At 46.0% G+C, this 247,500-nt stretch overlaps 2 protein-coding genes across 5 annotated transcripts in view; both read left to right on the top strand.

The window, feature by feature from the left end:
- The first annotated feature begins 19,853 nt into the window (after positions 1-19,853).
- On the top strand, positions 19,854-176,046 carry NUP214 (nucleoporin 214). 4 transcript variants are annotated; one of them, XM_068133742.2, is made up of 34 exons: positions 19,854-19,976; positions 33,072-33,267; positions 35,203-35,351; positions 42,441-42,642; positions 51,680-51,750; positions 54,308-54,368; positions 56,656-56,759; positions 84,051-84,157; positions 84,328-84,397; positions 84,846-84,972; positions 88,482-88,767; positions 94,302-94,371; positions 95,077-95,173; positions 98,679-98,866; positions 99,108-99,179; positions 99,290-99,439; positions 101,685-101,843; positions 108,903-109,006; positions 129,481-129,654; positions 129,877-129,968; positions 131,861-131,944; positions 137,598-137,828; positions 139,224-139,415; positions 139,818-139,920; positions 147,173-147,215; positions 147,389-147,437; positions 149,133-150,479; positions 150,578-150,633; positions 150,768-150,930; positions 151,166-151,336; positions 154,204-154,321; positions 167,217-167,398; positions 168,752-168,785; positions 175,942-176,046. In XM_068133742.2, exons 1-34 carry the CDS (start codon positions 19,938-19,940, stop codon positions 175,973-175,975), a joined length of 5,325 nt encoding a protein of 1,774 aa, XP_067989843.2. In that variant the 5' UTR covers positions 19,854-19,937; the 3' UTR covers positions 175,976-176,046. The 4 variants fall into 4 exon arrangements, with proteins under 4 accessions (XP_067989843.2, XP_067989844.2, XP_067989845.2 ...); XM_068133743.2 differs by having other exon boundaries at positions 137,598-137,708; XM_068133744.2 differs by lacking the exon at positions 151,166-151,336.
- Positions 176,047-198,180: 22,134 nt separating this feature from the next.
- The window catches only part of LOC137438587 (uncharacterized), a 74,910-nt gene continuing 25,590 nt past the window's right edge, over positions 198,181-247,500 (top strand). Inside the window, exons 1-9 of the mRNA XM_068133745.2 lie at positions 198,181-198,279; positions 202,694-203,209; positions 203,437-203,523; positions 203,867-203,983; positions 204,532-204,565; positions 212,726-212,831; positions 215,172-215,277; positions 233,289-233,340; positions 241,592-241,739. Coding sequence (XP_067989846.2) covers positions 198,192-198,279; positions 202,694-203,209; positions 203,437-203,523; positions 203,867-203,983; positions 204,532-204,565; positions 212,726-212,831; positions 215,172-215,277; positions 233,289-233,340; positions 241,592-241,739 — 1,254 coding nt within the window. The 5' untranslated portion in view covers positions 198,181-198,191. The remainder of the gene's footprint in view (positions 198,280-202,693; positions 203,210-203,436; positions 203,524-203,866; positions 203,984-204,531; positions 204,566-212,725; positions 212,832-215,171; positions 215,278-233,288; positions 233,341-241,591; positions 241,740-247,500) is intronic.

A 247,500-nucleotide genomic window follows, 5' to 3' on the forward strand; every position in this document is an offset into this window, starting at 1 on the left:
TAACAGGTTTTACCGAAGGCCGGACACTGCCTTGGACGATGCTTATGGCCGCACTTCCGACAGTTATACAGCTGTGACACCTCATCACCTGGCGAAGGTTTCCTTCTCCTCTCAGAAACAGCATGGCTGTAATTCTCATTTTCTTCAGCTGGCTGGCAGTCACCTCACGACCACAGCAATATGACAATGCTTTGTCGAGTCTGATCTCAACATTTTCACGAAGGTGTGCTTGCAGTTTCACATCACTGATTCCAAACACCAGGTAAAGATGAACTAATTAGATTTTGGGGTCACAAGGTCAAAGGTCAGAGGTCATGTTAGGTATAAATCCTGTTACCACAATAACTTGTGAACCAGTGATGAGATTTCACCAAAGTTGGTACAGGTATGTCTTATGATGCAAAGATAAACAGATTTGATTTTGGGGTCAAGAGGTAAAAGGTCAAAGGTCAAAGTCTGCAATAGGTTTATAATTTGAGAAAGGCTAAAAGGATCTAATTCAAACTTGGTATACGTATGTATAATGATGTAACGTTCAACTGACTCGATTTTGGGGTCAAGAGGTCAAAGATCATATGTCATGTTAAGTTACAATTATTTTGTTACCGCAATAACTTAAGAACGGCTGCAGGGATCTAAGGCAAACTTGGATCAATTATGTATAGTGATGAAAAGATAAACTGATTACATTTTGGGGTCAAGAGGTCAAAGGTCAGAGGTCATATTAAGTAAACTAGAGCTTCCAGGGAAGCAGAACTCAACTGAACTGACTGGACAACTTTAAAGTAGGTCAGTTGTCTGTACTAGATTACCTTTGGTTATGGACCTACCTTGTGTGTGTGGTAAGAGTCTCACACACCAAGTTTGATCAAAATCCATAAATATTTGTGGACGCTAAAGTCTTAACGTCGTTTCGGAGCTGAAAACAATATGGCGGCCTATGGCGGCCATTTTGTGACGGATCCGGTTGGAATGCAATAGCAACCTACCTTGTGTGGTAAGGGTTAAACATTCTAAGTTTGATCAAAATCTGTTAATATTTGTGAACACTGGAGTGTTAACGTCGTTTTCATGACCAAAAACAAAATGGTCGCCTAAGTCCGCCATTTTCCAACGGATCGGGCTGAAATCTAATAGCAACCTGGTCCTTGGGGTAAGGACGCTGCATGTCAAGTTTGATCAGAATCGGTTGATATTTGTGGACGCTGGAGTGTTAAAGTCGAAAAATTAACAGACGACAGACGACGACGACGACAGACGACGACGACGACAGACGACGACGACGACAGACGACGACAGACGACGACGACGACAGACGACGGACGCCGGAGGGTTCAGTTTGTGATGAACTCAACTGGCCGGTAGTCCAGTTGAATTAAAAATATGTTGCCACGCCAACTCGTGAACCAGTGATGGGATTTTGAACAAATTTGGTATAAGTTTATATGATGCAAAGAAGAAGTGATTGAATTATTGCTTCGAGGTCAAAGGTCAGAGGTCATGGGGGTAAAAATTTGATAACTTGAGAACAGCTGAAGGGATTTAACTCAAACTTGGTACAAGTATGTATAATGATGTAATAATGTTGGCAGTGGCATATTTGGTCGACGTCGTGACGTCGAAGCGTGTCATTCTAGTTTATCACGTTGTTCAAATTTGTAACCAAATCATCAATGGTTTGCTCCTCGTGATGGGAGCAGTTCCAGAACTTATATCTCTTGAACAAGGTGTTTTTCAAATGATTGCAGTGGCGTGCAAATGTATTTAGGACATCTTCCAGTTTGTGTTGCCAGCCCCCATAGCCTTCAAGTACAAGCTAAATCGTTGTTTCCAGTGTTGCGAGTTTTCTCTTACAATTCAATTCAATTCATGGTTTTATTATCAAATCATCGCAGCCAGAAGCTGAATTGTGAATGATTTACAATATAAAATGAAAAGAAAGATCATGAAAATAGAAAAAATAGATTGCAATGAGCCAATGACTGCAATAACATCGACAAACAAAAAAGAGCAATCAGAGATTGCAGACCCTCGCCAGGACATGTTTTCAGTGTTTTTTTACGGCTTTTGTAGTTTTTTTTTTTTTGTTTTCTGTTTTTTGTATACAAGATCGAGGCTCGTGAAAGAGCGAACATTTATCACACAGAAAGACAAACCGACACATAAAACATATAACATCGGGAGCGATAGACAAGATGGGGAGAGAGGGGGAAGGACACAAACACAACATTTGAGAGCAGGGACCGAGAGACATGGAGACATCGAGAGATCTGAGAGAGGGCGAGGGCTTTGGGGGGGGGGGGCATGGGAAGGGGGCGGTGGGAGAGGTATAAAACATATGGACACTGCCAGGACTTCCAGGAAAGAAGTTGGAATTTCAAACAAGGTGGATCTGGGGTGAATTAGCGGGGGTAGAAAAGATCAAGGTTTTGGATGGGGGAAGATAAGAGATGGTGGTGAACAGCTGTTTTAAAGACCTGGAGGGAGGAGTGGGATTGAAGGGAGTGAGGGAGTTTGTTCCAGAGGCGGGAGAAAAGAGGCATGAAAGAGTGAAGGTGAGCAGAGAGCCGAGATTTCGGCAGTTTAACCATCAGAGGGTTGCTGGCAGATCTTGTGCGACCTGTAGGAATATTTGGGGGACAGAGCACAGAGAGAGCTGTGGGTGCAAGGCCGGAGAGGAGTCGGTAGAAGACAGAAAGACCACCTACCTGCCTGCGGTGAGTGAGTGAAAGGCCCTCAGAGATAGCTTCATCGCGGGAGATTCCAATAATTCTGAAAGCTTTGGTTTCAACAGCGTGAAGCCGAGCTAGGTGTGAGGCAGGAGCACCGGCCCATAGGGGAGAACAGTATTCCATTGAGCTGCGGATGAAAGCCTTGTATGTGGTGAGGAGCTCAGGTGTGCCGAGGAAGGACTTCGCACGACGGAGGATGCCCTGTCGGCGACTGGCTTTGGAGGCCAGCTTGGAAATGTGGTTTTCCCAAGAAAGATCATGGCAGATAGTGAGACCCAAAATCTTGAGCGACAGAACTTCTTGGAGAGGACTGTTGAGAAAGTAGATGGGAGGGTTGTCCAGTCGATCTTTTCGGAGAGACATAGTAAGAGTGTGAGATTTGTCAGGATTGAAAGACATGTTCCACTTGTTTGACCAGTCTGTGATTTTGTCCAGGTCTTCAGAGAGTGACGAGGCAGCAGACTGCCGATCTGAGGGAAGAGGAATGGAGCGGCAGAGAGTGGAGTCATCAGCAAAGAGATAGAGAGGATTTTCGAGAGAGTCAGAGAGATCATTGATGAAGACCAGAAAAAGCACGGGGCCCAGAACACTGCCTTGGGGAACTCCAGCCTGAACAGGAAGAGGAGATGAGAGAAACCCATTCAGGGCCACACGTTGACGACGACTAGAGAGGAAGTCCGCCAGCCATGCGTGGAGATTTCCATGGATACCAAAGGAGGAGAGTTTGGTGAGCAGAGCGGGGTGCCAGACCGTGTCGAAGGCACGTGATATGTCGAGGGAGACCAACCTGGACCTGATGAGGTGGGGCCACGCCTTTCTTCCCCGAACCGACCGCGTGCGTAATGGAGGACGAATGCAGTTGGCAATCGAGGCTTTGGGAATGAGGGCTTTGGGAATGGAAGGGAGCTACCTTATGTCATCTGGTGCAATGCAGTGTCAAATAGTGGGAACAGAGCCTTCAACTACATAGACTAAGGAGATAACTGTTTCGAAGGATATATGATTTGCTACGTGCATGTTTATGGCTTAACTAGGAGGACGACCTTTGACCTTTACACACCAAACGGAGATATTTACAAGAATTCATTACACTTACAGAGGGTGATATTTACAACAATTCATTACACTTACAACAATACAAAAAAAACACAACAATTCTCATATCCACAACAATATTAAATAAGATTTTTTTTTTAGGTCAAGGTCAAAAATGTCATCAGAGGATAGGGTATTGCATTTGGGTCTGTTTGTTTGTTTGTTTGTCCGCACAAAACATGAGTATGTGTATGTAAGGTATCTCGACAAACTACGATCGATTGTAGTACACGTTTATTCATTCTGCCGATACAGGCTCGATTAACTGCAGCGCCATCCGAGCTGGGGCGTAGGGATACCATGCGGTCCCGGTGTAGGGATACAACGGTGAATATTTGCAGCTTCAGACATGACATCCTCCCCTTTAAGTCCAAAATTACCAAGAGCAATACGTGCTAGATTTCAAGAATTGACATTTCAAAAGCAACATTTCCAAAACATGTGAAAATATGTGTGCAAACGGTTATGAGAATAATGAAAATACGTGAAAATAGAACATGTGTCAACGTGAAAATAGAACGTGTGTCACCGTGAAAATAGAACATGTGTCACCGTGAAAATAGAACATGTGTCACCGTGAAAATAGAACATGTGTCACCGTGAAAATAGAACATGTGTCACCGTGAAAATAGAACATGTGTCACCGTGAAAATAGAACATGTGTCACCGTGAAAATAGAACATGTGTCACCGTGAAAATAGAACATGTGTCACCGTGAAAAAAAAACATCTTCAAAGATTCAACCGGTCGGGTGCTTTTCTCTCACGCATTGAGCGTCGCGGTGTACCAGTGGATACAGAGTCCGAGGTGATTCCTTTGGTCTCCACGAAGGGTGTAGCGTTCGCAGAGGTTTTCGGGGCATCCGAGCCGGCTGGAGCGGCCACGACGATCTCCGGCAGTGGCGGGTCGAACTGTTGTCCTGACTGTGACGATGCTACAGGCTCCATCGACTCACAGTGACGGTAGGTTATGTGGTCCTGATGTCGACGAATTTCGCGGCCGTCCTGCAGGCGAATCACACTGGACAGTGGACCTGACTTCTCGATGATGTCCCCCGGTAGCCACGTCGCACCTGCACCAAAATTTCGGGCAAACACTGGATCTCCAATGTTGATACATCGACTGTTGGACGTCTTATCGTGCACCAACTTTTGATTAAGCTGGCTCTGATAAACATTTGATGATATGTCTGGTTTGAGATTGTCAAGTGTCGATCTCAAGTGTCGTTTCATCAATAACTCAGACGGAGCTGCACCGGTTGTTGATTGTGGCGTGATGCGGTATTTGAACAGGAGACGAGACAGCTTTGTTTCCAGGGTTCCCTCCTGAAGTTTCTGCAATCCGGATTTGATGATTCCCACGGATCGTTCGGCCAAGCCATTTGAAGCCTGGTGATGTGGGCTGACAAACTTATGTTTGATGCCGTTCCGACGTGTGAACTTGGCAAACTCGGTACTGGAAAAACACGAACCGTTATCACTCACGATCATCTTGGGCAGACCATGAGTGGCGAAACAGCGTCTGAGTCTTTCGATGACAATGGCTGACGTAGTACCACGCGTCACATAGGCATCAATCCATTTTGTGTGCGCGTCCGTAATTATTAGAATCATGCTGCCATTAATAGGCCCGGCATAATCGAGATGGAGGCGATGCCACGGTTCGCTGGGCCATTCCCAGGGATCCAGTGGCGCTTTCGCAGGTGTATTCCTGCGTCAACCCAGGTACATTCACCGTGGCTCCGGTCGTAAGTTTGTTTATTTACAATCAGGTCACTCCATCCCCATCCTCTGGTCGGCTCAGCGCACTCCCACTCATCGTCCCAGCGCACCTGGTCACAACAACGCACACAATCGCACCTCCTGTCTGCGAACCCTGGCCAAATCATCTGAATTCATACCCGCCGTACAAAACAACATCAAGCTCACCCTGTTCAATACCCGGTCCCTCAACAACACATGCCTCATCCTGAACGACTACATCCTGGAAAATAAACTGGACTTTCTCTGTCTCACTGAGACCTGGCAACAACCTCTGGACTACTTCGCACTCAACCTCACCACACCCAATGGATATTCTTACATCAATAAACCATGCTCGGAGGGCCGAGGTGGTGGAATTGCCGTTATTCACCGACAAGACATCAGCACCAGCCTCATCTCCATCGCATCTGCTCCATCATTTGAACACCTGGCTTTTAAACTCTCTGGTCACACACAGTCAGTCATGGCTGTTGTCTACCGCCCTCCCAAACCACACCCATCATTCCTGTCTGACTTCTCCTACTTTCTGACCCAGCTATGTTCCCTCTCCCCCTCAATCCTCCTCCTTGGTGATTTCAATATCCACATGGACTCCACTGACTCCACGATAACCACTGACTTCACCGATTTACTCACCTGCTTTAACCTCACTCAACATGTCAACTTTCCTACCCATAACCGTGGTCACATTTTGGACCTTGTCTGCTCTACTGGACTAATTTTGCACCATCTCTCTGGCTCCGACCTCACCCTCTCTGACCACCTAGCCATCACTCTGACCATCAACATCCCCACCCCAGCACCAAGGCATTATCGCACTATCAACTTCCGTAAGCTAAACGCTCTGTCACCTACCTCATTCTCATCCACCCTCTCTGAAAAAATGTCCACTTCTCCCTTCGTTGACCTCCACACCCCTTCTGACCTCACTGACTACGACAACCACACTCTCTCCTCCTGCCTTGACCAGCTTGCGCCTATGAAAACCAAAACAGTTTCTTTCACCCATTCTGCTCCCTGGTTTACCCCTGAACTCCGCCTGATGAAAACTCGTGCTCACCAACTCGAAAGACTCCGCAATAAAACAGGTCTCACAGTTCACTCCCAGGCCTACAAGGACCACCTACAACACTATAAAGATGCCCTCTCCCGTGCCCGCTCCGCCTACTACTCTCAAATTATCCACTCTGGCTCCGGAAACCCAAAAGCACTCTTCTCTACAATAAACAAACTCCTCAGCCCCCTGAACACCACCACCCAGTCATTCACAGTAGACAACTGCATCTCCTTCCTTTCATTCTTCCAACGCAAAATTGAAAACATCTACAACAGCTTGACCACCGCCGCACCCGCTCCCCCTCAAACCACCTGCCCCCCCCTTATCCTGCCATCCCCTGTCTCAATTCTCCCCAGTCTCCCCTACTGACCACTCTGAACTACTCATAGGAATGAAAACTGCCACCTGCACTCTTGACCCCATCCCCTCCAGCTTTGTCAAGGCCTCCCTTCCTGCTCTCTCTCTCCACTTATCATTGCAACATTAAACTCCTCCCTGTCTACAGGCATCGTCCCACCATCCCTCAAAATTGCTGCTGTTACCCCCATTCTGAAAAAACCTGGACTAAACCCTGACACCCTAAATAACTTCAGACCCATCTCCAACCTACCCTTTCTGTCAAAAGTTTTGGAATGCGCTGTAGCCACTCAACTCAAACATCACCTCTCTGCCAATAACCTGTATTTGAAACATTCCAATCTGGATTCCGCTCCAACCACAGTACTGAAACTGCTCTCCTCAAAATCACCAACGACCTTCTCCTCTCCTCTGACGCTGGCAATCTCAACATTCTCATCCTCCTCGACCTCAGCGCCGCCTTTGACACCATCGATCAAACCATCCTCCTCACCCGACTTGAAACCACCTTTAACGTTACCGGCACTGCCCCGCTCTTGGATTAAATCACACCTCTCTGACAGACGCCAGTTCATCTCCATCAATAACTGCAACTCCCCCACTGCTCCCCTCCCCCAAAGTGTCCCCCAAGGTTCAGTTCTTGGCCCCCTCCTCTTCATCCTTTACCTGTCCCCCCTCGGTCACTTAATCCGCCGTCATGGTCTCCAATTCCACTGCTTCGCCAAAGACATCCAGCTTTTCATCTCCACCAAGTCCATCTCCACCGCCACCCACTCCATCCTGACAAACTGCATCACTGAAATAAAATCCTGGCTTCAAATCAACTTCTTCAAACTTAACTATGATAAATCTGAAATAATCATCATTGGCCCAAAAACGCTCATAAAATCCACCCATAACTTTGCCCTCAACATCGACGGTCGGTATCCCAGTATCCACCTCCCCTCACATCCGGAATCTTGGCATCATCTTTGACCAAACCCTCTCCTTCGACAAACACACGAAACAGATCACAAAGATAGCCTTCTTTCACCTGAAAAACATCGCCCGTCTCCGTCCATCCCTCTCCTCCGTGGCTGCAGAAACCCTCATCCACGCCTTCATCACTTCCCGTCTGGACTACTGCAATAGCCTCCTCTATGGTTCACCCTCAACAATCACCAATAAACTCCAATACATTCAGAACTCCGCTGCCCGTCTACTCACCCATTCCCGGACCCGTGACCACATCACCCCCGTCCTTTACAAGCTTCACTGGCTCCCCATCTCCCAGAGAATCCAGTACAAAATCCTCCTCTTGACCTACAAAGCCCTCCATAACCTGGCCCCATCCTACCTGGCTGACCTCCTCTCCAGACACACTCCCACCCACAACCTCCGCTCTGCTGGTACCAACCTCCTGACCCCCCCCCCCCCCCATCCGGACCAAATTCAGATCCTGGGGGGACAGGCCTTCTCCATCGCTGCTCCCACCCTCTGGAACTCACTACCTCACACCATCAGAGACTCCTCCTCACTCACCACATTCAAAACATCACTCAAGACCCACCTGTTCAACACTGCATTCAACATTTAACCCACAGCATCTAACCCCTGACTATCTCCTCTCCTTCTCCCTCCTTTGTGCTTTGAATATTTCCCTATTGATTCTTCTTTTTTTGCAATTGTTTTTATGTTTTGCTATGCATTATGTTTTGCACTCTGTCAAAGCGTCTTTGGGCTTCCTGAAAAGCGCTATATAAAATAAATGCATTATTATTATTATTATTATTATTATTATTATTATTATTCCGGGTGCCCTGGCAGGGGTAACAATGTTGAACATGATGTTCGATATCAGCATCAAGATTCGGCCACCACACATAGTTTCTGGCGAGTGACTTCATCTTCACAATCCCGGGGTGACAGTCATGGATTTCATCCATGACCCTGGAACGCAGATTTTTGGGGATCACGACACGACATCCCCAGAGTCGGCAACCATTTTCCACGCTGAGTTCATTTTTACGTGCTTTAAAAGCCGCAAAATCTGGGTCACCCTCAGGTAGCAAATGCCATCCAAGCTGTACAGCCTGGACAGTTTTGGACAGAACGGGGTCTCGTCGAGTGTGAGTGCGGATCTGGCCGGAATCGACAGCACAATCTTCCAGATGATCCATCAGTGCGATAATGGATCCTGGTGTAGGCGAATCATCAACGGATTCTGGAAGGGGTAACCGACTCATGGCATCTGCATTTGTGATAGACGAACCGGGCTTATAACATATGGTGTAGTCATAAGCAGCGAGAAACAGGGACCAGCGGATGATCCTGGGCGGTAGTGTGTCAGATGTCGCCTTAGTTGGACCAAACGGACTGATCAGCGGCTTGTGATCAGTGCGAATCGTGAAATGATGTCCAAGAAGGTACTGGCGAAATTTGCTGACGCCGAAAACGATTCCCAATCCTTCCTTGTCAAGTTGGGAATAGTTCTTCTCTGCCGGGGACAACGTTCTGGATGCAAATGCAACAGGTCTTTCCGTACCGTCAGGCATCACGTGTGATAATACACTCCCCACTCCATACCGCCAGGCATCGCATGTCAGCACAAGATCCTTCTCTGGATCAAAATGAACGAGAACATTGGACGATTTGAGCAGATCCTTAGAGGTCTGGAATGCTGATTGTTCAGTAGACCCCCAGCTCCAGGAGTCTCCTTTCCTCAAAAGCCGATAAAGGGGGCCCAAAACGTCGGTCACATTCGGGATGTAACGGCCATAGAACTGAAGCAAACCGAGGTATGACTTCAATTCGGTCATGTCTCGTGGAGCAGGAGCATCCTTGATAGCTCGGACTTTCTCATCTGTCGGGTGTAGACCCTCGGCATCAATCGTATGACCCAGGTACGTGACTGATGGCACCATAAACTTGCACTTGTCTCAACGCAAACGTAGGCCGGAGTCCGAAATCTTCTTCAGAACTCTATCCAGGTTTTGTAGATGTTCCGCGTCTGTACGACCAGTAACCAGAATATCATCCTGGTAACAAACGACGTTGTGTTCGGCGGCAAACAAACTGTCCATGACACGCTGATAAATTCCAGGTGCAGATTTCACTCCAAAACTAAGTCGGTGGTACCTGTACAACCCACGATGCGTGTTGATGGTAAGATACTGTTTCGAATTCTCGTTCAAGCGGAGCTGTAGATCGGCGGATTTGAGATCGAGTTTCGTAAAAGTCTTGCCTCCCGTGAGACGAGCATAGAGGTCTTCGATCCTCGGGATTGGATATTTATCCAACGAAGAACACTTGTTCACGGTCATTTTATAATCTCCACATGTGCGGATGGACTGGTCCGATTTTATGACTGGAACGATGGGTGCCGCCCATTCGGCATACTGGATTTGCTCGATGATCCCCAGATTTTCAAGATGATCCAGTTCCTGGTCGATCCACTCCCGCAGGGCGAAAGGGACTGGGCGAGCCCTGCAAAATATAGGATTGGCATCCCGGTCAACATTGAGTTTAGCCGTATGTCCTTTCAAGGTTCCAAGCTCATCCTTGAAGACATCCGGGTACGTATCCAGCACATTTTTGAGTGTGTATGCTGCGGTAGGAGAAACGTTGGCTGCCCGGAGTTGATGAATGCTTTTCCACTTCAGTCGAATTATGCTCAACCAGGTCCTGCCAAGTAAGGAAGGGCCCTTTCCAGGAATGACGATCAGGGGTAGGTGAAACTCACGGTTATCATAGCCCACCGTGACGTCACATGTACCGCAGGGAACAATCTTCTCACCTGTGTAGGTGGAGAGACCATAGGTAGTAGGTTTCAGATGGGGTCGGTCAGCATCACTCCACAGGTTTGTGAAAACAGCATGGCTGATGAGCGAGACGGCCGCACCAGTGTCGAGCTCCATTTGCAATGGTCGATTGTTGACGACAACAGTGGCAAGAAGAGGGTCCCCCCTATGGTGAGAATCAATATGAAGCAGGTCATACGATTCTGAGTTGTCGGAAACAGAGCTCACCTGGTCAAGCTCAGGTTCCTCCGAACCGATAAACTGATGAATCTTGTCAGCAGCTTTCTCTTTTCCCGATTTGCGAGTGATGCAAGCTGGATCAATATGGCCAGTTTTCGAACAGAAATGGCAGGTGGCATCTTTGAACCGACACGACTCCGGAGGGTGCTTTCCGTTGCACCGAAAACAGTTGTTGTGGGTTTGAGACTGCACTGGCTTCTGACGAGGAGCCTTGTTCCAACGTTGTGGCTGAACATGATCCAACCGATTCACAGCAGGGCTGGTACCAGATGAGCGAGTGGCACCGATGCTTGTAGCGTTGCGTTCAGCACTTTCCATGGAAATGGCGGTGTCTCTTGCATTTTGGAACGTCAGTCTTCTCTCAGCAAGCAGGCGTCTACGAGTGCGGTCATCGGACATGCCAACCACCAGCAAATCACGGAGCATGTCATCGATCGTGTCCCCAAACTCACACAGATGCGACAGTTTTTTGAGGTGTGCAATGAAGTCTGCGATCGACTGACCTTGCTGCTGTCTGCACATGTAAAAATTTAACCGACACAGGATGACTGAAGGAGATGGATTACAATGTTCCTTCAAAGCGGCCTTGAGCTCTGCATACGTGAACTCCTGGATTGTCCGAGGCCGAATCAGGTTTTTAACGAGTGTGAACGTCTCACCTCCGCAAACGGACAGGAAGACGGCCTTCATCCGGGCTTCGGTCGCGATGTCGTTCGCCTCGAAGTAAAAAGACAACCGCTCAGAATACGTGTCAAAATCCCCCTCATGAGGGTCGAATTCATCGATATGGCCGAAAGAGGTCATGGTCTAGCTGTTTATCCTCGTCGCCATGTAAGGTATCTTGACAAACTACGATCAATTGTCGTACACGTTTATTCACTCTGCCGATACAGGCCCGATTCACCTCAGCGCCATCCGAGCTGGGGCGTAGGGATACAATGCGGTCACGGTGTAGGGATACAACGGTGAATATTTGCACCTCATACATGACAGTGTATTAAAAAAAACCACCTTTAGAGGCCATTTTTCCACGCAAAGCGGGGGTTGGCCTTTTTCGGGGACCGTGGTTGTTGTTGTTTTTTTTTGGGGTCCCCTTTTTGAAGCAATGTTTTACGGCCGGATGCCCTTCCTGCCGCCAACCCTTTTTGTCGCCTTTTACTACAATGCAGGGAATTACCAGTGAACTGGTACTCAAATTAGCCGACCTCGGAAGGATGACAGGCTGAGTCAACCCCCCTGGCGTTAATTCAGCGATCGACCAGGATTCAAACCCAGGATCCTAGGATCCTAAGCTGGCACCCTCGCTGCTATCCCAACACCACAGTGTATCAATTACATTTTTCATTTTTCGGTTTTACTAAGATGGCGCCTGCACCACGTGCCCCATGACGTCATAATCATTGAAAATTATACAGGAGGAAGCGCTCATATGGTGAAAATTTTGTGTCCAATGGACCAACAGTTGCAGAAAAAAAAATCGTTCTGTTAAAGCGCGGTGTTATGCGCGCTGCTTGCGAGCAAGGAGGAAGCGGACAAGCGGTAACTTATAAGCGTCTTTATTTGAGGAGCTCACTGTAACACTAGCGCACTCCGGGCTGCGCGCCCCGTGTATATCCTCAGGCCACGCCTACCCCTCGGGCGTGGCCGCCGCCCACTTGGTGCGCGGAATGATGTCACCACGCCAGTGGGCTTTCATGTCCGCCACACGCGCCCCCCCCAGAATTCCCGCGCACCTGGAGGGCCAGTTTGCGGGGCAAACGGATGACCCAGCCGAAGCGTCCCCTGGCGATCGGCGGCGTCCAGGGTGCAGGGATGCCAGGTGGGATGCCCCTGGCTGCCCCTGGGATGGGTGCAGGACCGGGGGGCAGCGTGGCGGCGGGGCTGGGCGGTGCCGGGGGTCCGCCCGCAGGGGGGCGGCCCCGACGCGGGGGTCGGGCCACTGGCGGTGGATGGTCCACGTCGAGGTGGGCCGGCTTGAGTCGGTCTACAGAAACGCGGTCAGGAGTACCGCCGATGTCCAGGGTGAAGTGCTTCGCCCTGGTCTCCAGCACGCGGAAAGGCCCGTCGTACGGGGGCCGCAGTGGTGTCCGGTGGGCATCGTGGCGGACAAAGACATACTTCACCGTGCGAAGCTCCGGGGCGACATGCGTCGGTGGGTGCCTGTGGCATGCCGTTGGCACCGGGGCGAACCTCTGGGCGGTCTCTTGCAGAGCGGAGCGCTGCTGTGCCGCAGACCATGGTGCCGTGGAGTCGGGGAGGAACTCGCCCGGCACCCGCAGCGGTTGCCCGAAGACCAACTCCGCCGGGGATGCGCGCAGGTCCTCCTTGGGCGCCGTCCGGAGGCCCAGCAGGACCCAGGGGAGCCTGTCGACCCAGCCGCCGTCGCGGAGGGTGGCCCGGAGCGCGGCCTTCAATGAGCGGTGAAATCGCTCACACAGGCCGTTAGCCTGGGGGTGGTAGGCCGTGGTTCGGTGCAGCCGGACCCCGAGCCCCTGCGCGACCGTCCCCCAGAGCTCCGAGGTGAACTGGGGGCCGCGGTCGGACGAGATGTCTGAGGGGGCGCCGAACCGGGCGACCCAGGTGGCGATGAAAGCCTGCGCGACGTCCGCCGCCGTCGTCGACGCCAAGGGCACGGCCTCCGGCCACCGGGTGGTGCGGTCCACCATGGTGAGGATGTGGGTGAAACCCCGCGAGGGGGGCAGAGGTCCCACCAGGTCCACGTGGACGTGGTCAAACCGGCGTTCCGGCACCGTGAACGGGGCCAACGGGGCCTGGGTGTGCCGGTGCACCTTGGCGCGCTGGCACGCGAGGCACGTCCTGGCCCAGCCGCGGACGGCCTTCCTGAGGCCATGCCAGACGAACTTGTCGGCGATCAACCTTTGGGAGGCCCTCGCGCCCGGGTGGGACAGGCCGTGGATGGCGTCAAACACCTGGCGCTGCCAGCCCGCGGGCACGATGGGGCGAGGCCGCCCGAGGGAGACGTCGCACAAGAGGGCCGCGCCCGCGCCGTCGAACGGCACCTCGGTGACGCGGCGGAGGCCCGTGACGGCGGTCCGCAAGGCCTGGACGTCGGGGTCAGCGGCCTGGTCCGCTGCCATCCGGGCATAGTCGATGCCGAGGTGGACTGCGTGGGCGACGGCCCGGGAAAGGCAATCCGCCACCGGGTTGTCCTTCCCCGCGACGTGCCGGATGTCCGTCGTGTACTCGGACACGGCCGAGAGGTGACGCTGCTGCCGGGCCGACCACGGCTCGGTGACCTTGCCCATCGCGAAGATCAGCGGCTTGTGGTCGACGAAGGCCGTGAATGCACGGCCCTCGAGCAGATGGCGGAAGTGCCTGACCGCCAAGTGAAGCCCGAGCAACTCGCGGTCGAAGGTACTGTAACGGCGTTCGGGCGGGCGAAGCTGCCGGCTAAAGAACGCCAGCGGTTGCCAAGCTCCACGCAGTCCACCTCGGCATCGACTATGCCCGGATGGCAGCGGACCAGGCCGCTGACCCCGACGTCCAGGCCTTGCGGACCGCCATCACGGGCCTACGCGTCACCGAGGTGCCGTTCGACGGTGCAGGCGCGGCCCTCTTGTGCGATGTCTCCCTCGGGCGGCCTCGCCCCATCGTGCCCGCGGGCTGGCAGCGCCAGGTGTTTGACGCCATCCACGGCCTGTCCCACCCAGGCGCGAGGGCCTCCCAAAGGTTGATCGCCGACAAGTTCGTCTGGCATGGCCTTATGAAGGCCGTCCGCGGCTGGGCCAGGACGTGCCTCGCGTGCCAGCGCGCTAAGGTGCACCGGCACACCCAGGCCCCGTTGGCCCCATTCACGGTGCCGGAACGCCGGTTTGACCACGTCCACGTGGACCTGGTGGGACCTCTGCCCCCCTCGCGGGGTTTCACCCACGTCCTCACCATGGTGGACCGCACCACCCGGTGGCCGGAGGCCGTGCCCTTGGCGTCGACGACGGCGGCGGACGTCGCGCAGGCTTTCATCGCCACCTGGGTCGCCCGGTTCGGGGAGATCCAGGAGGCGGTCGGCCCGTGCGTCGTCCGTGAGGCCGAACGTGGCTAGGAGTAGCTGCTTGAGTGCCTCGTACTTGTGGCCGTCCGGTGGGTGGCGAAGGGCGGACACAACTCGAGCGGCCGTGCCGGGCCTGAGGGAGGCGACGACGTGGCAGTAGCGCGTGTCGTCGCCGGTGAGGCGCCGAAGCTGAAATTGGGCTTCGGCTTGGACGAACCAGACTTCGGCCTGGGCCTCCCAAAATTCGGGAAGTTTAATCGACATTGCGTTATTGGCCCTGGCAATGGCGTCGTGTGTGGAAGGATCACTCCGGCAGATCCAACGTCGAGGGTCACCAGTAAAGCACGGCGTTACGCGCGCTGCTTGCGAGCAAGGAGGAAGCGGACAAGCGGTAACTTATAACTTTATAAGCGTCTTTATTTGAGGAGCTCACTGTAACACTAGCGCACTCCGGGCTGCACGCCCCGTGTATATCTTCAGGCCACGCCTATCCCTCGGGCGTGGCCGCCGCCCACTTGGTGCGCGGAATGATGTCACCACGCCAGTGGGCTTTCGTGTCTGCCACACTGTACTGATCATATCAAGCGTTATACTTATCGAATTATGACGTCATAATAAAGGCATGGATGACATCATCATTGAGATCTTATTCCCCATGGGGAGTACTGTACTTGACAATGAGCCACGCTTCAATTTTTTCCATTGAGCGGTTTGTGAGATATGGAGGTGTAACGTTTTTACAAGATGGCGTGCGTACCACGTAACCTATGACGTCATAATTATGAATAAAAAAATTATACAGGCGGAGGCGCTCCGATGGTAAAATTTCGTGTCAATCAGACCAACGGTTGCCGAGAAAATGAATTTAAAAAATGCAGACACGTACGCAACCGAATGCCTGAAAAGTTTGTGCGCACACACACACACACACACACACACACACACACACACGCCTCAGTGGTGGGGAGCAGAACGTGATATATGTAATATGATTTGAGAGAGTAATAGAACGTGATATATAAGCGGTGTAAATTCTGAAAAGTATCAAGGGTGGTGTATTTTATTTTGTGGGAGGATTTTGGCGCTAATTTTATCATCGTAATCCACACATCTTAAATACCGGTATAAAGTGGTATAATTTTAATTCATCTGGTGCTTTCTCAAGTGTTCTCGCAGAAGCACCATCGTCTCCAGCTGTTTTGATGCGTCTTTGTAAGAAACGCCCCCTCTTGAATCTCATTCCCCCTCCCCGTCCCCAACCCCCGGATGCTCCAGCTAGCTGCAGCCGCGGACGCTTCGTGGCTGCAGCCAGGTGCCCAGTGTGAATGTCTTGCGTGAGGCGCATGCGTATTACCTACTTACTGATCCAGCATACGTCACTCGTGGGTGTACCAACATGGCGGGCAATGGCTTCCCAAAATGGGCGTCCGCTCCCATCCAGTCAGTACATGGAGAGCAGTGGAAGCCTCAAAACAGCGCAAGAGGTCCTGGAAATAGGCTCAGAAAAAAATTGGATCCGTGTGCTTGTCCGTTGATTCGTCGCCCCTAAAAAGCACGGAGGTATATAATATGGAGAGCCAATTGGCCACCTCGCAGCATTAGCCGCCGTGAAGCCACCGGAAATAGTCTGGCGGCCATATTGGGAAGCCGATCGTAAGCCTGTCAAAGCAAAGGCGTGGCGCACTGATGATGCAGCTGGAGCGAATTTTAGGACCGCCGACTATTTAATTAATATAGAATACTAATATTTGAACTGATATTCGGGCTCAGAATCCCGTTCTTTAAGGAAATGGTGTTCATTAAGTTTGAAGTTGGTTCTAGACGCATTTTTCCTGGGGAATCCAATGGTTTAGAGCTTGTTTGAAAAAAAAGTGCCCAAAATTACCGCTCGGTGTTCTTTATCGTTCTTCTCATGACCCAATCACCCACTAGTAGGAATAAGAATCCTGACATGTTACACCCCTGTTTAACTCCTGTCTTCACCTTGAACCATTCTGTTGTTTCACCTTGGTCGACGACCGCACATTGAAAGTCTTGGTAAAGGGCTTTTACAAGGTTCACTAATTTTCCAGGTATGCTGTATTTCTTCATTATGACCCAGACATTCTCTGGGCAAGGAGTCGAAAGCTTTCTAGAAATCTATAAAATTGAGGTACATCGTCGTTTGCCATTCTTTGGCTTGTTCAATAATATTCCTCAATATAAAGATCTGATTTGTTGTCATGTTATATGATGTTACTTAATTCAGTCATTATATTGTAACTAAGATGTGTATGTTTCTATTACCGAGATGTTAGAAACCAGGCAGATATAATGATAACCAGAGTTTATTCTACACTGACATGGGTCAGCAACACATCAACAGTGAGTCAGTCACATAAATGACATGAAACGCTGTCATGTAGTTAACCCACACAATTCACAGTTAACCCACAAAACACACCCACACCATGTAGAGATGAGGTCGCTCTTATATTTCAGCTTGCTCTGGTGTTGCCTCACTGGTGAGCAAACAGGACCAGTTTGCAATATTTTTTCCTGATGCGCTCTTCCTTCATGTCATCATCGAGTGTTCTCACAACATGATGGAAACGTATCTTGCTGTATGATTGTGATACAGAATGTATTAAAGCAAACACATGGTTGCTGTCTGCCTCACAGTCAAACATGTGCCGATCCAAGGAAGCAAATGTAGACCGACCGACCTCAGAAAGGACAGAAGTGGAAATTGCCACTCTTATCCCACTTTCACGAGGCATTTTGCCATTGCTTACAGCCAGGAGCCTCTTGACACAGCGTTCAGTCGCCTCACAGACACGAACAACACTGTGCGAGGGAACTATGAGGCCACCCCTGTTCTTGGTAACAATCAGGCTGTACATTGGTGTGGTTTGCCATTCTTCGTTGTTACTGGTCAATGCAGAAAGACATTGGCTACACTTCAGAGTCTTCCTCACCATCCTCACCACATAGCCGGCAATATAGCCAACACATGACTCTGTAAAGATGGAAAGTTGCTCAAAATTTGGAATATCCGCATAGTCGTGGTCCTCTTTTGCCGGCGATCTCAACTCCAGGTCGTATCGTCTGGCCACCAACATGTCGTGACTCTCGTCAGGCACAGCCTGCTTTGCAACGCACTTGAAGGAAGCCGCATTCAGGATTCTGGTTGAGTCCTGTGCAGAACAGTTCCCACTTGCAGACTTGATGTCATGTCGCATCAAGAGGCGCTTATATGCGGCAACAAACTGCCGGGCCGTTGGGTTATTCCCACTTCCACATGCAATGCGGACCGCTCCAAAGAAAAGTTCAATGTGGTCTTGGCTCATTTTGTACGTGAGCAGGTATCGCAGGGGAGATGAGGCAGGTTTGACATATGTGAAATACAAAATTTTGACACTCTCTATGCAGATCATGAAACCAATGAAGGGGGTTTTCAAACGCGTATTGGTCATAACTTGACCATTCATGTTTTTGATGTTGGACAAGTAACTGTAGGCAGTATCCAGGAATGGCAGGAAAAGTCCTTCTCGTGATGTCATGAGTGGTGCCTTGTAGTTTCGTGCCAATGGATTGCGAGAATTTAGAATGTCAAACAGTTTGTCCAATGTTTCAATGTATTGGCAGGTAGCCTCACTGCCCTGAAATTCTGATAGTTGCAAAGTGTCCCTGCAAAACCGAATTGCATCTGCCACACTAGTGCTCAATGTCTGAGCGGCTGTGTCCACCTTCATGACATTGCTCTTCCACTCGATGTGTTTCCGGGAGAGCTTATTTCCCAGACGCAAGCCTTCCCTCTTCTGCAGATCAAAGAGTGCCTGGATGTATTTCCACGCGATGACTTTTTTGTTGCCATCCTCCATCATTTTCATGGATCCAAGACAGTTTCTTGCAAGTTTAAGCATGTGACATGCATCGAGTACAACACAAATTTTCTTTTCGAGATTTGCTGGGTGGGGAAATGTTGGTTTCACATTCTGCGGCGTGATGTCGGCACCTAGCTCACGTAACATTGTCAAATGAGCGGACGGTCCATCGCAAGTTAAGGAAACCACCTCTGCACCGATATCATGCAATTTTAGTAGACATTGTGTCACCAAATTCGCCTGTTCCTTCCCCGACAATCCATTTATCATAAAGTATGCTACAGGCACTTTCCAACTGTCATTCAGCTTCCATTCCCCGATTCCGATTCCCCGATCGACGTGGGAGCCCCAGCTCCTTCACTAGCAGACAAGACAGCCGGCTTAACGTTCGCCAGGATGATCAGTCGCCCTGCCCGTGAAATACCAGGATCGGGATTCGTACCAGGACCCTGAACAACTTCCTGCCCTACCTACTGCTACTGCGAAGTGGGAAGGCAATGGCAAACCACCTAGTGCTGTAATTTATACAACCCTCATTTGCAGTTATTGGCATCAGATAGCTAAGGAAAAATAACAACTATTGAACAATAAACTTCCAATTTAGTTGCATGTTCGAGTCCGGTGTATTGTATTACTTGCCCTGATGGATGTGGACGAATGTCACAATCGGCTTCCCAATATGGCCGCCAAGCAACTTCCGCTAGCTTCAGCCGACAGCCGTCATTGGCTCTCCAGTTTATTATATACCTCCGTGCTAAAAAGGCGCATTATTTAAATCCAATCGTATTTTAACGAGGAAATTGTCTTCAGACGAAATGCAAAATTATTTATAAATGTAAACTTGTAACATTTCTGAAATATCGTTGCAAGATATTTTGAATAAGCTTTTTATGAATAAGAGATTTTGAAGAAGACGGAACGCGAGTTCATAAAAAAGAGGAAGAGGAAGCAGAAAGAGAAAGACGAAGAGGTATAAAATTCAGAAGAAGAAGAAGAAGAAGAGGTTCCGCGACAACCCGGAAGTATTTGTGTTGCAACGATGGCTGAGAACGAGGGTCCGCCAACGCGAGACGCGAGGGTAATACGTTTGATATATTCTTCATATTTTGCATGTCGCTCACATTGGCGTTATTTATTTTAACAGATACACCAGACGTAATCGGTACACTCGTTTTATATGGAATGTCGCCTCGTTGGAGAGAGGCGGGAAAACGGATTGAGGAAATTCATCGTTGATTTTGTTTCTCCACTCAGAAGTTTGTGGTGCTGGAGGTGGACTAGACCCACTCAGGGCCTGTAGTACTAGTAGTAGTAGATCATTCATGGCGATTCGGATTTTTACACCATGACGTCGCGTTTTACCCAAACTTTGTTATTACGCATTCCTACCTTGACGTTTGAAGTTGTGTCAGGTGTTGTGTCACCTGCCTTTCCTTGACACGGAAAGAGTTTGTCAGACCCCTCGGACTCCTCAACCACCATTTCGGGTTCATTTATCTATTTATTATTAATTCCTTTTTTGTCACTGTCGATGTCCGAGGTGTATCTCGGAGGCAGCTGGGACTTTCAGAATGAAATTTTGCATCATTAATGGGAATAAAAAGTATGCGGGATTGACATTTTCGACCTTGACCTAATTTTAAGGTCTTGACCTAATTATACAAATGTTTACGTTTTTTTTACCATAACACGACTAATTTTTGTACAATTAGAATGAAATTGCCCTGTCTAGATAGACTAAAGACCTTCTCCGCTTAATTTACATCACTAGCGGGCACCACCGCCTTCCGGGCAGGAGTACCGGTGTCTGCCCACTGACCACGGATGTCCGCTTGGTGTCCGAGGATTCAAAGACGTACAATTGTCGAGCATAGTACCGATGTCAATATAGTAATCAACAGGATGAGTCGTGAGGTGAGGAAAGCAAATGATAAAGACACCGCACTGCAATCACCGACATGAAAGGTGAGGCAACACAAGGTGAGGAAAGTGAGTGATAAAGACACCACACTGTAATCACCACACTGTAATCACCGACATGAAAGGTGAGGCAACACAAGGTGAGGAAAGTGAGTGATAAAGACACCACACTGTAATCACCGACGTGAAAGGTGAGGCAACACAAGGTGAGGAAAGTGAGTGATAAAGACACCACACTGTAATCACCGCACTGTAATCACCGACGTGAAAGGTGAGGCAACACAAGGTGAGGAAAGTGAGTGATAAAGACACCGCACTGTAATCACCACACTGTAATCACCGACATGAAAGGTGAGGCAACACAAGGTGAGGAAAGTGAGTGATAAAGACACCACACTGTAATCACCGACATGAAAGGTGAGGCAACACAAGGTGAGGAAAGTGAGTGATAGACACCACACTGTAATCACCGACATGAAAAGTGAGGCAACACAAGGTGAGGAAAGTCAGTGATAAAGACACCACACTGTAATCGCCGCACTGTAATCACCGACATGAAAAGTGAGGTAACACAAGGTGAGGAAAGTGAGTGATAAAGACACCACACTGTAATCACCACACTGTAATCACCGACATGAAAGGTGAGGTAACACGAGGTGAGGAAAGTGAGTGATAAAGACACCACACTGTAATCACCGCACTGTAATCACCGACATGAAAAGTGAGGTAACACGAGGTGAGGAAAGTGAGTGATAAAGACACCACACTGTAATCACCACACTGTAATCACCGACATGAAAGGTGAGGTAACACGAGGTGAGGAAAGTGAGTGATAAAGACACCGCACTGTAATCACCACACTGTAATCACCGACATGAAAGGTGAGGTAACACGAGGTGAGGAAAGTGAGTGATAGACACCACACTGTAATCGCCGCACTGTAATCACCGACATGAAAAGTGAGGTAACACAAGGTGAGGAAAGTGAGTGATAAAGACACCACACTGTAATCACCACACTGTAATCACCGACATGAAAGGTGAGGTAACACGAGGTGAGGAAAGTGAGTGATAGACACCACACTGTAATCACCGACATGAAAAGTGAGGTAACACAAGGTGAGGAAAGTGAGTGATAGACACCACACTGTAATCACCGACATGAAAAGTGAGGCAACACAAGGTGAGGAAAGTCAGTGATAAAGACACCACACTGTAATCGCCGCACTGTAATCACCGACATGAAAAGTGAGGTAACACAAGGTGAGGAAAGTGAGTGATAAAGACACCACACTGTAATCACCACACTGTAATCACCGACATGAAAGGTGAGGTAACACGAGGTGAGGAAAGTGAGTGATAGACACCACACTGTAATCACCACACTGTAATCACCGACATGAAAAGTGAGGCAACACAAGGTGAGGAAAGTGAGTGATAAAGACACCACACTGTAATCACCGCACTGTAATCACTGCACTGTAATCACCACACTGTAATCACCACACTGTAATTACCGACATGAAAAGTGAGGCAACACAAGGTGAGGAATGTGAGTGATAAAGACACCACACTCTAATCACCACACTAATCACCGACATGAAAGGTGAGGTAACATGAGGTGAGGAAAGTGAGTGATAAAGACACCACACTGTAATCACCGACATGAAAGGTGAGGCAACACAAGGTGAGGAAAGTGAGTGATAAAGACACCACACTTTAATCATCAATATTGTAATCACTGCTGGGAGAGGTGAGGTATCGTGAGGTGAGGAAAGCATGTGATAAATAAACCACACTATTATCACCAATATTGTAATCACTGGTGAGAGGTGAGGTAACATGAGGTGAGGAACAACAAACAACAACAACATGCATTTTAAGGCCATTTTCCCTGCTAGAGCGGGGGTTAGCCTTGCGGTCCCCATGACAATCTTCTCCATTTTGCCCTATTTTCTGCATCTCCCCTTGTTAACCCCCTTGCCCGCATTTCTTCTTCCACCATCTTTAGCCAAGTCTTTCTCGGTCTTCCCCGTCCTCTACTTCCTTCTACATTCATTTCCATCACTCTTCTCAACCAGTCACTTTCATCCTTCCTCAACACATGACCAAACCATCTCAACCTGTTCCTCTTCACAGCATCAATTACAGGCTCTATTCCCATCATCTTTCGCAATACATCATTTGTCTTCCTCTCTCTCAACGATACTCCGCACATCCATTGAACCATTCGCATTTCCACCCTTTCCAGCCTTCGTTGCTGCTCTACGTTCATTACCCATGTTTCGCTCCCATAAATCATAACCCTTCTCACACATGCAGCACACACCTTTCCCTTCAGCTTCAACGACACTCCCCTCCTCGTCAACACGCTACTCAGTTCCCGAAACTTCTTCCATGCACATCTCACTCTGGCAACCGTTGCCGAGTCTGATCCGCCTTCTCCATTCAGCATGTCTCCTCAGGTAACAAGATGTTTTCACACCATCCAGCTTCACGCCATCTCCAAGATCCAACTCAACATTTCCTCCATCTGCAGCTCCCTCTGTGCACACCTTACACTTGAATGTAGCTGCCACACTGGCTAATGACCCTCTCAAACCACTACATTTTTGATGAACCCACTCCACACATTGTACATTGAATGGAATTCACTCCGACACCCTTCCTGCACACAGCACACGGCCACTTCCCAGTTCTTTCCACCTTTCCACCTTTCCACCTCACAGCTACAAATAGTAGTGGACTTAGTACCGACCCCTGATGCACTCCCACCTTCACCTCAAACTCACCACTGTTCCCGTCCTTTATCCTTAGGAGGTGAGGAAAGCGTGTGATAATTAAACCACACAGTAATCACCAATATTGTAATCACTGGTGAGAGGTGAAGTAACGTGAGGTGAGGAAAGCGTGTGATAAATAAACCACACTGTAATCACCAATATTGTAATCACTGGTGAGAGGTGAGGTAACGTGAGGTGAGGAAAGTGTTACATATTTATGTGAATGTATGTGAATTACTATTCAGGGCTTTGCTTATCCATGTGTAGTCGATTAAAGGTTGTTGTGATTAAAGGGTCAGGAGCCCTTCTGAGAAAAAGGAGACCGGAAACGGAAGAAAAAAGACACGAGGTCCTGGAGACGCGACGATTCTTCTTCTTCCTCGCCGAGCTCGGACGCGGGCTGTATCGATTAAGCAACGTCAGAGAATCGGCGTTTCAAAGCCCGTCTGGCGAGAGGAGTTACCGGGACGTGTAACTACCCTTTGACACGTCAAGTCACTGTGGGTTCGTGCACGGAACCAAGCAGCTGGCACAGTTCGCCTCGCCGTCTACAAGGCCGCATATGGGTCGCACCTTGGGCCGCGCATGCTGGGCAAGCCGCGTGTTGCTTTGCCTGCTTTACATTACCCGCTTTGCTTGGCCAGGAGGTGCGCGCTGCAGCCGTTGTTCCCGGTACGGGACGTGCCCGGTGAAAGCACGTCAGGAAGGGTCCGTTCAACCGCCCACGTGCGGAGATTGAACTACAGGAGTACGGAGACATTGTGAGAGACATTGACCACGGAGGGAGTCGGGAGTGGGGCTCACGTGAGGAATGTATAAGATGGCCATCTTAGAGTTATTATAGATGAGTTTACATCTTTGTACTATTGATTGCTGATTGTGGATGGTTGTTGATTGCTCGGGGAATATATCATTGATTATTCCGGATCCTTGGTGTGGGGTTTCTTATTGATTGGAATTCATATTGATTGCGTTACGAAAGCGCAGAAATAATAGATCTTTCTGGCGGAGTTCCTCTCATGGTCCGGGGGTCACTGAGACCAGGTAGTCACCGGGAGGACCACGTAACAGAATCATGTGATAAATAAACCACACAGTAATCACCAATATTGTAATCACTGGTGAGAGGTTAGGTAACGTGAGGTGAAGAAAGCGTGTGATAAATAAACCACACAGTAATCACCAATATTGTAATCACTGGTGAGAGGTGAGGTGAGGAAAGCGTGTGATAAATAAACCACACAGTAATCACCAATATTGTAATCACCGCTGTGCCGCGACCAATCGACGAGTGAAGGGAAAAACAGGCACATCCGATTGGTTAGTACTGCCACCAATCAACAAGTGAATATTTCTGACATCGCTACAGCCGCACAACCTCTATTTATTATTGTAGATACCCCTCCGTGCTAAAGATCAAGGTCAAATAGTGGTCTGTGCTGAAAAGAAAATGTGTATTTTGCCAATGCGGATTCTCCCAAGACTGCTTGGCCTTCCAAGATGATTTTGCATCGTAATTGTGTACCTCCACTGAAGTTGTGCACCTGATGTTTGATTAGTGTCCTTAACCTGCTTTTTTCGGATTGTGACCCAATTAAACAAAACACCTTTTCAATCAGAACTTGAATCGTTTTACTCTGATTTTCATGATATTGAGTTTTATGGATAGATTGCAGGTGGGGACACATTTTCTTAATTCGCACTCTATCCCTAAAGTTGAAGATGAAGGTGATATGGCGATCTGAAAAACATGTCTGACCTCTGGTGTTATTTTCTGGAGATAAGTCCTCTTGGCCAAGGAAGAGTTCTGTAGGTTTTGATCATAGCTCTACGTCTAGAGTAGGCAAGTGTTGGGATACCAAGAGTTACGAGGTAACCCAGGTGACTCAGGGCTGGTACGAACTTGGTAGTCATGTCTGTGGGCTTTCTCCAGTTTGACAGCATCTTTCTTCAAAAAGGGGTCCCAAAACACGTACAATATTCAAGTGGTGGACAAACAACTTATTTATAGAGCAAGGTAAGTTCTTGTTGATCCAGGAATGAGAAAGTCTTTTTATGATTCCCAGTTTCTTGTTTGGGGAGCTACTCTGGTCTTGACATGTTGCGGGAATTTCAGTTCCGTCTCAAATACCACTCCAAGATATTTTTTGTAGGTTACACTTTCAATGGTCGCAGCTGCCTCATTACCTAACATGGTGTAGTTGTGTTTTGTGGGGTCGTCATTTCAATATGATTAGTTTACATTTTTTCCTATATAGTGTAAATTGCAAGACCTTTGCTCACGTCGCTATTTGGTTTATGTCATTTTGGAACTCGACTTGGTAGCGTAATGGTCAGAGCATCTGCTCCTGAGTCTGGGAGGTCGGTGGTTCAATTCAAATCCCATCCGAGTCATACCAAAGTAAAAAAAAAAAATGGTATGTACTGCTTCCTTGCTTGAATTTAGAAGTTATCGACCTGTCCGTATATCTTGGTATCATCGGCGAACAGTTTTGTGCATGAAGCGATTGAGTAGGTAACTTCTGGTGGGTCATTAATGAATATGAAGAAGAGTACTGGACCTAGAACAGTGCCTTGTAGGATTTTGCTAGTGACATCTGTAAGGCTTGAGGATACTCTGTTCATAATCACTTGTTGCCACCCAGTGAGGAAAGATCTCATCCGGTTAAGAACATGCACTCTGATACCAAATGAGTGTCACTTTCCCAGCACCATTTTGTGTGGTACGTTATCGAAGGCTTTCCGATAGTCAAGGTACTTGAGTCAATTTTGGCATAATTCTTTAAGCCACCACCTGTACAATCCTCAATGACTTCTAGCAGCTGTGATGACCAGAATTGGGCTTTCCTAAAACCGTGTTTGTGTTTGCTAGGTACATTGTTTGCTGCTTCCATATACAACAACATACAACATGCATTTTAAAGGCCATTTTCCCTGCTAGAGCGGGGGTTAGCCTTGCGGTCCCCATGACAATCTTCTCCATTTTGCCCTATTTTCTGCATCTCTCCTTGTTAACCCCCTTGCCCGCATTTCTTCTTCCACCATCTTTAGCCAAGTCTTTCTCGGTCTTCCCCGTCTTCTACTTCCTTCTACATTCATTTCCATCACTCTTCTCAACCAGTCACTTTCATCCTTCCTCAACACATGACCAAACCATCTCAACCTGTTCCTCTTCACAGCATCAATCACAGGCTCTATTCCCATCATCTTTCGCAATTCATCATTTGTCTTCCTCTCTCTCAACGATACTCCGCACATCCGTCGAACCATTCGCATTTCCACCCTTTCCAACCTTCGTTGCTGCTCTACGTTCATTACCCATGTCTCGCTCCCATAAATCATAACACTTCTCACACATGCAGCATACACCTTTCCCTTCAGCTTCAACGACACTCCCCTCATCATCAGCACGCCACTCAATTCCCGAAACTTCTTCCATGCACATCTCACTCGAGCAACCGTTGCCGAGTCCGATCCACCTTCTCCATTCAGCATGTCTCCGTGGTAGCAAAATGTTTTCACACCTTCCAGCTTCACGCCGTCTCCAAGATCCAACTCAACATTGCCTCCGTCTGCAGCTCCCTCTGTGCACACCTTACATTTGAATGTAGCTGCCACACTGGTTAATGACCCTCTCAGACCACTACATTTTTGATGAACCCACTCAGCGCACATTGTACACTGAATGGAGTTCACTCCGACACCCTTCCTACACACAGCACAGGGCCACTTCCCAGTTCTTTCCACCTCACCACATGCTTTACCACTTGTCATCACCTTCGTCTTTCCGATATTCACCTTCAGACCTTTTGTCTCCATACATTCCTTCCACGTGTTCATCTTTTCCTTCAGTCCATCCATACTTTCCGCAATCAACACCAGATCATCTGCATACAACAACTCCCACGGTAAACCCTCCTTTACGTTCTGAGCCAGCACCTCCATCACAGCTACAAATAGTAGTGGACTTAGTACCGACCCCTGATGCACTCCCACCTTCACCTCAAACTCACCACTGTTCCCGTCCTTTGTCCTTACAGCTGTGCGCGCTCTTTTGTACATTGCCATCACTACTCTGATCAACCATTCCTCCACTCCTAACTTCCTCAATGCCCATGTCAATACTTTGCGTGGAACCCGATCGAATGCTTTCTCCAGATCAACAAACCCAAGAAACAACTTCTTCCTCTTCTCCATGTACTTCTCCTGCAACTGCCTCACAATGAAAAGTGCGTCTGTCGTTCCTCTTCCTGGCATAAATCCAAACTGCATTTCGTCGATCTTCACTTTCTTCCTTATCCTCCTCTCCAACACCCTTTCCAATACTTTCATTCCATGCTCCAATAACTTTATCGCTCGGTACGAGCCACACTCTAGAGGGTCACCTTTCCCCTTGTATAGAGGGACGAGGGTACTCATTTCCCAATCCACTGGAATGCGGCCTTCTTTCACCACCAGATTACAGATCTCTGTCATTCTCTTCACACCCCAACTTCCTGCTGCCTTCAACATATCTCCCACAACTCCCGTCGGCCCTCCCGCTTTTCTACCCTTCATTGCTTTTATCGCTTCCTCAACTTCCTTCTCAGTTATCTTCTCTGCCGGTCCTAAAACTGGGTTACTCTCTATGTTGCCATCCCATTCATTCTCTGTATTCAACAGCATTTCCATATATCTTTTCCATCTTCCTTTAATTCCATCTGGGTCGACAACGATTTGTCCCACTTCATCCTTCAAGCAGCTCACCCCCATCACATCACACCTCTCTTTCGCTATCTGCTTTGCAATCCTGAATACTGCTTTCTGACCCTCTTCCGAATCCAAGCATTCTCCGAACATTTTCCTACATGCCTCCTGCGCCTTTGCTACCGCTTTCTTTGCAGCCTTCCTGGCTGCCTTATAACTTTCATGCTCTGCTGTTTCTGCTCCCGTACCCTTCGCCTTCTGCCACTCCTTGAACTTCTTCCTCTTCTCGTCAATCCCCTTTAGAACTTCATCATCCCACCACCATGTTTCCGAGTGCCTCGGTGGTCCTTTTGTCCATCCACATACCTCACCAACGGCTCCCAACAGACTAGCTTTCATTGACATCCAACCACTTTCAAGCTCAACCACATCATCCTCGACCCTACTCAGCCTCTCTTTTAATGCCTCCCTTACTGTCACCTCTTTCAACCTCCACACCTTCATTCTCGGTTGGTACTTCACCCGCCGAGCTCTCCTCGCACCTTTCACCCTGACGTCGCAGACAACCAAATGGTGCTGTGAAACAGCCTCCTCCCCCGGGATCACCTTTGTGTCTCGGAGGTGCCCCCTATCTCGCCTACGCACCATCAGGTAGTCAACGGTTGTCGTCGACCCACCTGACGTGTACGTAACAAGCTTATTATCCTCTTTCTGGAACTGAGTATTACAAATCAACAAATCAGCTCCATCAGCAAACTCCAAAATCCTTTCACCTTCTCCATTTCTCACACCATATCCGTAACCCCCATGAACTCCGTCAAAACCATCCATACTCCTTCCCACATGTCCATTTAGGTCTCCTCCTACCACAACAACTTCCTCATCTTTCACGTTTTCCATCAGCTTCTCTATCGCACACCAGAACTTGTCCTTCTCTTCATCGCTCCGACCAACCTGCGGAGCATATCCCGAGATGACGTTCACCAAGAGCTTTCCAATCATCATTTTCACCATCATCAACCTATCACTCACTCTAGTCACACTCACCACACTGTCCACAAACTCCTCAGAAAACAGGACACCAACACCATTCACGCCCTCCAGGCACCCTTGCCACACAAACTTGTATTTCTGTCCCTGCCTACCCTTCACCATTCTCACACCACTTCCCTTCCATCTCGTCTCTTGCACACAACATATGTCCACTCTTCTTCTGACCAATACTTCCACCACTTCTCCTGATCTCCCTGTCATTGTCCCTACATTCCATGTCCCAAACCTCAGAAACCGATCTCCACTTCGGGCTGTACCCTGCCCACATGTAGTTGTAATTGTCATGGTTCTCTTTTTGAGGCAATGTTTTTGTTTTTTTTATGGCCGGATGCCCTTCCTGACGCCAACCCTCTTAGTCGCCTCCTACGACACGCAGGGATACGGCGCAGGGATACGGCTTCCATATGATGCAGCATAATCTCGTTTCATATATAGGGTTTCCATCGCCTTGCTGGTCACACTGGTGAGGCTCATCAGTCTGTAGTTGTTTGTGGGAGCCATTCTTCTTCCCTTTCTTGAAGAGTGGAACTATATTGGTTGCCTTCTGAGAGGTTGACACATCTAGTTGCAAAAACAAATTGAATAATTTCTCAAATGGTATGGCAATGTGGTGCTTCATTTCTTTCAGCAGTCTTGTATGCGGATACGCTCTGGTCCTGGTGACTTAGTATGGTCTAGCTTATCTGGCATATTGTTATGAATTTTGGGGTAGAGTAGTATATAGATCAGGTAGATCTGTGTAGGTATCATGCTCCGATTATCGTGATGGGGAACCCCACATGCAATAAGTTTGTTTCGGTGGTTTGTTTGTGTAAGTGTATCTTTGTGGTCATACGAGGATGGCCTTGTGTTAAATAGAGTAGGGATTATGCTAATTCCCCTGTGTGTGAGACCTGTGATCTATCCATTGTCCCGTATGGCAACGCACACAGACACGTAGAGTAATTAGGCCCAATAGCACACACACAATAATTAAATTTCCCCCTACAATAAAACTCACCGAAAGAACAGGCAGGAAGCGCCTACGCATTGCACCGGCATGGTGATGAAACATTGCACAGGAGCCACGCCCAGAAGGACTCGTGATTGGCCAGGGGAGGGGCAAGAAGCTTCCCTCGGATTGGTGGAAGGAAGGCCGAGAAGGAAGTAGAGGACCGATTGGCTTGCAAATCGAGCCTCAAGGTGTATGGAAGCGTTGTTTTTTTAAATCACAATAAATACAAAGCGTAGGGAGGTGAAATTCGCTGAATGTGACGTGCAAAGTGTGCAGAGTAAACCGAGTGTTCATTTACATCTGTAGGGTGTCTCATAAATAAAGAAGATATAAGCACACCTGATACGAGACCCAAGCTTCAGACTTTGGCACGCTCTTGTAACTGCACCGTCATATACTGTATACTGTTACAAACCCGTCATTTTTGACGGGCTATATACTAGTGCAGAATATTGATTATAGAATCTTGTTGAAACACAACGGTGCTCAAGGGAAATGGAAAGCACAAGCATCTTCAAACTGTTAGGTCCTCGATAATACAACTGAGTTTAAGAAATCGTTCATGGTTTCTGTTTTGTCAATGCCATTATCGGTGATTGTCCCAACATCCCTCACTAAATCTCCAGTGGCAGCATGGATTTTTGTCTTACTCTTGACGTAATTCCAGAAACTCTTTGAGTTTGCTTGCACTTCTGATTCGAGTTTTTCTTTTTGAAGTCCACTTTCACCTTACAAATTGTACTGGCAGACTCCTTTTTGTGCAGTTCGTTCACTGTTCTTTTCCCCTCCGCTACCGAAGATGTACGGAGGTTATGTTTTTACACCTGTCTTTCTGTCTGTTTGTGAACAGGATATATCAAAAAGATATCCATTTAATATGGACAAATTTGAACAAAATCTGGTGGACAGATTGGGTGTGTGACAAAGATTAATTGATTCAGTTTTGGTGAAGATCTGGATCTAGATCCAGATATGAGGATTTTTTCAATTTTACAAGTAATTCTTTGCTATTGAGAGATAGGGCCAAAAACGAAATCTAGAATGATGTTTCAAAAAGTTGTGGACAATTTATGACAAAACTAGGTGACTGAATTGGTTATATGACAAGAACAAGCGATTTGATTTTGGTTAAGGTCCGGATCCAGATCCGGCCTCATGACATCAAATTCTAGTGCAACATGGTGGCCTTTTGCGAAGAAGAGGTGAGTTATCACTGACACCCTGCACAAATTCCAAGTTCCTGTCACCTTCAGTCAAATGTCAGGCCTTTCCTGACGGTTTGTGAAAGATGTGTCAAAAACTTTGCTCGACTGAAATCACAAGAAGTCGAAAATGTTGCGGTTCTTAAATAAGTACTAGTAAATTCCTCTCCTGTGAGTTAACAAGTGGACAAATTGGCTTATGTCACGTGCTGCAGTTTTACCCTCTCATGGCTTGCAGACTTCATCCACTCATAGTCAGTGCGTAGCTCTCAATGGGATCCTCTCATCAACTATCTCCTGTTGAGGTTGGAATGCCTTTAAGACAGCATCATGGGCACTGTCCTGTTCCTCATCTTCATCAACAACCTTTCGGATTCTCTGATCAATCCTCTATTTTTTGCTGATCAATCCACTGTCCATAGCATGCCTTATCCTTCAAATAGGCAGGCGGCACCTTCGTCCTTCTCGGCTGACCTTGATTAAGCAAGGAGCTGGTCCAACACATGGAATAGGTCTTTCAACCCTGGAAGATCTCTCACTGACTGTCTTTCTGAAAAGACTGTTTGGCGAAACCTCCCAAGTACTTCCTTGACAAAGCTCTCAAAGAAGCTTAGTTCCTCAAACCTTTGGGCCTCACCATCATCTTTGATCTCTCTTGGGCAAAGCACATGTCCGAGTTGGCTTCCAAATCCAGCTGCCAACTGGGCATGATTCATCGTGCCAAGTCGTTCCTCGATAAATCCAAACCTGGTTTGTAGAAAAAATAGCAGTTACGATTATATTACTATATTATTATTATTAACGTTATTATTATTATTATTATTATTATTACGAAGACGATGTTACTGTAATAAACTGTAATAAACCAAGGCTAATTCCTTACTCCCGCGATAATTAGTGCACAGCTTCTCATTGAGTCATCACATTCATCACCATGAACCATACACCGCTTCAATCCAATAACTTTGCAGAAAGGGATTGCAGTGTTACAATTATATTTACTATATTATTATCATTATTATTAACGTTATTATTATTATTACAAAAACTATAGTTTTGTACTAAGAAACCTGGGCTATTTTGTCCGAAGTGGTCTGAAGGTGATGCATGAAGGCATGAAGCCTAAGGCCTATACATACTGTGTCGTTGGAAGACCCGTAACGTGCCTATGCTTTCTATATTTGATGGACATTTTAACAATCGGTTTGTTTGTGTTTTTGACACGGAATTAAAAACGTAAAGGTAGAGCATGTCGATTGTGATATATGACAGGTTTGACGATATGCTCAGCCTAAATGTCATCAAAATCAAAACGGCAGTGTGTGGAGTCAGCCATCGTACGCCATAATGGCATCACAGACGTAACCGCATCACATCACCCCTGTCATGTGACCAGATCCTCAGCTCCGATTGGTGTACATTTGTGAGGGACATACATACATACATACATACAGACAGACAAATACCGTTCTAGACTGCCTTGCCCTATGGGCTATGCCAAAAAATTATCCTCCTCTCCCCTTCTGCCACATTCAGGATTTCCAGTTCAGGCAGATGAAACGGCTGCGCATCTTGGAACCCCCAGATGATTTGCCACGTGATCGGGTCTCGCTGCTCGCAGTTTCCAACCGCTTTGGCTTGGTGTTTATTGGCGCACCGAACAGCCTGCGTATTCTCAGTGCTGCTGCAGTGCAAAACGCCAACACTATTGGTGGAGACATTAATGAAGTCGGTATGTTGTGAGATTTAAGAAAAAAACTTATTGGTCAAGAATCACTGCAACCATGTGAGGCTGAGATCAATTGCCAATTATTTTTGAGTGCATTTTATTTAATTATCCTGCTTGAAGCTGTCTTGTGAACACAGTCAGTCATGCTGAGAAATTATTTTGAGGGTTGGGGCCATTTCTTCAAGTGGTCAATACTAATTGTTATGCAAGCGACTCCACATGTTTTTATTTATACCTAATAGTTTGAAATTAAGACTTGAAATTAAGAATTTTATGCCCCCACCGACGAAGTCGCAAAGGCATTATGTTTTCAGGTTGTCCGTCCGTCTGTGATAGGTTATTACCGCGATAACTTCACAACAGCTGAAGGGATCTCAGTCAAACTTGGTGCAGGTAAGTATGAGGTAAAGATTAACTGAGTAGCTTTTGGGGGCACAAGGTCAAAGGTCAGAGGTCATGTTAAGTAAAAATCCTGTTACCACGAACTTGTGAACCAGTAATGGGATTCTGACCAAATTTGGTACAATTATGTACTATGATGCAAAGATGAAGTTATTTGATTTTGGGGTCAACAGGCCAAAGGTCAAAGTCTGTAATAGGTCTATAACTTGAGAATGGCTGAAGGGATCTAATTCAAACTTGGTACAGGTATGTGTAATGATGTAAAGATTAACTTAACTACAAGATTAAATTACAATTAAAAGATTAAATGAACTGATTAGATTTTGCGGTAAAGAGGTCAAAGGTCAAATGTAAGAGGCCCCATCAGGTAAAAATTCTGTTACAGAGCTAACCTTTGAACCAGCCATGGGAGTTTCACCAATCTTGGTATAATTACAGTATATATTATGATGCAAAGATAAAGTGATTCGATTTTGGGGTCAAGAGGTCAAAGGTCAGGGGTCATGTGAAGTATAATTTATTATGCCATGCCAACTTGTGACCAAGTGATGGGATTTTGAACAAATTTGGTATTGGTATATAATATGTATGATGCAATGATGAACTGATTGGATTATTGCATCGAGGTCAAAGGTCAGAGGTCACAGATAAAAATGTGACAACTTGAGAACAGCTGAAGGGATTTAAATCAAACTTGGTAGAGGTATGTATAATGATGTAAACATGAACGGATTAAATTTTGGCGTCAGGAGTTCAAAGGTCAGAGGTCATGTGAAGTAAAATTATGTTACCGTGCCAACGTGAACAAGTTATGGGATTTTGTACAAACTTGGTACAAGTATATATATGATGCAAAGATGAACTGATTGGATTATGGCATCAACAGATCAAAGGTGAGAGGTCATATCAGGTAAAAATGTGATAACTAGAGAACACCTGAACGGATTTAAATCAAGCTTGGTACAAGTATGTATAATGATGTAATAATGTGGGCGGAGGCATATCGGTCGACGTCGTGACGTTGAAGAGTGCCGTTCTAGTTTATAACCGAGTCGAAGCTTTGCCTTTTATTAGCATATGTCAGGGATCAGCGAATTGATGAAAATAGGATATATTGGTAAATGCTGATGAAGCAAACCCAAATGCTGAAATACTGTACTCTTTTTGCACAGATGCTGAAAATCAGTATTTTGTTTTTTTATTCTGAGTTTTTATTTTTTACTTTTACTTTTTACTCCACCCATCCTACCGCATTTAAATGTCTCCTTATTATATAGAAGCAGCCATTTTAAATGCAGTACCACTTTAAATCCTCCCAATGTTTGTTGTATAAATGGTAACAATAGACTTTGTTTAAAAATTTATTTATTTTTGGCCTTACCATATAGAGATTGTAAATGGGTGAAGCTTCATTAATTTTCTTGTACTTTATCATTTTCTCAAATACATACAGATAGCTCACTTTAACTTCTTGTGGTCGGTTCGCTTACTTTGAACATTATGTTGGTGTATTTGTTTCTCTCTTCCTTTTGCTAGTGGATGGAGTGAGCTTCTTGGAGTGTCCACTTGCATTTCCAGCACAACATATCGCCATTAGTGCTGATGACATCACCCTGGTTGTTGCCTCCGCTGGGACTGACGGAGCTCGGCTTTCTTTTTATGATATTCGTGCTTTTGCCAACACGGTGAGTGAAATTTTTCCAACACATTGAGGACCTCAGTCTCACCCAACTCTCTTCAAACCTCAGTCTCACCTAAGCCCCTTACTTACAGTTTACTGTGTTTTGTCCCCTTCTCTACCTCTACTTCTACCTCTACCTTGACCTCTACCTCTCTCTATCTCTACCTCTACCTCTACCTCTCTCTCTCTCTCTTTCTCTCTACCTCTACCTCTACCTCTCCTCTACCTCTACCTCTCTCTCTCTGTGTCTCTCTATATGTCTCTCTATGTGTCTCTCTATATGTCTCTCTATATGTCTCTCTATATGTCTCTCTATATGTCTCTCTATATGTCTCTCTATATGTCTCTCTATATCTCTCTCTATATCTCTCTCTATATCTCTCTCTATATCTCTCCTGTTGATTAATTCCCTTGCTTATTGTGTCCAGCTGTGGCCCTACCGCTTCACAGCCAGTTCTTGTCTTTTGTACACTCTTAGTGCAGCGGCATAGCAAACCAATTGTGCATTTTGTGATGGAAGCACCAAATTTGGCAGAATGATAGAATATTATATGGAGAACATTTTCAGATATGGAACCACTTTGGAATTCACCCCAATGTGGCCGCCATATTGGATTTCAAAATGGCGGCTTAAAAATCTTTAATTACAAATATTTCTGGTTCTATACCAGCTACAGCCTTGATTTTAGTGTCTGGATGTACAAACTTGAGGTCAAGGAATTGAATGGTTCTACTTAGAAGTTGATTTACTGACGCCATATTGGATTTCAAGATGGCGGAAATTGATTTACTGACGCCATATTGGATTCCAAGATGGCGGCTTCCGAAAATCTGCTGACCGATATCTCTGGTTCTATGCCAGCTAGATACTTGATTCTGGTGTCTAGATGTACATTTCTGAGGTCAATGAATTGAATGGTTGTATTGAAATATGTTTTAATGCACATAAGCAACTGATAATCCCATATTACGTACATTGTATACACACGTTCAGCAAGAGAACTAGCGAGCGTATTGCATCAAGTCATGCCAAGTGTCACAGTTCCAACTCAATGTGAGCAGTCACCATCACAGGCACACAGTGCTGTGCATTTCAGAGCCGCTTTCTTGCACTTACATCTCCCACTGCAACCGTTTTCGCACCCACAACAGATGAGTTCATAGCAGGATTTGGCAGCTTCTGGTAGTGTTGTCCACAGAGGATCGAACTGTCCGTTATTGTCCACCCACCCCCAGTCGCATGGTGATGGGAGATAGCAGTGTGGGACAAGAGACTGTCCCCAACAATGTCCACCCTGGTAAGTTGCTCTCTTCACGTGTTGTACTAGGGCGGCCTGTGTTGGAGGTATTGCTTCAATGGATCGAGATTTCTTTGCAAAGAGTTTCTTTCTTGCCAGATTCACCTCAGAACATGTGCATGTGCGGTCGTACAGAAGCACTACGTATCTCTCCAGGGTTGCCAGTGTATCCTCAGAGATCTCACTTGGTGCAGATGCCAGGTCCAGGAATGCATTGGTCACTTCTGGAAAAGTTTCCCATACTGCCCATGCTGTTTTCTTGCCACGACCTGCAAAGCTCGAGACGGTATCACACCCTGTGATTGCATGGAAGATTGGCAGTGCCTTGGCTTTGTCTGGTCCCAGGGTAGCAGACAGCTCGTGTGCTGCTATGTAGCAGAAGTTCTTTCCGGTTCCAAACGCTAACCAGAGTTCGTCCACTACCTCATTAAGCTCCTGGGCCATCCACACAGCGAGAACCACCACATCTGTGTCCACGGTGCGGATGAGTACTCTGCGGTGTCCAGATTTCATAGCAGCTGCTGCGTGGAGCATCATGCGCGTGTCTGCTTCCTCGTGATTGCACGGGGCCAAAGCGGCTGTGTCTGCACATGGTGGTACAGCAATGACCTGTTGGTGTAAGCATGAACAATACCGTGATGTAAATTAAATGTGAATTCCTTTGGTGTAGGTGGTCACGAATAAAACCTGACATGAATCTGCATAACATTTATTAATTTATTTCAGTACATTATTTCAAGTACATAAATACAGGGCAATTATTATTATTATTATTATTATTATTATTATTATTATTATTATTGTTATTTACTTGGCATCAAACACATGAAATCATACAATATGACATTGCACATATAACAGTAGCCTGTTCGTGTACACTCCCCCAAGATGCCAGGAAAGAAAAAAGCAATTCAAGAACACTATGGCCAATAGGCCTTTCTTAACAATTTGAGGGAGTGTACCGTGGACAGCTAAAGATTATATATACAATACAAAATATTCTTCCGAATAGATAATACAAATCGGGATTATATAATCAAAATTAAATTATATGAAAAGAATACACATATGTGGGTAAGAATTTACTCTACAACAGCATAAATCAATAATACATTGTATAATATGTACTGAAACCACAGAAGATTGTACACACACTCTCAAACACACAAGCAGGCACGCACCCACTCTCACCACCCAGACACATACACACACTTTCACTAACACACACTAACATACATCATCCACATTACCTGTTCACCGTCAGTAGCAATCAGCTGTTTGTCTGGCACATCGATGGACTCCGTGACCTGCTTAGACAGAAAGCTGAAGAGTTCCTCCTTGTTCTCGTCGACACGGAGGAAACTGTGCCAGTTGCCTGGTAGGAGGGCAGAGCCAGTGACACGTCTGCGTATTCCCTTGCCTCTGTTGGTCCTTGCAGTTGCCTTCAGGCTGCCTGACTTTGCATAGCGGTCCCACACTAGATCGAGACGAGATCGATGTTGAAGCTGTGACATAATGTATGGAACGAATACTTTTGTGGCATAGTCAAGAAATGTTTTGGTCTGGCCTGGGCTCAGCATTTGAACTATTACAGCTCCATCGAGGATCACAGAAGATACTTGTGATGGGTCCGACTTTGTTTCGACAAGCTGTTCTAAGGGCTGCAACAAGTCAGCTTTGGAACCAAAGCGGAGCTGTCCATTTTGCGAGAGTGCTGGCGGATGTGCGCTGTTCTCATGTTTGAAGAACTGCTCAAGACCCCCATCTCTGGTTTGGCATGCGATGTATAGTCTGGAGAAGAGCTCTGAATCACTCTTTGCAGAGGCTACTTGTTGTTTGCTCTTCTGGGCAGCTTTGACCTTGATGGATGAAAACAACGGGAGTTTGTTGCGTTTGATGACATCATTGAGTGGCTTGGATCTGTCTGCCAGACGTTCCTTCTCAAATGAATGGAACTGATCTCTCCCAATCTGTAAAGCTGTACGCACAGTATCTACAACAGCTGGGCCCAAGATCTCCAGTGTGCCCAGGACCAGCAAATCTGTGCTTTCTTCTTCAAAGGGGCTGCCCATCTCTTCGATGACTGTTGTCAGTGCACGGACATCTTGGACGAACTTCTTCTGCACACTGTCGGTTTGCTCATGGTGGTGGGTGTGCTCTCCCCTTTGGCGCAGTTGCTGTGAGGTCTCAAATTCTGTGATGACCCGAGCAACTTCGGGGCCAGCCACCATCCACCGTCGAAGGGCACTTGGATTTTCAGTTAGGCCCACTGCCCCGCCATCGCCTTTGACCGTGGCATTGTTTTGTTCATGAGCCTGGTCTAGGGAGATGGCGGAGAAAGCATGCCTAGTCTTCTTGGATGTGAAGTGCCCCACATGGAACTTGGCAGCAACATCTGGGTGTTTCTCTGCAATGCCAACCCATGTCCCTGATGTGGACTGGTAACCAGCGAGCATAGTGGATATGGCCCAATGCAGCGAACCATGCAGCTAGCTCTGGTAGGGTGTCCATGTACAGTGTGAAGTTGGACTCTCTCAGTGAACGTATGTAGAGGAGTATACAGAGCTCCAGGTTAAGTACAGTGGCCCAGTACTGAAACTGTGGACATGCCGCTGCTCTCTGGTCACACCATGCCTCGAACTCCAATGGTTCCTCATCTCTTGCAGTTGCTCTTTCGTTGTATATGTCATATGCACGATGCTGCAGTATGTGTAGGGCAGCAACAGTTACTTGGTGGGCGCGTCTTGTACGGCTGACGTGAGCTGCATGCAAGAAGGAGTCTGCTGTGCCAGCTGTTGCTATCTCTGCCTGAACCAATGCCTGTGTCCAACCGCTGTCTTGCAGCCAGTCTCCTGCTGTCTTCAAAGCTGCCATCTCTGTGTGTAGACCACCCAGCATGACCACAAAGAGATCTTCACCATGTGTGTCTGGCCAGTTCCATTGCACCTGCTTGGCGATCGCATAAAGTGGTTGGTCCAGTGTGACGACGGGTATCTGTCCAGGGTTTAGCTCATTGATCGCTGCTTTCACGACATCCATGGCATGGCGGATCATTGCCACTGAGTGGGCTTGGTCATGGAAGAGGGGAAGCAAGGCAGTGGGTGTGACTGTGATACTAGTATCCTTGGCCGATTGGTTCTCTGTGTGATGTGCAGCCCAAGAAATGTTTCCTGGATTCTGTGTGTCACCACTGTCACATGCATCCTTCACAGTCTGGAGCCACCTCTTCTCTTTATCCAGTTCAGCTTGTGCAGGATTCCTCTGCAGCGACGCCTGGGTTCCAGCTGGTACAGGGTGGCTTTTGGCAAGTGAACTAACTGGTTGTACATCTGTGTAATACCGTGGAAGGTCCTCCACAGTCTTGACATTTGAGACACCCCCGATGATGACAATACCTCGGTCTGTGCCTTGATTGTCATAGTCTGGATGTTGTATCAATGAAATACCAGTTCCGTGGAAGGAGTCGTGTGCTGTCGTGGAACTGGGATTGTGGTCTATATTATCCACAGCTGATGTGGTGAACACTCCACCGCGGAGCTTTGGGGGACAGACCACCTTCTCCGCCCGAAAGCGCTGACAGACCCCGTTCCCCAGCTCTGCAGAGATCCGTAGCACTCTATCATAGGCAATGCTGATCCCTAGTCCAGATAATGTGTCAACCAGTTCCCTCTTTCTCGTATGGGCATGAAGCATCAAGCCAAGATATATTGGCAAAGGAGTCTCTTGACTAATGCTGTGTCGTACGTCTGTGCCTGCACCTCTCCTCTCATGCTTCACACTGTTGTATTTGAGAAGTTGAGCTATTGTCACAGACGCCGATGCCGATGACTGACATGCCTGATCTTTGATGCCTGCGCCCTCTAAAATCATGGAGACCATTGTCAGCAGCAGTTGTGGCACAGACTCTTCTTGACATTTGTTTGAGAAGGACCCATTGAAAGGCTGAGATGACTGGAACATATCCTTCCTTATAATCCCTGCAGCTCGTGCCAGGTGCACAACATCACTGTCAATATCATGTTGACATGCCTTGGCTAATGCTCTGCCAATGTCTTCCTGAAACACCAGCAGGACATCTCTTCCCTGCCTGTGCTCCTGCAGATCAGGGAAGTGTGCCAGGATACGCTCCTTGAGTCTGGTTGTATGGACTCGTGTTTCCAGCACAACTCCGAACTGTTCCATTCTCATTGTGTAGAGCTTGGTGAGGTCTGCCATCTTGAATACAGGAGCAGTGTCTTCTTCTTTAGCAGTTTCCTCTATGTACGTTACCAGTTCAGCAAGGACTCTTGCTGAAATGACATCTACCGTGCTCTGGCTTTGCTCAGCAAGCTTTTTTGCTGCCCTCACACGGTTGTATAGGGATGTCAAACATTTCTTATGGTACTTGGCCTCTCTTGTGACCATGTCCCCAGCACTCAGTTGGGCTAACAAAGTGGTATCCTGAAGAAACTCTGCAGCCTTGCGAACGTGTTTATCTAGTTCCAATGTCGCTGCTTGATGAAACTCCAAACCAAGCTCTTGCTGGCAGAAGAAGCACAAATTGTCGCATATGCTATCAACACAAGCTGCCTGAGACCTAGTAAGCTTGTACTTATCTGTGATTGTACTGGGGATAGGGCTTCCCTCTGAATGACTTCTCTTCTGTACCCGCTGTAGCTTGGTAGTGTTATATTTCACCCTGCATGACTTGTGCCACTTGGCTTGGTGGGCAGCTAGAGTGGCAGCTATCCCTTGGCCTTCATCCAGTCGTTGCAAGTCCACGTCTTGTGGCAGCTTGCCTAGTTTATTGAATGCTGATAGATTGTCTTCAAGTGTCTTGTATCCAGCACCTGCATCAGTTCTTTTCGTGACAGCAGGACACTGTAGGGACTCTCCTATATCAACTTGACACAGAACACAGAGTTCCCAGTCCAGTGGCGTCTTTGGCGTTGAAGTTACATGCTTGGTAACATGAACTAACTTGAACTGCTTCGACATGATTGAAACCTGGATGGAGCAAACAAACAAAAAAGTCGTTTAATTAGGGGTTAATCAACGGACCAGCATGTTTTATCTACAGGACAATACACGACCCCCCCTGAAATTTGACACCAAATGACCTCTTTTAGGGGTATTTTTGGCCGAAATTTTCAAATTTTTCACTCCCCAGACCCCTAGATGTTCCCTTGAGCTCAGAATCGCCGCTGTAATGTGTCTACTGATGTTAGAAAAGATATAGGGTGAATGGGGCAATAATTGTGCCTGTAGGATTTGTTTCCGCCACCCCCCCTAAGGGTTACAGATTTTTAAAGCCGCCATTTTGAAATCCAATATGGCGGCGACCTTGGGTGAATTTCAAAGTGGTTCCATATCTGAAAATGTTCTAAATATAACATTCTATCATTGTGCCAAATTTGGTGCTTCCATCACAAAATGCACAATTCTTCTTAAATTTTTGCTATGCCGCTGCACTATCTGTCACGTCACTCTTCCATGAGCCTAAATCTTGTATATTGTTAAAAAAAAAAAGACCCTACTAGTTATCTTTTGCATTTTGTGAATCAAATTATATGTTTTCTTGTGTTGTGTTGGAATAAAGTACATTTTCAGAGTTTCCCTTTTACAGAGCGGATATTTTGCAGTTTAATCCTTTTGGACCATCCACGCATCATGAAAAAAATTCCTTTTTCCCTCATCCAAATACTTCTTCAAAACAAAAGACGGTCACCACATCTCGGTGCTGCTTAATGTATGAAATCTGAGGAGGAAGCTTGTTTTTGATTAGATTTTCAAGATGTTTATTTTTGTGTTTGCAGAATGCAGTTACACGCGTGCAGCCATTCGGAGTGATGCATTTGCGTTCCGAGTCACGTGAGGTGGTGATTGATATGGTGTGGAACCCTGCACAGCCCAACTTGCTGGCTGTTTGCACAGATACTGGTTCTCTTGTATTACTTTCAATCGGTGATACAATAACGACCACAGGATGTCTTCCGCCCAACACGGGGGTGACTGCCGGTAACTGAATTTTGGAGTAAAGGAAGTTATGGAGCCATTTAAACTTTTGCTCTTATTACCTCTGCCATTGAAGGTGACATAGGTTGTTTCATCCATGTCTGTTCGTTTGTCTGTGAGCAGGATATCTCAGAAAGTTGTGAACTGATTCAGATGACATTTGGTGGATGAGTTGGTGAGGTGACAAGAACAAGCTCATTTGAGTTATTTCAGGCCCAGATGCAGATCTGCCCGATCCGTGGGATACAAAACGTAAACTGTTCAGCCTGGAGTAGGAATGCACTCTACCGAGTGTCGTTATAGTTTGCATTTGTAACCGTAAGGTAACGATTTGGTAGCTGCAAATATAGATTCTGATTGAAGTCACTTAGATAGTCAGGCATTTCAAAGAGCATACCACCACCAGGTTGAACAATTTACGTTTTCTATCCCACTGATAGGGCCAAATCTGGATTCGGACCTGAACCAAAATCGAACCGGCTTGTTTTTGTCCCCAAACCAACTTATCCACCTAGTTTTGTTATAATCCGTCCACAACATTAAAAAAAATAGCATGCTATATATCGGTTTTGGCCCTATCACTTAATGGTGAAAAATCACTAGAGAAATTTTTAAAACTCTCTTATTTGGATCTTCACCAAAATCGAATCTATTCGTCCTGGTGACCCATGTAACCTGTCCACAAGTTTTTGTCTGAATCTGTCCACAACTTTTTTAGATATTGTGCTGTACATCATAGTCTGCCCTATCTCTCGATGGTGAAGAATCATTTTAAAAATTCTCGGATCCAGATCAGAATCTGGATCTTCACCAAAATATAATAACTTTGTCCTTGTCACATACCCAACCTCTCCACCAAATTGTGTGCCCTGAAATTGTTTTATAGGCTATGGTCTAGCTTGAAGACCAAACGTCACTACTTTGTATGAGAGGCAGGTATTTGTTCTACGATTATCACCAAACTACTCGTTCACTTCACAATGTATGGAACGACAGTTCCACATTGAACTAGCAAAGCTGGAACTACTCAAAAGGTTGCACATGATCTTGGTACATGAGTGATCGTCTGGCATGATCTGTCATATTTTCTCCAGAGAGATGATTAAACGACATTTTTTTCAGGAGGTTGTTATTCGGCTTCCATTGAGGTTCCCACTGGAAGCCAATTATTCTTGTAAAGATTATTATTATTCTCACTAAATTTGTGGAGATTCCGAGAAAACCTCTATGAAACGTTCACTCATTATAGATACCAATGTTAGTGTATCACAAATTTTGTTTTTGTAATTTTGACTTGCATTGGCTGCCATTGCCTATGACATCATAAACTTTAAACATCTTCTTCAGAACCGATGAATGGAACAATGCAAAATCTTACAAATATGATCGACGAGCCATGGGGATAAACGTTTGCAAAAAAAAATAAACGTCAGCAGTCACATGGTTTGGTGGTCATATTAGATTTAAAAATAAAACTTTAAAAATCTACTTCTTCGAAACCGCTTATCCAATCGTTACGAAACTTTAAACATTTGTTTATATGGGGGAAAAATATTCACAAACTATGACGTCATCAGTAGTGGTTGGCCGCTATCTTGAATTTAGGCAAAAAATTAAATAATCTTTTCCGAAGTAGCGCTTACTGGATCAATGCAAAATGCCATGCATGTGATTGACTAGTAATGTGTGAAAATATTTGTAAACTATGACCTCATAAGTCACGTGGTATGGTGGCCATCTTGGATTCAAGGAAAACCTTTAAATATTTTTGTCCAGAACTGCTGAATGGATCAGTCCTAAATTTCATATCTATGATCAACTCCACATGAGGAAAAATGTTTCTAAACTATGACATCATCAGTCAGGTGATATGGTGGCCATCTTGGATGTAAGAAAAAAAAAAAAGTGAAAATCTATATCTCCAGAACCGCATAACCGATCCAAACCAAACGTTACAGGTATGATTAACTCCCCGTGAGGAAAACTTCTTGAAATGATGACGTCATCAATCATGTGGTATGGCGACCATTTTGTCTGGAAACCTTTCATCACTGCTTGCAATTCTAGTTAGCCCGTCCCGTGTGTCTGCGCCGTAACTTTTTTTTACCATTTGAGCTATTGTCATCAATTTATTATGATAATATGGAGAAGATGAATTAATAATTTTGTCAAAAGGTTAAAGGTCAGCGTCACATAAAATCGTCAATTTTCTTCTGATTCACCTGAAATTTTAAGAATTTGCATATTGGGTCACTGAGTTGGTTCACCAATCAAAAGCAACAAGCCGATTGGTTTTTTTCAGTCAAAGGTCAAGGTTGCTAAAGTCATAAATTTTTTGTCCAATTGACCTGAAATTTTAAGAATTTGCACATTGGGTCACATAATTGGTTCACCGTTCAAAAGCTAGAAGCTGATTCTTTTTATATCTAAGGCTCAAAGGTCAAGGCTGCATAAAATCATCAATTTTCATTTAGTGTTTTAAACTCAACTGGACTATGTCCAGCTGAGTTTTTGTCGACACCCAGTGTCCGTCGTCCGTCTGTCGTCTGTCTGTCTGTCGTCTGTAAACAATTTGACGTCTACGCTCTAAAAGTCACAAATATTGATTAAATTTGATGAAACTTGTTATGCAGCATCTTTAAGACATAAACTAGTTTGGGATTGCATTTGGGCGTTGCACGCCCAAAAATAGGTGCGGCAGGGCGGCCATATTGAAAAATCAATTTTTGTCATATATTTTTAGCACATATACCGTAAGCTATATAGTTTGTGGTTCTATTATGCATATTCTAACCATATTGATAAAGACCAGTTGAGTTCAGGTTCCCTGGTTTTTTTAAACTGTTTTCGATATTTTGAGCATACAAAACAAGACGACGACAACTGAATACAAACCGACGTGGATGGGCTTTGTATTTTCACATGCTTTATAGTTAAAATTGCATTAGTGACTAAAATTATTAAATTTTGGTAATCAGAAACCATTAACTTATCTTCTCATTAAATTATTATTTTATTTATTTCTCTATCTCTTTCTCTTACTATTAATCTTTATTACATTTATATTTATCAATTTGTTTAACAGTAATAGGCATCCACAACCATCGTGACCATGTTGTGTAACGTCGGTTGATGACCTCACTTTTTTTTATTCCACCCATACTTTTTCACCTTTATTGGTTTTTTTATTGGTTTTATTGGTTGAAATTGGTTTTCTCCACAACCACTTAAGCGATGGACACATAACTTTCAACATAGGAGCACCTACCCATGGATATATGTATATGTATATACAATGTATATGTATGTATATATATATATATATATATATATATATATATATATATATATATACGTATATACAGTATATATATAATTTTTTTTTTTTTATTTTTTTTTTTTTAACAAAGTTACATGATGATTGGATGGAAAGTGCGGCTGGCATTCCAAAAAGTGTTTTCTGTAGGCATGGGTTGCAGGGTGTTTTACATATCAGGAATAAACAGCCTCGGTTGAATACATCCACTATTTTATTAGCATTAAACTGAGTGATTTTAGTGGGAGAACTGAGTTATTACTGAGAACTGAGAGAACCGATTTTTTAATGAAAAGTGAGTGATTTTTGATTTTGTGAATTTATTTTGTGAATTTATGTGAAAAACATTCAATTGTTGTAAGCTGAATAAGTACAACTTTAAGGTATTAAGGATAACGAGACACAAGGAATGGGAGGGGAGACCGAGGGGGGAGAAAGAAAAGAGGGAGGGAGGTAGTGAGTGAAGAGGGAGGGAGGGAGGTAGTGAGTGAAGAGGGAGGAGGAAGAGAAGGAGATACTGAGTGGGGGGAGGAGAAGAAAAGGGATGGAGTGAGGAGGTGATGAAAAGAGTGAGTGAGGGGGGGGGGGGAGGGGTGAGTTGGGGATGAGTGCTTTGAGGGTGGGGGGGGGGGGGGGTGATAGGAGTCGGATGGGGAGGAGAAAGACCGGTCAGTGTTTGTGTATGCGTGCGCGCACACAATTATGAGAACAGCCTAGGGTAGGAGGTCAGGCAGGTCAGCCAGGGCAGCGCTGCTGATTGATTACATGAGCGTCCCAAATTAATCAAGATGGTGCTAGTTCTGCCAGGCGGGCAGTGATCCAAAAGCATGGTTCGCTAGGTAGTTTGTATGTGGGGTCAATTGGGGGGGGTGGAGGGGGAGAGAGGGGTTGAGGTGGTGTAGATTATGCAGAGGATATTTAACGACCACCAACCAATGCTGGCAGATGTGATGCCAGTTTAACCTCCATCTGAGGGACGGATCACATTGATGAATCGCCCTGCCCAGTCGGGATTAAATCCCAGGGTATACCACTCAGAGGTGAGTGTGCGTACATCTAGGCCATCCTACCAGCCCTAATAGGCTAGTTAAGACCACTGAAATACAGGTTTGTATTTCACGTAGTCGTCACGTGTCACGGCTCCTCACCGTCTCCTCTGTCGTCACCTGTCACGGCTCCTTACCGTCTCCTCTGTCATGTCTTCACACTGTCTCCTCTGTAATCGTCATGTATCACGGCTCCTCACCATCTCCTTTTTTATAGTCACGTGTCACAGCACCACACAACACCACACCACAGTCGTGACCAAACATATTGGCGCCCTTGCACTTTTTTCAAATAACTCACAATTTTCTCGAAAAATAAGTTGAAATTGACAAAAGTATTTGGTCTCTACAATTCTTTATTTGACTGTTAATATTACAGAACCTTTGTTTTTTATTCAGAACTTAATGAAAAAAAGAAAGAAAAGAAATGCCATTGACAAAATTATTGACACCCTAGACTTAATATTTGGTAGGACTTAATATTTTGTAGCATGGCCTTTGGACAAAATAACTGCAGTCAAGCGCTTCCTACAGTCACGTGAAAAAGTAAGTACACCCCATGTAAAGTTTTGACTTTTTCAACATATTTCAACATACAGCTATTTGATCTTCATTTCAACAATATTGATAGATAAAGGTGATATAATATAACAAATATCATGAAACATTTACATTTTGTAGTCCATTGCATCATTCAAATGCAAATTTCGCATGTGGAAAAAGTAAGTACACCCTTGGCTCCAATAGGTGGTATTGCCCCCTTTGGCAGAAACAATTAAGTAGGCGTTTCAGTTCTTATAACTGTCTACCAGTCTCTGACATCGACTGGGAGAAATTTTTGCCCACTCCTCCATGCAGAATTCTTTCAGCTGTGCGATGTTTGAGGGGTTTCTTGCATGCACAGCTTGTTTCAAATCCCCCCCACAACATCTCAATGGGATTTAGATCCGGGCTTTGACTTGGCCATTCCAGAACTCTCCATTTCTTTCTTTTCAGCCATAACCTGGTGGATTTACTGGTATGTTTAGGGTCATTGTCATGTTGCAAGGTCCACCTTCGGTAGAGCTTCAACTTTCTGACAGATGGCCTCACATTATCCTCAAGCACCCTCTGGTACAATGAAGAATTTATAGTGGATTCTATGATGGTCAGCTGCCCAGGCCCTGATGCAGCAAAGCTGCCCCAAACCATAATATTTCCACCACCATGCTTTACAGTTGGTATCAGGTTCTTGTGGTCAAATGCTGTCTTTGGTTTTCGCCAAACATGTCTTCTGGTACTGTGGCCAAATAGCTCTACCTTTGACTCATCTGTCCAGAGCACATTGTTCCAGAAGTGCTGGTCTTTGCCCAGGTGTTCATTGGCAAACTTTAGTCTTGCCCTGATGTTCTTTCTGGACAGCAAAGGTTTCCTCCTGGCACACCTCCCATGTAGATCAAATTTGTGCAGCCTCTTTCTAATGATAGACTCGTGCACTTTGACATCAACAGTGGCAAGAGCTACCTCTAGGTCCCGTGACGACATTCTGGGTTCCTTAGAGACTTCTTTCAGCATCTTGCGGTCTACTCTCGGGCTGAACTTGCTGGGGCGGCCTGGCCTGAACAAGTTGGCAGTTTTTTGGAATCTTCTCCACTTGAGGATGATCTTCTGGACAGGCGAATGATTGATTTCAAATTGTTTGGAGATCTTTTTAAATACCTTCCGAGGCTCATAGGCATCTATAACCTTCTTTTTGAAGGCCTCAGAGAGCTATTTTGATCTTGGCAAGGTGATGCCGCACACTTCAACAACAAAGAGCAAACCAAACTAAATGTCTGAGGTTTAAATAAGACAGGTTCCTCCAAGTACCTCTCTGACGATGTTCTAATCATTTGCACCTGAGCTGGTGCACCTGATTCTAATTTTAGGTATTTGAAGTAGTGATAAATGTAGGGGTGTACTTACTTTTTCCACATGTGAAATTTGCATTTATGTTTATTTAAATTATACAATGGACTACAAAATGTAAATGTTTCATGATATTTGTTGTATTATATCACCTTTATCTGTCAATATTGTTGAAATGAAGATCAAATAGCTTTATGTTGAAATATGTTGAAAAAGTCAAAACTTTACATGGGGTGTACTTGCTTTTTCACGTGATTGTATAGTCATGAATGAGCTTCCGACACCTCTCCACTGGCAGTTTGATCCATCCCTCTTGTGCAAACTGCTCCAGTTCTCCCAGATTTGAAGGAGTGCCTTCTCCCAACTGCTGTTTTCAGAACTCCCCACAGGTGTTCAATAGGATTTAAATCTGGACTCATTGCTGGCCACTTCAGAACAGTCCAGCGTTTTGTCTTGAACCATTCCTGGGTGTTTTTTGAAGTGTGTTTGGGTGGGGTCATTGTCCTGCTGCAAGACCCATGACCTTCGACGGAGACCCAGCTTTCTGAGACTGGGTTGAACATTGCACTCCGAAATGCCTTGGTAATCTCCTGATTTAATAATTCCATGCACACATTCAAGGCACCAAGTGCCATAGGCAGCACAGCAACCCCAAAACATCACTGAACCCCCTCCATATTTGACTGTCGGGAAAGTGTTCTTTTCTTTGAAGGCTTCATTTTGTTTTCTGTAAACATAGAGATGATGTGCTTTCCCAAAAAGCTCTAATTTGGTCTTATCTGTCCACAGGACATTCTCCCAGAAAGATTTTGGTTTGTTCAGGTGTGTTTTGGAAAACTCCAGTCGGGCTTTCTTCGCAGTGGGATCCCCCTGGGTCTCCTACCATAGAACACCCTTTCATTGAGTTGGTGGCTGATGGTGCGAGTTGAAACTGTCGTACCTTGTGTCTGAAGGTCAGCTTGAATCTGTTTGGTGGTTGATCGAGGTGCCTTCTCCACCATTCCAACAATCCTTCACTGCAATCTTCAATCAAGTTTTCTCTTGCGGCCATGTCCAGGGAGGTTGGCTACGGTTCCATGGGCCTTAATCTTCCTGATAACATTGCATACGGTGGACACAAAAACATCAAGGTCTCTGGAGATGCGTTTGTAGTCTTGAGATTGTCCATGCTTGGCTACAATCTTGTGTCTGACCTCCTCAGACATTTCTGTGGTTTTCTTTCTTTTCTCCATGCTCATTGTGGTTCACACAATCACACAGTGACACAAAACAGCAGAATGACTCCTTTTCTCTGTTCAAACTGGCTGATTGAGTTATTTTTAACTCAACTGGACTACCGTTCATCACATACTGAACCCTCTGGCGTCAGTCGTCTGTCGTCGTCGTCTGTCTGTCGTCCGTTAACTTTTCGACGTTAACACTCCAGCGTCCACAAATATCAACCGATTCTGATCAAACGTGATATGCAGCATCCTTACCCTAAGGACCAGGTTGGTATTACATTTCAGCCCGATCCGTTGAAAAATGGCGGACTTAGGCGACCATTTTGTTTTTGGTCATGAAAACGACTAACACTCTATCATCCACAAATATTAACAGATTTTGATCAAACTTAGAATGTTTAACCCTTACCACACAAGGTAGGTTGCTGTTGCATTCCAACCCGATCCGTCACAAAATGGCCGCCATAGGCCGCCATATTGTTTTCAGTTCCGAAACGACGTGAAGAGTAACGTTCACAAATATTTATGGATTTTGATCAAACTTGGTGTGTGAGACTCTTACCACACAAGGTATGTTGCTATTGCATGTCAACCCGATGTGAGCCGATTACATTGTTGCAAAGTGTAACATTGTATCAATTGGAAAAGAAGGACAAGTATAAGGATACAAGGACCTTAAAATTATTTCACAAGGTTGTTGGCTTTTCATTTAAGTCAAATCTAGTACAGACAACTGACCTACTTTAAAGTTGTCCAGTCAGATCAGTTGAGTTCTGCTTCCCTGGAAGCTCTAGTTATATTGCAGGCACCTGCAACTCACCATGGGTGATTTAAATTCCAAAGTAAAGGAGAATCACCTGCTTGAAATCTAATTATTTCTAACAACTTCTAAAAGGTGCCAATAATATTGTGCGAGCCATTTTTGGATTATTGTGTGGAATAAGCTACGGTTTAGTAATTTTTTCAGCTTTTTTTGTTTTGTTCCACTGCGAACCAAAGAAATACATATGTGGACACCAAGATATTTTTTCATTTCTCAACAATTTGCTGGAAGAAATGGTGCATTATTTGAAAGAAGTGCAAGGGTGCCAATATTCTTGACCACAACTGTACTTACGTTGGCAGATATTACCTAATGACTGCAAACCATATGCAAGTGCATAGTATCTGGTTTGTGAAAAATTCTGTATTTAATACTTTTGATTGAAAATGTATTTATTTGTCACCACCTATCTTTCCCAAATTATTTCACTGCCCTGCCAACAAGCTCTCATTACAGCAAGCGTTTGCTTTACTTGCCACTTGTTTGGAATGTATTTTGAGATCTCGAATCGGTCTCTTTCCTATTAAAAGTATGCAATCGTCAATGTTGATTGAAATAATGATTTATTTTCCATTTTAGCATGTCCCTAATTTATATTACGAGAAAACCTCAGAGGACTGCTTGGTGAAGAAGCATTTTTCTTAACGCAAAGCTTTGTAGTAAATATTTTGCAGAGTTCAGTGTCCTTACCTTACCTCTTCACCTGTTCTGTTTCCTTCTTCCCTGCTCTTTGCCCTTGCTCTAGTTTGCTGGAGTCCAAAGGGGAAGCAGTTGGTTTGTGGAAAAGTAAATGGAACAATGACACAGTATTCACAAGTGAGGACTTCCTGGGATGAAACCAGTTGGTTAAAATGAAATTGTTGTGTTTTCATTCATTGGATACATTCATTGCATGTGAGGTTATAACAATGAGCACATGGTTTTAACAGTTTCATTTTGTTTATTTGGCTTGTGAGTAATTCTAAGGTAGTGTTTGACAGGTTACATTGCTGGCCCATGCATACGTGATTGCCACATCGACTAAATATTTCACCTAGCCATTGACATAATCACCTCCGCCACTGAAGCTGGACGGAGGTTATATTTTCACCCCTGTTTGTCTGTTTGTGACAAACTTGGTGAGGAGGTTGCATAAGTGACGACGAGGACGAATTGATTAGATTTTGGTGAAGATGTGCATCTGGATCATGTTTGTCTGGTTGTTTTGAGTGAAACTTGGTGAAGGTCCAGATCTGGACATTTGACTTTTCTGTCTTCTATTATAAAATATAGAAATAAAATAAGATACAAAAATAAAAAGTTAATAATGAAAAAGTTTGTTCATAATAAAAAAAGTTTATAATAAAAGATACAAAACTAGAAGGTTCCAGATCTGAATCAATTCGGCCTTGTTAAACTCCTAAGTAGTTTGTAAAAGATATAAAACTAAAAGGTCCAGATCTGAATCAATTCGGCCTTGTTACACTCCTAAATAGTTTGTAAAAGTACAAAAGTTTATAATAAATGATAGAAAACTAAAAGGTCCAGATCCGAATCAATTCGGCCTTGTTACACTCCTAAATAGTTCTTAAAAGTACAAACGTTTATAATAAAAGATACACAAGTCAGGAGACTACGATGGTTCACGAGCGAGCGGTATTCACTGACAAAGGACGGACTATAACCGAAACAGGTCCGGACAGGCCAGGGCCGGAAATGTCAAAACGAAGGTTACTGACCTTGAAATGAGATAGAAAATAATGTATAATCAGTTACGAGGTTAGTTAGCTACACAATACCGAAAATTTGGTGAAAAATGAAATGGGAAAAAATAAATAAATAATAATAATAATAAATAAGTAAATAAATAAATGAAAAAAAAATGAAAAATTGAGCTCCGTGGGGCTAGACACATGACATTGGCCTAACCAAATATCGAAACCCCGTCAGATTCCACCAAACCCCTCGGAGAAGATGTAGCTTGAACTCGATTACCCCCTAAAAAGACATCTTTTTCGGGCGTGGCTCTGCCCACAATGGGCGCAATACGCCCACTCGAGGCAGGACACAACTAGATCATGATATCAACCTCCCACCCAAGTTTCATCAAGATCGGATGATATCGGGTAGTTATGCTGCGGACAGACAGACACACAGACACACACACAGACACACACACAGACACACACACAGACACACACACAGACACACACACAGACACACACACAGACACACACACAGACACACACACAGACACACACACAGACACACACACAGACACACACACACACAGACACACACACAGACACACACACAGACACACACACAGACACACACACAGACACACACACAGACACACACACAGACACACACACAGACACACACACAGACACACACACAGACACACACACAGACACACACACAGACACACACACAGACAGACACACAGACAGACACACACACATGACGAATATAGTTGTCACTTGATAACTCGTGAACCAAAAACTAAAAGGTCCAGATCTGAATCAATTCGGCCTTGTTACACTCCTAAATAGTTTGTAAAAGCACAAAAGTTTATGATAAAAGATACAAAAGTCCAGATCCAGATCTACTGAGTGTGTGATTGTCTGTTTGTTTATCTGTAAACACGATGTCTCAAAAAGTTGTGGATGGATTATGACAAAACTGGTGGATGATTTGGGTAGGTGATAATAACAAGCCAATTCGATTTTTGTGTGTGACGAGGACGGATGGTCCGGATGCAGATCTGATCGGGATATCTCAGTGGGATACAAAATGTAAACTTTTCAGCCTGGTGGAGGTCTGCCATCCACCGAGTGTCGTTGTAGTTTCCTTTTGTTTTACTGCATGAAGCCTTGTTGGAGTTGTGAATTGTTGTGCAGTGTATCGTCAGTCTTCTGATTTGTCTTTTACTTTTTTCCCATAATTTATTGAGTTAATTTTCGGGTTGTGGGTGTTTCTGCTTTAAATTGTATTATGTTTTAAAGGCACCATTTACTGCCAATCCCAAATTGTTTCACCATTTCAGAGCATTTTAGATTTAGCAACAAAATCTGTGGGCAGACCCAGTTGATGATCCTGCTATCCGAAGGTTTTTATGAACACAAGATTTGAATTTTACTGATATTCCATTAGCAACATGGTACTTCTTCTGAGACAAGCTTGGCTATGTGAAAAGCTTAAAATTCATATTCTTGATACAGTACTGCAGCTTTTATTTGGATTTGAACGCCAGTGGCGTTTCATTACCAATACCACTACTTCATTGTAAATTTGTTGCTGAAAGTCGACCCATTATTGCTTAGATTTTCATTGGCCATTTTTTTTTACACAGATGTTTACTTGAAATGTGTTTGTCTTTTGTCTGTGTCAGAGTTTGCAGGAGAAGCGTGCAATTCCCTGCCCACCAGACTTGGTTGAAAACCATTTTAAAGGTAAATTTTATTCTCTCTCTCTCCTCTCTATCTCTCGCCCTCTCTCTCATTGGGTTCAGGTAAAGATTGAGTTTTTTTTTCTTTTTGTTCAAGCCTTTATGTGCAGGAAGAGGAAACACTGAAACTAGCAAGTAAGATGTTTGTGTTGGGAAAGGTTATTGACGCAATAAAGATCATTGGTCAAAAGTAGAAATGACAAGAGATGTCAGTGCCATTGGGAACTGACACATCAATGAACAATGCCGTCTTTTCCTTTTTGTGTTTGATCCTTATGTCCGGACGCAATGCTCCGCCTGCAACGTCCACACTTGATGGGATCATCTTGTCATGCGTGAGCACTATGTGTTCATTTTCATGGATTGGATTTGGTTTGTGTTTCCATGATTGTTCTGGAACCAGAACGTTGAAATGTTTACAGATGTGCCAGTGGATAACTCTACAGACGCCCTCATGTCTTTCCATGTACAACTGTTCCGACATGAGTTTCTTACATTCCGAAAGGAGGTGACTGGTATTTCCTGTTTCTACTCCACAAAACCTGCATTTCTCCGATTGGCTCAATCCTGCCATTTTCTTCAGCATTGCTTTAGTGTCCCTGGTCTTGGGTATTTATGATGACTCATTCTCCATCCAAATTAATTTGGCCTCTTCTTAACCATTCCAATGAGCCTTCCTTGTCGCTCCATGGTCTGTCAAGCTCTTTTTTGAATCTTCCTGCTGTTTTGTCATTTTCCCATTTGTTGGTGTATATTTCTATATATCTGCTGATATTTATTTTTGTAGTTTTCCTTTTTCTTCTTTGCGATCATTGGGGCTGTATTTGTTTCTGTTTCGTTTTCCTGTGTAGTATCCTGCACTTGCACCTGTGTTTGGAAGTTTGTTGCTAAATGGATTAAGGATACCTTTTCTGATTTGTTGTTTTCTTGCTTCTGTACAAATCTCATTCGATAGTCTGTTGAGCTTTTCACATACTCCGCTAGTCCTACACACGCTGCTCTGTGCACTTGCATCAGCTCCATCAGATCGCCTCCTCCTTCTCGTCTCAGCAAGTAAAACTTCGGAATGCGTTGGTTTTTGTCGAATAGCTTATGAATGGTTAGAAGTTTCCTTGTTTTGGTGTCTAAGTTGTTGATCTCCGATCGTGGTCAGTTTATAATGGCACAGCTATACTGAAATACTTACCTACTGTAAGAAGTTGGTTTATAGTTTTGATTTTGTTCATTAGAGAGAGAGGGATGACTTCAGAATTAGTCTTAATCTGTGTAGGTTCTCTCTGCTGATTATTTTACACATTTTGTTGTGTTGTACCTGGGGACCTTCTTCTAGTCCGAGGTATTTATATGATTCTTTGTTTTCTAGTTCCTGTATTATTGTACTTTGATCGATTGAGATGTTGTATGTTCTTTTTGTTTTACCGATTAGAAATCTGGATTTGGCGCATTTGTCCAGACTAAATTCCATTTCAATGTCCTCCGAGTAGCGCTTTACGAGTTTGAGTTGATCTGCCAATTTGTCATCATTCAGTGCGAAGAGTTTTAGATCATCCATGTGCAGTAGATGTGTCACCTTTCTTGGTTCTTTGGTCATTTTTCTGTTGCACGTTGGTTGCATTGTATCTGTGTCCTTATTCATTGATGAGGTTACTCAGTGGGTTCAGAGCCAGACAAAACCTAAGGAGGGTAAGGCTGTCACCTTGAAAGATACCACATTGTATCTTTACTCTTGGGATTTTAATGTTGTCTTTTATTTTCAAAATTTTCAATATACGACACTGTAGAGTCATCTGCAAAAAGGAAGACGTTTCCAGGGCATTGGAGAGGTCATATATGTCGATGAGGAACAAGACTGGGGCCAAACAAAATACTGCCTTTGGGAATTCTAGCCTTCACTGGGAGAGGTGAGGAGAGGTTTCCATCGATGGCAATATTTTTTGACTGCGTGAGTGAGTGGAGGAAGTCGGCAGTCCAGGAATGAAAACTACTGTCAGAGTCCAAACGGATCATCACAGATCAGATGGTTTGAAAACAGGAAAGACTTGACATTAGAAGCAATGATTAATCCATGAATATGCTTATAATTAGAAGCAAGCTCCCAGGCCTATAGTTGGTAGGGTCTGTTGTTTGCACCCTTGTGGATTGGAGCGACGTGTCTGGAATTCTAATATGTCTTCATAAAAAATTGGAGAGGATAATTTTTTTTTTGAAGTCATTGCAGGTCTTTGCAGGAAAATGGCAATTTAAATGACTTTGTGTTGCTTTTCCCTTCCTGTCGCCTTTATTGTGTGCAGTGCTGGATGTGAAGTGGTTGAACACTCTTGTCTTCATTGTTGCGTATGTAGACTTTTATGGATCTTCAGATGCTTCTCCAGAGCTCATCCTTGTCACCCTTCCGGTATGTTTGGTTCTAAAGGAACGTTAATGTGGAATCTTTCAAATACTCATAACAAAAGTTATATGAAATCTCTAAAGTCTCAATCTTTCCATTCCCATTGCCACCTTTTCTCCATTCAGTATTCGAATGACTCTCTCACTAAGGCTGCATAGTTATTGTCAATCTGGACATCTCCATAGCAAATGGGCCTGACGATGTTGGTGTGGAAATCCTCATAAAGGGTTCTGTAATCAATATATATTTTGGGGTCAAAAGGACAAAGGTCAAATGTCAGATGTCCCATCAGGTAAAAATTCTGTTACCAAGTTAATATGTGAACCTGTCATGGGATTTTCACCAAACTTGGTATCATTATACAGACTTGGCATTTAATATGGAATTTTTTTTTTTTCTTGACTTGGGTTTACTTTCTTAACTCAGTATATCAATCTGGTGAGTTTCTTTTACACTTTGGTGATTTATTTGTGAAAAGAACCATGTCACTGATTGTCTGTCACAGCAAGAAGTCAACAACAAGATTATATCCTGTCCCTGTGACTCGTGGTGGTCCCTCTCGGCTCTCCCCCCCGTTGGTACTTTGTGCATATAAGATTGTTTACGGTTCTGTTTTAATATTATTAAAATATGTATAAACTTTCCCCTTCAGTGTTTTATTCAATGGTATATGACAACACGCTGTTTTTCTTCCTATTTAAAAGGCTTTTTTCAAATTCCTCTCCATCTCATTCCACATCAAAAAAAAGAAATTCAATCTCTTATACGTCTCCCTCACTACATGGTCTAAATTCACATTCATTCCACCCCTCCTCCATCGTTCTGAATCGGATTGCTAACTTGAAAATCACAACAAACCCAATTTGTTATCAATGTTCGTCTTTCATTAATCATCCACTTTCGAAACTCCCCTCTAGCCCCTCCCCTCCAAATCCCCCCCCCCTTGCACCTACACTCCGAAACTCCCCCCTTGCCCCTACACTCCTAAACTCCCCCCGTGCCCCTCCACACCGAAACTCCCCCCTTGCCCCTCCACCCCTAAACTCCCCCCTTGCCCCTCCACTCCTGAACTCCCTCCTTGCCATTCCCCTCCTAAACTCCCCCCTTGCCCCTCCCCTCCAAATCCCCCCCTTGCCCCTCCCCTCCAAATCCCCCCCTTGCCCCTCCACTCCTAAACTCCCCCATTGTCCCTCCCCTCCTAAACTCCCCCCTCACTCCTCCCCTTCAAAACTCTCCCACAACCTCTCCCATTCAAATCTCCCCCCATACCATTCCTCTCCAATTCTCCCTCCTCCCCCCTCCTCCTCAAAGCTGCCTCCTCCTCACTTCGTCTCCCTTCTATCTCATACCTCCACCCCCCCCCCAATCTTCTACTTTCCTCTGCCCCCCCTCAAAGAACCCCTCACTGTGCCTCATCCCTTCACCATCAAACCTTTCATCCTCCTCATCCTTCCCTTTCTTGGAACTCTTCTATAATCTCTGACACACTATCAACTGCTCTTCCTACCTCCCCCTCTCATCCTTCATCTTACCCTACTCCTCCCCTCCCCTGTCCTGTACCCGATGCTCCCCCTCTCTCTTCATTAACGGTATGGACCTCAAACATCCGGGGCCTTCGCTCAAACCTGACTGATCTCTCCATACAGGTTGCTTCTGACAATCCAGACTTGATCTGCTTAACAGAGACTTTCCTCCTTCAAGATGTCTCTCATTCCTTAGTATCTCTTCCTGGTTACTCCCTCCTCCGGTATGATAGACCTGAGCCTCGTCCTGGTGGTGGGGTGGCTATCTTTATCAAAAACTCTCTTCCTCACTCTCCTTGCACTGCGCTCTCTCCTCCTCACCCCCAGGAGTACCTCTGGCTACGGCTTCCTCTCCGCTCCCACCTTTTGTTCATATGTGTTCTGTACCGTCCTCCAAACAGTGATGACTCCATTTACACTTCACTGTGTGACAACATGGACCAACTTCTATCCACTCATCCCAACTCTCTCTTCCTCATATGTGGTGACATCAACTGTCATCATGCCAGCTGGTTGGGTGTGGGTTCCTCTCTCACCAGTCATGGCACCTCAGCAAAGGACTTCTGTGACTCACTGGGATTGACACAATCTGTCAATTTCCCGACCCGGATCTCAGCCAATGGAGTATCTTCTCTTCTAGGCTTGGTTATGACAAACTTCCCTGCTAATGTCTGCTGCTCTTCTTCTGCTCCAATCGGTTCTTCTGATCATGTGCTTGTCAAAGTGGACATTTCTCTGGCCATTCTCAGAGAGCCTCCTCAGCGTCGACGAGTCTGGCATTTCACTCAGGCCGACTGGGACGGTCTTCAAGCAGCCATCAATCGTCTGGATTGGTGTCCCATCTCCACTGCCTCTGACATCAATTCTTCCTGGGAATTCTTCCAAAGCAAACTGCTCTCTCTCATGCACAGATTTATCCCATCTCGTCTTCAGTTGTCTTACCCTTCCTCCCGTCCATGGTACACTGAATCTTGTGGTGAGGCAGTTGCCCTGAAACAACTTGCCTTTGCCTCTTGGAAGGCTAATCCAACTGAAGGCAATCTCAGTTCCTTCCACCAAGCTCGGAACAAGTGTGTGTCTACCCTCAGGAGTGCCAGGAATCACTATCTCTCCACACTGAAGAATGAACTCTCAAACCTGTCTCCTTCCTCCATATCCTGGTGGCGTCTGGTCAAATCCGTTTCTGGTGTTTGTTCCGCCTCCATCCCCTCCCTTACCTCAAATGGCCACACAGTTGACATCGCACGTGACAAAGCCGAATGCCTCAACTCTGTGTTTGCCTCAAAATCTTTAGTCCCAAACCCATCTCTCTCTGTTCTCACCTTTCCCAGTCGAACCCAACTGCTCCTGGACTCTGTGTCCTTCTCTCCTGACAAGGTGGAGGATTTTTTGTCTAACCTCGACTCTGATTCTGCAACTGGACCAGACGGCATCAGCCCACGGGTCCGAAAATCCTGCTCTGCCGCTCTATCTCACCCTCTCTTTTGCTCAAGGTCATCTGCCAGCATCCTGGAAATCAGCAAACATTACCGCTTTACACAAAAAAGGTGCAAAAACAGATCCTTGCAACTACAGACCAATCAGCCTGCTCCCAATTATCAGCAAAGTCATGGAATCCATCATTGCCTCTGATATGAAATCTTTCCTCTTCTCCAATGGCTTGATCTCTGATCATCAATTTGGTTTCAGACCAGGTCACTCTACTCTGGACATGCTGCTTCTGCTGTCTCAACAATGGATGGAGGTCCTCAATGCCAAACAGGAAATCAGAGCTGTCTCCCTTGACATATCACGTGCCTTCGATACGGTCTGGCACCCAGCTGTGCTCACCAAACTCTCCTCCTATGGTATCCATGGAAATCTCCATGCATGGCTTGCGGACTTCCTCTCTGGTCGTAGTCAACGTGTGGCCCTGAATGGATTTCTCTCATCTCCCCTTCCTGTTCAGGCTGGAGTTCCCCAAGGCAGTGTTCTGGGCCCTGTGCTTTTTCTGGTCTTTATCAATGATCTCTCCGACTCTCTGGAAAATCCTCTCTATCTTTTTGCTGATGACTCCACTCTCTGCTGCTCCATTCCTCTTCCCTCAGATCAGCAGTCTGCAGCCTCCTCACTCTCTGAAGACTTGGACAAAATCACAGACTGGTCAAACAAGTGGAACATGTCTTTCAATCCTGACAAATCTCACACTCTTACTATGTCTCTCCGAAAAGATCGACTGGACAACCCTCCCATCTACTTTCTCAACAATCCTCTCCAAGAAGTTCTGTCGCTCAAGCTTTTGGGTCTCACTATCTGCCATGATCTTTCTTGGGAAAACCACATTTCCAAGCTGTCCTCCAAAGCCAGTCGCCGACTGGGCATCCTCCGTCGTGCGAAGTCCTTCCTCGGCACACTTGAGCTCCTCACCACATACAAGGCTTTCATCCGCAGCTCAATGGAATACTGTTCTCCCCTATGGGCCAGTGCTCCTGCCTCACACCTAGCTCGGCTTCACGCTGTTGAAACCAAAGCTTTCAGAATTATTGGAATCTCCCGCGATGAAGCTATCTCTGAGGGCCTATCACTCACTCACCGCAGGCAGGTAGGTGGTCTTTCTGTCTTCTTCCGACTCCTCTCCGGCCTTGCACCCCCCGCTCTCTCTTTGCTCTGTCCCCCAAATATTCCTACAGGTCGCACAAGATCTGCCAGCAACCCTCTTATTGTTAAACTGCCAAAATCTAGGCTCTCTGCTCACCTTCACTCTTTTATTCCCCTTTTCTCCCGCCTCTGGAACAAACTCCCTCACTGCCTTCAATCCCACTCCTTCCTCCAGGTCTTTAAAACAGCTGTTCACCACCATCTCTGATCTTCCCCCATCCAAAACCTTGATCTTTTCTACCCCCGCTAATTCACCCCAGATCCACCTTGTTTGAAATTCCAACTTCTTTGCTGGAAGTCCGGGCAGTGTCCATATGTTTTATACCTCTCCCACCCACCCCCCCTTCCCATGCCTCCCCCTTCCCATGCCCCCCCCCCCCTCCAAAGCCCTCTCCCTCTCACAGATCTCTCGATGTCTCCATGTCTCTCGGTCCCTGCTCTCAAATGTTGTGTTTGTGTCCTTCCCCCTCTCTCCCCATCTTGTCTACCGCTCCCGATGTTATATGTTTTATGTGTCGGTTTGTCTTTCTGTGTGATTAATCTTCGCTCTTTCATGAGCCTCGATCTTGTATACAAACAAAAAAAAAAAAAAAAAAACAATCACAGGTGGCATGGCAAAATGTACGGACAGGTGCATTTGATGATTGGCTTCACAGTCGGGTATACAAGGGTTGTTGCGTTCTGTATCAGTGGAAAACAACTGCTGCACGTCTCCAAAAGTTATTGCCGCTTCCTCTGGAGATGGTCTGTCAACTCGACAATGCTGTTTGTCATGGAGTGGTGACTTTACGAAATTACGGCATGAAACAGCGTGCTATGTTCGGCAGTATGGCATCACTCAAGGTCAGGTGTCAAAGATCCTGAAACGAAATGCTCAGAGGGGTGTCCCTACTCCAATACCGAGGCCAGGACGTCCCCGCAGAACCACAAGGAGGGATGATCGCCAGCTGCACCGGTTAGTCCGCAATGGCCATACCAAGTCAGCTAATCGGCTTAGGGCTGAGTGGCAGCAACTGACAAATGTGCCTGTATCCAGAAGGCTACTCAACCAACGACTGGTTCAAGCAGGCTATCATGCCAGGCATCCCCTGAGAAAGCCACGCCTGACCAGACAACACCGCCAGCGCCGATTGCAGTGGGCCAGGGAGCACCGTCAATGGCAGCCAGGACACTGGAATCACGTGATCTTCAGTGACGAGTCTAGATTTCTGGTCTATCGTCAAGATGGCCGCGTTCGAGTGTGCAGACAAGTGCATGAAGCCTGCAACAAAGATTGTATAGTGCCAAGAGTCCAAGCTGGAGGTGGTGGGGTGACCGTTTGGGCTGCTTTTCATGCAGGGGGCAAAACTGACCTGGTTGTTCTGAATGGAAACCTGAACCAGTTCAAGTACAGGGCCATTCTGGAAGAAACATTGCTTCCATTTTCTCGTGCAGCCTTTCGAGGAAACTTTGTCTTCCAAGATGACAATGCACAGCCTCATCGTGCTCGCATGATCCAACACTTTCTTGCTGACCATGGTGTAGAGCATATGGAGTGGCCTCCAATGTCCCCGGATATGAATCCGATAGAGAACTAGTGGGCAGAATTAACGCGTCAAATCGACCACTTGGACCAGCAGCCAACCTCTGTGCGTGAATTGCAGCAGGCTATTGTCACTGCATGGCAAGCGATTCCTGTCCAAACCTTGGCAACTCTCGTGAACAGCATGCCTCAACGTGTACGTGCTCTCCTGAATGCTCGTGGGGGTTACACGAAGTACTGAACTGTAATTTTACTGTCCGTAATCCCAGTCGTAATTGAACTTTTGTTTTTGTTAAAAAATTTTTTGGCTAATGTGCAAAATAAAGAGATACTTCTGGAAAACGTACAGAAGTTTAACACAGTACTGTCCATGAATTGAGTTCGATATCAGTTTACATCACTTTCAAGGATCAATTTATTTGTTTCGAAATGTCAAATGTGGTTTTTGTTTCTTTTAAAGGTCACATTAACAAAATCTATAATAATTTCAACATAATTCCAATGAACTTTTGGTTCTAAGACATCTTGAAAAGTAAGTTAACCCCCACAAAAAAAATAATCCATATTAAATGCCAAGTCTGTATATTATGATGCAAAGATAAACTGATTCGGTTTTGGGGTCATGAGGTCAAATATCAGAGGTCATGTTAAGTTGCAATTATTTCGTTACCGCGATAACTTAAGAATGGCTGAAGGGATCTTAGTCAAACTTGGTGCAGGTATGTTTACTGAGGTTAAGATGAACTGATTTGATTTTGGGGTCAAGAGGACAAAGGTCAGAGGTTATTTTAAGTAAAAGTTATGTTGCCGTGCCAAAGGAGAGATCTCGCGAGATCTTGCGGGGGAGGTCACGATTTTTCGAAGCTGTCCTGATCTTCACGCACGCTCGAAGTTCAGTAATTATTCACAATTGTATTTTTGTCGAAACTGTATTTGGCTTACGTGTGTGTACCTAAAGTGCGTCCCTTGGAAGAAGTTTCATACTTGTATATAATAGTCGAGTATTTTGTTCTGCGGTAATTTGTGGCCTCGTTCTTGAAGATTCCTACCTTGAGGCTTGTTTTCTCCCAGTGGTCGATTGTGGTCCTTCTACTTGTTCTCTCAGTCGTTTCCCAGTATTTTCACCCCATACTTCCTTGTTTAAATTCTAAACTAAAAAAAATAAAATAATAATAATAATTTTTCGTTTGTTTGTTCTGCGACCACGTGTTTCACCCCCATTCACCCCCATTTTCACGCCATTCCCCAGATCTGTTTTGCCATGTTCTTTTTGCTGACATATTTTGCCCTGTTCACGTGACTCGTGGTTGTTACTCTCGTCTCCTTTTTCCTGTTGGTATTTTTGTGAATATTGGATTGTTCTTCACGGTTCTGTTTAAATATGTTTAAACTTTCCCCTGCAGTGTTTTATTCAGTGGTATATTACAACATGCTGTTTTTCTTCCTATTTAAAAGGCTTTTTTCAATTTCCTCTCCAACTCATTCCACTTCAAAAAAATATTCAATCTCTTATAATTCTAAATCACTACATGCTCTAAATTCAAATTCATTCCACCCCTCTATCGTTCTTAAACGGATCTCTAACTTGAAAATCACAATAAACCCAATTTGTTATCAATGTTCGTCTTTCATTAATCATCCACTTTTTAAACTCCCCCCTTGCCCCTCCCCTCCTAAACTCCCCCCTTGCCCCTCCCCTTCTAAACTCCCCCCTTGCCCTTCCCCTCCAAAACTCCCCCCTAACTCCTCCACCTCAAAACTCCCCCCCTACCCCTCCCCTTCAAATCAACCCCCCCCCCCCGACCACCCCACTCCAATTCTCCCCCCTCCCAGCCCACCTCCTTCTCAAAACTGCCTCCTCCCCACTTCTTCTCCTTTCTATCTCATACCTCCATCTCCCCCAACCTTCTACATTCCTCTACCCCCCCCTCAAAGAACCCCTCACTATGCCTCATCCCATCACCATCAAACCCTTCGTCCTCCTCATCCTTCCCTTTCTTGTACGTCTTCTGTATTCTCTGACACACTATCAACTGCTCTTCCTACCTCCCCCTCTTATCCGTCATCTGACCCTACCCCTCCCCTCCCCTCTCCTGCACCCGATGCTCCCCCTCTCTCCTTATTAACGATATGGACCTCAAACATCCGGGGCCTTTGCTCAAACCTGATTGATCTCTCCATTCAGGTTGCTTCTGACAATCCAGACTTGATCTGCTTAACAGAAACTTTCCCCCTTCAAGATGTCTCGGATTCCTTAATATCTCTTCCTGGTTACTCCCTCCTCTGGTATGATAGACCTGAGCCTCGTCCTGGTGGTGGGGTTGCTATCTTTATAAAAAAAACCTCTTCCTCACTCTCCTTGCACTGCCCTCTCTCCACCCCAACCCCAGGAGTACCTCCAGCTACGGCTTCCTCTCCGCTCCCACCTTTTGTTCATATGTGTTCTGTACCATCCACCAAACAGTGATGACTCCATTTACATGTCGCTGTCTGATAATATGGACCAACTTCTATCGACCCATCCCAACTCTCTCTTCCTAATATGTGGTGATTTCAATTGTCACCATGCCAGTTGGTTGGGTGTGGGTACCCCTCTCACCAGCCATGGCTCTTCAGCAAAGGACTTCTGTGACTCATTGGGACTGACACAATCTGTCAATTTCCCGACTTGGATCTCAGTCAATGGAGTATCTTCTCTTCTAGACTTGGTTATGACAAACTTCCCTGCAAATGTCTGTGGAGTATCTTCTCTTCTCGACTTGGTTATAACAAACTTCCCTGCAAGTGTCTGCTGCTCTTCTTCTGCTCCAGTCGGTTCTTCTGATCATGTGCTTGTTAAAGTGGACATCTCTCTGGCCATTCTCAGAGAGCCTCCTCAGCGCCGACGAGTCTGGCATTTCACTCAGGCTGACTGGCACGGTCTGCAAGCAGCCATCAATCATCTGGACTGGTCTCCCATCTCTACTGCCTCTGACATCAATTCTTCCTGGGAATTCTTCCAAAGCAAACTGCTCTCTCTCATGCACAGATTTATCCCATCTCGTCTTCAGTTGTCTGACCCTTCCTCCCATCCATGGTACACTGAATCTTGTGGTGAGGCAGTTGCCCTGAAACAACTTGCCGTTGCCTCTTGGAAGGCAAATCCAACTGAAGGCAATCTCAGTTCCTTCCACCAATCTCGAAACAAGTGTGTGTCTGCCCTCAGGAGTGCCAGGAAGTACTATCTCTCCACACTCAAGAATGAACTCTCAAACCTGTCTCCTTCTTCCAAATCCTCGTGGCGTCTGGTCAAATCCGTTTCTGGTGTTTTTTCCCCCTCCATCCCCTCCCTCACCTCAAATGGCTACACAGTTGACACCGCACGTGACAAAGCCGAATGCGTCAAATCAGTGTTTGCCTCAAAATCTTGTGTCCCAAACCCATCTCTCTCTCTTCCCACCTTACCCAGTCGAACCCAACTGCTCCTGGACTCTGTGTCCTTCTCTCCTGACAAGGTGGAGAAGTTTTTGTCAAACCTCGACTCTGATTCTGCAACTGGACCAGACGGCATCAGCCCACGCATCCTAAAATCCTGCTCTGCCGCTCTATCTCACCCTCTCTCTGTTCTTTTCACCCTCTCTTTTGCTCAAGGTCATCTGCCAGCATCTTGGAAATCAGCAAACATTACTGCTTTGCACAAAAAATGTGCAAAAACAGATCCTTGCAACTACAGGACAATCAGCCTACTCCCAATTATCAGCAAAGTCATGGAATCCATCATTGCTTCGGATATCAAATCCTTCCTCTTCTCCAATAGCTTGATCTCCGATCATCAATTTGGATTCAGACCAGGTCATTCTACTCTGGACATATTGTTTCTGCTGTCTCAACAATGGATGGAGGTCCTAAATGCTAAAGAGGAAATCAGAGGTGTCTCCCTTGACATATCACGTGCCTTCGATACGGTCTGGCACCCAGCTCTGCTTACCAAAACTCTCCGCCTATGGTATCCATGGAAATCTCCACGCTTGGCTTGCAGACTTCCTCTCTGGTTGTAGTCAACGTGTGGCCCTGAATGGATTTCTCTCATCGCCCCTTCCTGTTCTGGCTGGAGTTCCCCAAGGTAGTGTTCTGGGCCCTGTGCTTTTTCTGGTCTTCATCAATGATCTCTCCGACTCTCTGGAAAATCCTCTCTATCTCTTTGCTGATGACTCCACTCTCTGCCGCTCCATTCCTCATCCCTCAGATCGGTAGTTTGCAGCCTTCTCACTCTCTGCAGACCTGGACAAAATCACAGACTGGTCAAACAAGTGGAACATGTCTTTCAATCCTGACAAATCTCACACTCACTATGTCTCTCCGAAAAGCCCGACTGGAAAACCCTCCCATCTGCTTTCTCAACAATCCTCTCCAAGAAGTTCTTTCGCTCAAGCTTTTGGGTCTCACTATCTGCCATGATCTTTCTTGGGAAAACCACATTTCAAATCTGGCCTCCAAAGCCAGTCGCCGACTGGGCATCCTCCCTCGTGCGAAGTCCTTCCTTGGCACACCTGAGCTTCTCACCACATACAAGGCTTTCATCCGCAGCTCAATGGAATACTGTTCCCCCCTCTGGGCCGGTGCTCCTGCCTCACACCTAGCTGATACTTCACGCTGTTGAAACCAAAGCTTTCAGAATCATTGGAATCTCCTGCGATTAAGCTAACTCCGAGGGCCTTTCACTCACTCACCGCAAGCAGGATGGTGGTCTTTCTATCTTCTACCGACTCCTCTCCGGCCTTGCTCCCCCCGCTCTCTCTTTGCTCTGTCCCCCAAATATTCCTACAGGTCACACAAGATCTGCCAGCAACCCTCTTATTGTTAAACTGCCAAAATCTAGGCTCTCTGCTCACCTTCACTCTTTTATTCCCCTTTTTCCCACCTCTGGAACAAACTCCCCCACTCCCTTCAATCCCACTCCTCCCTCCAGGTCTTTAAAACAGCTGTTCACCACCATCTCTTATCTTCCCCCATCCAAAACCTTGATCTTTTCTACCCCTGCCAATTCACCCCAGATACACTTTTTCGAAATTCCAACTTCTTTCCTGGAAGTCCTTGCAGTGTTCATATGTTTTATACCTCTCTGACCTCCCCCCAAGCCCTCTCCCTCCCACAGTTCTCTCGATGTCCCTGCTCTCAAATGTTGTGTTTGTGTCCTTCGCCCTCTCTCCCGATCTTGTCTACCGCTCCCCTTATTTTGTGTTTTATGTGTTGGTTTGACTTTTTGTGTGATTAATGTTAGCTCTTTCACGAGCCTCGATCTTGTATACCAAAAATAATAATTTTTGAACACGCTTGGTATAAGTATATACACGACATGGCCCAAAAGTATGTGGACACCCAAACATCTCATTCCAAAATCATGGGCATGAATATGGAGTTGGTCCCCCTTTTGCTGCTATAACAGCCTCCACTCTTCTGGGAAGGCTTTCCACTAGATGTTGGAACATTGGTGAGGGGATTTGCTTCCATTCAGCCACGAGCATTCCTGAGGTCGGGCACTGATGTTGGGCGAATAGGCCTGGCTCGCAGTCGGCGTTCCAATTCGTCCCAAAGGTGTTCGATGGGGTTGAGGTCAGGGCTCTGTGCAGGCCAATCAAGTTCTTCCACACCAATCTCAACAAACCATTTCTGTAAGGACCTCGCTTTGTGCACGCGGGCATTGTCATGCTGAAACAGGAAAGGGCCTTCTCCAAACTGTTGCCACAAAGTTGGCAGCACACAATCATCTAGAATGTCATTCTGGATGATTTCCCTTCACTGGAACTAAGGGGCTGAGCCCGAACCATGAAAAACAGCCCCAGACCATTATTCCTCCTCCAACAAACCTTACAGTTGGCACTATGCATTCAGGCAGGTAGCGTTCTCCTGGAAACCGCCAAACCCAGATTTGTCCCTCGGACTGCCAGATGGTGAAGCGTGATTCCTCACTCCAGAGAAGGTGTTTCCACTGTTCCAGAGTCCAATAGTGGCAAGCATTACACCACTCCAGCCGACGCTTGGCATAGCGCATGCTGATCTTAGGCTTGTGTGCGGCTGCTCGGCCATGGAAACGCATTTCATGAAGTTCCCGACGAATAGTTGTTGTGCTGACCTTGCTTCCAGAGGCAGTTTGGAACTCGGTAGTGAGTGTTGCAACCGAGGACAGACGATTATTACTTGCTTCAGCACTCGGTGGTCCCGTTGTGTGAGCTTTTGTGGCCTACCACTTAACGGCTGAGCTGTTGTTGCTCCGAGACGTTTCCACTTCACACTAACAACACTTACAGTTGACCAGGGCAGTTCTAGCAGGGCAGAAATTTGACGAACTGACTTGTTGGAAAGGTGGCATCCCATGACGGTGCCACGTTGAAAGTCACTGAGCTCTTCAGTACGGCCCATTCTACTGCCAATGTTTGTCTAAGGAGATTGAATGGTTGTGTGCTTGATTATATATACCTGTCAGCAATGGGTGTGGCTGAAACAGCAGAATCCACGAATTAGAAGGGGTGTCCGCATACCTTTGGTCATGTAGTGTATGATGCAAAGATGAACTGATTGGATTATGGCATCAACAGATCAAATGTCAGAGGTCATGTCAGGTAAAAATGTGATACTTGAGAACAGCTGAATGGATTTTAATCAAACTTGGTGCAAGTATGTATTATGATGTTATAATGTGGGTGGAGGCATATCGGTTGACATTGAATAGTTCTAGTTTTTCAGTTTGTTGTGTTGCAGCCTGAATTTGAAATGGATTAAATTGAGATATTTTTGTTTCACTGATCTGCACACAATACCCCATAATGTGAAAGTACAAAAAAATTTTTTTATAAATTTTTACAAGATGACAAAAAATGAAAAGCTGAAATGTCTCAAATCAATAAGTATTCAACCCCTTTGCTATGACTATCCAAATTGAGTTCAGGTGCATCCAATTTCCATTTATCATCCTGGAGATGTCTCAACAACTTGATTGGAGTCCACCTGTGGCCAATTCAACTGATTGGACATGATTTAGAAAGAAACACTCTTTTCTGTACAAGGTCCCACAGTTGACAGTGTATGTCAGAGCAGAAACTCTTCCATAAATTTCAAGGGACTGTCTGTAGAATTCTGATATAGAATTGTGAGAAGTCATAGGTCTTGGGAAGGGTATAAAACAAGTTTCTAAAGTGATGAAAGTTCCCAAGAGCACAGTGAGCTCCATCTTTCGGAAATGGAAAGAATGTGGAACTACCCAGACTGTTCCGAGAGCTAGCCTTCCGACCAAACTGGCCAACCGGGCAAGAAGGACCTTGGTCTGGGAGGTGATGAAGATCCCAATGACCACTCTGACAGAACTACAGAGTTTCTTGGCTGAGATGGGAGAACCTGCCGGACGGGCAACAGTCTCTGCAGCACTCCACAGATCAAGGCTTAACGGAAGAATAGCCAGACAGAAGCCACTCTTGAGAAAAAGGCACGTCTGTCGTTTGCAAAAAGGAATGTGAAATACTCTAAGAGCATGAGGCAAAATATTCTGTCATCTGATGAGATGAAAATTGAACTCTTTGGCCTGAATGCAAAGCACTATATCTGGTGGAAACTGAGCACAGCTCATCACCCATCTTACACCATTCCCTACCGTAGAGTATGGTGGTGGCAGCATCATGCTATGGGGATGCTTTTCAGCGTCAGTTATTGGGAGATTTGTAAGGGTAGATGGTACAATGAATGCAGCCAAACACAGGCAAATCCTTGAGGAGAACCTGCTTCATAGAACAAAAGACCTTAGACTGCGGCAAAGATTTACGTTGCAACAGGACAATGACCCCAAGCATACAATCAAACCAACCCTGGGATGGCTTCAGAAGAACGTGAAAGTCAAAAATTGATTGGACAATTCACCGGAAAGACAGACCAAGCATGCCCAGCCAAAGCCCTGACTTAAATCCCATTGAGAATCTGTGAATATACTTCAAGATTTCACCGACGTTCACCATCCAACTTGACAGAGCTTGAGCAAATCTTTGAGGAAGAATGGGAGAAACTCCCCAAATCCAGATGTGCAAAGCTGATAGACATACCCAAAAAGACTCGAAACTGTAATCTCTGCCAATGGCACTTCTATGAACTATTGACCTAGGGGGTTGAATACTTATGTAAATTTGATATTTCTTTATTTCATTTTCAATTATTTTGAAAAGTTTCTGAAAATACAATCCCACTTTGACATTACAGGATATTATGTGGAGATCAGTGACAAAAAAATGTATATGTGTGTGTGTGTGTGTGTATATGTATATATATATATATGTATATATATATATATATATATATATATATATATATATATATATATATATATATATATATATATATACAGTGGAACCTTGACTTACGAGTTTAATTCGTTCTGTGACCGAGCTCGTAACTCAAATTGCTCGTTTCTCAAATCAAATTTCCCCATTGAAATGCTATTAATCCGTTCCAGCCCACCAAAAACCACACCAATTTTTTTTTAAATATACAGTATATATAAAAATATCTCGCGCTTTATATTTCACCTGTATGCAGCATACAAGTTGGCAGGATGGCCTGGACTGGAGGTACGCACACTTGACTCTAAAGTCTAAACTGTCCAGCCTGGGTTTGAATCCCGACCCAGCTATAACCTGTCATGGGTGAATCACAGGCAGGGTGATTCATCAATGTGTGTACCGCTAAACTGGGCGCCCCGTTTGCGTCCCATTAGTTGTTGGATGTTAAGGATCTCACCGTGTTTTCCACAAAGAGAAGGCGAGCTATCGCCGGCACTCTGAACAAGTTGTGGCCTGGCATGCTCTTCTCCTCTGCCGTTATATACGTCCTCCTCGGCACCTCGCTCATGTTTTTCGACGATTGCGTGTTTTATATCCAAGCACAAGTTTTATATAAAACACGACGATTGCGTGTTTTATATCCACAAGTTGTGGCCTGGCATGCTCTTCTCCTCTGCCGTTATATACGTCCTCCTCGACACCTCACTCATATTTTTCGACGATTGCGTGTTTTATATCCAAGCACATCATCCTCTTCTTCTTCTCAGTACCGTGTTTTCCACAAAGAGAAGGCGAGCTATCGCCGGCACTCTGAACAAGTTGTGGCCTGGCATGCTCTTCTCCTCTGCCGTTATATACGTCCTCCTCGGCACCTCGCTCATGTTTTTCGACGATTGCGTGTTTTATATCCAAGCACAAGTTTTATATAAAACACGACGATTGCGTGTTTTATATCCACAAGTTGTGGCCTGGCATGCTCTTCTCCTCTGCCGTTATATACGTCCTCCTCGGCACCTCGCTCATGTTTTTCGACGATTGCGTGTTTTATATCCAAGCACAAGTTTTATATAAAACACGACGATTGCGTGTTTGATATCCACAAGTTGTGGCCTGGCATGCTCTTCTCCTCTGCCGTTATATACGTCCTCCTCGACACCTCGCTCATGTTTTTCGACGATTGCGTGTTTTATATCCAAGCACATCATCCTCCTCTTCTTCTCAGTACCGTGTTTTCCACAAAGAGAAGGCGAGCTATCGCCGGCACTCTGAACAAGTTGACGGCAGAGATACTGTACTTGCACGGCAAGATAACCACGTGACCGGAACCCACCTGGCGGCGTAAACTCAAAATAACCAACATGCGAAAACAAAAATGCAGCGCTATACGACAGAGATACTGTACCTGCACGGCAAGATAACCACGTGACCGGAACCCACCTGGTGGCGTAAACTCAAAATAACCAACATGCGAAAACAAAAATGCAGCGCTATACGACAGATACTGTACTTTCACGTCAAGATAACCACGTGACCGGGTGGCGAAAGCTCGTAACTCAAATCTCGGCTCGCATCTCAAAGCAATAAACCGCCCGAGCGACGGCTCGTATCTCGAAAAACTCGTAAGTTGGGGCACTCGTAAGTCAAGGTTCCACTGTATATATTGTTGCGGAGATGAGGACTGTATTTTTTTGATTGTGTTGTATTGTGGTAAATTGGTGTGAAGTATTATTATTGTTGTTGTTATTCTGTGCCTCCTGCCTCCGGAGCTATGTAAGGACCAAAAGGGCGTCCCATAGTCCACAAGCATACACGTCAGCCAATCATAGAATATCCATGTTCGATAGTTATATCTTATTCTGTGTTTTAGGATAAGGCTGTGTCTCCCATTAATTGAAATACTCCATTGCACCAGTGAAAGAGAATAGATCCCCCCTTTCCTTCCCATCCCCAAAAATCTCCCTTTCCCTCCCCTCCAAAACCTCCATTGACCTCATATTACATCCCCTCTCGTCATTGCCGAGCCTCGATTGCTCATATTACCTCCCCTCCAATAACCACCATTGACCTCATATTACCTCCCCTCCAATAACCGCCATTGACCATGGGCTTTGAGTCGGAGAAGAAAGGCGTGTCTCCACCTCGTCAGAGGGGAGGAGGGGCGCGCCCGCCCGTCGTCATCCAGGGCGGAGCCCGAGGGTCGCGCGACCAACCAGGGCCGAGGTGAGCACCCCCGATGGGCGTGTCCAAAGCGCCGGGGGCGTAATCGCTGGAGGCGCTATAAAAGGCGCAAAAACGGAAGTGGTCAAAGAAGGAGAGAAGGGTTGTTGAGAGAGAAGAGTTGGTTGCGGAAGTTGGTTGCAAAAGGAGTCGGTGGTCAGTTGGTTGCGGTGAGGAGTCGGTGGTGAGGAGTGAGAGAAATACGACAGAGTTGAGGGTTTGGACCAGACAAGTCCGGGGAACGCAGCGGACGGCGGCCGCAGCAGCCAGACCACCCAACCGCCAAAGGGGGCCTGAACGGCGGTTTGGAGCAGGGCCGAAGAGGAACGGCGGCTGCTGAACGCGCCGGTTGTGCTGCATGACCCCCCTTGGACCTCCCTCCCCCTCCAGCCATCCACATCCTGCCATTTCAGCAATTCCCCGCGTGAGTCAGCGTTTTGTTTGTTCTGTCCCTGGGTATTTAATTAAGTCTGTAGGTAAGCTAAATTTGCACTGTGTCACCTGCGTCTTGTGCTTGTAAATAAACGTAATTGTTTCTTTTTGCTTGTGTGTAAATAGTAGGAATAAATGTAGTAGTATTTCAAACCTTTCTTTGTCTTCCTTTTTCCTCTTGCATTGCGTCGTTTCTGTCTTTTCCCTCATTGAGCAGCTAGGGTGCGATACGGCCAAAGTCTGGGTGAATCGGGTGAGTTTTGTTAGGTCGCGGTTTTACACCACCGCTCGGTCTATAACATCTTAACCGCGATCTGTAACAATTGGTGTCTGGGAGTGGGATTCGAGGCCCGAACCAAATTTTTAAAACGAATAGAAAAAAAAAAATTTGGTCAAAATTTGGAGCGGACGAAATTTGTTTTGTTTTATAAAGTAAAACCCGAATTTTGAAATCGCGCCATGGCTGTTCAAGGCGACGGGATGCCGGTGGGAGAGATAGAGGGGTTAGAAGTAACCCAGGACTTCGGGGAAGAAAGGGAGGAGGAAAATGGCAATGTGGTTGCGGGAATATCAGGCGCGCAAAATGGCGCGCTCGCGCACGTGGTTGAAGGGTCCCAAAATAGCGGCGCCGCGGAGGGCGAGCCCGCGATGGCGGCTGGGGACGCTGGGCAAACCGGGTTTGACCTCAGATTATTCTTGACCCAACTGATGGCAAAAATGGATGCTCAGGGTGAGCGATTGGAGGGCCAAATGGGGGTAATGAGGGACGAAGCGAGGGCTCAGAGTGAGCAATTGGGGGTAATGGGAAACCAAATGGGGGTAATGAGGGACGAAGCGAGGGGTACCGGTGAGGGGTTAGACAACGGGATAAAAGAGGTAAAGAATGGGTTAAAGGGGGTGGAAAACAGAATGGCTGCCCAGGAGAATCAGTTAGAGGGGGTGAAAAATGGGTTAATGGGGTTAGAAAATAGGATGGAGGACAAATTGCGGGAAATAGGGGAACAATCCGCCCGGGAAATCGAACAGATGGGGAACCAGATGGAGGAAATACGACGAGGGGTGAGTGAGGAGGTCTCGGGGCTACGCGAGGAGGTAAAGCGAGGCGAAAAGCGTATCGAGAAAGAGGTGAGAAATAATACGGCAAAGTTACAAGGGGGAATAGAAGATCTGACGGAGGAGGTGGAACAGCTGACAGAGGGACAAACGAAATTAGTGAAGCAGGTTCAAAGGAACACTGCAGTACTCGGAGGATTAAAGGCGACACAAAAAGAAATTAAAAATGACTTGATAGCGACACAGAGGCAATGTCAGATGGTACGGGAGGAACTGACAATGAGGGTGGACGAGGTGACAGAGATAATGGAGACAAAGGACCGGCAGGTGAGGATGCACATAGAGACGGTCACGGTAGCCTTAGAGGACGAACTTGAGGAGACGCACCGAGAAATAAAAGAGGTTAAACAAAAATTAGAGGAAGTGGGAGAAGAGGTGAGTGAAATTAAGAAGGGACGGACAGAAACTAAGAGAGAAATCCAGGAGGAGGTAATGGAATATGTGCAAGGTCGGTGCTCAACTCATGATGTGATGCTCACTAACCAAATAAAGAGTTTGCAGGTGGCAAAGGAGGTGCGGAGACGAAGTACGGAGGTGGGTGGCAATGTATATGATGTGAGGAAAGCTTCAGTCGGCTTGGGGATTGGTTTGGATCCGGGTGTTCGTGAAAGGCCGTTGGTGAAGTGTGCGACAGGTCAGGTGTGCGAAAAAAGAGGTGTGCGAGAATGTCCGACCATGGGGTGTGTGAGGAAAAAGTGCACGCCGAGGAGTGAGTGTGCCGTCAAGAGTGAGTTGGTCGAAGCGCGTGTGCGAGGGAGCACAGGGAAGCGCGGTGTGGTGAGTGTTACGGAGGAAGTAACGAAAAAGTGTGCGCGGGAGGACGCGCGAGAAAGGTGTGTAACGGACGGGTGCATGAGGAAAGAGTGCGCTGGCGAGAGTAAGGGTGAGTGCGCGACCGAGAGTGGAGGTGAGAGTAGTGAGAGTGAAACGGAGCGTGAGTTGGTCATGACAGGTGAGCGAGGATGTACACCTGGAATGGAAGGATGCACACCTGGAATGGTAGAGCGTGTGTGGGAATGCACACTTGAGTTGGTCGTGAGGCACGCGGTTGGGTGTGCGGGTGAGAGCACACCTGTGATTGTCACAAAGGAGGTGACCGAGAAAGAGGCGCGAAGAGGTGTGTTGGTGAGGTGTGCGAGCGACGAATGTGTGCCAAGGTGTTCGGTGGTCAGGTGTGTGACCAAGTCGGTGAGCGGAATGAGTGTACCGAGGTGTGTTAGAGAAGGTACGACCAAGAGCATGGAAACGGCTGCATGTATGAGCATGAAAGGGGTAGCGTATGCATGTAAGCGTCCAGGTGAAGCATCGATGGTAACCGGGTTAAAGGTTAGAACGACTTATAGCCGACTCGGGCCCTCGGTGCGTGCCGGGCTTCGCGTGCCGCGAGAACCAGCGGGGATCCGAGCCACGGCGGGTTCGAAAGGACCGCCGTGCGCGATCCACGCTGGGCCTCGCTTGGAACGGCCGCGTCCGGGCTCCACTAGGCGGAGCGGGCAGCTCGATAGGAAGGGTCGTCATGGCGACCACTTTTTGTTGAGACGTGCCGGCAGGTCGAGATCGGGACATTGGATGGCTCCACGCCGAGGTGGTGCGTGGGATCTCGGCCCGGGTAAGCCCCCGTCCCTGCCCCGAATGCGGGACGGATCCAGCCGCTGGCACAAAAGAACCCGCGTTCATTGCTCGGCTGTACGAAGCCGGGCTGTAGACGTGAATTGGCGCACCGAGAGGATGTAATAAGTAGACGGACTGTGATGATGATGGTAGTGATTCGATACGAAATTTGTAATAGTGGGTAGAATTGGCAGTAAATAGAAAATTTTTGACTTGTGGAATCTGGACGAACAAAATTGATAGTGAGAGACCCCCGATGTGGTGGGATGGCAAATCCACCATCCCTCACAGGTGGGGCAAATGCGCAATAGCTTATGGGGGTGATGGCAGTGAAAACTAGCCCGGGTGGGTTAGGATATGGTGTGTAGGGATCTAGCGAAGATGACATTAGGTAACGTTAAGTTTAGTTAGTGACTGATACCTGTAGTGGGGACGCAGGTAGTTTAGTGTGGATGATAATGACGTGGGAGCGCAATAGTTTAAAGGGACGACTGGGAAGCGCAAGTTTCAGAGGGGAGTAGTTAGCTGAGATGATGCCGTGCGTGTGAGGATTGAACAGGTGAGAATGGAACAGGTGTGATTGCACAGGTGTGCAACTGAACAGGTGTGTGGAGCAGTGTATGAGGGAGTAGTGGTGATTGTGTGTTGTGTTGACCAACTGGTCCAGGAAGAGGAGGAGGGTGCAGGTGGCGCCAGGTAGGATTGCACAGGTGTGCAACGACAGGTGAATGAAAGACAGGTGTATGGAATAAATGGTATGGAGTATTGGAATGGATGGTCGTGGAGTGAGTATGGTGGAAATTGTGGAGTGGAGTGGATGGTGCGAAGGTGTGAATGGGGGAAGAGTGGACCCCCATCACGGATACCCGGGGCGGGTAGTGTAAGTGTTAGGTAGAGGGCACAGGTAAATTGTGGTTGGATATTGGCATCTGTGGTGCGGTTGGAAGAATGATGTTTGGATGGGTGCATTAGTGTTGTGGAAATGGCTGGGCGTGTAGCCTGTTAGTGTGTGTAGTTGGTTTGGGCACTCCACCACTGTAAGGATGTCGGCCAGGTGAGGCCGCAGGTGGGCTCTGGGAGCCGGTAGTAGTTGTTGTGGATGGGGCCCGAGGATCCGGAGGACGGACCCGGGTAGCCCAGTGCCAGAGGGCACCATGGGGTGACAGAGCCAGGAGAGGGGCTGCCCCCAGTTAGATAGGTTAGGGTGAGGAGCTAGGTAAGCTCGGGTGGCAACTACAGTGGTGGAGGTGTGCAGGTGGGTAGACCTGTTGGGAGAGCTACACGTCGCGGCCCAGAAATTGTGCGAGGGCACCAGGAGATGAATCGGGGGAGTGAGACCCCAAATTGAGAAGCACCACAGTTTGGTCAATGGGGATTGGTTGTTAGAACCCATAGTGTAAGTGGCCAATGGATTGGCAGGGAAAGACCCCGGGTAGTGTAAAGTGTGTTAAAGTCATTTAGAGGATAGTTAGGATGAAGGATCTCCTCGCACCATCTGCACCCACTCACCTGAGGTGACAGGTAACTCCACACCATGCCATGTTTTATTATTTTTTATTGTGCAAATGTTTGGAATGTGAGACGCATCATGACGTGGGTGTGACATTGTGCGTGATTCCATCTCTCCCTCCTTATGAGGATTGATGATGAATTTGGTGATGGCAAATTTTGGATAGAGGGATTGTGGTGACGAATTTGGTATAGAGGAAATATGGGGAAGACGTGACAGTAGTGACAAATTTGTAAATGTGTAGATTTTTGTACATATGGGGTGAGGGCAAGGGTAGGTGACAGGGGGGTGACGTACGGTAGGGACGAGCTTTCTCACTTCGCCCTCCGTACGCATTTCGCCTTGCATTGCCTTATTGATGTGTACCCTTGTGACCTTACCCCTCGCTCATTTGTCTATCCCCTTTTGTCTCCCACATGACCTGTGCGCCGTTGGGCGCCGAGGGGAGCGTGCGTGGGTCGGCCATTGTGCGCCCGAAATTCCCAGAACCAGCTGTCTGCATCGATGCACCACATTATGGACCACATGCCTGTGGCCGAGCACCACTTATGGACCCCATGGGTTGGGGCATGGCCCCTCTGCTGGAACCGGCCATGAGGGCCCGAAATCTTGCTGGCGGACCTTGGCCACAGGGCACCGATGCCCCACAGGTGAACCACACTAGTCGGCCCTGTGGGCCATAAATAAATAAAAATGGACACGATGGGTGCATTTCATTTTATGCTCAAATAGGCCGCCAGTAAGAAAATGAAAGGAAATGACAACATCTGGAAGAAAGTAATAGCCAGCAGAGGGAGCCGAAGAGCAAGAGACACCTGCAGGGTTAGGGGTTGTTGGTTTATTTTTTTATTGATGAACGGTGGTGACTGCACTGATTGGTGCTTGAGGGTGTGTTGGTGCGTTATAGGTGCTTTCATGGTGCATTGATGCAGAACAGACTGTCTCCCCCCAGAAAGAACAATTACAGGTCCTGGGTTAGTTTTGTAAATAAAAATAGCGTCAATTGTAAATAATGCTCCCCACCGTCAGTGTATAGCTTGAAGACCATTCTGCAATTCGGTTAACTGTGGGCGTAAGTCTGTTAGGCAGGGTGCAATGGAGCAGCGGGACACATTTATTATTGTTTTAAAACTGTCGCACTCAGGGTCAGGTTAAAAATAGAGGGAACTACACCTACGTGTCACACTAAAAATAAAAGTTGTAGGCCCGGGACATGCCTAAGAGGAGGAGGGTGCAGTGTTGCGGAGATGAGGACTGTATTTTTTTGATTGTGTTGTATTGTGGTAAATTGGTGTGAAGTATTATTATTGTTGTTGTTATTCTGTGCCTCCTGCCTCCGGAGCTGTGTAAGGACCAAAAGGGCGTCCCATAGTCCACAAGCATACACGTCAGCCAATCATAGAATATCCATGTTCGATAGTTATATCTTATTCTGTGTTTTAGGATAAGGCTGTGTCTCCCATTAATTGAAATACTCCATTGCACCAGTGAAAGAGAATAGATCCCCCCTTTCCTTCCCATCCCCAAAAATCTCCCTTTCCCTCCCCTCCAAAACCTCCATTGACCTCATATTACATCCCCTCTCGTCATTGCCGAGCCTCGATTGCTCATATTACCTCCCCTCCAATAACCACCATTGACCTCATATTACCTCCCCTCCAATAACCGCCATTGACCATGGGCTTTGAGTCGGAGAAGAAAGGCGTGTCTCCACCTCGTCAGAGGGGAGGAGGGGCGCGCCCGCCCGTCGTCATCCAGGGCGGAGCCCGAGGGTCGCGCGACCAACCAGGGCCGAGGTGAGCACCCCCGATGGGCGTGTCCAAAGCGCCGGGGGCGTAATCGCTGGAGGCGCTATAAAAGGCGCAAAAACGGAAGTGGTCAAAGAAGGAGAGAAGGGTTGTTGAGAGAGAAGAGTTGGTTGCGGAAGTTGGTTGCAAAAGGAGTCGGTGGTCAGTTGGTTGCGGTGAGGAGTGAGAGAAACACGACAGAGTTGAGGGTTTGGACCAGACAAGTCCGGGGAACGCAGCGGACGGCGGCCGCAGCAGCCAGACCACCCAACCGCCAAAGGGGGCCTGAACGGCGGTTTGGAGCAGGGCCGAAGAGGAACGGCGGCTGCTGAACGCGCCGGTTGTGCTGCATGACCCCCCTTGGACCTCCCTCCCCCTCCAGCCATCCACATCCTGCCATTTCAGCAATTCCCCGCATGAGTCAGCGTTTTGTTTGTTCTGTCCCTGGGTATTTAATTAAGTCTGTAGGTAAGCTAAATTTGCACTGTGTCACCTGCGTCTTGTGCTTGTAAATAAACGTAATTGTTTCTTTTTGCTTGTGTGTAAATAGTAGGAATAAATGTAGTAGTATTTCAAACCTTTCTTTGTCTTCCTTTTTCCTCTTGCATTGCGTCGTTTCTGTCTTTTCCCTCATTGAGCAGCTAGGGTGCGATACGGCCAAAGTCTGGGTGAATCGGGTGAGTTTTGTTAGGTCGCGGTTTTACACCACCGCTCGGTCTATAACATCTTAACCGCGATCTGTAACTATATATATATATAGTTACATATATATATATATAAACATATATATATATATATATATAATATTGTTGCGGATCTCGGGTTCGTCGATGTACTAAGGGGGGTTTATGCCCTGCTCCTCCTCAAACTCCCGGTCCACTGAGACCGCCGTCCACGACTAAGTTCGTGGTTGACGGATTGCTGAGCAATTCCGATCGCCAATCTCCCAGTCACGCTTAGAGTTTGAACCACCTTTAGAGGCCATTTTTCCCCGCAGAGTGGGGGTTGGCCTTTTTCGAGCACCGCGGTCCCCTTTTTGAAGCAATGTTTTATGGCCGGATGCCCTTCCTGCCGCCAACCCTGTTAGTCACCTCTTGCGACACACAGGGAATTACCAGTGAGCCGGTACTCAATTTGCCGACTTCGGAAGGATGACAGGCTGAGTCAACCCCCCTGGTATTAATTCAGCGATCGACCGGGATTCGAACCCAGGATCCTAGGATCCCAAGCCGGAAGTCGAAGCGTTTACTGGTCAATATTCCAAATACCTTCAAGACATGTGCCGGGAGAAACCGGGTACCGAACCCTCGCTTCCACACACCTTATTCAATTGCGTGCCGACGGATTTGCACGGTGTGGAAAGCGGCTATCTGACGTGATTTTTGATCCGAAGGTCCGAATTTTGTCAGGTCCGAAGGACGAACCGCCGTCTCGAAGTCGGCACGGATGAACTTAGCTCAGGTGGGACAAGCTGCCACGCAGGCAGCCAAACTTCGGCTCAGGTGAGTCGTGGGAGAAGCCAACGCTTGCAGGTCAGCCAGATGGCACAAGGGATCGGCGCAGAAGCGATGGGTGTTGACGAAGAACACAAACGCAAAAGACGTGTCGTGGGAGCTACGAAAAAGCAAGCGAGGTCTCGTCATGGGCGTGGCGAAAAGGGCAAGAGCTCAGGTGTGTCCTCTGCGCCGCAAAATCCAAGGCAAAGAGTTCAGAACAGGATGTCGTAGCGCAGCAAAATCCCAAAGAAAAGAGAGGTCGTCCTGTGCGCAGCGAAATCCAAAGCAAAGAGAATGATAATGCGCTGGACTGGGGTTTTATCAGACCCGCCCACACCCTTCAATATGTTCCAGAGCCTCCCATTGGCTGAGGCTTGTCCCATCATGGCGACGGGTCACCGGGGCTGTGCTTTTGGCCACGCCTTCCTGCTCATTAAAAATGGCTTCCCTTAACCAACGAGGGTTTGAAATCCTGTCCAACTTCACCGCATATTGGTTTTGATTACTGCACAATGGGATAGGGCTAATCTTTACATTCAATAGAAAATAACTAACTACTGCAGGCTGCATGTTGTCGTGCAATTTAACTATAGGGGGTTTGCCTTTATGGCACAACCGCAACAATATATATATATATATATATATATATATATATATATATATATATATATATATATATATATATATATATATATATATATATATATATATATATATATATATATATATGTCTGTATCAGCTTTGACTAATCTATATAATCTTTGACTATCAAATATATAAAAACAGGATTATAACTAATCAATTGATATATGTGGGGAAATTACACGCCAAGACCAGGAATTGAACCCAGGTCCTCTGTTGAACCGTAGCAGGGCTCTGCCATCTGTGTTATCTGGGAGACCTTGGCCAAGCATGCAATTTTCTCACACATACAGTCATGTGAAAAAGTAAATACACCCCATGTAAAGTTTTGACTTTTTCAACATATTTCAACATACAGCTATTTGATCTTCATTTCAACAATATTGATAGATAAAGGTGATATAATATAACAAATATCATGAAACATTTACATTTTGTAGTCCATTGTATAATTTAAATAAACATAAATGCAAATTTCGCATGTGGAAAAAGTAAGTGCACCCTTGGCTCTAATAGGTGGTATTGCCCCCTTTGGCAGAAACAACCTCAAGTAGGCGTTTCTTATAATTGTCTACCAGTCTCTGACATCGACTGGGAGAAATTTTTGCCCACTCCTCCATGCAGAATTCTTTCAGCTGTACGATGTTTGAGGGGTTTCTTGCATGCACAGCTCGTTTCAAATCCCCCCACAACATCTCGATGGGATTTAGATCCGGGCTTTGACTTAGCCATTCCAGAACCCTCCATTTCTTTCTTTTCAGCCATTCCTTGGTGGATTTACTGGTATGTTTAGGGTCATTGTCATGTTGCAAGGTCCACCTTCGGTTGAGCTTCAACTTCCCGACAGATGGCCTCACCTTATCCTCAATCACCCTCTGATACAATGAAGAATTCATAGTGGATTCTATGATGGTGAGCTGCCCAGGCCCTGATGCAGCAAAGCTGCCACAAACCATAATATTTCCACCACCATGCTTTTCAGTTGGTATCAGGTTCTTGTGGTCAAATGCTGTCTTTGGTTTTCGCCAAACATGTCTTCTGGTACTGTGGCCAAATAGCTCTACCTTTGACTCATCTGTCCAGAGCACATTGTTCCAGAAGTGCTGGTCTTTGCCCAGGTGTTCATTGGCAAACTTTAGTCTTGCCCTGATGTTCTTTCTGGACAGCAAAGGTTTCCTCCTGGCACACCTCCCATGTAGATCAAATTTGTGCAGCCTCTTTCTAATGGTAGACTCATGCACTTTGACATCAACAGTGGCAAGAACTACCTGTAGGTCCCCTGATGACATTTTGCTGTTCTTAGAGACTTCTTTCAGCATCTCGCGGTCTGCTCTCGGGCTGAACTTGCTGGGGCGGCCTGGCCTGAACAAGTTGGCAGTTGTTTGGAATCTTCTCCACTTGTAGATGATCTTCCGGACAGTGGAATGATTGATTTCAAATTGTTTGGAGATATTTTTAAATCCCTTCCGAGACTCATAGGCATCTATAACCTTCTTTCTGAAGGCCTCAGAGAGCTCTTTTGATCTCGGCATGGTGACGCCGCACACTTCAACAACAAAGAGCAAACCAAACGAAATGTCTGAGATTTAAACAAGACAGGTTCCTCCAAGATCCTCTCTAACGATGTTCTAATCATTTGCACCTGAGCTGGTGCACCTGATTCTAATTTTAGGTATTTGTAGTGATAAATGTCAGGGTGTACTTACTTTTTCCACATGCGAAATTTGCATTTATGTTTATTTAAATTATACAATTGACTACAAAATGTAAATCTTTCATGATGTTTGTTATATTATATCACCTTTATCTTTCAATATTGTTGAAATGAAGATCAAATAGCTGTATGTTGAAATATGTTGAAAAAGTCAAAACTTTACATGGGGTGTACTTACTTTTTCACGTGACTGTATAATTGCCACTCTCTTTCCATGACTGCATCCGGGGCACTCGCTTGGGTGGTTAGGCCAAAAACGATATAAAGCACGATATTTCAAAACGTGGATGGATTATGACAAAATTAGGTGGATGGCTTGGTTAGGTGATAAGAAAAAGCTGATTTGATTTTGGTTATGGCCCAGATCCAGATCCGGCATATCGGTGGAATACAAAACGTAAACTGTTCAGCCTGGCTGAGGGGTATGCACCCTACCGAGTGCCGTTCTAGTTCCGTAAGGCTCTCACCAAATGTCTCCCTCCTAAGGCAAGTGCCGTTCTCGTTCCTTAAGGCTCTCAACAAGTGTCTCTCCTAAGGCAAGTGCCGTTCTCATTCCGTAAGGCTCTCAGCAAGTGTCTCTCTCCAAAGGCAAGTGCCGTTCCCGTTTAGCCTGTCCGTGAGTTGAGGAAAAAGAAGGAATGATGATTTGAATGAGCAGATGCCTTTATTTATCTGGGGACCAAATTGGCACTTGGTTGATTTTTGCTATTTCTTCCTTAAGTCCCCACTGTCTTGTCTACTCTCTCCAGTATGTCTTTTCAATACCAACCATTTTCACTGTGTTTCATTCAGAAAAAAGATGAGCGGACAACGGAAAGTTTCGTCACCTTTACGGGGTTGCTTTTCGGGAATTCACCGGAAAGACAGCACCAGTTCTATCTGCAGTACATTGATGAATGGTGTGCACATTTTGTTGCCTTCTGAATCCAGTGTTTATTGCCTTACCAACACCATAATAATTAATTAATTTAACCATTCTCGTACTCACAATACCATGTTGATCGGACACTAAAGTCTCATTCCCGTGTGCAACCGTTGTTGGTTGCTGATGCGGTGTTTCTTTGACCAGGAGCATGATGGTCTTAGCCATGGCCATGTCTGTGGAGGTCGCAGTCATTGCTCGGCAGAAAGGGAACACAGTAAGTATTGACTCTTTTCTTCTACTCATTTACTCCAATATGTAAAGCCTGGTGTTGGCTTAACGATTAAGGTGGCTGCTTTCAGATCTTAGGGTCTTGAGTTTGAGCCTCTGACGTGCTGTTAAATAACACCAGGTGGGTTGACTCAGCCTGTCATCCTTCTGGGGTCAGCAAAATGAGTACCAGTTTGCTGGTAACAGGGGGCACTGCACCATCGGCCCAGCTGCACTCCCAACAAAGGATGCAACCAGCCACCACAGGCTGCATACAAAATAATAATAATAATATCACTTGAAAAGCATGAAATATATGAAGTATTTTAAATAATGTCGAGACGCTATTCGGATGTTATGGTTCACTTTATCAGTTCCTCCATAACTCCATCGATTCCTAAGTTGCATTATTTGTGAAGTTCTGCTCAGGGTATTGCCTCTTCTCTCTGCATCAGACACCCTGGGAGCTGTGGAACCTTGAAGATGCGTGTCGTGCTGAACTTCCGCTCTCGGAAAACGGCGAAGACACTCTTCCCATGGGGATTGCTGTTGACACCACAAGCCAAATTTCAATTCCTTTTGGTAAAATTTTGCACTTGATTGTTGGCTGAGAATACTTTTTTTTTAGCTCACCTGGAACGAAGTTCAAGGGAGCTTATGCGATGGTGCGTCGTCAGTCAGTCCATCCGTCTGTCGGTAAACACTTGCAACTTCTACTCCGAAACTGCTGATGGGATTGTGACCAAATTTGGCACAAATGATATTTGTTGTGTTGTGACTTTGCACTTGTTGCACTTGTTGTGTGAGTAACCCAGTTTTAGGACCGGCAGAGAAGATAACTGAGAAGGAAGTTGAGGAAGCGATAAAAGCAATGAAGAGTAGAAAAGCGTGAGGGCCGACGGGAGTTGTGGGAGATATGTTGAAGGCAGCAGGAAGTTGGGGTGTGAAGAGAATGACAGAGATCTGTAATCTGGTGGTGAAAGAAGGCCGCATTCCAGTGGATTGGGAACTGAGTACCCTCGTCCCTCTATACAAGGGGAAAGGTGACCCTCTGGAGTGTGGCTCGTACCGAGCGATAAAGTTATTGGAGCATGGAATGAAGGTATTGGAAAGGGTGTTGGAGAGGAGGATAAGGAAGAAAGTGAAGATCGACGAAATGCAGTTTGGATTTATGCCAGGATGAGTGAACGACAGACGCGCTTTTCATTGTGAGGCAGTTGCAGGAGAAGTACATGGAGAAGAGGAAGAAGTTGTTTCTTGGGTTTGTTGATCTGGAGAAAGCATTCGATAGGGTTCCACGCAAAGTATTGACATGGGCATTGAGGAAGTTAGGAGTGGAGGAATGGTTGATCAGAGTAGTGATGGCAATGTACAAAAGAGCGCGCACAGCTGTAAGGACGAAGGACGGGAACAGTGGTGAGGTTGAGGTGAAGGTGGGAGTGTATCAGGGGTCGGTACTAAGTCCACTACTATTTGTAGCTGTGATGGAGGTGCTGGCTCAGAACGTAAAGCAGGGTTTACCGTGGGAGTTGTTGTATGCAGATGATCTGGTGTTGATTGTGGAAATTATGGATGCACTGAAGGAAAAGACGAACAAGTGGAAGGAATGTATGGAGACAAAAGGTCTGAAGGTGACTATCGGAAAGACGAAGGTGATGGCAAGTGGTAAAGCATGTGGTGAGGTGGAAAGAACTGGGAAGTGGCCCTGTGCTGTGTGCAGGAAGGGTGTCGGAGTGAACTCCATTCAATGTACAATGTGCGCTGAGTGGGTTCATCAAAAATGTAGTTGTCTGAGAGGGTCATTAACCAGTGTGGCAGCTACATTCAAATGTAAGGTGTGCACAGAGGGAGCTGCAGATGGAGGAAATGTTGATTTGGATCTTGGAGACGGCATGAAGCTGGAAGGTGTGAAAACATTTTGCTACCTCGGAGACATGCTGAATGGAGAAGGTGGATCAGATTCGGCAACGGTTGCTGGAGTGAGATGTGCATGGAATACGTTTGGGGAATTGAGTGGCGTGCTGATGAGGAGGGGAGTGTCGTTGAAGCTGAAGGGAAAGGTGTATGCTGCATGTGTGAGAAGTGTTGTGATTTATGGGAGCGAGACATGGGTAATGAACGTGGAGCAGCAACGAAGGTTGGAAAGGGTGGAAAATCGATGGATGTGTGGAGTATCGTTCAGAGAGAGGAAGACAAATGATGAATTGCGAAAGATGATGGGAATAGAGCCTGTGATTGATGCTGTGAAGAGGAACAGGTTGAGATGGTTTGGTCATGTGTTGGATGGAGGATGAAAGTGACTGGTTGAGAAGAGTGATGGAAATGAATGTAGAAGGAAGTAGAGGACGGGGAAGACCGAGAAAGACTTGGCTGAAGATGGTGGAAGAAGAAATGCGGGCAAGGGGGTTAACAAGGGGAGATGCAGAAAATAGGGCAAAATGGAGAAGATTGTCATGGGGACCGCAAGGCTAACCCCCGCTCTAGCAGGGAAGATGGCCTTTAAAATGCACGTTGCTGTTGTGTTGTTGACTAAAGTTTGTTCACAACATTAAAAAATATCGGGGTGTAAGGGGTCTACCGGGGGTCAAAATGGATCCAGGTTTGATCCCCCCAAAATAGGAATTTGCTTTTTCCTCTGAAACAACAAACACGATTTCGATGAAACTTCATCACCCATGATGTACCGAAGTTTGTTCACGGCACTAAGAAAATAGAGGTCTGAGGGTGTCTATGGGCGGTCAAAGTGGGTTCAGGTTTGACCCCCAAAAATAGACATTTGCTTTCTTCTCTGAAAATACACACTATTTCGATGAAACTTCACCACAACCTTCATCACCCGTGATGTACCAATGTTTGTTCAAGGCATTATAAAAATTGGGGTCTGAGGAGGTATATGGGGTTGGGGCGGGAGGGTGGGGCGGGGGGTTACCCCCCCAAAATAAGTATTTAATTTGTTGGTTTGTCTGTTTAAAGTTTAAACTGTATGTTTGTTTAAAGCTTGGTGTTGGGCTCGCGGCTAGGGTGCCAGCTTAGGATCCTAGGATCCTGGGTTCGAATCCCGGTCGATCGCTGAATTAACGCCAGGGGGGTTGACTCAGCCTGTCATCCTTCCGAGGTCGGCAAATTGAGTACCAGTTCACTGGTAATTCCCTGTTTGTCGTAAAAAGGCGACAAAAAGGGTTGGCGGCAGGAAGGGCATCCGGCCGTAAAACATTGCTTCAAAAAGGGGACCAAAAAAAAAACAACAACAACCACGGTCCCTGAAAAAGGCTAACCCCCGCTTTTTTTTTTTTTTTTTTTTTTTTGTATACAAGATCGAGGCTCGTGAAAGAGCTTGTGGGGGAAAATGGCCTCTAAAGGTATTTTTTTTTTTTTTTTTTTTCTCTTTAAAGTCATGATTATGTTAGTATGATTCTCCATGCTGCCCTGTCTTCTAGCAACTTCTTTGTCAAACAAACTCAAGAAATTGGTTTTAAATAACTTTAGTCTGCAGTATACTGTTTATTCTGCCAGGTGAGCGCCAGGGTTATTGCCCCTATGTTTATTGACTTTCTTCAAGATCGACATAGTCGTGCTGGTATATTGGTATTATTAATGCTGAAATAATTTCCAATGGTGTGTCAGAGGTTGTTCTTTATAACCACCCAATGTTATGCTGGAGAGTTGTATGCATGTGGAATTTGTCCTCCTTGCATATAGTGTTCATGTGCAATTTCCAATACTTGGCATTGCCTCCAAATTTGGCTATTTTGATCAAATAAAACCGGTCATTGATCGAAGTGTGCCAACAACAGTGCAAAGCAACAAGAAACTGATATCCCAGATGTTAACCTTAAAAGTTAAAGCTCCAAACGTCAGCCTCTCCTTGCTTATCAGGCCGTGGTTAGTATACTTCGGTAAACGTTTTGTTAATTCCATCCATCGTTCTACGTGTCTGTCGATATAGATCCACGCTAGCTTTCATATTGATGGTCATTTTATTTCATCTACTTTTATTTCATCTTTTATTTGCATGTTGGATTTTGTATGCTCGACTGATTTTCCCAGGATGTCCACCAACAGCTGAAATTTTCAAATGTTTTTCCTTATAGGAGATGACAAAATGTTGCTACCTGCACCCATTTTGCTGCTGCTCTCCACCGAAGGAATACTTTGTCCTTTCCATATGATCAATTTAAATCCATCAACACAATCCATCGTTGCTCCAGCCCAGCACCTATGTCTTGATGATGCAAGACCTTCCTTTAGCACTGCTTCAACTCCCATCATCATGTCTCTGGCCGCAGTGGCTCCCATGGCTAACAAACATGGACCTTCCGCAGCTCTGAGCATAGCTTCTTCAAGTGTCGCTGGCGATATGAAGCAGCTTCCTCCAGGGTGAGCATTTATCCCCCGCCCTCTTCCAGGTCACAGGTTGTTAGCTTACCTGAAATGAAGTTCAGGGTAGCTTATGCGATGGCGCGCCGTCAGTCAGTCAGTCAGTCAGTCAGTCAGTCAGTCAGTCCGACCGACCGACCGTCCGTAAACACTTGAAACTTCTTCTCCGAAACCGCTGATGGGATTGCGACCAAATTTGCCACAAATGATATTTGTTGTGTTAATAATAATAATAATAATAATAAAGGAGCCTTATATAGCCCCATCAAGCCGAGTAAACTACCCTCATGGCGCTTTACATTATCATGCAAACGCACACACACCGCACACACACACACAAACATACACACACACAGACACACCTATGTGACAAAAGTTTGTTCACGACATTAAAAAAAAATCGGGATCTAAGAGGGTTTACTGAGGGTCAAAGTGGATCCAGGTTTGACCCCCCAAAAATAGGAATTTGCTTTTTCCTCAAACTACACACACTATTTCAATGAAACTTTACCACAGCTTCCATCACCCGTGATGTACCAAAGTTTGTTCACGGCATTAAAGAAATCGGCCCCTTTGGGGATCTATGGGGGTGGGGGGGTTACCCCAAAAATAGGTATTTGCTTTCTTCTCAGAAACAACGCATGCAATTCTGATGAAACTTGACCACAACCTTAATCTCCCTTGTTGTACCAAAGTTTGTTCCTGACATTAAAAAAACTAGGGTCCAAGGTGGTCTATGGGGCGGCTTGCCCCCAAAATAGGTATTTGCTTTTTTCTCATAACCTACACACACAATTTTGATGAAACTTCACCACAAACCTTCTTCATACGTGATGTGCAAATGTTTGTTCAAGGCATTGGAAAAATTGGGGTCTGAGGAGAGGTACACGGGGTGTGAAGGCGGGGGGGGGGGGGGTGGGGGGGGGGCGGGGGAGGTTGCCTGCCAAAATAGGTATTTTTTTTTGTTTGTTTAAAGTCTTATGATTATGTTAGTATGATTCTTCATGCTGCCCTGTCTTCTAGCCAGCATTGAAATTGGTTTAAAATACCTTCAGTCAGTGCAGTATACTGTTTTTTTACCAGATGAGCACCAGGGTTATTGCCCCTATGTTTACCCTTTCTACTAGAAAGCCTTGTTAACATTCCCTAGTCTAAGCTTGATCACTTTCACCTGCAGCCCTTGCTCTCATTCTGTACACAAGAGTTTATGAGGCTCATTTGACCATGACAGACAGGAGAGGCAGACAACAATAGCAAGAGGGAGAATTGCTTTACAATACATGTCCCTACTGGTCCCAATGAATGTTCTTGTTCCAATCACTCAGCAATTGCTACAGAATAAATTGCAGTTTTTGTAACGTATCATAATAAAAGTCGTGTTCCAAGTTTCAGTTAAATGTGTTAAAGGGTATGGGGAAAAAAGTCTGGAAAACTGACCCATGTATAATAAGTGATGTTTTCTAAGTCCAAAAGGCCATAACTCCGTGAAAAATTGACGAAACGTCCCGAAACTCAAAGTTGTTCTGCAACTTGTCATAAAGCAATTTACCAAGTTTCAGTTAAATGTGTTAGAGGGTATGGGAAATGTGCAGAAAACCACAGGTGGGATGGATGGATGGATGGATGGACAGACAGACAGGTAGATAGATAGATGGAGGGACAGACAGATGGAAAGCAAACCTTTAGTCCCCATCCTATGAAACCTATGTGGGGGACTAATAAACCATGACTTGAAAATAGGTAGAGCTGATAATGAAAAATACAAACAACATAAACAGACTATTTACAAGCAACGTACAAAATAAAAAAAATTAACAATGAGTAAAATGGTACAAACAAAGAAAAATAAGCATGCGATTTATCAATGAGTACAAATCCCTCATAAACTGTCAATTGAACAGAAAAACAAACCCACCAATATGTAGTGAGCATGAGACCGGCGTTTTCATCTGCACTACCAACACCTCCATCTTCATCAACACCATCTTCGTCCGAATCGCTTGCTCAAAACGATCCGGCTCCACAATTTCTCCGAAAGTGTTTCCATCACTAATTTTGTCTCCAATAGTTTCTTCAAAATCCCACTGATCAGTTTCAACGTAATGAGACCTTCACCATTGGTAATGATGGTGGAATCGGTATCGGAATCCAAGCTCGACATACATTGTTCTCCATGTAAAGCCACTATTTGGATCAAGGTGAGTTCATTGTGTGACGTCACTGGTGAAATCTAAAATCGACACTTCAGGGCTTTTTTCGACACTTTGTGATTTGCAAAAATAAATTCAGAGGGCTCATTCGCTCTTTCTCTCGCTCGCTTTTTCTCTCGCTCGCTTTTTCTCTCGCTCGCTCTTTCCCTCGCTCGCTCTTTCTCTCGCTCGCTCTCTCGCTCTTTCTCTCACTCGCTCTTTCTCACGCTCGCTCTTTCGCTCGCTCTTTCTCTCGCTCGCTCTTTCCCTCGCTCGCTCTCTCGCTCTTTCTCTCACTCGCTCTTTCTCACGCTCGCTCTTTCTCTCGCTCGCTCTTTCGCTCGCTCTTTCCCTCGCTCGCTCTTTCTCTTGCTCGCTCTCTTTCTCTCGCTCGCTCTTTCTCTCGCTCCTTTCTCTCGCTCGCTCTTTCTCTCGCTCCTTTCTCTCGCTCGTTCTTTCTCTCGCTCGCTCTCTCGCTCTTTCTCTCACTCGCTCTTTCTCTCACTCGCTCTTTCTCACGCTCGCTCTTTCTCTCGCTCGCTCTTTCTCTCGCTCGCTCTTTCTCTCGCTCGCTCTTTCCCTCGCTCGCTCTCTCGCTCTTTCTCTCGCTCGCTCTTTCTCTCGCTCACTCTTTCGCTCGCTCTTTCCCTCGCTCGCTCTTTCTCTCGCTCGCTCTTTCTCTCGCTCGCTCTTTCTCTCGCTCGCTCTTTCTCTCGCTCCTTTCTCTCGCTCGCTCTTTCTCTCGCTCGCTCCCTCGCTCTTTCTCTCGCTCCTTTCTCACGCTCGCTCTTTCTCTCGCTCGCTCTCTCGCTCTTTCTCTCGCTCGCTCTTTCTCTCGCTCGCTCTTTCTCTCGCTCCCTCTTTCTCTCGCTCGCTCTTTCTCTCGCTCGCTCTTTCTCTCGCTCGCTCTTTCTCTCGCTCGCTCTTTCCCTCGCTCGCTCTTTCTCTTGCTCGCTCTTTCTCTCGCTCGTTCTTTCTCTCGCTCGTTCTTTCTCTCGCTCGTTCTTTCTCTCGCCCGCTCTTTCTCTCGCTCGCTCTTTCTCTCGCTCCTTTCTCACGCTCGCTCTTTCTCTTGCTCGCTCTTTCTCTCGCTCGCTCTTTCTCTCGCTCGCTCTTTCTCTCGCTCGCTCTTTCTCTCGCTCGCTCTTTTTCTCGCTCGCTCTCTCGCTCTTTCTCTCGCTCGCTCTTTCGCTCGCTCTTTCTCTCGTTCGCTCTTTCTCTCGTTCGCTCTTTCTCTCGCTCGCTCTTTCTCTCGCTCGCTCTTTCTCTCGCTCGCTCTTTCTCTCGCTCGCTCTTTCGCTCGCTCGCTCTTTCTCTCGCTCGCTCTTTCTCTGCTCCCTCTTTCGCTCGCTCGCTCTTTCTCTCGCTCGCTCTTTCTCTCGCTCGCTCTTTCTCTCGCTCGCTCTTTCTCTCGCTCGCTCTTTCTCTCGCTCGCTCTTTCTCTCGCTCGCTCTTTCTCTCGCTCGCTTTTTCTCTCGCTCGCTTTTTCTCTCGCTCGCTCTTTCTCTCGCTCGCTCGCTCTTTCTCTCGCTCGCTCTTTCTCTCGCTCGCTCTTTCTCTCGCTCGCTCTTTCTCTCGCTCGCTCTTTCTCTCGCTCGCTCTTTCTCTCGCTCGCTCTTTCTCTCGCTCGCTCTTTCTCTCGCTCGCTCTTTCTCTCGCTCGCTCTTTCTCTCGCTCGCTCTTTCTCTCGCTCGCTCTTTCTCTCGCTCGCTCTTTCTCTCGTTCGCTCTTTCTCTCGTTCGCTCTTTCTCTCGCTCGCTCTTTTTCTCGCTCGCTTTTTCTCTCGCTCGCTCTTTCGCCCGCTCGCTCTTTCGCCCGCTCTTTCTCTCGCTCGCTCTTTCTCTCGCTCGCTCTTTCTCTCGCTCGCTCTTTCTCTCGCTCGCTCTTTCTCTCGCTCGCTCTTTCTCTCGCTCGCTCTTTCTCTCGCTCGCTCTTTCTCTCGCTCGCTCTTTCTCTCGCTCGCTCTTTCTCTCGCTCGCTCTTTCTCTCGCTCGCTCTTTCTCTCGCTCGCTCTTTCTCTCGCTCGCTCTTTCTCTCGCTCTTTCTCTCGCTCGCTCTTTCTCTCAACTCTTTTTCTCTTGTTCACTCTTTCTCTCTTGTTCGTTCTCTCTCTCCCCTCCCACTCTCTCTCTTCCCCTTCCCTGCTCTCACTTTCCCTCTCTCTGTTCTGTGTAAAACCATAATAGCTCTGATATTCTTGGAGCCAGCCTTCATTTTGGTCGGCAACCTCTTAATTTCGGTTATCACTTGGTATTCGTTGGTACGATGCTATGCTTGAAGAATGGAGTTTGGCTGATGGTCATTCAATTTTAAAAATCTTCCATTTTCCATATACTTGTACTGTATCTATCTATAATTCCAGCAATCTCTGTGTGTCTGTCTGTGTGTCTGTGACCGCTGTTTCTCGACAACCACGGGTCCGATATACTTGAAACTTGCCAGGTATATTGCTGGGGACCCGAGGATGTGCCTTTTCAAGGTTTGTAATTAATCGGACAAGTACCTACCGAGCTATGTCCAAAAAACGCTTCAACCAATCAGAGAGCAGCGAGCTATCACGTGTGCCGAACCGTTAATGCAATGCAAGCGTTAATGCGTTAATGCAAGGCTTTTCTTTTTTTCCCTCTTCTCTTTCTACTTTTCCTTGCGATTAAATTGCAAACAGCCAAAATACGTTGGCGCTAATTGAATAATTGGCCATTAACACTAAAATAATCGTAACTGCGATATGCCAACTTCCGGACAGTGCAGCCTTCCATGTTGTTGTTGTTTGCAGCAAGGCAAGGCTTTTCTTTTTTTCCCTCTTCTCTTTCTACTTTTCCTTGCGATTAAATTGCAAAAAGCCAAAATACGTTGGCGATAATTGAATAATTGGGCATTAATAGATAGATAGATAGATATGCGATATGCGAACTTCCGGACAGTGTGCGCGTTACGAGCTGACCGCCATTACGGTACGTAATTCGATTTCTTATGCGCATTATTTCTCCCAATTCAGTCAGAGCGAAGGGCGGAAGCGAAGAGCGTTGTAATTTTTTGTTTACGGGCGTACGGGCGGGGTAGAGCGTACGGGTAGCGTTTTTTTTTTTTTTTGGCAAGGAACGGGCACCCACGTACGGGCAATGCCCTAGTACTCCTAATGGGCAAATTGTATTATGTTCAAAATTATTGATTATAATCATCATACTTTCTTCAATACAATGATGATGCACATCCCTCGCACTACTCTACACACCACATATTACGCATCTTTTCTTTGCGGTTCGATGTATTCAAACCGCCTCTCTTGGTCGATCAATGTGCACTTACTTTCTTGCCTAACTTAAAATATATATATCTCCACAGGTATTCTTTCTCCCAATTGGAACCCAGTTCATCATGTAAAACATCCTCAACACAAAGCCAAGCCAATAAGGTAAAGGAGGTGAAAAGAAAATGTGGTTTTTAAAGTTAACAGATGTTCCATCTGCCCTGTTTTTCTCAGAATAAGCCTAATTTTAAACTGCTATTTTATTTTCTTATTGAAATATTACTGCGGGTTTGTGGACTTCTCCGACCTTGTCTCATAACATGATGTCTCATACTCGTTCTGTGATCTCATAAAATTGTAACATGATACCTTCTGAGGAAGAAGCCATGATATGATATGTGAAGCCCTCCCCTCTTCTCCCCATCCATTTTGCCCATCAGAGGACACATGTTTGTTTTGGGTTATATTGTTGGTAGGCCTGTGCTTGCAATATCTGAATTTGATACTCCTAGGTCCAATTTATTGTCGACGTTGAAATAGAAATCACAGTTTTAATGTTGTTTGAATAAGGATCAAGTGAAATGTGCATTTCTCATCGTTCAAATATTGACTTCTACCCAAAATAGACTGGAATTTAATTTGAAGGTATAAAATGCTGTAAATAGGCCCAAAACCCAAAATGTTATTGGTTCATTTATAGACATAGCTTAACTGAGCCCAGCTCAGTGTTTAAATCACACATATTGACCTCTGAGTGAAGAAATCGGGCCTGAATGTGACTTGCAATGCAATTTGATTTTCATTGTTTATTTCCTTTTACTGATCCTTCATTATGTTGTTTTTTTCTGGCCAATCTCTTGTACTCGCAAGACTTTGGTTTCTGCAGCTCATTTGGTTAATACAGTGGCTGAAACAGGACACCCTCAAGCGCAGTCAACTCCGATTCGTTCATTAGGAGCTACACAGGGTAACTTCCTTGTTGATGTGGTTTTCTTTGTTATAAAACTTGCATTCTCTTCATTCAAGGATAAGTTCTCATTACATGTGCTTGTGTTACGTGCTCCTCCCCGACCCCCTGGTCACGGTGTACCTCCGAGCCCCGAGAGGAGTCACGGCAGAAAAATGTGTTATTCTGTATGTCAAAGATCAATGGTGAAGCCACACCAATTGTTACAAACCAACAAGTATTGTATTAAGATCACACAAGAATAACAGTACAAAAACAATAGTAATCAATTGTATACACAAAGAATTAAGTTAAGCACCCCCCCCGTTTTTTTACAACCTCGCACATTACAAGTTTGTTGTCGTCAAAACAGTGTAATATACCCATGATATTGCTATATTTTCTGGAGAAGTGATATTATGGTCACATAAAAACATAACAATCATGCCGTTTTCAATATTTTATTCTGAATAATTTAAGGTGAATTTTTTTGGGAATTTTAGGCATATTTTCAACTCAATTTAAGTATGGAGCTATAGGTCCATCACGGACAGTGTGGATGACGTTTATGTTTTCTAACGTACAGTCATTGTTCTGAGAAGACCTCTAGCGATCTTTGCGTCAATAACGTGTGTAGGACCCACGTGATCGGATCACTGACTCAACCAATCACTTTTTTTCACTTTGATCACTCAATTTCATCAATGGATAATTGCTAATGTCATACCAATCATTATTTGATCTCACATACCTTAGAATATATGCCAATGTATACATATACACAAAGAATATATATTAGGGGGTGCTTACCTTAATTCGTTGTGTAGGGGTGCTTAACTTAATTCTTTGTGTATACAACAAATAGTATATCATTCCTATGATGGTACCATCAGGTTCATACAATATAACTCACTGTGCTCCAAGTGAGCGAAAAGAAAAAGATTCCCAATGTCTCTATTCCCCGGCTTCAAGCCAAAGTTGATCCGCTCCAGCGATCGACAGATCAATGTCCAATCGAAACCAGAATCCCGTTGGGTTGGCAGTTACAGTCCTGCTGCCAAAGCTGTGCAAAGGCGCCCTCCAGGCGACTGGGAAATCCAAAGGCGCCCTCCAGGCGACTGGGAAGTCACACCCTCGGGTATGGACGTTCCAAGGCTCACAGTCGGCGAACCTCAGATTTACCTTCAAAATCCGCGGTGCACACACACACACCAGATACGTCTGAATGCGGTGAAAACGGCTGAAGTCAAGCAAAGAAAAACCTTGCGCGACGCGCCAAGGCTGAAGCGAAGCAAAGAAACCTTGCGCGACGCGCAAAGCGCGCGAGTCAAAATGGCTGATGGCCTGTACTCGAGACGTAACGGCCCGACGATGATTCTTTCCGGAATCAATCGCAAAACCTGACACGCAGGTTAATCTGTCACAGCGATAACAACTCTATCGCAGGAATCCCTTTCCTGGGAAACCCAAAGTTCACTCGTGACTCTTGCTCGCCAACGTTCGCTCCAGACCGCAAAGCAACTATGCTTCTTGTCCGACTCTACCCGCTCCGCCCTCTTTTTCCTCCTCTTCCTCCTCCTCGTCATCCGGTTTTCGGTTTCTTTTAACTCTAACTTTTTCACCTTTTGAAAACGGTTCATAAACAATAAACCTTTTGAAAACAATAATAATACATGGAATCAAAAATATTTACAGTGGATGAAAACCACAACAACGGAAGTGACGAATCCGTAACACTTGTCAAACATGAAAAATTGTTTCTTCTATGAATTTTACTGCCAATGTGTTACACTTGAATATAACCGTTGTTTTCATCAATACTAGCATTGAACCCACCGCTTCGCTGACGGTAGTTGAACATACACCACATATCGAGTCTATATTTGCAATTTTTTAATTCCAGAAACATTTTGTGTACTGCTAACAATCCAGCGTTAATTTTCGTAAAACGCACACCTAATTGCCAAAAAACTATATTTTGAAGTCGTTTTATGTTCCCAGGGATCAGACATTACGTCTTTTTTTCAAATTGCAAAATGCGATTCTTATTGAGTCATGGATAATACACTGCCATAGAGGCCTAACCTAGCGCTAGGCATAACGATGCAGTGACGTGCAGGACATAACACAGTCTTGCTGCACCGCCATCTTATTAGACCGGCACATTAAAAAATCCATCATCCCGATGGATATTGTCTGGCATTCAGCCCATCGCCGACGGCCGTCAGATAAAATCAGATACATGGGTTATTGTATTCACTGCTGTCAGCGAAGTGACAAAACTGGTTGATTGCTTGGACGCTGGCCGAGATGATTTGCACACCAGTAAAGGCCGAGCCTAGCGCTAGACATAGCGCCGTAATGATGTCCTAGCGAAAATAGCATGATAGACAAAGGGACGGATGGATGGAAAAAATGTGGTTGCTTTAATATAGAGATTAATAAAATATCTTTGCGTTAGCATTACATGGTATTTTGTTAAGCATATAATGTGCACAAGCAGCAAAGTGGATGCTAACATTCATTTATTAACCCATTCATTTTGATTAATAAACGTTGGCTATTCATTAATCGTTCATTATACAGCATAAGATGTGGTGTTGTGTTCTGGTGCTCCAACCCATGATTTATGGTAAAGAGGAGCAAATTTGTCTGATTGTATGCAATTAAAAGCAAAAATAATGTTCTCATATTTAAATATACATTTCTCTAAGTTCTCCTTGTTGTGGCCATATACTACTACTGCTATCATCACCTCTGCCATCAAAGGTGGACGGAGGTTATGTTTTCACCGCTGGCTGTTTGTCTGTGAGCAGGATATCTCGAAAAGTTATGGACTGATTTGGACGAAATTTAGTGGACAGATTTGGTGTATGACAAGGACGAATGGGTTAGATTTTGATGAAGATCCGTATCCGGATATTAGATGTTTTTAAAAAAGTGATTCTTCCTTAAGAGATAGGGCCAAAAACGATATGTAACATTATGTCTCAAAAACTTACGGACTGATTAGGACAAAACGTGGTGGACAGGTTGGGTGTGTGACAAGGACCAATTGATTCGATGTTTGTGAAGATCCAGATACTACATTTATTTTATTTTCTGAGTGATTCTTCACCATTGAGAGGTGGAGTCAAAAGCGAGATTTCAAAAATAATATTTAAAAAAGATATTTCAAAAAAATATATTGATATATTGATATTTCATACATATTGATATTTCAATATATCAATATAATCAATATTTCAAAAAAGATATATTGATATTTCAAAAAGTAGTTGATAGATTATGACAAAACTTGGTAGATAAGTTGGGTATGCCAGATCTGCACCCAGACCATCAGTGGGATACAAACCGTAAACTGTTCACCCTGGCAGAGGTATGCACTTTACTGAGTGCCGTTGTCGTTTTTCACGTCACCTTTAATTGAGATGAACTGTAATAGTGGGTTGAGGTCTAACACAGGTGGAGGTTAATATCTAATGTCACATTCACTTAAAATTACATTTTCTATTTCTTTCCCCAGGTGTCGGTTTCTTAGCGAGCGTTCAACCCACTTTTCTGAAAGCATCATCATCTGTCCCAATTGTGGCAGCTGGTGCTCGCCCAGGTGCTGCTGTTTCAGCACAGATCTCTGCCCCACCTTTTCCCCACAGTCCATCCTCTTCCCAACCTGGCCTTCGTTTGCCTCTAGCTTCCCCAAAAGGGGCTAAGGTAGGCCATTTTTTTGCTTCTTGTTAGGTTGGACTTGAACTCGGGTTTATCAAGTTGTATGCTGAGTTAGGTACAGCAAGTTTCTACATAACTGTGGAGATAGCAAAAAGATCTGCTGTATTGTCCGAATTCTAAGGTTTTTATATTGATTGCTCTTTGGAGGACTCCTTAGCTCCTTTGCATCAGCCTTGATTGATTCTTTCCTGCTCATTCCCCGTGGCTTCTCAATTTTGATTTCCAGTCCCTTGTTGCGAATGTGAAGAGCAATGGACCGACTCCTCAAGATCCATACGCCCTGGGTATTGCAGAGGAGGTGAGAGAATTCAAACTGTTCCACATTATCCATTATATCAAAGCGGAGTTGGTCAAATTGTAAGTGCACTTTTATTCCCCACCATTAATTTTGGCTTCTCTGCTGTGCAGATCACACAATTCAAGGAGGAGCTTCGGCAGTTCGAGCAGCGTGCAGCTAGTGCAGATGTCATAGTTGGCTCACGGGATGAGCTAACCGAGCTTCGTGCACACACACAGGACTTTCACTCCTTCTTTTCAGAAATCAAGGGCACAGTTGAGGTTTGAAGATTCCTTTGTTCGGTTAATCCCTCATTTTCTTTCATTTCTTAACTTACGTTGTCTCCTCTGTCTCTCAGCTGCAGACATTGGGCATATGGCATGATGAAAAAGCAAATTTTCTTGCTGAAAATTACTGGTAAAGTTAGGCACTCTGGCAATACAGTACCTGCACATTGTGGGTGAAAACAATGTTTTATTCAACATTTAATTCATGTTTATCATGAATTTTCTTCAATAAATGGTACTTAAATTGCAATAAATTTGCAATACAGTTGGATGCCAACATTCACGGTCCCAACATTCGTGGACCCCACATATTCGGGGATGATAAAATGCGACCTGCTTCTACATTCGCGGTCCTGTGCCCCATGTATTTGCGGTTTTTCGCAGGCGCAAAAAAAAAAACCCCCCATCCCACTAGATGTGCACATGACACTTGTAAAAGCATCTTCCACGCATTATGCATATAGCCGCTGTTCGTGTGCAACCACGTGATTCGTCATTCTTTTTGTGGGTGTAATTGTGGTTTTTCACAGGGGTATTCGTGCTTTTTCACAGGCGTATTCGTGGTTTTTCACAGGCGTATTCATGGTTTTTCACAGGCGTATTCATGGTTTTTTACAGGTGTATTCATGGTTTTTCACGGGTATATTCATTGATTTTTCACGGGCGTATTGATGGTTTTTCACGGGCGTATTCATGGTTTTTCACAGGCGTATTCATGGTTTTTCATGGGCGTATTCATGGTTTTTCACGGGTGTATTCGTGTATTTTACAGGATTTTTGATTATCACTTATGAATGACAATCTGGTGGGAACCTATCCCTCCTTCACCATTTGAAAAAATGCCCCACATTTGTGGATTCGACATTCGCGGCATTTTCTAGGAACGTATCCCCCGCGAACGCCTGGGTCCGACTGTAGTTTTTTGAAATTGATATCTACCATTATGATGAAATGCATTTGATCTTTGTATAAGTAATTGCTTGTTCGGAATGCGTTTTAAATTTTGTATAACACACACAATGCTTTTTGCAAATTTAAAGGGTGAGTAAAATTGATGTTCACATCATTTCCACATCTTTACTTTACATTAACGAAAGTCAAATCTGGTTTGAAATTCTTTGTCTGAGTTTACAGCATGTCAAAAGCATTTATTTGCATGATGACCCCTATAGACAAACGGTAAGTTGATAAATGTTTCTTTTAAATATTAGCTGCAGTAAAAAAAAAAAAACTTTCCTGATGGGGCAGCTCATCTAAATTTGTTGAAATGATTGCTCATACGTTATAATCTCCGTTGGCATTGAATGCTCTAAAGTTTGTAAACTACCACAATTTTGGGAATGTTGATCCCAAATTTTGCCTTCCATATTAACGTTTGAAATTCAAACGTCCAATAATAATATTGTAAAGAACCGATCGGTGGTCTCCCTGAGGGGTGAACGAGGACCTGCCAGAGGTAAGCTCCACAGAACGGGCCTTAAGCTAGAGGCAAGATTATGTGACGTGCTGTCTACGAGTACGGAGGAATTGGATTTATCTAATTTTGTTTGCTCGCCAATATTTTGGCCTTGAGCCGGAGGCAAGATTACGCGATGTGCTAGCTGCGAGTACGGAGGAATGGGATCTATCTAATTTTGTTTGCTTGTCAATACTTTGGTGCGCTTACATCTCAAGTCATTAATTTAATGATGCTGGAGGTCCAATCGCATTCAAAAACCACAACAACGTGGGTAAAAAATATCCAGGTTTAAAAATAATAACGGGGAAGGGTGGCACAATAATCACAATCATCCAAACAAAGACTGACTCAACACCACCGTTAAACTAAATTTTAAGCACACCAGATTTGCACAGGGGCACGAGATTGAACAGGAAATAAAGAAAGATGTTGTGGAGGTGAAGGTATTGGCCTTTCATCTCGTTAGTTGTCAGGATTGTGCAGCATGTGGCTCATTGGATGGGGGCAAGGAGGGGGCTCGTTCACTGGAGTAATTAGAGGACAAATGGAAATGGAAGCACATGCAAGGAGGGAAGGCGAACACAGAGGGCTGGTAAGAAGACACAAGGGTATTTCTGCACAATCTATCCTGGCAGAGTTAATTTGGGTATTTACTTACGGTACATCTTATTGTAATATTGATTCTGAAATAAATAGTCCTCTTTTTAACTCCGAAGCCATTTTTCTTACAATATTTCTGTTTTTTGGAAATTCATCAACTATTGTCTTGGTATGTGGCAGTGGCTTCATGCAGACGTGCTGGGGCTGAAGGCCGAAGTGCTCCAGGGATTTGTTGAGGCTGAGGAGTTACGACAGAGGAGGGCGCGGAGCCAAGACAGAGACTATATGGAGTTACTGCAGCGCCGTCCACTTGATCCATACAGTGCGCGGCAGCTCAAGGTGAGACCTTGGACTGTGAGAAATGCATAAAGCAGCTTTGGCAATTTGCATTCTGTCCTTGCACATTTGCGTATTTAAATTTGGTGTTGCAGAATGTTTTTGTTTTTTTAAATTATGATCACATTTAAAAGTCGGGCCATCTGCAGGGTTATGCACAAATTGTGAAGTAGCAGTACGGGTGTGGAAAGGTAAGGAATTGTATAATGAGTGTCGATTTCAGGTGGTATATTTTTTTGGACATAGTTGACAAGAATGATCTTTTCCTACTTTCATTTTCCTAATAAGAAATTTCAAGAAAAAGATTTGCAGAAAAATCTCCCCATCTAGCCTGCATCGTATCTCCACTCAACAACAAACATGTTTGAGGAATGTCATTAAAAGTCTTGCACTTTGTGTAGAGGGGAAAATATTGGTAAAGAGGCATGTTGAAACAAAAACATTTAAAAACTAGAAAGGGCAATCAGAGATTGCAGACCCTCGCCAGGATGTGTTTTCAGTGTTTTTTTAAGGCTTTTGTGTTAAAACAAATATGGCGGCAGAACCACGTCACCGATGACGTCATCTTTCTTTTTTTTCTCCACCAATTTATCCTTGGATGATGCTCAAGAAATTTCATCTGATCGGATGTTTTGTACTTGTCGAATTATGACGTCATAATGGAGGTGCCAGTCCCTGGTGTTGGGCTAGCGGCTAGGGTGCCAGCTTAGGATCCTGGGTTCGAATCCCGGTCGATCGCTGAATTAACGCCATGGGCGTTGACTCAGCCTGTCATCCTTCCGAGGTCGGCAAATTGAGTACCAGTACACTGGTAATTCCCTGTTTATCGTAAAAAGGCGACAAACAGGGTTGGCGGCAGGAAGGGCATCCGGCCGTAAAACATTGCTTCAAAAAGGGGACCAAAAAAAAACAAAAAAACAACAACAACCACGGTCCCCGAAAAGGCCAACCCCCGCTCTGCGGGGGAAAATGGCCTCTACAAAAAAAAAAAAAAAAATGGAGGCACTTATGACATCATCATTAACATATATGACATCATATGACATCATATGACATCATCAAGCATATTGCTTGATGCGCAAGATTGGAGGTCTCGTCTCTTCAAAGCTGTCCATGCACGTTCGCTTTCGAAGTTAAGTAACTTTTCACAATTGTGTTTTTGTCGAAACTGGTCTTGTATATACCTATTGGGGTGTCTTTAATAGTATTCTTGGCGTTGGTTTTTTTGTACCTGTGTACAGAATCGTCGGTCTTTCTCATCGTGTATTCTGAGGCCTAAGTGTAGTACTAGGCTACTGTGTCCAACCTTGGCTTTAGGCTTTGTTTTTGTCTCAGCGGTTCTCCGATCACGCTGAAATTTTTTTCCGGTCTCTGTTTTCACGGTCTTTTCATCCCATACTTCCTTGTTTTAAAATCTCAAAAAAAAAAAAAAAAAAAAAACCCAAAAATATTTCCTTCCGTTTTTATTCGTTTATTCGTTCTTAGTTGTTCGTTCGTTCATTCTTCGACCACGCTGTTTGTGATCACGTTGTTAAAAAATGTCTCATCTGAACCCTGAAGACCTATATTCTGTCATATTCTATAACACCTTTTTCTTCTTCTTCTATAAAAGGATGCTTTCGACTTGCTCACCAAATCCATTCATTCCAAAAAAAAATTCCATCTCTTATAGTGCATCTTTCATTCATTCCCTAAACTCTCCAGCACTCCATCCTCCCTCCAGCGCCCTCAAACGTATTTTTGACTCGAATGTCTCAAGAAACTCATTTTGCAATAAATGTTCGTTTCCCATTAATCGTACATTTTTCAAAATCCCATCACCCCAAAATCCCATTTCCCATCACCCCTCCCCTCTAAATCTACCCCCTTGCCCATCCCCTCCAAATCATCCCCATCACCCATCTCTTTCAAATCTTCCCCCTTGCCCCTCCCCTCCAAATCTTCCCAATCACCCATTCCTTTCAAATCTCCCCCCACACCCCTCCCCTCCGAGACTCTCCCTCACTCCTCCCCTCCTAGACTCCCCTCTCACCCCTCCCCCTCAAAGCGTCCTCCCCGCTTCTTCCCCCTTCCAACTTTCACCTTCATCTCCCTCAACCTTCTGCCTCGCTCTTCCCCCTCGTCAAATAACACCTCACTGCGCCTCTCCCAATCACCATCAAACCTTTTGTCTGCCCCATCCTTCCCTTTCTCCGAGCTATTCTGTAATCTCTGACACACCTTCAACAGCTCTCCCTATCTCTTCCACCTCTTCCACATCTTACCCTACCGCTCCCCCCCCCCCTGTTCTGTATCCGATGCTCCCCCTTCCTCTTCCTTAACAGTATGGACCTCAAACATCCGGGGCCTTCGCTCAAACATGTCTGATCTCTCCATACAGGTTGCTTCTGACAAACCAGACGTGATCTGCTTAACAGAAACTTTCCTCCTTCACGATGTCTCTGATTCCTTGGTATCTCTCCCAGGTTACTCCCTACTCCGGTATGATAGACCTGAGCCTCGTCCTGGAGGTGGGGTTGCTATCTTTATAAAAAACTCTCTTCCTCACTCGCCCTGCACTGCCCTCTCTCCACCTCACCCCCAGGAATACCTTTGGCTACGGCTTCCCCTTCGCTCCCACCTTTTGTTCATATGTGTGTTGTACCGTCCACCAAACAGTGATGACTCCATCTACATCTCGCTGTCTGAGAATATGGACCAACTTCTATCTACCCATCCCAACTCTCTCTTCCTCATATGTGGTGATTTCAACTGTCACCATGCCAGTTGGCTGGGTGTGGGTACCTCTCTCACCAGCCATGGCTCTTCAGCAAAGGACTTCTGTGACTCACTGGGACTGACACAAACTGTCAATTTCCCGACCCGGATTTCAGTCAACGGAGCATCTTCTCTTCTGGACTTGGTTATGACTAACTTCCCTGAAAATGTCTGCTGCTCTTCTTCTGCTCCAATCGGTTCTTCTGATCATGTGCTTGTTAAAGTGGACATCTCTCTGACCATTCTCAGAGAGCCTCCTCAGCGTCGACGAGCCTGGCATTTCACTCAGGCCAACTGGCACGGTCTTCAAGCAGCCATCAATCATCTGGACTGGTCTCCCATCTCTACTGCCTCTGACATAAATTCTTCCTGGGAATTCTTCCAAAGCAAACTGCTCTCTCTCATGCACAGATTTATCCCATCTCGTCTTCTGTTGTCATACCCTTCCTCCCGTCCATGGTACACGGAATCTTGTGGTGAGGCTATTGCCCAGAAACAACTTGCTTTCGTCTCCTGGAAAGCAAATCCAACGGAAGGAAATCTCATTTCCTTTCACAAAGCCCGAAACAAGTGTGTGTCCACGCTCAGGAGAGCCAGGAAACAATATCTCTCCGTTCTCAGGACCGAACTCTCTTATCTGTCTCCCTCTTCCAAATCCTGGTGGCGTCTGGTCAAATCTGTTTCTGGTGTTTGTTCCCCCTCCATCCCCTCCCTCACCTCAAATGGCCACACGGCTGACTCCGCACGCGAAAAAGCTGAATGCCTCAACTCTGTGTTTGCCTCTAAATCTTGTGTCCCAAACCCATCCCTCTCTGTACCCACCGTACCCAGTCGTACCCAGCTGCTCCTGGACTCTGTGTCCTTTCCTCCTGACAAGGTGGAAAAGTTTCTGTCAACCCTCGACTCGGATTCTGCAACTGGACCTGACGGCATCAGCCCACGGGTCCTAAAATCCTGTTCTTCCGCTCTTTCACTCCCTCTCTCTGTTCTCTTCACCCTCTCTTTTGCTCAAGGTCATCTTCCATCTGCTTGGAAATCTGCCAACATCACCGCTTTGCACAAAAAAGGTGCAAAAACAGATCCCAGCAACTACAGACCAATCAGCCTTCTCCCAATTATCAGCAAAGTCATGGAATCCATCATTGCTTCAGATATGAAATCTTTCCTCTTCTCCAATGGCTTGATCTCTGATCATCAATTTGGTTTCAGACCTGGACATTCTACTCTGGACATGCTGCTTCTGCTTTCTCAACAATGGATGGAGGTCCTCAATGCCAAACAGGAAATTAGAGCAGTCTCTCTTGACATATCACGTGCCTTCGATACGGTCTGGCACCCCGCTCTGCTCACCAAACTCTCCTCTTTTGGTATCCATGGAAATCTCCACGCATGGCTGGCGGACTTCCTCTCTAGTCGTAGTCAACGTGTGGCCCTGAATGGGTTTCTCTCATCTCCTCTTCCTGTTCAGGCTGGAGTTCCACAAGGCAGTGTTCTGGGCCCTGTCCTTTTTCTGGTCTTCATCAATGATCTCTCTGACTCTCTTGAAAATCCTCTGTATCTCTTTGCTGATGACTCTACTCTCTGTCGCTCCATTCTTCATCCCTCAGATCGGCAGTCTGCTGCCTCCTCACTCTCTGCAGACCTGGACAAAATCACAGACTGGGCAAACAAGTGGAACATGTCTTTCAATCCTGACAAATCTCACACTCTTACGATGTCTCTCCGAAAAGACCGACTGGACAACCCTCCCATCCATTTTCTGAATAATCCTCTCCAAGAAGTTCTGTCACTCAAGCTTTTGGGTCTCACTATCTGCCATGATCTTTCCTGGGAAAACCACATTTCAAATCTGGCCTCCAAAGCCAGTCGCTGACTGGGCATCCTCCGTCGTGCGAAGTCCTTCCTTGGCACACCTGAGCTCCTCACCACATACAAGGCTTTCATCCGCAGCTCAATGGAATACTGCTCTCCCCTCTGGGCTGGTGCTCCTGCCTCACACCTAGCTCGTCTTCACGCTGTTGAAACCAAAGCATTCAGAATCATTGGAATCTCCCGTGATGAAGCTAACTCCAAGGGCCTCTCACTCACTCACCGCAGGCAGGTTGGTGGTCTTTCCATCTTCTACCGACTCCTCTCTGGCCTTGCCCCCCCAGCTCTCTCTGGGCTTTGTCCCGCAAATATTCCTACAGGTCGCACAAGATCTGCCTGCAACCCTCTTATGGTCAAACTGCCAAAATCAAGACTCTCTGCTCACCTTCACTCCTTCATTCCTCTTTTCTCCCGCCTCTGGAACAAACTCCCTCACTCTCTTCAATCCCACTCCACCCTCCAGGTCTTTAAAACAGCTGTTCACCACCATCTCTTATCTTCCCCCATCCAAAACCTTGATCTTTTCTACCCCCGCTAATTTCACCCCAATTCCACTTTTTTGAAATACCAACTTCTGTCCTGGAAGTCATTGGTGTCCTTGTGTTTTATACTTCTCCCTCCACCCCCCCCCCCCCTTCCCATGCCTCCTCCCCCCAAGCCCTCTCCCTTCCACACATCTCCCTGCTCTCAAATGTTGTGTTTGTGTGCTTCACCTTCTCTCCCCATCTTGTTTTACGCTCCCGCTTTTTATATATTTTGTTTGTCTGGTTGATTTGTTTGTGAAGTAAATGTTAGCTCTTTCACGAGCCTCGATTCAGTATACAAAAAAAAAAAAAATAAAAAAAAAATATGTTATTCCACATGGAGAGTTCTTTGCAATGAGCCATGTCCCAATTTTTTCTATGCAGTACTTTCGGAGATATAAAGGTGCAAAGTTTTTCGGTTTTTCCAAGATAGCGCCCATACCATGTGACCTATGAAGTCATAATTATAATTAAAAATGATACAGGTGGACGTGCATCTATGGTGAAAATTTCCTGTCAATCGGACCAACGGTTGCAGAGAAAATGTTTATTCTGTGTGGACAAACAAACAAACGGACTCAAATGCAATACCCTCTTCTCAGGCGAGGGTAACAAGAATGGTACTCGGTAGAGCATGCATACCTCCGCCAGGCTGAGCAGTTTACGTTTTGGATCCCTCTGATAGACCGGATCTGGATTCGACCTGAACCAAAATTTTATCTGCTTGTTCTTGTCACCTAACCAACTAATCCACCAGGTTTTGTCATAACTCGTCCACAACTTTTTGAAATATCATGCGATGTGTCGTTTTTCACTCCATCTCTCAATGGTGAAGAATCACTTTAAAAATTAATCTCCCGTATCCTGATCCGGATCTTCCCCAAAATTGAATCGACTCGTTCTTGTCACACACCCAAGTTGTCCACCAAGTTTCGTCCAAATGCATCGATAACTTTTTGGGATATGCTATATATCAGTTTTGGCCCTATTACCCAATGGTGAAGATTCACTTTAAAATTATCGTATCCTGATCCGGGCTTATGGTACGTATTTTATCGACATACTCGCATTCTAATTGTACAAACTTTATAGAGATACTCGGTTGAAAAATGATGACGTGTAAAAATTGTTGTGTACATCAGCAAATGATGTGTGGACAAACAAAAGAGACAAATGGTCCCAAATGCAATACCCTCTCCTCTGGCAAGGGTAACGAACAAGATGGATTGAATGATTTAAACAGGGGCGAAGGGCAATGAGATAAAAACATTTGTTGTATAAAAATGATGAAATAAAGGAAACGGTTAAAATTATACATTTAATTTGCTTTTAACTTTATCTCTGATGTAATGATAAATTTTACCACTCAAATGACTGTTCATTATTCCTGTACAAGTATAGATGGTTAATTCATTCATTCATTCATTCATCCACGTAGAAGCTCTGTACAGCGTCGGTTGAGCTGAAGCAGTTTTTATGGCTAGAGTTGCAATCCTGAATGGGTTGCCACTCCTGTGCAGGATACTCTCCGGAGAGTGCAATGATTTGGAATTTAGCCAAGGTGCCGGCGATGGCTCTCCTCCTCTTTGCGAACAACGGTGTGGGGTCTTTAACATGTACAAATTAATGCCAACAGGCTGGACACCCAACTCAACGCCCATCTGAAGGACGGCGCACGCATTGATGTCTCGCCCTGCATGCGAACCATCAGTGTCGAGATTTGAGCCCAAGCTAGATAGTTTAGAGGCGAGTGTGCACTGTGCATACCTCTTGGCTATCCTGCCAGCCCGTACATATTTGCAATACTCAATACGTTGTCCCGAGCTGTAACAGTACCGGATGCTCTTGTGCTTATGGGCCCTTCATGGTGATTATTTTCTTTATGAAGTGTTTGTGTTCTTTGCGTGTGCAGGAAATCGTCTGCTTGTCGCAGAATGTCATGCTTTCTCTCGAGGAAGTGAACATGATTCTTGATTCTCAGTGGGAATCACATTTGGAAAGCCAGAAGGAAATAAAGTGAGTGTATTTACTTTGTTGTTGTAGCATTTGGCGATTTAAACAGCATAACGGCACAGAACCTGTATCGTTGCACATTGTTCTCATTTCCATTCAATTTAAATGTCATTCTTAGTGCCAATTAAAAAGCACAGAAAAACATTTGAATCGTATTTATTTTAACACTGAAAAAGACGTACGTACGAGTTTATGTTTAAAAAAAGGAGGAACCCAATTTGCAGGCAACTTTGCAGCTTTCAAGCTCGTTTCGCAAATAAAAGTATGAACTAAAATAGAGGTCATGAGAGATAAAGTTCCTCAACACTTGTCAAGTTATGTTAGCAATTTTTCTTAACTCCCACACAGCTTATCGGCACACTTGATGATTAGAGCGTTAAAGCGTCTGGAGGTCGGTGAGTTGAACCTCGGCCGATTTATGCCAAACACTTTAAAATGATACATGCTGCTTCCTCGCTTCAGGCTCGGCATTTAAAATGATAGTGCACAGACAAACAACGCTGGGAAGGCAATGGCAAACCACCCAGTACAACCCCCGCTAAGAAATTGCTTTGGCAGCACCAACGCCCTGCAAAGGGAATGGCACATCAGCACCGGCAATTTACCACCAATAAAGGTCATGTTTAAAAAAAAAATGACAGTCACTTTCTTCATTGAAGTGCCCAATAACATTTGGAGCTCTCCATAAATATTGGAATAGTGAAGTGAAATTATTATTGTTATTATTATTACTAGGGCGTGCCCGTACTATATATATATCTAAAATTATATCCCCCCCCCTCTATTTACATGAAATGGTTTGGTCCATTCGCAAAGCCAAAGCGAACGACCACAGAACCCCCCCCCCCTCTATTTACATGAAATGGTTTGGTCCATTCGCAAAGCCAAAGCGAACGGCTTGCGAGTACGGGTAAATAAATCGCCATAGCTCGGTAACTACTTCTCCGATTAATTTCAAACCTTGAAAAGGCACATCCTCGGGTCCCCAGCAATATACCTGGCAAGTTTCAAGTATATCGGACCGGTAGTTGTCGAGAAACAGCGGTCACAGACAAACACACACACACACACACACACACACACACACACACACACACACACACACACACAGACATACACACAGAGATTACTGGAATTATAGATAGATTATTACTAGGGCGTGCCCGTACTATATATATATCTAAAATTATATCCCCCCCCTCTATTTACATGAAATGGTTTGGTCCATTCGCAAAGCCAGTAACGACCACAGAACCCCCCCCCCCCCCTCTATTTACATGAAATGGTTTGGTCCATTCGCAAAGCCAAAGCGAACGGCTTGCGAGTACGGTGACCATACCTTGGGAACCACTTGTCCGATTAATTTCAAACCTTGAAAAGGCACATCCTCGGGTCCCCAGCAATATACCTGGCAAGTTTCAAGTATATCGGACCGGGAGTTGTCGAGAAACAGCAGTCACAGACAAACAAACACACACACACACACACACACACAGACACACATACACACAGAGATTACTGGAATTATAGATAGATTATTTTTGTATACTTAGTCAAAGCTCATGTAAGAACTAACACATAGAACATATAATAAAGGGAGCGGGAGACAAGAGGGGGGATAGGGGGAAGCACAACAATGGTAGAGAACAGGGACATGTGGAGATCTGTGGAAGAGAGAGGGCTGGGGCGGGGTATATGGGATAAACAAGATGGACACTATAGGAGCTTTCAGGAAATAAAACGGAATTTGAAAGAGGTGGAGTTTGGGTGGATTAGAAAAGGTAGAAAAGATCAAGGTTTTGGATGAGGGAAGACATGTCATGGTGGTGAACAGCTGTTTTGAAGACCTGGATGGAGGAGATGGATTGAAGGGAGTGAGGGAGTTTGTTCCAGAGGCAGGAAAAATGAGGAATGAACGTGTGAAGGTGAGCAGAGAGTCTTGAATTTGGCAATTTCACCAGAACAGGATTGATGGCAGATATTGTGCATCCTGCAGAAATATTTGGGGGACAGAGCAGGGGGAGGTAGGCCGGAGAGGAGTCGGTAGAAGATAGAATGACCGCCAACCTGCCTGTGGTGAGAAGGTGAAAGACACTCAGAATCAGCTTCATTGCAGGAGATACCAATGATCCTGAATGCTTTGTTTTCGACAGCGTGATGCCGAGTTAGGTGTGAGGCAGGAGCACCAGCCCAGAGGGGAGAACAGTACTCCATCAAACTGCGCATGAAAGCTTTGTATGTGGTTAGGAGCTCATTAGTGCTAAGGAAGGATTTCACACGACGGAGGATTCTCAGTTGGCAACTGGCTTTGGAGGTCAGCTTGGAAATGTGGCTTTCCCAGGAAAATACTCAAGAAATTGCTGTATTATTTGAGAATTGCTATATGAAGAAATATTGCTGTACAGTCACGTGAAAAAGTAAGTACACCCCATGTAAAGTTTTGACTTTTTCAACATATTTCAACATACGGTTATTTGATCTTCATTTCAACAATATTGATAGATAAAGGTGATATAATATAACAAATATCATGAAACATTTACATTTTGTAGTCCATTGTATAATTTAAATAAACATAAGTGAAAATTTCGCATGTGGAAAAAGTAAGTACACCCTTGGCTCTAATAGGTGGTATTGCCCCCTTTGGCAGAAACAACCTCAAGTAGGCGTTTCTTATAACTGTCGACCAGTCTCTGACATCGACTGGGAGAAATTTTTGCCCACTCCTCCATGCAGAATTCTTTCAGCTGTGCGATGTTTGAGGGGTTTCTTGCATGCACAGCTCGTTTCAAATCCCCCCACAACATCTCGATGGGATTTAGATCCGGGCTTTGACTTGGCCATTCCAGAACCCTCCATTTCTTTCTTTTCAGCCATAACCTGGTGGATTCACTGGTATGTTTAGGGTCATTGTCATGTTGCAAGGTCCACCTTCGGTTGAGCTTCAACTTTCCGACAGATGGCCTCACATTATCCTCAAGCACCTTCTGGTACAATGAAGAATTCATAGTGGATTCTATGATGGTGAGCTGCCCAGGCCCTGATGCAGCAAAGCTGCCCCAAACCATAATATTTACACCACCATGCCTTTTTTTTTTTTTTGTTGTATACTGAATCGAGGCTCGTGAAAGAGCTGACAACCGCGAGGGAAAGACAGCACAGGGGGACCACGAGGGAAAGACAGCACAGGGGGACCATGAGGGAAAGACAGCACAGGGGGACCACGAGGGAAAGACAGCACAGGGGGACCACGAGGGAAAGACAGCACAGGGGGACCGCGAGGGAAAGACAGCACAAGGGGACCATGAGGGAAAGACAGCACAAGGGGACCATGAGGGAAAGACAGCACAGGGGGACCGTGAGGGAAAGACAGCACGGGGGACCACGAGGGAAAGACAGCACAGGGGGACCATGAGGGAAAGACAGCACAGGGGGACCATGAGGGAAAGACAGCACAGGGGGACCACGAGGGAAAGACAGCACAGGGGGACCGCGAGGGAAAGACAGCACAGGGGGACCGCGAGGGAAAGATAGTACAGGGGGACCACGTGGGAAAGACAGCACAGGGGGACCGCGAGGGAAAGACAGCACAGGGGGACCGCGAGGGAAAGACAGCACAGGGGGACCGCGAGGGAAAGACAGCACAGGGGGACCATGAGGGAAAGACAGCACAGGGGGACCGCGAGGGAAAGACAGCACAGGGGGACCGCGAGAGAAAGACAGCACAGGGGGACCACGAGGGAAAGACAGCACAGGGGGACCACGAGGGAAAGACAGCACAGGGGGACCGCGAGGGAAAGACAGTACAGGGGGACCGCGAGGGAAAAACTTTACAGTTGGTATCAGGTTCTTGTGGTCAAATGCTGTCTTTGGTTTTCGCCAAACATGTCTTCTGGTACTGTGGCCAAATAGCTCTACCTTTGACTCATCTGTCCAGAGCACATTGTTCCAGAAGTGCTGGTCTTTGCCTAGGTGTTCATTGGCAAACTTTAGTCTTGCCCTGATGTTCTTTCTGGACAGCAAAGGTTTCCTCCTGGCACCCCTCCCATGTAGATCAAATTTGTGCAGCCTCTTTCTAATGGTAGACTCGTGCACTTTGACATCAACATTGGCAAGAGCTACCTGTAGTTCCCGTGATGACATTCTGTGGTTCTTAGAGACTTCTTTCAGCATCTTGTGGTCTGCTTTCGGGCTGAACTTGCTGGGGCGGCCTGGCCTGAACAAGTTGGCAGTTGTTTGGAATCTTCTCCACTTGTAGATGATCTTCCGGACAGTCGAATGATTGATTTCAAATTGTTTGGAGATGTTTTTGAATCCCTTCCCAGACTCGTAGGCATCTATAACCTTCTTTCTGAAGGCCTCAGAGAGCTCTTTTGATCTAGGCATGGTGACGCCGCACACTTCAACAACAAAGAGCAAACCAAACGAAATGACTGAGGTTTAAATAAGACAGGTTCCTCCAAGATCCTCTCTAACAATGTTCTAATCATTTGCACCTGAGCTGGTGCACCTGATTCTAATTTTAGGTATTTGAAGTTGTGATAAATGTGGGGGTGTACTTACTTTTTCCACATGCGAAATTTGCATTTATGTTTATTTAAATTATACAATGGATAACAAAATGTAAATGTTTCATGATATTTGTGATATTATATCACCTTTATCTATCAATATTGTTGAAATGAAGATCAAATAGCTGTATGTTGAAATATGTTGAAAAAGTCAAAACTTTACATGGGGTGTACTTACTTTTTCACGTGACTGTATACTCAAGAAATCTGGATTTGAGATCAAAAGATGAATATGAGGCAAGAGTGACCTTCAAGAGTAACCGAGAATGTCAGCTTTTATTTCTTGGTATGTATATGCTTGTTGAATGCCACTGAGATGTTGCTTGGAGATCAATCGGAGCCAATTGTCTGATGGGAACTGGTAGTGTCGGCCTGTACCTGCAGGTGAAATGATTTACGGTATTATAGATAAGCAATTGTCCACAAGCGAGATGGCAACATTGGCACCAATATACGTCTGCCGAGCTTCAGATGTCACCAAACCCACAAATCTCAACGATTAATACAACAGCTCAGCATTGCATTGTGGAATAGCCAAAGCAACGTACAAATAATAAGTCTTTCAAATTGGTGCTGTTGGCATGGTCAGTCATTTGTGATGCCTCCATTTTTCCTTCCAGCCTCTCAAATTAAACAAATAACTTCTGAAACTCAATAACATCAATTTTAATAGTTCCGAGTCGCTGATTTGTTGTTTTTTTTCCACAAAGTTGAGTCTCGTGGATGAATGAGGGAAAGTCTGATTTCAGCAGCATGTTGCCTCAATAAGTAGATGAACAAACAGCGGGAGGCGAATGGGGAGAAGGAGAAGGAGAAGGAGAAATGTGATTACGATGATGATGATGATGATGATGATCATACAACAACACAACATGCATTTTAAAGGCCATTTTCCCGACTAGAGCGGGGGTTAGCCTTGCGGTCCCCATGACAATCTTCTCCATTTTGCCCTATTTTCTGCATCTCTCCTTGTTAACCCCCTTGCCCGCATTTCTTCTTCGACCATCTTTAGCCAAGTCTTTCTCGGTCTTCCCCGTCCTCTACTTCCTTCTACATTCATTTCCATCACTCTTCTCAACCAGTCACTTTCATCCTTCCTCAACACATGACCAAACCATCTCAACCTGTTCCCCTTCACAGCATCAATCACAGGCTCTATTCCCATCATCTTTCGCAATTCATCATTTGTCTTCCTCTCTCTCAACGATACTCCTCACATCCGTCGAACCATTCGCATTTCCACCCTTTCCAACCTTCGTTGCTGCTCTACGTTCATTACCCATGTCTCGCTCCCATAAATCATAACACTTCTCACACATGCAGCATACACCTTTCCCTTCAGCTTCAACGACACTCCTCTCAGCACACCACTCAGTTCCCGAAACTTCTTCCATGCACATCTCACTCTCGCAACCGTTGCCGAGTCTGATCCACCTTCTCCATTCAGCATGTCTCCGAGGTAGCAAAATGTTTTCACACCTTCCAGCTTCATGCCATCTCCAAGATCCAACTCAACATTTCCTCCATCTGCAGCTCCCTCTGTGCACACCTTGCATTTGAATGTAGCTGCCACACTAGTTAATGACCCTCTCAGACCACGACATTTTTGATGAACCCACTCAGCGCACATTGTACATTGAATGGAGTTCACTCCGACACCCTTCCTACACACAGCACAAGGCCACTTCCCAGTTCTTTCCACCTCACCACATGCTTTACCACTTGCCATCACCTTCGTCTTTCCGATATTTACCTTCAGACCTTTTGTCTCCATACATTCCTTCCACTTGATCATCTTTTCCTTCAGTCCATCCATACTTTCCGCAATCAACACCAGATCATCTGCATACAACAACTCCCACGGTAAACCCTCCTTTACGTTCTGAGCCAGCACCTCCATCACAGCTACAAATAGTAGTGGACTTAGTACCGACCCCTGATGCACTCCCACCTTCACCTCAAACTCACCACTGTTCCCGTCCTTCGTCCTTACAGCTGTGCGCGCTCTTTTGTACATTGCCATCACTACTCTGATCAACCATTCCTCCACTCCTAACTTCCTCAATGCCCATGTCAATACTTTGCGTGGAACCCTATCGAATGCTTTCTCCAGATCAACAAACCCAAGAAACAACTTCTTCCTCTTCTCCATGTACTTCTCCTGAAACTGCCTCACAATGAAAAGCGCATCTGTCGTTCCTCTTCCTGGCATAAATCCAAACTGCATTTCGTCGATCTTCACTTTCTTCCTTATCCTCCTCGCCCACACCCTTTCCAATACCTTCATTCCATGCTCCAATAACTTTATCGCTCGGTACGAGCCACACTCCAGAGGGTCACCTTTCACCTTGTATCGAGGGACGAGGGTACTCAGTTCCCAATCCACTGGAATGCGGCCTTCTTTCACCACCAGATTACAGATCTCTGTCATTCTCTTCACACCCCAACTTCCTGCTGCCTTCAACATATCTCCCACAACTCCCGTCGGCCCTCCTGCTTTTCCACTCTTCATTGCTTTTATCGCTTCCTCAACTTTCTTCTCCGTTATCTTCTCTGCCGGTCCTAAAACTGGGTTACTCTCTATGTTGCCATCCCATTCATTCTCTGTATTCAACAGCATTTCCATATCTCTTTTCCATCTTCCTTTAATTCCATCTGGGTCCACAACGATTTGTCCCACTTCATCCTTCAAGCAACTCACCCCCATCACATCACACCTCTCTTTCGCTATCTGCTTTGCAATCCTGAATACTGCTTTCTGACCCTCTCCCAAATCCAAGCGTTCTCCGAACATTTTCCTACATGCCTCCTGCGCCTTTGCTACCTCTTTCTTTGCAGCCTTCCTGGCTGCCTTGTAACTTTCATGCTGTGCTGTTTCTGCTCCCGTACCCTTCGCCTTCTGCCACTCCTTGAACTTCTTCCTCTTCTCGTCAATCTTCTTTCCAACTTCATCATCCCACCACCATGTTTCCGAGTGCCTCGGTGGTCCTTTTGTCCATCCACATACCTCACCAACGGCTCCCAACAGACTAGCTTTCATTGACATCCAACCACTTTCAAGCTCAACCACATCATCCTCTGCCCTACTCAGCCTCTCTTTTAATGCCTCCCTTACTGTCACCTCTTTCAACCTCCACACCTTCATTCTCGGTTGGTACTTCACCCGCCGAGCTCTCCTCGCACCTTTCACCCTTACGTCACAGACAACCAAGTGGTGCTGTGAAACAGCCTCCTCCCCCGGGATTACCTTTGTGTCTCGGAGGTGCCCCCTATCTCGCCTACGCACCATCAGGTAGTCAACGGTTGTCGTCGACCCACCTGACGTGTATGTAACAAGCTTATTATCCTCTTTCTGGAACTGAGTATTACAAATCAACAAATCAGCTCCATCAGCAAACTCCAAAATCCTTTCACCTTCTCCATTTCTCACACCATATCCGTAACTCCCATGAACTCCCTCAAAACCATCCATACTCCTTCCCACATGTCCATTTAGGTCTCCTCCCACCACAACAACTTCCTCATCTTTCACGTTTTCCATCAGCTTCTCTATCGCACACCAGAACTTGTCCTTCTCTTCATCGCTTCGACCAACCTGCGGAGCATATCCCGAGATGACGTTCACCAAGAGCTTTCCAATCATCATTTTCACAATCATCAACCTATCACTCACTCAAGTCACACTCACCACACTGTCTACAAACTCCTCAGAAAACAGGACACCAACACCATTCACGCCCTCCAGGCACCCTTGCCACACAAACTTGTATTTCTGTCCCTGCCTACCCTTCACCATTCTCACACCACTTCCCTTCCATCTCGTCTCCTGCACACAACATATGTTCACTCATCTTCTGACCAATACTTCCACCACTTCTCCTGCTCTCCCTGTCATTGTCCCTACATTCCATGTCCCAAACCTCAGAAACCGATCTCCACTTCGAGCTGTACCCTCCCAATTTGTACTTGTAATTGTCATGGTTCTCTTTTTGAGGCAATGTTTTTATGGCCGGATGCCCTTCCTGACGCCAACCCTCTTAGTCGTCTCTTACGACACGCAGGGATACGGTGTACCTATTCTAACCAGGGTACACACTGGGAAACGTTTAAAACATGGAAATTCTGGGGGGGGGGGGGGGGGGGGGTGGGGTGGGCGGGGCGTCACCATCACGGCTGCGGTTTAAACATATTCCAACAATATCCAAACAGAACCACGAAAAACAATTTTTTTTTTTTTTTTTTTTTTTTTTGTATACAAGATCGAGGCTCGTGAAAGAGCGAACATTAATCACACAGAAAGACAAACAGACACAAAACAAATAACATCGGGAGCGGTAGACAAGATGGGGAGAGAGGGGGAAGGACACAAACACAACATTTGAGAGCAGGGACCGAGAGACATGGAGACATCGAGAGAACTGTGGGAGGGAGAGGGCTTTGGGGGGAAGGCATGGGAAGGGGGGGGGGGGTGGGAGATGTATAAAACATATGGACACTGCCAAGACTTCCAGGAAAGAAGTTGGAATTTCAAACAAGGTGGATCTGGGGTGAATTAGTGGGGGTAGAAAAGATCAAGGTTTTGGATGGGGGAAGATAAGAGATGGTGGTGAACAGCTGTTTTGAAGACCTGGAGGGAGGAGTGTGATTGAAGTGAGTGTGGGAGTTTGTTCCAGAGGTGGGAGAAAAGAGGAATGAAAGAGTGAAGGTGAGCAGAGAGCCGAGATTTCGGCAGTTTAACCATCAGAGGGTGGCTGGCAGATCTTGTGCGACCTGTAGGAATATTTGGGGGACAGAGCACAGAGAGAGCTGGGGGAGCAAGGCCGGAGAGGAGTCGGTAGAAGACAGAAAGACCACCTACCTGCCTGCGGTGAGTGAGTGAAAGGCCCTCAGAGATAGCTTCATCGCGAGAGATTCCAATGATTCTGAAAGCTTTGGATTCAACAGCGTGAAGCCGAGCCAGGTGTGAGGCAGGAGCACCAGCCCATAGGGGAGAACAGTATTCCATTGAGCTGCGGATGAAAGCCTTGTATGTGGTGAGGAGCTCAGGTGTGCCTAGGAAGGACTTCGCACGACGGAGGATGCCCAGTCGGCGACTGGCTTTGGAGGCCAGCTTGGAAATGTGGTTTTCCCAAGAAAGATCATGGCAGATGGTGAGACCCAAAAGCTTGAGCGACAGAACTTCTTGGAGAGGATTGTTGAGAAAGTAGATGGGAGGGTTGTCCAGTCGATCTTTTCGGAGAGACATAGTAAGAGTGTGAGATTTGTCAGGATTGAAAGACATGTTCCACATGTCTGACCAGTCTGTGATTTTGTCCAGGTCTTCAGAGAGTGAGGAGGCTGCAGACTGCCGATCTGAGGGAAGAGGAATGGAGCGGCAGAGAGTGGAGTCATCAGCAAAGAGATACATAGGATTTTCCAGAGAGTCGGAGAGATCATTGATAAAGACCAGAAAAAGCACAGGGCCCAGCACACTGCCTTGGGGAACTCCAGCCTGAACGGGAAGGGGAGATGAGAGAAATCCATTCAGGGCCACACGTTGACTACGACCAGAGAGGAAGTCCGCAAGCCATGCATGGAGATTTCCATGGATACCATAGGAGGAGAGTTTGGTGAGCAGAGCTGGGTGCCAGACCGTATCGAAGGCACGTGATATGTCAAGGGAGACAGCTCTGATTTCCTGTTTGGCATTGAGGACCTCCATCCATTGTTGAGACAGCAGAAGCAGCATGTCCAGAGTAGAGTGACCTGGTCTGAAACCAAATTGATGATCAGAGATCAAGCCATTGGAGAAGAGGAAAGATTTCATATCCGAAGCAATGATGGATTCCATGACTTTGCTGATAATTGGGAGCAGGCTGATTGGTCTGTAGTTGCAAGGATCTGTTTTTGCACCTTTTTTGTGTAAAGCGGTAATGTTTGCTGATTTCCAGGATGCTGGCAGATGACCTTGAGCAAAAGATAGGGTGAAAAGAACAGAGAGAGGGTGAGATAGAGCGGCAGAGCAGGATTTTAGGACCCGTGGGCTGATGCCATCTGGTCCAGTTGCAGAATCAGAGTCGAGGTTTGACAAAAACTCCTCCACCTTGTCAGGAGAGAAGGTCACAGAGTCCAGGAGCAGTTTGGTTCGACTGGGAAAGGTGGGAACAGAGAGAGATGGGTTTGGGACTAAGGATTTTGAGGCAAACACAGAGTTGAGGCATTCGGCTTTGTCACGTGCGATGTCAACTGTGTGGCCATTTGAGGTAAGGGAGGGGATGGAGGGGGAACAAACACCAGAAACGGATTTGACCAGACGCCACCAGGATTTGGAGGAAGGAGACAGGTTTGAGAGTTCATTCTTGAGTGAGGAGAGATAGTGCTTCCTGGCACTCCTGAGGGTAGACACACACTTGTTCCGAGCTTGGTGGAAGGAACTGAGATTTCCTTCAGTTGAATTAGCCTTCCAAGAGGCAAAGGCAAGTTGTTTCAGGGCAACTGCCTCACCACAAGATTCAGTGTACCATGGACGGGAGGAAGGGTAAGACAACTGAAGGCGAGATGGGATAAATCTGTGCATGAGAGAGATCAGTTTGCTTTGGAAGAATTCCCAGGAAGAATTGATGTCAGAGGCAGTGGAGATGGGAGACCAATCCAGACGATTGATGGCTGCTTGAAGACCGTCCCAGTCGGCCTGAGTGAAATGCCAGACTCGTCGACGCTGAGGAGGCTCTCTGAGAATGGCCAGAGAGATGTCCACTTTGACAAGCACATGATCAGAAGAACCTATTGGAGCAGAAGAAGAGCAGCAGACATTAGCAGGGAAGTTAGTCATAACCAAGTCTAGAAGAGAAGATACTCCATTGGCTGAGATCCGGGTCGGGAAATTGACAGATTGTGTCAATCCCAGTGAGTCACAGAAGTCCTTTGCTGAGGTGCCATGACTGGTGAGAGAGGAACCCACACCCAACCAGGTGGCATGATGACAATTGAAGTCACCACATATGAGGAAGAGAGAGTTGGGATGAGTGGATAGAAGTTGATCCATGTCAGACAGTGAAATGTAGATGGAGTCATCACTGTTTGGGGGACGGTACAGAACACATATGAACAAAAGGTGGGAGCGGAGAGGAAGCCGTAGCCAGAGGTACTCCTGGGGGTGAGGAGGAGAGAGGGCAGTGCAAGGAGAGTGAGGAAGAGAGTTTTTGATAAAGATAGCCACCCCACCACCAGGCCGAGGCTCAGGTCTATCATACCGGAGGAGGGAGTAACCAGGAAGAGATATTAAGGAATCAGAGACATCTTGAAGGAGGAAAGTCTCTGTTAAGCAGATCAAGTCTGGATTGTCAGAAGCAACCTGTATGGAGAGATCAGTCAGGTTTGAGCGAAGGCCCCGGATGTTTGAGGTCCATACCGTTAATGAAGAGAGAGGGGGAGCATCGGGTACAGGACAGGGGAGGGGAGGAGTAGGATAAGATGAAGGATGAGAGGGGGAGGTAGGGAGAGCAGTTGTTAGTGTGTCAGCGATTGCAGAAGAGTTCCAAGAAAGGGAAGGATGAGGAGGATGAAAGGTTTGAAGGTGAAGGGATGAGGCACAGTGAGGGGTTGTTTGAGGGGGGGCAGAGGAAAGAAGAAGGTTGGGGGGGGGTGGAGGTATGAGATAGAAGGGAGACGAAGTGGGGAGGAGGCAGCTTTGAGGAGGAGGGGGGAGGAGGGAGAATTGGAGAGGAATGGTATGGGGGGAGATTTGAATGGGAGGGGTTGGGGGGGAGTTTTGAAGGGGAGGAGTGAGGGGGGAGTTTAGGAGGGGAAGGGCAAGGGGGGAGTTCAGGAGTGGAAGGGCAAGGGGGGAGTTCAGGAGTGGAGGGGTAGGGGGGGAGTTTAAGAGTGGCGGGGCAAGGGGGGAGTTTAGGAGTGTAGGTGCAAGGGGAGGGGTTTGGATGGGAGGGGCAAGAGGGGAGTTTAGAAAGTGGATGATTAATGAAAGACGAACATTGAAAACAAATTGGGTTTGTTGTGATTTTCAAGTTAGCAATCCGGTTCAGAATGATGGAGGAGGGATGGAATGAATGTGAATTTAGACCATGTAGTGAGGGAGACGTATAAGATATTGAATTTCTTTTTTTTGAGGTGGAATGAGTTGGAGAGGAAATTGAGAAAAGCCTTTTAAATAGGAAGAAAAACAGCGTGTTGTAAAATACCACTGAGTAAAACACTGAAGGGGAAAGGTTATACATATTTAAATAATATTTAAACAGAACCGTGAACAATCTTATGTGCACAAAAATACCAACGGGGGGAGAGCCGAGAGGGACCACCACGATTCACGTGAAGGGCAAACGGTGGATGGCAAGGAGTTAATGGGGGCGGGGCGAACAGCACACCTGGACAGAAAATACAGGATGAGTCAACAGTACACGTGGAGAAAGGAAAATAAATGTTTTTTTTTTTTTTTTTGTTTGTTTGGTTTTTGGGGGTGGGGGGGGGGGGGGAGGTGGGGATTTAGAACGTTAGACAGAGTATTATGTTCGGGGTAGAAGGGAAAAAAACTAAGAGCCAAGCAAAACAAGATTAAGATAACAAACACCGACGGGGGTACAACTACAAGGCCGCACACGAGGAGCAGAACACGATTAAATAATTACAAGTTACAGGAAATTCAAACCAAAAGTAACTATAATCAAAACAATAACGCATGGACGATAAAATAACGAGTTGAAATTTGACAATCTATCTGGGGAAATGGGGGAGAAACACGTGGTCGAAAAACGAACGAACGAACGAATAAGAATGAATAAACGAATGAGAACAGAGAAGGAAATGTTTTTTTTTTTGGATTTTTTTGAGTTGTGATTTACACAAGGAAGAGGGCTATGGGGTGAAAAGATTGGGAAAACAGAGAACGAAAGTTATTGGATCACAAAAACACGGACCGCTGAGAGAAAAACAAAGCCTCAAGGTTGTACAGTGTTCACTGTACAACTACAAGGCCTCAAAACACGACCCGAATTAACACGATTTTCAATACAGGTATGAAAGATTTGCACCGAAAATCTTCGTCGGGAGACAATATATACACCATAAAATAAATAGTTATAACGAAAATACAAATGGGAACAATTACTTAACTTCGATTTCGATGGATAGCATGGAGAGCTGAGAATAAACGAACCCTCGCCAGCAAGACCGGAAACGGAAGTCCAGTCCAATCTGGGCAAAGTCTGCAAGCGAGAACGTGGATTTGAGAAAGAAGGAGCAGAGGCAGAAGAAAAACGAGATACAGGGGGCAGGGCACAAGTCGAGACGAGGAGGAGAGCGAACAAGCACGGGTCCGGGAGGAGAGAAAGAATCAATATAGAATTCTTTGTCTATCCGTTTGTCCTGTTTTTAAAAACGCCGGACAAAGGGTAAGATGCCTGCGAGAGGCAGGGGGGAGAAAAGAAAATCAAAGAAACAAGCAAATACTATGAAGGTGGAATGATGGTGGAAAACAGCGACCTCCAAATATATGAGAGAGAGGGATGATTAAAGGAGATGATTAAAGTCATATGTGGGGGATGAATGATAATGTGGGTTTGTAATGCCCGCCCAACTCGGAGCTTGAAGGGAGGGAGGGGTGTGATTGGACAGACTAAAGAACGATGTTCCAGAAGCAAGCTGAGAGTAATGGATGATTGGAGATGAGTCGTGAGTTTGGATTGTGGGAGTTTCCACATATCGGGGTGCTCGAAGGTTTAGAGAGGGATGAAGGGATGAAAGCGGAGGGAGGCTAGACCTGAGGAGGATGTAGAAAACAGAGCTCACCAACCTACTTGTGAATTAAGATTTTAGTAGGCTCTGTGCTTCTGCTTTTTGGGATGTGCCAATAATGTTAAGAGCTTCAGATTCCAAAAAATAAATAAATCAGGATAGACAGATGGGATGGTGGGGCAAACAAAGGCCTTCTCAGCTGTGAGATTTTGCCAGACTGGAATGATGAGACATTTTGAACATTGATGACTACTTCTGGAGGAAAATGGCAGATAAAATGGCAATGGCAGCTGGACTGGTTTCAGTTAAAGCGTAGCTCGGATCAAACGATAGCTCGAATTCCACCAGCAAGTGCCAACCATTATGTAAAGAAATGTCACGTGCAGGCACAGAGAGGGGATCTAGTAACTGCTTCCTTTAATACAAGGTTACTGCAAAAACAAAACAAAGAAACCACAGGATGTTTGCCAAACCGCAATCACAATCCAGAACAGAGGAAAAGAACAATTCACATTGCAAAAGCTATGAACGTCGAAGCGCAGAGATCGCCCACCAACAATAATACGATCAGAGACGACAATACCTCATTACCCACTTGACTCTGATTCCGTGAAGGGTAACGACAGGACTCACGGGACTCACTCACGATGTAAAAACCCCTTGGCATGTGACGCACACAGACCAAGCTGCAGGCGGAACTCCAGCGCTAGCAAAACGCGTAAAACCGGTTGCGACTTCTTCAGTGACTTAATCTTTGAATACCAAGGTAATTGACTTGCTTGCACATTGCACTTTGTGTTACGTTGTATGAAAAGTTGCTAATTCTGAATCGCGGATGATCATTGTCGTGAAAATCAAGCTCAGACACGACTTGACCTCTGGGTAGGTTTAATATCATTTAGATCTGCAGTACATCCTGTAAGAATACATGCATGCAACAGGCATTAAATCAGAGCATTTCATGAGCAGCAAAGGTTGATTCAATATAACAATGGTTAGCGCAGCGCATTGTCAGCGCAGCATTTGGGGCGTACATACCATTCAAACTACTGGATAATGTCACAGTGAGTTCCGCTGAAGTGTTCGCGCGCCCCGGTTGTTCCGGGTCTTATAGACGCCCCCTTCCGTAGCGAGCACCCCTGGGTTCACCTTGGTATAATTTCACTACATTCTCCCCGCCGTTAGAACTATACTGCCGCTCGGCAGGTTGCAAGCAAGCATCAGCAATAAACGAATGGGTCACGTCAATCCACGTCAGTCGGTCCACCCGTAGCGGTCGGGGCGGCGAACCTCCCTGCCAGTTCGTGTTCGGAATCTACCGGGCACGGCGTCCCCTAGCCCGGAGTCCCCCGCGTCGGAATAGCCGCCGGAGGTTGGAGTCGGAGGGGCGCGGGCACGGGAGCGGGGGACGACGGGAGTAACAGTGGTAGTTCCATAGGGGAAGCTTCGATAGAGGCCATAGACTCGTAGACGGGTTCGTCGATATCCCTGTCGTCGTCCCCACATGGGGCGAGATGGCGTACGGAGACAGTAGACTCGCGGCCATCCGCCGTTAACACGCGAGCATGCTCGGGATTAGCCTGGAGGACCTGCACCTTGTCAACAAGGGGGTCGTACTTGCTAGCGCGAACCGCTCGTTTGAGATAGGCGGGCCCCGGTTCAGCGAGCCAGCTGGGTAAAGATTGGATACTGCCGGAGCTTCTAGGGTGGTGGAACAGTCGTTCGTGAGGAGTCTGGTTGGTGGCAGTACATAGGAGAGCCCGGATCGAGTTTAGAGCGGCAGGTAGTGACCACGCCCATTTATCGAGGCCTCGGCCGAGGGTCCGAAGGCTTAGCATGACGGCCCGCCATATAATCCCATTAAAGCGTTCGATCTGTCCATTCGCTTGGGGCCGGTACGGGGTGGTGTAGCTCGAAGCGACATTATGCTGGAGCAAGTAGCCCCTCACCTCCTGGGACAGGAACACCGCACCCCGATCGGTATGCACGTAGGCCGGATACCCGAACATAGAAAACAAATTCTGCAGGCACCGAATAACCGTGGCAGCCGACATATCCCCGCACGTGTAAGCAAAGGGGAATCGGGAATACTCATCGACGATAGTGAGCAGATAGCGAGAGTTGCTCGACATCGGCAGCGGCCCTTTGAAGTCCATCGCCAAGCGCTCCCACGGTCTAGTAGCCCTAACGAGTGTCCCCAGAGGGGGGCTATAAAAACGCGGTTTGAGTTCCGCACAGATCGCGCAATCACGGCAGATGCGGCGTATGTCCTCCATCGAGTACGGCAGATTGCCGGCGCGCACAAAATGCGCGAAGCGCGTTACCCCGGGATGACACATAGTGCTGTGCAAAGTGTGCAGCCCCTCCAAAGTTACAACCCCCGCGCAAGTGGCCGGCCTCGATAAGGCGTCAGCGACCAGGTTATCCTTCCCCGGGCGGTATTTGATGGTGTAGCAGAAGTCGGCGAGTTTGATACGCCAACGGGTGATTTTCTCATTCTTAATGCGCTGAGCATGTAAGGTGTCGTACATAAACGCAACACTCTGTTGGTCCGTGATGATTTGGAAACTCCGCCCAAGCAGATACGGACGCCATCGCCGAATTGATTCGACGATCGCGTACGCTTCCTTTTCGAAAGACGAATGCCTCCGCTCGGCGGAGGTGAGAGTCCGCGAGAAGAAAGCCACAGGGCGGCCTCCTTGGGAGAGAGTCGCCGCTATCGCATGATCCGAGGCATCACTCTCCAAAACGAAAGAGGCACTCTCGTCAATCGTCGCGACAGCGGCGCCAGCAATGTCGACTTTAAGGCCCTCGAAGGCCGCCAGGGCGGCCGGGCCCATGGGGAAAGTGTCGCAGGCCACGAGGGGGCGGAGCTTTGCGGAGAAATTTTGCACCCACTTTGAGTAGTGGGCGAACAGCCCTAGAGCGCGTTTCAGCGAAGCCCGATCGCTAGGTGGAGCCATATCGAGCAAAGGGCGCAGACGCTCCTTATCCGGAGAGACGGAGCCATGGGTCACGGTGTACCCCAAAAGGTCTACCGTGCGTAGAGAGTATTGACACTTCGCCGCATTCATGGTTAAGCGATATTTCCGCGCGACCTCGAGGAAGCGTTTCAGATTAGCGTCGTGATGCTCCTGGTCATACCCACAAACCGTAAGATTGTCCAGATAGACAAAGACATCGGTCAAATTCTCCTTCGCAACGAGGTCATCCATAGCTCTCTGAAAACAAGCGACGCCGTTCGTTACCCCAAAGGGAAGTCTCGTGAACTGGTACAACCGCTGACCCGATTCAAAGGCTGTAAAGACGCGATCAACCCTAGAGATGGGGATCTGATGATACGCACTACACAGATCGAGAGTGCTATAAACGGAATACAGGGCCACCTGGCGTACCAGGGCGTCCATCCCCGGTAAGGGGTAGGCATCCAGCTGTGTAAAACGATTAATCGTCTGCGAATAGTCGATTACCATACGCCGGCGGTGGGCCTCACTCCGCACCACTAAGACTTGGGCCCGCCACGGTGACCTACTGTGTTCTATGATACCGTCCTTCAAGAGCAGGGCCGTTTCTTCCGCAATGAATTGCGCGTCCGCGCGAGAGTAGCGCCGCGATTTGACGGCTACAGGGGTACAATCAGTGGTCAGGTTGTGGAACAGTGAGAGTGGCTCCATGTCCATTTGAGCGAGGGCGCACACAGCGAGCGTGTCCGGCCCTCCGAAGTCTATTTCCAAACGTCCATGCCGCTTAAGGAAATCAAGTCCTAACAGAACGTCAGCGCATAAGGCCGGTAATACCATGAGATACACGTCCGGGAACGTGCGTCCGTTTATCACAAGTTTCAATCGACACGCCCCTTTTGTGCTCAACCGAAGTCCCTGAGAGGCCATGAAGATCCGGCGGGTTGTCCCGAGAACCGGCCACCCATGTTGATGCACGAGTCGCTGATCAATAAAACTATCCGTGGACCCCGTGTCAATCAAAGCTTGCGCAAAAACGCCCGCGACCGTGAGCGGAATGAAGGCCTGCGCTAGGCCGGCAGACCCGGCAGGTATAGTTCCGGCCGGGCGAGAAGATCGCGCCTCGCGGGTGGATCCCACGCCGGCTGCAATCCTTCGGGCAGCGTCGGCAGGTTGGGCCTCAGCAGGAGCATTGAAGTCAGTTGGCTCATCAGCAGTTTCATTTGCCAGAGTGGGTGTGGGCTGGTCGTAAGAGCAGCCGCCAGATGGCGCTCGAGCCACGTGAGAAAGGTCTCTGCCGTCTGCAGAGTCATATGCCAAAGTGGGTGCATGTAATTCATAAAAGCTGCCGTCAGATGGGGCTCGAGTCACGTGAGAAAGATTTCTGCCATCTGCAGATTCACATGCCAAAGTGGGTGCATGTAATTCGCAAAAGCTGCCGTCAGATGGGGCTCGAGTCACGTGAGAAAGATTTCTGCCATCTGCAGATTCACATGCCAAAGTGGGTGCATGTAATTCGCAAAAGCTGCCGTCAGATGGGGCTCGTGTCACGTGCTGCGTTTGCCCCACTTCGAGAGGAGTTTCCAAAGCAGGAGCATGTCGCTTGTTTGAAGTAGGCGTTCGAACGCCAGTCAAGGTCGGACGCGCTGTGACCGGTCGCGTTCGCGCCATTTGTTTCGGCGGCCCGATGTATCTCACCAAGGTCGGGCGGGTAGCCAGAGGCCCGCGAGGAGGAGAGCGGCTCTTCAAAGCCGAGCGAGGCGCCCCGTCCGGGGCTCGATCCGTTGGCTCCGCGATGAGCCCATTCAAGGTCGCTCGGGAATGCGTGCCCCGAGCGGCCTTTCTGCAGACCTTTGCAAAATGGCCCTTGGTGGAGCACAGGTGACATGTCGCCTCTTGGGCCGGGCATTCAGAGCGAGGATGCTGCCGATTTCCACAAAAATAACATTTTGCATACCGGGCAGGCCGTGGCCGGGCAGCGGCGGCAGCAGTGAGGCCGGAAGCGGAGTCCGCTTCCGGAGCTCCCAGAGACTCGGCCGTTGTGGTGGTCGGGTCCTCCTCCGTAACCTCGGCGGTAGCCCTCTCAGGTCGCGCGAGTTGCGAGGTCCCCGCCACGACTCGTGGGTGATCATATGCGGTCAATTGTTCTCGGGCATCTGTGTATACGCGTGCCAGCCGTAGTGCTTCTGTAAATGTCAGCTCCGCGACCTCCAAGAGACGGAGCCGCAAGACTCCAGAACTAATTCCGGAGATGAATGAATCTCGGAGCAAATCGTCCTGCACTTGCTCGTGGGTCCGGACGTCCTGCACGCAGTCTGCCAATAGGTAGCGCAACTCCTGCGCGAAGCGATCGATCGATTCAGACGGTTGCTGTCGCCGCTGAGAGAGTTGATGCCGGCCGTGCACAGCGCTCCGTGTCTTTACGTAGAGGCGCTTCAGCTCGGCTAGGGCCGTAGCGTACGTCCCAAATCGAGAAATGTTCTTGAAAACAGTGTGATGGACCTTGGACTGTAACACGGACAGCTTTATCGCAGCGGTGGGCTCTGTCTCGTGAGCCGCAAAGTAATTCTGCAGCGTGTTGAGCCAATGAGCAAACTCCGATGCAGATCCCTCAGCTTGAGGGTCGGCTCCGAGAATCGGTACCACGATCATCTTGTGGTCAGCCATTCCGGCGATCTAAATGATATTAAATGTCGTGAAAATCAAGCTCAGACACGACTTGACCTCTGGGTAGGTTTAATATCATTTAGATCTGCAGTACATCCTGTAAGAATACATGCATGCAAAAGGCATTAAATCAGAGCATTTCATGAGCAGCAAAGGTTGATTCAATATAACAATGGTTAGCGCAGCGCATTGTCAGCGCAGCATTTGGGGCGTACATACCATTCAAACTACTGGATAATGTCACAGTGAGTTCCGCTGAAGTGTTCGCGCACCCCGGTTGTTCCGGGTCTTATAGACGCCCCCTTCCGTAGCGAGCACCCCTGGGTTCACCTTGGTATAATTTCACTTCAATCATCGTTATTGCTATTATTATTAATATTATTGTTGTTATCGAGTGCTTCTTCACAAAGATCTCATTTGCTTGTTTGTTTTCCACTGTGGGGTTATTGGTGGCACATTCATTTCCTGGAGCTGTTTAATTCTGAGCTTTGACAGCAAATTTCATTCCTTTGTTTCAATTTTTTTCATTTTGTTTTGTATTATATCATCGAAGGCGACTGAACCCACCTGAGCGAGAAATTCTCTACCATACTCTTGAAACCAACCAAGCGATCTTGGGTGGCCTGCATCAACAAGTGGAGACTATCACTCAAAAGTTGCAGCAGTTACGCCTCTATCAGCAACCAATTCAGGTGGGGCATCGCCCTGGCAACCTGACTGACCCCAGGTGTGTGCATTATCCAACACAAGTATGACAAACAAGTTTGCTTTTGTTTGATGTTACTCAAGTGATGTTCATCTGAGTTGGAGGCAAACCAGGAAGAGCACTAATTTGTGGACAGGAATTGTTAATTCCGTCAATTCATTACAAATGTGTACAAGTTGTGTCTGAAGGCCTTGTCGAATGATGGCTGATAATCTTTATTCCTCATCCACCTTTTGTCTGCAGCAATTCGTCCACTTGGGAAGACCTTGGAGCCCTTCGTAAAGCAATCAACTCCTGTAGTGTGACGTCACGGCATGCTACCGAAGCAGTTCAAGGTCGGTTTTGGTATATTTATCACAGTTTGTTTCTTTGTTTTTAATTTAGGCCCTAAAATTGGTGGTTGTAGTATACAGTGGTGAGAAAAAGTTTGTGAACCCTTTAGAATTTTCTGTATTTCTGCATAAATTTGACCTAGAATGTGATCATACCTTCATTCAAGTCCAAATAATAGATAAAGAGGATGTGATTAAACAAGCGACAATACTGTCGAACAGACACTGCACATCCCTTACTTAGTAGTACATGTTGTGACACTCAACAACTTTTCTGGGCCACTGCTGTCCCATGCATACCCAAGATGCTGCACCTACTGCATAACTCTCATAACTTTCCCAGTTTGAGGTGCTATTCTTTTGCAGAACTGTTATTTTTGATGATTCACTTTTTAAAATATGTGGATCAAGACTGATGAGGGAGAAGGCAGAGGGAAAGGAAAAGTGATGACTGATTGTAAAAGTCACACCAGGACAGAAAATAAAGCACGTCGATACGTAGTTTTGATAGACATTTAAAACATGTTGGCCGAGAGCATTCTCATTTGAACTCCTGGCTCATAGATGTGATGAACTCGGTTTAAAATACCATCTCCCACATGTTTTTACATTGTACTCCGATGTCCTTGTAATTAATGTTAAAGTATTCCGATGTATTAGCCGACTAATATTTTTGTTCAACATATAATTTCTGTACAAGTTCTGCTTTCAACCTTGGATCAATCGATGATCAAAAAATAACTTATTTCTGACTAATGTTACAATCACCATTAATTTCTAGGAAAAAGGGGGAGCTAGTACAGATACATTCAAAACACACCACTCCCATGCCAAATAAATAAATAAATAACATATCCTCCAGTGCACGGAATTGCCCGGGCGCCTTAGGTGGTATTGGGTGGGAGAGGTGTATTGTAATTGATTGATTAATTGCGTAATTAAAATAAATAAATAATAATAGTAAAATAATTAATTTCTTCATCATTGGTAATAGCGCACCTAAACCACCAGTGTTTCATCTGAAGCTGTAACTTTTGGAAAAATAATTAAATAAGTCATTAATTGAAAAAATTAAATAATTGATTCATCAATAAATAATTAATCGATTGATTGATTAATCAATAAATCAAAAATATCCTTTATATACACATCACTTGGTCACTGTCATGTCCAAATATCAGCTTCCTCGTTCAAAAGGTGCCTGAGATATTGCCCAGATGAGAAAGAAAAGAAATGTGATTAATAATGAAAAGAAATAAATAATAATCGTAAAATAATTAAATCATTAATCAATTGGCTAATAAAATACCTAAACCACCACCGTATCATCCGAACCTGTAACTTAAAATTTTTTTAAATTTCAGTTAGCAATCGAATAATTAAATAATTAGATGATTAATTCATTAATCAATAAATCAAAAATACCCCTTGCAACCAAATTACTTGGTTATTGTTGTGTCCAAATATCAGCTTCCTAACTCAAAAGGTGTCTGAAATATTGCCCAAATGAGAAAGAAAATAAATAAGTACTTAATCGATAATAATTAAATAATCAATCAATTAATTCATTCATCAAAAAAAATATAAAATACAGTTTTTGCCAAAGTACTTGCTCACTATTGTGCCCAAATGTCAGCTTCCTAGCTCAAAGGATGTCTGAGATATCGCCCGGACAACCAAACAAACAAGAAAACAAACAAGAAAAGGAAGTGAAAACTGAGTACTCCCTTTCAGCACGCGTCATCGCCGGGCAACACCCCTTTGTACCCGGCAATGACATCATGTCATACCTGGAGTTGGAATCGGAAAGGAGCGGTGTAAAAAAAAGACATTTCCTTGTGGTTTGAGCTGAAGAAGCATCACAATAATAATCACATACTTCTTGCCTGTTTTAGACAAGAAGGCCCAGACCCGACAGGCTCAACTTCGAGCATTCCTGTCTAGTCGAACTACCATTCCTGTGAAAGCCACAGCTCCAGGTAAGGAATCGTTTACTTCTCACTATTTCTCCAAACAGGGCATCTCCTGACTCACTGGTTTATTTAACGGAATTAGGATGGTCCAGTATAGATCATAGTATTCCTACGATGTGTCAAACAAAATTTGTTTGTACCTGAGAGTAATAATAAATAATATGCACCTGAGAGTTTAAAAGAAGGTGGCAGATCAGATAGCAAGATGTTAACAGATATCTTTGATAACTCACTGGAGTCAGGAAAGGTACCGGAAGATTGGAGAGCGAGAAATGTAATGCTGTTATTTAAGAAAAAAAAAATTGAGGAACTGTGGACCTGTTATTTTGACTTCATTTGTAGGGAAGGTGTTGGAGACATGAATTGGGGACCAGGTGAGGATGAGGGACAATTTAAATCGATACAAACTCATAAAAGTAGTCAGCAGGGACTTACGAAAGGTACGTCTTGTATAACATATTTATTGGAGTTCTATGAAGCAGTTTCTGATTGGATGGATGAGGGAATGGCAGTGGACATGGCAATTGATAAGGTACCACATAGGAGGTCGTTAGCCAAGGTGAGGACTTGTGGATTGGCTGGTCAGGTAACTGGATTGGAAACTGCCTTCGTGATATATCTCCAAAACCACTCCATGGAAAAAATTTGAAACATGCCTCATTGTAAAGAACTCTAGCAGGGAAAATGGCCTTAAAATGCCTCATTGTAAAGAACTCCACATGGGGAATAGGTGTTGTTAACGATGACGTCATTGGTGCTGTAATTATGACGTCATAATTCGACAGGGACAACACTTAGTCTGATCAGTTTGAAATTTATCGAGCGTGATCTACGCAACAATTATATTAGAGGATATAAATTTATGATGTAATCGCTCACGTGGTCTGGCAGCCATATTGGATAAAGGGGAAAAAACGTTCAAAAACAGAAGAGTTGGCTCGCACCAAGTTGAACGCTTGCGCAGGGTAAGTAAGTATTAAATGGATACCATCTAGCTTTTCATAATTTACATCAACGATTTGGATAGCTGGATTAAGAGTCAGCTTTTCAAATTTGCAGACACCGCGTTTGGAGGTAAGGTAGATAGCAGAGAGTGGGGATCAGGGTGATCAGATTCAGGAAAGTCAAGAATACTTTAAAGGATTGGGCAAAAGATTAGCAGATGTGGTTAAACATAAAGAAATTTAAGGGACTGGGGATGGATAAGAACACGTGTAACGATTGACCCAGCTGCCATTGAAAGAGCTCAGTGTAGGGCTACCAGATTGATTCCGGGCCTAGCTAGGCTAAGCTGTGAAGAGCGGCTGAATGAGATCGGACTTTATACATTACCAAGGAGGCCATTGCGAGGGGATTTGATGAACATTTTTTGACGATGATGAAGGATTTATCAAGAAAGGCCTTATGATAAGACGAGGGCCGTAGTCTGAGAGTAAAGAAGAGGAGAGTTAAGATTGTCGTAAGGCAAGTGTCTTTCACTCGGAGGGTAATTGATGCATGGAATGGTCTTCTTGGAAAGGTAGTGACTGCAGAAAAGGTCGATCGCTTTAAATTGGAGTTCGGTGGATACCTATAAGCATTGGGGATAGAGGGGTACAGGGATATTAGCAGGACTTGTCGGAAGCTCGAGTATGGATGGGTTATTGTGTGCAGCTGTACTGATTGTGACGTCTGTGAGAGGGCCTCGTCGGAGGATGGTGTGCGGTCGGTGTTGTGCATTCCTCATCCTAAAACCGTGTTTGGCCACCGCCACACCCAAAATAAATTGCTTGAGAAAAACTTCAATTGAAAAAAAAAACACGCAAAACGGACACGAGTTTGTTTTCTAACCCCATGGTGATGTCCCTGAGCCTACCGCACATTTCTCATCCCCATTCCTCCAATGAAAAAAAATAAAAAAAATAACCACCTTTAGAGGTCATTTTTCCCCGCAAGCGGGGGTTGGCCTTTTTCGGGCACCGTGGTTGTTGTTGTTTTTTTGGTCCCCTTTTTGAAGCAATGTTTTACGGCCGGATGCCCTTCCTGACGCCAACCCTTTTTGCCGCCTTTAACGACAAACAGGGAATTACCAGTGAACTGGTACTCAATTAGCCGACCTCGGAAGGATGACAGGCTGAGTCAACCCCCCTGGCGTTAATTCAGCAATCGACCGGGATTCGAACCCAGGATCCTAGGATCCTAAGCCGGCACCCGAGCCGCCAGCCCAACACCAGGGTTATTCCTCCAATGAAATGACGTAATATATTGATGGATTTATTTAATCTGGTGTTTGTTTAATCTCTTTTGCCTTTTGACTCTTGTTTGTCTCAATTCTGTGTTTGCTTCCAAATCCTGTGTCCCCAATCCCTCACTCTCAGTACCCATCCTTCCCTGTCATACCCAACTGCTCCTGGACTCCATATCTTTTGCACCTGAAAAGATGGAAAAGGTTCTTTCAACCTTCGACAGACGGGATTAGCTCATGTGTCCTAAAAACCTGCTCTTCTGGTCTTGCACTTCCTCCTTCCAGTTCCAGCACTTCTTGCACTTCCTCCTTCTGCCCTTTTCGCCCTGTCATTTGTGCCACGTCATCTGCCATCTGCTTGGAAATCCGCCAACATCACTGCACTACATAAAAAAGGTGCAAAACAGATCCTTGCAACTCCAGACCAATCGGTCTGCTCCCAATCATCAGCAAGGTCATGGAATCCATCATTGCTTCTGATATGAAATCCTTCCTCTTCTCCAACAGCCTCATCTCAGATCACCAATTTGGTTTCAGACCACATCACTCCACCTTAGACGTGCCGCTTCTGCTCACTCAACAATGGATGGAGGGCCTCAATGTCAGACATGAGATCAGGATTGTCTCTGTTCTGGGCCTAGTCCAATTCTTGATCTTCAGAAATGATCTCTCCGAATCTCTGTAAATCCCCTTTATCTATATCACTGGTTCCCAACCTGTGGTACGCGTACCACTAGTGGTACGCGAGGGCCTTCCGGGTGGTTCGCGACTGAACCTTTAAAAAAAATGATTTGGCCTGATAATTTTTTTATTTCTGATTTCTGATATATTTCATGATTTCCGATGTGCTGTGAGCAAAGTTATGCCCCGCATCGACCAGCTGGTGGAGAAGAAACAGATGCAGCCCTCGCATTAAATTGAAATAAGCCTGATATCTTATCGAATTGAGTTTTTCTGGAACCAGGTGGTACGCGGAATGAGTTTTTCTGGAACCAGGTGGTACGCGGCGACGGTACGGGACCTCCAAGTGGTACTCGATCAGAAAACGGTTGGGAAACACTGATCTATATGCTGATGACTGCACTCTCTGCCTTAATGTCCCTCATCCTTCAGACAGGCAGGCTGCCACCTCGTCCCCCTCTTCAGACCTTGAAAAAATAACAAGCTGGTCAAACACTTGGAATATGTGTTTCAATCCTGACAAATCTCACATTCCTACGATCTCTCTACCAAAGGACCGTCTGGCAAACCCTCCCATCTACTTTTCAATCCACTTGAGGAAGTTCAGTCATTCAAACTCCTGGATCTCACTATCAGCCATGATCTCTCTTGGGCAAACCACATTTCAAAGTTGGCCTCCAAAGACAGCCGCCGACTGGGTATCCTCTGTCATACAAATTCCTTCCTTGGAACACCTGAACTCCTATCCACCTACATGGCCTTCGTCTGCAGCTTGATGGAGTACTGCTCTCCCCTCTGGGCTGGCTCCCCTGCTTCATTCCTTGCTCGGCTTGACGCCGTGGAAACCAGGACCTTCAGGATTATTGGAATCGCCCACGATTAAGCTGAGTCTACGGCTCTATCATTTCACCATAGCAGGCAGGTCAGTGGTCCCTCTGTCTCTACCGTCACTTTCCTGGTCTTGCACCCTCTGCTCTTTCCTTGCTTTCTCCTTCCCCCTTCCCCCCTCCCCCCTCCTTCCCCCCTCCCCCCTCCTTCCCCTCAAGGTTTCTTCCTTGACTTCCTTCTGGTGAAACTACCTAAATCCAGGATCATTTCTCACCTCCACTCATTCATTGCTCTTTTCTCCCACCTGTGCAAACATCTTCCTCATTCTCTTCAATCTCATTCTACCCTCCATGTTTCAAGACAGCTGTTCACCACCATCTCAGATTATCCTCGATCCAAAACCATGATCTTTTCTACCCTCGTTAACCCACCCCAGTCTCCTTTTCAAATTTCCAGTTTTCCCTCCTGAGAGTTTCTTTCTGTATCCATCTTGTCTTCCCTATGCATCCTCTCCTGCCCCTCATTCCTCCCCACCCGCATGTATGTATGTTTATATGCGACCAAAAACTTCTTCTTCTTCTTCTTCAAATAAAATTAACACCCTCTTAATTAACCTTCTTAATTACGTTTAGACTGCTGAGACCCCTCAGACCTTTGACAACCCTTTAAGTCCCCCAAGACCCTTAAGACAACCAACACCCCTGAAGACCCAAAATACCACGAAGACCCAAAACACCCCGAAGACCAAAAACACACCAAAGACCAAAAACACCCCGAAGACCCAAAACACCCTGAAGACCCCAAAGACCCAAAATAGCCTTAAAGGCCCAGAGGATCCAAAAGACCCTGAAGACCCAAATGGCACCGAAGACCAAAAAGACCCCGAAGACCCAAAAGACTCTGAAGACCCAAAACACCCCAAAGACCCAAAATACCCTTAAAGGCCCAGAGGATCCAAAAGACCCTGAACACCCAAAATGGCCCTGAAGACCCAAAACACCATGAAGACCCAAAAGACACCGAAATGGTCAAAGATGCCTATCCTCCGTGTGCCGAGTCACGCTAGTGTATACAAAAAAAAATCTGTGCATGCGGTGTCTGCCTGTAGTCCACGTGGGCTGACTTGGGCACGCACAGGTTTGACACACTCTTCAGGCTTGAGGTACCTCTGGTGCCTTCATCTGGGACTCGCAAACTCTGAAGAATAACAGCTGCCAGCAGCACCAGAAGCACACGTGACCATCACTATTACTCTTTGCCAGCACCAACGAAGAATGACATCAGTCACCTAAGACTGACCCTGGACACCGACCACTGAACGCAGACCCTGAGGACTGGACGTAGCTGCACAGCGCCAGACTGACAGTTTATAGTAGCGTCAAGAAACAAACCAAGAACAGACTGCTCAAAGGTAAGTGCACTACCTCTGCACCATCCTGTGGAATATTTCTGTAATATTGACCAAGTAAAACGATAAATTTTCTTTACCTCCTCTCCATCAGTAAGTTTGAACAGTTTATGACAGGCCCCTGTCTTGATGGCCTCGGCCTGGCCTGAATCACCTCAGAGCCCAAGGCGATGCTATCAGATACTTTTCTGCTGGCAGGGCTTGCACAGCGTTTGACGCTTTCACAATTTCCCTTGGGTCCGGGAATGGCGGATAAAGTGGATTGCGTTCTCTTATCCTTGATGTTGCTCATTTACCTTTTGTGGGATACTTTGTGAACAGAGTGGATGACGAAGAGTGAGGAATATGCGGAAGGTTATCGGATTTGTCAGTACGTTTGAATGGAAAAGCGAAAAAGTTTGATTTTTGTAGAATGTTGACTTTAACCTGCTCATTGAGACAAGATCTTACTGATTCTGATGTAGGAGCTTTGCATGTCTGGCAAATGTGTAATTCCTTTATGCCGTTTTACATTCCAGCCAACTTGTCGCGTTCAGCATTCTTATCATCGCACCAGGACAACGACGTGGAGGAAATAAATTCTCTATCATCAGTTGGACTTGCTGAACCGCTGCCTTTGGACACTGCTGGTGATGAGTCTTTGTTGGTGTCCACCACCACGTTTGTTTCGAAAAATGTTCTGAGCCAATCCTTTGCAACAATTCGCCATGCTCCTCTCACCCGCACAACTTCTGTGTTCCATCCAACCAGTAAGAGTAAAGCTCACCCAACTCCCTTTCCCAATGTATTTGTCATCTTTTATTTCTTTATTCAAAGTCTAGGCTTATGGAAGAGCAAAGGTGAGAGGGTGGGTGATAGACAAGTTTGTGTAACAAAGGGATGAATGAAACGGAGGAGAAAGAAGAGAGGAAGGAAACAGAGCAATGTGAAAGTGGATGGGATGGGGTTTTGGAGGAAGAGGGTTTGGTGAGGAGGAGGGTAATGTGAAAAGGAAGATCACAGGTAGAGATGGAGACAGGATGACCTGGGGTGGTAGTATATTGCCAACTTGAAACCATGAAGGGAAGAGTGGGATAGAGTTGCCTCCGTAAGGTGCTTCCATACTGAATTTGGAAGAAGTGGGGGAACCAAAGTGTACAGGCGTGCAATGTGCCTATATTTTGTATTATTTACCAGTATTGGGGTTACTGCAAGAACACATAAGTTACATCCTGCAAGAACACGTCAGGATGGGTTGGAGGGCTGAGAGAGATTGGGCAGAAGGAACTAAACTAGTGGAGTGGAAGTCGAAAATAGAGGCCACAGAGCTGCATACAATGTGAGAGAAGCACACCTTATGCTTCAGCCTCAACGCAGCAGATTCCGATAATGTTGAGAGCTTTAGATTCCACAGAAACTTGAAGAAACAGGTGTGATGCTGGCTTGCCAGCCCAAAGAGGAGAGCATTACTCAATTGAGCTAAGGAGAAAGACCTTATAGACTGCGAGCAGGTCCGAATTTTCAAGGAAAGACGTGGAACGATAGGGGATGCCCAAAGTGTGGCTGGCTTTGGAGGTCAGCTTTACGATATGGTCGGCCCAGGAAAGGGCAAGGCCGAGTGAAGAAGAGGAGACGGAGTTTCAATACAAATGAGATTTGTGTGAATTGTCAAACTGGAAAGGTGGAAAGTAATCGGATGGTGGTGCTGATAGGCATATGTTATTAATAGCAGGAGTGACGTTTGATTTGGGAATTGTTACAAGCAGAGGGAAATGTAAATTTCAAACATGGATGGCATTTACTATGGCAGCATTTGTAAAGGATTCCTCATAAAAGACTATCAATGAAGAGGTGGAGATAGAAGAGCTGCAGAACGCATCGGTCGAAGGGCAAAAGCTGTGCAGGATGATTTTACCTCCAAAAACACTCTGTGGCAAAGACTGCTTCTGTGTTTATGGTGCTCGGACATCTTTATGCCATTTGACATTGAATCATTAGCCACCCACTCTATGTTCTCCTTTTCCTTTCCATTCCCGCTAAATCATCCATTGCTTCAAATGACAGCATTTGAGAGTGGATTTGGTTGTTGGTTCATCAATTTGTGATTCCATGAATTAACACTTTCAGTTGGTTCTGAACAACTTCTTGATTCCTTTGCGCTGCAGTGCCTCAAATGGCGTTGCGGCCAACCACGTCTGCAGACATTTCATCGCCCTCAACTGCGTCGACTTACGGAACTCATCCCAACGGCGCATGGTCCGTACCGGGGCAAACCCTCGTTTCACAACCTCTAACGTCCATTCCACCTCAACAAGCCGCCGCAGCTTCAAACGTTTCTTGCATGTCACGTGACGCAGGTAGTTAGCCTGGCACTTTCCATTTGGTCATGCGGTTTGTGGTCATTGATTGTGGTTGTTTTCATGTCTGAGGAAATGACTGATTCGGTGGAGTCCGAGCAAATCCACTTGAATGTGCTCAATTTGTGCACGCTGTGCTCTTTAGGAAGTCTGCTGTGTTTCTCTCTAGTCTTGCTCGTTTTGCAGGATAAATAACTGCAAAGAGCTCTTTCTTTAGCTCTAGCTCTCTTTTAGCTCTTTAGCGTTAGCTCTCTTTTAGCTCTTTCACGAGCCTCGATCTTGTATCCAAAAAAAAAAAAAAAAACTGCAAAACTTTCCTGGCAGTATTTCCTTTTTGTTGTCATGTTGTACTAATACACTTTCTCTTTGTCGGTCCTTGTTTTATCTGTGTGGTTGTTGTAGGTGACGACAGTCAAGTCAGTATTAGCCTTACGGAGACCGCACTTAAAGCCGTCCCTAAGGTTGTCAATGCGAAGGAACTCACAACTTCCTCTCCTGTGTCCAGGTATGAAGCTTTAGAATGTAAGTTCTTCATTTGACTACACGAATTAAATTGATATACTACAGTCACGTGTTCAATTTTAAATTGTATTCCTCCGCGAGGAACATTCGTCATGCGTGTGCCTGGCGTTAGGTTGCCAAAGCCTGACTGACTTGAGTCTGGGAAGTCGGTGGATCAATCCCCAGCCGAGTCATGCCAAAGACTTTGTTTAAAAAAAACTAAAAAAAACTGTTCAAACATTTTTGCTTGTGGAATCAACTTCCACATTCTCTTCAGTCTCATTCTTCCCTCTAAGTCTTCAGGACCGCTGTTCACCAACATCTCAGTTCATTTCCCCATCCAAAACGATGATCCTTTCTACCCCCGCTAATCCCCCTCCCCTCCGCCTTTCACTCCCAAACACAACTCCTTTCATATTTTCAGCTTTTCCTTCCTGAGTTTTTTTTTTTCTGTATCCATCTTGTCCACCCCATTTGTCCTCTACCTCTCATACCTCCCCACACACATTGTTTGTCCAAGTCTCTCTCTATTTTGTCCTTCAACCTTGCTGTTAGCATCCCCTAAACCCCCACTGTCTCTCCTGTTCCTTTTGTTATGCGTGTCCTGATCCGTTCAGTGTTCTAGCTCTTTCATGAGCCTTGACCTTGTATACAAATAAAACATCGTTTGATATGCTTATGCACAACATATACAACAGCAACCATAACATTGGGCACAAACATTACAATTATGAAAAGGAGCCTCGATACGGAGTAATTACCCTGCGCTTACGAAGCGAAAAGCAGGGTTAGGCATTCGGGTGTGTACGTGCGTTCGTGTGGCGTACGTGCGTGTCTGCATTTTAAAAATTCATTTTCTCGGCAACCGTTGGTCCGATTGACACGATATTTTAACATAGGAGCCTGCGCCTGCAGAATTTTTATTACTCGTAATTATGACGCCATAGGTCATGTGGTACAGGCGCCATCTTGGAAAAACTTTAAACCTCTATCTCCCAAACCGCTCAAGGGAAAAAGTTCAAACAAGGCTCATTGTCAAGTACTCCCCATGAGGGGGGGAAAAAAAACCTTGATGATGATGTCATTGGTGCCTTCATTATGACGTCATAATTAGACAAGTACAATGCTTGATCTGATCAGTATGAAAAATGTTTTTTCCTCTGCAACTGTGTCTGATGGACACGAAATTTGTATCATAGGAGCACCTCCTCCTGTAGAATATTTTCATGATAATTATGACATCATAGGTCACGTGGTACAGGCGCCATCTTTGAAAAATCGGAAAAAGTTCCACCTCCATGTCTCTAAAACCGCTCCATGGAAAAAATTTAAACATGGCTCATTGTAAAGAACTCCACCTGGGAAATAAGATATGTTAATGATGTCTTCAATACCTTAATTATCACGACATAATTTGACAAGTACAATGCTCAATTTGATCAGGATGATTTTTTTTTCTCTCTGCAATTCTTGGTCCGACTGACACAATTTTCACCATCGGAGCGCCTCCTCCTGTAAAATATTTGAATTATTATTATGATGTCATCGGTCACGTACGGGCGCCATCTTGGAAAAACTTTACACCTCTATATCTCCCAAACCGCTCAATGGAAAAAGTTGAAACATGACTCATTGTCCAGTACCCCCCATGGGGAATAAGCTATGTTAATGATGATGTCATCGGTGCCTTCGTTATGATGTCATCATTCGACAAGTATAACGCTTCATCTGATAAGTATGAAAAAAAATTTTCTCTGCAACTGTTGGTCTGATGGACACTAAATTTTTACCATAGGAGTGCCTCCACCTGTAGAATATTTTAATGATAATTATGATGTAATATACCATGTGGTACAGGCACCATCTTGGAAAAACTGAAAAACGTTACACCTCTATATCTCCAAAACTGCTCCATGGAAAAAAATTAAAACGTGGCTCATTGTAAAGAACATTGCATGGTGAATAGGTGTTAATGATGACACCATTGTTGTCATAATTATGACGTCATAATTTGACAGGGGCAATGCTTGGTCTAATCAGTTTGAAATGTATTGAGCATGATTTACACAACAATTATATTAGAGAATATAAATTGATGATGTCATTGCTCACGTGGTCTGGCAGCCATATTGGATCAAATATAAAAAAACGTTCAGAAACAGAAGAGTTGGCTCGCACCAAGTTGACTGCGCATGGCAAGTATTCTATGAATACCGTGTAGTTTGTATTTTTTAATCGTACAATGGGGGTGTGCTATTTTAGCTCATGTGGGCATGTGGGTATTGCGATCATCGCACCCATTTGTTTGTCCATTTTGTCGGCACAACTTTGAGCTCACAAGGAAAAATGTGAAATAAAATGTAGTACCATACTTACTCATTTAGTACCATACCGGGGCCATACTTACTCACACCGTGCCCAAACGGCAGTATAGGATAGCACCCTCTCGGGTGGTTTGACACTAATAGAAAACAATGGCGCGAATGAGCACCTCCATTGAGTGCGTCCTTGTTACTCCCGCCAGGGAGTAGTGCGTGCGTGCGTGCGTGCGTGCGTGTGTGTGTGTGTGTGTGTGTGTGTGTACGTGTGTGTGTACACAGGATATCTGGAAAAGTTCTGAACGGATTTGGATGAAAGTTGGTGGGATGATTGCCCTTGGGATAAGGAAGAATTGGTTAGTTTTTGGTGAAGCTCAGGATATTATTCCGGATCCAGGAATTTTTTGAAGGATTGTTTATCATTGGAAGATGGGGCTCGGTTTTTTTTTTTACATTATCTTCTATATATTCTATATTTAACATTGTGATATGAAAATAGTTTTCATATTTGTTGTAAATGTAGTTTAAACTCGTGGTTATGTGTTAGAGCGGTGTATTTTGTTAGCAGCGTCGTCTTCAAGGTTCTTTTTTTTTTTCTATTAAAGACATTCTGTCATTTTAAAACCACCAAAGTGTGTATTGGGTTTCCCCGTTTCATAAAATGTATCGTTTGATACGTATAATGCTTTAAAACTTCTTTTTTTTTCTTTTTTTTTTTTACCTCAGAAGAGATATCACCATTTAGCTCAGCGAATGTCAATCGCGGTGTCAGTATTTGATGAACTTATAAAGACTTAGGTGAGTTATAAGTGTGACAAGCATGTGCACGGGATTCTTCCCAGAAGAATGAGTGGTCGCATTAGCTTGTACGACTTAAAATGAGCGAGTTTTGTTTTGACGTTTGGGCCAGTTTTACATGTTGTATCCCTAAGGAATGAAACGAACGTTTTTCAAGGCTTACAATTTTATTTGAAGTCACACATGCCTCAAAATACACTCACTTATATAGAATTGAACGCTGAATCCGAAAATGTAAGTGAAATTGCCTTGTCTTTTTTTAACATTATCTTCTATATATTCTAAATATATATCTGTGCAGTGTCTGTCTTGTGTTGTGTTGTCTTGTGTTGTCACTGAACTCGTCCCTCAAACTTTTGTGAAATCGTACTATTCCAACTTGACCCACGGCGGGAGTATGCGCTCTACTGAGTGGCGTTCTAGTTGCTCTTGCAGTGACGCGCTCCAGAGTGACGATGATCCGAAGTTCATTTTCCGGTGGCGAGTACAACATGCATCCAAATCGGACAATAACATGTTGTTGTATATATTTTTCTGCCCAAGCCTTCATGTTTTCGTACACCCACATTGTGTTTTCCAGAGTGTTTAATTTGTTTTTCTTTTACTATAGAGGTCAGGTGTGGATTGAAATGGTAATCATTGAAGCATATGGGGGTATGGGAAGGGAAGGGTCCGAAACTTGCCAATAAATGCCAAGTGTCAATTTGTTTTATACCGTGTACGCGTACCCCTCCTCCCCCCCCCCCCCAACCCTCCCCCACTCCCCTTCCCCTTCCACCTCCACCGACATCCCTGTTGTCTACTGTTGTTGCGCTTGTATGCCTTCCTCTCTCTCCCCCCTCTTGTCTCCCGCTCCATTTATTATATGTTTTATGTCTCCGTGCATGTTTTTTGTGTTTTATGTGTTCGCTCTTATACGAGCCTTGACTCTGTATACAATAAAAATAGAAATCCTTCTTCAGGCAGCCTCTGTGAAACTTATCCTTTTCCAGACAGGTTCCTTGACATTATCGACCAAAACAATATCTCCGATTTATTACTTGCAAAATCGAAGATTTTTCAAGTATATTGGTCGGTTGCGTTTGTGGTTCTGTCTGTCTGTCTGTCTGTCTATTTGTTTGTCACCGGCCTACAGGTCACAATTTTCAACCGATCTTCACGAAACTTCACCAAATGGTAGACCTGGTCAAAAGCAAAAAGCCTATTGGTTTTGGGGTCAATAGGTCAAAAGGAAAACATAGGCCAAAGGTCACCAACTTTGCTAAATTTCAAAAATCCTCAATTTTCATCTGATTGACTTGAAATCTGAAGAGGACTTGCATATCTGGTCACTGAATTTAACCACCAAGTTTTTTTGAGGTTAACATAGGCCAAAAAGTCAACATAGACCAAATCTCTAAAATCCTCAATTTTCATCCGATTGACTTGAAAATTGAACAGCATTTGCACATTGAGTCACTAAATAGGGAAACTAACTATTTTTGAGGTCAAATGGTCAAAAGTCAACCTTCAAAAATCATCATTTTTCATCTGAAAAATTGTCACTTTTCTTGCTATTAACCCGAGCTTTGATCAAGATTGTCAATTTTAATCTTGAAGAAATGGACAATTTGCTGTATCAACTTGCTGTATCCCTGGTGTTGGGCTAGCGGCTAGGGTGCCGGCTTAGGATCCAAGGATCCTGGGTTCGAATCCCGGTCGATCGCTGAATTAACGCCAGGGGGGTTGACTCAGCCTGTCATCCTTCCGAGGTCGGCTAATTGAGTACCAGTTCACTGGTAATTCCCTGTTTGTCGTTAAAGGCGGCAAAAAGGGTTGGCGTCAGGAAGGGCATCCGGCCGTAAAACATTGCTTCAAATAGGGGACCGAAAAACAACAACAACCACGGTTCCCGAAAAAGGCCAACCCCCGCTTTGCGGGGAAAAATGGCCTCTAAAGGTGGTTTTTTTTTTTTAATGGAATTTTTTCCCTTCGGGGGAGGGGGGGCGGATTTTGCAAGTATCGTGCTCCACATGATGTCTTCTTGTTTATTTATTTATTTATTTATTTGTTTATTTATTTATTTATTTATTGCTTTTATCTCTTTGTTTTGACCCATCATTTCCGAAATGTATTTGATTGCAGCTATTTGATGATGTGGTTGATATTGTTTTGTTAATGATTTTTGTGGTTTTGGTGCATTTCTTACAAAACACATGATCAACTCAATAGAGCACATGCCGAAGTCACGTTTAACAGTTTACGTTTTGTATCCCACTGATAAGCCAAATCTGAATCCGGATCTGAACCAAAATCAAATTGGCTTGTTCTTGTCGCATACCCAACTCATCCAACAAGTTTTGTCATAATCCGTCCACAATTGTTTGAAATATCACGCCATATAACGTTTTGGCCCTATCACTCTGTTGTGGGGGCCGGGTTCAAAAATCCCCCTTCTTGACAACAATTTTGTTGCGTGATTCCCCTCGGTTAATACCGGAGAATCATGAATACCTTCAAGGTGCACGGATCAAGGTGTACGCGCGTGCCGAAGAACCGAGCGATCGAACCCTCACTTTCCCACACCTTATGGGTGCCGGATGGATTTGCACGGTGTGGAAAGCGGCGTTGCTCCACGGGATTTATGGACCTGGATCTCGCCAAATTCGGTCTCGGATGATGAGGCCAATTGGTGAAAGGACATACCGAACAGGTTGGAAAGTAACAACAAAATGCACAGCCTTTTATTTTGAAGGCACAGAGAAACAGAGACGAAGATACAGCTTACCAATTCTTACTTAATAATAACCCCAACTTGGTGCCATCACACTCACTCTCACACAGGGGAAAAGACACTGGTTAAGGGCGTACCGATGTACGTGCTGGGATTCCTCGCAATTGGCCACGTGGTCTGGTGTGCGCAGTTCGGTCCTCACGTGCAGCCTGGACGAGGTGAGGTCCGAAGGACGAATCGCCGCCTCGAAGTCAGCACGGACGAACTTCAGCGCAGGTTGGACAAGCTTGCAGGTCAGCCGGATAGCGCAAGAGATCGGCGCAGAAGCGCTGGGTGTTGGGCGTCGACGCAACAAGCAAGAGAGTACAGAGCAGGAGGTCGTCGATGTGGCGAGGCGAAATGCAAGAGCACTATCGTCGGCGAGGCAGAGTCCAAAAGGGGTGTCGTCCATGAGGCAAAATCCCAGGCAAGATCGATCGTGTCGTCCACGAGGCAAAATCCAAGGCAAGATAGATCGTGTCCTGTGCGCAGCGAAATCCCAGGCAAAGAGAGTCGTGTCATCCATGAGGCAAAATCCAAGGCAAAGAGAGAACAGAGCAGGAGGTCGTCGACGTGGCGAAATCCAAAGCAAGAGAATAATAATGCGCTCCGCGTGGGCTTTTACCCGACCCGCCCACGCCCTTCAAAATGTTCCAGAGCCTCCCATTGGCTGAGGCTTGTCGCATCATGGTGACGGGTTCCCTGCTCGCCATTGGTCACGTGGGCCGTGTTTTTGGCCACGCCTTCCTGCTCATTAAAAATGGCTTCCCTTAACCAACGAGGGTTTGAAATCCTATCTAACTTCAACGCATATTGGTTTTGATTACTACACAATGGGAAAGGGCTAATCTTTACATTCAATAGAAAATAACTAACTACTGCAGGCTACATGTTGTCGTGCAATTTACCTATAGGGGGTTTGCCTTTATGGCACAACCGCAACAACTCCATGAAGAATCGCTTTAAAAATTTTTACTCGTGTTTGGATTCGGGTTTTCATCTTCACCAAAATTAAATCAATTACCAGTAGTCCTTGTCGTACACCCAACCTGTCCACATTTCATCCAAATGTTTCATTTCAATTCCATTTTAGCTCTTACACGAGCCTCTATCTTGTATACAAAAAAACAAATGCAGACAGACAAACAAACAAACAAACAGGTGAAAAACAACTCCGTTCACCTTCGATGGTGGAGGTACTAATTGCATTGCGATAAATGGTCATAATTGTGTTTTATAAAAATAATTCTTACTTTTAATTAGAAATTGGTGGTAAAACAGATTGTTGCAGTTGTTGTGGCTTTGTTGTGCTTTTATTTTTCCTTTTGTCCATTTGCCATATTGTTTATGAACCAATTTGTTTATCCATATTGTTATCATTCTGGCAGCACAACGTCCCCACATGCAATGAAGAATCTTGCAACAAAGCAGGTGAGTGCTTGTTTCATCAACATGAGCAGCCAAATGTTTCTCCAACACAACATCGTACTGAAACTTTGTTTTGAACGTGTTCCTCAATAATCACGAGGTTTTCTTGTAGTTTCCTTTGAACACGTTATGTCTCGTATGCCTCACCTATCCTGGTAATTTTGCTTTGTTTGCAGAGTACGACCTCTGTGTCAAAGCCAACGACAACGACCAGTTGGGATGTGGGTGAGTTGTGAATCCGTATCTTTTTTTTTGGATCGTCGTCGTTTTCAGGATTATTCAGGGGTACAGAGGTTAAATCAATCGGTTGCAAAATTTAATTATTTTGACCGCCAAGCATTTATATTTCAACCATTCGAGACAAGACTTGGTACAAAGATACCAGCCTACAGACAAGAGCAGGTCGACTTTGACTTATTTGCTGATAAGTAAATCTTAATTATGTCTGTCTTGTGTGACCAAAATACTTGGCATTCAGGTTTACATAGAGTAATATTTTGTGATGTTCAATGACCTTGATCATGATCATCTTGATCATCAGCATTACTGTTTGCATTTACCAACGTTTTGGAACATAATACTTCTTTGATGCGTTTTGTAAAGTTCTTTCCAGTTTTACACAGTCAAGGTCAAAATTTATCATGACGTGGAATGTTAATTTGGGGCTATTAGAACACACTTTATACACCCTGTTATTTTATTGCTGGAGTTCTTGTGGAGTAGTGCAAACCAGGGGAGACATTTACATTGGCTTACGATTGTCCGTGATCCTCGTCTTTAAAATGGAATTGGATAAATACAAAGTGGCAGATGCTCTTTTACTAAAAGTATTGGGAAAGTGATAGGGAAAGATATATTTTTGAAATATTGCCGAGTTACTGAGATGGTTGTCATGGCAACATAATTCAGCCAATCACAGCCGTGATCTAATCAGGTTGAGATCATGTCATGAGGAATAGATATCTGCAATATGAAAGCTAAACGTTCAACGGTTTTTGAAATTTCGCGTACACAAAAGTACATGGACGGATGATCGGTCATAGACCGAGCCCATTTTATTGTCCCCCATGACCGACCTTGTCGGAGGGGCAGGGAACAAAAAGTACGTCATTGTGATATACCGGATTTGATGCAGATCTATGGTGAGTTTCATTATATTGCCCAGCATGGTCGCATGTTGCTTCTGCTCTTCCGTTAAGAATTAATTTGAGGACACCAATGCTGAAAATCTGCGGTGACCATCCCAGAGCAAAGATTTCGCAACAAATCAACTCTGGAATGTCTTGAAACTCTCCCACAAACCACTGCTGGAGTTGCACTCGTCGGGAAGTAGAAAGGGTACAATATTTCCGCCTGCTGTCCAAATTGTTGGCGCCGGTCACACCCGAAGAGAAAAACAGGTTGTGAATTAAAAGCCCTCCATGTTTCCTTACTACCCCAATACTTTTCGTAATACGATGAAGAGTTGTTGTTGTTTCGTATGCAGCCTGTGGCTGCTGGTTGCATCATTTTTCTGGAAGTGCGTTTGTGCCACTGATGCAGTGCCCCAAACACCAGTGAGCTGGTACTCAATTGACCTTGGACGGATGACAGTCGCAGTCACCCCCCCCCCTCCCCCCCTGGCGTTAATTCAACGATCGACCGGGATTCAAACTCAGGATCGTAGGATCCCAAGCCGGCACTCTAACCGCTAATCCAACACCAGGCTACCATGCAGAGTAGCTCACAGGAAAGGTTTTTCCAAGTAAAAAGCGTGTGTCTACCAGTTCTCGTGTACTTGTGAGAATGAGGGCCTTGTCTTTTCGGTCTTATCACTGCTGCGCACAATTGTGTTTTCCTTTGCCTGTTTTTTTTCTTTTCTGGAAAGTTAAATGTAAACTTTTGAACGATTCTTGAACCACCTTCTTTTCTTTCTTTCAGGGCAAACCAAGTCCACTATCAAACCCTCTGTACCTGCGAAGACCAACCAACAGTCTGTCAAAATTCCCATTTCATCTGCTTTTACCTCTCAAGCTGCAGAAACCACAAAACCACCCACATGGATGCTCACTACAAACCCACCCTCTGAGACCATCCCCAAGTCCATCGCGGAGGACATTCCTACACATAATTGTGTGGCCTCCACCAATGCCTTGGCTTCACTCAACACTGATGGTTGTGCTAATCCTTCTCCACAAAACCTGCCCACATTACAGTTAGCGCCACAGCCGAGCGTCGTCACCGTTTCGGCTCCAAAAGAAATGTCGCAGGTCACATCAGACTCCGAGCTGCATCAGCATTATGCTGATGCAGAACCTGCACTGCTGGACACTCCACAGCCCCCAGTTGTACCTGTTGCACAAACTGCGTTCCCACAAATGCAGCAAACTAGCCAATCAACCTTGAGTACTACCGAGTCACAGAGAGACATTGGGTTCAATAATGAAAACGACAAGTTCCAAACTTTAAGCACGAACCTGACAATCGCCCAGTCGACCCCTGTCGCACTCGCTGAGCCAGTAACCACAACATCTATCACTGCTGCATCGGTTCCTCCATTCAACGTGGCCTTTTCTTCATCAGCTGCAAACGTGCCATTTGTTTCCGCAACCTCAAGCCAATCCATGGTGTTTGCTTCTACTTCTCCAGCAGTTCCTGCACCAACAAGCTTGGCTGAGACTTCAGTAACTGCAAACATTCCCTCTTCTTTAAGCATGGCCACTTCCTCCACAATATCTTTTACCACAGTCGGAACCACATCTACACCAGCCCTATCTTTTAACACAACTGCTAGCAGTCCAAGCTCTGAAGCACTAAATTCGACCAATGCTACCACTGCCCCCATACCTCCAGCACCTGTGGCAGGCGTCACTTTTGCTACATTACCTTCACAAGATGGAGCGGTTTTGAATGTGTCCACAAGTTCATCTCCAGCCATCAATAACCAGCCGGTTTCAACATCCGTTGTTGGCTCTCCATTTTTACCGGCATCCTCATCTGGTGGAATGGTAGCACCTAATCCTCCCTCCGTTACATCGGGAGCAACCACAGGAAGTTCGGTCCCTTTCGGCCTAATCTCGGGTTCAGCAACATCTATGGCGGGTAATTTACTTGAGATTAACGTTCCCGCTAATACTATAGCAGCTAGTCCGTTTTCTGCGAACACTTCAACCAGTTCAGCGGCCCTCTTTGGAGGTTCCGCTGTATTTGCTAAATCAATGGCTGGAGTTGAGGGCTTTGCGACTGCAGGGCAAGGAGTGCCCGGCCGAAGCTTTACCGACAGTTCAGGTATCACAAATTCGTAGATCTCAAGTTTTCAAAACATTTGTGGATGCACACTTGTTATTTATTGTTTGATTGGCTCCTTTTTTTCTTCTCTTCAACAGCATTTAGTCCTGGAAATGTTTTTTGTCAACCAGCTGGTGTGGGTGGGTTTGGTCAGGTGAGCTGCGAAATTGGTCTTGATAAATTTATTAATTTCCAAGGTGACTTTGATACTCATCTCTTGGTTATGTTTGTCTTAGTTAAACATAATATGGCTCGCAATAACGCAGATTGTACCTTGTTGAACTGTAGGCTGCGCCAGCCACCATGGCACCAACTTCCGTGTTTGGTGCTATGTCCAGCAGCGGGGCCCCAACTACCGGCTTCTTTGGAGGACTCGGTGGCCAGCCCAGCCAAGAGGCAGCTACGAAAAACCCTTTTGGGCAACCCTCCTTTGGCTCTACACCTTCAACTGGTCAGATCCTTATAATCTCTTCACAAACATCATGTTCAATGGCAGTTTCTTACGTTTTGCCAAGTTTTTCTTTTATCTGTGCAGACCGTTTCATTTTTTCCCAACCATAACTACAGCAAACTAGCAAATATGTATCTCTATTTTGGCAAAGACGGTGGTATGAAGTATTAAAAAAAACTTTCCATATCTAGATATTCAGAGGCTTTGATTCCCTGCTGGGCCTCTCTCGCTGCAGGTACAGCCACTCTTTTTGGTGCATCGGGCGCAAAGGACTTTTCCTTCAGCAACCAGTCAATGCCAGGATTTGGAGAAATCAAGAATAGCAATTCATTCAGCACAAGGCCAGCTGGATCTAGTGTCGCCAACCAGGGTTTTGCTGCAGTGATCAATAGTCCTAAACTCAGTGGTAAGGATCAGGTAGTTGCAAGTCAGATTATGTGGTGTGCACTCTGGGTATGTGCAAGTCAGATTATGTGGTGTGCACTCTGGGAATGTGCAAGTCAGATGATGTGGTGTGCACTCTGGGTATGTGCAAGTCAGATGATGTGGTGTGCACTCTGGGAATGTGCAAGTCAGATGATGTGGTGTGCACTCTGGGTATGTGCAAGTCAGATGATGTGGTGTGCACTCTGGGAATGTGCAAGTCAGATGATGTGGTGTGCACTCTGGGTATGTGCATTGTGCATGTCAGATGATGTGGTGTGCACTCTGGGTATGTGCAAGTCAGATGATGTGGTGTGCCCTCTGGGTATGTGCAAGTCAGATGATGTGGTGTGCACTCTGGGTATGTGTGAGTCAGATGATGTGGTGTGCACTCTGGGTATGTGCAAGTCAGATGATGTGGTGTGCACTCTGGGTATGTGCAAGTCAGATGATGTGGTGTGCACTCTGGGTATGTGTGAGTCAGATGATGTGGTGTGCACTCTGGGTATGTGCAAGTCAGATTATGTGGTGTGCACTCTGGGTATGTGCAAGTCAGATTATGTGGTGTGCACTCTGGGTATGTGCATTGTGCATGTCAGATGATGTGGTGTGCACTCTGGGTATGTGCAAGTCAGATGATGTGGTGTGCACTCTGGGTATGTGCAAGTCAGATGATGTGGTGCGCACTCTGGGTATGTGCAAGTCAGATGATGTGGTGTGCACTCTGGGTATGTGCAAGTCAGATGATGTGGTGTGCACTCTGGGTATGTGTGAGTCAGATGATGTGGTGTGCACTCTGGGTATGTGCATTGTGCATGTCAGATGATGTGGTGTGCACTCTGGGTATGTGCAAGTCAGATGATGTGGTGTGCACTCTGGGTATGTGCAAGTCAGATGATGTGCGCTCTCTGGGTATGTGCAAGTCAGATGATGTGGTGTACACTCTGGGAAGTTGCAAGTCAGATGATGTGGTGTGCACTCTGGGTATGTGTGAGTCAGATGATGTGGTGTACACTCTGGGAAGTTGCAAGTCAGATGATATGGTGTGCACTCTGGGTATGTGCAAGTCAGATGATGTGGTGTGCACTCTGGGAAGTTGCAAGTCAGATGATGTGGTGTGCACTCTGGGAAGTTGCAAGTCAGATGATGTGGTGTGCACTCTGGGTATGTGCAAGTCAGATGATGTGGTGTACACTGGGAAGTTGCAAGTCAGATGATGTGGTGTGCACTCTGGGTATGTGCAAGTCAGATGATGTGGTGTGCACTCTGGGAAGTTGCAAGTCAGATGATATGGTGTGCACTCTGGGTATGTGCAAGTCAGATGATGTGGTGTACACTGGGAAGTTGCAAGTCAGATGATGTGGTGTGCACTCTGGGTATGTGCAAGTCAGATGATGTGGTGTGCACTCTGGGAAGTTGCAAGTCAGATGATGTGGTGTGCACTCTGGGAAGTTGCAAGTCAGATGATGTGGTGTGCACTCCGGGTATTTAAACAAGTGTTCCCAGTTTGGAGATGACTGTGTCCAGGGAGTAATTACTTGTGGGGTTACTCATGCTAGTGAGGCCTACTGCTACAAAAGCTCTATCCTTTTCAATAAATGCGAACCGTCAAGCAAGGAAGCAGCTCATGAGTGTTTGGTATGACTCGGCCGTGGTTCAAACCACCGACCTCCCTGACTCAGGGCATACGCTTTCACCATTACACCACCGAGACTAGTGAAGTTAAGTTAACCTGTTACAGGTGTCCAATACCCAAAATTATTTTGTTTGAACTTGATAGTTCATAGAACACCTCACCTCATGCAGTCTTGAGAAAAGGGACATGGGAAGGGTCTTTTTGAACTCTTGCTTTGCGTTACCGAGCACATTCGGTATTTCCGAGCATGAGCACGATTCCGATCACGAGCCGCCATTTTGTCCGAATCTCGATATTCCACCACAGTGAGAGCACGAAGGGCAAATTTGATTGGTCGAGATGGCGTAAAATAGCGTAATATATTGGCCAAGTACTGCTAAACGGAAGGTTTTTGGAAGTGTAAACAAGCCGATTTGTGTTCCACAGTGTTCAACTATATATTTCAATTGAATATATAATATATATATATATATATATATTATATATGCTGCTCTATCATTGGCTGAGGTGTGGGGACAGACAGAGTGAACCTATTGCTGAACCCCGCTTTGCACTTCGCACACGTAAGGTGGTGATGTGCTTCGTATTTATTTCCATTTGCCATACTTCAACGTATCTGCTGCTCGCTCTGCTTTGGTTGGAACGATGCTGTCGGTTCCAAATATGACTCTCGACCAAAAACCAGAACACTTTGGCAGGATCCACCGTAGCTTTGCTGTCAATATTATGCGTTGCCTTAAACAATCCGGACTGCTCCAAACCTCGGGCGTTCACATGCAACAAAAAAATGTTCCAACTTGACCCGTTTCATTTTCCTCTCCCTCCCATCTCCCACCAACTCGACACCAACTTCCTGTGAATCCATTTTCTGCAGTCAGGGGCATTCTGTGCTTTGGTTCCTAACACTTATAATAATTTAACTTGCATAATTTAATAAAAGATCTGCCATACACTTGGGATGGGTTTGAAAGAGGAGGTTACAAATTGTTTGGGATAATGTAAAGGATGTAAAGTTTAGTTGGAGCCATGTAAAGTTTACAATACGTATTCAGTACTGTGGTAAGTGACGGTACCTTGCTGACTGTGTACGAGGAATTTAGGAAAGTAACCAAATGTAGATTACTTTGTGGCAGAAATTACTATGTTACTGTGGGCTATTAAACCTGGTTATTAAATGTTACCGTTGTTGAACGTAATAATTGGCTAATTTGCAGGTTTTGGTGGAGCTCCAACTTTTGGTGGACTATCAGCCATTGCTGGGGCTGCAACCTTTGGTGGTGGTTCACCTGGCAAGATCTTTGGAGAGACGACAACAAGTCCACCAAACTTTGGGTATGTGGAGTTTTGGAGGTAGGGGGGAAAATGATTGCAAACTTTATGGATTGTTCTGGATTGAAGCGTATGATGGGAAAGAGTTTGTTGTCATCTCGTCATTTTTATTCTCTCTGAGAGAATAGTATCTCGTACCAAGTCAACACTAAACTAACTACAAGACGCTACAGATTGCTGCAGACCATGACACGAGAGAAAACTTAACTGCAGACTGAGGATTCAATGTTTCTTCTGCTGTTGACTTTATTGAAAGAACATAAATACTAAATACTGTGCGTAGCAATTTTCGAGGCTTCCAAGCCATAATACCTAGATTTGGAAGAAGGAACTGTGAGGCAGCCTCAAATTTTGCATTTTTGAAACTGACAAACTGTGCGTACACACACACACACACACACACACACACACACACACACACACACACACACACACACACACACACACATACACACAACTCGATCTGTGTGGCGGCACCAAACAAGTGGAATGCTTGATGCAAAGAATTAAGCCTGCACCTCCTCTAGTGGGAAGAAAGATAGACTCACAAGGGACAGGGTGTAAACCAAGCCATGGCTGTGGATGTGCTACCTGTGTCAAAATGAAGGTCAACAAAAGGAACCTAAAAAACGAACGTTGGATCATACAGGAGAAGGAGGCCATTTACTACTGTAAAGTCTATTCAAACATGAACAGTGGGGGGTGGCCGGTAGGTGAGATAGATTCATGGACCAGCTGAAGAAGACCAGATTGACCACCAGAGCAGAGATGAGACGGTGCCATCCAACAAATTAAAAAGAGTTGTGTCAGCGGCATATAAATTCCTAAATAAAAATAAAGTAAGAGAGATAGTAGTGAAGCTCAGAGAACAAACGGAATGAGATATGAGGAGGATGGGAGCCAAACTTTCGCCAGGGGGTGGACAGAGGGACAGTGGAAATGTGGCCGCAATAGATTGCAGCAATGGATCATGGGTAGGGGTTGCGTGACGAAGCAAGGGTTTGGGATGCGGGGCGTCAATGGGGACCCAGCAGCCAGAGTCACAGTGGACCCAGCGGTGAAGGGGAGATGAGGCAGAGGGGGAGGAGACACAGAACCACCATAATGGGGAGGGGGAACAGACCCGACTTCCAGTAATGGACCGAGTGAAAACACATACACCGTTAGAGGGGATGAAAACGAGAATGGTGGATGATAGCAGGCAGAAGGACGGAGGGGAAAAGAGAGGTGAAGGAGAGAATGAGGATGGGGATGATGAGGACCAACGAAGACTGGAAGAAGAGCTGGCAAACAAAATAGTGGTGATGAGAGGCACCGTTCGGGGAAAGACCACAACTATACAAGATAAAAAACAACCGATGGGCAAAAATTCTGGTTGGGAGAACCAACAAAGCACTCGAGATTGGTACCAAAATCATCCCCATTAAAGGAACTCGACATCGTGAGCTTTGCAGCGGCACTGCTCATACAAGAAAAAATATCAAGAAAACAACACCGCAAGAACAGCAAATCAGCCCATACAGAGAGAGATCAGGCACCACCATGGAAACGGAGGCTGGGAAGCACAGAGGGAGCAACTGAGAAAAGAAACGGGACAAATACAGCAGTTTATAAGGGGGAATCAATGCCCAAAGCTAATGAGGAGAATATACATTTTTTTAAAACAAATACAAAATTGGAAATAAAGACTTAGGGGTAATGGCTGCTGAAAGAAAACTCAAAATAAAGAAGATCACAAGACAGATAAAAAAACAATGACGAAGTCAATAAAGGTGAAAACAGAACCGCATGTTTGAAAATAACCCGAAAAGATTCCAACGCAAACGAGGAGCAAAACAATTACCAATTTGAAACTATTTGCACAAAGCAAAATGTGTCAAATCTCCATGAGAAAGACAAACTTAAAATTTCTGGAAAGGAATCTATGAGGACCCAAAATAACACAACAAAGAGGCAGATTGGATCCAAACCATGGAATAAAAAAAAAATCTGAAGCAAATGCCTCCAGTGATATTTAATGAAGGGAAAATAAAAATAAACATATGTCACCCACAGGGTGAACCGTATCTTGCCAAAATGTGAAAATTCCGTTTTTTCGTCATGACGTCATCAAATGACGTCATAGCGTCAAACTGTTTACAGATCTGGGAAGCACTCATCAAGGGCATTCATATGAGGTATTACTCGATATGGTACCTACGATTTCAAAATTTGACCTTGGGGTCAATAATTTTCGACCTCCAGCGCTAACCATGAAGGTCAAGGCCGATCGCCACCAAAAACTAATCAGCTGAGCGCCGGACCATATACTAGATTCCCATGAAGTTTGGAGACGATCCGATCAAAGTTACTCAAAAAATTAGTGTTTCGTCGACCTCCATGATTGACCACAAAGTGACCTTGACCTTTGACCTTGACCTTCAAAATTTTGTGTGCTGAAGGGTATCTCTATAGGACTCTGATATGCGAAGTTACAGGAGTTTCCAATAATAACTGTGGTCTACAGAGTGATCTAAACGTGAAAAAAAAATGATTAACCACAAACAAAAAAACAAACATACAAGCTGACTAATACATCTTGCAAAAACTTCGTTTTGGCAAGATAATGAAACAACAACTAGCAAACATGCCAAACTTAAATAGCCCAGGCCTAGATGTAATTCCAAACTTCTGGTTAAAGCAACTATATGCTCTCCATAATCACTACGCTCGAGCATTCAACAAACTTATCCAAGAGGAGGAGACCTTGGAAGAGTGGCTCACACTAGTTAACACCTTCCTCATCCCAAAGTCTGAAGAGATTCAACTACCTCACCAGTACAGATCAATAACCTGTCTGCCAACAACGTACAAACTCCTGGCAGAAATCATCACAGAAATGATATACCATTACCTAACACAAGGAGGCCTAGAGGCAGAACAGAAGGGAGGGATGTAAAAGAAGATGTTACGGAACGATAGACCTCCTACTAAACAAGGCCATCCTCGAAAATTGCAATAAAAAAATTAATATTATCCACACCATGGATAGACTAGACTCCAAAAAGCTGTTTATAGTGTCGCATATTCATGGATGATACAATGCATGCAATTGTACAAGATCAACTTTAAAATAATCAAACTGATAGAGAAAATAATGGAGCTATGGAATACCACATTGATATTATTACAGCACCCGGAAGAAAAGATCGAAATACCAGAAGTGAAGATATGTCGTGGAATATTCCAGGAATACAGCCTTTCTCCTCTCCTGTTTTTCCTGGCCCTGGACCCACTGAGCAACCTCATTAATGAGCAAGGACATGGATACACCTTGGCATCAAATAAGAGAACGCCGTGAGCAACCTCATTAATTAGCAAGGACATGGATACACCCCGACATCAAATAAGAGAATGTCCAAAGAGACAAAAAAGTGTTTGCATGGATGATTTGAAACTATTTGCACAAAATGAAGAAAAATTGGCAGAACAACTCAATTAGTGAAACAGTACTCCGACAACATTCCAATCGGATTTGGCCTGGATAAGTGTGCTAAGTGCACATTCATGCAAGGTAGACCAAAAAAATGGACAACATAAACATAGACATAAATATAACAATACAGTAGCGAGACAACGAAGCATCATAAAAATACCTCGTAGTTGAAGAGGGCCACCAAATATGTCACAAACAAATGTGCAAACAATTACCAACGAATATCTGTGTAGAACAAGGCTGATCCTGAAAACATTTATTTCTAAGGAGCAAAATCAATGCCATAAACCAACTCGCGATACCAGTATTCCAGTGCAGCTGCAGAATAATAAACTGGCCACATTCAGAAATCAATAAACTGGATATCAAAACAAGGTAACTCCTCATCATCCACAAAATGTTTTACAAAAATCAATGCATCCCGAGAATGTACCTTCCGAGATGAGAAGGAGGTACAGGCTTGACGGAGCTCAACCAAGTGCACGGAATGACAACTGTAGGATTGGCCAAACATGTAAAAAGTGCAACAGACTACCGAATCCAATTTGTAAGCAAACACGAAGACAGCAAACCAGAGGAGGTATCCCTAACCCACCTAGCAAAACATTTCCAAAGACAAGTGTGAATGGAAGATGTCACACTAGAAATCGAAACGATGAGTGTAGCCCCGACAATTGCAAAAGAGAAGAAAGAAAAATATAAAAAACGAAAAAAACAACAGACTACACCGACAACTGGGAAAATGATAAAAGAGCAGGAAAACAGAATGAGTTGGACAGATTGGGAGAAGACAAAAAAGGCTCTTTGGAATGACTAAGAACAGATCAGCTCAACTGGAATGGAGAACGAATCATTTTATTAATGCCCAAGACCAAGGACACTACACCAATGGCTTTATGAAAATGGCAGGATTGAGTCAATCGGACAAGTGTAGGTTCTGCAATGTAGAAACAGAAAGTATGAGTCATCTCCTATCGGGATGTAAAAAAAAGTCATGTCAGAGCAGCTGTACACGCAAAAGCAAAACAAAATATGTCGTGTAATCCACTGGCGCATCTGAAAAAGTCTGAATTTCCCAGTTCCAGAAAACTCGTGGAAATCTGAACCAAAAGCAAAGCACTGAAAATATGAAAGTAATGTTCACGTACGCCCTAATGATCCCATCAAGCAAGGTGCATGCATGCATGCATCAAGCAATGCATGAACATAGAAAACAAAGCATTGTGACCGGATACAGTAATGAGATGCAAAAAAGAAAAGAAGGCATTGCTAATTGACGTGTCATTCCCCAGTGATTTTGGCCTAAACAACATAGAAATCAAAATGTGCTTTACTCCATCTTGGTGCAACGGCTTCGTTCACTACCATGGGCCGTGAGTGCTTTACTCCAGCTTTGTGCAACGCGGCTACGTTCATCTTTGTTGCTGGCCGTGTGTGCTTTATTTCATTACTCTTTGTGCAACGGTTCTGTGTATTCCTGCGGGTCGTGTTGACTTTATTCATGATGTTAGCATTGGGACTCATTCGATATTCAGCGTTGCACTTATATGGATTATTATGCCCTCACTACACTGACGAATGTCAGTTGGATGGAGAAGTATGTCTTCACATTGACTATTTACACTTGCTCCGTTAGTCATGCCCTGTTCACCAGAGGCAGTATAAAAGTATCACCATTTCAGCTTCTTCCTGGAATAATAGAAAACGAAAACGATGGAGGAAGCAGGGAAAACGGGGTGGGAGAAAATGTAATTCTCGCCCAATACAGGTGAGGATCTCTTTACCAAATTGCGAAACAATACAACGACCACAAAGAAGCAGATTTTATCGAAATATAAGGTTGATATCTCGTCCAACTCAAGTCATGCTGCCGTCAGTGTACATGGTCAATGCTAGGTCACTGAACAACAAGTTTGACGAATTTTGCTGTGTTGTACAAGATTATGATCTGGACATAGTGGCTGTCAGTGAGACCTGGTTTAAGGCCATTGTTCCAGAAAACGTACATGGCATACCAAATTACTCGTTGCTGACAAAGAATATAAATAATCGTCGTGGAGGTGGCGTTGCCCTTTATGTCTAATCTATCATGAATGCCTCTTCTATTGACATTGCAGTGCCTGAAGAACATGAGATTGTTTGGGCTCAATTACGTCTGAACAGACTACCAAGAGTGGTATCCTCCATATTTGTTGCCTCTGTCTACTCGCCTCCAAATAACGACAACGCCATCTCGCTTGTTCAATACCTTACGTTTGCAGTTGATGACATCTTCTCTCGCCATCCAGGTGCCAGTATTATTATAATGGGAGATGTCAATCACCTCGATCTGACTGTACTTCTTATCGGCCACAATCTTAAGCAGGTTGTAGACCAGTCAACAAGAAATAATGTAGTACTGGACAAAATTGTGACAAATATGAAAAGCCTCTACAGTTCTGTTCAACTTGCTGCTCCAATCGGGCAAAGCGATCACAGCGGGTAATGTGGTACCCGAAACAACATTTCTCTTCCAACAATGATACGAAGCGCAACGTTATCCGCCCAATGCATAAATCAGACATCCGTGCTTTTGGTGAATGGATAACACATCATGACTGGACAGATGTTATTAGCAAATGTGACGTTGAAGCCAAGTGCACACAATTCTATACCGAGTTGAATTCTGCAATTAACATTCACTTCCCGTCTAAGATCATTAGACTCCATGTGGCAGATAAACCATGGATAACATCAGAAGTGAAAGTGCTGATTCATAAACGTCAAGCAGCATTGCATAGATGATCCCCCAGCTGGAAAAACCTCCGAAATAAGGTTCAACGGAAAATCAATGAGGCAAAGCAAGACTTCTATGGTAACCAAGTTCAACGATTGAAGTGTGACAACCCAAGCTCATGGTATCGTTACATTAAACTCATGACGTCCAACACACAACAGGAGCTGATTATCAACTTGCCAGGCATTCCGAGCAGCGACTCCTTAGCAATTTCAAATGCCATTAATTCTTACTTTGTTTCAATTATGAGTAGTACATCCCCATTACACAAGGACAATATTCCAGCTTTTTTTCCTTTTCCACCAAATAGTGTTCCCATGGTGCAGTGCAACCTACAATGGTCTATAAAGAACTATCAAAGACCAAAGTGGGGAAGAGTTGTGGGCCGGATGGCATCTCTCCTAGACTTATATGAGAGTTCGCCTTGGAACAAAGCATCCCTCTTTGTGATATTATCAATGCCTCATATAAACAAGGTGTTGTTCACAGTCAATGGAAGAAATCAATAGTTGTTCCTCTACCGAAACAATCACCACCGACACTGGACAAACTGAGACCAATTGCATTAACTGATCATTTCACGAAGCTTGCGGAGCTATTCGTGTATCGATGGCTCATGTCCGACATTTCTGCTAACATCGACCCTCAACAGTTTGGGAACCGTGCAGGTATGTCCTCCACCCACTATCTCATACAACTGATGGATTTCCTGTATGGTGGAGCTGACAGACCTGGTACAATTTCGACTATTGATTTGACTGACTTTTCGAAGGCTTTTGACTCGGTGGATCACACGGTAGCCATCAACAAACTGTACGTGATGGGAGCAAGACCTTCCTTAATTCAGTGGGTCTGCAGCTTCCTCGCAAACCGCATCCAGCAAGTTCGTTATAAGGGAGAACTTTCTATACCTTTCTCAACAACTGGTGGAGTCCCACAAGGAGCGCGACTGGGCCCACTCATCTTCTTGGCCCTCATCAATGACGCTCTCCAGTTATCTGATATTAAGAAGTGGAAATATGTGGATGACTTAACTTTGGCAGAGTCGTGTCAAATGGAGTCTCCATCTACCCTATCAAAAGCCCTTTCAGAATTTGAACAGTGGTGTACAGATTCCAAGATGAAGCTCAATCCAGTTACGTGCCAGATAATGCGAGTGTCGTTTACTCACCGCCAGCTGCCACCACTGCTAATCCAACTTAACAACGTTAGACTGGAGGAAAGTCAGCAGGTCAAGCTGTTGGGAGTTGTTGTCAGCAATGATCTCAAGTGGGCAGATCATGTAAACCTCATCATTTTGAAAACGTTGAGAAAGCTGTATATGCTTCGATCTTTGAGGAAGTTCCATATTCCGATAGAAGATCTTATCACTGTGTACATTTCTTACATCAGACCTATGTTAGAATATTGCTGTCCCGTATGGCATTCCTCATTGACACAACAACAGCATGCATTGATTGAATCGATACAAAGAAGAGCATTGAGAATTATTTTTGCTGGCGATTATGATTCCTACTACAATGCTTTGAGTACCTGCCAGCTGACTTCACTGCACGAATGTCGTGAACAACTTTTTAGTAACTTTGCATATTCTTTGTATAGTAGATTCCCAGACTGGTTACCAAACAAACAATCGTCACTTAGACAATTACGTCGCAGCAATAAGCTTATAGAAATTAGGTGCAGGACTGAACGTTACAGAAAGAGTGCAATGCCTTATATAGTTAGACTTTTAAATACCATGTATGTGTTCTAAGTAAGATTAATCTCTCAACACATATTCTCCAAGTGAGATTCATAACAGATTTTCTTTTTCTTTCCCTAGTTTTATATTTCAAGGAAATTTTTGTCTTGGAACGTGGTACTTATTATTGCAGCTATTTTAACAGTGTGTATTGTATACGTGTGTATTTTATATGTGTGTATTTTATACGTGTGTATTGTATACGTGTGTATTTTATATGTGTGTATTTTATGACAATGGGTGTATTTCACAATAATGTGTGTCCCTTAAACGATACTTATTAGTCCCCTACCGGTGTACACCAGAGGGGACTATAGGTTTGCACTCCGTCTGTCAGTCTGTCAGTCTGTCAGTCTGTCAGTTTGTCAGGCTGTCAGTCTGTCCGTCTGTCCGTCTGTCAGTCTGTCAGTCCGTCACGCAAAGAACAGTTTTCCGGACTTTTTTTTCTAAACTCTTAAAGCTAATGATTTCAAATTTGGTACATGGTTTCCTCATGATAAGTTACAGGTCAAGTTCGAACTTCACGACGTTTCGATCATTTTTGACAAAGTTATGGCACTTTGAACTTTGGTAATTTCCCCCACAGTTTTCCGGACGACAGACTGCCGGTAGGGGACATGTATTGCAGCGCAATACTCAGAATGCTTGTTTTTCATGTTATTAATGCCTGAACATGGAGCTGTAGTGTAGTAAAAAAAAATATTCATTTTAATTTTTGTATGTTATAGTGATTGCAAATTATTGACTTATTTATTTCATGATCTCGTATTTTATGTTACGTTGTAAATCATTCACAATTCAGCTTTGGCTGCGACGAATTGATAATAAACCATGATTGATTGATTGATTGAAATCAAGAAAATGACCAAATACCAAGACCTGAAAAATGAAGTGATAAGATCCTGGAAGCTGAAGAGCGCCGAAATTGTATCGCTGATTATTGGAGTAATGGGAATGATAAAAAGAACCTTACAGAGATCTTAAAACCCATCCCTAGGAAATATTACGACAAACGAGCTGCAGTTGGAAGCTATCCGAGGCTTGGTGACGATCCTCAAAATAGGGCTCGGAACCAAACTGAGAATAAGAAAACTTCACAGACTGGTCCATGAATCATGATCCCTTACTGAAACGGAGGTGGATACTTAGAGACCTGGGAGGACTCCGTTCCACCTTTGGAAAACCGCATATGGAGATAACAACCAACGACACACACACACACACATAAAGGTTTTTCTTGTCAAAATAAGCATTTGTCTCAGTTGCTATGGATGCCATCTTAGTTGCGAAGGAAGAGTTATACTATGAGTTCCCTTAAAAGGAACTTCAATGTCGGAGGATGCCATTAGGCCCATTTAGGGCCTGTGCTAGTATTGCCAACATATGGTTGCCTGTCAATGCTCTATCCTTTTTAAATGCTTCATTTCAAGCGATGAAGCAACACGTATCATTTTAAAAGTCTTTGGCATGACTCAGCCGGTGTTGAACCGTCAAACTCCCAGACTCGGAGCGGTTGCTCCGCATGTCATAATTCATATCATAATTGCTGTCACCAGTAACCTGAACGTACCAATGTCCTCATCAAAACGTAACATCATCACGATGTTGAAAGATGATCATTCTCTTATTGGCCTGTGCCAGCCATTTTATTTTGGAGATTCGTCCGTTTGAAAGAATTAAAGTTCCCTCGTCCATTGATAATGTATCTGAAGTTTGATAGCAATTGGCTCAGCAGTTACAATCTTTAAATCAAAACAAATTTGAAAATCCGTAATGGCCAACCAGCTTTTGGACCAATCATCTTTGTTGGGAGATATGGATGTTACAACTACTACTATTACTGTTACTACTACTACTACCCACTACTACTACTACTACTACTGTTACAACTGTCAAAGCGCCTTTGGGCTTCTGGAAAAGCGCTATACAAAATAAATGAATTATTATTGAATTATTACTATTACTACTACTGCTACTACCGCTACTACCACTACTACCACTACTGCCCCCACCAACACTACTACTACCCACCACCACTACTAGTACTACCTCTACTATTGGTACTGCTACTACCCACTACTACTACCAGTACTACCACTACTGCTACTACTTTACCTCCACTAACCACTACTATTACTAGTACTACTACTACTACTACTACTACTACTACTACTACTACTACCCACGACCAACCACTACCACCACCACCACCACAATGACTACAACTGCTTCTACTACTAGTATTACTACTACTACTACTACTACCCACCACCACCACTACTACTACTACTACTACTTCTAGTATTAGTACTACTACTACCACCCACTACTAGTACTCCCACTACTTCTACTACTTGTACTACAACTATCCACCACTACTATTACTACTACTACTACTACTACCCAACACCACTACTACTAACCATCACTACGACTACTACTGCTACTACTACTACTACTCCTATTAGTACTACTACTATCCACTACTAGTACTGCCGCTACTTCTACTATTTGTACTACTACTACCCACCACCACTACTACTACCCACTACTAGTACTGCCGTTACTTATACTACTTGTACTACTACTACCCACCACCACTACTACTACCCACTATTAGTACTGCCGTTACTTCTACTACTTGTACTACTACTACCCACCACCACTACTACTACCCACTACTAGTACTGCCGCTACTTCTACTACTTGTACTACTACTACCCACCACCACTACTACTACCCACTACTAGTACTGCCGTTACTTCTACTACTTGTACTACTACTACCCACCACCACTACTACTACCCACTACTAGTACTGCCGCTACTTCTACTACTTGTACTACTACTAACCACCACCACTACTACTACCCACTACTAGTACTGCCGTTACTTCTACTACTTGTACTACTACTACCCACCACCACTACTACTACCCACTACTAGTACTGCCGCTACTTCTACTACTTGTACTACTACTACCCACCACCACTACTAGTACTGCCGTTACTTCTACTACTTGTACTACTACTACCCACCACCACTACTACTACCCACTACTAGTACTGCCGTTACCTCTACTACTTGTACTACTACTACCCACCACCACTACTACTACCCACTACTAGTACTGCCGCTACTTCTACTACTTGTACTACTACTACCCACCACCACTACTCGTACTGCCGTTACTTCTACTACTTGTACTACTACTACCGACCACCACTACTACTACCCACTACTAGTACTGCCGTTACTTCTACTACTTGTACTACTACTACCCACCACCACTACTACTACCCACTACTAGTACTGCCGCTACTCTACTACTTGTACTACTACTACCCACCACCACTACTACTACCCACTACTAGTACTGCCGTTACTTCTACTACTTGTACTACTACTACCCACCACCACTACTACTACCCACTACTAGTACTGCCGTTACTTCTACTTGTACTACTACTACCCACCACCACTACTACTACCCACTACTAGTACTGCCGCTACTTCTACTACTTGTACTACTACTACCCACCACCACTACTCGTACTGCCGTTACTTCTACTACTTGTACTACTACTACCGACCACCACTACTACTACCCACTACTAGTACTGCCGTTACTTCTACTACTTGTACTACTACTACCCACCACCACTACTACTACCCACTACTAGTACTGCCGTTACTTCTACTTGTACTACTACTACCCACCACCACTACTACTACCCACTACTAGTACTGCCGCTACTTCTACTACTTGTACTACTACTACCCACCACCACTACTACTACCCACTATTAGTACTGCCGTTACTTCTACTACTTGTACTACTACTACCCACCACCACTACTACTACCCACTACTAGTACTGCCGCTACTCTACTACTTGTACTACTACTACCCACCACCACTACTACTACCCACTACTAGTACTGCCGTTACTTCTACTACTTGTACTACTACTACCCACCACCACTACTACTACCCACTACTAGTACTGCCGCTACTTCTACTACTTGTACTACTACTACCCACCACCACTACTACTACCCACTACAAGTACTGCCGCTACTTCTACTACTTGTACTACTACTACCCACCACCACTACTACTACCCACTACTAGTACTGCCGTTACTTCTACTACTTGTACTACTACTACCCACCACCACTACTACTACCCACCACTACTACTACCCACCACCACTACTACTACTTATGCTACTACTTTAACAACCCTTATTGTGGGAGCACCAGACTCGGTGGTGTAATGACTTTAGAGCGTCCGCTGGGTGGTTGGCAGTTCAAGTCCTGGCCGATTCATATCGAAGACTTTCAAATAGGTATGTACTGCTTCCTTGCTTGACCCTCAGCATTTGGAAGGATAAAACACGGACAATCAATGCTGGGAAGGCAATGGCAAACCACCCAATATAACATTTCCCAAGAAACTGCTTCAGTCATTGGTGTAATGCTCTTAAGAGTTTTGTACATCAACAACATTTGTGGGAGCACACGGGGAAAGTCTTTCATGGACCGGCTGGCCAGGCCTGACATTGATTTCAACAGGAATTTGTAATTTGTTCAGAGTTCTTTCAATAATTTGTCTCTTCATATAAGACACCGTGTGGTCTTTCGTGTCCAGTTGTCCAATAACTAATGCTAAATGGGACGGACACCCAGCTTAACATCTGTCCAAGACACTGCTTACTGATGTGAAGCACCAATATGATAGTTTATAGTCTGGTCACAAATCGAACCCAGACTACACAGCTCAAAAGTAAGTTTGCTACCCATGAACCTTCTCGCCACTTATAACTGCAGCACGAACAACCTTAACAATGACTTAGGCACAAGAAAGAAGTTTAAAATGCTGATGCTGATGTTTTCTTCTAGGTTTTGTGGGACAGTGAGCTCACCCACATTTGGCAGTTTGGCGTCACAAGCGAGCACGATGTCATCTTTTTCATCAGTCGGGCAGCAGAGCTCGGCAGGGGGCTTTGGGCAAGCTCCGAGCTTTGGAGGGACCGGCTCGGCCTTTGGGGCTCAAAATGCTGGGGGATTTGGGGGATTTGGAGGTGAGTCTGACACGTGTAATTGAGACTTGAGATTTGTACAGGGTTTTAGTTGAGGACGTTTACTTTATATCGAGCAAGAAGGTGTCAACTTTTTTTTAAACTCTGTTCAATTTGGCATCTTCAGGAATGATTGACGTTGGGGCTGCTAGGATGGCCTAGAGGTATGCACACTGGAATAATTGTGCTCACTAAAGGGGACCCCAAACGCTCAGACCACCTTGATGCGAATCTGTCCCTTGCTACCTACACAATAGATATGATGTCTTTTTCGAATTTCTGATTTATAAAGTAGGTAATTTTGCAATTTGAAGACAAAATATTCTTCTTCTTCATGATCAGCCATGACGTCACATAGTGAAGGCGACCACCACTTCCGTATTGTCTACGGGTTACATCAAGTAACGATTGAACTCAAATGGGGAATAATTTTCAAATTTCTACAAATATGCCTCGTCGATGCGTCCTTGGTGGTTGGTGTAGTATGAAACCATCTCGGTTTGTATTACTACATTGGGCAAAAGATCCGAGGGTTGCCATAAATTGGGAACCAGATTTTGTTAATGGAGGAAAAAAAAAATTGTTTTTAAATAAATAAAATAAAATAAATACTCGGGGAGCGAGGATATTAATAGGATATTCATCACCACAATTGCGAATAATATACAACAACACACTCAGCGGAAGATCAAAATAAAAATAATTTCTTGCCATCCCGCTCTCTTTTCTTTTGTAGACAAAACCCGTAGACTTCGTCCTATCTTACGTCTGGGGTGCGTATTAGGCACGGGCCATGGCAGGAAACAAACTCTGATGTCTCCTCGTCTCTGCCTCTGCGTGAATGCTAAAAAGAAAACGGGACTTTCCGTTTCCTCGGCATAGCTGAGATGGCTAATCTATGGAGCAAGAACAAAAGGGATTTCTGGGAGATCTTGCCCTCTGTGCAGGGATAACCACCGTCATAAGTTGGCGTTTGCAGTTTTGACACCTGTGCCCATGTATCCATTTAAAAAAAGAAATAATTGCATCATAAACCTTCCTGGGAGTTTCCTGAATCCACCACAGTTGGATTTATTGAAATCTGTTAATCCGTTCTTAAGTTATAACACGACAAACAAACAAACAAACAAACAGACAGACAGACACGGCTCCTTTTTCAGTGGGGATAATAAATTGCATTGAAAAATGTTTTGATCACCTGCCATGCACATGCACACAAAAACTCCTGCGATGAAAGGTTGTTGTGTTTTCCATGTTGGCAAAGCATGTAATACACTAGCGGAAGATGAAGATTGTTGGTGTGAATTTTTTATTTTTTTTATTTAAGGATCCGCCACTTTGTGTCTGTGTGAGCAGGCTTTGCATCTCCCGGCTTTGGTCAGGCATCCACGTGAGTTTGCATTGATTACTGTTTGACATCACACCACATCCGAGGTCGGCTAATTTTTTTTTTTTTTTTTTTGTATACAAGATCGAGGCTCGTGAAAGAGCTAACATTAATCACACAAAAAGACAAACCGACACACAAAACACAAAAAACAAGGGGAGCGGTAGACAAGATGGGGAGAGAGGGGGAAGGACACAAAAGAGAGGGGGAAGGACACAAACACAACATTTGAGAGCAGGGACATCGGGAGGACTTGGGGGGAGGTGGGAGAGGATTAAAACATATGAACACTGCAAGGACTCTGGGGTGAATTACCGGGGGTAGAAAAGATCAAGGTTTTCGATGGGGGAAGATAAGAGATGGTGGTGAACAGCTGTTTTAAAGACCTGGAGGGAGGAGTGGGATTGAAGGGAGTGGGGGAGTTTGTTCCAGAGGCGGGAGAAAAGGGGAATGAAAGAGTGAAGGTGAGCAGAGAGCCTAGACTTTGGCAGTTTAACCAGAAGAGGGTTGCAGGCAGATCTTGTGCGACCTGAAGGAATATTGGGGGGACAGAACACAGAGAGAGCTGGGGGAGCAAGGCCGGAGAGGAGTCGGTAGAAGACAGAAAGACCACCAACCTGCCTGCGGTGAGTGAGTGAAAGGCCCTCGGCGTTGACAACATCGCAGGAGATTCCAATGATTCTGAAAGCTTTGGCCTCAACAGCGTGAAGCCGAGCAAGGTGTGAGGCAGGAGCACCAGCCCAGAGGGGGGAACAGTATTCCATTGAGCTGCGGATGAAAGCCTTGTATGTGGTGAGGAGCTCAGGTGTGCCAAGGAAGGACTTCGCACGACGGAGGATGCCCAGTCGGCGACTGGCTTTGGAGGCCAGCTTGGAAATGTGGTTTTCCCAAGAAAGATCATGGCAGATAGTGAGACCCAAAAGCTTGAGCGACAGAACTTCTTTGAGAGGATTGTTGAGAAAGTAGATGGGAGGGTTGTCCAGTCGGTCCTTTCGGAGAGACATTGTAAGAGTGTGAGATTTGTCAGGATTGAAAGACATGTTCCACTTGTTTGACCAGTCTGTGATTTTGTCCAGGTCTGCAGAGAGTGAGGAGGCTGCAGACTGCCGATCTGAGGGATGAGGAATGGAGCGACAGAGAGTAGAGTCGTCAGCAAAGAGATAGAGAGGATTTTCAAGAGAGTCAGAGAGATCATTGATGAAGACCAGAAAAAGCACAGGGCCCAGAACACTACCTTGGGGAACTCCAGCCTGAACAGGAAGAGGAGATGAGAGAAACCCATTCAGGGCCACACGTTGACTACGACCAGAGAGGAAGTCCGCCAGCCATGCGTGGAGATTTCCATGGATACCAAAGGAGGAGAGTTTGGAGAGCAGAGCAGGGTGCCAGACCGTATCGAAGGCACGTGAAATGTCAAGGGAGACAGCTCTAATTTCCTGTTTGGCGTTGAGGACCTCCATCCATTGTTGAGAAAGCAGAAGCAGCATGTCCAGAGTAGAGTGACCAGGTCTGAAACCAAATTGATGATCAGAGATCAAGCCATTGGAGAAGAGGAAAGATTTAATATCTGAAGCAATGATGGATTCCATGACTTTGCTGATAATTGGGAGAAGGCTGATTGGTCTGTAGTTGCTGGGATCTGTTTTTGCACCTTTTTTGTGCAAAGCGGTGATGTTGGCTGATTTCCAAGCAGATGGCAGATGACCTTGAGCAAAAGAGAGGGTGAAGAGAACAGAAAGAGGGAGTGAAAGTGCACTGGTTGAGTACCAGTTCACTGGTAATTCCCTGCTTGTCGTAAAAGGCGACAAAAAGGGTTGGCGGCAAGAAGGGCATCTGGCCGTAAAACATTACTTCAAAAAGGGGACCAAAAAACAACAACAGCCACGGTCCCCGAAAAAGGCCAACCCCCGCTTTGCGGGGAAAAATGGCCTCTAAATGTGGTTTTTTTTGGGTTTTTTTTATCACACCCTTCCTGATGACATTCTCGCATGAGTACAAGTCCACTTTATCCTGATTAACAATCAGATGGAGCCATTATTCAACGTTTAAAACTCAGATGATACAATAAACGTTTATACCCTGTTAGTGGAATACCCAAACTTTGTGTATAAATTTGATTACTATTAATAGGAATTTTTTTTTTCTCTATCATCTTCATCCTATCTTAGGAGTTTTTCGAATTAATTATTCCAGTTAGCAAATTTGAGGGAGGGTGTAGGGGAAGGGGTGTTGTGTAGATTCCTCAGTTGAAAGGAGAAGGAATGTACCATGGCCAAGGGAAGAGAGAGACAACACAGATTGGGCATGATATGCAAGGGAATGATTGATGGAAGTGAGGATAGACAAGCTCTTAGTCGGGAAGGTTTAATGAGGATAGGCTACAAAGGATCGGATTGAAAATGGCACAAGATGGTGTCACTTTGCAGCCCTTGAGGGAAAGTCGGATTGTATCACCTTATGTCTGTTGTTCTATCCATTAGGGTGCATCAAACGCCCTTAGGTTCTTGGATTTTAATGTCTATTCTCTCAAATGTTACAGTTGTTGGTAGAAGTATGTATGCAAAAAATAAATGAAATCAGAGGTGGTCCTGGGTGGCCACCGGCCACTTTTATATATTTAGGGCCATTTTCGGGGCCGCACTATGTAAAAATGTTTGATTTTGTTATTTTACACCCAAACCTAGTCATGTTTGGTATCAAATTGAAGGTCTTGATGAGAGGAATACAAATATAACAATTGTATGCAAAAAACGATGGTTTGATAATTAGTTTGTATTTTTACATGAATGAAATCGGAGGTCTAATCGTGGGTCCCATACTAGTAGTCTAATAATATCCTTTATTTTCTTTCAGATGGCAGATAAGAAGACCAGATTAGCAAGTGCCATTTTTGGTCTTGGCAATGCTTTTACAGAAGCAGATGGTACATTGACAGGAGTCCGCCTCCCAACTTGCCGGCAGGTTCTTCGATGCGTGATGTGGTACATCCAGAAAGAAATATGTGAAGGCAAACAAACTCAGCCACTGAAATGGAAATCTGCCAGCATCGTCCTTATCCAGCTGAAAAAATTCTACACTAAAGCAAATATTCCTATGCTTTCAGACCATCAATGCTGCAAACTAATACTTGACCTTCTTAATGACAATAACAAATTGCGTCAAATACCTGTTTCTCGCCGAGAATCTCCAAGCACTTTGGCTAAGTTGCAAACCATGAATGAACGTCTTGATAAGACCTTCGGTGTATGGACAAAAGATGCAATGACAAACATTAAGAATGAGGAAGATAGAGTATTTTTAGAGTCAATGAAATCTGACAGAGTAGCCTCATTTGGTGGTGTTGACAAGAAGAAAGTTGATAAAGATCATAGAAAAGAAAAACGCCTCTTAGCGGAAGCTTCAAGACGAGAACGTCATGAATCATCCAGTGTACAAGAGATGACAATTAGTTCTGTATGCTCTGATGATAGTGACTCTGCAGATAGCTTGGAAGAAACTGAAGAAGAGGCGATTCCAGAGTTTCAAAGGAAGCGTAGTCACCACAGATCAACATATGCAGGTACATCTGCCTTTATTCCTCATGATATTCTGAAAAGACATTCAGTTGTGTCTGTTGCTACTCGACTAAACATAACTCCTGTTCAACAGGTTGCGCTCACCAAAGCTGTAATTCAAGAGGCAGGAGGTGATCCACGTCGTGTGGCCAAGTCGTACTCAACTGCTGATAAGGCTCGACGATCAATAACAAGTGCTATCGCCAAAGATATTCAAGAAAATTGGATCGCCCCAACAGCTGCAACACTTCACTGGGATGGCAAGCAGATACCAACGCTCACAAACAAGAATGTCAAGGAAGAAAGATTGCCAGTGTTGGTTGGGAATGCCACTGATGTAAAGCTACTGGGGGTGGCTAGATATCCTCCTGGAAGTGATAGGTCATCAGGTGACATCATTGCCGAGCACACTTACACGTATCTACATTCATGGAAGTGCAAACAATCAGTTGTCAACTTATGTTTTGACACAACAGCATCAAACACTGGACACGTTACAGCTGCCTGTGTTACCATTCAATCAAAACTGGACCGTGCTCTTCTGTGGTGTGCATGTCGCCATCATGTTGGAGAGGTAATCCTGGATCATGTGTTTGACGTTCTCAAAATTGAGGCATCAAAGTCTCCAGAAGTATCTTTGTTCCAAAAATTCCAGAAGAATTGGGAACGCATATCGCATGCAAAGAATGAAAGTTTAACCAAAATTGACATTTCCATGTACAATGACTATGCACAACAGCTGCTTTTATCCTGCAAAAACAAGGTTTTAAGCACAATCCGCACAAGCGCTTCATACTGTAGGGAAGACTACAAGGAAATGGCACAACTCTGCCAGGTAGTCCTCGATGATGATGTCACAAAACAAGGAACACTCCACAGACCAGGGGCCATGCATAAAGCAAGGTGGATGTCAAAGATTCTTTATTCCATCAAAATATGCCTACTTGAAGAGCAAATTTCTCTACTACCTCGAGGAACTGTAACAACACAACATCAACAGAAAAAACTGAAGGAGTTTGTTGTTTTTGTTGTTTATATTTATTGTGATTGGTGGCTCATATGTCAGTCTGCTTCAAATGCCCCATGGTTTGATTTGTGCTTTTACAAGACTCTGCTCAACTATAAAGCTGTCAACTCAACCATTTCAGTCAGCGCTGTGAAAGCCTTTGATAGACATTTGTGGTATTTAACCCCAGAACTGGTTGTTTTGGCACTGTTCAGCAATGCAATTCCTCAAAAGGATCGTCGTGCCCTTGCAGATGTGTTACTGGCCATACAACCAGATGAAATGCCAAGCACTCCAAAACACCGCTACGGTTCTGGATATGGCAAACCGTCATTTCCAAAAATTACAGAAGCGACAACCCTGGCTGATCTTGTGAACGAGGACTCGTGGTTTACAGTAAACCTTCTTCACCTAGATATGACCTTCCTAACAGAGGATGTTGACACTTGGCAGAACAATGAGCACTTCAAGGCAGCCAAGTCCATTGTGGATGGGCTTAATGTTGTGAATGACCCTGCGGAGAGAGCAGTAAAGCTCGCAACTGATTTTGTCTCAACTGCAAGAAGAGAAGACCACTTCCAAAATCTTCTTCAAGTGGTTGAATGTGACCGCAAAGCGAGGCCAAATTTGCGGAAACGAGCAAAGTTGGAGTAGTGACATTGGCGTTGTGCTTAATACATTTTCAAACTTTTAATCAATGAAAGTACAATACTACAACACTGTACTACAACTTTGTAATATGAAGAACGATTTTGGTTAATTTTACATTGACATGTAAGGTTGTTTTAACTGTTTGATATTAGGCATTTAGTAAAAGTAGGACTTTACTTTTGTATATAGGTATAATGGTTAATTTTACATTATCTTGTAGTTAATTTTACATTATCTTGTAAAGTAGTTTAGCTGTGGCCCTAAATGGCCCTAAATATATAAAAGTGGCCGGTGGCCACCCAGGACCACCTCTGATTTCATCTATTTTTTGCATACATACTTCTACCAACAAGTGTAACATTTGAGGGAATAGACATTAAAATACAACAACTTTTTGAAAATCATGGGGCGTTTGATGCACCCTACTATCCATCTTAGAGAGATACAGAGAGTATCAGCAGCCTCAGCCTTAAGGCTAGCCTGATGTTTTCTCAGGTCTCTGAGGATGGAAAACTTATGCAAAATGATACAAGGTTGCCTTATTTGGATTCACCTTGTTCCGCATGATTCAATATGCAAATGGTAGGAGGATGGATATGATGGCTGCAGATGAAATAATAGAGAGAGAGAGAGGCTTTTGAAGGTACTCTCAGGTAGAGACAATTTCTGGTGAAACTAGAACGGCACTCGGTAGAGTGCATACCTCTGCCATGGTGAACAATTTATCCGAAATGTATCCCAATGATAGGCCGCATCTGAATTTGGACCTTGTCACCTAACCGGCTCATCTGCCAAGTTTAGTCATAACTCGTCCACAACTTTTTTAAATATCATGTTATATATCGCTTTTCACCTGATCTCTCAATGGTGAAAAATCACTAACAAAAAAAATTATCGTATGCGGATCCGCATCCATATCTTCACCAACATTGAATCTATTCTTCCCTGTCACATATCCAACCTCTCCACCAAGTTTTGTCCAAATCCGTCCACAACGTTTTGAGATATTTTGTTCACAGTGAAACAGACAAACAAACAGACAAACAAAAAGACAGACAGACAGAGGTGAAAACATAGCCTCCATACTCCTTTGGTGGCGGTCCACATACTGTAGTTTTGTTCCCGTCATCATTATCATCATGTCAGGATATGACTTTAAAAGTCCAATTATAAATGTATTAAATGCAGTATTTAACAGGTTAAATTAAGAACATCGTTTTCTGGTTGCGTCATCAGATTAGAACAGGAGCGCATACTTCCGCCACGCTTAAAGATTTTTGTAACCCACTGATTGATCCATCTTTAGTGGTGGAGGTAATATGGAAAACATGGCAGGCTGGCAGGCCTATGATCGACTTCAATGGAATGTGGTCACGACACTTGTATGAAGGTCTTCTAATTACTGAATTACTGATTGGACCGCCAGATCAATGTCTCTTTCAAATGTCCAATCTGCTAGCATTCAAGATCACATGGCGTCCTTCGTGAAGAGTAGGCGAGCTATCGCCAGCACCGTGAGCAGATTACAAATTCCTGCCCTAACCAGCAGAGAGCATTGAATCAGCGGCACAGGTGCACCCTCGGCCAATGACGCGACCCCGCAGCCTCATGCTGCGTGCGAGCGAAGAAGATTCGAATGTTAATCTTTTTATCCCCTCCCTCGGTCACTCTTCCTTCCACATGAATGGATGGTTGCAAAAGTTCTTCAAACTCAATTGGTCTCTGCATTAGAGCATTTATAGCAATGAAGGATTCTTGATGTACGTAACATTTCACCTCGCTCATGAGCTTTACCCTTAACAGCAGTCCTGGTTTATTGCAGCCAAGCAGGGCGTAGAAGGAGCTGCAACGGCGTTCGATCCCATAATCCACAATCATCCAGATGATATTGACCAAGTGCGCACACATACTCACGTGACCCTTTTCTGTGTCTCCCTCCCTCCCACAGCTCCAATCCAAACTTTTTCACATGGAGAAGTTAAAATGTTTTCCTTTTATTCCCCATCCTGCAACCACATGCTCGTTTCTTTAATAAAACGTTATGGTAATGAAACGGTTTTCATCGATTTAATGTACTTAAAACGTTCAGTGCACGTCAGGAATAATGAACAGGAAGTGCAAGCACCCACCAAAAGAAGAAACCCAAATCGCAATTGGGCTCATGGCAAAGAAATGGAATGGTCCTCTCATTAAACCACAAAGGGAAATGGCAGCACAGGATTTTATTGGGAAAAATGCCAGGGGCATAGAAAAGGCCCCTTAATATGGTATGTGCCATTTGGCAAACTATAAAAAAGAAGGGACATTCCATAGCTTGGAGAAAATGTCGAACAATAGAAAAGAAGGGACATTCCATAGCTTGGAGAAAATGTCGAACAATAGAAAAGAAGGGACATTCCATGGCTTGTAGAAAATGTCGAACAATAGAAAAGAAGGGACTTTCCATGGCTTGTCGAAAATGTCGAACAATAGAAAAGAAGGGACATTCCATGGCTTGTAGAAAATGTCGAACAATAGAAAAGAAGGGACTTTCCATGGCTTGTAGAAAATGTCGAACAATAGAAAAGAAGGGACTTTCCATGGCTTGTAGAAAATGTCGAACAATAGAAAACTAGCGTCACGCCTAGGTCCCCACCCCCCCCCCCCCCCCCCTCCCCGTCGGTGAAGTGATGCGAGTTGACAAAGTGGAAGACGCAAGGCGGCCATCTTGGATTGTGATGTGGCGACCCAATTTTCAATAGGGTTCTTCCTTATGCCGAGATACACCCACACACCAGATTAGAAGTTGGTACTTCGCTTATTTTTCAAGATATTTCACTCACAAGGTTCAGACATATATATGGTGGCGGCCATCTTGGATTTTGACATGGCGACCCAATTTTCAATAGCGTTCTCCCTTATGCGTAGATACACCCACACACCAAATTAGAAGTTGGTACTTCACTTATTTTTCAAGATATTCATCTCACAAGGTTCAGACATACATGGCGGCGGCCATCTTGGATTTTGACGTGGCGACCCAATTTTAAACAGCGTTCTTGCTTATGCCGAGATACACCCACACGCCAGATTAGCAGTTGGCACTTCGCTTATTTTTCAAGATATTTCGCTCACAAGGTTCAGACATATATATGGTGGCGGCCATCTTGGATTTTGACGTGGCGACCCAATTTTCAATAGCGTTCTTCCTTATGCCGAGATACACCCACACACCAAATTAGAAGTTGGTACTTCGCTTATTTTTCAAGATATTCATCTCACAAGGTTCAGACATACATGGCGGCGGCCATCTTGGATTTTGACGTGGCGACCCAATTTTCAATAGCGTTCTTCCTTATGCCGAGATACACCCACACACCAAATTAGAAGTTGGTACTTCGCTTATTTTTCAAGATATTCATCTCACAAGGTTCAGACATACATGGCGGTGGCCATCTTGGATTTTGACGTGGCGACCCAATTTTCAATAGCGTTCTTCCTTATGCCTAGATACACCCACACACCAGGTTAGAAGTTGGTACTTCGCTTATTTTTCAAGATATTCAGCTCACAAAGTTCAGACATACATTGCATCAGACATACATGGCGGCGGCCATCTTGGATTTTGACGTGGGTTGCACCCACACACCAAATTTGAATGCGGTCCTTCGCTTACGGACGGACGGACGGAGGGGAAAAACCATAGTCCCCCTTTCGCTCCGCGGTGTGACGGGGAACAATAAGGGACATTCCATAGCTTGTAGAAAATGTCGAACAATAGAAAAGAAGGGATATTCCATAGCTTGTAGAAAATGTCGAACAATAGAAAAGAAGGGATATTCCATAGCTTGTAGAAAATGTCGAACTTCAGAAAAGAAGGGATATGCCATAGCTTGGAGAAAATGTTGAACAATAGAAAAGAAGGGATATTCCATAGCTTGTAGAAAATGTCGAACAATAGAAAAGAAGGGACATTCCATAGCTTGGAGAAAATGTTGAACTACAGAAAAGAAGGGACATTCCATAGCTTGTAGAAAATGTCGAACAATAGAAAAGAAGGGACATTCCATAGCTTGGAGAAAATGTTGAACTACAGAAAAGAAGGGACATTCCATAGCTTGTAGAAAATGTCGAACAATAGAAAAGAAGGGACATTCCATAGCTTGTAGAAAATGTCAAACAATAGAAAAGAAGGGACATTCCATGGCTTGTCAAAAATGTCGAACAATAGAAAAGAAGGTGCATTCCATGGCTTGTAGAAAATGTCGAACAATAGTAAAGAAGGGACATTCGATAGCTTGTGGAAAATGTCGAACAATAGAAAAGAAGGGACATTCCATGGCTTGTAGAAAATGTCGAACAATAGAAAAGAAGGGACATTCCATGGCTTGTCGAAAATGTTGAACAATAGAAAAGAAGTGACATTCCATGGCTTGTAGAAAATGTCGAACAATAGAAAAGAAGGGACATTCCATGGCTTGTCGAAAATGTCGAACAATAGAAAAGAAGTGACATTCCATGGCTTGTAGAAAATGTCGAACAATAGAAAAGAAGGGACATTCCATGGCTTGTCGAAAATGTTGAACAATAGAAAAGAAGGGACATTCCATGGTTTGTAGAAAATGTCGAACAATAGAAAAGAAGTGACATTCCATGGCTTGTAGAAAATGTCGAACAATAGAAAAGAAGGGACATTCCATGGCTTGTCGAAAATGTTGAACAATAGAAAAGAAGGGACATTCCATGGTTTGTAGAAAATGTCGAACAATAGAAAAGAAGTGACATTCCATGGCTTGTAGAAAATGTCGAACAATAGAAAAGAAGGGACATTCCATGGCTTGTCGAAAATGTTGAACAATAGAAAAGAAGGGACATTCCATGGTTTGTAGAAAATGTCGAACAATAGAAAAGAAGTGACATTCCATGGCTTGTGGAAAATGTCGAACAATAGTAAAGAAGGAACATTCCATAGCTTGTGGAAAATGTCGAACAATAGAAAAGAAGGGACATTCCATGGCTTGTAGAAAATGTCGAACAATAGTAAAGAAGGAACATTCCATAGCTTGTGGAAAATGTCGAACAATAGTAAAGAAGGAACATTCCATAGCTTGTAGAAAATGTCGAACAATAGAAAAGAAGGGACATTCCATGGCTTGTAGAAAATGCCGAACAATAGAAAAGAAGTGACATTCCATGGCTTGTAGAAAATGTCGAACAATAGAAAAGAAGTGACATTCCATGGCTTGTCGAAAATGTTGAACAATAGAAAAGAAGGGACATTCCATGGTTTGTAGAAAATGTCGAACAATAGAAAAGAAGGGACATTCCATGGCTTGTCGAAAATGTTGAACAATAGAAAAGAAGGGACATTCCATGGTTTGTAGAAAATGTCGAACAATAGAAAAGAAGGGACATTCCATGGTTTGTAGAAAATGTCGAACAATAGAAAAGAAGGGACATTCCATGGTTTGTAGAAAATGTCGAACAAAAGAAAAGAAGGGACATTCCATGGTTTGTAGAAAATGTCGAACAATAGAAAAGAAGGGACATTCCATGGTTTGTAGAAAATGTCGAACAATAGAAAAGAAGGGACATTCCATGGTTTGTAGAAAATGTCGAACAATAGAAAAGAAGGGACATTCCATGGTTTGTAGAAAATGTCGAACAATAGAAAAGAAGGGACATTCCATGGTTTGTAGAAAATGTCGAACAATAGAAAAGAAGGGACATTCCATGGTTTGTAGAAAATGTCGAACAATAGAAAAGAAGGGACATTCCATGGCTTGTAAAAAATGTCGAACTGTAGGAGTTGCGGATAACGAGAGGGTAAAAACTTCTTGACTTGTTCAAGGCTCCTTTATTTCCACAGAACTAAAACCCGACCGGAACTCATGTCTTTTTATATCCCCCATGACTTCCGCCCGATCCTCTTAAAGGGGCGTGGCTCCAACACCCGAGCGCACCCCACGCCCATACTGTCAATAGACCCACTGGTTCCATGCTCGTGAATTATGCCTCTATGGGGTATTCCCCACAGAACAATAGAAAAGAAGGGACATTCCATAGCTTGTAGAAAATGTCGAACAATAGAAAAGAAGGGACATTCCATGGTTTGTAGAAAATGTCGAACAATAGAAAAGAAGGGACATTCCATAGCTTGTAGAAAATGTCGAACAATAGAAAAGAAGGGACATTCAAAAATCTCATGTGCATGCTGGACTACCCTCATGTTCTTAGGAGGAACCAAGTAATGCTCTAGAAAAGTTTATATAAAGGGGCGCCAATTTGATTCATTCAGCTGCATGAAGAAGTAAATTTATTTTACGAGTATTTGCCAGATGTAGGGCATGGACTTGTAATGGTATTGGTAATTCCATGGAATGATGTAAATTTATACATTTATATTGGGTGAGCAGCGTGGTTTCCGGTCACATCAGAACCAGAAACCACGCTGGTACAGAAAACGTTAATGATCACAACCCTTTAAGATATTAATTTTAATGTCCGTTGGTTATTTACCGCAGTTGTATTTGAAAAGAGCCGTTCATTGGTCCTTGCCAACAAAGCTTTGTCGGCTGCTGGAAATATGGGCATTGCGTGTCTCCTGGTCAGTGGAAGAGGAAACCCGGGGTGTGTTCAGTTACCAAGCAGCTGGCTTGCGCTTGCCCAGCCAGCCGTTCCTTATCAATGGTTTAAAATTGTGTGCTTGTTTGAGTGTTTAAGCCACTTGACGAGCGCTCTACAAGAAATTTGGTAACTCAACACACCCCTGGCTTGCAGAGTAGACGTGCCTGAATGTTTTGTGGAGCACTTTTTTCTTCAGGTGTGGGTATACCGGGGGTGGGTTATTTTTGTGAAAATACGGGAATATTAAATATTTTGAAGTGTTTGCTTGTGCTTTTGTGTGTTATTCTTTTACGGCCGAACCGTAGCACAGGAGGCCCCAAAGTGTGTGTACGTACTTCAGAATCTGGGCAATGTTTCAGGAAAACGCATGTTGGCCTTGACGTCAGTTTTGAGGCCAACAAAGGCCGCTAAAATTGTATATTGGGATGTAAGGTTAGGCAATGCCGCCGCACCCACAATTAAAAGGTAACCACCATGAGGCCAACAACTCCATATTCTTTACCTTACATAACTCCTTATTCAGACAATGGTTCAGAAATCATGTTAATGCCAAGTCAGGCCTGTTGTCAGCTGTATAATTTAACCAGCACTTCACTTCCATCAAAAACGACGCCGACTGCAATGATCCTTTCATTGCTTTACAAATCCCAGGTAAAGGTTCGTTCCTGAGATGTGCATTTGCTCTCCTGATGCACCATACACCATTAGAGAGCGTTGGTTCTGCTTAACGTCCAGGTGTCCCATCTGCATATGCCATCTATGCCTGGCACGCACATTGATGAATCACCCTGCCTGTGAAATTCCCGGGTTAACTGTTTATAGCTGGTAATCGAGTCTGAATGTTTCTCTGTCCAGTCAATGGTGAAACTGCAAATGAGGAATCGGCGAATGTCACGGATGGAAACCCTTAGGTCATTTCCTCATTCTGCTTTAAACTCCATGTCTCTATATTTTCATTCCAAACAGCATCATTCATCATTTCAATCACTAATTAATACTTTAGTGTTAATATATAAAATATATAATGTTAAATCATGTTTGTTTTGAGATGTTATCAAACCAGCGAACCGTCGTCATGACGTCATCTGTTCACTTCCGGATTCGGGAGCAAGACTCGTGTCGATCGTGTTTCAAAAATCATAATTGTATTGCGGACTTTCTGAAACCTCCCACCTACCTTATGACACCCGCTGGGACCCCAAAACGTTCCGCAGAAGGTTATTGTATTTCCTTTTAGTAAATGACCATGTGACCAGATCCTCAGCTCTGATTGGTGGACGTTTGTGTGGACATACATACGGACAGACAAACGCTGTTCTAGACTGCATTGCCCCACGGGTGAAGCCATAAAGAAAATCACAGAATGGAGAAGAAGCCAACACTTGCAAAAGGGAGCTCAATTTTCAGGAAGTGGTCACAAACATTGTGGAGGAAGTCTGATGACCAAGTAAATAAATAAATAAAGAGGGTCATAAACAAGTTGAATTTGTGTTCTGTGTTGTAAAATATGGACATCCTTCTGAGAACATGAACATGCTTCCCACAGCCATCTTCAAATATTTTCACTTGAACCACCTTTAAAATCAAAACCAAAGTCATTTCTTCAGGTATTTGAGGACTGATGGCATCCCACCTGAAATTGCTCATGAAACAGGAAATGAAACCCGGAGCTCGAGCTCGTTCCTTCACAACTTTTGTCGTCTTCTGAGGGACTCCAAAGAAGCACTTCCTGATCATGTCGCACTGATTTTCCAAACGGCTGGGATGATATGGAGGAAGAGTGCAGGTACCCCACTGGTACCAGGTGTTGAGGATGTTTTTAGAGTTGGTGTCTGAATATCCGAAGTTTGCTGCTTGTTGCTTTGCTTTTCAAGATTTCCTTATTTTCACATTCTGTGTATAATCAATCGCATTTTCGTTTTGTTGATGCTTTTTGAAAATCTTTGCTCCATTCAAAGCCGTCTGGGGGAAAAAAGCGATGTATAAGGATGGTTAAAGAAAGGTCAAATGTGAAACAGGTTATGTTTGTTTGGTGGATGTGTTGGTTTGGTGGATGTGTTGGTTTGGCGGATGTGTTTGTTTGGCGGATGTATTAGTTTGGCGGATGTGTTGGTTTGGCGGATGTGTTTGTTTGGCGGATGTGTTGGTTTGGCGGATGTGTTGGTTTGGCCGGATGTGTTTGTTTGGCCGATGTGTTGGTTTGGCGGATGTGTTTGTTTGGTGGATGTGTTAGTTTGGCGGATGTGTTTGTTTGGTGGATGTGTTTGTTTGGTGGATGTGTTAGTTTGGCGGATGTGTTGGTTTGGCCGATGTGTTGGTTTGGTGGATGTGTTTGTTTGGCCGATGTGTTGGTTTGGTGGATGTGTTTGTTTGGTGGATGTGTTAGTTTGGCGGATGTGTTGGTTTGGCGGATGTGTTGGTTTGGTGGATGTGTTGGTTTGGTGGATGTGTTGGTTTGGTGGATGTGTTTGTTTGGCGGATGTGTTTGTTTGGCGGATGTGTTTGTTTGGCGGATGTGTTTGTTTGGCGGATGTGTTTGTTTGGCGGATGTGTTGGTTTGGCGGATGTGTTTGTTTGGCGGATGTGTTTGTTTGGCGGATGTGTTTGTTTGGCGGATGTGTTTGTTTGGCCGATGTGTTGGTTTGGTGGATGTGTTTGTTTGGTGGATGTGTTAGTTTGGCGGATGTGTTGGTTTGGCGGATGTGTTGGTTTGGCGGATGTGTTGGTTTGGTGGATGTGTTGGTTTGGTGGATGTGTTGGTTTGGTGGATGTGTTGGTTTGGTGGATGTGTTTGTTTGGCGGATGTGTTTGTTTGGCGGATGTGTTTGTTTGGCGGATGTGTTTGTTTGGCGGATGTGTTTGTTTGGCGGATGTATTAGTTTGGCGGATGTGTTTGTTTGGCGGATGTGTTGGTTTGGCGGATGTGTTGGTTTGGTGGATGTGTTTGTTTGGCCGATGTGTTGGTTTGGTGGATGTGTTTGTTTGGTGGATGTGTTAGTTTGGCGGATGTGTTTGTTTGGCGGATGTATGTTTGGCGGATGTGTTGGTTTGGCGGATGTGTTGGTTTGGCGGATGTGTTGGTTTGGCGGATGTGTTGGTTTGGTGGATGTGTTTGTTTGGCGGATGTGTTGGTTTGGTGGATGTGTTGGTTTGGCGGATGTGTTGGTTTGGTGGATGTGTTGGTTTGGCGGATGTGTTGGTTTGGTGGATGTGTTGGTTTGGCGGATGTGTTGGTTTGGTGGATGTGTTGGTTTGGTGGATGTGTTTGTTTGGCGGATGTGTTGGTTTGGTGGATGTGTTGGTTTGGTGGATGTGTTTGTTTGGCGGATGTGTTTGTTTGGCGAATGTGTTTGTTTGGCGGATGTGTTTGTTTGGCGGATGTATTAGTTTGGCGGATGTGTTTGTTTGGCGGATGTGTTGGTTTGGTGGATGTGTTGGTTTGGTGGATGTGTTTGTTTGGCGGATGTGTTAGTTTGGCGGATGTGTTAGTTTGGTGGATGTGTTGGTTTGGCGGATGTGTTGGTTTGGCGGATGTGTTTGTTTGGCGGATGTGTTGGTTTGGCGGATGTGTTTGTTTGGCGGATGTGTTTGTTTGGCGGATGTGTTTGTTTGGCGAATGTGTTTGTTTGGCGGATGTGTTTGTTTGGCGAATGTGTTTGTTTGGCGGATGTTTGTTTGGCGGATGTGTTTGTTTGGCGGATGTCTTTGTTTGGCGGATGTGTTTGTTTGGCGAATGTGTGCTTGGCGGATGTGTTTGTTTGGCGGATGTGTTGTTTGGCGGATGTGTTTGTTTGGCGGATGTGTTGTTTGGCGGATGTGTTTGTTTGGTGGATGTGTTTGTTTGGCGGATGTGTTTGTTTGGCGGATGTTTGTTTGGCGGATGTGTTTGTTTGGCGGATGTCTTTGTTTGGCGGATGTGTTTGTTTGGCGAATGTGTGCTTGGCGGATGTGTTTGTTTGGCGGATGTGTTGTTTGGCGGATGTGTTTGTTTGGCGAATGTGTGTTTGGCGGATGTGTTTGTTTGGCGGATGTGTTGTTTGGCAGATGTGTTTGTTTGGTGGATGTGTTTGTTTGGTGGATGTGTTGGTTTGGCGGATGTGTTTGTTTGGTGGATGTGTTTGTTTGGTGGATGTGTTGGCTTGGTGGATGTGTTTGTTTGGTGGATGTGTTGGTTTGGCGGATGTGTTTGTTTGGTGGATGTGTTAGTTTGGCGGATGTGTTTGTTTGGCGAATGTGTGTTTGGCGGATGTGTTTGTTTGGCGAATGTGTTTGTTTGGCGGATGTCTTTGTTTGGCGGATGTGTTTGTTTGGCGAATGTGTGTTTGGCGGATGTGTTTGTTTGGCGGATGTGTTGTTTGGCGGATGTGTTTGTTTGGTGGATGTGTTGGTTTGGCGGATGTGTTTGTTTGGTGGATGTGTTTGTTTGGCGAATGTGTGTTTGGCGGATGTGTTTGTTTGGCGGATGTGTTTGTTTGGCGAATGTGTGTTTGGCGGATGTGTTTGTTTGGCGAATGTGTTTGTTTGGCGGATGTGTTTGTTTGGCGGATGTGTTTGTTTGGTGGTTGTGTTTGTTTGGTGGATGTGTTTGTTTGGTGGATGTGTTTGTTTGGCGGATGTGTTTGTTTGGTGGATGTGTTTGTTTGGTGGATGTGTTTGTTTGGCGGATGTGTTAGTTTGGCGAATGTGTTTGTTTGGCGGATGTGTTTGTTTGGCGAATGTGTGTTTGGCGGATGTGTTTGTTTGGCGGATGTCTTTGTTTGGTGGATGTGTTTGTTTGGCGGATGTGTTTGTTTGGTGGATGTGTTTGTTTGGTGGATGTGTTTGTTTGGTGGATGTGTTTGTTTGGTGGATGTGTTTGTTTGGTGGATGTGTTTGTTTGGCGGATGTGTTTGTTTGGCGGATGTGTTTGTTTGGCGGATGTGTTTGTTTGGCGGATGTGTTTGTTTGGCGGATGTGTTTGTTTGGCGGATGTGTTTGTTTGGCGGATGTGTTTGTTTGGCGGATGTGTTTGTTTGGCGGATGTGTTTGTTTGGCGCATGTGTTTGTTTGGTGGATGTGTTTGTTTGGCGGATGTGTTTGTTTGGCGGATGTGTTTGTTTGGCGGATGTGTTAGTTTGGCGGATGTGTTAGTGGAATTGTGTTAGTAGAAAACAATTCAGTAGGTATTTCGTCTGCCGTCCACCATTGAAGGTGGGAGGAGGTTGTCTCTGTCTGTGTACTAAAAAGAAAAATTTGACAAGTATGTCAATCACTCGTGTGTGTGTGTGTGTGTGTGTGTGTGTGTGTGTGTGTGTGTGTGTGTGTGTGTGTGTGTGTGTGTGTGTGTGTGTGTGTGTGTGTGTGTGTCCGTTCACTTATTTGAATAGGATTTTCATATCAACTTACTGATCTCAACCACCAGCTACTTTTGAGATCAACATCGGGCAAAAGGTCAACCTTTTCAAACCACTTGACCACAGGTCACAATTTTAAACGGATCTTCACGAAACTTCACCAAATGGTAGAGTTTGTGGTCCGACAGAATCCTATATATATTTGAGGTCAAAAGGTCAACATAGGCCAAAGGTCAACCACCTTTTTCAAGTTTCTAAAATCCTCAATTTTCATCCGATTGACTTGAAATTTGAATATAATTAACATATCAGCTAACTGAATTCAACCACCAACTATTTTTGAGATCAACATAGGCCAAAAGGTCAACAACCTTTTCAAACCACTTGCCTACAGGTCACAATTGTAAACGGATCTTCATGAAACTTCACCAAATGGTAGAGTTTGTGGTCCGACAGAATCCTATTTATATTTACGGTCAAAAAGTCAACATAGGCCAAAGGTCAACCACTTTTTTCTAATTTCTAAAATCCTAAATTTTCATCCGATTGACTTGAAATTTGAATAGGATTTACACATTAGCTAACTGAATTCAACCACCAACTATTTTTGAGATCAACATAGGCCAAAAGGTCAACAACCTTTTCAAACCTTTTCAAACAACTTGCCTACAGGTCACAATTTTAAATGGATCTTCATGAAACTTCACCAAATGGTAGAGTTTGTGGTCCGACAGAATCCTATTTATATTTGAGTTCAAAATGTCAACATAGGCCAAAGGTCAACAATCTTTTTTAAAGTTTCTAAAATCCTCAATTTTCATCCGATTGACTTGAAATTTGAATAGGATTTTCATATCAGCTTACTGAATTCAGCCACCAACTATTTTTGAGATCAAATTTGGGATTTCACAAGTATCACTTGCTCTACAAGTGAAGTATCACTTCACGACATCTTTCATGTCTGTCTGTGAGGAGGATATTTCAAAAAGTTATGGATGGATTCCGAACGGAATTTTGTGGATATGTTGGGTGTGTGACGAGGACGAAGTGATTACATTCTTAGTTGAGGTTCGCATCCAGATCCGGCCTATCAGTGGACACAAAATGTAACCTGTTCAGCCTGGTATGCTCACTCAGCATTGTGAACACTTCACTCAGCATTGTGAACACTTTACCTAGCATTGTGAACACCTCACCCAGCATTGTGAACACTTCACCCAGCATTGTGAACACTTCACCCAGCATTGCAAACACTTAACCCAGCATTGCGAACACTTCACCCAGCATTGCAAACACTTAACCCAGCATTGCGAACACTTCACCCAGCATTGCGAGCACATCACCCAGCATTGCGAACACTTCACCCAGCATTGCGAACACTTCACCCAGCATTGCGAGCACATCACCCAGCATTGCGAACACTTCACCCAACATTGTGAACACTTCACCCAGCATTGCGAACACTTCACCCAGCATTGCGAACACTTCACCCAGCATTGCGAACACCTCACCCAGCATTGCAAACACTTCACCCAGCATTGTGAACACCTCACCCAGCATTGCGAACACTTCACCCAGCATTGCGAGCACATCACCCAGCATTGTGAACACTTCACCCAGCATTGTGAACACTTTACCTAGCATTGTGAACACCTCACCCAGCATTGTGAACACCTCACCCAGCATTGTGAACACTTCACCCAACATTGTGAACACCTCACCCAGCATTGCGAACACTTCACCCAGCATTGCGAGCACATCACCCAGCATTGTGAACACTTCACCCAGCATTGTGAACACTTTACCTAGCATTGTGAACACCTCACCCAGCATTGTGAACACTTCACCCAGCATTGCGAGCACATCACCCAGCATTGCGAACACTTCACCCAGCATTGCAAACACTTCACCCAGCATTGCGAACACGTCACCCAGCATTGCGAACACCTCACCCAGCATTGCAAACACTTCACCCAGCATTGTGAACACCTCACCCAGCATTGCGAACACTTCACCCAGCATTGCGAGCACATCACCCAGCATTGTGAACACTTCACCCAGCATTGTGAACACTTTACCTAGCATTGTGAACACCTCACCCAGCATTGTGAACACCTCACCCAGCATTGTGAACACTTCACCCAACATTGTGAACACCTCACCCAGCATTGCGAACACTTCACCCAGCATTGCGAGCACATCACCCAGCATTGTGAACACTTCACCCAGCATTGTGAACACTTTACCTAGCATTGTGAACACCTCACCCAGCATTGTGAACACTTTACCCAGCATTGTGAACACTTTACCTAGCATTGTGAACACCTCACCCAGCATTGTGAACACTTCACCCAGCATTGTGAACACTTTACCTAGCATTGTGAACACTTCACTCAGCATTGTGAACACTTTACCTAGCATTGTGAACACCTCACCCAGCATTGTGAACACTTCACCCAACATTGTGAACACCTCACCCAGCATTGCGAACACTTCACCCAGCATTGCGAGCACATCACCCAGCATTGCGAACACTTCACCCAGCATTGCGAACACTTCACCCAGCATTGTGAACACCTCACCCAGCATTGTGAACACTTCACCCAGCATTGTGAACACCTCACCCAGCATTGCGAACACTTCACCCAGCATTGTGAACACTTCACCCAGCATTGTGAACACATCACCCAGCATTGTGAACACTTCACCCAGCATTGTGAACACCTCACCCAGCATTGCGAACACTTCACCCAGCATTGTGAACACCTCACCCAGCATTGCGAACACTTCACCCAGCATTGCGAACACTTCACCCAGCATTGTGAACACTTCACCCAGCATTGTGAACACATCACCCAGCATTGTGAACACTTCACCCAGCATTGTGAACACCTCACCCAGCATTGTGAACACATCACCCAGCATTGTGAACACATCACCCAGCATTGTGAACACATCACCCAGCATTGTGAACACTTCACCCAGCATTGTGAACACCTCACCCAGCATTGCGAACACTTCACCCAGCATTGTGAACACTTCACCCAGCATTGTGAACACATCACCCAGCATTGTGAACACTTCACCCAGCATTGTGAACACCTCACCCAGCATTGTGAACACTTCACCCAGCATTGTGAACACTTTACCTAGCATTGTGAACACTTCACTCAGCATTGTGAACACTTTACCTAGCATTGTGAACACCTCACCCAGCATTGTGAACACTTCACCCAACATTGTGAACACCTCACCCAGCATTGCGAACACTTCACCCAGCATTGCGAGCACATCACCCAGCATTGCGAACACTTCACCCAGCATTGCGAACACTTCACCCAGCATTGAGAACACATCACCCAGCATTGCGAACACCTCACCCAGCATTGTGAACACCTCACCCAGCATTGTGAACACCTCACCCAGCATTGCGAACACTTCACCCAGCATTGTGAACACCCAATGGCATTCTAGTTTGTGAAGCTTCCACACGGGGTCGAGACATTGTTTGGTGGGGTTAACGGTTCAACTTAAAGCCCGTCACTGTTGTATCCAGTAATCACACGAAACTTACTGCTTGTGAACGTCAACGGTTTAATCACCAAACACCCAGCCTTCGGCTTCAGGCCTCATGCCAAAACGCCTGCCTCTCTCAGCTCCTCCCACACTTTCTACTCCAACCGTCATTTCCCTTTCTGATGACGTCACTCATATTCCAAACATATCAATTATAAACATGAATTCCAAACATAACATTTCCCTCCCCTTTTCAAAACAATTAGCCAATCACATAGTCCTTCACCCATGTGGGCTGTTGCGTAGCCCTTTGAGGTCACTGAACAACTTGATGAGCCCTTGGAGGTGCAGGTGTCCGCAGTCCTGTTGTCAATCCCAGTTGCGGCTGCCAGGACAGAAGAGGAGAAATGCTTCCCTGTCCTTGCCCGACCGGTGATACAGGAACCTTCCTCAAGCGATTCGCATGCCATCGTGATCCACCGTGTAGACTGTAGATGATATGTGGCTGCTCCCAATCTCTTAACGATTTGCAATGGGTCCGACCATCGAGGCTGCAGCTTGTTGCGACGCCGAGGCAGCCAGACACGCACCCAGTCCCGCTCCTGTAATGTCGGTGGTTTGGCCCTTTTGGACTGGTCAAACCTCAACTTCATATGCTGCTGCTGGGTCTCTACCTGCAAACGTGTAGCTGACGATGTAGGATTACCCTTGGTAAAGCCAAGGCGATCGAGCGGGAGTTGTAGTTCCCTTCCCAGCATCAGCGACGTGGGGGTTACCCCTGTAGTTGTGTGCTTGGAGGCCCGAAAGTGTAAGTGTTTGCAGGAGAGCTGCTTCAAACTGCCAACCTTTGGTCAGGTAAACACGGATGCCATTCTTTAGCGTTTGGTTGAGGCGCTCCACACCTCCATTAGCTTGAGGATGGTATACGGCTGTTCTAATGTGCTTGATCGCTCTCTCTGCCAGGTAAGCTGTAAAGTCAGCAGAAATAAATTGGGGCCCGTTGTCTGTGGTAATGATATCCGGGAGACCCCACCGGGCAAACAATGAATCAAGCTTTTGAATATCCGATTGAGTTGTGACTGACCCCAGCGGCAAAGCTTCAGGCCATTTTGAATGGAGGTCATACACCACGAGTAGGTAACGGGCATGGGCTGATGCCCCATGCAGTTCTCCACAGAGCCCAGAGGTCCACCTGGAGATATTTCCCAAGGTGAGGATGGCCACTGTATAGGAGATAGAGGGGCAGGAGTTGGCTGAGAGGATTTTCCGCTGAGGAGACATGCAGTGCAATCCTTAACCATCAGTTCGATATCGTGATCGATGGTGGGCCACCTGACAATGTCTCTGCAGTGCTGTTTAACTTTCATGACTCCAAGGTGTCCCTCATGTGCCATTCTCAAAACCTGCACTCTAAGGGATGCTGGAATAAAGGTTCGGTGACCTCTGGAAATGCAGACATCCTCCCAGCAGGATAATTCTGCCCTCACTCTGTAGTAGGGTAACAGCTCCCCTTTCACGTTGGACGGCCACCACCCTCTAATGTAGGTACTCAGCGTGGTAAACAGAGCGTCGTCCTGGGATCCTTTACAAAGTGATTCCATGGAAACAACAGTGGACAAGGGTTCCTGAAGCAGTTGCACTAGACCAGGTTCGGTGTCTGTTTCCTGCTGAGTCGTTGATGGTGGAACGACCGCTCTTGACAGAAGGTCCGCAACGGTGTTCTGGCGTCCCGATGTAAATTCCAACTTAAAATTGTACTGATTCAAGCGGTCTGCCCACCTGAGTAATCGTAGTGGTTTATGTCCTGAGTCGCTGGTAGTCAAAAGTGCCGTGAGAGCTTGATGGTCTGTTCGCGTCGTGAAGGCTCTGCCGTAGAGGTAGAGATGCCAGCGCTCACATGCCCAAATGCATGCCAACGCTTCCCTCTCACCCACCGAGTAATTTTGTTCAGCCGGAGTGAGGGAGCGGGAAGCAAACGCTACTGGTTTCTCTACCCCCATCATGAAGTTGTGACAGTACAGCACCCACTGCCACCAAGGAGGCATCACAGGTATTGGTAACCATCGTGGAAGCTGTGAGACTGAAGTGCGCTAGAGTGGGGGCAGAAGTGAGCTGATGCTTAATTATCTGTACAGCGTGGCTACAAGCCATGGTCCATTCCCAAGGTACATCCTTTTTGAGGAGGTGGCGTGGTGGCGCTGTAGTCGAGGCAAACTGTGGGAGGAAGCGGAGGTAATACGTGGCCATACCCAAGAAGGAGGCTAGTTGGGATACTGACTGTGGCTCAGGAAGGGCATGGATGGCGTCAACATGTGATAAGATAGGAGTGATGCCTTGCCCTGAGAGCTTGTACCCCCCAAACTCTATCTCTGGAACCCCGAGGAGGCATTTCGCAGAGTTGAGTGTGAAGTGATGGGCAGAGAGTTGACCAAAAACTTGTTGTAGTCGAGCATCATGTTGAGGCTGGGTGGCGCCATGTACCACAATATCGCCCAAGTATATTGACACCCCAGGTATGCCGGCTAGGAGAAGAAACATTATTTTCTGAAAACAGCTGGGGGCCGAGCAGAGGCCGAAAGGCATGCGCTTGTAACGGGAAACCCCCATGTGCGTGACAAAGGCTGTGAGGTCTCTGCTGACTGGTGCCAGGGGTACTTGTAAGTAACCTTGCTTTAAATCCAGTTTACTGAAAACGGTGGAGCTGTAGCGGTTACCGCTGGATGCACACAATCGCCTTGCACCGGCCAGAACACGGCCAGACGCGCCTCTCCCGGGCATGCCCGGACTCACTGTTCCCGGGCATGCCCGAACCTCCCGGGCACGCCCGGTCTCGTCTTTTCCGGGCATGCCCGCTCTCGCCTTTCCAGGGCTCGCCCAGAGCGTCCGGGCATGCCCGCTATCGCCTTTTCAGGGCTCGCCCAGAGCGTCCGGGCATGCCCGCTATCGCCTTTCCAGGGCTCGCCCAGAGCGTCCGGGCATGCCCGCTATCGCCTTTCCAGGGCTCGTCCAGAGCGCCCGGGCACGCCCAGCCTCGACTTGCCAGGCCGCAACCAAACACGCCCGGGCAGGTCCAGACTCGCCTTTCCAAGGCTCGCCCTTGACACCCGGGCATGCCCGGTATAGCTTTTGCCGGGCAAACCTCCCGACATAAATGTGTTTTTATATTGCTGCCCGATAAACGGGCTTGTCAAAATACCTGAGCTGTTTTGTTTCAATAAAGCAACTCGGACGAATTCCGTCTTTGGTCGCGTCAATTCTTTCGACTCGCGTTGGAGCGCAGTTCCTTCATTGGTGACCTACCGACATGGATACGGCAGTGACGCTTAAACTGCCTACCTTCTGGGAGGCTCACGCGGCTGTTTGGTTCACTCAGGCGGACTCTCAGTTCGCCCTGCGAGGCATCACCGCGGACGACACCCGCTTCCACCATGTTGTGGCGGCGCTCGGTTCCGCCACCGCGGCCCGCGCCTTGAGCCTCCTCGAGCACCCGCCGGCTGCTGACAAAGACACTCCTCCTCGACGCTTTCGCCCTCTCACCGGCAGCACGCGCACGGCGCCTGCTCGCTCTGCCCGAGCTCGGCGACACACGCCCGTCCGAGCACATGGACTATATGCTCTCGTTGCTCGGTGAGCACTCTCCGGATTTTCTGTTCCGCGAGCTGTTCCTTCGCCAGCTGCCTCACCCGGTGCGCCTCACCCTGGCTGGCACGTTGATCACGGATTCCCGCGCCCTCGCCAGGGAAGCCGATAAGATCTCCTCGGCGGGCCAGCACATCGGCGCGCTTACCTGGAGCCCGCCGCCGTCCGAGGCGACGCCCACGACACCCGAGCGCCCTGCGCGGTTGGAGGCCGAACTGCCGGTGCAACTGGCGGCCGCCACGCCGCACCGCCCGCTTCCGACACGACGGCCGGGGCCTCCACCTGACCGGGCGTGGTGTTATTACCACGCCAGGTTCGGACACAAGGCTCGGACGTGCCGGCCCCCGTGCACTTTCGGCAGGTCGGGGAACGGCCGGGCCGGCGTTCATTCCCAGCCATGAGCGCCGGCCACTCGGGCAACTTGCTGTTTATTCGGGACAAAGCGTCTGGGCGGCGTTTCCTGTGTGACACCGGCGCCCAACTGAGCGTCATACCCGCCTCCGAGCAGGACAGGTGGGACGCCGTTTGCGGCCCCTCTTTGGTCGCTGCAAATGGCTCGGCCATACGCACTTTCGGCCCACGCGTCGTCACCCTCTGCTTCGGCAGCCAGCGTTTTCAATGGACTTTTGTGACCGCCTGCGTCCCCATGGCTTTGCTGGGCGCCGACTTCCTCTGTGCGCACGGGCTGCTGGTCGACGTCAAACGTCGTCGCCTTGTCAACGCCGAGACCTTCAGCTCCCTGGCGTGCACGATGAGCAGCTCCGCGCCGACCGAACTGGCGTGCGCCCTCCCGGCAGCGAACGAGTTCGCTCGCCTGCTCGCGGAATTCCCGGCCCTCACGCGGCCGACGTTTTCGGCCGTCGCGGTGCGGCACGGGATCGAGCACCACATACCCACTACGGGCCCGCCGGTCTACGCCAGGGCCCGCCGCCTCGACCCGGCCAAGCTCGCCGTGGCGAAGGCCGAGTTCGACGCGTTGGAGCACCTCAGCATCGTGCGGCGCTCCGATAGCGCGTGGGTCTCGCCACTGCACATCGTGCCAAAGCCGGGGGGTGGATGGCGCCCGTGTGGCGACTACCACCGTCTCAACGACGCTACCACCCCCGACAGGTACCCGATCCCGCATATTCAGGACTTTTCTGCCCGTTTGGCGGGACGGGTCATCTTTTCGAAAATTGACCTGATACGGGGCTACCACCAGGTACCTGTCCGGGCGGCCGACGTCCCGAAGACGGCCGTCATCACACCGTTCGGCCTGTTCGAATTTTTGCGGATGCCGTTTGGCCTCAAGAACGCGGCCCAGGCGTTCCAGCGCTTGATGGACGGCGTGCTGCGCGACCTGCCGTTTCTTTTCGTCTATCTGTACGATATCCTCGTCGCCAGCACGTCCCGCGCCGAGCACCTCCTCCACCTCCGAACACTGTTCGGTCGCCTCAGCGAGCACGGCTTAATTGTCAACCCGGTCAAATGCCACTTCGGCGCGACGACCGTTGACTTTTTGGGCCACCGCATCACCAAGACCGGGGCCGTGCCGCTGCCGACCAAGGTCGAGGCCATCACCACGTTCCCGCGTCCCCGTTCCATCAAGCCCCTCCAAGAGTTCCTCGGCATGGTGAATTTTTATCACCGATTCGTGCCCCGCGCTGCTCAGCTCATGCGGCCCCTTTACGAGGCCCTCCGGGGCAAGCCGGCCAAGCATGACATTGTTTGGTCAGCGGGCATGGACGTGGCCTTCGCCAGCGCCAAACGGGCCCTCGCCGACGCAACGCTGCTGGCTCACCCGGTGCTCAACGCGCCCATCGCCCTCACTACGGACGCCTCCAACTACGCGGTGGGCGCCGTCCATGAGCAATGGGTGGACGGGGTTTGGCAGCCACTCGCTTTTTTCAGCCGGCAACTCCGGCCAAATGAGTTAAACTACAGCACGTTCGACCGCGAGCTGCTCGGGCTATTCCTGCCCGTTCGCCATTTCCGACACCTCCTGGAGGGCCGCCCGTTCACGGCTTTCGTCGACCACAAGCCGTTGGTCTACGCAATGGCTAAGGTCATGGAGCCGTGGTCGGCCCGCCAGCAGCGCCACCTCTCCGCCGTGTCGGAGTTCACCACGGACATCCGGCACGTCGCCGGCAAAGACAACGCCGTGGCCGACTGTCTTTCTCGGGCCAGCGCGAACGCGGTCCACCTCGGCGTGGACTTCGCGCTCATGGCGGCCGACCAGACCACCGACGCCTCGGTGCAGGCACTCCGTGCGGCGGACACGGGCCTCCGCCTGGCCGACATTCCCTTCGCGGGCACCGTCCTGCTCTGCGACGTCTCCCAGGGCCAGCCTCGCCCCATCGTGCCCGTTTCCTGGCAGCGCCGCATCTTCGCCTCCATCCACGGCCTTTCTCACCCGGGCCGGAAAGCTTCTCAGAAGCTGGTGTCGGCGCGTTTCGTCTGGCACGGCCTTCGACGAAACATCCGCTACTGGGCCAACGCCTGCATGGCCTGCCAGCGGGTCAAGGTCCACCGCCACACCCAGGCCCCGCTGGCACCTTTCGCCGTGCCTGAACGGCATTTCGACCACGTCCACGTGGACCTGGTGGGTCCCCTGCCCCCCCTTGCGGGGGTTCACCCACCTGCTCACCATGGTGGACAGGACCACCAGGTGGCCGGAGGCCGTGCCCCTCGCCTCCACCACCACCGCCGACGTGGCGCAGGCGTTCATCGCCACCTGGGTCGCGTGCTTTGGCGCACCAGCGGACATCTCGTCCGACCGCGGCCCACAGTTCAGGTCTGAGGTCTGGGGCGCGGTCGCCCGTTCGTTGGGGGTCACGCTGCACCGCACCACGGCCTACCACCCCCAAGCCAACGGGTTGTGCGAGCGGTTTCACCGCTCCATGAAGGCCGCACTCATGGCCGGCCTTCAGGACGATGGTTGGGCCGACCGGCTGCCGTGGGTCCTTTTGGGCCTTCGCACGGCCCCCAAGGAAGACCTCCAGGCGTCCGCCGCCGAGCTCGTCTACGCCCAGCTGCTCCGCGTCCCGGGCGAATTCGTGCCCGACGCTACCAGTCCCTGGTCCGCCGCTCGCCAGCGCTCGGACCTCCAGGAGGCCGCCCGACGATTTGCCCCCGTGCCGACGTCCCGCCACGGTGGCCCCCAGTCCGACGTCCCCCCGGCGCTTCGCACAGCGGAGTACGTCTTTGTGCGTCATGACGCGCACCGGGGGCCACTCCGGCCGCCGTACGACGGGCCCTTCCGGGTCCTGCGACGGGGCGACAAGTCTTTCATCGTCGACTTCGGTGGCCGGCCGGACCGGATTTCTGTGGACCGCCTCAAACCGGCGCACATGGACGTCGACCGACCACCACGGCTGGCCCTTCCTCCGCGGCGAGGCCGCCCCCCGTCCACAGTTCCCCCCGCTCGACCACCCACCACCACGTCGGACCCCTCCCCACGACCCTCCAGGGGTCGCTTTGGCCGGGTCATCCGGACCCCCCTTAAATTGACCCTGCCGGTGCAGGTCGATTCTGGCGGGGCGTGTGTAGCGGTTACCGCTGGATGCACACAATCGCCTTGCACCGGCCAGAACACGGCCAGACGCGCCTCTCCCGGGCATGCCCGGACTCACTGTTGCCGGGCACGCCCGAACCTCCCGGGCACGCCCGGTCTCGTCTTTCCCGGGCATGCCCGCTCTCGCCTTTCCAGGGCTCGTCCAGAGTGCCCGGGCACGCCCAGCCTCGACTTGCCAGGGCTCGCCCAGAGCGTCCGGGCATGCTCGCTCTCGCCTTTCCAGGGCTCGTCCAGAGCGCCCGGGCACGCCCGCTATCGCCTTTCCAGGGCTCGCCCAGAGCGCCCGGGCATGCTCGCTCTCGCCTTTCCAGGGCTCGCCCAGAGCGTCCGGGCATGCTCGCTCTCGCCTTTCCAGGGCTCGCCCAGAGCGCCCGGGCATGCTCGCTCTCGCCTTTCCAGGGCTCGCCCAGAGCGCCCGGGCATGCCCGCTATCGCCTTTCCAGGGCTCGCCCAGAGCGTCCGGGCATGCCCGCTATCGCCTTTCCAGGGCTCGCCCAGAGCGTCCGGGCATGCCCGCTATCGCCTTTCCAGGGCTCGCCCAGAGCGTCCGGGCATGCTCGCTCTCGCCTTTCCAGGGCTCGTCCAGAGCGCCCGGGCACGCCCAGCCTCGACTTGCCAGGCCGCAACCAAACACGCCCGGGCAGGTCCAGACTCGCCTTTCCAAGGCTCGCCCTTGATACCCGGGCATGCCCGGTATAGCTTTTGCCGGGCAAACTTCCCGACATAAATGTGTATATATATTGCTGCCCGATAAACGGGCTTGTCAGAATACCTCAGCTGTTTTGTTTCAATAAAGCAACTCGGACGAATTCCGTCTTTGGTCGCGTCAATTCTTTCGACTCGCGTTGGAGCGCAGTTCCTTCAGAGCCATGGAAATGTGTGGTGAGTTCTTCTGCGGTGGGCAGGGGATATTTATCCGGAATGATGGCCTTGTTGACTGCCCGGAGGTCCACACACAGTCGCAGCTCCCCAGATTTTTTCCATGCAACGACCAGGTTTGAAATCCAAGGGGATGCATTGATGGATTCGATGACGTCAGAGTCGAGGAGACATTGTAGTTCGGCCGTGACCTGGTCCCGGAGAGCCAGAGGTACCCTCCGCAGGGGTTGAATGACTGGTGCAACAGCAGCGTTAACTGTAGGCTGGTGTACAAAGTCAAAGATGCACCCAAGGTCTGTAAACAATGCAGGAAACATGTGGTGCCAGGTGGTCGTGACCTGCAGGACATCTGTGTTCGAGGTTGCGTCCGCAGATTAGTAGGTGTCATGATGGATGACATCCACGTAGGATGATGATTGTTTTTAAATTACTGTGTAATAAAAATTACCGCTCCAAGCAACTTTTCCTATATTGCAGGAGTTCATATAAAATTTTGAAACTGGCGGAAATATCAGCAATCCCATTTCACATGATATATTGCAGTTTATTTGAAGCGAAGTTTGCCTGTAGCGCCGATTGATGGAAGAAGAAGAAGAAGAAGCATATCCTGTTAGAGAAGAAGAAGAAGAAGAGGAAATGCGGTGGGTGGAGCAAACACCATTTTTGTGGCCAATGAGAAGCGTCGTCTTTACGAGGAACTTTTCAGTTTTCAGGCAGACGCTGAACCCGTGGCGAGGCTGGCCTGAAATGGATTACAAAGGTATTTAAAGATTTGTTTCTTTTCATTATGATGATTATTTATAACGATTGTAACATTATTAACCGAGTTGTTTTTTTATTACCATTACCTGTCGTGTATTTCAATATCGTTGACCTGGCGCCTTGAGGCCTTTACCGTTAGGCTTCGGCCTTTCATTTTGTGGATTAATCGAGGAATAGATTGACGTGTGTGGAGATTTTGTGTTCAATGTGCAATATTACTCGATCGTCATGTAATTCGTCGTAGTTATCCGATGTGAATGGAAATGTGGAAGTGCCCTTTGCTTTCCGACGTTAGTTTTCGTCAGCGGCGTGTCCTCGTTGCGGGAAGAAGAAGAAGAACATTATCCTTAACCCTCGATTTATATCATTGGGCAACAAAAAATAACTTTTATTCTGCTCCTAAGGGAAATGCAGGTTTGCTTGGCTAAATCTGGGCCGCTGATTTCAAATCTGTAGTCAGAATTTATCCAGCACGTAAGTCGTAAGGTTTTCAAAATATGTATATACAGTGGGGAGAACAAGTATTTGATACACTGCCGATTTTGCAGGTTTTCCCACTTACAAAGCACGACAAGGTCTGTAATTTTTATCATAGGTACACTTCAACTGTGGAAGACGGAATCTAAAACAAAAATCCTGAAAATCACATTGTATGATTTTTAACTAATTAATTTGCATTTTATTGCATGAAATAAGTATTTGATACATCAGAAAAACAGAACTTAATATTTGGTACAGAAACCTTTGTTTGCAATTACAGAGATCAGACGTTTCCTGTAGTTCTTAACCAGGTTTGCACACACTGCAGCAGGGATTTTGGCCCACTCCTCCATACAGATCTTCACCAGATCCTTCAGGTTTCGGGGCTGTCGCTGCGCAACACAGACTTTCAGCTCCCTCCAAAGATTTTCTATTGGGTTCAGGTCTGGAGACTGGCTAGGCCACTCCAGGACCTTGAGATGCTTCGTACGGAGCCACTCCTTAGTTGCCCTGGCTGTGTGTTTCGGGTCGTTGTCATGCTGGAAGACCCAGCCACGCCCCATCTTCAATGCTCTTATTGAGGGAAGGAGATTGTTGGCCAAGATCTCGCGATACATGGCCCCATCCATCCTCCCCTCAATACGGTGCAGTCGTCCTGTCCCCTTTGCAGAAAAGCATCCCCAAAGAATGATGTTTCCACCTCCATGCTTCACGGTTGGGATGGTGTTCTTGGGGTTGTACTCATCCTTCTTCTTCCTCCAAACACGGCGAGTGGAGTTTAAACCAAAAAGCTCTATTTTGGTCTCATCAGACCACATGACCTTCTCCCATTCCTCCTCTGGATCATCCAGATGGTCATTGGCAAACTTCAGACGGGCCTGGACATGCGCTGGCTTGAGCAGAGGGACCTTGCGTGCGCTGCAGGATTTTAATCCATGACGGCGTAGTGTGTTACTTATGGTTTTCTTTGATACTGTGGTCCCAGCTCTCTTCAGGTCATTGACCAGGTCCTGCCGTGTAGTTCTGGGCTGATCCCTCACCTTTCTCATGATCATTGAGGCTCCACGAGGTGAGATCTTGCATGGAGCCCCAGACCGAGGGAGATTGACTGTCATCTTGAACTTCTTCCATTTTCTAATAATTGCGCCAACAGTTGTTGCCTTCTCACCAAGCTGCTTGCCTATTGTCCTGTAGCCCATCCCAGCCTTGTGCAAGTCTACAAATTTGTCCCTGATGTCCTTAGACAGCTCTCTGGTCTTGCCCATTGTGGAGAGGTTGGAGTCTGATTGATTGAGTGTGGACAGGTCTGGAGACGGCTTTGCGGTCGGTCTTTGCGGTCTTTGTGGTCGGAGACGGTCTGGAGACGTCTTTTATGCAGATAACGAGTTCAAACAGGTGCAGTTAATACAGGTAATGAGTGGAGAATGGGAGGGCTTCTTAAAGAAAAAACTAACAGGTCTGTGAGAGCCGGAATTCTTACTGGTTGGTAGGTGATCAAATACTTATTTCATGCAATAAAATGCAAATTAATTACTTAAAAATCATACAATGTGATTTTCAGGATTTTTGTTTTAGATTCCGTCTTCCACAGTTGAAGTGTACCTATGATAAAAATAACAGACCTTGACGTGCTTTGTAAGTGGGAAAACCTGCAAAATCGGCAGTGTATCAAATACTTGTTCTCCCCACTGTATATATGTATTCATGATACATGGATACCTGGCACTCGACAAAGTCGAGGCTCGTGTAAGAGCTAACACATTAAACACAAAAAACAAACGGACACATAAAACATATAATAAAGGGAGCGGGAGACAAGAGGGAGAGAGGGGGAAGCACACAAGCACTACAATAGAGAACAAGGACATCGAGAGATCTGTGGAAGGGAGAGCGTTGGGGCTGGGGCAGAGGAGGTTGGGGGAGGGGTATAGTGTATAAAACAAGTTGATACTGCTCGGAATTTCAGGAATGAAGTCTGAGATTTAAAATGGGGGTAGAAAAGATCAAGGTTTTGGATGGGGGAAGATAGAGATGGTGGTGAACAGCTGTTTTGAAGACCTGGAGGGAGGAGTGGGATTGGAGAGAGTGAGGGAGTTTGTTCCAGAGGTGGGAGAAAAGAGGAATGAAAGAGTAAAGGTGAGCAGAATCTTGATTTTGGCAGTTTAACCATAAGAGGTTTGCTGGCAGATCTTGTGCGACCTGCAGGAATATTTAGGGGACAGAACACAGACAGAGCTTGGGGAGCTTGGCCGGAGAGGAGTCTGTAGAAGACAGAAAGACCACCAACCTGCCTGCGGTGAGAGAGTGAAAGGCCCTCAGCATCGGCTTATTCGCGGGAGATTCCAATGATTCTGAAAGCTTTGGTTTCTACAGCGTGAAGCCGAGCTTGGTGTGAGGCAGGTGCACCAGCCCAGAGGGGAGAGCAGTACTCCATTAGGTGCGGAATAAGGATTATTTTAGGGATTCCGTAAGTATTGTGCTATGCACGATATATTTCGTGTTTGTTTATTTAGTTTTCATTTATTTTTTGTGTGTGTGCGATTCTTCAGACAAAAGCTCCACAGCGCAGTTTGAAAAGGAAACGTTTTATTTCTTCTTCCTCCATTGCATCAGGGTGGCAATGCACAAATGAATGCTTTTTTGGTTCCATTGTCACAATAAACGGGCTTTATTTTTTAATATAATTTTTATTTCTAAAAACGGAAAATCACTGGCTCTCATCTAAATATACATTCGGCAACAACTTTTCCCATCTTTGCCTCTTTCAAGTTTATACTGTCTATACTTATGCTGCTTATGCTGAAGTTTATAGTCTTAAAAAAAAAAAAATCTACAGATTTGAAATGTAGTTTTCCCAGGAAAGATCATGGGAGATGATCTCCGTTACGGTATCTCCGTTCTGAGAGGTAAAAACGATTTCCTTATTTGAGACGTCTCCACTCATACTCGTCTACAAACGTGGGGAAAACGAAAGTAGCAATAAATGTTGTTTCTGCCAGCCGGCACTTAACTCTGGTCTCGATGAGGGGGCTTAGTGTTCGTCGCCTCCAAACCACCGTGCGGGAAGCGCACAAACTGGCGTGGAGTTGTGCTCCTCGACGTCCCAATATGATTTAATTCTCGTGATGCCGACTGCCCCGAACCGCTCTTGCTCAGTCTTTTTCCAAGAGGGTACAGGAATCCAAGAGGGTACCACTTCCCACAATGTCCAGCACAGAGAGACAGCCAAAAAAAGTGCCTGCTCGCAGACAGACAGACAGACAGACAGACAGAGAAGGGTGCATCCTCCTTTGTCCCTCGCTGACGTCACTCCCCGACCAATCCTGACATCCCATTACATCATCCCATGGCTCCTTAACCAGTCACGAAGCTCGGGGCGTGGTTTCTCCGTTACGAGTCCTCAAGGTGGAGTCTAGATGCCCTTCGGGAATGTTCGGATGACATTGGCGGTCGTGGGGCAGGGTTTTCTTGCCCGATGGAATGTGCTGGGTACTGTCGGCAATGTCGGGTTAATGGCCGTTGTTGCAACAATGGGGCCGATTGCTTGGCTGGCCGAGTTTTGATGAAATGAAACGGAAGGGAAACGTCACGGGCATTTACACACTGGGGATTATCCTTCAGCCCTACCTAATTAGCATAGCTCCACCCCTCGTATGGGCACACATAGACGATCTTATTATATACAGATTCCCTACTTGGTTACATCGAGGTGGGCTTCTTCTTCACGGCACACGGTCCATGCTAATTTACACAATCCTGACCACTAAGGTATTTGATTACCTACCCCCCACAAATGTAACATTAAGTACATCCGTTTTAGTCTTTGAATGAAGGATCTTTTGATTCGTCTAAATATATACTCTTGGTTTTTCTGCATTTTAGTTTGTTTTTCCAAGTCTTAAAAATGTTTCCACGATCCAATTTTCCTCAAGGCTATCGTGGTGGTGTTGGCGGAGATGGGAGCTATAATTACGGAAGACAAGGTGGTGGTGGCGGTGGTTTTTTACGAAGACGAGAGGAAGGTCCTGAACCAGAAATGGGACCATCTGGCCGTTTGATCTTCCATTATGGGAGTGAAAGCAATGTGGAAACGCAAGGGACTGGAGGCAAGTTTGGCCGTAAGTCTTACGGCTTTGACGACGGTGGAGATAATCATGGTCGCTTTGGCGCTCAAAAATCTGATTACCATCAGTCAGGCCAACAAGGATTTGGTGGCCAAAGGTCTTTTGCGGCGCATGGAGGACCTGATCGTGACAGCAGTGGTTCTCATCGAGGGGGTGATAACTATGGGCGCAAACGACCTCTTGGTGACGGTGACGATGGAGATGGTGACCGGAGAGGCAGCAATGAAGGCCGCTATGGCTACGAGAGGAGAGGCTCACGTGGTGGTGATGATGGCCGTCGCAGTGGTTATGGTGGTGGAGGAATGCGCAATGAAAGGTCACATGGTAAGTGAATGAAAGAAAAAGGTTTGAAGTAGTTTTACAAAATTTTTATTTTTTATACTACAAGACTACTATTGCTGCTGTTACCACTATTAATTGGTAGCAACTGCATTTTTATGCATGTACTTTAGGATTTTTTTTTTGTTTGTCAGGCAAGGATGGATGACATGTCATCGCCTTATTGGAAATGAGGTGTCATTTATTTTTATTTTGTCTTGTTCCAATTTTAGAAGATGAACCTCCAGCTGAGGCCACTGAACTGCTGCGAGATGTAGTGGATTTGTTGGCCAACCGACACAGAGGGCATGACCCCAGTGGTGAGTTGATAAGGGCTGCCTGATCAAACCTCTGATGGGTTTTTTTTTCCGGTCTCCACCTCTTGTTTTCTTGCTATCTTTTGTTGGTGCGCTCTCTCTCTCCTTCTCTCTTCCCCCCCCCCCCCCCCCCCGCCCCCTGCTCTCCTCTTTTGTTCTCTTTGTCCTTTGTCTTCTCTTTGTTTTTGTTTTAATTTTTGCAAACTATTGTTGCCATTTGTCTTGTTTGCGACACGCAGTGTTATTTATCTTGGAAAATCTTTTGCAAAACATCCTCCCATGTTACAAATTATTGTTGCTTCCAGAATCCATTGACAAGAAATTTCCATTTTCCACTTTTCATTAGGCCCTGGTGTGCGTGAGGGTGGACGGAGCAGCAGAGAGCCACCCAAGGACAACACAAAGAAGCAGTTGCTGCGAGAGATGATGGATATGCTGCAACGAGATAAATCTGGAGGGCGAGGTGCTTACAGATTTTCAATTGATTTAATTCCCTTAAATTTTACTTCTGTACCGAAGGTGGATGGAGGTTGTTTTCACGTTTGCCTGTCTGAGCAGGTTATCTCAAAAGGTTATGGACAGATTCAGACAAAATTTGGTTGATTGGTTGGATGTGTCACAACGACTAATCTATTCGATGAGATTTTGGTGAAGATCTGATTCCCAATCTGAATTTTTTTTTTTTTTCCAGCGATTCTTCATTGAGAGATTGGGAAAAAACGATATATCAATAGGTTTTGGACGGGTTATGACAAAACTGGGCGGAAGTGGAATTCCTGGTACTAACTTGCTTTGGGTGTGGTATGCAATTAACATCCCAGCATACTTGGAATTGGACCGGCCATCGGACCGTGCAATTACTGGATTACGTGCATGATCAGCATGTCGAGCTAACCTCAAATCTTGAGGGACTTTTTGTACTCGGGAAATGTTTGTAATTTTGCGCGGTCTTATTTTTGGCTATGACTAAATTATGTTGTCCGATGTTGTGACCTTGATGTTTTCTTGCAGATTATGATCGTGATATGGGGCCTTCTTCGAGGGGGTGAGTTCATCCCTGGCTCTTATCAATGATTTATCAGACGCATTACTTGGATGTACCAGCTCGACATTTGGCATGTTCTGCGGTTTTTCTATTTATTTATTTACCATTAGTTTTGTATCTTAAAATTACTCATTTCATTGAAAAGGGGTAGGCTAGTAGAACAAATTTTTGCAAAAACGCCATTGACAAAATGGGAACCGTTTTTTTATTTTACGAAGCCAATTTTCCCGAAAACGAATTTTGAATGGCATGTCATGAATACACAGCTTACTCTTCAGCATAACTAACTCCACTTTGGAGTTCAGTGTTGTATTGCACTGCACACAATATTCCTCCTCATTACGGCATTATCCAACATTTGCTTATGGACGTTGTTCTGCATAGTGTTAGGCAGACGTCATCGTAATTTTTCTCTGCCGTCTTCAACATGAGTGCAAAATGGCAATGTGCTCCTTTGGGGGGGAGTTCTCATGCTAAGAGGTCTCGCCAAGCTACAAGTTTGGATGTGAATGTGGATATTTTGAAAAGGCTTGAACAAGGTGAACATTTAATGGACATTTGACATGCTCATAGCATGGCACCATCGACTGTGAGAACAATTAAGTGTTAATTAGGTTTCCTCTACAATTACATTGTAGAGGAATACCTTTTGTTTCTGCTGGAGTTTTTCTTTTTATTGTTATTATTATTCCACCCTATTTTTGACCTCTGAAAACTTTCAAATTAATGTTCTCAGCAACCGTTGGTCCGATTGACAGGAAATTTTCACCATAGGTGCATCTCCTCCTGTAGATTTTTTTTAAATGATAATTGCGATGCAATAGGCCACGTGGTACGGGTGCTATCTTGTAAAAAACCGAAAAACTATGCACCTCTAAATCTCCAAAAACGCTGCACAGAAATAATTGAGACAGGTCTCATTGCAAAGAACTCTCCATGTAGAATAACATGTGAACGTTGATGTCATAGGTGCCTCCGTTATGACGTCATAATTCAACAAGTAAAAAAAACTTTATCCGATCAGGATGAAATTTCTTGAGCATCTTCTCGGTATAAATTTATAGGCGAAAAAAAATTATGATGTCGTAGGTCACATGGTTCGGCCGCCATATTGTTTTAAGTGAAAACCCACTAAAAACTCATTTTGTCCAAAACGACTGAAAAAAATTATGATGTCGTAGGTCACATGGTCCGGCCGCCATATTGTTTTAAGTGAAAAACCACTAAAAACTCATTTTGTCCAAAACGACTGAACAGAGGCCAAACTTTGCATGCAGAATCGCATACCCATGACAAACAAAAAAGTCAGTGAGCATGACGTCATAAGTCGCATGGTTTCGGAGTTATGACGTTTTTAAGCATAAACCTTTAAAACCTAGCTCCTCCCTCATTTTTGATCCAATCGAGGGAAAACGTCACAGATGTCTTCAGCATATCAATCTGCTAAAATGACCTTTTGGAATTTGCGATAGATAGGGCACGTGGTTTGGCAGAGATAAATAATTGAACGAAAATCTTTTTTAAATTATATGTTTTGAACCGCTACCAGGAGGCGATGACCCTGGTGTTGGGCTAGCGGCTAGGATCCTAGGATCCTGGGTTCGAATCCCGGTCGATTGCTGAATGAACGCCAGGGGGGTTGACTCAGCCTGTCATCCTTCCGAGGTCGGCTAATTGAGTACCAGTTCACTGGTAATTCCCTGTTTGTCGTTAAAGGCGGCAAAAAGGGTTGGCGTCAGGAAGGGCATCCGGCCGTAAAACATTGCTTCAAAAAGGGGACCGAAAAACAACAACGACCACGGTTCCCGAAAAAGGCCAACCCCCCGCTTTGCGGGGAAAAATGGCCTCTAAAGGTGGTTTTTTTTTTTTTAACCGCTACATTGATCGTCGTGAAACTTTATAATGATGCAGAAGGCATGAAGGGGGACGAGTGTGCAAAATATCAAGGTGATTGGATGTATGGTCTGGAAGTTAGAAGTTATTGTGTGAAGAAGAAGAAACTCCGCTTGAGCTTCGCAGGCCATCTATATAATAATAGCGTAAGGACTCGACTTTGTTATCCCTTTTACGCCGCACCCAGTGACCCGATGCCCACGGCACTAATGGGTTTACGATCTACGAACCGCGCTCTTTGTTTATCACGTACAGCCATACTCGAAAAATCTGAATTAGCCGACGTTGGGGCCCAAAAGCATCCGATTAACTGCCGATACGACGCCATCTTGCGACTCCATCTTATTGGCGTCTGCTGGGCTAAGGCAAAGCAAGCCGTCCGCTGATTGGACAGGCGAAGGCGAAAGCAAGCCGTCCACTGAGTGGACAATCCAGAGCACGCATTTGTGCCGGTGTCGGCGATCGTTGTTCATATACGCACTCTTCATTCTCATCTTTCTTCCTAACTCTTACTCGGACAAGCAAATCCCCTATGCCATCCATAATGGTACACTCTATCCATACACCACATCCTCCCTTCCGTGGATGTTCCACGTGTTTCGGCTAATATAAATGATTCAGGCTCTGCGATTTGTTTTTTTTGTTTGTTTGTTTGCTTGTTCCCCCCCCCCCCCCCCCCCCAGCTTTATTGTCCCCCGTCGCACCACGGAGCGAAAGGGGGACTATGGTTTTCCCCTCCGTCCGTGCGTGCGTAAGCGAAGGACCGCATTCGAATTTGGTGTGTGGGTGCAACCCACGTCAAAATCCAAGATGGCCGCCGCCATGTATGTCTGTTGCCATGTATGTCTGAACCTTGTGAGCGAAATATCTTAAAATAAGCGAAGTACCAACTTCTAATCTGGTGTGTGGGTGTATCTAGGCATAAGGAAGAACCCAATTGAAAATTGGGTCGCCACGTCAAAATCCAAGATGGCAGCCGGCATGTATGTCTGAACCTTGAAAACAAGTGAAGTACCAACTTCTAATCTGGTGTGTGGCTGTATCTAGGCATAAGGAAGAACCCTCTCTCTCTCTGACTCTCTTGAAAATCCTCTCTATCTCTTTGCTGATGACTCCACTCTCTGCCGCTCCATTCCTCGTCCCTCAGATCGGCAGTCTGCAGCCTCCTCACTCTCTGCAGACCTGGACAAAATCACAGACTGGGCAAACAAGTGGAACATGTCTTTCAATCCTGACAAATCTCACACTCTTACGATGTCTCTCCGAAAAGACCGACTGGACAACCCTCCCATCCACTTTCTGAATAATCCTCTCCAAGAAGTTCTGTCACTCAAGCTTTTGGGTCTCACTATCTGCCATGATCTTTCTTGGGAAAACCACATTTCCAAGCTGGCCTCCAAAGCCAGTCGCCGACTGGGCATCCTCCGTCGTGTGATGTCTTTCCTTGGCATACCTGAGCTCCTCACCACATACAAGGGTTTCATCCGCAGCTCAATGGAATACTGCTCTCCCCTCTGGGCTGGTGCTCCTGCCTCGCACCTAGCTCGTCTTCACGCTGTCGAAACCAAAGCGTTCAGAATCCTTGGAATCTCCCGCGATGACGCTATCTCCGAGGGCCTATCACTTATTCACCGCAGGCAGGTTGGTGGTCTTTCCATCTTCTACCGACTCCTCTCTGGCCTTGCTCCCCCAGCTCTCTCTGGGCTCTGTCTCCCAAATATTCCTGCAGGTCACACAAGATCTGCCTGCAACCCTCTTATGGTTAAACTGCCAAAATCAAGACTCTCTGCTCACCTTCATTCCTCTTTTCTCCCGCCTCTGGAACAAACTCCCTCACTCTCTTCAATCCCACTCCTCCCTCCAGGTCTTTAAAACGGCTGTTCACCACCATCTCTTATCTTCCCCAATCCAAAACCTTGATCTTTTCTACCCCCGCTAATTTCACCCCAAATCCACTTTTTTGAGGTGCCTTTTGACTTCTTTCCTGGAAGTCCTTGGTGTCCTTGCGTTTTATACCTATCCTGCCTCCCCCCAGGCCCTCTGCCTCCCACACATCTCCCGATGTCCCTGCCCTCAAATGTTGTGTTTGTGTGCTTCCTCCCCTTCTCTCCCCATCTTGTCGACCGCTCCCATTTTTATATACTTTGTTTACTTGTTTGTTTGATTTGTTTGTTTGATAAATGTTAGCTCTTTCACGAGCCTCGACTCTGTATACAAAAAAAACCAAAAAAAAACGTTGTGAGCGAAATATCATATCATAGCATGTTTTCTGCGTCTTCCACTTTGTCAACTCGCATCACTTCCCCGACAGGGGACCTCGGCATAACGCTTGTTGTCCCCCGTCGCACAGCGGAGCGAAAGGGAGACTATGGTTTTCCCGTCCGTGCCTGCGTACGTGCGTGCGTGCATGCGTAAGCGAAGGACCGCATTCGAATTTGTTGTGTGGGTGCAACCCACGTCAAAATCCAAGATGGCCGCCGCCATGTATGTCTGATGCCATGTGTGTCTGAACATTGTGAGCGGAATATCTTGAAAAATAAGTGAAGTACCAACTTCTAATCTGGTGTGTGGCTGTATCTAGGCATAAGGAAGAACCCTATTGAAAATTAGGTCGCCACGTCAAAATCCAAGATGGCCGCCGCCATATATATGTCTGAACCTTGTGAGCGAAATATCTTGAAAAATAAGCGAAGTACCAACTTCTAATCTGGTGTGTGGCTGTATCTAGGCATAAGGAAGAACCATAATGAAAATTAGGTCGCCACGTCAAAATCCAAGATGGCCGCCGCCATATATGTCTGAACCTTGAGTGGAATATCTTGAAAAATAAGCGAAGTACCAACTTCTAATCTGGTGTGTGGGTGTATCGAGGCATAAGGAAGAACGCTATTGAAAATGGGGTCACCACTTCAAAATCCAAGATGGCCGCCTCAATGTATGTCTGAACCTTGTGAGCGAAATATCATATCATAGCATGTTTTCTGCGTCTTCCACTTTGTCAACTCACATCACTTCACCGACGGGGGACCTAGGCGTAACGCTTGTTTTCCTTAAAATCACTTTCTCTGCAGTCATTGCACCGATTGACAGGAAATTTTCACCATAGGTGCGCCTGGGCATGTATAATCTTTTAAGGATTATTATGACGTCACAGTTCACGTGGTACGGCCACCATTTTGGAAAAATCTCTTTTTCTCAAAAAGCGCTGGACAGACAAAATTGACATGTCTCATTGTAAAGAACTCTCCATGGAGAATAACCCATGTGAATGACGATGTCATAGGTGCCTCCATTCTGACGTCACAATTCGAAAAGTACAAAACTTTATCCGATCAGGATGAAATTCCTTGAGAATCATCTGTTGATAAATTGATGGAGAAAAAATAAATAAAAATAATTTGTGTGTGTGTGTGTGTGTGTGTGTGTGTGTGTGTGTGTGTGTGTGTGTGTGTGTGTGTGTGTGTGTGTGTGTGTGTGTGTGTGTGTGTGTGTGTGTGTGTTAATCTATCTATAATTCCAGTAATCTCTGTGTGTGTGTGTGTTTGTCTGTGACCGCTGTTTCTCGACAACCACGGGTCCGATATACTTGAAACTTGCCAGATATATTGCTGGGGACCTGAGGATGTGCCTTTTCAAGGTTTCATATTAATCGGAGAAGTAGTTACCGAGCTATGTCCAAAAAACGATTCAACCAATCAGAGAGCAGCGAGCTATCACGTGTGCCGAACGTGGCGAACAGACTCTGCCTCGGACGGCACATTTGAGAGCGTATTCATTTATTTCACGTTGGCAAACTATGTTGGCGCTATGTTGGCGTTAAACTATGTTTTAAAACTAATTTGCGATTCATCGTAACTGCGATATGCGACCTTCCGGACAGTCAAATGAGGACGTCACTTCCGGACTTACGGATGGATAGTCATAGTGACGACGTACTGATGCTGAACGTGGCGAGCAGACGCTGCCTCGGACGGCACATTTGAGAGCGTATTCATTTATTTGACGTTGCAATCTGTGTTGATTGTTGTAAGGTACGATCGATTGTAGTACACGTTTATAATAACTCTGCCGATACAGGCCCGATTAACTGCAGCGCCATCCGAGCTGCGGCGTCGGGACGATACATTCATTGTACGGTCACATCACGCACTTACGGGCACGCCCATGCATGCATGGGCGAAGACATTTTTTTTTTTTTTTTTGGCAAGGAACGGGCACCCACGTACGGGCACGTCCTAGTAATAATAATAATAATAACAATAATAATAATGTGAAAGTGGGGTTGTATCAAAAGCGGGAAGGCGGAGGAAACCGGCCATCACTGCCAGCAGTTGTTAAGTGGCAGTTCTAGTTGTTTTTATTATATCAAGTCGTATTAAAGTATTGTCCTGTCAGCTTGAACGGTTCACACCGCAGGGTGACGAATGGCCGTAATGGTTTTTACTCCGAGGCGATCAAGCCAAAAATTGGCGGCACTTTTTTATGGCGTGCGTGGGACGGAAGGAACCAAAGTGCTTACTTGCACGGAGCTCACAGAGTTTTATCCGAAACCCACAGAACAAATAAACAACACAACAACAAAAATGCCACAATCAATAAATGAAATTGAGGCACGGAATAAAAATAAAAGGCGAGGTAAACTAAATCCTAAATTGAGACGAGAGACTCAAGAGATGAGAAACACTGAGACAAGAAAACAGACAAGGGGAGAGATAATGCTAATGTACCGGGCAGCCCGAAGCTGCTCTCGCGGGAAATGCACAAGATGGCGTGAAGTCCCTCTCCTCCTTGCCACAAATGTGAAGGGGTTTGTGCGGCCGCCTCTTTCGTTGTTGTCTCCCTCGAAACGTGGCGCGGCTCCAGCTCCCCCCAAAAATACCACCATCAAACAACACCCCTGGCTCCAACGTTGTGAAGGGTCTCTGAGCTCCGAACAGTTCTCTGCATTGAGCGCACACGATACAAAGCGACCCCCCGCCACGAAGCCAGCAGAGAGAGAAAGAAAGAGAAAGAGATTCTTTTCTCTTCTCGAACTTTCTTGCTCTGACGTCACCCCGACCAATCGCCGAATTCCGCTGAATCTCCCCATGGTCAGGCTCGACCAATGACGAACTTCGGGGCATGACCTTTTTCCTTGCTCAATTTGTGGGTGGGGTTGATTGTCTATCGAGAATGTTCAGCTCTGCTCGGGAACGTTCGCTTTTCTGTCGGCAGTTATGTCGGTTGTTGTTGTTGGTTAAAGACGTGGGTTTTATGGGTGGCTTGTTATAATTGTAAAAACAAACATAGGAAAAAACCACAGGGAGCAATCGCATAACTGGGAAACTAATCTTAACCCACATCTATATAACACAATTTTTGCCTTACCTTGGGGTTCCACACCCCCTCCCCCCCACCCCCCTTCCCATGCCTCCTCCCCCCAAGCCCTCTCCCTCCCACAGATCTCTCGATGTCCCTACTCTCCATCTTGTTCTCCCGCTCCATTTATCATATGTTTTATGTGTGATGTGTCATTTTGTCTTTTTGTGATCAATGTTAGCTCTTACATGAGCCTCGATCTTGTATACAACAACAAAAAAAAACTTTAGTGTATGAACCTTGAACCTTGAACCTGGGTTCCTTAGCCAGGGGAGCATGCAGATGGGTGCGCCAACCAGCCAAGTTTCTTTTTATTTTACACGAACAAAACCTCTTGGTCACAAGGATGAAAAGCGGCTGAGTTGGTCATGGTTAAAATCATGTTGCAGTGTTTCAACTTTCTTGAATTCATCACATCACAGATTAATCTGAATGTCAGAAGGGTTCACATGCTGAGTTCCTTCTTGTGGGACTGGCTTGTGCTGAAATATGCAACGAGACGTTGGTCCTGTTTTTCTACACTTTCTCTTAATTGTCATTGCAATGGACTTCCCACTGCTATCTATCCTGTAGAGAAAATTACATCTTGTAACTTGCTAGCTTTTGCTGAGTGTTTATGATGTCCATTCTTCTGTTTGTCTTGTTGGGGGAAAAGGATGGGAGCAGAAAAAAACAAGAATTGTAATATCTTCCTTCTTTTTTTCCCCACCCTGCAGCCCAAATGGTTGAAGACTATGTGCTGTGTTTGTCCATAATATGACATGAGGGAATTTTGGTGGGAGTTTGGTAGGGATACAAGTGGTGGGTGATGCTGCTGAGATGTGCCATCAACACCATCCTTGCTGACAAAGTGATGATTTCTGAGCGACGGGGCCTTCGTGCCCCTCCTTCCTCCCCTGCTTCTTCCAGGTCTGGCCGCTATGGACCGTCTAGGTCTCCCCCTCCTGGGGCATCCTGGGGCCGACATGATGGGCCACCTCCTCCACGTGGCGCTTCGTATGGCCGTTACCCTCCTGTAAGTTGGCCCTTCTGAATGCCTGGAAAGGCCACAAGCGGCCTGTCCCTCTTTGAAACTTTCCATGACTGCTGGACTTCCACTGCAGGATGACACTCGCTACTCAGGCACATCATTTTCAGGGACTTGCGGAGATTTTTTTTTGTTCTAGTTTTTCCAATCCATACCAGAGAAATTTCAGAGCGTTTTCATTATCTAAGGAAATCCAGCTGTAGTGTGCAGAACACCAGTCTTTTGTGGAGCAAGGATGCTCTAATATCACCAACAATAAAGTTCGATTTTTCTGGTTCCTCTACTTCAAATGCTAATTCGATTCCTGGTGGCTCCATATGTTTAGTCGAGATACGTCCAGCTTGTTGCCATGAAGCACTGCCAGTTGACTCATTGATTTGGAGAAGGTTAATGAGGATTTTGATGTGGAAATGAAACAAAATAGCTGGAATTATTTCAATTGTTTGGTTCTTTTTAAGCAACTCTGCGAGAAATGTTCATTTTGATATGTGGGTGAGAAGTTCATCAATATGACACGTCATCCATGTGACTATTTTTGCTTCTTATAGGCATTGAACTTTCCTTTGAGCAACCAATGTTTTCTTTGTCGTTTCCCACGCTTTTTTTTTTTTTCCACCACGGCATCAGGACTGAATTTTGGCCTCCTGCCTGTATTTAATAAGCTCTTTAAACTAATCCCTGGTCACCATAACTCCTTCCATTCGCCCACCTGCCTTAAAAAGGCCTCCACCCTGTGAGTTGCTTTTCTGTTGGATTATGATTGGCATTTGCAAACTTTGAAATTGTCGAGGTGTAAACTGGTGTTGCGGGGCTCACGTGTATAATAACATTTATTTGTGGTATTGTAGTTGTAGTTTTTATTTTTATTTTTTTTAATTATATGTTGTATACATTTGTGGCAAACTCCTAATTAATTACATTTCAAGTGTAAATATATATATATATATTTGTGACCATACCCTTTTTATTCAGTCATTTTTTCAGCACTCCTATTCCTACGGCTAACGTTGACTAGACTATGACCTAGTACTTCCTGTTGGTGTTGTTTAGTTGATACTAAAATCTATGGGATTGAATAATTTTGCACTCGATCTCCATCCAAATATTTTTTTACCTGTAATAAAAATAGAAGATATTGTAAGGATGGTTTAATTTTTTGTTCATTTTTAGCTTACCCGGAACGAAGTTCAGGGGAGCTTATGCGATGACGCATCGTCAGTCCGTCCATAAACACTTGCAACTTCTCCGAAACCGCTGAAGGGATTGTGACCAAAGCTGGCACAAATGTTATTGTTGAGTTGTGACGAAAGTTTGTTCACGACATTAAAAAAAAATCGGGTCCAAGGGGGTTTACCGGGGTCATTCTTGATCCAGGTTTGAGGCCCCCCCCATCCCCCCCCCCCCAAATAGGAATTTGCTTTTTCCTTTGAAACTACACACACGATTTCGATGAAACTTGACCACAACTTTCACCACCCGTGATGTACCAAAGTATGTTCATGGTAAAATTAAGCTTCCCCTTTAGGGTTCTATTTTGTCCCCCAAAATAGGTATTTGCTTTCCTCTCAGAAACTACACATGCAATTTTGATGAAACTTCACCACAACCTTAATCACCCATGATGTACCAATGTTTGTTCAAGAATCAAGGCATTCGAAAAAATCGGGGTCTTAGGAGGTATATGGGGTTGTGGGAGGGGGGAGGTGGTGTGCTCCCACAAAATAGGTATATTTTTGTTTGTTTAAAGTCTTATGATTATGTTGGTATGATTCTTTATGCTTCCCTGTCTTCTAGCAACTATTGAAATTGGTTTAAAATACCCTTAGTCGGTGCAGTATACTGTTTATTCTACCAGGTGAGTGCCAGGGGTATTGCTCCTATGTTTGTATTTCTCACTTATTTTGCGTAATATCGAAATTGCTTATTTTTGGAGATTGTTCATCTTGCTTCTGGCAAAGGCATTGGACAATTAAGAATTTGGAAAAGAAAGCATCCAGGAATTGTATGGAATACTGCATCTTTAGTTTTTCAATCGTTATTTACGAATTTACGAAATTTCAATTGTTTAAAATCGTTTTTTTTTTGTTTGTTTTTATTTACCCCGTTTTAAGTTTTAAAATTAGGTACTGGCATGTTGGCAATGTTCAACTACATTTTATTTCATCCATAAATCCACCACTGCAAATGTGGATTTAATTTTGTGCTTTTTAGGGAAGGGTTTTGGGGGTTAAGGTGGTTGTAAAAAAATTAAGGGGGGGGGGGGCAGGGCATTTTTGCTGTGAATTTTGACCAGTTATCTGAAGTTTTCCTGGTAAACATGGCGTGCAGGAAGGTCGAAGGTCTGGATATCCCAGCGAAAATGTTCGCAGGATGGGTGGCCGAAATTGGAATGAAGATTCGACTCGTCCTCGTAAGCGGATGCGCCCTGAACAAAGTAAGATTAATAATCAAAATAATTTCGTTTTTTTTTTATCCATAGGTACACGCACACACACGTGCACACACACAAACACCACTATATTTATATTATATATATATATATATATATATTGTATTTGTATTTTAGATATATTGTATTTATATTTTAGATATATTGTATTTATATTTTAGATATATTGTATTTATATTTTAGATATATTTATTTTATATTGTTGTATTTATATTGTCAGAGTGAATTCCATTCAATGTACAATGTGGGATCATCAAAAATGTAGTGGTTTGAGAGGGTCATTAACCAGTGTGGCAGCTACATTCAAGTGTAAGGTGTGCACAGAGGGAGCTGCTGATGGAGGAAATGTTGAGTTGGATCTTGGAGACGGCGTGAAGCTGGAAGGTGTGAAAACATTTTGCAACCTAGGAGACGTGCTGAATGGAGAAGGTGGATCAGACTCGGCAACGGTTGCGAGAGTGAGATGTGCATGGAAGAAGTTTCGGGAACTGAGTGGCGTGCTGACGAGGAGGGAGGGTCGTTGAAGCTGAAGGGAAAGGTGTATGCTGCATGTGTGAGAAGTGTTATGATTTATGGGAGCGAGACATGGGTAATGAACATAGAGCAGCAACGAAGGCTGGAAAGGGTGGAAATGCGAATGGTTCGGTGGATGTGTGGAGTACCGTTGAGAGAGAGAGGAAGACAAATGATGAATTGCGAAAGATGATGGGAATAGAGCCTGTGATGGATGCTGTGAAGAGAAACAGTTTGAGATGGTTTGGTCATGTGTTGAGGATGGATGAAAGTGACTGGTTGAGAAGAGTGATGGGAATGAATCTAGAAGGAAGTAGAGGACGGGGAAGACCGAGAAAGACTTGGCTAAAGATGGTCGAAGAAGAAATGCGGGCCAAGGGGGTTAACAAGGTGCGATACAGAAAATAGGGCAAAATGGAGAAGATCGTCATGGGGACCGCAAGGCTAACCCCCCGCTCTTGCAGGGAAAATGGCCTTAAAATGCCTGTTGTTGTTTTATATATTGTATTTATATTTTGGATATATATGGAATATAATATTTATTTAGATATATTATATTTATATATTACATTAGGTTAACCCCCGCTCTATCGGGGAAAATGGTCTTAAAACGATCATTCATTCATTCATATTTATATATTACATTATATGTTACACGCTAGTCATGCTGTATGCCGTTGATTATCGCAGTGCACCCACTGGTTTTAGTTTGCATTGGTGGGAACGATGGTCTGGGTGGCAGACAGGCTGTTCATTCCTTGTGGATTATGCGCTCTACCGTGTGAGCCGTAATCCGTGGCTGGTGCTCTCACAATTAAAGTCAGGAGGTGCCTTTTTGCGTATATGCATTCTGCACACCAGGTACCATTTCCAATTTATTGAAGGAATGCGCTCACAGTTAATTAAAAGTACTTAACCACACCGTACGTGAAAGTAAAAAAAAAAAAAAAAAAAAAAAAACACACACACACACACACACAACACCATCATGCACCGTTTCAAATTTTAATTTTACAAATGCACGCAACTTTGAAATGATGGTGATGAATTAAAATCCCATGAATTCCTTGAACTCTGAGGATTACCCAAATGATAGTCCTGCAACGTCGTGCACTGAGGGGGAGGCAGGACAGACAGGAGAGGCAGCAGTTGAGGGTGTTGGTGAGGACACTGAGGGTGGCAGGAGAGGAGGGTCCTTGTGTTTGCTGGTGGTGTTGAGGTGGAGGAAGCAGCCCTGAAGAAATGGGTAATGGAGAGATGCCTGGCAGGTTGCTGCAGGTTTCGATGCAACTCTTTGTAGGGGAGAAGCAAATCATCCAATCCACTCTTGAACTTGAGGTACTTCTCCATGACTGGGTCAGCATCTTCCAACTTGTCGACAAGCGACCGCATGCCATGCTGGACTCACCCAGGAACTGGACTGTGAGGTTAGACCTCGGCACCTGTTCCTCATCACTGCCTGCCTCCTCCTCCTCCTTGGAAACTGTTATAATTGCCTCCAACTTTTCAGAATCATTGGATTCTCCCGCGATGAAGCTAAGGCTGAAAAAAATATATTGCTGGTCTCTGGTCAGACCAAAGTTCCGGAATTGATTTCGGTGATGCGGTTTTTTTTTCTTGGTTTTTTTTGAAAAGCATGGATTGCACATATAAAAACCACCTTTTAGAGGCTATTTTTCCCCGCAAAGCGGGGGTTGGCCTTTTCGGGCACCGTGGTTGTTGTTGTTTTTGTTGGTCCCCTTTTTGAAGCAATGTTTTACGGCCGGATGCCCTTCCTGCCGCCAACCCTGTTTGTCGCCTTTTACGACAAACAGGGAATTACCAGTGAACTGGTACTCAATTAGCCGACCTCGGAAGGATGACAGGCTGAGTCAACCCCCCTGGCGTTAACTCAGCGATCGACCGGGATTCGAACCCAGGATCCTAGGATCCTAAGCTTAAAGATCCTAGGATCCCTCACCGCTACACCAACACCAGGTTTGGTGCACATATAAAGGTGTTGTTTTTTGTGTCCTCATGCCTTGCGGTCCTCTTCATCTGCCGTGGCGCTGTCCAGAGAGAAATTAAAGACAGCCAATGGGACTTGTCGGCCTTTTTTGTAAATAATGAACACAAGCTTGTTATTTTAAAATGTATTTATTCTGAAAATCATTAAGTTCTTCAAGTATTTTATAGACTGCCATTTCGTTCTCGAGATCGCCTCACCGTACCGTTAAACATTCCAATGCGTCGATCGCGTCAACAGTGCGCATGTGCAAGTGGTCTAATAGGCCGATGGTCTCCCACGAGTCTCGTCTCGCAGTCCACCAGATTATCACAGACACTTACAACTTCATGACAAACGCGATAGGATCCAGGCCTAACTAACGAGACCACCTGCAGCTCTCTAGGCCTTCTGGTTGCTTCACACGAACCCGACAAAGAACGTCTTCGTTTCAATAAATTACAAAATCCAGTCGATTGGATTCATGACGTCACGGCACACAACACAACTCATATCTTTGGAACAGCTGGTTGGATTTGGACAAACCAAACGTAGTTTTGTAGGGGAGAAACGTGCGCGAACGTCGATACCAATGGCGACCCTCACAGACCCGTATTTCCTGAGATTTCGCGCCGCCCCGGCAAAAACAGGCGCGCGCTGTTGTAGGTACCGTTGGAAATTAAGAAAAAAAAATTGTTGACGCGCAGGGTCAAAATCGATGCGCACGCTGACCAGAGACCGGAAATATATTTTTCTCGGCCGGACCCCCGAGGACCTTTCACTTACTCATCGCAGGCAGGTCGGTGGTCTTTCTGTCTTCTACCGACTCCTTTCAGGCCTATCTCCCCCAGCGCTATCTGTGCTCTGTCTCCCAAATATTTCTACAGGTCGCACAAGATCTGCCAGCAACCCTCTCCTGGTGAAATGCCAAAATCGAGACTCTGCTCACTTTCACTCTTTCATTCCTCTTTACTCCCACCTCTGGAACAAACTCCCTCACTCTTCAATCCCACTCCTCCCTCCAGGTCTTTAAAACAGCTGTTCACCACCATCTCTTATCTTCCCCCATCCAAAACCTTGATCTTTTCTACCCCCATTAATTCACCCCAGATCCACTTTTTTGAAATACCTACTTCTTTCCTGGAAGTCCTTGCAGTGTCCTTGTTTTATAGTTCTCCCACCCCCACCATCCCCTTCCCACGCCTCCTCCCCCAAGCCTTCTCCCTCCCCCAGATCTCCCGATGTCCCTGTTCTCAAATGTTGTGCTTGTGTGCTTTCCCCTCTCCCCATCTTGTCTACCACTCCCCTTGTTATGTTTTATGTGTCTGTTATTTTTTTTTTTTTTGCGATTAATGTTAGCTCTTTCACGAGCCTCGATCTCGTATACAAAAAACAAACAAAAAAAATCCTCCTCGGTTAGGTTGTCGCCATGTGTTGAAATGGGATCCTCCAACTCCTCAGGCTGCATGTCATCAAATCCTTCCCCTCCCAACTGCCGTGCCAACCTGGCAATCGCAACCCGGCAATCACATGAACAGGGACGTCTCCTCAGTGTTATCAGAAAAGCCAGTAAAGTTTCTGACTGCCTGTGACCACAGGTTGTGCCAGTGCGCTATGATGGTATGTAAAAAAAAACTTTGGACATTTTGAGATAATCAAGTAAAATTTGTTTACACAACGATTTGACATGTCTGTGGCCATGGCAATTCCTTCCACCGTTATTCTGCAATTGTTCACCACCAACTCCTCCGCACGCTGAATGTTAAATCGACGGCTCGTTTGGGGTCATCTTGAATGAGACTCGGTTCCAATGCTTTCACGCTTTCAACTTCCTCACTAAACTTCAAATGAATCATGTCACAATAACCACAAGTTGTCAATAACCACAATCAAATCACTAACCACAACATACCCACACGAACCACAACCTTGTCAATAACCACAATCAAATAAATATTCACAGGAGTTTGCCCCACCAAGATGAAAAAAACATGACAAATTGTTGACAAATTGACAAAAAAACATGCTCATGCAAGCTGAAAGCGGCCATTTTCCAGTGTACAAGTATGAACTGGTGCTATGCTGCTTTCCCATGTCAAATGGCACAGGAAACATTCCATTAACTAGAACGGCAATCTACGATGTCGACTGATATGCCTCCGCCCACATTATTACATCATTATAATACTTGCATCAAGTTTGATTTAAATCCATTCAGCTGTGCCCAAGTTAGCACATTTTTACATGACATGACCTCTGACATTTGACCCCAAAATCTAATCACTTAATCGTCACAACATTATACAAACCTGTTCCAAGTTTAAGTTTTCCTTGTTCCAAAGGTGATCCCAGGGGAGGAGGCTGTTTCACAGCACCACTTGGTTGTCTGCGACATAAGGGTGAAAGGTGCGAGGAGAGTTTGGCGGGTGAAGTACGAACCGAGAATGAAGGTGTGGAGGTTGAAAGAGGTGACGGTGAGGGAGGCATTAAAAGAGAGGTTGAGTAGGGTAGAGGATGATGTGGTTGAGCTTGAAAGTGATTGGATGTCAATGAAAGATAGTCTGTTGGGAGCCGTTGGTGAGGTATGTGGATGGACTAAAGGACCACCGAGGCACTCGGAAACATGGTGGTGGGATGATGAAGTTGGAAAGAGGATTGACGAGAAGAGGAAGAAGTTCAAGGAGTGGCAAAAGGCATAGGGTACGGGGGCAGAAAAGGCAGACCATGAAAGTTATAAGGCAGCCAAGAAGGCTGCAAAGAAAGAGGTAGCAAAGGCGCAGGAGGCATGTAGGAAAATGTTCGTAGAACGCTTTGATTCGGAAGAGGGTCAGAGAGCGGTATTCAGGATTGCAAAGCAGATAGCGAAAGAGAGGTGTGATGTGATGGGGGTGAGTTGCTTGAAGGATGAAGTGGGACAAATCGTTGTGGACCCAGATGGAATTAAAGGAAGATGGAAAATATATATGGAAATGCTGTTGAATGCAGAGAATGAATGGGATGGCAACATCGAGAGAGATAGCAACATCGAGAGTAACCCAGTTTTAGGACCGGCAGAGAAGATAACTGAGAGGGAAGTTGAGGAAGCTGTTACATATTTATGTGAATGTATGTGAATTACGATTCAGGTCTTTGCTTATCAATGTGTAGTCGATTAAAGGTTGTTGTGATTAAAGGGTCAGGAGCCCTTCTGGGAAAAAGGAGACCGGAAACGGAAGGAGAAAAAGACACGAGGTCCTGCAGGAGCGACGATTCTTCTTCTTCCTCGCCGAGCTCGGACGCAGCGGTATCGCTATTGAGCAACGTCACAGAATCGGCGTGTAAAAGCCCGTCTGGCGAGAGGAGTTACCGGGACGTGTAACTACCCTTTGACACGTTAAGTCACTGTGGGTTCGTGCACGGAACCAAGCGTCCGGCACAGTTCGCCTCACCGTCTACAAGGCCGCGTACGGATCGCACGTTGGGCCTCGCGCGCTGGGCAAGCCGCGTGTTGCTTTGCCGGCTTTGCTTTACCCGCTTTGCTTGGCCAGGAGGTGTGCGCTGCAGCCGTTGTTCCCGGTACAGGACGTGCCCGGTGGAAGCACGTCAGGAAGGGTCCGTTCAACCGCCCACGTGCGGAGATCGAACTACAGGAGTACGGAGACATTGAGAGAGACATTGACCATGGAGGGAGTCAGGAGTGGGGCTCACGTGAGGAATGTATAAGATGGCCATCTTAGACTTATTGTAGATGAGTTTACATCTTTGTAAGATTGATTGCTGATGGTTGTTGATTGCTCGGGGAATATATCCTTGATTATTCCGGATCCTTGGTGTGGGGTTTCTTATTGATTGGAATTCATACTGATTGCGTTACGAACGCGCATAACTAATAGATATTTCTGGCGGAGTTCCTCTCACGGTCCGGGGGTCACCGAGACCAGGTAGTCACCGGGAGGACCACGTAACAAAGAGATGAAAGCAATGAAGAGTAGAAAAGCGGGAGGGCCGACGGGGAGTTGTGGGAGATATGTTGAAGGCAGCAGGAAGTTGGGGTGTGAAGAGAATGACAACAACAATAACAACAACAACAACGTGCATTTTAAGGCCATTTTCCCTGCGAGAGCGGGGGTTAGCCTTGCGGTCCCCATGACAATCTTCTCCATTTTGCCCTATTTTCTGCATCTTTCCTTGTTAACCCCCTTGCCCGCATTTCTTCTTCCACCATCTTTAGCCAAGTCTTTCTCGGTCTTCCCCGTCCTCTACTTCCTTCTACATTCATTTCCATCACTCTTCTCAACCAGTCACTTTCATCCTTCCTCAACACATGACCAAACCATCTCAACCTGTTCCTCTTCACAGCATCAATCACAGGCTCTATTCCCATCATCTTTCACAATTCATCATTTGTCTTCCTCTCTCTCAACGACACACTGCACATCCACCGAACCATTCGCATTTCCACCCTTTCCAGCCTTCGTTGCTGCTCTACGTTCATTACCCATGTCTCGCTCCTATAAATCACAACACTTCTCACACATGCAGCATACACCTTTCCCTTCAGCTTCAACGACACTCCCCTCATCAGCACGCCACTCAGTTCCCGAAACTTCTTCCATGCACATCTCACTCGAGCAACCGTTGCCGAGTCTGATCCACCTTCTCCATTCAGCATGTCTCCGAGGTAGCAAAGTGTTTTCACACCTTAAAGCTTCACACCGTCTCCAAGATCCAACTCAACATTTCCTCCATCTGCAGCTCCCTCTGTGCACATAATACATTTGAATGAAGCTGCCACACTGGTTATTGGCTAATGACCCTCTCAGACCACTACATTTTTGATGAACCCACTCAGCGCACATTGTACATTGAATGGAGTTCACTCCGACACCCTTCCTGCACACAGCACATGGCCACTTCCCAGTTCTTTCCACCTCACCACATGCTTTACCACTTGCCATCACCTTCGTCTTTCCGATATTCACCTTCAGACCTTTTGTCTCCATACATTCCTTCCACTTGTTCATCTTTTCCTTCAGTCCATCCATACTTTGATAGAATTGATTAGAATTTGATGGAATTCATTTCATTTTGATTTTGATTTCATTGATTTCATTTCATTCATTTCATTTTGATAGAATTCGAATTTGATAGAATTTGATTTTGATAGAATTTGATAGAATAGAATTTGATTAGATTAGAATTTGATAGAATTTGTGAAGAGAGTGACAGAGATCTGTAATCTGGTGGTGAAAGAAGGCCGCATTCCAGTGGATTGGGAACTGAGTACCGTCGTCCCTCTATACAAGGGGAAAGGTGACCTTCTGGACTATGGCTCGTATCGAGCGATAAAGTTATTGGAGCATGGAATGAAGGTATTGGAAATGGTGTTGGAGATGAGGATAAGGAAGAAAATGAAGATTGACGAAATGCAGTTTGGATTTATGCCAGGAAGAGGAACGACAGACGCGCTTTTTATTGTGAGGCAGTTGCAGGAGAAGTACATGGAGGAGAGGAAGAAGTTGTTTCTTGGGTTTGTTGATCTGGAGAAAGCATTCGATCGGGTTCCACGTGAAGTAGTGACATGGGCATTGAGGAAGTTAGGAGTGGAGGAATGGTTGATCAGAGTAGTGATGGCAATGTACAAAAGAGCGTGCACAGCTGTAAGGACGAAGGACGGGAACAATGGTGAGTTTGAGGTGAAGGTGGGAGTGCATCAGGGGTCGGTACTAAGCCCACTTCTATTTGTAGCTGTGATGGATGTGCTGGCTCGGAACGTAAAGGAGGGTTTACCGTGGGAGTTGTTGTATGCAGATGATCTGGTGTTGATTGCGGGAAGTATGGATGGACTGAAGGAAAAGATGAACAAGTGGAAGGAATGTATGGAGACAAAAGGTCTGAAGGTGAATATCGCAAAGATGAAGGTGATGGCAAGTGTTAAAGCATGTGGTGAGGTGGAAAGAACTGGGAAGTGGTCGTGTGCTGTGTGCAGGAAGGGTGTCGGAGTGAACTCCATTCAATGTACAATGTGCGCTGAGTGGGTTCATCAAAAATGTAGTGGTCTGAGAGGGTCATTAACCAATGTGGCAGCTACATTCAAATGTTAGGTGTGCAAAAGGGGGAGCTGCAGATGGAAGAAATGTTGAGTTGGATCTTGGAGACGGCGTGAAGCTGGAAGGTGTGAAAACATTTTGCTACTTCGGAGACTTGCTGAATCGAGAAGGTGGGTCAGACTCGGCAATGGTTGCTGGAGTGAGATGTGCATGGAAGAAGTTTCGGGAACTGAGTGGCATGCTGAGGAGGAGAGTGTCGTTGAAGCTGAAGGGAAAGGTGTATGCTGCATGTGTGAGAAGTGTTATGATTTATGGGAGCGAGACATGGGTAATGAACGTAGAACAGCAACGAAGGGTGGAAATGCGAATGGTTCGGTGGATGTGTGGAGTATCGTTGAGAGAGGGGAAGACAAATGATGAATTGCGAAAGATGATTGGAATAGAGCCTGTGATTGATGCTGTGAAGAGAAACAGGTTGAGATGGTTTGGTCATGTGTTGAGGAAGGATGAAAGTGACTGGTTGAGAAGAGTGATGGAAATGAATGTAGAAGGAAGTAGAGGACAGGGAAGACCGAGAAAGACTTGTCTAAAGATGGTCGAAGAAGAAATGCGGGCAAGGGGGTTAACAAGGGGAGATGCAGAAAATAGGGCAAAATGGAGAAGATTGTCATGGGGACCGCAAGGCTAACCCCCGCTCTAGCAGGGAAAATGGCCTTAAAATGCATGTTGTTGTTGTTGTTGTTGTTGTTGTTGTTGCTGTGTTTTTTTTTTTTTTTTTTTTTTGTTTTGTTTTGTTTTGTTTTGTTTGTTTGTTCCAAGTTTGAATTGGATCACTTCAGCCGTTCCCAATTTATGGACCTATTACAGATTTGACCTTTGACCCCAAAATCTAACAAGCCAATCTTTACAAGTCTGCCCATCACTTATAGAACGATGTCTAAGTTGTGGATGAATTGTGACAAAAGTTGGTGATTAGTTGATTATGTCGACTAGCACTGGTACCCGCCATATGGGCGGGGCTTCAATTGGGAAGCCCAAATGAAAAGGCAAAATATCTGAAATTGAAGGCTTTTTTTAGTTTAAACGATTCATATTGTTACAGATACGACTTTGATGGTATGGTGGGCCGAGCGGGATGGCCGCCGTATCCGTACAAGTTACCCGATTGTGCCCGAATGTTAACTAATCGCGCTACGCTGGCTCAATAGGAAAGAGAAGACACCCGGCTGGGTTACAATCACACAATACGACACCAGGGGTTCAGTTCTCAAGACCTCCGGAGGAGGTTATATTAAGGCGGAAAAGGTTAGATTACAGGGACAAGAGGGAAACATAGGAAGGTGGGCACTTAGACACAACCTTATATTAACCCTAGACAGACCACAGATAAACGGGACAACGCTGACTCACACGGGATTTGATGGCAAGGAAAGCGGCAGTCGATGGCTCAGGTGCACCTGGCTCAGGGACAGAATCACGTACGGTGGTGTCCAGCAGATGCGGGGAGGTCGCTCAGCGCTCGTGGGTCGCGACTTTGGTGGAGATGCCGGGGAGGTCGCTCAGCGCTCGGGAGGGTGGCGTCTTGTCCTTCCAAGCTCGGGGCGCATCTTCTGACGTCACGTCCGGCGCGGGGCCGCGTATATCCGGCGGGGAGTCACGCCCTCGCTCGTTAGCTCCGCCCCATATGGCATCGGCCCATGGCTTCTCATTGGGTGCGGGGGTTACCGGCTCCGCCCTTGACGAGGGGCCGACAGGGAGCCCCCTTCTGGGTAACCCCGTCGAGCACATGTTCAATGGCGGCCAACCGAGCCGGAGTGAGGACGCAAAGCCGCTGTTGTTGTGGTTGTTGTTGGAGCTTGAGATGATGGGAAGAGATGCGGGGAGGTATGGGGAGGTCCTAAACTTCCTAACAGGTGCCATATCATCACATTCTGGTGCAACGAAGAGTCATAATTAATGGAAACAAGTCCTTAACTGACATAGATTAAGAATAACTAGCAAGATGTCCTATAATTGTCTACGTGTGGTGCGGGGGACCTGGGCACGACATTTAATGGGGGAATGAAGGGGAAGATCGGCTCTAATGGGTGTTGTTTACAGACAATGGGACTAGGGAATGGGGTAAGGGGAGAGTTGGGGAGTATCGGAGAAGATAGGGGAATATTTACAAGCGGATATGGAGGTCAAATTCCATATTCGCAACATTGCACCCTTCTCTACCCTCGGGGCGTCCCGACCCGATAAATCTTTACCTACTTTAGTGTGGCACGCAATGTAGTTCCCTCTACTATTAACTCTACCCTGAGTGCGACAGTTTTATAGATATTCACAAATGAGTAAATATGTCCCCCTGCGACGTTGCACCCTTCTCCTCACAGAACCACACCCACAGGATAACCGAATCCGGAAAGAATTCTCAAACTAAACATACAGCCGGTAGGGAGCATTATTTACAAGACTACGCTGCTATTTACACTACGATCCAGGACCTGTTTTTGGAGGAACACATGCAGATGTTATGCATAGAGAGAGCGCGCTTGCCAACATCGATACACCAACCCACGAGTGCTCTGTGGCCGACGGCCTTTAATAACGTGCAGAGCACCCTTTCCCAGCATCAAAAGCACCACCCCACCACCAATCGGTGCAGTCACCATTGTTCATTGGAATAAAAATAACTTCAACAACCCCTAACCCTGCAGGTGTCTCTTGCTCTTCTTGTGGTGCACTTGGTGGTGTTAACTATAAAGTGGTTCACCTGTATGGCATAGGTGCCACGTTGATCCATAGGTCCATCCCCGGGTGGTGCTTGGCCGCAAAAGAACTACGGTCCATTGTGGGTGGCCACCAACATTGCGGTCCATATGGTGTATCGATCCAGGCAACAAGCAGCGAAAGTGCAGGCCCACAACTGCGTAGCCAGCACCTCTCTCTCCTCTCTCTCTACCCCAAAGCCAGATCCTCGGAGGTGGGAGACAAAAGAAGAAACAAGTGAGTAAGGTGGTAAGGGCGCAAAAGTGCACGCAATATAAGGTAATGCACACTGGGGGCACATGGGAACCAGGTGAGACAGGTACGTTCCTATCGTACGCCCCCCCCCCACCAGGTAACCTACATGGCCCCTCCCTTACCCCTTACTGTATCCACAAAACACAACACTACCCATAAACATCTACTTTACAAATCGACAACATCCCTACTGTCTTCCCCGTTCCTCCCATAAACCAAATTCGTCTTCTCTCCCTCCTAACCAATCAAATTTGCCATTTTCAACTCTCATCAAAATTTGCCATCTCCAACTGCACATCAAAATTTGCCATTACCAATTCATCATCAGTCCCTCCTAGGGAGGGAGAGATGGAATCACCCCAATGTCTCATCCACGTCGTGATGCGTCTCACAAATCCTCACAATCTCATTTCCTGCAACAAAACAAAGAAAACACAGGTGTGGAGTCATCATCATCACCACAGGCAAGTGGCTGCGTATGGTGCGACAGGTTCATCAATCCTAACTATTTCCTAAATGACTTTAACAACTTTACACTACCCGGGGTCTTTCTCCGGCCAAACCATTGGCCCTCTTACACTATGGGTTCTAAAAACCAATTCCCATTGGCCAAACTGTGGTGCTCTTCAATTTGGGGTCTCACTCCCCCGATTCATCTCCCGGTGCCCTCGCACAATTTCTGGGCTGTGGCGTGTACCTCTCCCAGTGGGTCTACCCACCTGCACACCTCCACCACTGCGGTTGCCTCCGAGCTTACCTGCTCCTCACCCTAACCTAACTACCTGGGGAAGGCCCTCTGGCACTCTCCCCACTCGGTGCCCTCTCTGGCACGGGGCTGCCCGATCCACACCCGGGATCCTCAGGCACCCACTCACAACTACCGGCTCCCAGAGCCCACCTGCGGCCTCACCTGGCCGACATCCTTACAGTGGTGGAGTGCCCAACCAACTACACACACTAACAGGCTACACGCCCAGCCATTTCCACAACACTAATGCACCCATCCAAACATCATTCTGTCACCCGCACCACAGATGCCAATATCCAACCACAATTTACCTGTACCCTTTACCTAACACTTACACTACCCGCCCCGGGTATTCGTGAAAGGGGTCCACTCTTCCCCCATCCACACCTTCGCACCATGCACACCACTCCGTACCACTTACTCCAACTCTCTCCACACACCTGTACTTGCACACCTGTGCTCTCACACTTGGTGCCACCTGCACCCTTCTCTCCCCAAGCGCATTCGCGCTGATCCACATACTCACTACTCATACACTGCTCCACACACCTGTCCAATTGCACACCTGTGCAATCACACCTGTTCCATCCTCACACACACGGCATCATCTCAGCTAACTACTCCCTTCTGAAACTTGCGCTTCCCAGTCGTCCCTTTAAACTATTGCGCTCCCACGTCATTATCATCCACACTAATCTACCTGCGTCCCCACTACAGGTATCAGTCACTAACTAACCTTAACGTTACCTAAGGTCATCTTCTCTAGATCCCTACACACAATATCCTAACCCACCCGGGCTAGTTTTCACTGCCATACACCCCATAAACTATTGCTCCTTTGCCCCCCACCTGTGAGGGATGGTGGATTTGCCATCCCACCACATCGGGGGTCTCTCACTATCAATTTTGCTTACCAAATTTCAACAAGTTAAAAATTTGCCAATCACTGCCCATCATCTGCCAATCACTACTGCCAATCCCTTGCCAATCATCAAATTTTGTTTTTCTCCAATTTTGGGTCCAAAACACTAACCTCATCACCCAGTCTACTCACTAATACCTCTCGGTGCGCCAATCCCTGTCCAAAGCCCGGCTGCGTAAAGCCAAGCAATGGATGCTGGTTGTTTTGTGCCTGCGGCTGGATGCGTCCGGCATTCGGGGCAGGGACGGGGGCGTACCCGGGCCGAGATCCCACGCATCACCTCGGCGTGGAGCCATCCAATGTCCCGATCTCGACCTGCCGGCACGTCTCAACAAAACGTGGTCGCCATAACGACCCTTCCTATCGGGCTGCCAGCTCCGCCTAGTGGAGCCTGGACGCGGCCGTTCAAAGCGAGGCCCAGCACGCACCGAGGGCCCGATTCGACTATAAGTCGTTCTAAACTCTATCCCGTCTAACGTCGATGCTTCACCTGGACGCTTACACCCCGCAGCCCGTTCCTTGCTCACACATCCAGCCGTCTCCATGCTCCTCGTCGTACCTTTCCTTACACACCAAGGTACTCTCATTCCACTCACAGACTTGGTCACACACCTGACCACCGAACACTTTGGCACACATTCGTTGGTCGCACACCTCACCAAGACACCTCTTCGCGCCCCCTCCTCGGTCACCTCCTTTGTGACAATCACAGGTGTGCTCTCACCCGCACACCCAACCACGTGTCTCACTACCAATTCCAGCGTGCATTCCCACTCACGCTCTACCATTCCAGGTGTGCATCCTTCCATCCCAGGTGTACATCCTCGCTCACCTATCACAACCAGCTCACGCTCCGTTTCACTCTCACTACTCTCACCTCCACTCTTGACAGCGCACTCACCCTTACTCTTGACAGCGCACTCTTTCCTCGTGCACCTGCCCGTCACACACCTTTCTCGCGCACACTCTCCCGTTACACCCTCTGTAACACTCACCACAGGTGGACACTCTTCCTTACTTCTGACAGCGCACTCTTTCCCCATGCACCTGTCCGTCACACACCTTTCTCGCGCACACTCTCCCGTTACACCCTCTGTAACACTCACCACAGGTGGACACTCTTCCTTACTTCTGACAGCGCACTCTTTCCCCATGCACCTGTCCGTCACACACCTTTCTCGCGCACACTCTCCAGTTACACCCTCTGTAACACTCACCACAGGTGTGCATTCTTCCTTGCCTTTGACAGCGCACTCTTTCCCCATGCACCTGTCCGTCACACACCTTTCTCGCGCACACTCTTGCGCACACTCTCCCGTCACACCCTCTGTAACACTCACCACCCCGCGCTTCCACGTGCTCCCTCGCACACGCGCTACGACCGACTCACTCTCGCCAGCACACTCACTCCTTGGCACGCACTTTTTCCTCACACACCCCAGAGTCGGACTTTCTTGCACACCTCCTCTTTCGCACACCAGACCTGTCGCACACCTCACCAACGGCCTTTCACGAACACCCGGGTCCATCTCGACCCCCAAGCTTATTAAATCCCCTGGCGCATCATACGCACGACCATATTGGTCACCACTTACACCGGGTCCTCTTCCTCTTCGCTTCTCCTCCATCACCTGCGAATCCCTCATCCGGTTTATGAGCACATCATCACGATCCAAACACAGACTTTGGACCAATTCTTTTATCTCCTCTTTTATCTCTTTCTTATCCCCTCTCCGTCGCTTCTTAATTTCGCTCATCCCTTCTTCCACTTCTTCTAATTTGTGCCTCACCTCTTTTATTCCCCGGTACGTCTCCTCAAGCTCGTCCTCCAAGGCTACCTTGACCGTTTCCATGTGCGTCCTCACCTGCCGGTCCTTCGTCTCCATTACCTCTATCACCTCGTCCAACCTCGTTGTCAGTCCCTCACGTACCATCTGACATTCCCTCTTCGTCGCTATCAAGTCGTTTTTTATGTCGTTTTGTGTCGCTTTTAAACCTCCTAATACCGCAGTGTTCCTTTGAACCTGCTCCACTAACTCCGTCTGTCCCACCGTCAGCTGCTCCACCTCCTGCGTCAGGTCCTCTATGCCCCCTTGTAATTTTACAGTCCCCTTTCTCACCTCCTTCTCCATGTGCTCCTTACAGTGCCTCACCTCCTCGCGCACTCCTCCGACCTCCTCACTCACTCCTCTTCTGATCTCCTCTCCCATCACTTGCATCTCCTGCCCAGATGCCACCCTCATCTGCTCCATTTCCTCCCTGTGAGCATCCAGTTTGGTTTCTACCCCCATTCTGACCCCCTCTATCTGCTGCCCCATTTGGTTAACTTCCCTTTCCGCTTGGTCCCTCATGTCCCTCAATTTGCCTTCCATGGTGTTTTCTAACCCCTCTAACCCTTTTTGCATCCCTTCCATTTGATTCTCTTGAGCGGCCATTCTGTTTTCTACCCCCGTTAACCCCTCCTGTATTTCCCCTAATCTATCGTCTAATTCCCCAAATTTCATGTCTAATCCCTTAAAATTATTGTCTAATCCCTTAAAATTATTGTCTAATCCCTCACTGGTACCCCTCGCTTCGTCCCTCATCACCCCCATTTGCTCACTCTGAGCCCTCGCTTCGTCCCTCATTACCCCCATTTGGTTTCCCAACCGCTCACTATCAACCCTCATTTGCTCACTCTGAGCATCCATCCGGTTCCCCAATTGGTTACTCTGCAGTTTGAGGGACGCCTGCATTTGCGCCATAAATTGCTCCATGAGGACCTGCATCTGGGCCATCCCTCCCACTTGTGCAGCGGGTGCGGCCGCCGTAGCTATGTGCGAGGCGCAATTTCGCGCGTCTGCTACCCCCGCTGTTTCGCTCTCCTCATGTCCCTCATGTCCCTCAATTTGGTCCTGGACCGACCCTGCTTCACTCTCCCCTACCGGACCCCAGCCGTCTTGATCCGCCATAGCGCGACTTTCAAAATTCGGTTTTTATTTTTTATTTTCGTAAAACAAATTGAAATTTCGCCGTTATAATTTCGCGCGGGAAACGCGCTCCGAATCGATTTTCCCTCCCAAAATTTGGGCCTAACTAATTTAGTCCCGGGTTCGAATTCCACTCCTCGACACCAATTGTTACAGATACGACTTTGATGGTATGGTGGGCCGAGCGGGATGGCCGCCGTATCCGTACAAGTTACCCGATTGTGCCCGAATGTTAACTAATCGCGCTACGCTGGCTCAATAGGAAAGAGAAGACACCCGGCTGGGTTACAATCACACAATACGACACCAGGGGTTCAGTTCTCAAGACCTCCGGAGGAGGTTATATTAAGGCGGAAAAGGTTAGATTACAGGGACAAGAGGGAAACATAGGAAGGTGGGCACTTAGACACAACCTTATATTAACCCTAGACAGACCACAGATAAACGGGACAACGCTGACTCACACGGGATTTGATGGCAAGGAAAGCGGCAGTCGATGGCTCAGGTGCACCTGGCTCAGGGACAGAATCACGTACGGTGGTGTCCAGCAGATGCGGGGAGGTCGCTCAGCGCTCGTGGGTCGCGACTTTGGTGGAGATGCCGGGGAGGTCGCTCAGCGCTCGGGAGGGTGGCGTCTTGTCCTTCCAAGCTCGGGGCGCATCTTCTGACGTCACGTCCGGCGCGGGGCCGCGTATATCCGGCGGGGAGTCACGCCCTCGCTCGTTAGCTCCGCCCCATATGGCATCGGCCCATGGCTTCTCATTGGGTGCGGGGGTTACCGGCTCCGCCCTTGACGAGGGGCCGACAGGGAGCCCCCTTCTGGGTAACCCCGTCGAGCACATGTTCAATGGCGGCCAACCGAGCCGGAGTGAGGACGCAAAGCCGCTGTTGTTGTGGTTGTTGTTGGAGCTTGAGATGATGGGAAGAGATGCGGGGAGGTATGGGGAGGTCCTAAACTTCCTAACAGGTGCCATATCATCACATTCTGGTGCAACGAAGAGTCATAATTAATGGAAACAAGTCCTTAACTGACATAGATTAAGAATAACTAGCAAGATGTCCTATAATTGTCTACGTGTGGTGCGGGGGACCTGGGCACGACATTTAATGGGGGAATGAAGGGGAAGATCGGCTCTAATGGGTGTTGTTTACAGACAATGGGACTAGGGAATGGGGTAAGGGGAGAGTTGGGGAGTATCGGAGAAGATAGGGGAATATTTACAAGCGGATATGGAGGTCAAATTCCATATTCGCAACAATATCAACATCTGTTGAATCATATCCCACGCAAATCATCAAAATATAAACAGTACATGGCGCCCATTTTGAAAAAAGATTGAATTCTGCAAAACGGAAGCAGCCGCTGCACCTGTTTCCCAGTCGCTTTGCACACGCTGCTGTGTTACTTTGGAGCCGCACGTTTATATAGGAAGAGTTTGTCAGGAGTCGATCTACTCTCTCCTGGTACGTATAATTTCAACAAAAGCCACATCACTGTTCATATCGGTAAATATTATTCCATCGTGTTTGGAAAAATTGGAAAAACAATATAGCCTATTTTACTCCAGGGTTCCCAGGAATACCCACCCAAAATATCGTTGCAATCGGTTGAGCCGTTTTTGCGGTACCTTCGGACGGACGGACGGACGGACATTTGGTGAATTATAGTTAGATGACAAGAAAAAGCAAATTGGATTCTGGTTTAGGTCAGCAGATCTGGCCTATCGGTGGGATACAAAGTGTAAACTGTTCAGCCTGGTGGATGTATGCGCATTCCTGAGTGCCATTCTAGTTGTTGATGGTTACATGTTTTCTTTTGCAGACTTTGAACCATTTGTGGCCCGTTCACCCAAAGAGCAATGGCTGCACTTCCAGTAGGTTTATTTCTATTTTATTTTTCCTGTTGTTAGAATCAACTAAGTTGTAATATTTGCAGCGGTGATGTCACGTTAATGACGGGTATCATTAACCACATTTGACTATGTTGCTGAAGCTGAAAATACCACTTAAATTTTCCTTTAGCAAATTTTATTGTCAAAGGGGGTGGTGTGTTGGGGTAGCAGGGGAAGGGAGGGTGGCTGGAATTTATCTCTTCCCTCATGAGTAGATCAGGATTTTTTTTCACTGTACCTGGATTTTTGTTCATGTATATACTATGTAAAAGCTTCATTGGTTATAGTATAGCAGTGATTTAGAACAAATTCACAAGACTACAACAACAACAGGCATTTTAAGGCTATTTTCCTTGCTAGAGCGGGGGTTAGCCTTGCGGTCCCCATGACAATCTTCTCCATTTTGCCCTATTTTCTGCATCTCTCCTTGTTAACCCCCTTGCCCACATTTCTTCTTCCACCACCTTTCGCCAAGTCTTTCTCGGTCTTCCCCGTCCTCTACTTCCTTCTACATTCTTTTCCATCATTCTTCTCAACCAGTCACTTTCATCCTTCCTCAACACATGACCAAACCATCTCGACCTGTTTCTCTTCACAGCATCCATCACAGGTTCTATTTCCATCATCTTTTGCAATTCATCATTTGTCTTCCTCTCTCTCAACGATACTCCACACATCCACCGAACCATTCGCATTTCCACCCTTTCCAGCCTTCGTTGCTGCTCTACGTTCATTACCCATGTCTCACTCCCATAAATCATAACACTTCTCACACATGCAGCATACATCTTTCCCTTCAGCTTCAACGACACTCCCCTCCTCGTCAGCACGCATTTCACAAGACTATTTCAAATTCACAAGACTATTGAATAATAATGCAGTAAAACCTCCACCTAACAAACCCCCATAATGAGAATCTCCTTTTATCAGTGTTACACTGATGCTGGCGAGATGCAATTAATTTGTATCTCAGCTTTTTATCTCTGGATAACAAAGTTTCTCTGATAAAGAAAACTCTATAATTGAGCGCCTACAAACGTCCCTGCCATAATTCAGACTTTAATGAGGGATTGTACTGTTCTGGAATCGAACAACTGTATACCTCGACTTGAATCAACAGTTGGACACTGGGGTAATTTTTAGAGCATCTCCTCTGTATCTGGGAGATCAGCAGTTTTGATTTCTCCACCGGCCGAGTCGTACCAAAGACTTTTAAAATGGTACGTGCTAGCTACATCCTTTCTTGATGTTAAGCATTTAAAAGCATGGAGGGTGGATAAACCCCAAAGGTTCGCATCCATCGGGAAGAAGAATCTCCTGAAGTGTGTTGCCCAGTATGAAGAGAAAAGTGGCACCTCAAAATGGCGTCACTGGGCGCACTATGTTGTGCGGTACAGTGCCATAGGCGTTGTTTTACGTGTCATTGGTGGAAGGGGGGATTGGGTTGGTAAGAGGGGAGGTGTTCTCAACTTTGGTTTGGTGGTGGGACTTGAGGGCACGTGGGGGGTGTGGCGGCATGGTCCTGTCTGCTGGCATTAGTACAGGATTGAACGAAATGGTGTACATTAAAACAGTCCATTCAAACAGGATAGCAAATACCACCTGCCGCTTTCAAAGAGTGCGTACCATTTTTTTGAGATTATAACATTAGCTTCCCTTTTGGGATGTGACTCCAGCTGTGGCTACCACGTTGTGTACCCACTCTGGAACTGGAACTCTGGAGGCAAAAGTTACATTTTAAACTTTGGTCAGATTTAACCAAGTCAACTGAACGCACGTTTATATTACTCTATCACCTCAACATTGTATATTTATGGGGAAAAAAAAGAAGACCCCTGCGAGGTGAATGCGGGCTGACCAAGCATAAGCCTGGTTTAAAAAAAATAAAAATAAAAATTGGTTTTAATTGAATCAGCGAGTTAATTATCTTCAAAAGGGGTGTTTAAATTTACCCAAACACCCAGTTTTCATTTGTGCACTCCCTCGGAGTTCCCTTGGCATGCATACAAAGTTTGGGGCTCTAGGTTTTGGTTATGGAGGAGACATCCGCCAAACCGACACATCCGCCAAACTATGTTTTAGTTATGGAGGAGACAAACTGACTGAAACACGCTTTTATAGACGAGCAAAGGTAACTAACGTTGCAGGGTCGCTTAGCTCAATGGATTATTAGGAGGGGAAGAGAGAGGAGTGGGGATCAGGAGGAGGGGGAAACAGAGGAAGAGTACATGGCAGAGCATGGGGAGTTTCATTACCAATATAGTCTAGTAGGAAGACTAGGTCCCCCTGCACCCCCCGGAGATATACTTCTAATCAGTGTTTCTAGATTGGAAAAAATGTGTAGAAAATGACTAGCTATGGCCCCAAGCTGAAAAAATGTCCCACATACCATTTTTATGCAAATTACTGCTGCAAATTTTATGCAAAATTATGCAAATTTTATGCAAATTTTTGATGAGGAGTAGAGTTGAGGGGTCTTTGAGGGCTTCATCGAGGTGCTCTCGGTTGCAAGACTGGGTCATTCTGAGAAGCACAGCAGGGTCAGAGATCATGATGTTCTCCTCCTCAGTGAATCTCTCCATCAACAGCCTCTCCATTGCCTCACACACTGTTTTGAGGCAAAAGAGGGACTTTGCGTAGGCCTTTCCACTGAGAACACCTTTGAGAGATCCACTTGTTACTAGTTGTGCCTCAAAGAGAATCTCTGCATATCCAGAACCACGCATCTTGTGTCCAGTGAGCATCCCGATGTAGTTCATGGATGTGTGGAAGGGTCCAATCGTTACTACATGACTAGCAAATTCATTTGGCCAGCGCCAGATGATGGGAAGGGCTTTCATGCAGACACCCAGATCAAATGTATTCAGGACCCATCTCTGACCCACCTCAGCAGTTGCTGCCTCGGAACGCTTCAGTAGCTCACGAACAACTGCGTTGTCTGTGATCGGTCTGTGCCTGGTGCCTGCATGGCATGGCAATGGCCTGCAGCCTGTGCCTGGGCTAGGGGGTTTCACCTCTGCAACTGGTTCTCCCCCACCCAGCAAATCAACAGTCGACTACTGCACGCCTATCCACCAACCGATCACAGACAACGCAGTTGTTCGTGAGCTACTGAAGCGTTCCGAGGCAGCAACTGCTGAGGTGGGTCAGAGATGGGTCCTGAATACATTTGATCTGGGTGTCTGCATGAAAGCCCTTCCCATCATCTGGCGCTGGCCAAATGAATTTGCTAGTCATGTAGTAACGATTGGACCCTTCCACACATCCATGAACTACATCGGGATGCTCACTGGACACAAGATGCGTGGTTCTGGATATGCAGAGATTCTCTTTGAGGCACAACTAGTAACAAGTGGATCTCTCAAAGGTGTTCTCAGTGGAAAGGCCTACGCAAAGTCCCTCTTTTGCCTCAAAACAGTGTGTGAGGCAATGGAGAGGCTGTTGATGGAGAGATTCACTGAGGAGGAGAACATCATGATCTCTGACCCTGCTGTGCTTCTCAGAATGACCCAGTCTTGCAACCGAGAGCACCTCGATGAAGCCCTCAAAGACCCCTCAACTTTACTCATCAAAAATTTGCATAAAATTTGCATAATTTTGCATAAAATTTGCAGCAGTAATTTGCATAAAAATGGTATGTGGGACATTTTTTCAGCTTGGGGCCATAGCTAGTCATTTTCTACACATTTTTTCCAATCTAGAAACACTGATTAGAAGTATATCTCCGGGGGGTGCAGGGGGACCTAGTCTTCCTACTAGACTAATAAGCTTGAAGAGTACTCAAAGTAGCACTCAAACTCAACAGTTAAGGAACGGCCTGGTTGGCAAGCAATAGAAACCCGATTTGAAATGGAACATACCCCAGGAGGATGTGGTGGGGGGAGTTAACTTTCCGGTGTTGATTGTTAATCAACTCGGGCAACATTGCTAATCTGACGCGGTGCGGCCCCATGGTGTCCACACACAAGTCTCTCAAAATACCACTCGTCTCTTGGAAATTCCACCCGTTGTTTCGTTGAATATGGAGGAGGGATCTTCTTCGTCGTCTTGTTTTATGGCGTTTTTCAGAGCCACTTTGAGGCTCTATATATGGCACGCACCCAGACTTACCAGCGATGACCTTGAGGACCTTTTTATGTAATCCATTAAACTATATGGATTTCCCGCTCTTTTAAAAATCTCAAAACCACCTTGCAGAGTCGGGAATGCTTCTAGTTTATAGAAGCAAAAATGTTCGGTGGATCTGATGTGCCAATCTCCACTTTAATACTGTACTTTGAAATACTCAATCGGGGTCCGTCGTATAGAAGGAATTTTAAACACAGATGGTTCAAATCTTTCTGTTTTCTACAAGTATCGCAGGTCCCAGTGGAGTGACACTCCATCTTATGGAGTTGTGAATTTATATGACAGAGCAGAAGGAGGGATGACAGCCTCTCTTAAATCAATATGCCGTGTTAAATGAAGCAGTGTTTTCTTAACATTTTCTAACCCCCGCTCCAGCAGGGAAAATGGCCTTTAAAATGCATGTTGTTGTTGTTTTCTTAACATTTTCGTATTTTACTCTGGATTTCAGCACTCATTTAGTCCTCAAGATCCGATCCTCAAACCGGAACATAGATTTCATTTATATACTTTAATTGGTTTGTGAGTAGATTCTGTTTTAAAAAGGCGAGGCACGTTTGAATAGGCTGAAACAAAATGGTGGTTAAGACCCCTGTGAAGTGATGTTGAGCTGACCAAGGATAAAGCCTTTTATGAAGGTAAACTACTATTTCTCTTAAAAATGGGTGTTTATATTGTTGCGGATGCCGGGTTCGTCGACGTACTCAGGGGGTGTTTATGCCCCGTTTCCCCACGAACTCCGGTTCCACTGAGGCCGCCGACCGCGAGCGACTAGACTCGTGATTGATGGATTGCTAAGCAATTCCAATCGCCAATCTCCCAGCCATGCGCCGAAGAGTTTGCTGGTCCAAATATCCCAAATACCTTCAAGACACGTGACCGGAGAAACCGGGGATAGAACCCTCGCTTTCACACACCTTATTCAATTGCGTGCCGAGCGGATTTGCACGGTGTGGAAAGCGGCGTTACCTTACGTGATTTACGGACCTGATTCAAACCGCCAAATTCGGCCTCGGATGATGCTAGGCCAATGGAGAAAAGACTTATCCGAACAGGTTGGAATGTAACAACGAAATGTACAGCATTTTATTTTGAAGGCACAGAGAAACAGACAAAGATGGCAATTATGAATTCCTTCCCTAATAATAAACCTCACTGGCGCCTTCACACTCTCACACTCACTCAGGGAATAACACTCTGGTTATTGGTACCAATGGTGCTTCGCAGGGACCGACTCCAAAGTGGCCACGTGGTGTGCGCAGTTCGGTCCTCACGTACAGCCTGGACGAGGTCAGGTCCGAAGGACGAACCATCGGCACGGACGAACTTCAGCGCAGGTTGAACAAGCAAGAGGCGTCGTTGAAGGACAAAGGCAAGAGGCGTCGTTGAAGGACAAAGGCAAGAGGCGTTGTCGAAGGACAAAGGCAAGAGGGTCCGGGCAAGAGCACAAAGGCCAGAGCAGTGTCGTCTGGTGGAGCCAAAAGCAATAGAGTCCAGAGCAGGTGGCCGTGGCGCAGCAAAATCCCAAAGCGAGAATGAAAATGCGCTGGATGGGGGTTTTATCAGACCCGCCCACACCTTCAAAATGTTCCACAGCCTCCCATTGGCTGAGGTTGGTCACACGCTGGCCTTCAATCCTTCTCTCAGGAAGGCTTCAGTTTTCCTTCCCCCTTTCATTAGGGGAGGTTTCACAGCCCATTGGTTGCTGGCTGGTGCAGTGTCCCCGACACGTCATTGGTCACGTGGGCCTGTTCTTTGGGCCACGCCTTCCTGCTCATTATAAATGGCTTCCCTTAATCACACGGTTTGAAATCCTGCCTAACTCTCAACGCATATTTGGTCTCTATTACTACACAATGGGAAAGGGCTAATCTTTACATTTAATAAGAAATAACTAACGACTGCAGGCTACATGTTGTCGTGCAGTTAACTATAGGGGGTTTGCCTTTATGGCAAAACCGCAACAATATTTATCCAAACACCCAGTGTTCATACATGCACTCCTTTTGGAGTTCCCTTGGCATGCATGCAAAGTTTAAGGCCACTAGGTTTTGGAGTTTTGGAGGAGACACACACAGATGTTGCCTTTTGTTAATGTAGATAGTTTAAAAAAAAAAACCCCCATGCTGAATAAGTTTGAAGAACCTCTTTATGAAGAGCTCCCATATAACAAAGTTTGAAAAATTATTGTCCTGTACATTTTGCTAAATGGAGGTTTTCCTGTTATCATGGAATGGCACAATGTATTAAATAGGATATTGTTGTCGTCTGACTCCAAAACCCGATGAACCATCTCGAAGCAGTCACGCCGGACCACTGATTCGAGCATCTCGAATAGGTTTCGGGCCAGTTTACCGTATTTAAGTTGAACGCCCGAGTCGGTCAGGAGACATGTTTATCAGTGCTGCACGCCCGATTACGCTAATTAGTAATCCGAGGAGAGGTCGCCAGAGACGGGCACGGTCTCATACTGGGAGCTAATCGCCCAAACCAAATCTCTTTTAACGGACGTACTAGCCCATGTATAATCTTGATCAGGACACTCAAATCACCCAGAGACCAAGTGGATTTGTAATGTATGTTAAAACAAGCAAAGGGTAGGAATACAAAATGAGCAATACCAATCTGGCCAATAATGAAACCCCGTAAGCACCCCCAAGTGAACGAACGGACACCAAGTACTTGTCTAGATACTCCTTAAGGCCTAAAGCACACAAAGTATTGACAATACTGAAAGTACCGCAGGCTGTGCCCGACCGTATTCAGCTTAGTCCCAAGTGGTTATGTTCCTGGCAGGCAGACAGTTTGTGCCATAGACACGGGCTAGCATGAGGTGGAATTGGGCGTGTCTTGTCTATAGGCTGCATAGCAATGCATGCTGTGTCACAGGGAAAATCCCTCGAGTCCGAGAGCATATTCTCTGGCGAAGCTCCCATGCATCTCTCCTCTCCCATGGTTCGTGCCTCACCTTTATCTGTTCTGCCCCACCCTTTTCCATGATGCCACGAGCCCCACCCCGCTCTCCTGCCATTGACTGGTGTCACAGCCCATGGGTGGGTCAACCCACCCTGATTTTTCACCCACTTTGGATGGCGTGCTTTCTGCACCATGGTGGCATTTTCCCGCCTTGCTGGTGCCGTTGGCCTGTCGGACCATTTATAGGTACATAAAAGACGGCTTACAAAGGGTTAAAACTTAGAAGGTGTGAAGGGATGGCCGTTTTAGACATGTGGGGAGGGAAGAGGACAACCTTCTGTACATGTAATGATGCATATGCCTATATCACAATTAAATTATCTCACGCTTCTTCTAATACATCTGCTATTGGAAATAACTATTGCAGGATTACCCAGGGAAGGCATTCCCACAACAATATCAATAGAGAGGTCTGTGACAAAATAAACAGATAATTTAATTGATGGAAGGAAATGGAGTGTCGTTGAATGGAAGGCTTTGACCTTGCTTTGCGTTTTGCTTGTCATGAAGATTGTTTCATTGTTTGAATAGTCAGTGTGTACCTGACCCACTGAATATTAGGATTACAATCACCAATGTTGTCTTGTCTGCATGCATATTTTTAATAGTTCTCACTTCATCGTTTGCTTTTATGTTCAAGTGATGCATCGGCAGAACGAAGGGGTAATAAATCAAGTAGTCTTGATGTTCTTGTCTCTGTCCTATTATTATTCAAAAGGTAACCAACATTCTTTGGGGAATAGGAATAGTTGTCATTTTTAAGCGGTGAAGCCGCTTCAATATTTGGCTATGTCCTTCAATCAGTCCATCAAACATTTAGAAGAACCTTTCTAACCCACTGTGTTTAATTCCACAGGGTTCTAAATGGTTCCAGAGGGGGATTCTAAAGGGTTCAAAAGGTTAATTATTATGGGTTTTGTTAGTTTTTAGGCTTTGACTATTTCATATTAAAAATGCCAAGCTGAACCCGCATCCTTCGGACACAGATGCACTTTTATTTTATTTTTTTGTTTTGTGAAAATTGTAAACTATTGATTGCATCACATCATTGTTTGACATTTTAATCTGTGCAGTTGTTGTGACTTTTGTGAGGTGAGAGAGTTTATCAAAATTCTTGTTTTTTTATTGGCAGGTACAAATACAGCTGTGCACCATGCAAGTTTTCAACGTTTAACAAAGAATGGATAGAAGAGCACATACAGGGCACTGTGCACCGGGACACACTCAAAATGGTGGACAAGATGTACCGAAAAGATCCTCATCTCTCAAAATTCCTGGATGTGAGGAAGTTTGTCCACTTGCACTTTCCACCCCTCACCCCCGACCCCTCTCCCCACCTACTCACTCTTTAAGGTCCAAAAAAAAACAAGCAGTCTTCGTAAAAGTTTAATTTTGGCTTGGAAAAAATGTTGTATCACTGAAATTTCTACTCTGATTGAGATTCTCAGGCAATTGGTCATTATCTTTCATCTCAGCCAAAGGCAAGGTTCGAAGAAGAATAAAAAGTAAGGATGTGTTCAAGTTTTTTGTGATAGTGTTTGTAAGCACCAAAGGGTTTGGGGTTTAAAAATTTTAGGTTTATAAAATCCCAAAGGGTTTACAAATTTACCTTTTCTTGTATTCAGATAATACTGGGAAACTCATGCCTTTTCTTCATACATATATATATATATATATATATATATATATATATATATATATATATATATATTGTTACAGACGTGGCTTGGATGTTATTTACCGAGCGGTTTTATGGTATGACCACGTCTGCACAAGTTACCCGATTGTGCCCGAACGTTGACTAGTCGCGCTATGCTAGACCAATGAAGGAAAAAGAAGACACACGGCTGGAATTAATACGACACGACACCAGGGATACGGTTCTCAAAGGTTGTTATTACAATAATGCGGAAGGTTTAGATTACAGGGACAAGAGGGAAACATAGGAAGGTGGGCACTTAAACACACTTATATTAACCCCAACGGACGACAGATAAACGGGACAAGGCTCACTCACACGGGGTTTGATGGCAAAGAAAGCGGGTAGCGATCGCTCCAGGTGCACCTGGGCTCAGGGCAGGATCACGTACGGTCCAGTTTAAGAGATGCGGTGGAGGTATTGCAGCGCTCGAGGGGTGGCGACTTCTCTCTCCAGGCTGGGGGCGCATCTGACGTCACATCCGGCGCGGGGCCGCGTATATCCGGCGGGGAGTGACACGCCCTCGGCTCGTTAGCTCCGCCTCGTGGAATCGGCACGTTGCTTCTCATTGGGTGCGTGGGGGGGTTACTGGCTCCGCCCCTGACGAGGAGCTGACAGCCAGCCCCTTCGGGGTAACGCCGTGGAGCGTATGGTCATGGCGGGTAACCGAGCCGGTGTGAGGACGCACACTCCCCGCCCCTCTGTTGTTGTAGTCGTAGTTGTAGTTGTAATTGTTGTTGTAATTGTTGTTGTTGTTGTTGTTTGGGGAAGAAGATGGGAGGAGGTATGGGAAAGGTCCTAAACTCACTACTGATGCCATATAATCACATTCTGGTGCAACGAAGAGTCATAATTAATGGAAACGAGGCCTTAACTGACATAGATTAAGAATAACTAGGAAGATGTCCGAAAGTTGGCTACGTGTGGTGCGGTGGACCTGGGCACGACATTTAATGGGGGAATAAGGGGAAGGTCGGCTCTACTGATTGTTATTTACATGCAATGGGACTAGGGAATGGGGGATTGGGGAAAGTTGGGGAGTATTGGAGAAAATAGGGGAATATTTACAAGCGGATATGGAGGCCAAATTCCATATTCGCAACATTGCACCCTTCTCTACCCTCGGGGCGTCCCGACCCGATAAATTTTTACCTACTTTAGTGTGGCACGCAATGTAGTTCCCTCTACTATTAACTCTACCCTGAGTGCGACAGTTTTACAGATATTCACAAATGAGTAAATATGTCCCCCTGCGACGTTGCACCCTTCTCCTCACAGAAACACACCCACAGGATAACCGAATCCGGAAAGAATTCTCAAACTAAACATACAGCCGGTAGGGAGCATTATTTACAAGACTACGCTGCTATTTACACTACGATCCAGGACCTGTTTTTGGAGGAACACATGCAGATGTTATGCATAGAGAGAGCGCGCTTGCCAACATCGATACACCAACCCACGAGTGCTCTGTGGCCGACGGCCTTTAATAACGTGCAGAGCACCCTTTCCCAGCATCAAAAGCACCACCCCACCGCCAATCGGTGCAGTCACCATTGTTCATTGGAATAAAAATAAACTCGACAACCCCTAACCCTGCAGGTGTCTCTTGCTCTTCTTGTGGTGCACTTGGTGGTAACTAAAAGTGGTTCACCTGTATGGCATAGGTGCCACGTTGACCCATAGGTCCATCCCCGGGTGGTGCTTGGCCGCAAACGAACTGCGGTCCATTGTGGGTGGCCACAAACATTGCGGTCCATATGGTGTATCGATCCCGGCAGCAAACAGCGAAAGTGCAGGCCCACAACTGCGCAGCCAGCACCTCTCTCTCCTCTCTCTCTACCCCAAAGCCAGATCCTCGGAGGTGGGAGACAAAAGAAGCAGACAAGTGAGTAAGGTGGTAAGGGCGCAAAAGTGCACGCAATGTAAGGTGATGCACACTGGGGGCACATGGGAACCAGGTGAGACAGGTACGTTCCTATCGTACGCCCCCCCTCACCAGGTAACCTACATGGCCCCTCCCTTACCCCTTACTGCATCCACAAAACACAACACTACCCATAAACATCTACTTTACAAATCGACAAACATCCCTACTGTCTTCCCCGTTCCTCCCATAAACCAAATTCGTCTTCTCTCCCTCCTAACCAATCAAATTTGCCATTTTCAACTCTCATCAAAATTTGCCATCTCCAACTGCACATCAAAATTTGCCATCACCAATTCATCATCAGTCCCTCCTAAGGAGGGAGAGATGGAATCACCCCAATGTCTCATCCACGTCGTGATGCGTCTCACAAATCCACAGCAATCTCATTTCCTGCACACAGAACAAAGAAAACACAGGTGTGGAGTCATCATCATCACCACAGGTAAGTGGCTGCGTATGGTGCGACAGGTTCATCAATCCTAACTATCTCCTAAATGACTTTAACAACTTTACACTACCCGGGGGCTTTCTCCGGCCAAACCATTGGCCCTCTTACACTATGGGTTCTAAAAACCAATTCCCATTGGCCAAACTGTGGTGCTCTTCAATTTGGGGTCTCACTCCCCCGATTCATCTCCCGGTGCCCTCGTACAATTTCTGGGCTGCGACGTGTACCTCTCCCAGTGGGTCTACCCACCTGCACACCTCCACCACTGCAGTTGCCTCCGAGCTTACCTGCTCCTCACCCTAACCTAACTACCTGGGGAAGGCCCTCTGGCTCTCTCCCCACTCCGTGCCCTCTCTGGCACTGGGCTGCCCGATCCACACCCGGGATCCTCAGGCACCCACTCACAACTACCGGCTCCCAGAGCCCACCTGCGGCCTCACCTGGCCGACATCCTCACAGTGGTGGAGTGCCCAACCAACTACACACACTAACAGGCTACACGCCCAGCCATTTCCACAACACTAATGCACCCATTCACAACACCATTCTGCAACCGCACCACAAATGCCAATATCCAACCACAATTTACCTGCACCCTCTACCTAACACTTACACTACCCGCCCCGGGTATCCGTGATAGGGGTCCACTCTTCCCCCATCCACACCTTCGCACCATGCACACCACTCCGTACCACTTACTCCAACTCTCTCCACACACCTGTACCTGCACACCTGTGCTCTCACACCTGGTGCCACCTGCACCCTTCTCTCCCCAAGCGCATTCGCGCTGATCCACACACTCACTACTCATACACTGCTCCACACACCTGTCCAGTTGCACACCTGTGCAATCACACCTGTTCCATCCTCACACACACAGCATCATCTCAGCTAACTACTCCCTTCTGAAACTTGCGCTTCCCAGTCGTCCCTTTAAACTATTGCGCTCCCTCGTCATTATCATCCATACTAATCTACCTGCGTCCCCACTACAGGTATCAGTCACTAACTAAACTTAACGTTACCTAAGGTCATCTTCTCTAGATCCCTACACACAATATCCTAACCCACCCGGGCTAGTTTTCACTGCCATACACCCCATAAGCTATTGCTCCTTTGCCCCCCACCTGTGAGGGATGGTGGATTTGCCATCCCACCACATCGGGGGTCTCTCACTACCAATTTTGCACATCAAATTTCAACAAATTAAAAATTTGCCAATCACTGCCCATCATCTGCCAATCACTACTGCCAATCCCTTGCCAATCATCAAATTTTGTTTTTCTCCAATTTTGGGTCCAAAACACTAACCTCATCACCCAGTCGACTCACTAATACCTCTCGGTGCGCCAATCCCTGTCCAAAGCCCGGCTTCGTAAAGCCAAGCAATGGATGCTGGTTGTTTTGTGCCAGCGGCTGGATGCGTCCGGCACTCGGTGCAGGGACGGGGGCTTACCCGGGCCGAGATCCCACGCATCACCTCGGCGTGGAGCCATCCAATGTCCCGATCTCGACCTGCCGGAATGCCTCAACAAAAGGTGGTCGCCATGACGACCCTTTCTATCGGGCTGCCAGCTCCGCCTAGTGGAGCCTGGACGCGGCCGTTCAAAGCGAGGCCCGGCACGCACCGAGGGCCTGCTTCGGCTAAAAGTCGCTCTAACCTCTAACCCGTGTAACGTCGATGCTTCACCTGGACGCTTACACCCCGCAGCCCGTTCCTTGCTCACACATCCAGCTGTGCCCATGCTCCTCGTACCGTTCCTTACACACCCAGGCACACCCATTCCACTCACAGCCTTGGTCACACACCTGACCACCGAACACTTTGGCACACATTCGTTGGTAGCACACCTCACCAAAACACCTCTTCGCGCCCCCTCCTCTGTCACCTCCTCTGTGACAATCACAGGTGTGCTCTCATTCGCACACCCAACCACGTGCCTCACTACCAATTCCAGCGTGCATTCCCACTCACGCTCTACCATTCCAGGTGTGCATCCTTCCATCCCAGGTGTACATCCTCGCTCACCTGTCGCAACTAACTCACGCTCCATGTCACTCTCACTACTTTCACCTCCATTCCTGACAGCGCACTCACCCTTACTCTTGACAGCGCACTCTTTCCTCGTGCACCTGCCCGTCACACACCTTTCTCGCGCACACTCTCCCGTTACACCCTCTGTAACACTCACCACAGGTGGACACTCTTCCTTACTTCTGACAGCGCACTCTTTCCTCATGCACCTGTCCGTCACACACCTTTCTCGCGCACACTCTTGCGCACACTCTCCCGTCACACCCTCTGTAACACTCACCACCCCGCGCTTCCATGTGCTTCCTCGCACCCGCGCTACGACCGACTCACTCTCGCCAGCACCCTCACTCCTTGGCACGCACTTTTTCCTCACACACCCCAGAGTCGGACTTTCTCGCACACCTCCTTTTTCGCACACCAGACCTGTCGCACACTTCACCGACGGCCTCTCACGAACACCCGGGTCCATCTCGACCCCCAAGCTTCTTAAATCCCCTGGCGCATCATACGCACGACCATATTGGTCACCACTTACACCGGGTCCTCTTCCTCTTCGCTTCTCCTCCATCACCTGCGAATCCCTCATCCGGTTAATGAGCACATCATCACGATCCAAACACAGACTTTGGACCAATTCTTTCATCTCCTCTTTTATCTCTTTGTTATCCCCTCTCCGTCGCTTCTTAATTTCGCTCACCCCTTCTTCCACTTCTTCTAATTTGTGCCTCACCTCTTTTATTCCCCGGTATGTCTCCTCAAGCTCGTCCTCCAAGGCTACCTTGACCGTTTCCATGTGCGTCCTCACCTGCCGGTCCTTCGTCTCCATTACCTCTATCACCTCGTCCAACCTCGTTGTCAGTCCCTCACGTACCATCTGACATTCCCTCTTCGTCGCTATCAAGTCATCTTTTAGTTCTTTCTGTGTCGCT

This window comes from Myxine glutinosa, chromosome 13 (genome assembly GCF_964187855.1).
Source record: "Myxine glutinosa chromosome 13, kmMyxGlut1.1, whole genome shotgun sequence".
Taxonomy (NCBI): Eukaryota; Metazoa; Chordata; class Myxini; order Myxiniformes; family Myxinidae; genus Myxine; species Myxine glutinosa.

What these genes read in the sequence shown, in the direction of transcription:
- NUP214 (XM_068133742.2), top strand. Translation starts at nt 19,938, where the DNA reads ATGGCTGAGAACGAGGGTCCGCCAACGCGAGACGCGAGG. An exon ending in TGCTACCGAAGCAGTTCAAG is followed by an intron (nt 129,969 to 131,860) that starts GTCGGTTTTGGT and finishes TGCCTGTTTTAG; the next exon opens with ACAAGAAGGCCCAGACCCGA. An exon ending in AAGCTTTACCGACAGTTCAG is followed by an intron (nt 150,480 to 150,577) that starts GTATCACAAATT and finishes TCTCTTCAACAG; the next exon opens with CATTTAGTCCTGGAAATGTT.